This window comes from Pelobates fuscus, chromosome 3, assembly GCF_036172605.1.
Source record: "Pelobates fuscus isolate aPelFus1 chromosome 3, aPelFus1.pri, whole genome shotgun sequence".
NCBI classification, from domain to species: domain Eukaryota; kingdom Metazoa; phylum Chordata; class Amphibia; order Anura; family Pelobatidae; genus Pelobates; species Pelobates fuscus.
The window spans coordinates 303,636,301-303,872,948 of NC_086319.1; the positions used below are offsets into that span (position 1 = coordinate 303,636,301).

A 236,648-nucleotide genomic window follows, 5' to 3' on the forward strand; every position below is an offset into this window, starting at 1 on the left:
CTATATACAGAGTAACATGGCTTCCCTCTATATACCGTGTAAACATGGCTTCCTCTATATACAGAATAACATGGCTCCCTCTATATACAGAGTAACATGGCTCCCCTCTATATACAGTGTAAACATGGCTCCTCTCAATATACAGAGTAACGTGGCTCCCTCTATATACAGTATAAACATGGCTCCTCTCTATATACAGAGTAACATGGCTCCCCTCTATATACAGAGTAACATGGCTCCCTCTATATACAGAGTAACATGGCTTCCCTCTATATACCGTGTAAACATAGCTTCCTCTATATACAGTATAACATGGCTCCCTCTATATACAGAGTAACATGGCTCCCCTCTATATACAGTGTAACATGGCTCCCTCTATATACAGAGTAACATGGCTCCCTCTCTATACAGTGTAAACATGGCTCCTCTCTATATACAGAGTAACATGGCTCCCTCTATATACAGATTAACATGGCTTCCCTCTATATACCGTGTAAACATGGCTCCCTCTATATACAGAATAACATGGCTCCCTCTATATACAGTGTAACATGGCTCCCCTCTATATACAGTGTAACATGGCTCCTCTCTATATACAGAGTAACATGGCTCCCTCTATATACAGTGTAAACATGGCTCCTCTCTATATACAGAGTAACATGGCTTCCCTCTATATACCGTGTAAACATGGCTTCCTCTATATACAGAATAACATGGCTCCCTCTATATACAGAGTAACATGGCTCCCCTCTATATACAGTGTAAACATGGCTCCTCTCAATATACAGAGTAACATGGCTCCCTCTATATACAGTATAAACATGGCTCCTCTCTATATACAGAGTAACATGGCTCCCCTCTATATACAGAGTAACATGGCTCCCTCTATATACAGAGTAACATGGCTTCCCTCTATATACCGTGTAAACATAGCTTCCTCTATATACAGTGTAACATGGCTCCCTCTATATACAGAGTAACATGGCTCCCCTCTATATACAGTGTAACATGGCTCCTTCTATATACAGAGTAGCATGGCTACCTCTCTATACAGTGTAAACATGGCTCCTCTCTATATACAGAGTAACATGTCTCCCTCTATATACAGATTAACATGGCTTCCCTCTATATACCGTGTAAACATGGCTCCCTCTATATACAGAATAACATGGCTCCCTCTATATACAGTGTAACATGGCTCCCCTCTATATACAGTGTAACATGGCTCCTCTCTATATACAGAGTAACATGGCTCCCTCTATATACAGTGTAAACATGGCTCCTCTCTATATACAGAGTAACATGGCTTCCCTCTATATACCGTGTAAACATGGCTTCCTCTATATACAGAATAACATGGCTCCCTCTATATACAGAGTAACATGGCTCCCCTCTATATACAGTGTAAACATGGCTCCTCTCAATATACAGAGTAACATGGCTCCCTCTATATACAGTATAAACATGGCTCCTCTCTATATACAGAGTAACATGGCTCCCCTCTATATACAGAGTAACATGGCTCCCTCTATATACAGAGTAACATGGCTTCCCTCTATATACCATGTAAACATAGCTTCCTCTATATACAGTATAACATGGCTCCCTCTATATACAGAGTAACATGGCTCCCCTCTATATACAGTGTAACATGGCTCCCTCTATATACAGAGTAACATGGCTCCCTCTCTATACAGTGTAAACATGGCTCCTCTCTATATACAGAGTAACATGGCTCCCTCTATATACAGATTAACATGGCTTCCCTCTATATACCGTGTAAACATGGCTCCCTCTATATACAGAATAACATGGCTCCCTCTATATACAGTGTAACATGGCTCCCCTCTATATACAGTGTAACATGGCTCCCTCTATATACAGAGTAACATGGCTCTCTCTATATACAGAGTAACATGGCTCCCTCTATATACAGTGTAAACATGGCTTCCCTCCATATACCGTGTAAACATGGCTCCCTCTATATACAGAATAACATGGCTCCCTCTATATACAGAGTAACATGGCTCCCCTCTATATACAGTGTAAACATGGCTCCTCTCTATATACAGAGTAACATGGCTCCCTCTATATACAGTGTAAACATGGTGTGAGGTACAGGGTCAAAGTTTACTCAATGATGACGAATAGGGGCGTATCGAACCGCGCATGTGTTCGCCCGCCGTGGCGAACGCGAACACGCTATGTTCGCCAGGAACTATTCGCCAGCGAACCGTTCGGTACATCACTATTCATAAATAAAACTGCTCTTTCCTTCTAACTTCCCTTCTGTGTGTTACTTTACAATAATTGTGAATAGCATGACTATTTACCCTCAGGCCCCAGCTGTGTGCCTAGTATTAACTATGGAATTATGCCTTTCCTTCATTACTCATATTAAAACCTTCAAACACCTGGTGCCTCTTCATGTGCAACATTCCACCTACATCTCCCAAGTTCTACAAGAAAATCTTTTCTGTAATCAATGATCATCACCAACCTGGACTACGACAATATCATACTGATTACAAAATCTTTAAACACCCCTCCTCACCTCTAAGGCTCTCCAACTCTCATTCCCACTCTATTACAGGGTTATTTACTAGAGTGAGAATTCATAGGAAGGTTTAAGACCAGAATAGCTTAACTGAAAGAAAAAGCTGACTTACAATTTGAAATTCACTTTAGTGAATAACTCTCTATGTCTGCCTTTGGGTTTTCAAGGCTCACCATCAGGCTCTTAATCTCCTTTTATACTGATATATCTATATAAAAATTTCTATATCCATATCTGCAGTGCTGTAGAACATGTTGGTGCTTTATAAATACTAAACAAATTGGCTTAAATGTTTCAATACCCTGGTCATTCCTCGGTTTAGGGAGTAACCCCATAGGATAAATAGCATTTTAAAAGTACCCATTCTTCACTTTCCATGAAGGCATAATCGTAGGAAAGAGAGTATTCATAGCAGGCTTATATGTTTTATTTTATTCTCATCTAGTATAACGTAACCTTAAAGGATCACTAAAGTCAATGAAGTGGTCTGGGTGCAGTAGTCCTGTCATTTTTACCCTTACATAAAACACTGCCATTTTGCAGAGAGGTGAAGTGGTAAACATGCCTCTAGTGACTGACATCCACGAATGGCATTCCTACTCCACCGAGTGAGCAAAACCTCATAGGAATCTCATAGGAAAGCATTTATTCAATTCTTACCTATGAGAAACACTGAATGTCCTCATGATGCTTGCTGTGCATGCACATTAGGTTTCCACAGCTCCTCTTTAAGAATGATGTCGCAGGGGGTAGATCGTTGAGCAGCTCCAAGGGTGTGTTGGCGCTGGAATAAGGTGACTAAAACATTTATTTTTATTATGTTTTGTGGAGAAAAAAAAAAGGCGAGGGGGGTGTATAACAAAGAAAAGATTTGTAATGCAACAGTGTTCCCTTTTTATTAGATATAAAATAAAAATGTTTGTATAAACCATAACTACTTAAGCACGTTTTACAGTTTTCAACTACATGATTTTCAATGTCTAGACTAATAATAAATTCTGATTTATCTGTTTAGATTGAGAATGCTTATTGTGATTCCAGTAACATCACAGTGGCCCAAAGCCTTGAGATATATGGGAATCACTTTAACTCAAGTATTTTTATTTTGAGAAAACTTAGAGACACGCAGAGCGGAGTTGATGAAGTGAAATACAACAACATCTCCAGAACAAATTTAATATTAAACCCCGTACATTTATAAAGATCAACACACACATATTACATTGATATCTTTGTATGCTTGTTACAATTTAATAAACGCTAAATTGAAAACAAAAGAGAGACGAGTAAGATTTAATCTGCTGCGAGCTGCAGTCTCCAATGTATACATTAACAACGCTCTGAAATAACAGAAAAATTACTTAAATAGGACTCATAGGAACAGCCATTTTGCATTTATAGTGGAGAGTCCACGGGACTGTAGAGAGATTTGCAAAACACTTGAATGTATCTCCAGAAACTACAGAAGATCTAGGACAAATTTCACACGTAGTAAACTTTAAGATTAAATAACTTTTTGAAATTTCCATTGTGAAAGTTATTCTGGTTTATTTAAAAAAAAAAAAATGACACAGTGGAAACCTGCACAAGCATGCTTTTTCTTCAGCATGTTTTCAGCAGGAAATTGGCTTATAAAAGCAGTAATAATGCCACAGTATCACAAGTTGTATTGCTCCTAGTTTTCTCATATATAAAAAAAATAGTAGCACTTGTGGTAGAACTGAGCATATTCACTGATATCGATGAAGATTTAATGGCAATTATTTAGTTTGCATTTATGTGATGCCATAGCCAGTAGCCATAAGTAAATTTATATATATATCTATATTAACATATATAGATATATATATATATATATATATATATATAAAGGGTCACACTAAGTGCTGCCAACTTAAGCTCTTTGTATAGATTAGTATGCAAGGAGGGTCTTTTGCCATTGTGTTCCTGTGCATGCTTGCCTTTAACTGCAAAATTTGATGCAGCTACAGACTGGTAAAGTAGGAATTTTTCTTTGCTGCACTTTTTAGGCACATGGTGGCTGTGTGGGCATACTCCATTCAAGGTTAGGGCCAGGCAACCATCGGCACTCAACATGTTCTGGACTAGATCTTCCATAATGCCCTTACTGAGTAATGCTGGCAAAGCATCAGGGGAGATGTAGTCCACAACATCTGGAGTGCCGAAGGTTTCCTACCCCTGCGCATATTGCTCCAGTCTGGTTCTCAGAGCATGCATATGCTCTCTTTTGGGAGTGAGGTCAACAAATAAACTTTGAGAAAATCCACAAGTGGAGTGTTGAAGATCCATTACTTACGGTTAGTAAGCTTGTGAATAGACATTTTACTTAGAAACATTGGATCTAAATTAAGAGACGTCCTGAAACAAAATACCTACCACAAGGAATTTATTTTCCATACGATACTGTAGGAAGAAACTTATTATGAACTCATTAATATATGTACTACTTGTTATGAAAAACACAATAATTTTAAGGTTTTCTATAGGAATATGGGAGAACAAGATGGTATCCCAATGGTTTCATAACATTATTATCATGTATACACAATTATTACACAATGTGCTGCCTACCTGCACTATAAACAAGCGCTAGAGACCATGTACTATTTTACAATGTGCTTTATTACCTTTGATTTTTGATGGGGCGCTATATACACTCATTCTATAACGGGCATCTGTCAATCAAAAATATTAAACAATAGCCCAACAAGTACAAATATTATCTTAAAAAGTACCAGCACTATATCCAAAACACATCCTACTCACTAGTATTTTATGCATCACAAACAGTTTTGCCAATGTTTAAATCTTTTTTTTTTTTTTTTTTTTTTTTACATCTTCCTTATAAAATATAGGTTGGAAATAGGCTAAACTCATAGTTTACATTATATTGTAAATTATAGGGTTAATTTGTGTAGTGCAAACTGCAGATTTGCTGATATATACATCATTTCTGAGAGTTAAAAGTTTTACATTTGAAACATAATTGGTAATTTTATATAGACAAAAAAATTGCCAATATTTGATACACTCTGAATTTGATAAAATGTGAAATTTCTGAAAAAAAATAAAATATATTTATGTATATATATATATATATACATACACACAAATAGTTTGATGCTTCGTAGCCTAACAGAACTCGTAGTTTTTAGTTGATTAATAAAAAACATGTGGCTTTTTTTTTTCTTTTTTCCAATTTAAATGTGAATGTATTCTTCCCACCCACTTGTACATAACCCTTTGGTTGCCAGAAGCAGTCTGCAATCACCCGGTATTCTATCGAACTTATATGATTTAATGAACAAAAGAACTCTGCCACTCTAGCAGGCAAGCAAGGCTTCTTGTGGAAAATAACATAAATTGTAATAGTTTAATAGGAACTTGTTAAGTTGATCAAACATAAATCACTCAGTGTTCAATGCTCAATAAATATAGTGTGTTGTCACAACAAACAGGCCAGGGTTTTAAAAGTGTCTAACACTTGAACAGTTTATTTACTAACTACAGAGTTTAGACAAAACGGCTAATCTAGAAATAATACACAATTCAAAATTGCAGATTTGGCCATTATGACAAACATTTGGTTTTCACTTCGCCATAACTGACTCTATCTGGTGAATATACAGTGGAAATAATCAAAATCCATAATGGAAAATGTGGGTAAGATTTGGATCTCTTAGTTCCTTCCCTGAAGTCTGGTAGAGGAAGAATTTGTAACAGCTACTTATCATCCAGGGGCACTACTGGGGGACTTGCACACCCACCATGTTTTCCTAGTTCTAGACAATTGGTAGGCAACATTTGGCACTTTAGATGTTGTGGACTTTATCTTCCTTAATGCTGTTACAGTCACCTAGACACATATTATGTTTCCATTCTGATGGGCAGTACATATAAAAAATGATCATACAATTTATGGAAGAAATCAAATATTTAATCAAGTAGGGATCCCAAAGGCACAGTTAATTAATTGATCTCCTGTAGCATATGAATACTGCATACACACACATAAAGAAAGGATCTGTGCCCAGGAAAACATGGTGGATCAGACCACATTACCATGAACACATTACTGTTTTACTCATGGACATTGAAGGGAACAAAAAGTGTACTTCGGAGCAGCAATATGTAAAACCAAGAGAGCACTCAAAAACATCAGTTTTATTATTATTATTGCCATTTATGTAGCGCCAACAGATCCCGTAGCGCTTTACAATATTAGAAGAGGGGGGGGGGCGATTTAACTATGAATAGGACAATTACAAGAAAACGCACAGGAACGATAGGTTGAAGACGACCCTGCTCGAAGGAGCTTACAGTCTATAGATCACTAAATGCTGCTCCATATTACACATTTTTATCCGAAAATCCTTATTTAAAATGGTGTTGTGGTGCATCTTCATAGTGGCCCGAAGCCTGCTTCAGAATTTACCACTTGGTTTATTTCAGTATTGTGAAAACTGTTGAAGATATGCTTTTAATGACAGATAAGTAGAAGATAGGCTATAATCAACTTCTTATTGACAATATTTAACAAGCAATGTGGCTACTACCAGTAATTGCTCAATTAAAACTTTGAAATTGGGTTAGTATGCAAATCTATTACTAGTGGTGCTTGGTAGAAAAAGGTTGAGAAACAATACTTTGTACACGTATACCATTACAATCACCTTTATAAAGGTGGCATGTACTAATGAGAATAAAACAAACAAACAAAAAAAAAAAATGTCAGAGTTATTAACTTAAGTGAGAATTGTCAGGAATTCATAGTGAACTCTTACTGAATTTCAAATTTAAGGTCAAGATAGTTGAATTGGAAAAATTATCCAAGTCTGTTGGTGTTTCCAGTTCGCCTATTTTATAATTTGGAATTGACTTTGAATTCACACTAACTTTTTGTAAAAAAAAAAAAAACAACAAAAAAAACCCTGTAAAAGTGTCAAATAATTAATACATTTTTTTATTTAGCACAGGTGATGATTTACTATATAGAAAGTCATAAATGTATAGATATAAGTGCAAAACTATTCTATTTTAGTGTGCTGGTCGATCTCACATTAAATATAATTTTTAAGCCAGTCTTCTCTAATGTCTCACGACAGCATAATAATATTCACAAAAATATATTTGCCAGATAAAAAGAACAAATAAAAGATTTGACGAAACCTTTAATAATTTAGATTATTTTTTTCTGCCACACATAGTTGGTTTTACAATTTTTCCATTGTGGCGGTTAGTACATTTACCCTAGTATCCCCACATTACAACCATCAGACATGGCACTGGTTATGCGCTAGTTTTTCCTTAGGGTATTGGTTCTTAACCCCTGGGTCTGTAGCCCAAATTGTGTACCCATGCAATTTCAGTGGGTCCCAAATAGCTGGAATAGACACTTCATATTCTTCTGGCCTAGGACTCTGAACAATCATTAGCCTGAGCTGGTTTTACAATGGGAGAATAGCCCCCCAGTGTCAGGCTCAGTCCAGGATGTGGCCCCTGGCAGCCAGCTCTGACAAGCAGTGTGTGTAATCCAGTCCTGGCTTTGCAGGCAGCCCTGGCTCAGTGTGTGAGTGTGTGAGGAGCTGGGCTCTTGTTTACAGCATTAACGTCACACAGTGAGAGAGAGAGAGAGCGAGCGAGCGCTGCCTCTCGAGCTCCCCGCCACCAGCAGCACGCCGATACCCGGGTCACCGCCAGCCCTCCCTCCGCCAAGGCCACCGCCGGAGCCCGGACAGAGCCTCTGCCAGCCACAGCCAGACCCGCACCCTCCGCGGCCGCCCGGTACAGCCCGAACCCAGGCCGCTTCATTCATTGGTCCGGCAGCGGCGGCCTCGGGCTGGCAAGGAAGGAGCATTGGGGCTGAGGCCGGCCGATATGGAGGCTGAGGACACCGAGCGGCGGCTCCCGGCCATCTCCTGCCTGAGACCAGTCTGCCTGGTGTATACGGTCCAGCGGCGGGGCTGACACCCTGCATCCCCAAACACAGTGCCCACTGGACAGATACCGTGCGCTCAGCCAGTAACTGGACAGCTGATCCGAGGAGCTGACACTCTAATACTGCGCCCGGCCTGGATACCTGGACCTGACTCCCTGGTACACCCCCCCAGTGAGCGGGGCAGATACTGAGCTGGATATCCAGACTGAGGGATTTACTATCAAATCTGCAGGGCAATCCATATTTTAACCCCCTGAGTTCTGGATACAGTGCGCCATCTCTTGGACTGGGGCAGCTCCCACATAGAAACCTGGCAAAGGGAGGCAATTAGCAGCTTGTACAGGGGCACATCGTGTCCAGCCACTGCACGTGAAAGGAGGCAAGGGTTTTTATTATTTGGGGGTGGGGGGGAGGTACCAGAAGGGGGTATCCTGCGAGATAAGCGGCCCATGTGACACCCACCACCTCCCCCTGTCACATTACATTGTGTCAGTCTGGGTAAGACTGAACCAAAGAGCAAATCCCAAATAATTCTCCTCCTCCCTGTGATCCCAGCCAGCAGACAGGGAGGATCTCACTCACAGTCCCTGCACCCACCGACCTGGTAGTGGCATTACACCGGGGGGTGTGAGGGGAGGGGGGTCCTTCATCCTCATCATAACCCCCATACATACAGGTGCTAATTACTGGCAGAATCTTGATGAACCAACACTTTGTCCCGGGATTCTAGAAGCAAGGTCACAGAGGAGTTGTACAGTGTTCTAATTTTTTTGAATTTTTTTTTTGGTCCATACATTTTGGGATTTAGAGTGGAAACCAGCCGCCATCTTTACTTGGGGGTGTAGGAATTTGCCCATACTGTGGAGGTGTGGATTTAAATACCCTGGGATAGCTGGAAACACGCCTGATTGCCTCCCTGGAGCTGTGGAGATGAAGCTCGGTTCGGGCTGGGGGTCTTCTCCGACCTGGCTGTCGGGAGCACTCCTGGTACTGCTGTGTCCCTGTCTTTGCCAGGATTTACAAGGTGGCAAAGGTGAGTGTTTTTGTTTTTCTATTTGGGTGGCTGACACCTCTTCACCCCTTCCTCCATTGAGTGATGTCTTCACCTAGCTAGACCCACATGTTTGATCCCTGCTGGGAAATACTACAGATACACACTAGACAGGGACTTCTGCTGCAGACACTGTTTTAAGGTCTGTCTCGTTTTGTGTTGTTGTGTGTTTTTTTTTTTTTTTTTAAACTCCAAAAATCATACTGACCGTGTTGTTTTAATCCCCATTTTGCAGGTTTTGGTTATGGGAATGAGACCAGGTGTGATCCCAAAACACTGTTTTGGTAATGAATTAATTTTGCCCACGTGTAGACTTATTGCACATGTTTGAGGAAGGCTCGAGTGCTAGGATGTCTTGGTGTGATCACCTTTCAGTTTTTTGTTCTAGTTTTCTAGCATTAATGATGCACCTGCTTACCTGTTAGGAAGAAGGGATCATTCACTGCAGGATCTGCTGCAATTTGGAAGCATAATGCATCTTTCAGCGTATACCACATGTTTATAGTGCACACTGACTGTCACTAGATCAGATCACCAGTGTCATGAATCACAAACTCATCCTTTGTATAAATGCCAGACACCCTTGTTTACAGAGTGCATCACCCAGTCTAGTCCACAAAACCAGCCTACAGATTTTTGCCCCCCTCCCCTTCTTCATCTCGCCATTTATTTTCCCTTTCATTCTTATCCACATTGTTACTAGGCTTCATTTATGATCTGACTTGTCATTTGGGTATGTTCTCCCTGAATGTTTGCCATTTGTAGCATCACATGCTTCTGCAGACAGAGTGCATTTTGCAACTATAAGGAATGATGGCAAACACACTTGAATTGTTTGGGCTTATATTTTGTATAAGTGTGTTTAGACTTTTTTTTATCTTGTTGATGCTGTTTGTTTAGCACAGTTGGCGGCTGGCCTATCTGTGAGTTTGGAAGGTAAACAGCAGCTTGCATAGATGTGCTGCGTTACTCTGTTTGATAGGCAACCTTTTTTGCACCCAGCACCTCTGTTTCCAATGCAGGGAAATACTCCTTTGAATTTAAATCCAATTTCAAGGATACTGGTCTCACTGAATGGCAGAATCACCCGAGTTAACCTGAGCGCGTAGTCAAAATATGTATTGTTATTCGCTCATTCTCTGTGCTATGTAGTGGGATGATATACAATAAAAAGATAATTGTGCCAAGGTTTGGGTGGGATTGCAATCGAAGAAGGCGGTCACTTTCTCCCCATGTGTGTCTAGAGGGTAGTATGGAATTCTGTACATATTGTGTAACAAGACATTGCATAAAGTGTAATCTTGTTATACAAGCAAATTCAGCCGAATTCAAGGTCTGGGATAAATATGTGCGCACACTACATCTTGCCATGTGAAACCGGTTTGTCTGATGCCAGTCATGGGTAGACAGTAACAGTGATCCAGCAATAGCTTTAAAAATAATCCTCCTGTCTCAAGCACTGTCATTTTGACATACCCAGAACATTAAATTGTAAGCCTCTAGGACAAGAAGTTTGGCTGCATGCTTCTATTCATAATTTTGGTTTTAAGAAACCAACCACAAGCATTAGTGCTAAATGTAGACATACTTAATGTCTGTATCACTAGTTCTACGTGTGTGTGTGTGTATATATATATATATATATATATATATATATATATATATATATATATATATATAATATATATTATTACATTTTAATATACTGTACTGCACTTTAAGGTTCTCTTCAGAACTATCCTTGGTTACTATTACTGCACTCTTCAAGTGAGCTTGTCAACAAGGTCCATAAATCCTCTCTGTATACAATAGATGCAGCTTTATACGTGAAGGATACTGGGAGACAGCCTGGTACTATATACTGTCATGAATCAACGGCAAACCTGTGCTAGGATTCTGTTTTCACGTTTGTGTCTGGAGAGCGTATTGACGTATTTTTCTTTTTCTTGTGTATCATATGTGGGCTCTTATTATAAATACATCCATTTTTAGTGGTCTGTTTTTCCTCTTCAACATCTTCACTGGGGCCCCATAATCCTGGTGGGTGTTATTTTTAGTACAGTAGTAGGAAACCCAACATCTCTGCTTCTGTATGACACAGACTGTGCTTTGTGCATATACTCACTTAGCAGTGCCTAAGTGGTTTAAAAACAGCACAGGATTTTGTTGACGAGGCTAGAAAAGGGGGGAAAATACCCTTCTTGAAGCCCTGGGACCATTTTTCACTTTGATACCATATTAGTGTGTAATAATATTCCATCTATTTAGGCAGAGATTGTATAGTTTGTGCTTCCAAGGTTTTAATGAGATCCTTTGTATTCTTTATCCATTGCCGATGCATCCATCATAGGGGAGTGTCATTTAGTCGGTGGTCCTGGCTTAGCTATTTGGAACTGTCTACCTCCCCTTTGCTAATTTGTTTACTAGACCTAACCAGGCCCTCAAGGTTTACTTCTGGGAAGGTTTAATCCTGTCATGCAATAATTACCAAATTACCTTATTTTGTGCATTAGTTATATTGCATATATATTACATTTACCATTTACTCCAGGATGTTTTATGGTGTTTTCTATGTTTAGTTACATCTGTTTTTCAAGTCTTCATGGTTATTCTTCTTTTTTTTTCTTTTTTCTTGAATTGGCTTTTTAAAACTAATCATGCATTCCTGACGTAACGTTTTTTTTTTTAAAACGAAGAACCTCTAATCACTAATCAATTCCTCCTTAATCACACTAGTATCTAAAATATAAAGTTTTAAAAATTATTTCTCCTTTATCCAGCCTTTAGGCTAGGTGTACCACTGGTTGAGATAGGTACCAGAGTTATTATGATTCTCGTCTACTGGTCATTTTTTTTGCAACACAGTTGTAAACACAGTTAATTTTCAGAAAATATAGGCTATTTAAGTTAAGATGACCAGAAATAATTGACAATAGAGCCAAGAACAGGATTCTTGCGAGAACTCATATAGTCCACATTAGGTATCTCTAATCATTTACTAGTTGACAAAAGCCTTGCAAGTGCTGGCCCACTGAATGCATTTCAAAGAGAGATGCATTCTAGTAGAGACGACAAAGAAAACTTTAATGGACAGACATTTTAGTCCATTAATGTAAATAACAATTTTTTTGGCCCTGATATTGTGATGTGTATAGAACATGTATAATTGTTGGCTAAACTTACAGTTTCCGCCAATTGTGCTTTTGAAATAACGTGTTAATTTGCTACAAAATGAACATTGTGTGTTCTTAAGTCGCCTCTATTGTGTGATCTTTGTTTCCTTCCTAATTCTTTTGAGAAATGCTGTGTGGAGTTGTCCTTAAATTTGATGTGAATTACAGAAGACTTTATTTAAAAAAAACAAAACAAAATTGGGTTGCCTCAAATCAGAGCCACATTTCTGTCTTCTTAAAGGAAATGTTTTAAAAAAACAAAACAACCCAATACTTTTTAAAATCCTGGCATACATACACTGTGTGCAGCAATTATTTCCTTACATTTGTGGCTGACTGTTATTGCGTGTATTGGCTTGTAAACATTTTTTGAATAGTTGTCCGCTCCTCTCCCAAGATTATGAATTGACCCTTTTCTACTAACCAGATTTATGTGATTTTTTTTTTCTTGTGGCTGTTTTTATTCCATTTTATTTTATTTTTTTTATTGCAAGATGACCTGCCTTCTTGTACTCTCTGCTTTATTTTTATTTTGTGTGTGTGTGTGTGAAGTGATTCTTCAGATGTCTTATTGTTTTTGTCTCTATGAAAACATTGTGTATCTTTAAAGTGAATTATCTGCTAGTTTGTTAAACATTAGAATGGGTGAGAATTAAGGGAAGTTCTTTGCTTTGTTCAGAAACCCAACTAGTCCCGCTTGTCTCAGGGGGAAAATTGCTTTAATTGCATTTTGCTTTCAAAGGGTTAACGTGTAAATGCAATTGATTAGCCCCAAGTCTGATATGTGCTAGTATTTCCTTAACTAGTTAGACCTTCAGAACCAATGTGATATTTTTGTTTCTATAGCTTTAATTTCTTTGAAACATATTCCACAATGATGTTCAAGTATCATGACATGGATGTAGCATTCATTTAGAAAAATTATCTTGCTTTAATTAGCTATTTTCTTCTTACAATTTGTGTGCTCTTTAATCTGTGCTAGAGATTCAGCTAACTGTAATTTTCACACTGAAAATATACTGAACATGCTATTGTTTTTTTTTTTTTAATATTAGATTATATATGTAAATACAGGTCCCAGGTCTTTAATTTTTTTATTTTTTCTAATAGAGCCTGTTTATATCCCAAAATGTTAGATACTTCACATCCATAAACCAAGCATTCTATTTTTGTGTTTTTTTGTAGGGAGACTTTGGGGAGTGTTTTGTGTAATTTAGATATTCTACAGAATAATTTATTGATGCAGTCTACATGTCAGCTGCTTTGCACGTTCAGCCCAACAAAGAACCTTGTTAAAAGGGATGAAACAAGAATCAACACCTAAAATGATAGTATTTTGAATGCTTACTAATAAAGTAGTTCTTGGTGAATAAGGATAGTATTATAAGTGTAAAGGTGTTCTTTCTTTTCTTTTATAGATGAATGATTAGTAAAGGGCAAGGGGTAATTCTCAACCCTCCTAAAACGGGTTTAAATCTGTGCTTTTCCAAATATTATTCAGGAAATAAAATAAAAACAATCTTAATTATCCTCGTTAGGCTGGAAATGGTGCAAACAATCCAAGTTGTATTGCTTAACAATTACCTCATTTTACCCATTGTGCTGTGGGGAATTTTTGTGATTCCTTGTCTGCAATGAAGCGTTTCGTTACTAGTTATTAGAAAGGAAGACCTAATGACAAATTTGGGATTCACTGTTTGTTTAGTGTATTATTGGTCAGGTAAATGTATGCATTGCATCTTGCTATCATCAATCAAATCCACTGCTGTATATGTGCTATTTTTGGTTTTTCCTGGTTCTTGAAGCAGAGAATTGATTTAGGCAGAAGGATTTGGGGGATCGTTGATTCTTGGAATGCCTTAAAATAATACTCCGTCTGAAATGTAGACCAGTGACAAATTGTGTTTTTTACTTCCACAATTGCGTTTGGTCTGCAGGCATCAGTTTCAAAGTTCCTAGCAAATTCTGAATGTTCATTTAGGAATCCAAAGTTGCAGGTGTAACTGTAAACAAGCATAGGTAATATTGACATTTTTGTATAATCCAAACAATACATTTCTCGATTTCCCCCCCACCCCCCACAATGCATCAAAACTTTCTAGATTTACTTACTAGTTTTTAAAGATCAACTATAGATACCTATCAACAATTGTGATTTATCTCTGATTTGGTATATCCTTTACTTTGTTGTATGTTAAAAAAAAATAATAAAAAAAAAAAAAATATATATAATAATGGGATTTATTTTTAACATACAATAAAGTATTGCTAGCATTTTACATTAAATATTTAAATAAACTGAGAATATCTGTGTCAGTATTGCAAATCTAAATAAACAAAACACACACCCTTACTGTTCTGCCTGACTGGTTTGTTTCAGAGAAAGAGAATATCTAGAGAAAAATTGAATAGTTTAAGAAAACAAAAAAACACAGTTTGATGCAGATACAGAACAATAAAGTGAGAATGTATTTTTTTTTTTTATTATTAAGAGGAAAGTTTAGATAGCACAATCTTTCCATGCGCCAGATAAAAGGTACCCATTGTTTTGTCCAGCCTAATGCTACGGCGTTCTCTGATATGGCTAAATATCCATCATATCATTTAGCTCAAGTGATGTGTAACCGTTACAGGAAATAAAGGACCTGTTGTTTAATGCATTTTGGAGAAGCAAAGCAATGTAAACCTGTTTGTTGCTTGTGCATGCAGTTTAGTTAAGATAATTTTGTGATTACTCTAACAGTTCTTTTGAATCGGTTATTTAATCTGACAATCCACCTAGGTTTATGTCTTCACTATCAACATATGATTTTGTTTGTTATATGTTTGAGTAAAGTGAATATGCGTTTATTGTGGCCGGTTACAGCCCGTTTTATGTAACTTACTAAAATGAATCTTTGTTGGACCTTTAATTTTACATCTAAACTTTACAGGTATATTGAACAGATCCAGTTTTTAACTCATGCTCTTAAATCCTTGTTTTCATTGCTCTGAGATGTACTATGCTACGGTTAAATACAAAGGTTCTATAGAGGAACCTATTATTTACCAACACAGTTTGCACTAATATATTGTGGATGTTCATTAAAAATAGTAAAATATGCATTTATGAAATCTAGTAAAGTAAGGTGTTATCAAAGTCTAGCACAATGGAACCTCTGCATGCATGGTGCTGCGCATGGCTTAAAGGAAAAGGATAGCATCCCTGATTTTGAGATGTCTTGCAGACATGTAAATTCACAATTGTCTACAAGCAAACTGATAGTTTAACCAATTTGCACACAGAACAATAATGGCATTTTCTTCTTTATCCTAGGTTGATTTTAAAATTGTGATTTTAATGAAAAAAAATTCTGCTCTGTTATACACAATTGGACTGTGTATAGTAATTCTGGGACAGTTCTAAAAGGTGGATATATCAACCTTGAAGAGGTGTGTTCCCATATATTGCTCTTGTCTAGAATTTTACTCCAAACTTGCTCTTAATCCACAATAATCCACCACCACCACCACCAAATTTCTCATTTTAAATAAAAAGTGTGTTATTTTGATGAAGGAAATCCAAGTGATGGTGATGTTAAGCATATAGCAAATAGACCACTAGAATTCCAATTCACTATCGTTTTTTTTTTTTTTTGTCTGTTGGCTGTTTACATGTTTGTCTTTGCCTTTTATCCCTTACTCTTATCAACCCGTTCTCTGTATGCCTCACTATGAATTCTCCATTTATTTCTTCTAAAGGAAAAGGAGAGAGACAACTTGAACATAGATGTTTGCATTTGTGTGACAATTTCAGCTGAGCGTTTTCTCACATTTGAGAATATATGTTGTGAGGTTGTTTTTCCCTAAATCCAGAACGCTTTTCATATGATCCACAAGAGCATTATATCTGTGTGTCTATGCAGTCTTCCAAGACTTATTTGCCAGTAATAACATAGTGATTTGGCTCCTGGAGTTCTCAAAGCATCCTTTAAGGGGTTCTAGTCAATAAGGTATATCGTTTAACAAGGCACAAAGTTGATATGCACACCCACAATTACCACTTGCAGTTTGGTACTAACAAGGCTGAAGATTAATAATAGTGTTCGTTTTTGTTCCACCCTGTAAAACATATAACCTAATAAAACTATCTTTATGCCGTTTGAGATTCTTATAAAATAACCATCCACTTGCAAATAGAGCGCCTATGTAACCTCTTGCAGAATGTTAATTTCTAAAATATGAACTTATTGTGCCTTTAGAAAAGGTACCACAACATCCCTTTAAAAACTCTAGCAAATTACCGCTGTTTGTCTTGTTGTGCTCTATTATAACTACTGGACTTTGTCATCCTTACTTTCTTTTTTTTTTAAATTCTTTATTTGTAGAATTTTTAAACATTCGGGGGGGGGGGGATACAGAATGAGAGGGAAAAAAAGGGTGTTAGAGGATCCATACAGTACGGTGTTTTATACTGGAATAACAGATATGTTTAGTTTCAACGCTGGCTTAGTGCTATTCCGTGTTGTTGTGGCCATGTTTGGCCCCCTGTGTCACCGTGTCAGTTGGGTCCTCGGGGGTGGGTGGTGGTTGTCTTAGGGGGAGAGTCTCTCGTCAGTGTTGGTGTGTTGCGTCACGTCGCGGTTTCCTTATGTAGTTGCAGGTTTGATTTGTATGGTTATCGGTTGGTGAGTGGTGGTCGTGTCTGGGGGTAGGTCCGTCTGGTCAGAATAGGCGGATGAGGGTACGGGTTATCTTGTGAGTCTTGGTGGGTTGCTTGTGTCTTCCCTTGCTATGCAGTGCAGGGATTTTGTCGTCCGTGACTTGTGTGGTAGAGGACTTGTCATCTTTACTTTCTTAACACCACTAAGGATGAAATTCTCTCCATATAAGCAGGGTTAGAACAATGCAGGTTAGAACAATGCACGGGATTCAAGATTATTGTGATAAAATAAGCACCTTGTTCAGCATTGTACAATAAAGCAGTATATATTTTAAAACTGCTTAGCAAAATCTCCAAGAGATGACCTTGCATATATGTTACTTTTATTATTTTCAAGTGGTTAATTTCTCTTTTTAAGAAAAAAAACCTTATACCTTTGTCTGATTGAAAATGCTATGTTCTTCAAGATTGTTCATTTCTATACATTGTTTTAGATTAACCTCTACAGCTATCCATTTTTTTAACCCTCGTGAACAAGTCCCAATTCAATTGCTCAACTCCTCTGATATGAAAAATGTTAATTGTTTCTTTGAATTTGCTGTTAGGGGAAATATGTCTGTCAGCAGCCTTTAATCTGTCAGGCTAAGCGGAATAAATGCGTTTCGGAGAGTGTTTGTTGTTTTTTCTTGCTTTTCTCAAATGTACTTTGAGAAATTCTTTCCCATTTAGCATTCTGGCTGTTCGATTTAGATAATAGAGGTTTTCTCTGTTGGCAAATGATGCTGATTAGATATGATTTGTCTTTTTTTTTTTTTCTGGTGCTCCAGATAAGTAGTTCTACAAGGGTTAATGATTTTAAGTGTTTATGCAGGGTAAATACATCAGCATTTTCAAAGTTAATAATAATAGTTCTGTTGTACCTCCGATATCTGAATCTTGAACACAGGATAAAATACATACTCCCATTTAAAAAAAAAAAAAAAAAAATTCTTCCCATTCTCAGTATGCTTCATTTTAAATGCTTCTCGTGTACTTGTCAGGAAACGGGTTACCAATGTTCTCATCGATCAGGGAGGGGGATTTTTCCAAACTGAAAATTTATTTGAAAACGGTTTTGAGCACGTAACTAAATATGCATGTTATAAAGTGCTTGTTACATAGACCACTTTTCATGTTATCTCTGTTAAGTGCTAGAACGCTGCTTTTTATATATTTTTTTTTTTTGTTTATGTCTGTGTCAGATTTTTGAAGCTATTTCTCAGTAAAATATCTTATGTAATTTGGGGGTGGGGGGAAGTGTTTTTTTTTTTTTCTTTCCTTGTAGATATATATATGTTTAGTGGGGTTTCCTTGGAAGCGGAATGACTGGTTATGTGTATAGAATCAGGGCTTGTTCTGTTTGTGCTATTTCAAACCATGAAAATTTTAAGAAAAAATGTTTTTATTTAAAAGGGAAAAAAAACAATCCCGTTTAATTTGATAAAATGTCATTCTGAAAGTACAGAAGGGTTTTTATTGTTGGATGCCACTGATCTTTAACAACCATGATTTTTGGTATAGACTCTCTTCTGCAGTTTTCAGACCGTTCACTTAATTATCCTCCAGTCTGTGTGTGCAATGTAGGTAGAATCTCTCCGGGTCAGTGAAGTGTAGTAGATACCCTTCTAGTCACATTAATTGAGTTAATGTATATCTTGGGAAGATAACACCTCCTGGGCATTTTGATTGCAACCTACCTCTGTGTGTGGGACCAGCCTGAAATGCTAATGAGGCATCTTGGACTAACACTTGTTTGAGACCACATAGATGGGAGATGGGTAAGACACACAGAGTATTATAGCCATTATGTAGGGAGGGAGAGTTCCTCCAGGGGAAGAGGATACATTTCCCTTTTCCAATGATTTCCAGGTTTGTCTTTATAATGACAATTGCCACTGCATTCCATGGTGGGTAGAGTTCTTTTATTATGCTATTTTGTTAAGAGAAAGTGCCATGAGATCGGGGGAGGTCCCCTACTTACCCTTGGATTGCAGAAGCAAAGCCTGATCTGTACATGTGGGTTTTTGTTTATTATTTATGGAAACCTTAGGTGTGCAATCTTTACTTTTGGCCATAAGAGAGTTATTAAAAACAGTTAAAAAAAAAAAATAAAAAAAATAAAAGTATTTTATTTAATTACAATAACCTCTCCGCATTGCTTTCTGGGTATTTACTTTTCTAGTTTCCACAAACTCCAAAAATAAGATACATGGCTTACCTGGATAATTGGTATTCATTAAAAAAAATACTGATTTTTTTTTTTTTTTTTTTTTAACACTAGGAGCTCCGTGTGTTTGTGTGTTACTAAATTAAGTTGTTTTTAGCAAAGTTGATCTAAATGATAAAAGTAGAGCCTTAAAGCTCATTATGCTGACATTTACAACACAACAAGCTGTATTTCCATATTTGTTGGCTAGCATCTCTTCATCTGTCATGGAGCAAGATATACGTGGACAAATTGTATCTGCTCAAATGCCACGTTATCTTGAGAAAATACAAGTGTGTGTAGAGTGTCAAAAAAAAATACTAATGATAATACTAATGATAAAAATACTAATACTAATAATAATGCTATGTGGCATTTAACTCCTTCAGGATTAGCCTTAGACCAAGATTGCCTTAAGGCTAACAAAGAATCTGAATTGTTACAGTTTGGCTAGATGTGCCTTTTGTGCAAAAGGACCCCTCATACAGATTGGGTATATGCCCTTGTTAAAGTGACAATCCTGATGTATCATTAAAGCAGGTCTATCCCTATCTTTGTACATTTTGATAAAAAACCTCAAGGTAACATCTCTGGTTTAGTGGCCATTGGCTGCAGTGGAAGGGCCAAGTTTCTGTAGACCTTCATCTGCCAGGAGCCACCCTAGTATTGTATGTACTCTCACGCATGAGGTCTAAAGAGGATCTCGCGAGACTGGCAGAGCTTCCATAGATCGCGTCTCATGGTGAATGAGACGATACCTGGATGCCACAACCATTGCTCGTGCTGGAATTGGACAAATGTTTGCTGTGGATGGCCAACTTATGTCAACCTTAGGCTTGTCCATACGTTAAAGTAGTCCTTTGTCTTTATATTGATTGTATTGAAACTGCAGTCAGTATAAGTATTGATTAAATATTATATATTTATGAAACACTCAGAGGTAACAGTTCTGCGCATTGCAGCCATGTTTATCATTGTTGAAAGAGAAGAGTAGGAAGGGGGAAAAAAATCGAGGTCTGCGCAATTAGTATAGGTGTGTAACACCAAAATTTATTTGAAGGACAATTTACAGCATGAAAACGTTTTGGGCACAAGCCCTGTATCAATGCCCCAAATGTTTGCATTCTGTAAATTTTCATTCAAATAAATTTTGGTAGCAATATAGTTGACTAGTTTTGTTTTTGTTTTGAGAACAATAGGAAGTGTGCATATGTGAAGAAGAATTCCTGTGTATGTGCCATGTCATTTATTTCTACTGCATTTAGAAGAAATCCATCAGAAATGCTTTTTAGGAGGTCTTACCTAGATCATTGATCAACTATTTTACAGCTGTTATTTGCCAATAATTTGCCATGACTTGTAGCCAGCCAAATGGAGAAAATAGCACGTCTTCAGCAGCTGCCAAACATTAGGCAACAATGATCTAGATGGTACTGAACAATGTGTAACCCCCTCCCAGCACTGAGAAAGGTTCTTCTCCCTTCAATAACTGCTTCCCCTCTTGAAAAGTAAAATTGAATTTGTACTTGGGTAAGCAACTACTTAATGTGTGTATATATCCATGCCAAGTGTAGATGCCAGTGATAAAAGTGACTAGCTATCATTAGCATTTTCTATATTTATGATCTGAAGTTGTGTCAATCCTGAATCACAAATACGTTGCATCTTTAATAACATAATACCAATGTCTGAATTGCGTTGTAGATTAATTTTGAAAAATAACTCCCCTCCCCCCATCAAAAAAATTGATAAGAATGCCTTTGCCTGTTTTGATATACTATTTAGAATTTTGTGGATCTGAGCATAGTAATGCCATCCTTTCTTCTCAGTGGTCATGAATTATAATGCAGCACTCTTCCCTAGTGTTGGATGTTGTGACCAGACTGAAAATGGTTTATTCGTTTTCTGATTAGCTTTTAACACAATTCAGATTTAAAAAATAAATAAAAAGATTTTACTTTTTTTTTAAATTTATTTTTTTATTTGTATTACGTAACCATTTAAATGGAACACTGGAACTGGGTAACCAGTACAAAGTAGCAATCCCCAATCAGGCCCGGAGAATGTTAGTTATTTAAAGGGGAAGAGAATTGCAAGCTCCTGAGATCAAGTCGGTTTTGTATTTTATTTTCTTCCGCTGACACTCTGATGACTGTAAACTTCCTGGCAAGGAAACTATGGAAAATATTTCAAGTTATGGAACAAATGTTGTACGTGGCAGGGAAGCTGTTAAACAGCTGAGTTCTTTCATTAGGTTGATGCCTCAAAAGTATGTGTCTATTTTGATGAAGAGTGGGCGGAGGTAGTGAGTACAGATGAGTGAGAGCGTTATTTATTTTTTTCATGTGGTATAATTTTACAGATCCGTGTCCGTTTTCCTCTCAACACCAGAACTGATTGGGGCGATGGGAGAAGGGATATATTTCTGCATTAAAATCAGTGCTTGCAAATGTTAATATTGCTAAAAATGAAATGCACTTCAAATATGCAACCACACAATCTCATATATTCCAGTGTTTGTATCGTTATGGGGCTTAGAATGTTTATTTTATGTGTAAACACTTGCACCATGTAGTAAAAAAAGAGGAAATGTACATTTTTATAAACACAGCATGCCAGAACAAAGAGAGATGGGGGTTCTATACACTTTTCTTTGTCTCGGATAAAATACTCTGGAGGAAAGAGGGAGGTTATCTACCCTTTACTCGTGGGAAGCAGATTTTTGTTATGAACTATTTAAATCTTCTATTTATGAGGACCACTGAAGCATTACAGATCACTAGAATTTTAGCTCTATTCGTAAGCATGGCTATCTAGTCTGTACGGTTTGTTTCTGTTGTATATGTAACAAATATGCAGATATCCCTATTCTGCGGTGCTGCTTATACGGGATATGCTTCATATATTTATACTTGTATAGGAGATTTACTAGTCAAAATAAATCCCCTGCAAGTCCATAATATGGGTTTCTAACCACATTACATCTGGGAAAATTCTCATTCTTTCCAACTTGCTCAGCTAAACATATAGCGCTTATATTTTAAGCTCGTACATATCCAATGCTGTGTCTATTAAGTGTTTTTAAAGTTCCTTAAAACAAATCATTAGATTTTATCCTTATTATCCTTAATATCCACTATTATACTGATGACCTTCTCCTGCCAGGGCAGATTGTATATTTTCCGGGTCGTTTGCTTCAGTCTATTGTCCTACACTGTCAGATTCTCAGTGTTACAAAGTTCTTTTGAGTAGAAATGCAGGAAGCCAAAGGGTTATTTCCTCAGCCATCGTCTTCCTCCCCCCACTCAGAAAATAATGCAAAATGCTTGGAATTCCTGGAATGCCTAAGAGCTCCTGGAAGAAAGGACTGTACTGACCCCCCAGTAGGAGCCCCCTCCCCATTCATAGACTGTTGCCTGGATTTGTTATGGCTGCAAGCGGATTGGCTACTACACATAAAAGCTTCCATTGAAGAAGTTGGTAGAGAGAATGGGGCAGCACTTCCTGTGACTTCAGTCTGAGGTCAGCCTCTCCTGGAGGCCAGAGTGAGGAGGCCTGTTAGATGACTGTGTGTGTTCATGTTTGGATTATTCTAGTAGAACTGCTTCATTCATACCAAAAGGACAGATGACTGCAGACACTATATATATATATATATGTGTGTGTGTGTATATGTATATATATCTTTTATTGTGTGGGAAGTTCAATTGTTAATCAAACAGAGGGAAAATATAATACATGTAGACAACATAATAAATATATGAGACTGAGCATGCTGCTTTAATTTATGCTCATGGTTCGTTATAATAAATCTAAATATTAAAATGTTCTAGAGTTCTCTTGCTAAAAGGCATTGCAGCGTGCTGGTATATGTGCTTTTTTAAAAATGTGCCAAGCTTTTAAAATATTGTCTCGTGTTAAGACGGCTATCATCTTTACACCATAACCATCTAACTTGTAAGGGCTCTGAAATCTTTGATCAGAAAGTATGTTTAAAATCTGTAATGAAATGTTTGCAACTCATGGTCCCTGGCAAATTACGGTGGTGGCTAATCAGCCACAGCCAGGTAATGTTCTGTCTGAGCAACAGACAATTGGCTGTGCTTTAGGTGCCAGGCAAACCTCTGGTTTTGTGAAACCGCTGAAATGTTTTAACTGAAAATGGTAGGACAGTACCCAAGGGTATCATAATCGTACAATATACTCTGGTAAACTGTGACTGTTTTGTTTACAGTGTCTCTTTTAAGAAATTTAAATTTCATATTTAATTTTTTTTTTTTTTTTTTGCAAAATTCTGGTTCTTGGCTATATAAAGCAAATTATGGCTATTTTTTATATTCATTAAATTTTTTTGTTATGTGAAAAATCTCATAGCATTTTAACACTTTTTATATGGTAATCTGGTCATTTTAAAATCTGTTTAGATTTTTAATATACCATAGATTGCTTAGGTGAAAATATAATAATATATTTGAATTATTTTAAACAGGTTTTTAAATTGTTACTTAAAGAAGAGGTTTAAACACAGTCTGTTACTGACATTCCTCACATCATTCACAATAATGTGTACCTGGTCGCTGTCCACCCCCCACCCCGGTGACCTGATCATGGTGGGAGGGCACCATATTATCTCAGTGTGTCATTGTAGAAGGCTAGACAAGTGTTTCTCTGTACAAACAGCTTGTAATTTTCTTCCATCCTCTGCTGATAAGAGACAGCTACTAGCAGAACACAGCTTAAATATTATCACAGTTAAGTAAAGGTTTTACTGTCATAATATGCCTCCCACACTAGTTGCTTCTGCTAAGCGATGGATCCTGTTGTGTGAAAAAACAGGATGCAAGTCTCACTTTATCCTTCACTTGTTTATCACCAAAATTTATAGAAATCCTGTAAGGAAAAACCTGACAGTTCCTACTGTTCCTTGTTGCGTCACACACCCTACTGCACAGTAGGTAACTGTGTCTGTCCTTGGATAACCTGATATAGATTCCTGGGTCCAAATTGATGAGTGCCTGGAACATGTACTGCAAGATTCTACTATTGCTCCTATCAGTGCATTTCAGACAGCTGGGTTGTCTAAAAGGTCATCAACAGCTGTTGTCATGGTAGTCGTACATCTCAAACTGCTTGACATCTACCTTTTGGCCACCCGTGCTCTTAGAGCAGCACAATAAATAGATACAGTGTGCCAAAGTGCCATTTCATTGCCTGTGCATCGTAGGTCCTCAACAACTTCAGTGTCAAAGGTTAGTCACCACCATTGTCTCCGATCTTTTCACTTTCCAGCCACACTACCAACTCAGGCACTTTGAGATTAGTGTTTGTCTCGTCCATCTGTCGCTTTAACGTATTTATTTTGTTTAATTCTGTCGGACAGGTTGTACATTTTCAGGTCTGTGCTAGAAATTCAGGTTTGTCTAGCATAATCACCATGCTTTATAGACTTGCTGCCAGTTTCCATGGAAGAATGTATCTGCTACATCTGACATAATATAATATACATTAGTAATTCTAAAGTTTCCAGTTACCATTTTCCCACTTTTGAGCAAATTCAATTTGCTGGGCTGTTTTGTTTGATAGCATTGTTTGTTCAGGATTCATTGTTTATTAAAGGAACACTATAGTGTTAGGAATACAAACGTATTCCTAAAGCTATAGTTTTTAAGTACCTTTGTAGATGCAGTTGTAATGGTGACTGCAGTCTTCCTTTAACTTCTGGAAACTTACCTGGTGTCCAGCGGGTGCTGGTCACAGCCTCTTGCAAGGAGTTGGCTTTAACAATTCTAAGCCCTGCTGAGTCCCTGCAGGGCAGGCTAATTGGCTGAGTTTGTCAGAGTCAGTGTGCTCTTGGTCAATGAGTTTAGCCTTACAAATGGTTAGACATATGAGGTTGCCAGTGCACTCACGACACCATAACCCATACAGCACAATGTAGTGGTTATGGTCTTGGAATGTTCAATTTTGGAGGTTTTTAATAGTTTTTGTATGCATGAATCTTTTCACTGTAATTTCTCCAATATGCTGTAGAGCTTTCAGTTGAAATTAAACTACATATTCCACAAACCCCCTTGCATGTTAATGTGAAGGATGTGTATAGCTGTCCCACTGGAAAATCACACACAGTTCCTGTTCACTGCAAATCTTGTTGATTTTAAATTCAAAATGAACATTTAGCATTTTTTTTTTTTTTTTTTTATTTTTTTATAAGCTTTGTTTTTAACTCCATAATGCATTAAAGGGAAGGTTATCTCTTATCTTGTGTGGTCTTATAGTCAAGGATCCCACAGGAACCGCTTTAAAAAATGCATTTACTTTGGCAGTGAATTCTACATACACTCAAAGCTATCAGACATAACATGGCCAAGGTAGTAACTGAAGTGAATCTCTATGCTAGAAACCAGAATGTGCCCCCTTCTGGGCACTATAGTAATATGATCATTATGGTAGTGGCCCTCATGGGGAGGGGAGAGCCTTGGTAGACTTTAAAAGGCAGTTCTGAAACCTCTGGCTAAGCAGTAACTTTGCAGAAACTTTCCTACCCTCTGCCAAAAATAATTGCACTTGATGGATTATGTAGAAAACCAGTGTGTGCGGGCATTTGAATACCTAACCACTTAAGGATCAGTCCTTCGTGCAGGACTTTAATGCCTAGTGATGGCGTAGACCGCTATGCAGTAAAAGTACCAGCATGGCTTAAATCCCTGCTTGTATCAAGGAACCCCTGAGGGTCTCCGCTGTCAGATGGGTCCAGAATTAGTGGCCACAGACTGACTGACTGCTCTGTTTGAAGTGAGTGTTGCAATCAGCCATTTAAATGGGGATTTAAATTTATTTTCTTACAGTGCGGTATGAGCAGGTTTAAATCCCTGCTCACACCAGGAAACCCAGCTGTCAATAGATACCTGGGGCTCCCTCAGTCAGCTGGGGACATTTTATTAGCCCCAGACTCACAGGTAAGCGGCATGCAGAGCTCAAAGTGAAATTGGCATGCAGTACTTTCAATGGGAATTTAAATCTCTATGTTGATGCCTACATCAGGAAACTCTGGTATCATAAGATACCTGGGGCTTCCCCCTGCCTTCTTGTGACATTTGTAGTGGTCCCAGACTTTTTGATGAACTGAATGCAGCGCTGAAACTCAGCACTCCATATAGCCCTTTAAATGTCACTGGATTTGGTGATTGGGAGATCTCCATGGGTCACTCCATGCCCCGATGGCATTTTTATCGATCCTGGTCTTTGTCAGTTGTCCAGCACTGCTCGCAATGCACTGGGCATACTATTTCCAATGCAAGCTATATGAAGCTGTCATACTGAAAATGGCCAGTAGAAGGCAGCAACATACCACTCTGTTTTATCTTGAAATTCCCTTTGCTAATATCAGTAGTGATTAGCAGAGAGGTTTAGGATTAAAGGGACACTATAGTATAGTCATTCCCTGCATGTGTTTTGCTTCAAATACGGTCTTTTCGAAGAAAATAGAAAAAATATGCACTGGCACTCTTTTATCCTAATGGTGGTAGGTATCAAGGTAGCCCACAATAAGTACCTTCAATAATCACAAAAAAAATCATATGATACCGCACTTTATAGATATAAAGTAAAATGTATCTTTATTATTGTTTTCAATAAGAATTTTTTAAATACAGTAGAAATGTGTCACAAATCAAATTGTCACCTTAATTTGTTTTATGTAAACTCTACACCACCTTAGGTGATATGCTAACAAAGAAATAAATAAAATTAGCCCCAATAGATATACCTCTGAATAACCAGCATTGTAATATAAGACAACTTTATAGGGATATGTAAGCCCTATCCGCAATTGACACTGATCATCTGGACCAAAAAAGATTGTAGAAAAAAAGAAAACGAGAAAAACAAAGTGCTGAAAAAAATTGAAAAACAAAAAAATACTTGATAAAATTTTTTTAAAAATGTATATACTGGACTGTATATACATTTTTTTAATTTTTCAAGTATTTTTTTTGTTTTTTCATTTTTTTCATCACTTTTTGTTTTTCTCTTGTTTTTTTTTTTCTACAATCTTTTTAGAGGCGCATCTGCAATGATTGAGGCATATTATGCCTCAATCACGCAGAGCGTCCTGTGACGTCGGACGAGGATGCTGACGTCGGCGGGGGAGGAGAGGTAAAGGAGCATGGCGGCGCTGGAATTAGGTGAGCTATTGAAGGGGTTTTAACCCTTTCAGCGCCACGGGGGCAGGGGAACCTGAGGGTGGGGGCAGATTTTGTTTCCCTGACACTATAGTGTCCCTTTAATTACTGATGAGAGTTGTTTGGCATACCCTCCAATTATTTGTTTCTAAATAATTCCATAAAAAAAAACAAAGACATTATTTGGCATTGCAGTTCAGGAACTGTGTGAGTAAGGTGTAATCCTGATACTTTGCTCTCCCTCCCCCACACTCCTTTTACAACCTTCTGGTGCAAGTGAAGCAGTCTAAGCCAAATAAATAAATCAGTCGTGTGTTGACACAGCATGTGAATAAAAAGGTTTGAGATGTTGCCCTTCAGCCATGCTTGACCGTACAGAACTTTTGAGGATGGATATAAGGAATATGTAGGCAGTGGCAAAGGAAAGGGTGATTGGAGCTGTAATGTTACTGAGGCTGTGTCTGGAATCCAAAGTGTATTAAGTGTACTTGGTTAAAATTTTTCTTTCTTTACAAACTCTGCAATGAATTGCTCCTCAATATTTTATTCATCCTATTCATCAATGGGGGCCTAACCCCAAAGTATCACAAATATGTTATTTTTGTAGGAGCGTCATTTTAAGGACCTGAATTAACATGCCAAGTGGTACTGAAACCTTCGCTTATCATTCACCCACACTACACAAATGAGACTTGTAGCATCCACTGCATCTGCCAACAGCGTGCTTTCTGTAACTCGGCGGACTCTGCCGTTCATGCAAACGTGTGAATGAGGGACAAACCGTGCAGTGAACCAGTGCTTTAATTTAATTTCTGTAAACCACCAGCACTGTGTGCTGATTTCTAGTCGCCATAGCAATCTGGTACCCAGGATATGTTGAACCTTGTCCAAGTACAAGCCGCATAAAACTAGCCTTAGACATTTTTGAGATTCATAGAATAGTGTTATTCCACTACAGTTAAAACATGTGCTTATAATAACTTACAAAATCTGTTTTGAAACCAGGGCAAACTATAAAGTTAAAGCAAGCAATATACATTAAATAAGTGTTTTGACAATGTAGAAGAGGTTTAAATAAACATCCTATCAGGCTCCTGTTGCTAGACAACATACGATAAAAAAAAAATTGTAAATCTCCTCATTCTTATTACTGACGAGGTTTAAAATTCTAGTATTAATAATACTGTAAATGTTTTGTTTTACCTCCATCACCGTTTACTTGATTCAATATCAATCATTGTCATTTGAGACAATAGCAACACTCAAATCTATGCGTTATTCGTCTTAAAGAGGATTTGTCACTAAAAATACAATGCATGTAATCTACTTCTATTTAACTCCCTGTGTCCGAATCTCTCTCTCTTTTTTTTTTTTTATAGTTTTCATAAACCAGATAAGGAATTGTAGGACCCACTTCTATACAGCAGTCAAGTTAACAATTGATGGATCTTAAAGCAAGGTTCTGTTTGTTACTAGTCAAATTTACCCACAGTCCATCAGTAAAGTCATCCCACAAAAGGGCTAACAGCAGGCGTCTTAGACAGAGGAGAGCAAAATGACTGCACCCAGGTATCCGGTACAAGGCAGAACAGATACCAAATATAAATAAAGTGGCAAGGGAGAAAATATACTTTGTAAAATTCAGTGTGATTAAGGAAAAGAAAACCAAAGGAAAATAAATAAGGGACAGATCACTTTAGTGCATGATTTAACTGTCACTGCGCTGTGTAACTTCTACGAACCTGTTTGAGATAGGGGGGGAGTTACACCCCCTCCACCCCCCATCTCATAGTGGTACAAAATATGTCGGAAGAGGAGCTAAGGAGCTAGAAATAACACATTTCTGTTACCCTAGCTCTTCTTCTGACCCCTTTTCTGCTGCCTGAGAGTGTAACTGGGTCTCTTGATCTTATGGTTTACAATGTGTTTATAATCCCTTGAGGACATTATTTTTCCCAATTTTGTGTGCACACACATTTTATATCTTTGTAACAGAGTTTGTAAATATTCTTTGAATGTCTGTTAGTGGCACATTGCATAACCTCTTTTTAATTTAAATTTTTTTTTTTTTCTCCACAGTTTGCCTTTATCAGGACATTCGTAACGATGTGCATGAGCTTAAAAGGCTTGAAGACTGTGTTATAATTGAAGGGTATCTGCAGATTCTTCTCATCTCCAATGCTAAGGCGGAAGACTTTCGAAACCTCCGGTTTCCCAAGCTAGCTGTTATTACGGACTATCTCCTGCTTTTTCGGGTTTCAGGCCTGGAGAGCCTCAGTGATCTCTTTCCAAACCTTACAGTTATCCGTGGAAAATCTCTGTTTTACAATTATGCCCTAGTCATCTTTGAGATGACTGACCTGAAGGAAATTGGTTTGCATAGTCTAAGGAATATCACACGAGGCGCTATACGGATTGAGAAGAACTCAGACTTGTGTTACCTTTCTACCGTGGATTGGTCGCTTGTCCTGGATGCTGTCTACAACAATTATATAGTTGGGAATAAGTCACCAAAGGAGTGTGGGGACCTTTGTCCTGGCGCTATGGAGTCAAAGTCCTTTTGTACTAAGACCTCGATTAATAATGAATTTGCGCCTCGATGTTGGTCAGCTGATCACTGCCAAAAAGGTAAGGGCCATGCTATATTTGGATGGATATGCCATTTAATGTAATGTTATTATATAAAGGTTTTACTTGTGGGGATTCAGTCGTGCTCCACCTCTTCTAACGTAAGCTGGTGGAGAAATTAATGTGCATGGCCTTCCCTATTGAAAAGCATTGACTTATTTATTTTCTATGGGGTTTTCTCTGACGCTGGAGGTCCTCATGCAGAGTGTGAGGACATTGAGCGTCGTTTCACAGATGAAAACTCTGTGAAACTCCAGTAAACACCTCTCAAGGCTGTTTGGTAGACAGCCACTAGAGGCAGTCTTAATACTGCAATGTAAACATTGCCGTTTCTTTAAAACTTCAATGTTTTACATTGCAGGACTAAAGGGAACAGGGACTGTACACCAAGACCACTTTAATGCGATGAAGTTGCCAGGGTGCCTTTAGTGTCCCTTTAACCCCTTAAGGACACATGACATGTGTGACATGTTGTGATTCCCTTTTATTCCAAAAGTTTGGTCCTTAAGGGGTTAATAAGGCAACTTTGCATTGTAAATGTTTCGGTCAGGAGTTTGATCACATGTGTTGTACATCTTGAAATACTGTTTGTAATTTACTTAATACTGATTTCTTATGATTTCAAAATTGAGATGCAAAATGCTGAATTGCAGATGTTTTCCAAAAAAGCACTGTTTGTATGGTGTATTTGAAGCAGAAACCATAGAATAAAATTGAGGACAACAATGACGGATTGTGACCTGTAGCACTGCCTCTGATTAGCTACAACAGATATAGTTCCCAACATTAAACTATAAGTAAATTAAATAAAATAAAAAATATTTTATACTTTGCAATTTAATTGATTAAAAAAAAATGTTAGGGGGGAAAAAGCTTAGTCAATGTTCTCGTTTACTGATTATTCCATTCCTTTCATTGCTGTTGTATATCAGAATTTTATATTGTGTGTACCAAATGTCCAAAGGAGCCCTCAACCTTCCATAAAGCTGAGTGGCCTGCTTTAATAAGAAACAAGAGAAACACACAGCATATATTTTGTCAAGTACCAGCCTAAATGTGTTTTAAAGCAAAATAGACTCTCTTCCTACGTAAGCAGCACATTTCATATGGGATTTGCCTGATTTGTGTACTTTGATGTTGTGGGAGGTTAAGCATGATATGGCTTTATAATGTAGCTGAATTCCCAGTGTTCTTTAATATAAGCGGTCTTTGAACAGCTTCAATATTGCACATTCTGGGGATGTGCAACAGATCTCGTGTATTTTGGTTGTGTGTCTGTATACATAGTACTGTGCAAATGTCTGTATTTAATATGGCCAGAACCAGAGACAATTTGAAAGCTTGGTAGTTTTTAAGACATCAATAAGGTGAATCAGAAATTGTATTTGGTTTGTTATTTGGTTAGCAGTTTACAAAAGGCCCTCACTACTCTGTTTTTTTTATTTTTTTATTTTTTCTTCTAATTTGAAAACTTTATGGAAGGTTTTACATCAGTCATAATTCAACATGAGGACATTGTTTGTTTGCTCTTGTACACAGTAATTGTTACATAAGATAAAATGTAAGTACAAAAATCAATTGTACAATGATTAGTCTGAGGGGACTAATAACAAGAGTAGAGAAATACGAAGACATAAGAATACAGGGTAGAAATGGGGAGGTTTTTTTTCCCTGGGGATCGCACCTCATGGTTTTGTGACAGGCGTGTTTTGGGGTGGCCTCACAATGATTTTCTAATGGCTATGTAGGTATCTTCTCCCGTTGCTTTTGAGAGAATTTATTATTTTTTTCACCCACAACCTACAACTCGCCAAGAGTTTAGTGCGTCTCATGTTAAGTGGCACGGAATTGTACGTTTCATAATTATAACCTAAGTAGGAAGGAGACCCACATCTTGCATGACTCCATTGTGGCTTTGTCATATCCTTGATGTATTGCTGGTTTTTATTAGTATCCTTAGGTATGTTGTATTGTGTTTGTGTGTGTGTGTGTGTGTGTATGTGTATACACACACACACACACACACACACACACACACTAATAGTAATTAATTAATATTTATATATATATATATATATATATATGTGTGTGTGTGTGTGTCACAGTTTAGGTGACAGCCTTGCCCCATAAAGGGCTAAATTACCTTTTAACCCATGCCACCCTGCTCTCTTCGTGGATGGCCCTGCAGAATGGCAATGCTTTGCAAGGTTAAAACTAGGGGCACATGGCACCCAGACCACTTTATTGAGATGATGTGGTCTGAGTGCCTATAGTGTCCCTAAGTATCTTCTAATTAGAGCCCCCAAAATATTCTGTGCTTTACTGTATGTGCTAAACGTGATGGTTTACATCCTACAAATAAACATTCTGTCACACATCAAATGTGTTTTTCTGCAACACTTTTTATTTTTTTTGCTCTGTGAGTTAATTGTTCTTGTTCTACAATCGTGGTTGTGTTTTTGTCACCCCCTCCATCCCCACATTTTTATTTATTTTTTTATTTCCACTTGTTACAAATTATTCATTATACAGGAAAGAGGAAGCATTTCTTTAAAAGCCATTTTTGTTGGCGAACATTTCCCTTTGGGACTAATCTTTAGCTGATGCACATAATGCTCTGCGTTATAATTTAGTATACTGCTTATTTATTATTGTGTTATCATTATCTATCAAGCGTCAACAGATTCCGCAGTGCTGTACAATGGTTATACATTTATTGAATATTCTTTCACTAATCTGACGTTGTGAAATCAAATTCTTTTGTATATCCTCTTTTTTTTTTTTCTCGTCTTCGTCTTCGTCTTCTTCTTCTTCTTCTTCTTCTTCATGTTTTGATGCTTAAAGTGGCGCTGTCATGCCAAACTTACTTTTCTCCTATGGTTTGTTCTTCTCTTCCTCTCTCAGAATTTGGTCTTCTTTTCTTCATATCTGATCTAGTTTTCTTTAAAAAGAAAAAAAAGAAAAAAAGAAGACCAAATAAGGGACTACTTTGTCTTGTACTTTTCCTACGCTTGACTCTGACACAAGGAGGAGTTTAAGTCTGCTCCATTTCAACTGTGTCAAAGAAAGTTTTCCCACAATACTCGCCCTCCTCCTTGACACAGGAAATAAAGCTAACTCAAGCTCCTCCTTTGGTCAAAGAAAGTCAAGCATAGGAAAAACTTATTATTATTATTATTATTATTATTATTATTATTATTATTTTATTTTTTATATAGCGCCAGCAAATTCCGTAGCGCTGTACAATGGAATAAGACAAAGTAATCCTTAATTTGTCTTCTATAAAAAAAAAAGTAGATCAGAAATAAAGAAAATCAGAGCAGATTCTGAGAGAGGAAGAGAAGAGGAAAATCGTTTAGTGTGTTAGTGCTGCTTTCATGTATGATTTTGCATCACTGCTCCCTAAAATACAAAATGTGTTTAAACGAATTCCATAGAGAGAACCCCAAGTTGGTTCTGTGTATTGCAAGAGTATACTGTCACACTTGTGACTGCTGATTTAAAAAACAAATTAATGTGCTGTCAAATAAAATACTGCTCTCGCCTGTATTTTTTAGACATTAATATTTGTAAATATTAAATGTATAATAACATCTCACTTTAATCACATACTTCTTCCCATCTCACAGTGTTTCTCAATGTTCCTGGTGTGAATGATATCCAAGACGCAACTTAAAGGACCACTATAGTGCCAGGAAAACATACTCGTTTTCCTGTCACTATAGTGCCCTGAGGGTGCCCCCACCCTCAGGGACCCCCTCCAGCCGGGGCTGGATGGAGAGGAAGCGGTTAAACTTACCTCTTATTCCAGCGCCGGGCGGGGAGCTCTCCTCCTGCTCTCCGCCTCCTCGGCTGAATGCGCATGCGCGGCAGGAGCCGTGCGCGCATTCAGCCAGTCTCATAGGAAAGCATTATCAATGGACGCCGGCGTCTTCTCACTGTGATTTTACAGTGAGAGACACGCAAGCCCTCTAGCGGCTGTCAATGAGACAGCCACTAGAGGCTGGCTTAACCCTTATATAAACATAGCAGTTTCTTTGAAATTGCTATGTTTATATATAAAAAAGAGTTAAACCTAGCTGGACCAGGCACCCAGTCAACTTCATTAAGCTGAAGTGGTCTGGGTGCCTATAGCGGTCCTTTAAATGCAGAATAATACAGCTCAGTCAGTTGTTGGTTTCATTAGACCTCATGTTCTTATATAGTCAGATTTTTGAAACATTATGGCTGCAAGCACCCTTTTTAATTCTATATCAGAATTTCACACTCCACTAACGATAATTATATTAGCGTGATGTATTACTCCGCCTAGAACCCAACCTCAAATTGTGATTGGTGTTAAATTCTGCCATCTGCTTGTGTAGTAAAAGATTGTGACAAGGGTTAAATGCACCCTTTTGTAGTCCTATGTGTCACTTGGCATATTGTAATTGTAAACGAACCCTGGTCCGGTCACATCGAGAAGCTTAAACCGATGTGGGACTCTGACAAAACCTCCAAAGAAGAGCTAAAGTTACCGTTGCCTGTAAAGATACCTTTTTTTTTTTTTTTTTAAACCCTCCATCAAGCCTCAGCTGGTGTTTGTGTGATATCACCCAAATCACTCCAGAAATCCTGTTCCAGAGCAGAGGGGTTTCCGGCAGAGACACTTGACCCAAGTGCTGAGCCACAGTTGTATTTTTCCTGTGTTTGCCTTTAAAAAAAAAAAAAATGTTCAGTCATCTCAGAATGTTCTATTTTTGCTGGAAATCTGCATCTTCTACAGAGGTTGAAGTGGCTGAGGATTGTTAACAAATCCTGGTTTAATGTTTTTAATGGTAGCAAAATTATTATTCCATTTTTAATTGCTTGCCGTCTAGCTCAATTGGACAGAATTTAATGTCTGCTTAAAGTCAACTCTACATTATTCTATTTAAAAGTGGTCTCTCTCCAGTTGTAGTTTCATAGAATTTCAATGTTAAATAAAAAAATAATATATAAAGATAAAATGCATAGTGAACCTTGAGTTTGCTGTATAACAGTCATTTCAAAACCTTTATGTTCTCAATCTCTTACATACTCCACTTTTCATCTCTGAGTTGTTAAGATTAGGCGAGAATAAATTTAGTTGGCAAGCCATTTTACATCAACCGTAAAGGAATACTGTAGAGGTCAAAACAACTTTAGCTTGATGAAGCTGTTTTAGTGTATAGTACATACCGTATATACTCGAGTATAAGCCGAGTTTTTCAGCACATTTTTTGTGCTGAAAAACTCCAACTCGACTTATACTCGAGTCAATGTCTGTATTATGGCAATTTATATTGCCATAATACAGACAAGGGGCTGTGTAGGAGGGGGACTGGCAGAGAGCGTTTACTTACCTCCCTTCTCCTCCGCGCTGGTCCGGTCAGCTCCCTTCTCCTCCGCGCTGGTCCGGTCAGCTCCCTTCTCCGCCGCGCTGGTCCGGTCAGCTCCCCTGTCAGCTCCACTGTAAGTCTTGCGAGAGCCGCGGGGTCATAGCGCGGCCGCGAGACTTACACTGGGAGCTGACAGGGGAGCTGACCGGACCGGCGCGGAGGAGAAGGGAGCTGACAGAAGCTGCAGGAGAGGTAAGTAAACGCTCTCTGCCAGTCCCCCTCCACTGAACTGCCAATGCCACTGGATCACCAGGGAGTGAGAGCCCCCCTCCCTGCCATGTATCAAGTAGGGAGGGGGGACGAAAAAAAAATAAAAATATAAATAATAATAAAATAATTTAACAAAAAAAATTTATTAAAATAATAAATAAAAAACATAATAATAATAAAAATGCCCCCCCCCCCCACCAAGGCTCTGCAACACATACACAAACACACACTGCATCATACACAAACACACACTGCATCACACACACTCACACTGCATCACACACACTCACACTGCATCACACACACTCACACTGCATCACACACACTCACACTGCATCACACACACTCACACTGCATCACACACTCACACTGCATCACACACACTCACACTGCATCACACACACTCACACTGCATCACACACACACACACTATAAATAAATATTCAATTAATATCATTTTTTTAGGATCTAATTTTATTTAGAAATTTACCAGTAGCTACATTTGTATGAGTCTTATACTCGAGTCAATACGTTCCCAGTTTTTTGGGGTAAAATTAGGGGCCTCGGCTTATATTCGGGTCGGCTTATACTCGAGTATATTCGGTAATCACTCAATTTTGTTAGATCATATTTGTTTCGGTTTATGTAGCCCTAGCCATACCTCCCCTGGCTGTTAACACCGCCCTCATTGGAAAACCAAGTTAATTTTCAATCAGATATTCCTTTGCTTTAGAAGTGTTTATCCCCTGCTCCTTAACCACACACATAAGGCTCCTGCAGTGCATAGAAGACTATTAACATAATATGAGACATTCTAAATTAACCAGAGTGTGCAATAAAGGAAGTGTAAGCATTAGATCTCTCTTTACAGGAACTGTTTAGGATGGTTTTATAAGTCACAACCATGGAGATGTGCCTAGGACTGTTTAACAGTCATTTAACTCCTAAATTGCAGAGAGTTGAGCAGTGAGACTGCAGAAAGCATGGTCTATACACCAAAACTGCTTTATTAAGCTAAAGTTATTTTGGTGCCTATAGTGACACTTTAAGTTATCTTGACGGCAGCGTTAAAGCAGTGTGCATTGAAACCTATCAATTCAGATGTGATTAATTCACCATTACATGCAGAACAAAGACATTTCAGATGTAATAACATTCAGATTTCAGATGTACTAAAATTAGTTTTTGGTAACTTCCCTTTTTTTTTTGTTTTTTTTAGAGACACTCTAAGCACCAAAAACACTGCATCCTAATATAGCTCAAACAGCCATCAGAGCTGCTACATCCTTAAGATATTTAAATTTTTGAAGCTCTAAGTGTTTGGTGTCTCCATGTACTGCATGATGACGCCAAATGTGATTAGTCCAGGAAGCATCAGACTCAGCTCTTTACATGGAGAAACCTTGCATTGATAGATTGCTGTGCATATGCCAGCTGCAGCAATTGCCCTTTTTGTATGATAACCTACTAAGGATTCAGAAGACATCTGACTTGCCATATTTATTTTTAAATTTAGTGTTCCTTTAAGTGCCTACAAGCTATTTTCCTTTGAGACAGATCTAGAGTGCAGTTTAATATACATTTCATTTTTTTTTTCTGTGTAAAGAGGAGTTTTTGTAGAAAATGTTATCTTAAGGGCAGACGTCTTTTTTTCCAGCATTTACTATGATGCAGTAAGCCAATGTCAAAGGTGTTGTGCACTCTAATCTTACACAAGCACGTACACAGCTGACAAATGTATTTTGTGAAAGCTGACATTGTTCTCTAAATCGAAGATGAACACTTCCTGTTCAGACCTCTATCCATTTTAATACGTGCCACGCGACCGAATGATGCTTGCTAATAAATTAAGAATTCACGGAGATCCACCTTGCCAACAATTACAAAATATATTCCAATATCGATAGTAGCATATGCTTTGAGATCCGAGATCTGAATGATCTGCACATCTTCAGTACTGCATATCAATGCTCTAACTAGTTATTTTTTATTGATTATTTGGAAACAGTGACGAAATATCTGGTGCAGATCTTATATGTAATATATATATATATTTTTTCCTTTCCAGTTTTCTTTTATTCTTCATCTTTTGGAACCTTAATACAAAACCACACATGAATCTAGTTTATCAGTGTGTTCAAAAACTAAACATTATTCGCCATTCAAATACCGGAAGACTTTCCGGGACGTAGCGCCAGTGGCTAATTAGTCAACGTAATATGTTCTCTGCCAGCATTTGTTGTTGACTAAATTGTTCTGTATATTACGAAAGAATGAATTTTCTCCTTCCTCGATCTCTCCTCTTAAAACATTGTGTTTCTCTGCCAAATGTTTCTTAGAATCAAATAATTTATTTATTTTTATTGTGGCTGCAGGAAAAGATTTAATAAGTCTCTTTTTAGCTGTGATCTACCTTCCTCTCTTCTGACCTTATTGGATTTATTTCACGATACTAGCTTTTCCTGTGTCTGTTTTTGTTTTAGGATCCCCCACGATTGGCCCAGCTACACACACACCATTTTTGTCCTTCTTTCCTGCTGTTTTTTTGCCCAAAATGAAACCACAAATATGTTTGCTATGTATCCATAAATTGTTCGGACCATAACAAATATTTACCATGTTTGTTCCAGGATTATGTTTAGTCAACACTTCCTTTTCTGTCCCACCACGCTTTCATATATTTTTAAGGAAATATAACCGTGCAGTTTAGAATGGTTAGGTTTACATGTAAACACAGCATGTTACAATATGCAAGGCTGTTTATTACTTTTGCATATATCGCTGAACAATGATTCTTGGGATTAAATTACATTCTTCCTATGGAATATAGGGCTGTTTATAAATATTTTTTTAAATGATCGTGTTAAACCACTCGTGTGTGATCAGCTGACACTCTCAGGCAATTAATTTCTGGCTCGCTGGTGTTGATATTGGAGATTAGAAATGGTGCCCAGCAGACTGCAGGTAAGAAGTCAAACCGTTCAAAAACAGTTTGACTCCTTTATAGTAGGTGAGGGGGATGATACCAGTGCACTCCTGGCACTATAATCATTACATCTCACTGCAGTTATTATGGTCCTTGAAATGTTCCTTTAACACACTATAACAAGTTCTTATACCATGTTGTTTTAACATGCTGTAGGGGAGATCCCATAAGAACAGCTTGACATGTTTCTTCCCACTTTTCTCTTTAAAGCATCTGTGTCACTTATCAATATTTAATAAAGATATCGTTATGAAGTTCTGATACTTTCTGCGCCAGAATTGCATTGAAATTCTAACACAATCCAAAGATACCACAAGACCAAGCAAGGACTACTTTGTTTTATGGTAAACTTGAGGTTGACAAAAGGCGTTGCTCCGGTGTCCACTTTTGTCCAGTCCGAGAAGCCATCACAGGTGATGTGTGATTCGGGCATGATCTCGCCCAGTGCGAGTTGTCCCCATAGAGGCTTCTGCACTCGGCTTTAAAGGAACACCCAGACATAACAAATTAGATCCCCTCTCCCCCATATTGGCTTAATATATAGGGCCATTGTATTTTTTGTTTTGTCTCTTTTTTTTTTTTTCTAACCTGCTCCACTTCCCTCGGTTGAAATTTGGGTGACCGTATACCCTTCCTGTCTGGATGAAATTGGTGCATGTGCTGCAATTACTATGAAAGTAGCATTTAATGGCAATTAATTGATAGAATCCAATGCTGAATGGTAAACTGTTTGTGTTCACGAGCGGTGAGATGAGCTTAGTAACTGTTCATCTCTCCGCTACAGCCTTCCCACCTCTCAATCCAGGAGGGGATGGACAGAGTGCGGCACAAATGGAAGGAAAAGAGGCAGCAGTTATACAATATAATGTGGCGAGGGCTTGGAGGGCAGGCCTAACAGAGGGATGGGAACATTAAGCAATGCGCAAATTGACACTTACAGCACTGCCTACAATAAGAGAAGAAGCTCATTACATCCGTTGCCAGCAGGACTCACTGGTGACTTAAAGGGTTAGTAAAAATTCAAGGTGAATTAAATTTAAGGTCAAAATGGCCAAACTGGAAATATTTTCTAACTAGTTTTCATTAAGTTTTTCTGGCCTTAAATAACCCTGTGAGTTATGTGTGCCGGAGGAGTAACTACACCATGCACAAAATCACTAATAACTCACCAATACATAGGCAGCACTTCAAGTTAAATCACTGCACGTGCAGATTGTTTGCACTATGCTTGCTTCTAAAAGCAGAAGTAGTCATGGTGGCTGGAGTAACCTTTTAATTATTGCCTTCTACAGTGTGATCACTAATACATAAGCCGTGTGTCTTGTTTCCAGCCTAGTGTGTTTTGATGCCATGTCTGTGATGTTAGCAGCAGGAATAGTCCTCCGACACAAGATGTTTACATTGTTTAAATAAACTGCTCCAGTGTTCATGGGAGGTCACCGTTCTAAAAATACAAAGCTCTTAATTTGCCCCAGTGGTATTTTACCCCTGGAGATGTAGCTGTGCCATTTCCTTTCTTGCTGTGACGTGCGGTTTGCTGTTCGCGAGGAGATTTCTAACAGTAACCATTGAAAACAAGAATGGATCTTAAGTAAGCAACAAAACTTACTGGGCTTTGGGAATTCTAATCAAATTGAAGATTCACAACAACAGCACGGAGAACTTCTATTCCCAACATTTCTGCATTTATTTTGAGTTCGCTATAATGTCTTATCTAGGGTGTTGCAATACTCTTACCATCAGAAAACATATAAAAGAGCACTTAATCTTTCACCAGCTACACACCACCCATGTGTTAAAAAACATAAATTGAGCAAAATTGAAATTTCTTCGCCAAGGTTAAAGAATTTCCTTACGTTTAAAAGGATTCTCTAGTGCCAGGAAAACAAACCCATTTTCTTGGCACTATAGAATCCTGGAGTGCCCCCCATCCCACGTTGCTGAAGGGGGAGACCTAATACACATGTGCAGTAATGGCTGCGCGTGCGTATTAGACCTCTCAATTGGAAAGCATTGTTCAATGCTTTCTTATGCGGATTCCGTTTAGACGACCAAAAGTAGTCTAATAGGCCAGAAGTCTCTCTAGTGACTGTCTGGTAGACCGCCACTAGAAGAGGACTTAACCCTGCAAGGTAATTATTGCAGTTTATGAAAACTGCAATAATTACACTTGCAGGGTTAAGAGTTGGCACCCAGACTACTTCAATGGGCTGAAGTGGTCTGGGTGCCTACAGTGTCCCTTTAACCTAAAATTCACTTGGGAGTATTAAAAACATAAAAATAAAAAAATCGTGGCTATCAAGTCCATTACAGGCTTCAAAATACATATAAGAACACCACCCCACCCCCTTCCAAGATGAGCACTCACACACAGAGTCACTGCGTACTATTCACGGCTGCTTGGTAACTTTTTTCTCTCTTTTCCTGGGGTGCCCAAAAGCTAGATCCCCAGAGTTGTAAAACTAAAGCTTCCTTGATGCTTTGTCATTCCAAAGGCATGCAAAGCATGATGGGAGTTGTAGTTATACATCATCTGGGGATCCACCTCTTTGACACCCCTGCTCTATAAACATTCAAGCGAAAACACTAATTTTGAGTGTTACATGGCCAATCACCGTAGTGTAGGTAAGAATGTCAGAACTGGTGGATTAGAGTGTTCATCTGACATAGAACTGGAGACCCCTTCCTCCACCTGGATACTAGGCTATATATTTGTACTTGCGGTTGCATAGATTTAATTACTGCCTCCTACCCAGTCTGTTATGAATTGGTTATGGTCCCCATAGGAGAGACTGTGTACCTGAGGCGCAGATCTCCTAACTGCTAGCTTACCCTGTACTGAGAAGATGAAATTTGGAAAAGGTCGATTGTAACTTGTGGCGGACTGCTTGGGTAACACTCACTACCACCTATGTCTGTGTGCTACTCCCTCCTTGCTTATGTCAGATGATGGAGGTATTTAATGTTTCATAGATGTTCGAAAAAGCATAACATGAGTCTAGTTTATTAAAACCCAAAGCAGATATGCTGGCTGCTTCTGGAACTGTGCTCACCATCTATGGTTCTATATCCTCTGTGCCTTTCAATAAACTGACACAGGTATGAAAAGCATGTCTTTAAATTGTACGATCCATGGGCGATGTCCTGAGTGGGTGTAACTGCATTGTCTACATTTTATTTGGGCTCGGGGAAGGGATTTTCTTGGCTCTGTATGACAAAAAAAAAAAAAGGAAAATTATCTGTGTGTTGAATATGTTTCTTTTGGTCTTTTAGTAGAGTATGCCAAACCAATATTGTGTTTATCCTTTTGTGTCTTGAACACACAGAATGTTGTTTTGGCCCAGACATGTTTAATTCTGCAAGGAAGAGTTAGTGTAAAATCCTTGTATATACCTACATCCAAACTCACCATTCCCCTTTATACATTGCATCATATATGTTTTTTTTCCCCCCCCCCTCCATTCACTACTCTGTAGTTTGACTTTTTTTTATTTTTTTTTATTTATTTCAATATTGTAATATGGAAGATTTTGTGGAAAATTAAAGATTTCACTGATGGACAACAGAGGGACTTATGATTTTCCACATTTATGAATTCCAACACAACGTTTTGTTGTTGTTGTATTTTATGTGATTGTACCTGATGTCTCTGGAGAGGAAAGTGTGGGCTATTTCTGTTTTATACTGCATGTGTAGCTGATGCATCGCACATCCAGTGTCTGCAATTTGCTGCAGTACCTATTTTTAGATACAGCCGCGACACTGGTTCATGGATACAAAAAAGTACTGCAGGGCATGTTTTGAGCAATGCATGAACAGAGAGCTCTTGGAAAGACCTTAGGTGTGCTGGGACATTTCAAAATAATACCAATACTTATAAGGATCGCTTGGATTCTTTCCCTTTCTGATTATTTCTGTATATCTACCTAGGTTTGCTTGATAATTTATTTGATTGGGTCAATGAAATGCTATTAATCACAAAAGCTTGCTGCAAAGGTTTCTATACTCTGTGAAGTCAACCACTGACCGCTCAAACAACACAAACAAACACATTAATGTTATATGTTGTATTGCTTTTAGGACACTTTGTGGCAGGTAACGGTCCCTATAGTGTACCTTGACAGAAACCATTTGGGCAAAGGCTTTTAAATGTAACTATAATGAATGTTCTACCCCTTTTGTAGACCTGTGTTTGTTTGAATTTTTAAAACATTTTTTTACACTCTTTATTTTATCCTGCACAAGGTAACAAGCAGGCTGACATTGCCACGACAGCATTGTCAAGCACATAAACTTTAACATAGTAAGACATTGGTATGGCATGCATCACACTAGCACATTTTTGTGAAAATGAAATAAATGCGTGTGGCGCTCATGCTTGTAGAGACACTTCAACAAGGACTTGTATAGGAGCAAATTTCAAAGAGAGAGCATTACATTTTATGTGAAAATTTAGCTAGTGCTACGAGAAGTACCGTATATACTCTCGTATAAGTCGACCTGAATATAAGTCGAGAGCCCTAATTTTACACTAAAAACTGGGAAAACTTATTGACTCGAGTATGACTAGGGTGGGAAATGCAGCAGCTACTGGTAAATTTCTAAATAAAATTAAAATTTCAAAAAAATTATATTAATTGAATATTTATTTACCGTGTGTGTATATAATGAATGCAGTGTGTGTGTGTGTGTGTATGTGATGCAGAGCCTTGGTGGGGGCTGGGCATTTTTATTATTTTTTTTAATATTATTTAAATATTTTTTTATATTATTATTTTAATATATATATTTTTTTATATTATTTAAATTGTTATATTATTTATTTTCGGCCACCCTCCCTGTTTGTTAGCTGGCCAGGGAGGGGGGCTCTCTTTCCCTGGTGGTCCAGTGGTGTGCACTGTGTAGGAAGGGGCTGGCAGAGAGCTGTAACTTACCTTTCTTGCAGCTCCTGTCAGCTCCCTTCTCTCACCTCCGGTCCGGTCAGCTCCCCACTGCAAGTCTCGCGGTGTGAGTGCCGCGCGGAGCGTGACCCCGCGGCTCTCGCGAGACTTGCAGAGGGAGCTGACCGGACTGGAGGAGAAGAGAAGGGAGCTGACAGGAGCTGCAGGAGAGGTAAGTAAACGCTTCCTGCCAGCCCCCAACAGCCCCTTGTTTGTATTATGGCAATGTAAGTTGCCATAATACAGACAGTGACTCGAGTATAAGACGAGTGGGGGTTTTTCAGCTCAAAAATGTGCCGAAAAACTCGTCTTTTACTCGAGTATATACGGTAAGTGCAGTAAAACATAATGCAAGTCTTAGATGACTAGAGGACTGTTTCAATGCAGCTCCATTGGACATTAATTGTTATCTATGTATAAAGAGCCACAGATTAAGGCTTAATGAAGCAAGCTGAGCTAGTATGGCTATGTAGATAGAAGAGCAAAGCTTAAATCTAAGAGCCTTCCAATCATGACAAAGAAATGTAATGCATAGGATTAAACAAAGTATGTTAGAAGCATGAGAAGCAAAACTAAAAACATTTATAAAACCACTGGAGTCTCAGTAGCAGTCCTCTGGACCCAGCAATTAGATATTTATGTCGAGGGCATGCTCACAAGCCTCTCCGGTAGGCAAGCATCGGCTTACTCCCGCTGCTGACTCAGTTGAGGGAAGCGTTAGCAGGACTCTGGCAAGTTGGAGAGTCCAGTGCGTTTGACTCCACCAGCCCTACACCTTGTATGAGCCCGCGGTTCCGGCTCCACTAGGGGCCAGCAACGGAGATCCTGGGTGGGGTGATCTGTCCAGGCGTTTGGCTGCAGTGTGAGGAACATCCTTATAGGGCTCAATGCCCAGGGAGGCAGCCATGAGGTCCGGACCCGATCGCCGGGCACCAATCCTGGGGCAGCCAGTTTCTCTGCTGATTGCTGGTGTGGCAAGATAGTCAAGGGATGGGTGATTTAGCTAGCTCACTGTAGTATTGAGCACAGAGGAAATGTCTTGGGCCACACATAAAATATATAATATTTCATTTATATAGTAAAACGTTAAAACCCCTTTTTTAGTTTTGTTTAGTAGTCAACTCCCTTATTTGTTATCTTTATGTGGAATTGCCATATTTAAGGATACCAAATTAGGGAGATATCTACTAAATATATACATGTTTATGCACACATAACCTCAGATATACACACATAATTACAGACACACACACATACTCAGACCTATGCGCACAATAACAAATATACACACACAATCACAGATCCACACACCTACAATCACAGACACACACATGCAATCACGTACCTATACACATAGTCACATACCTATATACACAGTCACATACATACACACACAATCACAGATTTACATACAGATACACACACACACACACACACACAATCAGACTCTCACACACATACAATCACAGACCTATACGCACAATCACATACATTCACACACACAATCAGATATACACACACAATCACAGACATACACAAACACATAATCAGACACACACAATCACAGACCCACACACATAATTACTGACTTACACAATCAGACATACACACAGACCCCTCACCACACATACACAATCACTGACAAATCATACACTCAAATTACATTCATTACTGTGCCATGTAGTGCTTGTGTGTGTGTGTGTGTGTGTGTGTGTGTGTGTGTGTGTATATATATATATATATATATATATATATATATATATATATATATATATATATATATATATATATATAAAATCTCTTCCTGCTTGTATCTGCGGTGTGACTTATGAGTGTGAGGCGGAGCGTGGACACGGAATTGCCGAGAATGGTGAAGTGAGCGTCACAGTGCTCCCTCCGGCCACCAGCACCCCATTCATTAATCCCCTCGGACTGACACAGGCCGTCACAGTCCAAGGAGAAAATTATTTCAATGGCATTTTTTATTTTTTTTTAGAGCGGTCAGCCTGGGTGGGCCAGTCCAGTCCCTTTCCTCCCAGACTGCAACCGGGTCGCACTGCTTGCGGTCCTGGGTCGCGGGTTGGACACCCCTGTTCTAAACCTTTACTACTAAGCAGTTGACAACGCGTTACTGATTTTAACCATAAATGACGTGGCAGCATCCTAGAACACCTTGCCTTAAAAGCGCTATAGGATATATGGAATTTAAGCCCATCAGCCAGTTCCAGTGTCTGTCTTAAAGGTGTGAGAAGTATATCCGTTTCATATCTGTTCAGTATATCTCTTTATAGTTTATAAATTTGTTGCCAATTTTGCCAGCCCAATGCATAGAATAAATGTATACCTGTCTGAAATCAGACTTAACAGTCATATGATTTGGAGGTGACCGTTTCCAGTAAAAACAACATTTTCTTTACGGTGAAATCCATTTTATTTCTGATTCCTTACCTCCTTCGATAACATGATGCGCAGCCAATAAGTGATGGAAATATCTTGGCCAATTCCTGTCTCTCTAAAATAAATAAATAAATAAAATATATGAAAAGTGCTTTGAGGAATGTACATGCAATGTTTTCACCGTAGGAAGGACTCCTGTTGACTTGAAAAGAAGAATTTGCAGCTGCAGTGTGCATGCTTCCGGGACTGCTGTTCATTCCTTTGTCGAATCTATAGAACAAGCTACATTCTCTCGATTGGGGAGAGAAGTACCATCTCAGAGAGTATGTCAGAGTAACAGAATAAGAGAAAGTGGGATACATTCTCCACCCTTCCCCGCATATTCTGCTTCTTTGCAATTTCTGTAAGCAAAATAATTAAGTAAAGGTTGGATAGTTGGACCAGTATAGCATTAACAACATACCTCTGCCTGTTGTCCTTAGTCTTGGAGTTCCCAGAGGATGGTCACTTAATCAGATGGCTCAGCATGTGACCTGTGCAAAGTCTGTTAAAAACAACCCCCCCTTTCCCCCACTAAAGCTATAAGTTGCAATGCACCAACTTCGAACCAATGAAACAAATACAACTAGAACTTACAGCCATAAATGAGGATAAAGGCTATTGCAATATGATGGATTGTTTGATTCTAAACTTCGAGTTAATGTTGGGATAAGTAGCTTGTGCATTTTATTGACTATGTTAATTGGTGCGAGTATGACTGCTACCGAAAGCATATGTTGTGGAACCCTGTATGATATGAACAATTCTGTAGCAAGACCTGTGTGATGCCCAGGTGAAAACTCTCTTTAACGCGTGGCTAAAATTGTGCATATGGAAGTGCCTTTTGTAAGTATATCTGTTTTTGTAACGAACACCATTATATCAAAATAAATGTCTTAGTGGAACACTGCATGTACAGGTGGCAAACCATGCAGAGGGATGGTCATTAAAAAGTAATAGTTTCTCCCTCTTGAGCAAAAATGTTTGTAGAAACTTGTTTAATGAAACATGGCCTCCATTATAACATAGATTTGGTAGAAGGGTTAATGTGAGGTAGCTCAGATGAGGAAAGATCTACAGAGGTTCTCCTGTGATTTTCATTTATTGTGCTGCACTTACTACCTATTAAGAAGTCAGGGGAAGGCAGACCGGAGGCCCCTAGAGAAGGGGTGTATTTTAGGAGTATTCTGGTGGAAGTCTGAAGTAAAAACAATTTTGTTGCCCCTTTGATTAAATATTTTGAGGCAATATACAATATATTTGTTACTAGACGCTTTAACAGGGAAACTATGGGCCTCAGAGTTGTTGGGTAGTTCGAGGGTTAAGACGACAGAAGAATTGCTGCTATATATTTACTACATTTCCTTTTTTAGGGGCAGATTATGAGTCATACTACTCAATAGTCAGATCTCCCTATAAAAAGAAAAAGGAAGTCACACAATTGATGTAACATCTAAAATATGTCAATTGTGTCTGTTGCTAAACTGTGAGGGCACAAAATGTTTTCTTAAAAAGAATGTTCATTTTTCAGCCTTATTATGCCTTTTGGCCTAAGCCTTGCAGAGCCGTGATTGGATTATCTGTGTGCTGCATAGGTCTCGTCACCCTGTTCCATTTACACATCCTGCCAAGTCCCTCTCAAGATAGCCGTTCTAATTAAAAGTGTCTCAAATGATAAATTCTGTGTTTTATTAAGGAAAATAAAAATGTGCTCTAAATGCTTTTTGAAATACTACAGCCAGGAAATGTAAACTTGGCAAAATGATGCGAAGTGTGGACTACAGGTGAAAGTCTAATTCTGCCATGACGGTGCTTGCTGTGGATGTATTGTTGTTTAATTGGAAATACGTCATTTATTTGTAGTGGTTGTCTATTATGCTTTATGTATCGGGTTCAGTGCTGTGTAAGTGCTAATGTTTTTTGTTTTTGATACAAGGTTGCATAATGCAATGTTTTTATTTATATATATATATATATATATATAATTTTTTTTTAGCATGCATGGTATTCAATCACTATTATTTACATATTTTGTGTCCATTTATGGATGCTTAAAAAAAATTTTTTAAAAAAAATGTAAACATGATTTATCCATGTTCAAGGAAACCAATTTCTTTCACATATATAAAATGTAAGTGACGTCTAAACACCGGTTTTATTTGCTGTATTATAATCTAGAACTTGTCTCTACACTTACTGCCAGAACATCCCTAATGCTGTGCGGTTAACAGAACACATTTTTGCAAATGTTTAACTTTTAAAATCTTGTGCTATTTGACCTAAAGCTACCAAAAAAAGTGGTTGGAGTATCAGTCCTATGATTACGTTATCAAATTATGACCATTATTTGAATCCATTTTGATGAATTCTTTAATAATTATGTAGAAATTATTGTAAGCAAAATGCTTACGCTCACTTTTCCAAATTTCCCCCCCACATACATAATGTGTTATATGCATATTTAGCCTGTCAAAATAAAATTCTTTGGGTGAGCCCACTTAAAAACAAAGTTAAATTACACTGAATCAATGCATAACAAATATACCCGAGCTATTTCAACCATTAACAAATCGTAACTCTGGAAAAACGTCAGAAGGGAATAACAGTGGGTATTTTTCCATGAACCTTAGAGGAAAATCTCTTTAGTGCTCATGGGGCAGTAGAGAGAGACCATTACCTTTGCACTGAGCAACAATGCTGTCTGTTGGACTTCTTTTCCATATAAGAAATGTGAGTATCCACTCGCCACATTGTATTGTTTGTCCCTTTAAGAAACACCCGATTTCTATAGACCACTTTTATTTATGCTTGGTGCAGTTTGGCTACGTTTGACACAGCGCCACCTGTACAAGTCTCTCCCTGTATATTTTATTCCGGACAAACTGTTAACCGAAGTGCCATATTTTTTTTTTTTTTTTAATTGTTTTTCCAGTAGAAGTTACAATGAAACAATGAAACAGTGTGTCACGATTCACATTTGCATAAAACAGATATCGTTTGTTAACAGAGAAATCAGACCACATTTCGAAGACTGTAAGCAATATTATACTTGATGTCACATACTGAAATGGTGTCACATTATGAACTAACAATCTTATGAAACAATGTAATCAATTTTACAAAATTATGTTATCGTGGCTAAGTGTTATTTATTTTTTTTATACTGTGACCTTTTCTATCATTGGTGTGAATGTGAAATTGTTGATTGCGCAGTACAAAATGGGTTAAATTTATAATTGCAAAGGAATTTTTGTCAGCTGAGTCACTGTAGTGGGTAGCATATGGGGGCTGGGGAAGTTTATAAAAAAAACAAAAACAAAAAAAAACTTACAGGCCCCAACCCTTAGAAGCCCAGTGGGCAGTGGTTGTCATCCCAAAGGAATGTGTGTGAACAAAAACAGAGATGTCGAAGTTTGCCCAAACAGAGTTGCAGACTTTAGGCTGGGTGTGATACATGGAACAGATGGTATGCCTCACTTGCTGCAAATGTCCCCATGCCTTCTCAACTTGCCTCCTACTCCCACTGACAATGAGAGGGTTAATGTGTCCTTCTGGCACAATCTCATGCCTATCTTGGTGAGATTGGTGACTGGCATTTTAGGTTCATTGTACCAGTGTTGTTGTCCTGGCCATTCTCTTTCAGAGACCGATTATAAACATAATTTGTGAAGTCTGTCTGTTCTAGGGAGACAAGGCACTGACTCATTGGATGACACACAGAGTTCATTGTGTTTAGCTGGAGGTGTGACTCTTTGATCAAACGGTGTACTTTCAGCTCTTTGTTATTAGGGAGGAATAAAGGTAGATTTTTTTTTTTTATGTAAGGAAGATTTTAGGAATATAAAAGAAGACACACCGGAACTTTAAGGAGATCTCTACACTGCAAATAGTGATATAGAATCCAGTATCATAAATACTACACATTGCTGTGCTCTAATTCTCCCGTGAACTAATGCACTTTCTTCTCCCACAAGACTTACTGGGCTGTCTTGTAATACTGGAAATCGTCATTCTCTCCTTCACCATCTAGAAAAACCTCCTCAAAATGCCGCTGCTTTTTATTTTATTTTTATTTTCAAATTATTCCACAAACAACCAGCTCTGTAATAACTATGCTATTGACCAACACACTTCTGTTTTTCATCTATACCCATTATAAGCGCCTATATTTGGTATTTTTCCGATAATCTGCCTTGTAATTTAACAGGATTACTGATAATGTGCCTCTCCCAGTCACAGCAGGCAATCTTCCACATTCGGAAACTCACGTTACCCCTCCCTATGTGTCTGGCCATGCGGAGGCAGGGAGGTGAAATTGTGAATCGACTGTAATATACTGTGCTGGCTGTCCGCAGTTACACTCCTCACCATAACAGCACTATACATGCTGGGATCTAAATGATGGACATTCTGTCTGAGTGTGATAGGAGTGTGATTGCTGTCAGCATGTTTAGTTAATACCAGATTTGTGGAGAAATTGTATTGCTTTTCCAAAACTTTAAATGTACAGAATATTGGCACGGGTTATTGACAAAAGGCCCAAAAGGTGACCGATAATCTGTAGATGCGTTGACTCTGGGGAAAAATTCTATCGGTCAATCCCTACAATCCCCTTTAAAGACTGCATCAATTGGGGTGGGTCAGTTTCCTGGAATGAAATCCTATAAATGTCACATTTCATATGGTAATTGTATGGGTTCTAAAATAGTGTCGTTTTAAAATATTTATTATTTATTTTATTGCCATGGTAGTTTGCATCTCGCCCATAGAATCAAAGCTGAGCTTTGAAAGGACATTTAAGGTAGGCTTGTTGTTGAGTGCTTTGCCTCTTCATCATATACATAAACAATACTTGGCACGGAATGAGTGGCCTTAAAAGACCATTCTGTGAATTAATGTGTGGGGTGGAGACAGAATATACACTATCCAGCATGTCCCTTCTAGATGACCTCCTGATTACATCCATTCATATCCTGTCTGTTCCTATCGTTGCTCAAGTAAACTAATGCCAGCTAATTACATTTGTTCTGGGAATGTAAGCTCTTTTTTTAATGCATCTCAGCAAGCAAGGTTAATATCAATTTAACAGCATGAATGAGGCATTGAATATATTGAGCTACAATGCTCCTGTACCGATAAGAATGGTGAGTGTCCATCTCGCCTCTCAGTGCCCACCTCCTCCCTTATTGTTAATTCATTCATAAAGCTTGTACATATCTGTGTCTAGCACCAGTATGTCTGGAAGGAAGACCAATATGTTCTTATGGGTAATTTTGCGGGTTGGAATGGTGGGAAATTAGATTAGACTGTGAATGGTTAATCTCTCTGCACCCTCCACCACACCCCAGCAAATAATCTTGTCAGCCCTGAGCACTTGTGTTTTTGGCAAAAGGCGCAAGAGTGCTCTTCAATCTGTAGCGAGGGAGATGACAACAATGAACATCTGACATTTGACACAATGCCACGTGTTTTTTTCAGCCTCGAGTGGACCAAGTTATGTAGCACTTAGAACCCAGCCTGCTTTTCATGAGAAGACAGAACAAGTCTGCCATCCACAATGACCTACTGCGTGTAGTAGGTTAGCATTTTCTTGCAGTAACAGTGTACTGAATTTCATGTGGACTCACTGAAACTTTATGGCTAAATTTGCCCACAGACACATCCTGGGAAATTATATATACAGGTTCCTGGGTTGCCAGGTTCTGTCCTTTTAAATGTATTAACCACCATCACAGAAGGATGTTGTCAATTGTGTTTCTCAACAGAATGAGATGGAGCTGGGTGTTTGTAGCCAATTTAGAAGAGCAACCATTCTAATAAGTAGTTTACAGGAGGCTTAACCTGCAGCCTTTGTTGTTCAATAGAACAAAGACTTCAAGGCAGACAGGTGTTGCCTACAAAGTAGTGATGTGAGTGTAATGCTGGGGAAGGATCTCTGCATACTTTGAGGGACATTGCAGGAGAACTGTACCAACTTTACCAATAATTAGCAGTGGTGCCCAAATGGATGTGTTAGGACTACAGCTCACATGATGCTTTACGATTCTTAAGGCTTCTTCGGAATTGCACTTATGCAACATATTGTGTGTATGCCCCACCTGCTCTAGACTGTAAGCTCGTTTGAGCAGGGTCTTCATCTACCTATTCTTCTAACATTTTGTTATTGTCTCATTTGTTAAATTCCTCTTTTAATGTAAAGTGCTGCAGAATAAGTTGGCGCTATATAAATACCAATAATAATAATACGGGACACTCCTGCTTTAGAGCGAGAATTTGCTTAAGAATAAAAGTGTATTTAATGAAAAAATGAACATTTTCACCTCTCGGTTGCAGTAAATTCCCTAGAAGTGTGGCTTCTGAAGTGATGACTGCCTAAACTAGGATCATTGTGGAATTGCACAGTCCTTTCCATTTATTTCAGTAGGAGCACTTTGAGGACCCTGTGAACTACTACTTGTAAGGAGCACTTGCACCTTCTCTTTCATTAAATAATATTAATGAGGAGCTTTTACATGATTGCTGCTCACTAATTTTTCTTTTCTTCCCTTAGTGTTCACTTCTCTTTCCATTCACCCTTTAAAGCCTTTTGGGACATTTTTTTGATTCCCATATATTTTTGTTTTTAATCTTAAAACCTACATTCTGCAAGTCTCAGTATATGGCAGAGTAACTGACAAGGTACTGTAGACCGCAGAGGGGATGTAATTTCCTGGCTGTACCTCTAACAGGTGTTTTTTTATTGTTTTATGAAAAACGTGCAAAGTATTATTCGATTAGGAGAACCCTCTTCTGCTTATAAAGGTTTCCTTTTCCTCTGCATTCTTTTAATTTTATTTTTAATTTCCATTTCCATTTAGGAATTTTTCATTTGATGTTACCCTCCCTTTCTATGGATTTCACGCTGCTTTAAAAATAAAAAATATTTTCATTTAAATAAAAAAAAACGAAATTTAAACATTTCTAGAAAATATCATTTGAACCACTCATTTGCCAATGAGTAGGTCAAACATTCATGTTTCAGATATACTAGTGTTTATTTTGCTTGACAAGAGCTTTGAAAATTAATGGTTCGAAGTTTTACTGTTTGAAATTAGGCGAAACGCAGACAAGCATGTCTGTCTGGAGAATCCAGATGACTCTTCCTAACCTGAACTGCAGCATAACAGATTTAATTTAAAGGGACACTATAGTCAACAGAACAACTATAGCTTGTTGCATTTGTTCTGGTGAGTATAGACAATCCCTTCAGGATTTTTGCAGTAAACACTGTCTTTTCAGAGAATGGGCAGTGTTTACATTACAGCCTAGGTACGGCTACTCGAGGTGCTTCCCGTGGCAGCTGACATTGTGTCTCCACCCTCTGCATGGAGACACTGAACCTTCCTCATACAATTCTATGAGGAGATACTGTTTGGCCAGGGCATGCGTTTGGCTCTGCCTCGGCCTGCCTACTTGACAGAGTTTATCAGAATTAACAATCTCAACCAACCCACTTCTGATGATGTCAGCCAATGAGCCACATCAGGGGCAGAGCCAACACCAGAACACTGGTAAAAAAAAAAAAAAAGGTAAGATTTTACTTTATTCAGGGGGTAAAGGGGTGGTGGTGGTGTAAGGTTGGGGGGGGGTGTAGAAAGTTTTTTTTTTTTTGTTGTTTTTTTTTTGGTTTTTTTTTAACACTATAGGGTCAGGAATACATGTTAGGTTTTCTTACCCTGGTAGTGTTCCTTTAAAAGCAATGAGTGGTGGCTTGAAAAAGATGGCACACGTTTGCCATTTTGACCTCCTTTATAGCACAAATTTGTTCAGGCTGTCTTAAATCTAAATATAGGTATATCATATGCCTTGTGTCATGGACTAAGCATTTCTAGCACTTGAGTGACGTTAGCAGGCCGTGTTTTATGGGTAGTTCACATTGAGCAAAGGTAGGTCTGTGGAAGGGGTCAGCTCCCATGTGCCATGGGGAAAATATCCTTAAAATGTAGGTATTTGACCAATTGCCAAAAACACAGTTTTTTCTTCAATTTAAAGTAAACCTGCTATACAAGTTGTCTGGAGGAGATAAATGTAATTTAATCTATATTTTGTGAAAGCGTGTAAGTAGCTGTTAAAATAAATAAATACATTCAACAGTCTTCCTAAAAGAAAAGGAAAATGTGTGTAGTTCACAAAACTGGAGAGCTAAGTATAGAATAATGGATTAATGTACACCTGCAGCTGTAATTAGAGGAGTCCTAAGTAGCATAGTAAAAACAAAGAGAACGTTACCTGCGCTCTGGCCTAAAACCCTATGTACATTTAAACAAAATGGAGGCCCAATGGCCATTTGAATATAAGCTCACCTGCCACATCAAGGCAAGCCCCAAAAGGTGAGTCCTACACTAGCCTTTAAATTTGCTGATATCAGCCAAGAATCTCCAATAAGGCAGGATGGAGTATTTATAAACCCTTTTACATTTAACCCTTTATAGGACTTCTTTTCCTTGCACCTTGAGATCTCTCCTCTTCCTCATTGATAATGCAGAAATAACGCTGCGATTATATCTATGGGAGATTTGTCCAGCCTGAGAGTGTGGCACATGAATGGCAGTCTCTGGGCACGTGGAAAAGCCCAGGTTTATTATACTGCTCCAAATCACTGTGACATTAAATTGGGGGACAGCGCCTGGACACTCTGTGCAACATACCTGTTACAGCAAGCTCTAGTGGTTAGAATGCTTTTCAGTGCCCCTTTATTGAATATCTAAGCATATTATATATATGTTTCTCTACAGTCTCTTGATAACCGACACTGCTTAAATGTTTTTTGTTTCCCCCTCTCTCCCCCCTCTTTTCCTTCGTTATTATCTTTATTAAAGGGTAAGGAAGGAAGTATTTACTATACAATTACTATACAATCTCAGCCATTAAATATAAACGTAGCCCTTAATACATTTTGTATGTTTTTACCTCTGCTGTTAGTTTCAAGCTGAATCCTTTATCCATCAGGTGAAATTTTTTTTAGCATCGCCTTTTATGTAAAACAATCTCATTGAATTATATTTATTTGACGAGACGTCCCTTTTCAGGTTTTATTTTGCAGTCTTGTACTGATGGAAAAACAGCGCAAGCAGGAAGGTTGGACTTGGATGAAATGTGACAGACATGGCAGTGTTTTCTGAAGGATAGTGGCTTGGGTGAATGGCAGGATTTTGCACAGAGTAGACGTGTGTTTCTAGTTTGTGAAGGAGAGAATTAATGGGCTGCCATTTTAATATTTCGTGATGACCGTGCTTCAATCAGAACCTTTTACATCCTGTTTTTACTTATAGTTTTCTATTATTTCTATACAAATGGATACATTAGTCTGAACACTTTCTTTAACCCCTTAAGGACACACGACGTGTGGGACATGTCATAATTCCCTTTTATTCCAGAAGTTTGGTCCTTAAGGGGTTAAACAAGAAGCTGACTATTTACCAGTATGCTTCTCATAACAAAGATTTTAGAAATAACTCATCCGTGTTGAATAAATTCTACTTCTCCCTGACATACAAGCTCTCATACATGTTTGCATGAATCCTATCTCTTGCTAAAAATGCATTCCATGTCCTACCCAGCAGACAAGTTTAAAAAAACAAAAACAAACAATTTAAATACAGTCTGTCTATCTTCCTTCTTATGGCTCCTACATTTGACAAACCATGAAAACACGTGTAGAATAGCTATCCGCTGTAATGTTTGTAAAATTATCACAACCACTGTGCATAAAGTCTCAAATGACCTTTGGATGGGACTGCAGCACTGCTTACTAACTGGAAAGATCATTATTGCTCATTAATAATGCATATGTACATCTTTGTGTTGGATTTCTGAGTAAAAGTACAGTTTGTGTATGTAAAAACAAGCAGAAGTGTATTAGAGGCAGTTGGAGATTTCCCCTCTAATAAATGAAATGTAACTTAAAATGAAAATGCAATCAAGGTTTCTGCTTTCAAACAATAATTCTCCCAAGATTTTTCAGCCTATTCAGTGGGCTCTGCCCATACTAGGAAACGTCTTGGCAAATCACGGTATTCACTGAAATGTACAAAATATGCAAATTGGCACCATAAAAAAAAAATGTAAAGATAAACGTTTGTATGTGTATATGTGCCATATGTGTGTGTATATATATATATATTTATTTATTTAAAGTACACTTGTGGACAGTCTTAGTGATGATGTACGTTGAAAAAAAAGAAACAGATACCAGTCTTCTTTTCTTTATAGAAAACAAAACATTTTTGTGTGTACTGGCCTTGATTTAATTTGTGGTGGTGAATTTTATTTTTTATGCTTTTTCATGTTTGTGTTTTATGTTAATATTTCTTTTTTAAAATAAAACACAGAATAGATATTATCCAATGGTCTCTCTCCTCCTTATTGTTTTTTAATCCTGTTTAAAAGGCCTATAGAATTGAAACCTCTTTTTTTTTTTTTTTCTAAATTTCTGTTAGATTGTTTTGTATTTTATGCCTCCGTGGTAGAACAATTTTTTTTGTGTGCCCACTGGTTTTGTAATGTAAAGGGATGGCAAGTAATGTAACACACATTTTGCACTCTGCTGAATATACTTGAGATGGGAACTTCTTACTAGCTATCTCTGCAGAATTCAGTGGCATGTGAGGCAAATTCTACATAATCAATATCTTCACTGTCCTGAGCTCACCTTATTCCTACTACACTGCCAGAGCTTCTGCCACTAAAGGGATGGAATACGTTAACCTGGGAACATTCATTCAGATGGCATGACTGATATAAAGGTTTCTTGCGCTGTTTTAAAGCTGTTGGAATTTAAAAAAAAAAATCTGTATGTCTGTCCCTCTGTCTCACTGATGATCAAGCTGTTCTATCAGGAAGGCCATGGTTTTAAATCCCATACTGAACAATGAAACCTAACAATGTGCAATGTAAAACAGTTGTGTTGCACAGTTAGACACCTCACTGTACGAAGCAGGACCTAATTTTCAGTACAGCCAGAGACACGCGTGTCCAGGTCTGCCCAAGTACGATGGGATTTGCTCACCATAGCAGCTGTAACGAGAGAGGGAGAGGATTAATGCCTGTGACCAAGCAGGATTTGAACAAATGTATGTGTTTTCCTGCTGGAATGTTGGAGAACCAAAAACCGTTGCTGTGGAACAAAACTTAAAGGGATACTCTAAGAACCAAAACAAACTTGAAGCAGTTATATTGCATAGATCATTCATAGGCAACCTTCGGCACTCCAGATGTTGTGGACTACATCCCCCATAATGCTCTTACACCCATAAGACTGGCAAAGCATTGTGGGAGGTGTAGTCCAAAACATCTGGAGTGCCGATGATTGCCTATGTTTGTCATAGACCATGATCCTGCATTCTCATTGCTCCATTTTCTGCCATTTTAGGAGTAAAAGTGAATCCATTAGTTTTTCATAAAGTTAGATCGACTGCGTTACAATTTCACTGACATTCTAACACAATCCAGATATACCATAAAACAAAGTAGGGACTCACTTAATGGCAGACAATATTTTCACATAATAGACACTGCCCCAAACAAATGTGTATCATCTGCCTATATTTCCATAATGTGTTTCTCTATGGCCAGGCATATATCAAAAAAATTTAAAACTGTAATCTATTAAGAACTTTCTTATCAACAGGGTTACATTGCTATATGAGTTATGCCTAATAATTGTGATTAGGTTTTTTAAAAGCAGACTGTCTGGAGCCCCACATTTTCACCACATTGTATTGGATTCTTACACTTGAGTTACTGGGGGAATTTATTTTTATTTTTTGGGGGGCATAGCCATTGATATACAGTGTGATCTATCCATTTACTTGTTGAATACTAGTTTTGTTAAAGCATAACCTTTGATTTTTTTGGCTTTAGTTTCATGTAGCCCAGTGGGCATCCAACAAGCCATCAGAATTTAAACTTGTATAAGACATTTAGGCATTTACAATGCCAGGCACACTTGTGCTTATTTTTCAGAATGTTTGCATTTTATTTTTAAAGTCACAACGTATTTAGCAGCTTTGTACTATTAGTTTTCCAACAAAGCTCTCTTTAGAAAAAGCTATTTCCAGGGAAGATTCTCTTTAGCATTGAAATTTATGTCCCAACTCATCACAGCAGTTGCTTAATATTTTACAAATCCGATTAAAATCTAAATAGGCGTAAAAGAGAGACTGCACAGGGGATATGGTGACTGGCATTGTGCACAGACCTACAAACTTATTTTTCTTTTACGTTTTTCTGGGAGGTTTAGATTAGTCAATTTATTGTTGTGTATCCGAAGATAATGGAACAGGAAGATGGAATTCTCTCGGAGACATTCTTTCATACGTCAGAAGTCTTTGCTGCCACTCTTAAGTGGCCTCACCTCAAGAATAAAAATAATTATCTATCTATGCCGAAGTTAAACCTAAAGTGTATGTGTTATGGTCCTAAAGTAAAACGACAGGTTTGTCTGTGTTGCCAATCTTTAATGAAACACTATATTGATAGGAATACAAACCTGTATTCTGGGCATCATAGCAAGTTCATCAAGGGAGCACCAGGTACCATAGAAAGAAAAATTGAGAATACGTTGTTATGGTGTCCAGAGAATACATTTTAAGGACAAGCTCACTACTATAGATTCATGACACAAAACGTTCAGTGGAAGAAACCACCTTTGAAGAGTAACACAACATGTCAGTCTGTTTTTCTGAATGTAAAAAGTGAAGTTAATACAGGTTGTATTATGGTTAATTTCCCTTGTATTACTGTCTTTTCATGAATGAAACTACTGCTGAATAACATTTCTCATACACTCCTGGTGGGCAGTGATTTTCAGCACACTTGTGAGCTCAACTTTTATTGTATAGATGGTTATTTTTATTTTTATTTTTTTCAGCGGTTGGTGAGTTAATTTGCTGGTGTGTCACTTTAATAGAATCAGCTCAGTGATCTAGAGTTTATGGGATAAGTTAAGTCCGTTGATAACATTTGGAGAAGCTAGACATTTGAATGTGAAGTAGTTAAATATCTATTCTGTAGTGTAGACCTAAGCAGAGTGACATTGTATCCACTCAGGTTCAAAGATTTTAGTGTTGTTGCCAGCACTGTTTGTGTTTCTCAAAGGTTAATATACCGTTCACAGTAGGAAGCTGGAAGTTCACACTTGTAAGTAAGAGCCGCTTTTTGTTTATTTAAGGCTTCCTGGAGGTACATTTAATGGATACTCAAATATATTGTTTGGCGGCACTGACATTTAACCAATAATAATGACGTCCTGTCTTGTGTACCTATTGCCTTGAGAGAGTCACCAGTGACTTAAGTTCTTGTCGTATGATGTCTTCAGTGATGATGGAAATACAGATTCTCTGCCAACATATACTAAATTCACCCCCTGCTACGTTTTCTGTTTGTAATGTAAAGAGACGTAAATAAGTAGTACTTGGTTTGATGTTCTGCTTCAGGGAATAGTTGCGTCATTTAGAACAGAGCCAACAATGGATGTATGAATGAAATGATGTCATGGTGGTTTAGGGTGTGTAAGCAAGGGCTGTGCTGGCAAAATGGAAATCTAAAGCTTCTGCCAAGGTTCTACCCAGACAGATAAATGAACAAGCTATGGGGTTATCTTTACTACCCATGTTAAGCACAAATCACATTGTTTGAATGTTGTAAGCCACTGGAACCCAGAGCCCTATAGTTCAGGGGTAGGCAACCTTTTAGCAGCACTGTGCCAATATAGGAATGTGATGTCCCGTAGCGTGCCAGTCCTATTTTTTTAAATTGAGGTGAGTATGCTGCCGTATTCTGCTTTTGTTATTTTTACTGCAGTTGCTTTGCATCGTTGTATTTGTGCGTATATAAGCTATTATATTGTATATTTACATTAGTACCGTATATACTCGAGTATAACTGACCCGAATATAAGCCAAGGCCCCTAATTTTACCCCAAAAAACTGGGAAAACTTATTGACTCGAGTATTAGACTAGGGTGGGAAATGCAGCAGCTACTGGTAAATTTCTAAATAAAATTAGATCCTAAAAAATTATATTAATTGAATATTTATTTACAGTGTGTGTGTATAAATGCAGTGTGTGTGTATAAATGCAGTGTGTGTGTATGAGTGCAGTGTGTGTGTATGAGTGCAGTGTGTGTGTTTGTGTTGCAGAGACTTGGTGGGGGGTGGGCATTTTTATTATTATTATTTTAATTATTAATTTTTTTTGTTATATTATAATTTTTTTGTTGTTATTATTATTATTATTATTATTATTATTATTTATATTTGTATTATTTTTTTCGTCCCCCCTTCCTGCTTGATACATGGCAGGGAGTGGGGCTCTCAGTCCCTGGTGGTCCAGTGGCATTGGCAGTTCAGTGGAGGGGGGCTGGCAGAGAGCGCTTACCTCTCCTGCAGCTCCTGTCAGCTCCCTTCTCCTCCGCGCCGGTCCGGTCAGCTCCCTCTGCAAGTCCCAGTGTAAGTCTCGCGGCTGCACTATGACCCCGCGGCTCTCGCAAGACTTACACTGGGAGCTGACAGAGGTGCTAAACGGACCAGCGCGGAGGAGGAGGGAGCTGACAGGAGCTGCAGGAGAGGTAAGAGCTTCCTGCCAGCCCCGACAGCCCCATTGTCTGTATTATGGCAATGTAAATTGCCATAATACAGACATTGACTAGAGTATAAGTCGAGTTGGGGTTTTTCAGCACAAAAAATGTTATGAAAAACTCTGCTTATACTCGAGTATATACGGTAGTTTATGGTATTGTGTATGATACATATGAATGTGGGCTGTGTATGAGGGCTGCTTGTGGAATTGTGTCCGGATGGATATGTCACATTGTGTGTTTGGTAGTGTGTGTGGGCTGTTTGGGGTATTGCATGTGAGAGGCTGCATGTGGGGTTGTGTGCATGTATGTGGATTGTTAGCGGGTTACGTTTGTGCAGATTGTGTGTATGTTTGTGTGTGGGCTGTTTGTATTATTTGTATAAGGGGAGGGTTATTCTTCATTTCTATGTTATGAATGTAAATTAGTGATAGTAAAATGTCTATTTACTGTGTATACCGGTATTCAATATCTATTCGAAATGGCTGCTAGAGCACCCCCTCCCACCGACTAACTACCTCGTGTAACAAGATGGCGCCTACATCCGGAGGAAAATCCCGGGATGATGGTGACATCACGCCTCATAGGATGTGCATTAGATAAGACACTTAACACCTAACCAATTAAAGATGCATTCTCTCTGTTATCTACATTTTTGCATATTATGTTTTTTTGCCTTTATAAGGGGCTTGCCACCCCCTGAGTAAACATTCCGAAGTTTTTCATTAACCTGATACCTGTGTCTCAGTGTAATTTACTTCAGAGCGTGCACGCATTTATTTTAACAATTTGGAAAGGAGCAGATACTCCGATAAACACTTGGTTTGATCCACAATATCTGTGTATATCTAGCAGTATGGTTGGCTTCCCTGGGTTCCAGTGGGGACCAGGCTAGCCTGGTACAGGTCAAAGACAGGAGCTGCAACAGCAGCTGCAGGCTGCTCTACTACGTTGTGGATTCCCATTCACAAGTGCTTGGAGGAAGTGATCTGAGATCATTTCCTCTATGTGCTGCATTGCTTTCCTCTATGTGCTGCAGTCCTTCACCATCTTTTCATATTAGCAGATATTTGAAGTTTTACTGAGACTCCTGATAGGCCAGAGCCTGTTTGGCTCTAGCAGCCTTGAGTGCCGTGCAAAGACACCTCGAGTGCCGTGCATGGCACTAGTGCCGTAGGTTGCCTACCCCTGCTATAGTTTTTATGGTGCAATTTGACTCCACCAGAGATCACATTTTAACTTTTGCCACCAGTAGAGTTGAACAGTGCCGGAGGTATCATGCAGATGCTTCTTCTTATTTACAAAAACTCTTGTTTTGTGTGTAATCTCCTTTTGCATGCACTGAGAACATGATTTGTAAGTAGTTTTCAGAGTGAAAGAGTGGGCCACCAATATAATTACATGTACATAATTTGGGTTCCTGACATAAATGGTTAAGAAACACGATCTACGTAGCACCCCTACTCTAGTCAAACAGACAACTTCTATTATTACTTTTAGGTACCAGGATATCTATTCACTGCTAACTTCATGTGTGGGTAAAGTAGTATGTATTAGACAGGATACGGTAATTAGTTTAATTTTGTGTGTGTGTGTGTATGTGTGTGTGTGTGTGTGTATATATATATATATATATATATATATATATATATATATATATATATATATATATATATATATATATATATATATATATATAATATAATATATCTCCAAGAGGGCTGCACTCACCTGAAAATGCATACATTATAGGGTGCTGCTTGGGCCAAAATATACAAAATACACAATCCAGCGCACTCGCTTATTCACTAAACAATTATTTCAAATCATATATATATATATATATATATATATATATATACACACATCACACATGTATGTTAGGATTACGACCTAATTTACATGATATGTAAAGAGTTATGATTCATTTGCATTTGAAAACTATGTACACTCATACGGTTGACTTCACCAGTCGCCCATTCAATAAAGATTTGTGAACAGTGGCATATGTACTTGACTAAGCCATAACACTGCTTCCATCATGTCTCACAGATGAGGTGAGATTCTTTGCATCACATGCAGTTCAATTCTCCACACATGTATTTTTTTTTTCCATCAGTCTTGCACAGGTCTTATATGTTCAAGAGATTTAGTTTCAAAGTTGTACATTTTTTTTTTTAGTCTGTATAACACTGTATGCTGTCAGACTTGTTTTTGAGGTTTTGTAGTGATATGAAACTTGTGTTAAACCATCTGAGATTATATTGCTGTAGTCTTGGTTTTTATAATACACTTTAAAGCATGGGTCGTCAACCTGGTCCCTACCGCCCACTAGTGGGCGTTTTAGGATTTCAGGTGGGCGGTAGGGATTTCCAGGTTTTGACGACCTGAAGACCGGGCGGACGGGTGCGAGCCGGCGGTACCCCTGCGACTGGGTACCGCCGTGACAATTTGCGGCCCCGGCCCGCGCGGCAAACTGCCGGGACCGCATATGGAGGGGTCCATCGGGTGGCCCATGCTGTCAGGGCCACCCGATGGATGTGGATTGTGAGGGGGCCCGGTCAGCGCTGGGCGCTTTAACAGCGCAACCGGGCCCCTTGTGATGACATCGCAGAGCTGGGAGGAAGTGACTGCACGTCACTCCTCCCAGCTAACACTGAGAGCCGCGCGGGAGGAAGACCAGGGAGTCAGAGTGGGAACTCTGACTCCCATCCACCTGAGCCACCACTGGACCCCAGGGAAAGTCACCCTCCTGAATCTAAAAGGTAGGAAACAGGAGGGTGACTTAAATATAATGTGTGTGTGTGTCTTTGTATGTATGTCTTGTGTGTGTGTCTTTGTATGTCTTGTGTGTGTGTGTGTCTGTATATATGTGTGTCTTGTGTGTGTATGTATGTGTGACTGTCTGTTGGTGTGTCTGTATGTATGTGTGTGTGTATGTATGTGTGTATGTGTGTGTGTGTGTGTATGTATGTGTGTTGTATGTGTCGTGTGTGTGTGTCCGTATGTGTGTGTGTGTCCGTATGTGTGTGTGTCCGTATGTGTGTGTGTGTCCGTATGTGTGTGTGTGTCCGTATGTGTGTGTGTCCGTATGTGTGTTTGTCCGTATGTGTGTTTGTCCGTATGTGTGTTTGTCCGTATGTGTGTGTGTCTGTGTGTGTGTGTCTGTGTGTGTGTGTCTGTGTGTGTGTGTCTGTGTGTGTGTGTCTGTATGTGTGTCTGTATGTGTGTCTTGTACGTGTGTCTGTCTGTTATAGTGGACTATATAGTAAGTGGGCTACCTAGCTCAGCCTTCCTACTGGGCATTGCTACAAGGAAGGTTAAAAAATAGAAAAAAGGGGAAAAAAAGGTGGGGAGGGGAATTGAGGAGGGAGAGGAGAGGAGCTGACGCACAAATGAGAAATCATATTGTGCACAAACAGAGAAGTTGTCTGAATATCACTGAAAGAGACCTTTGTTTGTTCCTTACGAAAATCGAACCAGATATCAAATATTTAGTCTCGCAGCATCAACCTCAAGGATCTCATTAAAGGACCACTCTAGGCACCCGGACCACTTCAGCTTAATGAGGTGGTCTGGGTGCCAGGTCCTTCTAGGGTTAACCCATTTTTTCATAAACATAGCAGTTTCAGAGAAACTGCTATGTTTATGAATGGGTTAAGCCTTCCCCCTATGTCCTCTAGTGGCTGTCTCATTGACAGCCACTAGAGGCGCTTGCGTGCTTCTCACTGTGATTTTCACAGTGAGAGCACGCCAGCGTCCATAGGAAAGCATTATGAATGCTTTCCTATGTGACCGGCTGAATGCGCGCGCAGCTCTTGCCGCGCGTGCGCATTCAGCCGACGGGGAGGAGAAGAGGAGGATCGGAGGAGGAGAGCAGAAGGAGATCTCTCCGCCCAGCGCTGGAAAAAGGTAAGATTTAACCCCTTTCCCCTTTCCAGAGCCGGGCGGGAGGGGGTCCCTGAGGGTGGGGGCACCCTCAGGGCACTCTAGTGCCAGGAAAACGAGTATGCTTTCCTGGCACTAGAGTGGTCCTTTAATCACTAGTAAAGGTAATTTCAATTTACTTTATTGTTTTCTCATTAAACTTTATAAAGTAAAAAACCTTATAAACCTGCATTAAGTAGAAATAAAAAGATATATGTACGTACATTTATTTTTTGTAAAACACCCTCCTTTCTAAAAAAAAAATCTGCATTTGCGCGAAAACTGGTGGGCGGTAAGGAAATTTTTTAAACCAAAAAGATGCATTAGTGGGCGGTAGGTAAAAAAAGGTTGACTACCACTGCTTTAAAGTATTGGATATGTTGTATTTTTTTTTTTGTACATCTGTTAAAAGATTGTGTTGACAACGGGTGTCTTGCAGGATCTTCCATAAGGGCATTTTCAATTCTCTCGGACTTGTTGGAGGATCACAGTTAAGTGAGCAGGGCTCAAGTTCTAGAATCCAAGAATACGGATATTGTAAGCATCTTATTACAAGTAACGCCTTCGGCACATGCAAGAATATTGTGAAAGATCTCACTAGTTTATCACTTTCCCTACATGTGATGTGGTGTTGTTGATATTATCATTATATAGAGTTATCCTATTCCACCTCTCTGTAGAATTACACAGTGAAAATATATAGCCGCAACTAGTAAGCAATGCATTAATGATAACGACACCTACAAGAGAATTCAGCTGAGATAAGCTTACAATGTAGATGTATTACAGCAGGTTCAAAATGGCAAATCACACTCCTTCCCCTATACATTTTGGCCTAGTCCACTTTAAATGGCTAAAAAGAGTATTCTACTTGATCACCTTAAATTAACACCTTAAATTGGATAGCAACTAGCAGAGACTGATTTCACCCTTTGTTTGTCTATATAGCTAGAGCAAAGTTTTTCTTTACATGCATGTGAATTGCTGCCCCCTGTGGTACCAAAAGTATTTAGGATTTGTTTTCAGTAGTGCTATTTAACCCCTTGCTCGTATAACTCAAATAATATAAAGCCTTATAAACATTTCCAGTCTAATACTCTTCATATATCTAAAAGGCTGTTGTTGCCGACCTACCGAAATCCATACCGCTTAATAATTAAATAAAACTGTTTTACCGACTCCGTACCCAGCTAACATGTAGAGCAGAAGCGTTTTACCACTACTTATCTATAAGCATGTGCTAGAGTTCTGCAAAACAGGAGACTTGGGGTAAAAAACAAACACCTGCGAATCTGCAGGGCCGAAAACAGTGGAATTTTATTTTTTTTCTGAGCGCATTTCAGAAAGTGCCTCTTGGGGCCTAATGGTACCCTGTAAAATGAAGTTGGGGCAACATGTTACTTTGGGGAATGCAGACTACATATGCTTTACAGAAAAATTGATATTGTAATATTTCTCTTAACAATGTGAATTACCACCGAAATGTAGAGGCTTTGACAAGAAAGAAATAGTAAGAGATGGAATTGCAGTCTTTATGTTCATCTAACTATGTTGATATTAAATAAAATTGACTTTGCTCTCCTTGGAACCCACGTGAAAGCTGATGAATTGTGACAGAAGAGATCTAGCAATGGGTAGTAGCTGCAGCCAGCAGAATTTCTGTTTATGGGAAAGTTAGTATTGGTCTCTGCTGTTGCATTACAGATAGCCACACAGAATGATTGCTGTTTTTCTTCTTTGGGATACATTGAGTTGTCAGCCTGACGTCCTTCATGCATTTGCCAGCTTCGGCTGTGTCTTTGAAAAAATACTTTGTTACAAATTACAGCCCTGGCTACAATATAAATTTATTGCATTCATTTTTGAGCTTGTGGTAATGACCCCATCTCTAGATACGATATACAGCGATTTTTCACCCCGTCTCTAAAAAAAATTTTAAAGCTATTTTGGAGCTTAATTGCAATCTCTCTCTCAGCATTTATTTACATTATATATACTTAGTGTGGTGTGCAATTCTCCTTTTATTACAGATGCTGTTATGTTTTGATAGATGTTCATATTTTTGTACCTATTTTAAGATCGCATTCATGATTTGGGTGGCCGGATTAAAGAATTTACCACTCCACGTTCCAGATCTATTAATATCCCTGGTGTCAGGGCTGATAGGCATTTATTTTTCTTGTTCTCGGAGAACGCCCACTCATTTTCCTGTTCCCAGCTCCTCAGTCCTCAAATAACATTGTTTCAGCACTGCTGTACTGCACCATTAAACGATGTTCAAAAAGCCAGTGCTATTAAAACACCTTTATGATGTTTACTCTTGACTTCTGCCTGAGATATTGCCAGGCGAGTGAGGCACTGGCTGTATGAATAACTGTTCTAAACTTTCACACTAGCTGTCTAGAATGATAGGCTGGTACAGTCCCCCTGAGACCACTGTTAACTTTCTGTAACCCTGTTCTGAGATTTAATGATCGTAGGAATGGTTTAAATATAAGGTATGTGTTCTTGCTTTTTTGTTTGTTTTTTATTTATTAAACAAAAATCTAGTTGTGTTGGTCTGTCTGCATACACAACACTGTCTTAATTTTACATCCTTTGTATTTACAAGGATGGACCTGTAGACAAACTTCTGGCACCAGTACATATTGCGCCTATAAAGAATTAACCAAGGGCTTGAAATATACTGTTAGTTTGCAATACATATATCTCCAAACTTTTTTTAAATGTGTATATTTTCTTGGAACTTATACGCAAACAAAAAAGAGAGTTTTGAGAAATATAAATTGCTTTCTACATAGATCTGTTAGTCACTTGGATTCAATAAAATGTTGTAACCCTGTATTATTGAATCCAAAATGATTCCTGACTCACAAGAACATTTCTAAAGGACTAATCCTTGCAAGAATCTAGGTGTACTGCCTTGTAGCACTCTGGTTCTTACAAGTACTGATTAACTCAAATCAAGTCCAAAGCACACTTCCTTCTTTTCTAAGCCTTTGCCAGAAACGGGATGTGTTTTTTTGGCTGGCAGAGGTATACAGCATTTGTAGTTGAACAGCTGGAGATCTGTATTTGACTTCCCCTGAATTAACCACTATGCTTGGATAAATCGGTGAGAGTACATGGTTGTGGAATTCTGATCTACTGATGCCCAGGACATGCAGTTCCGGGTGTCTGGCAGATTTTATTTATGCAAGTAGGAGGGCTGCTAACAGAGAATGTGTATGTAGGGTCAGGGGTGGGAGGATTACTGCAGGGCCAGGGAATATGTGGTTTGCCCCTCTGGTGGGTGCAGACCACAGTACTAGTTTCTTCACGGTCCAAGAGCGCAGTTTTTGTATTCCTAACCTGCAATTTGACTGAATGCGCACTGGACAGCAAAGTAGTGATTACTGGTGTCTGCACCCACCAGAGGTGCAGAACACATGCTCCCCTGTTGGTCTACCGGAGATATTGACCCCTGCTAGATCCCCAGGGGTCATAGCCCCCTACTTGCAGAAAACTATGCAGAAGCAGGGCAAAACAAAGCACACACATTCCACACAGCCAGCAAACAACATTAACACACATTACACACAGCCTGCCTAGATCACACACGGATTCCACACAGCCAGCAAACACAAACACACATTACACACAGCCTGCACGCACAGACACATTACACACAGTGACCACACATACTGAGGCAAAATATTGTGAGTAGCTAAGTTGAAGAGTTTTTCCAGATCAGCTTTTTGTCTCGGATTTAATTCACAAAACACATTTTTTAGTTTATGTGAATAAACATGTCAATGTCCATGCCTCTAGCCAGGTGCCCCAATGTGAAATTATTAGGGTCAATGCAAACAAAAACAAACTGGATTTTGAGTTTAAAAAGCAAGAAAATAGAAAAAAAATAAGATTACTGTTAAAGAGTTAAACAGTTAAAAAACAAAAAACAAAACAATGCCATCTAGTGCATATTGGTGCTTTTTTGGATTGGCTGACTCAAATGTTTGATCTCTCCCTCCTGCTCACCTACATTTTCTTTGGCCTCGAAGGGTACAAATGATGATCTCTGTCCAGAGAAAACAAATGACTTGGACAGAACACCTGTTGAGAGCAGATGAGCAACTTTTACAACCTGCCATGTGGTCTTCAGGATATCCGCAGCAGTACACAGTGCCGGTTGTCACAATATTACACTGACTCATTCACGTAACCTTACCTCTCCTTTTAAGTGTCCTTAATGTCTCTTCAAACTAAAAGCAATCCTTACAGTTTTGTAAAGCTTGTACCGATTTTTGGCTTTGTGTAAGCGTGTTTTTTTTTTTTTTTACTTACCGTATATACTCGAGTATAAGCCGACCCGAATATAAGCCGAGGCCCCTAATTTTACCCCAAAAAACTGGGAAAACGTATTGACTCGAGTATAAGACTAGGGTGGGAAATGCAGCAGCTACTGGTAAATTTCTAAATAAAATTAGATCCTAAAAAAAATATATTAATTGAATATTTATTTACAGTGTGTGTATAATGAATGCAGTGTGTGTATAATGAATGCAGTGTGTGTGTATGAATGCAGTGTGTGTGTATGAATGCAGTGTGTGTGTATGAATGCAGCGTGTGTATGAGTGCAGCGTGTGTATGAGTGCAGCGTGTGTATGAGTGCAGCGTGTGTATGAGTGCAGCGTGTGCATGAGTGCAGCGTGTGCATATGTGTGCAGTGTGTGTGTGTATGAGTGCAGTGCGTGTGTATGAGTGCAGTGTGTGTGTTGTGGTGGGGGGGTGGGCAATTTTATTATTTATTATTATTTTTTTTTATTATTTTATTATTTTTTTCATTATTATTTCTTCTTATTATTTTTTATTTAATTATTATTATTTCATTTATTTTTTTCGTCCCCCCTCCCTGCTTGCTAGCTGGCCAGGGAGGGGGGCTCTTACTCCCTGGTGGTCCAGTGTCATTGGTAGTTCAGTGGGGGGGAGAGGGGGCTGCAGAGAGCGTTACTTACCTTTCCTGCAGCTCCTGTCAGCTCTCTCCTCCTCCGCGCCGTCCGGTCACCTCTTCTGTCAGCTCCCACTGTAAGTCTCGCGAGAGCCGTGGCTCTCGCGAGACTTACACTGGGAGCTGACCGAGGTGCTGAACGGACGGCGCGGAGGAGGAGAGAGCTGACAGGAGCTGCAGGAAAGGTAAGTAACTCTCTCTGCAGCCCCCACAGCCCCAGTCTGTATTATGGCAATGCAAATTGCCATAATACAGACTATTGACTAGAGTATAAGCCGAGTTGGGGTTTTTCAGCACAAAAAATTTGCTGAAAAACTCGGCTTATACTCGAGTATATACGGTATATCTTTTTTGTGTGGAAATTTGTATGTACCCTAGCATTTTGTGTTTTTGTGTTTTTTTTGTGTTTGTATTTATATAATTAAAGGAACTGTAATGTTAGGAATAAGTCTGTATTCCTAAGGATACATAGTTTTACTCTACCTATTTAGATTAAAGATCCCTCACCACCTCTGGAACCATTTAAAAATGTGGTTTACTCACCTTTACTCACTTGCTGTGACCACACCACTGTCCTGGCTGAGATTATCACTCTTCATCATTTCAGCAATCCAAAGCATTGGGAGGCTAGTGCATGGAAGATGCTGAACGTTGGTCATTTTCTTGGCTTTTGGAATGAACGCCGCAAGACATGGCGTAATGGATCAGTGTAATCTCTGCCTCGTCTCAGAAAAGGCAGCATTTACATTGCTGAGCCGGCAGGACCATCTACTAGCTTTAGGGGTTCTGGTGACTCTACTGTTCCTTTAAGATTGTCAGCTGGATTCTCCGAGCTCTGCCAGTAGCAATGCTGTTTAGAGAATAAATACAGTTTCAATTACATTTTTTCGTTTTTGATAATCCTGGTGGGATCTAATAATTCTAGTCTATTGTCTATTTTATATTTAGTGATTTTGTCCTTATAGAATACATCTTAAAACATTGGTGTGATGGAACGCTGTCACTGAGTACCATGCCCACCCACTTGTCCAGTCACATTGGACCCCCAAGGACTTGGACTGTGGACTCAGGGGGTCCAACAGACTTGTTGCAGGCCTGTTGTGGGTCTGGCCACAAGTCTGTCTATTTCTATGATGGAATATATGTGATGGATGGCCTGATTTGTTTGGCGCGGGCCAAAAGCTTGCAGTGTTATTTTTGTTACTGTTTTCAATGTGTCTAGATGTCGCTGTGTTGTGTGCCTGTATTCTACAAAGAGCCGTGTGTGTGACTGTATTCTACATAGAGCCGTGTGTGTGCCTGTATTCTACATAGAGCCATGTGCCTGTATTCTACATAGAGCAGTGTGTGTGTCTGTATTCTACATAGAGCTGTGTGTGCCTATATTCTACATAGAGCAGTGTGTGTGCCTGTATTCTACATAGAGCCGTGTGTGCCTGTATTCTACATAGAGCCGTGTGTGTGCCTGTATTCTACATAGAGCCGTGTGTGTGACTGTATTCTACAAAGAACCGTGTGTGTGACTGTATTCTACATAGAGCCGTGTGTGTGCCTGTTTTCTACATAGAGCCGTGTGTGTGTCTGTATTCTACATAGAGCCGTGTGTGCCTATATTCTACATAGAGCCGTGTGTGCCTATATTCTACATAGAGCCGTGTGTGTGCCTGTATTCTACATAGAGCCGTGTGTGTGCCTGTATTCTACATAGAGCCGTGTGTGTGCCTGTATTCTACATAGAGCCGTGTGTGTGCCTGTATTCTACATAGAGCAGTGTGTGTGCCTGTATTCTACATAGAGCAGTGTGTGCCTGTATTCTACATAGAGCAGTGTGTGCCTGTATTCTACATAGAGCCGTGTGTGTGCCTGTATTCTACTTAGAGCCGTGTGTGCCTGTATTCTACATAGAGCCGTGTGTGCCTGTATTCTACATAGAGCTGTGTGTGTGCCTGTATTCTACATAGAGCCGTGTGTGTGTCTGTATTCTACATAGAGCAGTGTGTGCGCCTGTATTCTACATAGAGCTGTGTGTGTGCCTGTATTCTATATAGAGAAGTGTGTGTGCCTGTATTCTACATAGAGCAGTGTGTGTGCCTGTATTCTACATAGAGCAGTGTGTATGCCTGTATTCTACATAGAGCAGTGTGTATGCCTGTATTCTACATAGAGCCGTGTGTGTGCCTGTATTCTACATAGAGCAGTGTGTGTGTGTCTGTATTCTACATAGAGCCGTGTGTGTGCCTGTATTCTACATAGAGCCGTGTGTGTGCCTGTATTCTACATAGAGCCGTGTGTGTGCCTGTATTCTACATAGAGCAGTGTGTGTGCCTGTATTCTACATAGAGCAGTGTGTGTGCCTGTATTCTACATAGAGCAGTGTGTGTGCCTGTATTCTACATAGAGCCGTGTGTGTGCCTTAATTCTACATAGAGCAGTGTGTGTGTGTAAAAACCAAAGAAAAGAAAATGTTACTTGCGCTTTTTCCTTAATCCCTATGTATATTTAGACAAATGGAGGTCATTTAGTTGCTCCAATGGCCATTGGAGGGATGCCCGCCTGCCAACGTCAAGGCAGACCCCCCCTAAGCGGGTCCTAACACTGACCCTTCAGCCTGCTTCCTTGAGCTTCTGGCAAAGATATCTCTAATGAGACAGAAAGGGGTATTTTTTATAAAGTAAAGGGGTGTATATAAAAAAATACCCCTTTCTGTCTCATTAGAGATATCTTTGCCAGAAGCTCAAGGAAGCAGGCTGAAGGGTCAGTGTTAGGACCCGCTTAGGGGGGGTCTGCCTTGACGTTGGCAGGCGGGCATCCCTCCAATGGCCATTGGAGCAACTAAATGACCTCCATTTGTCTAAATATACATAGGGATTAAGGAAAAAGCGCAAGTAACATTTTCTTTTCTTTGGTTTTTACTATATATTGGGGCTGATGTGTGTTGTAGTCCTTGCTGCTTAAGCGCAGGACTTCTCAGTGTGTGTGTGTGCCTGTATTCTACATAGAGCCAGGGGCGGACTGAGAACCCTCAGGGCCCCCGGGCAAAATAAATCAAGGGCCCCCTTACAGGCCCCACCTATACTCCGCAGCAAGCGCCACCCATGTCCCGCCTCCATGCACCGCCTCCAGCCACACCCTACACAATCTTTAGACACAAGGAACAAAAGTGCAATAATCCCTTCAAGGCCCCAGTAGAGACTACAATTGAGGGCTAATGGGCCATGGAGGGGGGTCTTTCTAGCAGAGGCTATCTCGGTGTCCTTTTAGAGAGTGTGTTAGAAAGAATCCCCTCCAGGCCCTATTAGAGACTACAATGGAGTCTAATAGGCTTGTTAGGGGGTCTTTCTAACAGAGGCCATCTCAGTGTCCCTGCTGGAAACAGTCGCCTCCAGGCCCCAGTATTGACTACAATTGAGGGCTAATGGGCCATGGAGGGGGGGGGGGAGCATTCTAGCAGAGGCTATCTCAGTGTCCTTTAGAGAGAGTGTTAGAAAGAATTTCCTCCAGGTCCCATTAGAGACTACAATGGAGTCTAATGGGGCCTGGAGGGGGGTCTCCAACACTCTGGTTCCTATTCACAATATAGCAACACAACATAGCTCGCTGATACCTAGGCCAAGTTGGCTCCTCTTACCTTAATTACTGTTGCTGGCTGGCAGTCTGTGGGCTTGCTGGAAGGCTGTGGGCTTACTGGCTGCGGCTGGCAGGCTGTGGGCTTGCTGGCTACTGCCGGCAGGCTGTGGGCTTGCTGGCTGCGACTGGCAGGCTGTGGGCTTGCTGGCTGCGGCTGGCAGGCTGTGGGCTTGCTGGCTGTGGCTTGCTGGCTGGCAGGCTCTGGCTTGCTGGCTGCGGTTGCCAGGCTGTGGGCTTGCTGGCTGTAAGCCTAACTGGTGGCCTGTGGGCTGGCTGGCTGGCTACTGGCCAGCCTGTGGGCGGGCTGGCTGGCTGGCTGGCTGGCCGGCCTGTGGGCTGGCTTGCTGGCTACTGGGGCACTTGTAGATTATTTAAAGAAATAATCCATGCACAATAACCACTACTGCTCTGTGTAGTCATTATGGTGCCAGGAGGGCCGGGCCCCCCTCCCAGAGTAAGTAGTCAAACCGTTTAAGAACAGTTTGACAACTTACCTGGGGTCTGCTGGGATATGAGGCTGTAGTAGGGTATAGGAGCAGTGGTGCAGTGTGTGTGAAAGGTTCAGTGTGTGTGAGTGGGTGTAGTGTGTGAATGTGTAAGGTGTGTGGGGGCAATGTGTGTATGAGGGGGCTGTGTATGTGTGTGGCAATGTTAGTATGGGGGCTGTGTGTGTATGGGTGGGCAGTGTATGTGTGTGTGTGAGGCAATGTGTGTAAATGTGTATGGTGTGTGTGGGGGCAGTGTGTATGTATGGGGGGCAGTGTGTTAATGTGTATGGTGTGTGGGGGCAGTGTGTTTATGGGGCTAGAGTTCACTCTCACCACTGCGACCACCAGGAATCCCTGGTGGTCACAGTGTTGAGAGTGAACTCTAGCCCGTAGCTCCAGGGCTAGAGTTTACTCTCGCAAGAGCCGTAACGTTGCCGTGGTAACCGCGGCAACGATCTGTGCTCGCGCAAGAAGGACCCAGAGGAGCTGCAGGCTGAGCTCCCGGGTCCTCTCTTCCTCCCTCCCCTGCCGGCTGCCCGCACAGTGCCTGCGGACAGGGGAGGGGGCAATTGCCCTCCTCTTACTCCCCCCTCTCCCTCTTCTTACCGTGCTCCCCCTCTTCTTACCCCCCTTCTTACTCCCACCCTCTTCTTACTCACTCTCTTCTTACCCCCTTCTTACTCTTCCCCTCTTCTTACTCCCCCTCCCCCTCTTCTTACCCCCCTCCCCCTCTTCTTACCCCGCTCCCCACTCTTCTTACTCCCCCCCTTCCTCTTTTTCCTCCCCCCTCCCCCTCTTCTTACTCCCCCCTCCCCCTCTTCTTACTCCCCCCTCCCCCTCTTCTTACTCCCCCCTCCCCCTCTTCTTACCCCCTTCTTACTCCCCCCTCTCTTCTTACCCCCCTCCCCCCTCTTCTTACTCCCCCCTCCTTCTCTTCTTACTCCCCCCTCCTTCTCTTCTTACTCCCCGCTCTTCTTACTCTTCTCTCCCCCTCTTCTTACCCCCTTCTTACCCCCCTCCCCACTCTTCTTACTCCCCCTCCCTCTCTTTGTACCCCCCTCTCTTCTTGCCCCCCCTCTCTTCTTGCCCCCCCTCTCTTCTTGCCCCCCCTCTCTTCTTGCCCCCTCCCTCTCTTTTTACCCCCTCTCTCTTTTTACCCCCCTCCCTCTCTCTTTTTACCCCCTCCCTCTCTTTTTACCCCCCCTCCCTCTTTACCCCCTCCCTCTCTTTTTACCCCCCCTTTACCCCCTTCCCTCTCTCTTTTTACACCCCCTCTCTCTTTTTACCCCCTCCCACTCTCTTTTTAACCCCCCCTCCCACTCTTTTTACCCCCCCCCACTCTCTTTTTAACCCCCCCACTCCACTCTCTTTTTAACCCCCCACTCTCTTTTTAAACCCCCCCTCCCACTCTCTTTTTAACCCCCCCACTCTCTTTTTAACCCCCCTCCTACTCTCCCACTCTCTTTTTAACACCCCCCCCACTCTCTTTTTACCCCCTCCCCATAGCGTGGCCGAGCTGCTCTGCGTCCGCGGTGCCCGGCCGGAGTGATAGGAAGGTGCACACACACTGAGTGTGCACCTTCCTGTCAGTCCGGCCGGGTACAGGAAACAGAAACTCCTGTTCCGCGCGGAACAGAAGTTTCTGTTTCCTGTACCCGGACGGACTGACAGGAAGGTGCACGCACCTTCCTATCACCCCGGCCGGGCACCGCGGACCGCACAGCTACAGGGGAGGGGAGGTGAGAAGCTGCAGCCCGACCGGTCAGTCCGCCCCTGCATAGAGCAGTGTGTGTGTGTGCCTGTATTCTACATAGAGCAGTGTGTGTGTGCCTGTATTCTACATAGAGCAGTGTGTGTGTGTGCCTGTATTCTACATAGAGCAGTGTGTGTGTGCCTGTATTCTACATAGAGCAGTGTGTGTGTGTGTGTGTGTGTGTGTGTGTCTGTATATGCAGCTGTGGGTCAACAAAGGTGGGGGGCAGCAGCTCTATAAACAATAAAGTATAGTTGGGTGTGAAATGTATTCTGTGTGTTTCATCAAGTTAAATGCTGCACTGTGCTGGGGGAGACAGCAAGTCTATCTACTACAGTAAAGGGCTGTGTTGATGTAACCAGTGATAACTCTGAAGGGACAGTGGGTCCAACCAAGATAACCTTTTGTTGTCATGGTGTGTTGGCACAGGGGGAGGTGGTAACCAGTGTAAGGAATCACTTTGTTGCTTTGTATTTCTTTCTCTGTGACCTGTTCTGTATTCCCATTGGTGAAAGTTTTGTGTAATTGTATGGAGACCCCTTGCTGGGGGACTGTGTATAACTTGGCTGTACCATATCCCATTAAAGAGTCTATTCCAGTTATTCTCCCAGAATTGTGTGTCGTCTAGTTACTGGGGGATTTTGTCTTGGATATTTTACTGCTTCTTCAGCTACAAGGATTATACAGCGGCGATATCGATGCTAGGTATTGGAGCTCCGCTACAATTGGAATACCGGGTAAATATTAAGTGTGTGCAAGAGACTGTTTAGAATCACGAAAGCTAATAAAATTGAGTGCAACCAAGGACTGGTTTGGCCAACCTGTACCTCCCATAAATAATTTTTGTTTGTAACAGGGTTGTTTTGATACCGGAGAAACTGACGGAAGCCAAGCACAGAGAGATGGACACAGGTTTCTTCAGGAAGGAAGAGATTCTTTATTCGGTTCACCGATCGGGACTCAGAGGGACTAATGTCACCAAAATACAACAAGTTCTGAGCCCCGGACAATAGTGCAGGCTCCTTATATAGGCACATAACTCCTCCCATATTAAGCTCCACCTGCACATTCTCTTAACCAATCAAAACAAATAAGAATTAACTTCCTGCTTGACCGCATGGCTTGTCCAGCACAATGGAGGAGGGGAATACTACATCCTGTATTCTCGCACATGCTCCGTACACTACTGATCGTATCTTACCACGTGCAACCAACCAACCGACCGATACGTCAGCATATGCACGTACACATGCCACGTGGTAATCTCGGCCTACTAAATTTATTTTTACCGAGATTCCACCACAGTTTCAAGTACCCTTTCCCCCCCCCCTAGGATTTTAACACACATTTCTGAGACCGAAAACAGTTACCACATTCCATGGAGCTCCTTTAATACCAAAGGGTTTTTTTTTTGGTTTTTTTAAAGTGTGACTGCATAACATCCCATGCCACTGTTGGTTTAACCCAGGCGCATGCATTGCAATATTTTTTTTCTGCATTGTATTGTACAGCCTTCCCCCTCCTTGATCACACTGATAATGGGCAGCATAAGCCAGTTCAATATTTTTAGCGCTACTGAAGATTTTCTAGGTGCCATGACGACCTGTGCCCACATGCTTGATCCATACATCCCCCTGAGTAATCTGCTGAATTCATGTTCCTCTTGCAGGGATCAACAAGGCAATAACATGTGACTGCCTAGACCAGTAAATATACATTAATAACTCCTCTGATCCCTTGTTTTTCTCTCCCCGCTCAGTACTATATAGGTTTAACCCCTGAAGCTGTTCATACAGATGTGATTTGATGCTTCCTATTTCTCTGAAAACACTATTTTGCGTGGTGTTTTGACTGTTTTGTAAGAGGTGGGAGGTTGGAGGAAGGTGACAGTATCTTCCCCTTATTGAGGCCCAAGCTTTGCAGGGCCCTCCGGAGCTCCCAGAGAGGCATGCAGCTGAGGCACAGAGAAGGGGAAATTTCACCTCTGTTATTTGTAATTTAGGGGTAGTGGGCGTGAAAGTTATTTAGGGGGAGGGTTGCTTGGACTTAAGAGAAGCTGCCCGAATTATAGGTGGATGTAAAATAACTAAGTGAGAAATTGATGGCACTCAGTTGCAGGCCATAAAAAGTACGCACTGCTTTGTCTTTTTTTTTTTTTTTTGTCGTCTTCTTCATTTCTTCAAGGAATAGGTAAACATGCCTAAACTTGATTTGAGATTATTACCTCAGTTCAGGCCTAGTTTTATGTAATTAATTTTGTGTGTGTGTTTGTGTGTGTGTGTGTGAGTTGAATACATGAAGCAAATACACGTCGCCAAACTGGCAACCCACCCCCAATGTTGTGAGCCTTTGGGGATTACAAGCAGTTGTGAGATCCAAGTAGTTATCTACTGCTTCTAATTCTCGTGTATCTTAAAGTAGTGCTAGACCAGTCCTAGACACAAAGAAAAGTGTACACTTAAAACCTAACATTGCAATCCAAGGTTAGACCGGTAATGCAGACGTGAAGCTTCAGTCGGGGAGCGTTAACATTGTTTTTCAAAATACTGCAAAAACTGGTTAAATAGAGCTTATGCTACATACAAGCATATTACTAACACTCCATCTTTGGCAGTAAGAATAAAGTCTAGATAATAGAGGCAGACACAGACAAAGTATCACCCTGTACAAAAATGCAAGTGTTACTTATGTACTTCAGATGATCACAGGCACAATGTAAGCCCCATAACCGTAGCATATTACTTATAATGTAGCAGTTATGGTGCAGAGGCCATCTCGCCTCACCTGGTATGACTAGGACATACAGGGTAGATAGAACAAACAAGAGGCTGCGCAAAAAGTTGCAGTGTGCACACCAAGGTGTTACTAGTATTTATTTGAAGGACAGACTATCACAAACGTTTTGAGTATTCCCTTTATCAATGCACCATGTCCCTGGTGGAACGATGGTTAGTTTCATCGCACAGCTTCCTCACATCAGGCCACGTTAGAGTTCCAGACGGTCTGTTCATGGTCCCCCTGGAAGTGTTGGGGCTACCCCAGTCCCTGCCTGTTCTCTCATCTGATCTCCCATCCACATGTTGTATTGTTTAATATTTGCCAATAAAGGTTCGAGTTCTAGCTCAGTGTATGCTAAATGAAGGCAACATATATCCCCTTAACTTGAGTTTCAGTGTTTTGAGCTACTGCTCTTTTTATGCCTAGAAATGCTCCAGAATTTTATTTTTTTTTAATAAAATGGTAGGTGTGCCCTTTGAAATATTTCACTCATTAATTGTACCTTGTTCCAAAAAAGGGTTTTGGGAACCATTGGCCAGGCTATATTATGATGGAGGTAACAGAGGTGTATGTGTTTTTGGTTCTTTGTGTTTTTTTATTTTATTTGTCGTACTGCTTGGAAACCGTTTGAGAGAAATCACAACCATGACACTGTGGACAAAATGGCCTCAACAATAAGGTATAGTAGTTATGTTGCTTAAAATCCCCCTTTTAATAGTTGATTACTTACAGCAAAAATGATTATTGTTGCTGTAAGTGCCACAAATGTTGTCCAGGTGCAGTGATCAGAATTAGAACATTCGTTTTCTCCCATTTCTCCCCTCTATTCACGTATAAACGTTAAATTTGACTGCAGGAAATAATCAGTTGACCCATCTAATCTGTCTAGTAAGATATATTATAACAATTATGTTTAATCTTTCATTCTATCTCTTACCTGTGTAGCTGACAGAGTAAAAGGAAAAAGATAAGCATATAAATGTGGGAGATTCTCTGTGTGGGAGGGTAGATGGGGGAAGGGTTTAATTGTCGGAAGGATATAATTCACTTGTTGCTCCTGGCAGCTGTTCATGTACTTATTTTTTTTTTCTGTGTTGAGAAAAATTGGCTTTTTAGATCTACTGAACTAAAGCTTGCATGGACACTTTGTTCCTCTGCCATTTTTCCTATTTAAGTTTTCATAGTTACTGTAGAGTCTCAAGGCTACTGGGCGTCCAGTATGGGCAGCAACTTTGTTTAATGTGCAATTATTTAATTGTACACCTTTAAGCGAGATTTGTGACATTTGTGATAAATAAATCAAGTGTTACAGTCCTATACAACTCGGCGTTACTTAATATCACATTATTTTAGTTTAAGAAATAATGTATTTTATTTTTGTAGACCATTCTGTGAAATGATGTGCATCCACATTATTGTTTTTTTTTGTTTGTTTTTTTTTACTTTCCATTGTTTTGTATCTTGTATGGTCTGTACAGTAGTGTATACCTGCCTTGTTAAAACATTTTTATATGAAAAATAGGAGAAGAGACCCTCTCACATTCTGGGTTTGTATTGATAAGCCTAGTAGTATTTTTTTCTGTTTCCTGAATGTCATCCCTCTCCTAAATCTGCAGGTTACCATTTCAATAACTCTGACTGGCATGTTTCAACGTATGAAATGCAGGTCCTTAGGATGTACTGTCTCCATGGTTACATTAAATGCATACCTGACATCTTAGGAAGCCTTGTACAAATTCCAGTGATTGGTTTGACTGCTGAAATGCCTGTGCTTAAGCAAGGAAAGCATGGGAATTGCCATATTTAACACTGCACACTTACTATTAAACATGCACTTAACATGGAATGTGCATATATCACTGTTCCTGGATGAACATTAGCTAGTGCATGAGCTGGTAGAATTTAAAAAACAAGCTCAATATACTTTATCCTAACCCCCCAGTTTGTCATAAAATGAATAATAAAAAAAAAAGAAGCCTTTTACTTATTACCCTTTTCTAGCACCGAGTCTCGGTGCTAGAAAAGGGTAATAAGTAAAAGGCTTTTTTTTTTTTTTTTTTTTTTATTACGGTATTCATTTTATGACAAGGATAAAGTATATTGAGCTTTTTTTTTTTTTTTATTTTTTTTTTTTAAATGCTCCATGTATCTTTGTGTTAAAATTGTGTGTTCAATGTATATGGGAGCGATTTAAGGTAAGTGAAAATTTTCATTACAGGTTCACGTCATATTATTATGTAAATATTTTTTTTTCGTGTTCATAATTTAGAATCTAGCTCAGTTTTGACAAAAGCTCTGTCAAGCCATACTGATACTATTATTATTATTTTTTGTGCAGAGCATTTGGTAGCTAAGTGGTGGTGGTGGTGGTGGTGGTGGGGGGAAGTAAAATATATTTTTGACCTTGGCTTCCAAATGTATATACCAGGTGCTAGAACATATCTCCTAGATACCCTATACTGTGTATTGTGAAATATAGCCTACACTTTCATAATAAAATAGACACTAATAGGTCCTAGACCTACGTAAGTAGCTCTGGACTAAAAGACACTTAAAGTATTGGTCACCACATTTATGTTTTTGTGTACTGTAAACATTTGCATCAGTGGAAAAAAAATCAGATGACAAGAAGTACTTCTAAAATTATAAACCCCCAGAGGAAAATGTAGAGTTTTAAAAACATGTTCTTGATTCATAGTGACAGATTCTTCTCCAAAGATGTTTCACTTTCAGAGATATCACTGCTTTTGTGCAGTTGAGGATCCTGCATGACCCAAAAACAAAACGACTAAACTCGGACGGAAAAATTGTTACCTAAAAAGACAATGTTCCTGGAAATAACATACATCAGGAGTGCTCTTTCACGTCTAGTCTCAAATCATATATAATTCAGAGCAAATATCCTCACCGTGTAAACCTTTCAGGCAAAACCTGTGAAACGCTTGTCTCTAGCATTTAATGTTTTTATGGGTTTGCATTTACGCTTTGTGACTTATGTTATTTTTATTTTCAACAACATTGGGTTGGTATGGATAAAATAATGCATTCCTTTAGCTTGCTCTGTTTTATTTCTATTTTTTTTTTTGCTTCTGCAATCTACTAAATGATTATATAATATAGTATTGATATATAAAGTGTGTGTGTGTATATATATATATATAATGTAAATAAACACAGAATTATCTTATAAAGGTTTCCCCTTTATCTCCAAACAGCTCTCCCCATTTTGTTGAACATGCAACACTGCCTATGCCATTATAATGTCTTCTTTTCTGATCATTAAAGGGACGCTTTAGGCACGCAGACCACTTCATCTAATTAAAGTGGTCTGACTGCACTGTCCCTGTCACTATAACCCTGCAGAATTTAAATCTTTTTTTTTGGAGTTTGAAATGACGTTGGACGTTCTCTTGCTATGTATGAAGACATCCAGTGTTTTCAAATCCCTCATAGAAAATAAGTGATTCAATGCTTTCCTATGGGAGATGGCTAATGCACAGCGCTCACTGCGCATGCGCATTAGGATCTCTCTCTGTGCTGACATCAGAGACGCTGGAAAAGGTAAACCAAGGCAAGGGATATATGACCCTTTGAGTGCTGCGTGAAGATAAATTATTACAGACACACAGATGGTTTTTAATTGGTTTTCTTGTTTTTGTTGTCACCAAAAAGGAATTTTTGGTGTTTCATAAAGATAAAATATTTATGAAATACACATTGTCTGTTTAATATCATTGGAATTCTTATTCAGCCATATAACGTGTACTTTGTCTTATGGTTAATGCCTAAGTTCACATTACTTGACAAAACCGAGCTTCTGTCATGTTTCCCACAGCCATTGCTAGCGACAACTGTGGAAATTGACAGTAATATTTCTTATCGTGAGACATGATGTACAGAGGCTCCCATGCTTTAGTGGGTTTGTCCATAGACCGGTATATTCTCACACTCACATATGCTCAAGAGTACACAATGTCCTTCGTCTGGAAGAGAGACTGACATTACTCATGAAGCCAAGCAGTGGTGAGTGGACCCACCGCTGGAGGGAAACATTGAGTAGATTTATATTTTTTATGTATTGGGGGCGTCTGGTGTTTTGTGTAGAGGAACACTTTAAACAGTTTTCCTTTAGTGTTCCTTTAAGGTGTCTAAAATACCATCAACATTGATGTTAAGGTAGTTGTAGTTCAACATCTGGAGATATACCTTTACCCCAGAATCAGTCATACTTTGTTTCAGTGTCCAGTCAGTGGTTAGTTGCTGCAAAGCCATTTATTATGGATTTGTATTTATATAGATCCATGTATATTACCTCCCTCTCATTTGCTTGTGTTATTGGGTATTAAACTAGTCAGGGGGCTTAGTTCCCTGTCCAGTTTAATGCCCTATAACACAGGCCGTTTTGCTTTAAAATGCCTTTTGAACTTTGTGAGTCTTGTGTTTATGTAGAGGTAGGTACCGGTTGTGGTACTTCATGTGTAGTGACACCATAGAGATTCTCTGCCATTGTTTGTGATCCACGTTAATTTATGTGCATGGCTTTAAAACCTCACGTTTATCCTTAAATGGGGTTCATCGTGGGCTGTTTGAATGTAAGCCCATTCAGGGTGAAGAGAGGGGTGAAGAACAATTTGTTTCTCCAAGTGGTGAATGTATCACAGTTAGCAGCTGCCTTAACCTCCCCCTCCATGTCTCCTACAATGGATCAGACACATTGTTATTACACCTTATCCATGTTGGCAGTGGCAGGTGGGAGGATATTGGCTATAGAACACATTCCCTACTGCGCATAACAGCTGCTTTGCTCATTAAGAGCGACTCTTTTTATAGCGTCTTGTTTGGAATCCACATGTCTGAAAAGATCTCTGTAAATGAATAGTTATGGATTGTGTGGGGTTGGGCCCTCTGAGGTCTGGTAGCCGCTGGCTTTAAAAGAATAGTACCAGGGAGCCCTTGTTTTATACAGGTATGTTGATGATTGCTTCAATAAAAATATATTGCGAGTGCTGGCTATTTACTGTTGCTCAAATCCTCCTCTTCCTGTGTTTTTTCTTGTGACGCACTGCTACCCATAGGCTTTGTCATGGCACATTTTATAATTATAATATTTTTTTTTTTATAACTAATTGGAACTTTTCATTCAGAATTGGCTTCATAAAGCAGTGCCAAGCATTATCTAAATAAAAAAAAAAATCTAAATTTATAGCTAGCTTCTCAAAATCACATCAATATTTGTTTAAACGGAACCCACCAGAAATCTGTTTTTGTGAGTTATTTTATTCCCATTTATTTGTAATCTTTCCTGGTTATTTTGGATCTTGTTTTCAATCGCACACTTAAGTTTCCAAAGCATGGAAAATAGAAGGTAATGTTCCAACTGAAATAGAACGTTTAGGTAAGTCGATTAACGTGGAGATTGGAGAGTCCTGTATATTGTAGCAAACTGTTGAATTTGTGCCACCCAACATTCCGAATGTGTAGAATATTATAGTATGTCTTCTATACCCCCCTTCCCCCCCAAGCCACTTCTTGATGTCCCAGAAAAGCAACTGCGATGGGACTTCTAGAGAAATTATGACTTTACCACAAAATCTTGAATAGTTGGCGGCATGGATATTGGCGGCTTCCTAGCATTAACCCTTTTAATTATAAATATCTTGTTTGCTACTCCTGTGTTTGCATAGGAATGTTAGACGTAACGTTTTGTAAATCAGTCGTGTTTTTCCTCCATAGAAGTGTGCAGTGGTATGCACAACAAAATTCTGACAATCAAGTTGTTTGTTCTGTGTAGCAGAGGTTCCATAGTTTTTCGTCTATTTTCATTTTATGAATGAATGCATAGCTCTGCATGTTTGTCAACACGTGTGATAAAACTGCTTGGAAACTCTGAACTGCCTGTCAGCTGATAAGAAACACCTGTGCATGTCGACTTTTACCTGCTAGGAAATACTTACATTGGATCTCTTTTCACGTATGTCAGACGGCATGTGTTTATCCAGTGCACTCTTGAACTTCCTTCCCGGATTATTTTTGTGAAATGCACACTCCACTGAGCGTCTCTACTGTGTATCTACTACGTTTTCCACTGCTGTAGTTCTCCAATTTCCCTGGAGCTGTTTGTTCTCCCTAGTTTTAGAGCATGTCTCTTTGTTTTTCCATCTCTCTTTGTACAGTAAATCCCCACACTTCCTGTTTGTTGGATATATGTGTGTGTGAGAAGAGAGGGTAGGGAAGGGGGAGATTTTCAGATGTTTTCAATGTGAATTCTCACATCCTCCTTCTCCTGGTCTATTTGTATTTTCTTTTACAGTTTTCTGATTACCTTGGCCATTTCGTTGTATCTGTTAGTGAGTTAATTTCCGTTGAGTTGGCTTAGGTCTGTTTAGGTTTGGGTCTGTTTAGTATCAACATCTTTTCGTGTGTGAATTAAAGGCTCGGTTAAGTCTTGAATTATCAGAGTGCGGAAAACACCACGTGTTCTGCACAGAGCTCTTAGAAACTCAGAGTAACTCTTCATATGCCTTGAGAGATCAAGCACATCCTTTAGACATTAAGGGTTTAACCCTACGGACAATCAATGAGAAAACTATTGCTGATAGAATCTATTTGTATAATTTTTCAGTTGCCCCGACTTGATCCTTGCCCTTCTAATGGCTGTGTGTCTATAAGCACCTGGGATCCTCGTATCACAAAATGTTTGTGTCCGATAGTGTAATTACAGTGTGGCTTCAGAAGACAAATGTTCCTACCTTTTTAAAACCAAAGTTTCCACTGGACTATAATCTCTCACAATTGGTGTATGGAAATGGAATATGACTCTCTTCACGCCTCATTTCACAACAATATGGATCAGATTGTCCTATTATAGCGGTCCATTAACCTTTCACTGTAAAATGCAGATAGCGAATTCTGCGGCATCTTTGCCATCTTACTCTGTGTACATTGTGCTGATTATTTTTCACATTTTGTCTTTGCACCCCAACAGTTTTTTGCTTGCCACAGTTTTCGTTTCGTCTGATCACATGTATAAATATGCTTAAGAACAGGTACACCAGTATGCACCATCTAATACTGCCTGATAAGAATTTTAGCTTCGGTGAGTTTCACAACACATATACAAACTTAAAGCAATGAAGAAAAATTAATTATATTATGTAACTGTAACATTGAGATTTGACATCGCGAGTAGTGACCAAAACCTATCAAAGGACCTCTTTAGTATTTCTGCTGTCATGCGTTTGTGCATTCAGACTACTCTTTGAGAAGACATTGTGTTTCTGCTTTCTATTGAACTGTAGATAGATACCATTAGTGTGTGTCTTCCAGCCAATGACCGTTCTCTGCCACACAATCTCTTTATTACGTTACATGGCTGGTCTACATTGCTCGGCATTGATCACATCCCACATATTCTTTGATTTCTTGTGATGATTCAGAAGAGTATTTTGCTGACAGAAGCTGAGAATTATCTGAACAGTGTTGTTCGGATGAATGTCAGGGTTTATATCCGTGGAAGTTCATGCTTCCGCAACCATTTTTCACTCCTGAGCCCACATCAGCTTCATGGGAAACTTTGGATAATATAGAAAATAGCTGCATTGTTTTCTTGTCCTTGGTATTCTGAACGCAGGAAAAAGGTTTTGTAAATATTTTCAGCTTGCACAATGCCGTCCTCCGATTTAATTGTGTTCCATGCGTTGGCTTCAATTGCTAGAAGAGAAAAGGTTTTTATTACTCATGCACTACAAATTCCTCAGAGAATTCTGGTGTGTGTGTGTGTGTGTGTGTGTGTGTGTGTGTACATATACACACACATATTCTGAAAAATATTATTTTTTTAATTGTTGTAGATTTGTGCTGGATGAGATTAAGTGGGCTGCTACCACGATTGCAGGAGATTGCGAATTTCTGTTATAGATTAATAAGTAGCAGGTTTGTGGGAAACGGATAATAGTGACCGCTCGTCCTCAATATCACATGCTGTTTGGTGACCAAACTGGGAATGTGGCAGTGAATGGTAGATGTTGCTTCTCAGAAAAGGAAGTAAAACATTTAATTTTGCAGAAATATTAAACGCTTTGTTACACTGTCTCGATTCCTTGTCAGAATTGGCCATTCACATCCATAGATCAGTCACCGCCAGCAAAAGATGAAGGCAGCAACATCTACCATTCACCGCCACATTCCCAGTTTGGTCACCAAACAGCATGGGATGTTGAGGACGAGCAGCCACTATTATTCGTTTCCCACAAACCTGCTACTTATGAATCTATAACAGAAATTCCCAATCTCCTGCATTCGTGGCAGCAGCTCACTTAACCGCATCCAGCACAATTCTACAAAGATTAGAAAAATAATCAGGTGAAGTATTTTTTTATTATTATTATTGCCATTTATATAGCGCCAACAGATTCTGTAGCGCTTGACAATATTATGAGAGGGGATTTAACGATAAATAGGACAATTACAAAAAGCTTACAGGCACGATAGGTTGGAGAGGACCCTGCTCAAACGAGCTTACATTCTATAGGAGGTGGGGTGTAAAACACAATAGGACAGGAAATATCAAATAGGGTGGGAGTAAAGCAGAGCTGGAGGAGAGAGTAGAGTGCTGCCCTTTAGGAGAGCGTAAGAGACAGGTATGTGAGGTAGAGGTTAGTCTGGGAGGCCATAAGCTTTCCTAAAGAGATGGGTTTTAAGGCACTTCTTAAAAGATGCAAGACTAGGGGAGAGTCTGATGGCGGTAGGCAGGCTATTCCATAGGAAGGGAGCCACCCGCGAGAAGTCCTGCAAGCGTGAGTTGGCTGTACGGGTGCGAACAATGGACAGGAGGTGGTCACGGGCAGAGTGGAGAGACCGAGAAGGGACATACCTATGGATCTGTGAGGAGATATAGGAGGGGCTAGAGTTGTTTAGTGCATTATAGGTGTGAATTTGTACCTTGAATTGACTCCTATAGCATACAGGAAGCCAATGTAAGGCCTGACAAAGGGGTGAGGTGTGAGAGAACCAACTAGAGAGGAAAATCAGTCTGGCGGCAGCGTTCATTATGGACTGTAGCGGTGCAGTACGGCTTTTGGGAAGACCAATCAGGAGAGGGTTACAATAATCCATGCGGGAAATTACTAGAGCATGAACAAGCTCCTTGGTAGCATCTTGTGTAAGAAAGGGGCGGATGCGGGCTATGTTTTTAAGATGGAATCTACAGGATTTGGCAACATATTGGATGTGAGGCTCAAAGGTGAGGCCAGAATCAAGTATGACACCAAGGCAGCGCGCTTGCAAGGATGGACTTATGTGGGAACCACTAACTTGAAGGGAGAGCGAAAGAGGAGGATCAGTATTATAAGGAGGAAAGACAAGGAGCTCGGTTTTAGAGAGATTGAGTTTCAGAAAGCGGGAGGACATCCAGTCAGAGATGGGAAAAAAGGCAAGCAATGACACGTTCCAGGACGGTAGGGGAGAGGTCCGGGGAGGAGAGATATAACTGGGTGTCATCAGCGTCAATAAACTTGTAGTATAAGATATGTAAAATGGGGTATAAAAGGTGTAATTTCTGTCTCAATGCCATCATATTTTTGTTGAGCTTTGTACAAATCTATATTCCTAGTGTCACTCGCAGAGCGTACTCTTTTCCAGGTTTTCTCTTGTAATATTTAAAAAAAGTTTTTTTTTTTTTTTTGGTGGTTTTTAAATAACGTTTGACTTACCCTTTCCCACCTCTTTTGGCTCTGCTCACCTCTCCGCCTCCCGATACGTCATGCCTCCTCTGCTGATGTCCAATGCAAGGCTCCTCATTCAATGCTTTCCTACAGGGCTTACGAGTCACATTACAGAGTTGTACTGTGTTAGTGCAGTGGAAACACCTCTAGTGGCTGTCAAACTTATTTCTAAAAACTACAGTGATTTACTTTACAGGTTAGGAGGACAGGGACTTTGCCCCCAGACCACTTCGTTGAGATCAAGTGGTCTGGGTGATTATAGTGTCTCTTTAAAGTTGGCTGTAGTAGATATTGTTTTTTTACTCTTCTTGTCAGCAAAATATTTTATATTATTTTTGCCTTTAGCTTCACATTTCACATGTTCTATGATCAACTATGGTTGTATTTTATGGTTTACCAGATTGTTAGGTATTTCTGAGTTGTTTTACCAATTTGTTCTGATTCCTAATAATTTACCTAATACACAGTAGATTTTGACTTGGCTCATTGTTTGGTTATGCCTAATAAACAGTTGAGCAGCCAACAATCCATTTACTAAAAGGGCTGTAATTATTGCATGATTGTTAGTGTAAATACCCTGAAATGAAGGTGGCGGCATGCTCTTTATCTTTTTATCTTTATGTATTGCTGCCAACTATGCTCTGTTAGATTGGTTCCCTCCTTATGTAGTATACCTTGCTACGGAATGTGATCAATAAAAGTGAGTCAAGCTCATCTTCAGATTGTGATATTCGCTTGATATTCTGAATTTTCAACAATATCGGTATCTGCCTATAAAGATACCGATATTGCTGATAATGCAGACATGGCAATGGGGGCAGAGCTTAACGTGTGATGGGCCGGAGCTGGGTGAGGCATAGTGTGCAGCGGGGCTAAATGTGGCCCGAACTCGTAAGTGTGGAGTAAGCTAGGAGTCCAGGCTCCCCATCTATCTACCCCAGTGCCCCTACTTCCCCATCTACCCCAGTGCCAATACTACCACATCTATCCAAGTGCCCCTGCTCCCTGTCTACCCCAGTGCCCCTGCTCCCTGTCTACCCCAGTGCCCCTGCTCCCTGTCTACCCCAGTGCCCCTGCTCCCTGTCTACCCCAGTGCCCCTGCTCCCTGTCTACCCCAGTGCCCCTACTCCATGTCTATAATAGTGCCCCTGCTCCTTATCTTCCCCATTGCCCCTGCTCCTTATCTTCCCCATTGCCCCTGCTCCTTATCTTCCCCATTGCCCCTGCTCCCGGTCTACCCCAGTGCCCCTACTCCATGTCTATAATAGTGCCCCTGCTCCCTGTCTACCCCAGTGCCCCTACTCCATGTCTATAATAGTGCCCCTGCTCCCTGTCTACCCCAGTGCCTCTACTCCATGTCTATAATAGTGCCCCTGCTCCTTATCTTCCCCAGTGCCCCTGCTCACCATAGTGCCCCTGCTTTCCGATCTACCCCAGTGCCCCTACTCCCTATCATAGTACCTCTGCTCCTTATCTACCCCAGTCCCCCTACTACCCCATCTACCCTAGTGCACCTACTACCCCAGTGCACCTGCTCGCCTATCTACCCCAGTGCCCGTACTCCCTGCCTATCATAGTACCCATACTACCCCATCTACCCCAGTGCCCCTGCTCACCCCATCTACCCTAGTGCCACTACTTCCCCAGTGCCCCTACTCATCATAGTGCCCCTTTAAAATTAATAAACATGTTCAGTTAACAGTAGATTTGTCTAGAAATATTTTTTCTTTTCAAAATGGTAAATGTACAGAATATCGGTAAGCTATCGGCCTGAAAGTTCTCAGATTATCGGAATCGGCTCTAAAAAAATCAATATCGGTTGGACCCTAATGTAGTGCTCCTCTACCTATTTAGGTGTCTTAAAAGGTAGTTTTGCTTACCTTTGCTCCTTGGTTGTGGTGATCTCACTGTGGCTGCACCCCTAGAGAAACATTATGAGGCTAGTGCGCATGCTGAGCTGCACCAATCAAATGATCTCTAGAAGCAGCATTTAAATTGAGAAGGTATTTAGTTCCTCTAAAACCGAATCTATTTTGTTTTACTTCTGTCTGGAGATGGATAAAAACACTTTGCATGAACTTTTTACCTGTCTGTTAGACAAAAATGTTTCCGTTGGGAGCATAGGTTAAGGGTGGAAACTTGGACAAGACTTTACTGCCTATTAACAATTAACGCCAGTACCCAAAGACCTAAAAGTCTATGCTTCCCTTTAATCCATGTGCTTAAAGGGAATGTATTCTTTCATGATGCAAATAGTTTAGAGAATTTAAGAAAGGTAAGTCAATGGGTCATGTACTCATTCCATTATATTTTATCTGTAAAACACCAAATATCCCCCAGATACCAAATACAAATCCAAACAAAATCTATGTATGTAACCTTATGTTTTAATGTATCCGATCTGCATCATATTATGTATTGCTTTCAGAATATAGTACACTTAAGACTAATTCAGTGTAGGTTGCATATTGGTTTGCGTTTCAATGTTCACACGCAGCCCAGACTCTGACAAGCTAATATGGGTGCTGTCCAGTGGGTTTTGTATTGCTTTTGAAACAGGAGCACAAACTCGCAGATAAACTTCTGCATGTCTTGCGTTGTGGTTTTCTTGTTTGGATGAATGCCGCCCTCCTGCAGACTCTATGGCATCCAAGGTGTGATTTGTGTGCAGTCTAATACGGAGGATACATACGCAGGATTTGTTTGGATGGGATTTTAACATTTGTTCCCCTGGAGTTCCAGAATAAAAGACCCAAACATTCTATTGTTAGTCACAGTGCGGTAATGTAAGGACATTTAAGCAATAAGTCAGTAACCCATTATGGGAATCTATTAACAAAAAAAAAAAAAAAAACATTTATGTCCAGTGGCTTAATTTGCAAGCTATTTCCAGTAATAATAATATTAGTAATACAAATAAAAAAAAAAAATCTAATTTATTGTGTACTACAATAATATGAGATGCAAGTGTTACGAAGTCCGTTATTAAGTGTCTGTTTTCACCATATGTGTTGGAAGCACAATTTGTAGATTATAATGTAGCATTATTAACGGTTTTGTTTTATATGTCTATATCTACATATTCTACAGCAGGGCTTGAGAAGTTTTTTTGGAATCTAGGAGCCAGTTTTTTTTTTAAACTACCGAAGTTTAATTTACGAGAAATATACCATTCTCTAAGGGACACTATAGTCACCAGAACCACTACAGCTTAATGTAGTTGTTCTGGTGCCTGTAGCCTGTCCCTGTAGCCTTTTCAATGTAAACACTTCCTTTTCCGAGAAAAGGCAGTGTTTACATTGTTGCCTAGTAACACCTCTAGTGACAGTCACTCAGACACCACTAGAGAGTCCTGTGTCAGTGCTGCACAGTGTGCAGCACCTTTGTTCAGCGTCTCCACGCTCTGCATGGAGATGCTGAATGTTACATATAGAAAACATGCGCAATATCCTCCCAGTGCTTTCCTATTGGAAAGCATTGGTTTAGCGGAGATCTTAAAGATTGATTATCTCACCCATGAAGGCAGGACAAATTGCAGAAAACTGGCATGGCGCGTGGTAAAGAAGGTGAGTAAAAACACCTCTCTCGTGATCAGAAGGGTACAGGTTCCTAAACAGACACAAGAAGGCGCACGCTGACGCACGCACACACTGACTGGAGAGAGGCGCACGCACGCACACACTGACTGAGAGGGAGGGACACACGCACTGACAGGGAGAGACACACACGGACACACATTTTCCATTTTAATTTGAATCCACCCACTCTCCCTACCTTTAGGAGAGCTGAGTGGACTTTCCCTGGGGTCCAGTGGGGCTGCTCGCTCATCCTGCATGTAAGGGAGCAGTGATCTTCATGCGGCTCCTTTCTGCTCCCTTTAGTGATGACGGGAGCCGGAATTACATCATATTCTGACTCCCAGCATCATTAAACTGCGCAAGGGAGGAGGGGAGAGCCGCTTGAAGATCACTGCTCCCTCGCATGCTGCCCCAGCCGACCACAGCGATGCTCCCCAGGGCAGCCGGCCGTCCACATTGTTCCCCCATCCTACCTTTAGCTAAAGGGCTTTAAATCCCAGACTCTAGGGCAAAACTGGGATTTGTCGAGCCCTGTTCTACAGTGCTACAACATTTACTGTTGTATAATGGTTAAAGGAACACTATAGTCTCCCAGACCCCTTCATCTCAATGAAAGGGTCTGGGTGCAGTGGTCCTGTTATTTGAACTCTGTAATGTACTGCATTGCAGGGTTAAATATACCTCTAATGGCAGTTTTACTGACCGCCACTAGAGGCGATTCCTCTTACAGAACAGAGTAAAAACGCAGTCTGGGAATCGAATGCTGCTGATAGCAGGAGCACAGCCTATAGCTGTGCATGTGTACCTCCATCCCTGAGAAGCAATGGATTGGAGATCATGAAGACGTTAGCAGGCATGCTGATTGTCTTCGAATGCAGAGCGGCAGGTGCAGCAGAGTTCCGGCGCTATGAACGAGGCAAGTAATCTTTTTTTAAAACTTTAATTTCAGCAGCAAAGGCGGTGGACAGAAGGGAGACTATAGTCACAAAAATATTGATTATCTTCGGAACAATGGGTCCCCTTTAAAACTCCACACCATGTAAGTCACAAGAATGATTTGAACATGTGTACAGGTGTGTTTAGTGCTAAGTGAAAGCTGCTGCTATTACTATTTTTATATTTTTGGTGGTGTCTTTTACTTGGTATTTCTTTTTTTTTGGGGGGGGGGGGGGGGGATATTCCTATATAAATTATTACACACATCCGTAACCCTTTCTAGGCAACAGATAAATTTCTAACCCCTTCAAGGCTGAAAGGGTTAATATTCAGTGGCTTGGGGAACTGCAGTTGTTCAGGCCAGATGAATTTCGGTAGTGTGTGCCTGGGTGAGCCTTGCAGGGGGGTGGGAGCCGTTCTGGTCCTGCTCTGTGCATTGGTTAGTGTGTGTTCGGTGGGTGGTGTCTGTTTTTGATGCCTGTGTCTTATGGATTGGTTTGGCTGCAGGCTGTGAGTTCTAGAGGTCCCTGTGAGGGGGGAAACTGTAACACACAAACACACACATGAAGTCACCACGGACCAATCACTAAAACTTGATATCAGATGCTTAACAGAGCACTTCGTATGGCCAAATAATAACAGCAGGGTGGAGGTGGGTGGAAGGAAACGGATCTTCCATCCTCCAATGAGATGAAAGTTTCCCAAAACCTCAGCCGTGGTAAAATCTTTCCTCACGCCCACATATTACCCATAGACCAAACCCACCTTTCCATACATCCTTTTTATCTCTAGCCCCTTGTGTGCCCCTTTCCTGTCAATTCATACATCCCCTCATGCTTCCTATTTACCTGCTCCCTGTGTCTCACTGCTGCCAGCAATTCTTCTAGGTCGAATTCACTTTTTAAATTACAAACCATCTTGATTGCATGTATCTGAAAGCCTTATTTAATTGTAGTTATGTTTATATTAACCCCTTTACTGTCAACAACAAACTATGCCTTCATCACAAAGCTGTATTACTCCAGTTTACCCATGCACATAAAGGGTTAAAAAATCCCTTTTCACTTGCCTGATTCCAGCACGAAGGTCCCTTTGCAGTGGATCTCTCTCTGTCCTCTCTGACATCAGCTATGGGGGAAAACGAATGCACGTGCTGCAGGCGCATTAGGCCTTCCCCATAGGAGAACATTGACGCTGGGCATCCTCATGTTTAGCGTGAGGATGTCAGCGTCGTTTTACCGAGTTAGTCTGTGGAAGGCCAGGAAGCGCATGTAGTGACTGTCTGCGAGACAACCACTAGAGGCAGTCTTAACACTGCATTATAAACATTGCAGTTTCCTCCTGAAAGGAAGGTGTTAAGGGGACATGAACAATCACTTAAATGATGCAAAGTGGTCTAGGTACCAATAGTAACCCTTTAAAATGCATCTGAACATCAGGCAAAACAATCATCCAGGTTTGGTTTATGCTTGATGTCCGATACACCCTCCTCCCCCAAGAAAATGCAAAACACATTCCCTGTCTCAAAAAGAAGAAAAACACTTGCACCTTAGAGCCTCAGTACAGTCCCCCAATTTCAAAGAAGATGAGACACATTAATAAAAGCCATTTGATCGTTTGAAATTGTGTAAAACATACTTTTCTCATGGATTTAACGTTTTATTGGATCTTACTTGCACTGTAAAGCTTTTAACAGAACCCTGAGACTTCTACTACATCTTCCATAAACACTTGCTTAGTTCATGGAATATATACATAGCTGCCACTTAAAGGACAGTTCAAGCACTATAGCCACTACGTTCCACAGTCATGATTATGGTGCCATTAGTGATCTGATGCTATCCCATAGTAAGTAGTCAAACTGTTTTACCATGGTTTGACAACTTACCCAGGTTCCCTATGCCTCACTCGGCTTACCATTCTACATGATGTCACTATAGCAAGGCAGTGCAGGACTGCCGTCTCAGCCAAATCCTTGGTCTTTTTAGATCTCACTTGTATAAGGAACATCAATGTGCCTAGCACATCACATTATGGTGTGCACCCAGATAAAATAACCATTCCCCCCCCCCCCCCCCGCTCTAGTGATAACGTATGTAAAATATAGTAATGCTTTTTTTTTTCTGTTCTCCAAAATCACCCAATCCAATGTAAAAGTGTCCATAGCAACCTTAGACATTGAGTATACATTGGGCCTCATATTGTGTGTCTGGGCACACGTGGTATACCCTCTGTGCACAACTATGATCAGGAACAAAATTTGAAGAAGACCTTTCCTTAATACACCGTCTCAGCAAGGCTTTAAAATATGAATCCTTTGACACCGTTTTAAGTCCTACTTACCATTAGCGGCTATACAGAGCTCTACAAATGTGCCAGTGGTGCAAACGTCTTCACTGACATCCCTATTATCCGCAAGCCCCCTCATCCTCCTTCCCCCCAGTATTGTATAAATAAAATGAGCACTGTGAATTCTGTGTTTTCAGTGGGTACATACCTTTCTTATGAATGTGGAGCTACTGATTGGCTAGAGCAGTCAACTGATGTTCTTAGCCAATCAGCAGTCACTCGTAAGCTCAACTCCATGCTTCCTAAAATTGAATTGAAGAAGTTGAAAGACTCTAAGGAAATGGAGATCTGGAGCGCAAGCTTTGCGATTTAAACTGTTTTCGAACAGTTTGACCGCTTCATGTAAGAAAGCAATGATGAAGTTGTTATGGTGACCATAAAGTTCCTGTAATGCTTAAAGTGACACTTCAAGCACGATTAACCACAATGGCTTATTAATGTGGCAATAGTCCTTTGGAGCTTTTCCTAAGACCTTACCCTTCAAATATGCTTTCCTACCTTTGGGGTCTTTGCATATTTTGCAAATAAATGAGAATTTGATATCCCAGCTTGACGTGCAGCAGCTTTGGAAAAATCAACCGGAAGGACGGTTTGTTGGAGGTGCCACAATCTTTCTTCTTGAGTTAGTCTTCAGCTCCTTGTGCTTTGTATGTCTGGAGCATCATGGTTTAACCTCCTTCATTCACAAGAGCATACAAAAGAGAGGTCTATTAAAGTCTGTAATTAGTTTTAGATCATTTTTCAAATGCGTTGATAGTTTACTAACATACCAATTGAGCCAATATGAATATTTCCTTTTTATTAAATATTCAGAAGTAACAGGGACACTTTAAATTCTCGTTGTTCCTGGTTTGTACTTTTGGGTTTGTTTTTTCTTTCTGTTTTGTTTACCCTGTGGAGTTGTTAAGTATTCATAGTAGCGGTTCATGATGTCCAAGTCAGTATCACATGTAGTAGCGGTGTCTAGAACAGCTCACTTACTAGCACCTTGCAAAGTACTCCGTCTGACAGGGAGTATTGTCTTGTGTATCATGGATCAAAAAATGTACTCTGTTATCTTTGGCAAATCAATTTGTTGGCAAGTTCTCTGAGATATAATTGCTTACGCAATGAATGAGGTTTCAAACAATTCCTTAAATTCTGCTTTTTAATGGTTTTTGAGTGGTTACAAAACAAAAACAAACTTCACTGTACACCTGTTTTGTAGTTTTAATATATTCTGCAAATCAAGTTTTCCTTTTTGTTTGTGTACGGTTTTTATCATGATCTTCGTACCTAGTGAAATAGTAACTGTAAGCACTGTCGGTCCATTTGATTGGCTTTTAACCTTAAAAAGTGTTGTTGGGTTACACTGAAGTCTATGCAAGATACATGTTTAAACTCGGTTTGTCCTATTTACCTATCGGATCCTCGCATTTGAGCGCTGTGTTTTTGGATTACACAGGGTGGGTCAGGGAAAAGACAAACCTTGACATTGCAGGGCAATTCACAGATCTTTGTTTTAATTTATTTTTTAGCAACGCAGTGTTTGACGAAGGAACAACTGTTTTTACTGCCATGTGTTTCATTCTAAGTATTGTAAGCTGCTATGTATGGATTTAAAACTATTTTCTATTTCTCCTGTGTGAAGCACCATTTAATATCCCCAGGACGTACTTAAAAACAAGAGTAATCTAAATGTACCGTTCATGGTTAAATAGTTTATTATTATTATTAATTTAAATCTTGGTTATCACTGCTTCATGGTGTATAAATTGCCAAAATGTACGCTACAGTCGTGGAAGTTATACAACGGTTTGTTCTCCTTGTCTGTAGAATTGCAACCTATACCTTATGTAAATGTTGCAGATAGAATGTTGTAGAAATGAGTTGTTTATTTATTTTCCTTTGTGCAAACATCAGATATCCATATCACTTTACTATTTAAAAAATATATAGATCTTTTGTAGTGCAAACATTATAGCAAGATATCATAGTGGAAATTTTCAGTTATGTACAAATGTTAGGAAATATTTGAAACCCACATTTCCCACAAAAATTCCTGTCTGCGATGTTGTGTAGAAAAAAGTGTCTGTCCGTTTCGAACTCTTTAGGATGTCTACTGAAAATGTATACTTTGATTAGGTTCTTTTGAGGTTATGGACCGTTTTGGCTGTAAAAATATTGGATGTTCAATTTAAGTTGAGCACGTTTGAAAAGATACATGTGTGCGCCTGCCATTTCGATTGTTTTGTTGTAAAACTCTGCCTAATTTTATATCCATATACTCTCCAAATGTGTGGCCTTTTTTGTTTGTATTGCAACAGGTAACCAATTTTGATTGGTAAATATATGAAACAAAATGCTTCATTGTTAATATATCTGGATTTTTACAATTAGGACTACATTCCTTAAGTCCTTTTTTTTTGGCACTGCAACAGTTAAGTTGTCAGTCTGCTAAAAACGGGCAATTTCATGTTAAGTAAGATGTCCATATAGCTGGATTTGTCAGGCACAGTATTAATTTTAGTAAACCGTTATTCGTAAGGTTGTGCAATTTGGGTTTTCACAACATTGGTAAATGTTTTAAAGCACATTACACCTTGCCAATGTAAGAGATTTTCTGATACTGACCGATGTGTCTGTGTTCTTGCCTTATACTATAACGCAGCGGAGAGGATAAGAGGCAATTGTGTTAATTACGGTAGATCCACTGAACGTTAACCAAGTTTTTATGGAGAAAACATTTTTTGTTTTGTTTTTTTAATATAACAAAAATAAAAATTCTTATAAACACAGCAAAGTTAAGTTTGAAGGAAAAAAGGATAGAAAAGAAAAAACGCCTCTCAGCAAACTTACTTTGCTGATCTTGTTCTTTTTTTCTATCATCTGATAGATCTGAACCGAAAACATCAAAAGGCTTGTTGGTGATGGGAAATGCTGAATTCTGCAGAAATATGGTAATGAATATAGGTATAGATGTGTTTTTTGGGTTTTTTCCTTCCAGAACATATGACTCTTTTGTTTGAAAGGGACTAAACAATGAAAGTATTCTAAGATGTAAGCATAGTTTACTGTGAAATTATTTTAGAGTAACGTAGCTATCAGACTTAATTAAAATGTTAATGTTTGACTGTTTTCTTTACAAATTTACAATACAGTGCTCTGTTAGTCTGCTAAATCTTATTCGGCTTTCATTCTTGTGAGAGTTTTCAAGGATGTCTGTGTGTCCTAATTAGAGTGACTGATTTATAGCCACAATTTATGAATTCAGAGATGTTGCCGATTAAACCAATATACAAGGTTGTTGTGTAAGATTTGAATTGTGTTCCTTATCAGAGTGATAGAGATGAAGGGCTTTAAACACAAGCACACTATATGGTAAACAATTGGAAATGACAACATCTGGATTGCTCTCAAATATTTTATCCCAATAAATTAGGCTATGCCCAACATAAAACATCATGATACAAATTCCGTGGTCCTTTTAACTCTCTCCTGTTCGTGAACATGCAGCAGAAAAGTTAATACCAGGAACTTCTCCCCATATTCCTTTTACTCAGCTAAGGAGCCCCTTAACGTCCTAATATAAACCGGTGTGTCTGTTGTTCTCACGTTTGGTGGGTAACAATAACTGGTCTGTTGAGCTCCAGGTGTCTGGTAGCCAAGGAAGGGGTTAGTTGCATGGAATTTATTTTTTTAAACCTGTCATTATGTGGATTATGGCACGAGTTCCTCCGGAAGAATTAGAGAGGATGTTGGTGTCTGCTTGTATCATATGGGATTGTGCACTGTGTGATATCACTTCCTCACTCTCTTTGCTGCCTTGTAGAATGGGGCTGGAGGCAGCAGCTAACATTGGCCACTCACTGATAGCACTCCTGTGTTCCTTCACCTGCCTTAGGGCAAAGTGCATCCTTCCCTAATGGCTATAGTTATCTTCAGGATCTGAATGATCCTAATGTATACATGGGTTATTTTACTAACAATTACCAGCAGACTAACATTACAGAAACATGGTCTGCCATGTGGAGACAACAAAATCATTTGAGGCTCCAGGTGTCTGAGTTTTTCTTGACTATATAGTTATCTGATTTATAGACTTGAGCTGCTACATTTGTTTCATACTTGATAGGTATGGTTAGACTGTATTGACTGCTTTAGTAAGGGCAGCTATGGAGTTAAGTTACTAAACCGTAAGATTTGATATTTATTTAGAAAAGAACGTAAATTCCATTTTTTATACTTTTATTTTTAAATGTTTTTTTATTTATTTATTTATTTTTTTTTATTAAAAATGCCTTTAAATTGTTCAAAACTGGCAACAGCATATTATCTTTTCGGATGAAACTGGAACAGCCAGGGCAACTCTTGCATTTATCTATTATTATTATTATTATTATTATTATTGGTTTTCTATGTTCCATCAGGGCAATTCAAATTGAATGCTTAAGGCTGACCAGCACCATAAGGTATATCATTTGTAACGTTATATGAGGTTAACATTGATTTCAAGAGAATACAGGCTGGGGAGGAGTCCCTGTTTTTATTGAATGCACTATGGAGATCGCATCATAAAAATTATAGTTCCATGACGGATAAAAGCTTCTGGATGATATGAAAATGTTTACTTGCTCACTGTGATAAATTCCACTAGTGTGCCTTTATACAAATTCAGTAGAACAATGCTGATTATTTCTGGTTCTTTGGACCTATTTGGGAGTTTTCTAACGCCCAATCATTTGCTACAGTTTCACATGGTGCTAACATTTTATTAGCTGCCAAAAAATACTGCGCAAATGTGAAATGCAGACGCTCCCACTCCCCCCTCTTTAATACAGAGCTATCCTGAATTGCCATTTTCTCTCCCTGTTAAACTCTGTTTAAATAGCAGGGGAGTGGAAAATCTTGCTGTATGTGATTTCCAGCGGCACAGAAAAAATACATTGCCCTGAATGGATAAAAGTACATGTGCAAACAAAGACTCTTTCAACTGCAGCAGCTGTCCTGTTCAGACTTTGGTTCAGCACAAGTTCACACTGTTGTTCCTAAGTTTGACAATGAAGAAGTTCATCACACAAAGTTAGCAGCACACGTATTGCTGGAGAGGTGACTTGTCGGGAAATCTTAAAATTCTGAATTGTATTGTGCAGGAGTGCCACTTAGCAGCCACAGCAGGACAAATATAAATAGATTTTTCTTAAACGGAAGTGATTTTATGCCTAATAATTAGCTGTAACTGGGCTTTTATTGTCTACACCTGGTTCTGCAAGGTGTCTGTCCCGTGCCCTATATATATATATATGTGTTGTGTACCAAACAGGACAAGGGGACGGCCAGAACGTGTCACATAAAAATCTGTGTTTACAGATGTATGAGATTAAGGGGGTGGGGGTGTAACGTTCCAGCTGTGGAGAAGTGACTGCATCCATGATGTATTATTAGCCGCCAAAGCTCCATGATAGTCGTCGTCCAGCAACAGCTGCTTAATTAAGGAGTCAATGCTTCATGTAGCACACTCCGTGCTGTGGTACTGTGTTTTGATATAGGTTTTGGCTGGCAAAGTAACTTATGAGGTTTAGTGCTACTTTGACTGCCAATCTCTGTATGCACTGTGCTGCTGTTTTTACAAGCAGAGGGTCCCGAGCTGGACGGATTGCATTGTTTTCATTCTATTTGCTCATTCTGTTGTTGAGCGATTTGGCTACCTTGAGATTCCCAAATTGTCGCACAGCAAGGAGCGTACAAAAAAAAAAGACTCTCTCATACACCAGCCAGCCTGGCACGGAGTCCAGAAAGTTGCTCTTTTTTTGCTTTTTATTTTTCTATGGAATAATTCAGGGGGAGGCAATTTATATTTTCCTTCTGAAGCTGGGGTGGCCGATAGGTAGCCCATGAGAGTTGTTGTAGAACTGTCTTAACAAAGTGTAGTCTGACAATGTGAGATTTGTTCTGTAATAGATTAAGGAACCACCATTTTTCCAGGTATGTTCTAAATACACTAGCTAGTTCTCGATCACTTTTATTTTTGTTCTTGCTAACTTATGTAAATATTATGTGTGTTTTTTTTTTTTTTTTTAAACCCGAGACTACAATTTTTAGAATGTTTTTATTATAAAATGTCTACCCACCCTAAACTGTTCATTCTATAGGTTTTGTACTCTGGCAGTCAGGTGTGTCTTGTATTTTAACTCTGGCCCCTATGTAATAAATGTGTGTTTGCTCACTGTGTTTGCACTTTTGTAACGAACATGTCAGGGTGAAGTGAGATAGATCACCTGTTACATACCTCCCTGGTGCTAGCACTGGAGCTATCTTCAAATAACAGTCACATTCCCACAAACCTGGTCAGTGTGTGCTCTTCCTCACAGATGGATCTGTTTGGCTTTGATTAAACATTAATCAGAAATCAATTTCTGTCTCAGAGAGTGGCAATAGATTGGGTGACTCCTGCCTTAGTAAACAGTGGCATTTATTAAACCTAAATAAATACAAGACTGGGCCAGGGACAACAAGGAAGGTGTTAGGATCATGAACTTGTTTAAGTGGTTACTGTTAATTATACTATAAGTGTGCGCTATCAAATATTTAACTCTTTCGTTGAAGAAATATTCTTTTTTTTTATACAGTGGCTAAATCCTTGTTCAGTGTTTCCCAATAAAACTATATTTAGAAAGAATTTGCTCCAAAATCAAGCTTCTTTGTTTCAATATGAATTGGTCTCAAACTGAGGCTGAAATAGCGGTGAGATGGGCAGCTTAGTTTATGAATGAGGTTTCAAACAATTCCTTAAATTGTTTTAACGATAGCTGTGCAAAGATTTAGATAAAATTTAAAACAATCTAAAATCCTGCTAGGAGTAAGCTTCATAGTGCGGAGTAGGGATAGACTGATATCATTAATCCAGAGCTGATGCCGATACAGATTGACGGTTGCCTCTCAGGGTGCCAATAACCGTACATTTAAAGTTTTTTTTTTTTTTTTTTAAATACTGAATTTCTACACAAAGGGCAGAAATAGAACATGCTCACTGCAGTCAAACTCCTATAACTCTTGTTTAGCCAGCCTAGTACATTACAGTAGGTCATTCACAGGTCGGCAGGCCGGGGACTCACAGGGAGGGGTGATATGAGATTATGACATTGTTCCTCAATGGCTGGAGACTGGTGTTTCCGAATTCGGAATATGCTGTTCTGTGCCTGGGAGAGGTGAATAAGTTATCGCCAATACTGGTAAATTGAAAGGCCGATATATATTATTGGAAATATGCAGAATATTGGCTCTAATCATTGGCGAAACTGAAAATCATTCTATCCCTAGTGCAGAGGTGCCAAAGTGCTAAGCGGACGCCCTTTTCCTGCTCCCCATGTGCAGTACAAGTACAGTAATCAAGAAGGTGGACTTACCTGCCAAAACACTAATTTTCTTAAACTCGAATTTCAGTTACCCTTGTTAGGAGAGTGCCAGGGGATGCCAATCCCTGCTGATATAAAAGCCCCCATAATCCCCTAGGTGTCGGACTAGTCCATATTTGTTGTAACAACAAGTAAAAATTGGCGTTTGACTCTTGAATAACTAGTAAAAGGTTTCTCAGATCACGTTCTGGCAGGGATCCAGAGCCAAGTTAGAACTCTGTGTCTGAATGTCCAATTACTGACATAATTACAACTGAGGTGCTAGATAGTCTGACCTTTGTGAAGCAGCCTCTTCCCAGAGCCTTGTTGAGTCAGTCGCAATATAGTGTTAATGGCGATTTTCGAGGATAGCCATATGCCCCAAAAGAAAATGTTAATTAAAAATCTATATAAATCAATGCTGTGTCTGTCACCTTTCAAGTTATTGTTTCTTTAAATTCACCTCTATAACCTCAAAATCCTTCGTTTAATTTTTCCAGACTGAATATTTAAGTTTGCAAAGCTGTGCTGCCTTTGGCCCATTATCCCCATTCCCCAATAAATGGGGAAGGGGGATATCCTGAGTAAAGCTATAATTTAGGAAGGTAACCTCTTCCATGTAGGAGACCAGAATTATTTAAGTTTCCACCTCTTAACGTGTTATTCTGCTGAAGATCATTTTGAACAAGTATTACCTGATACCCCATAACCCACGCACTCATTTTAAGAAAAACGTACAGTTTAACAGCAGATTGAAGAGACCCTTTTTGGTCTTCTTTTATATAAAGCACAGGTTTTATTCTTCATTGGCAAATGGAACATCAGTGACTTGGAACATCAGTGACTTTCATGTATGCAAGGTTCATCACAGCGAAGTTAAGAGTGGTGATAAATGTTGTCCTCATTCATTATCAAGCATTCTTATATAGTGGGATTGGAGACCGAATAGTACTGTAATGTAACCTTTGCCCAAAAGCTTTCTATAAGCATGGACTGCAGGGTAGAATTTTTTTTTATGCACCCATGTGTCATCACCAAATGTAGAAATAAAAATGCATCTCATGGTGTCTGGTGACATGCTAGTTTTTGTCATCTTATTGCATAATCTGGGGGAGCAAAAGCTGTATGTATACAGTCAGTGGGATGCCAGAGTGGGAAAAATTACTCGTTCTCTATTCTGTGAACACACACTGCTCATAAGTGATTGGTATTTATACTGTCACTAGTTTTATAGGTTTAGTCAAATCATGTTTTCATTTAACTAGGTCAATAAAATGTATAAACATGTTTGCATATTTTTTTTTTTTTTTTTTAAATGATCATTTATGTGAGTGATGTACAAAGTACAAGTACACAGTATCAGAAGTTACATCTGGAAGTTACAGGCTATTATACACATTTTTTAAAATTTGTTTTAATATGATATAGAAAACGTGAGCAGGGTAAATTGGGAAGTGGGATAATCCTACCTATCCAAAAGACTTTGGTGATGTTCAAAAGTAAGAGGGCAGAGATCAATCAGCTTTATAGTAAATCTCAGTAACCCTGGAATGGGGGTGTTAAATCCCAATACAAGCTAGCATTGGTAATAACACAGCAAGGGACATCATTTATACAAATCAAGTTCTGCTAAGAAGTACTGGGAAGGTATAACAACCTACTGATAAGAAATGATAAACTGCAAACAAAAAGCAGAAGTAAAAGAAAACGGTATGTCCTATAAAAACAAATAATAATATTTTTTTAGCAAAATAAGCACTCTTAAGAAAGTGTCCTTAGCCCCGGAACAGTAGAATAATTAGGGATGAAGAAAGGGATGTTTCTCTAGTGTGCATGTGTGGAACATATCTCTGTGTCCGATGAGGCGAGAGGAGAAATGCCCAAGATTTGAAGAAAACTGGCAGCTTCTGTCACCTATTTTGTAATTTATGTCCCTGTCCTCCTGTGACCATTAATAAATACTGAGGTGTTCCCCATCTGTGTGTAAAAGCAGCATCACTGAACTGTTTTTACTTTTCATTTTGCAATTTTTTAAAACTTTTTTTTTTAATGGTGCTTATTTCTCGCACACTCCTAGAAGCAGCGTGTTTAAAGATTTGATTCATATTCTAGTTTTGTTTTCTTGTTGATTTTTTTTTTCTAGTTTGCGCAGGGTCCTCATCAACCTATTGTTCCTGTAACGTTTTGTAATTGTCTCAGTTATTAAGTTTCCCCCTTTATAGTATTGTAAAACACTGCGTAATAAGTTGGCGCTATATAAATGCCAAAAAATAACAATGGCAGACTTTAGGCTTGCTGCTAGTTATGGGCTCATTGGTCTATGGCACTAGTTGTAAACCCTACTGGCTGCACAGATAGCGGGTTTGTGAAGAAATAGCAATAGCTGCTAGACTGTCTTCACAGTCTGTCATATGGTGTTTTTAATACCCTTTAAGAACTGTTTAAATTGCTTGTACTACATAAATAAAATATCTCATGCGTGTGTGTGTATATATTTTTTTGGATTGTTATTGGCACTGTTACCTCTTAAGTGTTATGGATTTAAAAAAAAATGTAAACATAGGAAACATAAATAAATCTATTCTAGAAAGTCATGTAGATTTTTATTTTTTAACAACACGAATGCATTGGTTTAACAACATTTATTCAATGACTTATAGGTAGCACATCGCCTTTTAAAACCATTTATTTATTTATTTTTTAAACCTTTGTAATTGTAGGTAATTTCCTGCATTTTATTGTGTGACTCTATTTCATGACACATTGATAACATGTGAAAACTTTCAGGACATGAAGGACTTGTTAGGCAGGCAGACATTCACACTATAACATTACACGCTTTTTTTCTTGCTTCCATTGACATAAGGAAGCAATAGATCAGCAGCTGTCACCCTACAAAATCTTTGATCTGTTCTAGAACACAAAAGAACAGATACAATTGTTATCACTAGATATAGAATCTAGCTTCTGGGCAGAACAACACATCCTCCCTGTAGTCAGCCTGTGTAACTGGCACTTTTTTAAAGACGCAATTTCCTTCTAATGATTTGTATGTACACATGCTTTTATAGATGAAATATTAATTTCAAGCCCTTAACCCCTTAAGGACCAAACGTCTGGAATAAAAGGGAATCATGACATGTCACACATGTCATGTGTCCTTAAGGGGTTAAAGGGACACTATAGGCACCCAGACCACTTCATCTCATTGAAGTGGTCTGGGTGCACTTTCCCTGTCCCCTTAACCCTGCAATATAAAACATTGCAGTTTCAGAACAACTGAAATGTTTATATTGTAGAACAGCCAATAGAGGTGCTTACTGCTATTTCAAGAAATTTGACTTGGTGAAACAAAGCTAGATGTCCTAAAAAAAAAAATGGACGACACTGGATGTCCTAAAAAAATGTCCAGCATCTTCAAATCCTCCATAGGAAAAAAATAATCGAATGCTTTCCTATGGGACAGGCCTGAAGCGCTCGTCACACAGGCACATTAGGTTCCCCCTCGGTGCTGAATAAGCTGACACATTTTTCCCCCCCCCTGCTGTTTATTTCCAGGGGAGGGCAAGGGGGAGGGCCTGCAGAGAATCACTTTAGTGTTAGGAACATAGCTTTGTAATTGTAATAATTTCTCTGTTATGAACAGTATTGGGAAATAAATATGAAATATTATGTGTTTTGTGGGTTGTTGTTTTTTTACGGTAATTGCTATACATTTTTAGAGATTTGGGTTTGTTTTAGATTTATCATTTCCGTTTATTAATTAAGGGCTGAAGCATCTAAATCAGTAGGATTTACCACTAATATTTAGTATTGTACTAAACACATAGCTTTCCGTCTTTATGTGGAATGTGGTTCTTTATAAGGAACTTCTGTCCGCAACACAGTTGTGTTTAACTTTTTAACATTAAAGAAATGCTACTGCTGTGTCTGGCAGGTAGATCCTCTTTATCTTTTTGAACAATGCTGGAAAGGGAGGTGTAGTCCTACAACATCTGGGATCTATCTTTTGGGCACCCCTGCTATAGTAACCAGCAATTTGACTAACACAGTGAAGAGATACAATGGTATGCACATACTTACATTATCTGTTTAGATAGCTGGAACTCTAATTTTCTTCCTCCTACAAACCTGTTAACACTTGCTCTAAAGGCAATTCTGCTGGAAATAATTATCTGAATCCTTTGTCTAACTGCGTTCGTTGTCTGTTTAAGGTAATCAGGCTTGCATTCTGTGTGTATCACATATTTGGTCTGAACAGTCTGAAACCATGCAGTGGCTTGCAATTTTAAGATTGTATATCTTGGTGGATTTGAAAGCAAACTCGTTTCCCCCCCCCCCCGAAATAGAGATTCTCAACAGCAGATACCCATCTAATCTGCCTCTAAAAAATAAAAATAAAAATATATATCTATATGTAAAAAAGCAGATAAAATTTGTATCTTGTAATACCTTTTATTATTGGACTAACAGAATTTTTAATGACAGGTTTTCGGGAGGACCCCCCTTTCTTAAGTCTGAAACATTTCTGAGCAAGACCACACATAGAATTCAAAGTTGAGTTGTGATACAGGGGTTAAAGAGACAGGAGTGCAGATAAGACACATGTTTGTTAGAAAATAGACACCATTCTTGCAGAGGGTCAAAAATATCTTTCTGAAGAGCCGAGTGAGGGGGGAGAGAGAGAAAAAAAACAAGCAGACCGTACAGAAGATGGTACACTTTATACATACACACACACACATAAATATGTATATGCACACGCATAAACACACAAACATATACATACACATAAACACACACACACATGAACTTATATACACAAATATAAATGCACAGTGACTGTGCATTTATATTTGTGTATGAGTTCATGTATATGTTTTTATGTATATGTATGTGTTTCATGCGACACCCTCTGCAAAGATGGTGTCTATTTTCTATCAAACCTGTCTTATCTGCACTCCTGTCGCTTTAACCCCTGTATCACAACTCAACTTTGAATTCTATGTGTCGTCTTGCTCAGAAATGCTTCAGACTTGAGAAAAGGAGGTTCTCCCGAAAACCTGTCATTAAAAATTCTGTTAGTCCAATAAAAAAAAAAGGTATTACAAGATACAAATCATCATGTGCAAAAGATGGCTTACTGCTAATATACACAATGTATTTGCCTTTATTGTACATGTTTAATATAGTTGGCTATCTGTTTGAATTTAGCAGTCATTTGCAGAAAGCCTCTGTCTTGGCATTGAGAGGGTTAACACACGTACACGCGTGCGCGCACACACTTACACTTCTACAATAAAGAGGTTGTTTACTTCTTTCTGCTCTGAATAACATCTCAATCAAGATGCCCCTCCTACACTTTTGCTGATAGGCTAGCATGAGAATTCTACACTTCTCTTGCAACCCAGACAATTCATTGGCTGAGGCTCCTGTCCGTCATCGGGGCATCCGACAAAGCTGCAGCATTTAGACTGGAGGGTACTAATCCCTTTTACACCAAATGCCAGACAGATGATGCCTGTGTGCAGACTGTCACAAGAAAAAGACAGCCTTGTCCTCTCTGCCTAGCCTGTTTCTCTTACTGTATCCCAACATTCTAAGCTTGCTGTGCAGTGATGCTGAACATGCATCACAAAAACATTCACCCCCCTAGTGCTCCCCACATGCGTCACAGGCTGAGAATTGTAAACGGCTGCATGGCGACATGTAGGTTTTGTTTAAACCAAATGGTTTATTAACCCTCACATTCGTATGCTTAGAGAAGCGGGGGGAAACAATTCTCGTTAATGTCAGTGCATTAAACTGTGGCATGCATGAAGCCTCAGTGATCTTTTCTCTCATGTGCAAAAAAATATCTACAGGAATCAGATTTTTGGCAAACCGTGCGTATGCATTTTCAGACAAGGCATTACAAAACCCACGGCATCTGATGCTTTCTGTCTGCGAAATTGCCTACTAGATCGTTTTACTGTATCACGTCCACAAATTCTGCAGTGCTAGATACAGATGGGCAGTGTGTGCGCGTCTATACTATATTTGTGAGGCTGTCTGGTAGAGACTGGGTACAATGTGGTCGTATGTGGTCCCGTAATACAGGAGCACCTGGTTAATTTCCGCGCTCGGCACACATCGAGCAGCACGGATTATTGTAATCTCCCCTGCTTCAGAGTATTTACTCTGCAGTTGTACCATGGGAGGGGCCTGGCATGCTTCGTGAGACGGGTTCATTTTAGTCCTCCTTTGTATTCGATGCTGGCCCCTGAACTGGGAGTCTGCATGCACTCCCCTATATGTGTCTGTGCTTGTTAAATCATTGTTTATACAGTACCACCTACTGCGTAGTCCTGCTTTTTGTGTACGGGTGGAAATACCCTGGTGGATTTATTCTTTTAGAGATGCAGGTTCATTTGTCATGCTGGCAGTTTAATTTTTTTCTGATAGTAAATGTTTCTGAGCTCTGTGCTTTATGAGCGTGTGAATGCCAGTAACATTCAATTGTACTGTGAAGGTAAAATGGGTCTTAACATGCTGGGGTTACTGTAAAGGGTAGTTGGCAATAAAAAGAGGTTGTTTGTTTTTTGTCCTGGTGAGTTGCCTCAATTGGGTTTCTATTTCAGACGCTCCAAAGTGATTGTATTCCTTCTGATACCAGAGCAGGTACCATGCATTATTAGTGACAGAGCTGCTTGAAATATCTGGTGCAGACTTCTGAGTAGAATGTGGATTGGATGCCTATTAGCCAATGCTCTATTACAGCTCTGGCTGAAATGTGCCTAGAACAGAGCAGCACTGCCAATGTTTTGTATATTTGTTTTTAGTGGTGATGGCTAAACTTTGGAACTAATGTTAATAGTGGACTGTGCTTCCTATCACCTTCAGCCCACAATTTGGCTGTCTCATGGAAAGTGACCTCTAGGATGATCGTAAGCTATCTCTCAGTGATTTACAGTCTCTGATTTACAGTGTTTGCCTTCATCCACATAAAATGATCTTGCCAACACCATGTTGTAATTGATGCAGCCATAGGATTTCTGATTAGCAGATACTTTTTTTTTTTTTTTTTTGTCGTGTACCATATGAAATTATTTTTCAGCCCACGTGAAATTCTAATGTAGTCCTTGATTCGCCTCCTGCTCAAATCTGTCTGCAAGCACATTCCCGTTTACATATTTAACATCAGGCTTGCCATTAAACTAAACGTTCTCTTTTTGTAAACACATTCCATGCGTTTTTTATTTTTGTTTCATAATTTAAACTGTGCCAAAGGCTATTTTTATACACCGGTCCCCTGGAACACAATTACTGTTTTTTTTTTTGTTGTTTTTTTTTTTTTTATTATTATGATTACTATTGTTATTGCCATTTATATAATGCCAACTTATTCTGCAGCACTTTCCAATATTATAAAGGGGGACATTTAACTATGAACGATACAAATGCACAATGTTACAGGAACAATAGGTTGATGAGTACCCTGCCCAGAGGAGTTTACAATCTTCCTAAAGTTCTTTCTATAGCCATACTACTGGGCAAAAATAAAAAAAGCTTTGTGAGGCTGCATTGTGAAAAGAGGGTAGAACAATCTGGTAAGGCAGAGTAAGACAATAGATAACATTTGCAGAAGAGAACGGCTTCTCAGTATTGCATTCAAATGCTTTTTGTTGTTGTGTAAACAAAATAGGTATATATAGCTATATAGCTATATGTATGTAACAACATTACACAAATCATGCTAAATATTTAATAGAGTAACCTTTGCTGGAACTGCCGCTCTCCCTTCCTGCGGAAGCACACAGGGGGAGGGACCCACCGGTCCTTTGTCACCAGCATGCTGTGCATGTCAAATATGTACAGATTTAACATTAGGCAGCCCAGAGCGCTCCTTCTAAACTTGCTAATTTCAGTGTAGTATTACATCTCCAGCAGCATATCTGTGAAACTGCACATTTAAACTCCAAGCATCATGGCCACTTCAAAACTCTGGAGTATCCCTTTAATGTAATGAATTGTGAAAAGATAGTGTAAGGAAAAATAAACAGAAAATATGCTTCCAATGATAATGTTATCTTACTGATACCAGGTCTATACAGGACTCTGCCATGGATTTCCCTAGGGAAAAAACACATTTGTGCCAAATCACTTGGGAAGGAGTCCGGTGTGGGATAAAGCAGACAGTTGAATATCTGGATCAGGGTTAAAGGCAAACAAAGGTCATTGTTGAAGCAGAGTTTGCTTTTTTTTTTTTAGCTATAATGTAGTTTTGGTTACAGTTCTGGCGGAGTAAGATTTGCAAGTATAAGTAAGAAATTTGATTTCAAGTTAAGTCCATGAAACGGTGAGAGGTTAAAGCAGAATGACAGTCTACCCTTGTATAAAACAATGTTAAATGGCCACTGGATGGGTAAGAGTAACATTTATTACATTTGGTCACATGGGATAATCAATTTAGTATCTCAAATGGTTTTATTGTGGGTCCATGTTCTGCCATATCGTGCCTTTAATATTTGATACTTGAATGCATCTTCCCAGCCGTTAAGAGCAGGTGTGCCCAAAAGGAAGATCCCCAGATGTTGCAGAAATACAACTCCCATGATGCTTTGCATAACATTAGAATGGCTGTAGAATGAAAAACACAATGGAAGCTGTAGATTTCAAACATCTGGGGATCTACCTTTTGAGCACCCCTGATTTTAGAGCATGCCAATATTCTTTTACATAATTGAAACTTGTGTGAATGATTGCAACGGAAATGAAATAACATCCACCGAGTTGCTAGATATATTTGTAGCAAACCTGTCTAGATTCCCTGGAAACATAAACACTTATAGTTTTGATATAGACATTCAGCAGAGACCTTAAAATACTTTCCCTTGGCTTCATATTTGTTTCTAAGTGCTCTGGCCAATCGCTCATGAAATAAGAGAATAATTTCTAAAGCCAGGGCGACACTTTGATTTGCACAAGGATATTCTGTAAGGTTTTGCTTCTCCGTTGGTTTTTAGAATGTGAATTATTTAATCTTCAATTCTGTTTGAGAATATGCTCCTCTAGCCCAGAAGCCAGACAAAAAAAAGTCCCTCTCACATTCTGAACTCTTCTTTAAGATCACCAAAAGATCAAAGCAGTTAAAGAACATGTAAACAGTCCAAATATATACTTATTGATTTCCAGTTCTCTAAAGCTTTGTTGTCTGTCCTGCATATAGTATCCAACATTCCAAACAGGGTGTTGTAGAAAAAGATCAAATAAATGTAGTCCAAGGCTAATTCATTTTGGTTAAGGTTGTCACTTGGTCTCAGTAAACTATTCTAGGTACCTGCTCTTGAAAGCACCTTGAAAAAAAAATTATACGGTTGTTGATCATTATTTAAACATTTTTTTAATCACCTTGTTCAGAATCTCCCAAATTTACAGTGTCATATTTTTTCTTCATTCCATTTTTTACTATCTTTTTCAGTTAAATGAAAATATTTTGGGTGTTATCTTTAACAGTACTCTCTATACAGTACACCTCCCTTTTTCTTTTGTTTCTAAAATTATATCCCAAGAAATTTTGACTTCCATGTAGGTGAGAGGTCTGCTTGTAATCTTGTTTGTGCAGTGCCCTCTCCCCTTTTGCCTATATTATTTGTTTTTCTCTTTTAGATCTCCACTGTAAAGCACCACATGCAATGTTAGTTTATGAATAATAGTGTCATCTGTTTTTAGACCATGTACGCACCCCATCCTCGCTCAAAACACATACCTACAAGGGACTATTGTATCAACAAAACAAAACCAATGCATCCAGCTTTGGCAGCCTTTGCCAGTGAGCTTGCAATCTAAAAGGATTGACTGGTGACATGCAAGATAATAGTTTAGATGCGCAGTAAATTAGTTTAAATGAATACATGAGTTGTATTAGAACGAAGAGTTTTAATTGCATTTTGGAAATGCTGAAAGATTGATCTTTTTCCCAGTTCCAGGGATAATGGCAACTCAAGAAAGGTCCAGTAAGCAGGAAGGCTTTCAAAAGCAGTAGGCAATGATACGATATACTGGAATTTAAACCGTATAATGAATAACACCGTAAATCAGGATAGGCTAGAAAGCTTCAGTTATCTTAAAGGAACACTATAGTCACCTAAATTACTTTAGCTAAATAAAGCAGTTTTAGTGTATAGATCATTCTCCTGCAATTTCACTGCTCAATTCACTGCCATTTAGGAGTTAAATCACTTTGTCTCTGTTTATGCAGCCCTAGCCACACCTCCCCTGGCTATGATTGATAGAGCCTGCATGAAAAAAAAAACTGGTTTCACTTTCAAACAGATGTCATTTACCTTGAATAATTGTATCTCAATCTCTAAATTGAACTTAAAGGACCACTATAGTGCCAGGAAAACATACTCGTTTTCCTGGCACTACAGTGCCCTGAGGGTGCCCCCACCCTCAGGGTCCCCCTCCCGCCCGGCTCTGGAAAGGGGAAAAACGTGCCTTTTTCCAGCACTGGGCGAGGAGGTCTCCTCCTCCTCTCCGCCTCCTCTCCGCCCCGTCGGCTGAATGCGCACGCGCGGCAAGAGCTGCGCGCGCATTCAGCCGGTCGCATAGGAAAGCATTTACAATGCTTTCCTATGGACGCTTGCGTGCTCTCATGTGATTTTCACAGTGAGAATCACGCAAGCGCCTCTAGCGGCTGTCAATGAGACAGCCACTAGAGGATTAGGGGGAAGGATTAACCAATTTATAAACACAGCAGTTTCTCTGACCTGGCACCCAGACCACTTCATTAAGCTGAAGTGGTCTGGGTGCCTAGAGTGGTCCTTTAATCACATACAGGAGGCTCTTGCAGAGTCTAGCAAACTATTACCATAGCAGGGGATAGGAAAATCTTAATTAAACAGAACTTGCAATAAAGAAAGCCTAAATAGGGCTCTCTTTACAGGAAGTGTTTATGGAAGGCTGTGCAAGTCACATGCAGGGAGGTGTGACTAGGGTTCATAAACAAAGGGATTTAACTCCTAAATGGCAGAGGATTGAGCAGTGAGGCTGCAGGGGCATGTTCTATACACCAAAACTGCTTCATTAAGCTAAAGTTGTTCAGGTGACTATAGTGTCCCTTTAATCTTTGATTTCTGGTTTTCCGATTGGGGGGCCTGTGTGTGTGGGAGGAGTGGAGTCTGCGTTGTCTTTTAGAACCAGAAAGCCAGTGGCTATAATGTGTGGGTGGTTTTCTGACAGTTTGGTAGTTGTTCTGTACCCAGCCTTTACAATACAAACCTGCAGAGAACAAGCTGTTGTACCATATGCACACACTCCTGTGTCGACTAAGGGTATCCATTTTGTAACAAAATGTATCTAAGATGGTATCTGCTTTGTCTTGGTGCTGCTAGATTTAATTTGACTTTTATGGGAACATTCTGTTCATTTCTGCTATGCCCAGCATGCACCCTCCTGTATAATCTCAGTGGATAAAAAGCCAGTTCTGTGATCGGAAAAACATGTTAGTTTAGGTCCTCCCTGTGGGAGATATTTTTTTTCCACCTGTAATCCTCTTGTTTAGACTACATTGTGACCAAAAGGTGTTTGGTGTGCAACACGGCTTACCTCATTCTCTAGGTAAGGTTACATGGAAGATGTTAATAGATACTGGAGGATCGAAAACAAACTGCACGTCTACATTTGTTTTCCTCGTTATGGTATGGCTCTTTACAGTCAAGCATCCATTCGACTGTTGCTCTTTTTACAGCATTCAAACAAACTGCATTCGAGCACTTAATGTTGAGGAGTTTGTTTTGTTTTTAAAATATATTATTCAATAAACATGTAATCTTTGTTAATTGTTTATCTTGTTCAGAAATGGTGGTTAACATCATGTTCTTTTTGTAAAAAAAAAATATTGCAGAAATCAATTGCTTCGATATTTCAATATAAGCAAAAGGTCGAGTTCAGTGCAACATGCACTTTGTCTTTTAAAGTAACACTATAGTATCAGGAATACAAATGTGTATTTCTGACACTATAGGTGTAAAACACCTGTGAAAAAGTTATTTTACATTCCTTTTACCAGACTAGTGTGTATCTCCCCGTAGCTGGCTCTGTCTCCATGGCTGAACCACTCCGTTTTCGATGATCTCACCCAATCCAATGCTTTCCCACATGAAAGTATTGCGAGGGTAATGCGCATGCATGGCAGAACTCCACGCTGCACCAATCTGCATCTCCTCATAGGCATTGAATTACAGGCTGTAGACACCAGAACTACATTAAGCTCTAGTTGTTCTGGTGACTATAGTGTCCCTTTAAGAGAAATCATATTTTAGGTCTCCATCTCTCCCGGATGACTGTGTGAAGCTCGCCCCCACCCTTTCAATCGGCACACATAAAAAATCCACTGTTTTTCACTAGTGCTACGTTTGTGTTGTTTTGAGCTGTAACAATTAAGATTTGAGCTGTTTTTATTATTAAGGTAATAGCAATTGTTTTTGAGCTATTACATATTAAATAAAGATCAGCTAAGGTCACCCTGACCCTCTACAACAGCCAAAATACACGAAACTGGGCTGTTTGGTTAGTGCTGTGATTGTGCCGGTTCATGCCTTTTAAATCTCTGTTCTATCTTATTTCATTTTTGAGTTATTAATGATTTAATAAAGGTCACCAAAAGTCACCCAGCCGCCCTACAACAGCCAAAATACATGAAACTGGGCTGTTTGGTTAGTGCTGTGATTGTGCCGGTTCATGCCTTTTAAATCTCCGTTCTATCTTATTTCATTTTTGAGTTATTAATGATTTAATAAAGGTCACCAAAAGTCACCCAGCCGCCCTACAACAGCCAAAACACATGAAACTGGCCTGATTGGTTAGTTCTGCGTTTGTGCTGTTAACATTTTTATTTGTGCTCCTTTGTTTTTGTTTTGTTTTTGTTTTTTTGTAAGGGAAGATTATATAACCTGCCATCCAGTTCAACTCAGCTGTGTAAAGTTGGCACCCCGTGTTTTTAAAATGTGAATAAAAATCTACCATTCTTTTGTGCTGCAAAAATGAACGTTTGTGCAGGTTTGGTTTTGGAAATATTGAGCATTATATTTGATTGATCCCTGCCCACTTTGCAATCCATGTTATTACATTTTAAAATCAAATATACTGTTTGCTTATTCTGATTTGTGCCGCAAAAATGAATGTTTTCGGAAATATTGCGCATTATATAAACATTCACACTCCGCCCACTTTACACCCCTTATTAATTTTAAAAAAAATATACTATTCATTTGTGCTGCGTTTGTGTGTTAAAATATTTATTTGTGGGGGGCGGAGCCTAGCGTCTGAAGTGGACGGTCGCATGGCCGTGTAGCTCCTGACCAAGAAGCAAAATAAACCTTAATACCCGCATCTAAACTCACGCCAAACCTCGCACGGGGAGACCTTGAGACCCCACAAACACGATGGGCAGGAAAGCTAAAAAGGCGAAACCTGACAAGCCCCGCCAGGGCTTGGATATCGGGGAATTATGGCGGCAAGCACACGATGCTGCCGGAGCCAAGATGGCGTCTCTGCACGGCGGCTGCTCCGATTTTACAGACAGGTCGTCGGACGAAGATGAGGGAGACCTTATGCTGTCTATGCCGACCCCGACACCATCACGGACACAGCCACCCACGAAACCCCATACCCCAGTGACCATGGAAGCAATTGGGGCCCTCATGGCTGATCACCATAAAAAAATAGCGGGCGATGTGGCCCTGCTTAGAGGGGACATTAAGGGCATCACCAACAGGCTGGACGCAGTGGAAGCCACCTCCACTGACCACGCGAAACAGATTGCAGACCTCCAGGCGGCGATCCGAGACCTACAACAAAAGAACCGGCAACACGAGCAACAAATTGCCGCCCACGAAGATAAAAAACGACTAAACAATTTAAAGCTACGAGGGGTTGCAGACACCGTCCCAGAGGCTGAACTGCCACATTTTGTCAGGAGACTACTCACAGCGTTATTAACGCCCAAGGCAGCAAAAGCAACCACCCTGGAAAGAATATTCTGTGTACCGCGTCCAGCAACTGCCCCACCAAATGCAACAGGGGACCTGATTCTCCAATTCCAGTCGTTCAGGGACAAACAAGCGGTCCTGGATGTAGTTAAAGGTCAGCCTACATACCCCTTTGAGGGAATGACTATCTCATTCTACGCGGACTTAACGGGCAGTACACTGGCGTGGAGGAGACATATGAGTCCATATACAGCTCTCCTGCGCCTCCAACAAATCCGGTACCGGTGGGGACCGGGGCGCACCCTTACGGTAGAAGCTGGGGGCAACAGGCATGCAATCCACGACATACAAGAGGCCACTGAGAAGCTGGGTTTACTTGGCCTCCCCCTGAACGCACTGGCTCAGCCGACGCGACCAACGAGCCAATTGCACCCACCAGGAAGATACTCGGCTGCAGCCCCAGAGTTTGTACCCCGGGCACCACCCGCAGACCCCTATGCCACGGTCACAACCTGAAGCTGTACATATCCTGTAGGTCTAAAGTACCGTACTGCACAACGCCGTACACCGTACATACCTGAGGACCCAGGCATGCATGTAACGTTAAGTTTCCTCACGCTTATGCATGATATGGAACTAATCTACGTTTTGAGAACTTCTTATATTTTTATACATTTCAGTCTCCGTTGTTCCTTGTAATTTTTAGATACGTATTTTGATATTTTTTGTGCTCTCTTACATTTTTGTTACCACCGCGGGCCTATGCTCACACAGCCAGACAGCTAGCTCTGTCTGATGACAACACCCAGCCGGCTTCATGGAGAGTCTATGCACTAGCTCTATAAACACTTACTATACATAATTGGCATTTTACTATCAATACGTAACCCTCACACACTACATGCAGGCTCTGTTTATCAGACCTAGATTTTGACACAGGGCACATTCATAGGTATGTAAACTTTTCATATTCTTATAAGTTTAATGTACCTTTTACTTTATATCTGTTATAAATGTATCCTTGTGTTATGGTTGAGTCAGCTGACATCAACCAGTTGGCCCTATTGCAAGTCTATGCACTAGATATCTCCGCATTTATTGCTATCTGGCATCTTGCTATCAATATATAGCCCTCACACACTACATGCAGGCTCTACATATAAGACCTAGATCATGACACAAGGCACATTCAAAAGTATGTGTACTGTTTATATTGTGATATATTTTATATGCCTTTTTTCTTTGTATTTGTTATGGATACGTTTTTTATATTTTATGTTCCCTTTTTCAGTTTGGTTGCCATCGTGAGCCTATGCTCACACATCCAGACAGCTAACCGTGTCTGATGGCACCCATTAGTCGGCTCCATGGAGAGCCTATACACGAGCTCTGTAAGCACTTAATACAGGTAACTGACGTCTGGCTATCAATACGCAGCCCTCACACACTGCGCGCAGGCTTTGCTTATCAGCCTTAGTTCATGAAATAGGGCGTACTCATTAGCTTACTCTTATTGTCACCTGATCCGCCCTAAGTATAATGTGCGCTGCTTCCAACACTTTAATGGTGACTCTCGAAAAATAGCATATATAGAGCAGGTTGACACCTATGTCGTGGTCACTTTCGTTGCGAACCACCGCATGATCACGTGCCCTTTTGTTCACTACCATGTTTGTTTTTGTTTTTGCTTTTTTTACACTATTCTTTTATGCAACTACAATCGGTGATACTAATTGAATACCTGTATCCAACTTGTATTCTACAACCTAATATAATCACCACTAATCATATACCGCGGGTTCTCAGGCTTGAGTGCCATATTACCTCTGAACCCACTTAGTAGTCATATAGGCATGCTAAACTTCAGCTCCTACAATCTCCACACTCCAATAATCGTACTGTTTATTCGAAAGGTTGCTTAGTTATACTCTTAAATGTTTAGCGACTGATGCTGTTCCATTGCGTAAATAACAAAAAATGTGCAAGAAATTTGAATGCCATGTCATTGTCATAAAATGTATGCTATAATTTGCTTTGTCCCGCTGTCGTGGCAAACGTATTCTGTACACCAACTGCACAATAAAATAAAGAATTTAAAAAATATATATATATTTATTTGTATGCATTGTTTTTTGTTTTTTTGTTTTACTTATAACAGGTTGTTGTTGTTTTTTCTTTCTTTTTTTTTTTTTTTAAATTCTTTATTTTTCTTGTGCATTATAATACAAAACAGAGTGGTCTGTAGCGCCACAACAGCTGTTACAGGCCCGTCCGTGGCATACATGGTCATGGCATTTATAAACTGCACATTTTATTATTTATATATGAATATATCTCGCTAGGAACAAAGTTAAACTGAAAAAACATGATAAATGCTCGTATATGTCACGTTTTTGTTTTGTTGGGTCACGAGTAGATCGACAGCTTTAATTATGCAATCAAAGATATTGGCGCCTCGTTCAAAAATAGGTAAGCACAGGTAAACAATGCCTGAATAGTTCAGACGTATATAGAGGGCATCTTAGCTTGTGTTCCCACATTCTGCTCTGTTATCATGCGTGACATTGGTATGTTGCGAAGCTGGCTAAATTGGCTGTATCAGTGCATTTTTACTCCTGTCTTATGGTAGTGCCCTTTGTTGTGCAATCTTTGCTGGGTATTATGATAACTAGCGGAGAGACTCAAGATTGGGGCTACGTGTCAGGGTTATGTATTCTGCTCTAGGGGGTAGTCTCCCTGCCAGTAGGCGATGTTAGGTGTTGTCGTGGTGCAGTCTAAATTAACATCGTGCTGCACGTCCTGTGTCTTTGATTATATTAATAGGTGTGTACGACTGTGTCGTGCAACTAGTTATGTTTAAGTCGTGTCGTTTTTTAGCTGCTGGTTTACGTAGGTGTTGGTGTTTCATTTCGCTATTCCCTCTTATGTCACCCCGTGGGTCCTCTTGACCAACGGGGGGGGGGGGGGGGGTCTGAATGTTACCTAACGTGGTATCGGAGAATAATAGGAGCGGAGAGGAGGCCGCGTATGCGGTCGCCCTGGCAAAATAATACATGTTTCAATTGCTCATTAGAGATAATAAAAAAAAAAAACAATAATATAAATGAGGCTGAAAAAAAAAAAAAGGTTAAGTAAGTGGTAAGTCCAAATGGTGAGTCAAAATGCCAAATAAGTATGGCCAAACGGTACATTGTTGACATTGTGCATTGTCTCAGTAGAGTCGGGGAAACAGCTCGTGGGTCATTCTGGGTCTCTAGGTGCCGGCTCCCTCAGAAGGCTCCTGCCTGGGTCGTCGCGGTACAAAAATAGTTGCCCATTCAGGGTCCCAGCTGTGTGGTAGCCTCGTGGTTGTTTGGGATGCTGTGCGGTGCATAGAATCCTGCGGTAGGCCCAAAGCCTGAAATAAGTCCCGTGCCCCTTGGAAGTCGTGGACCACATGCTTATCTTCGCCCTTCTGGATTAGGAGGGAGCGGTCGGGGCGCCACCTGTATGGTATGTCCCTTTGTCTGAGTATCGTGGTGAAGGGTTTTAACGACCCCCTCCAGGCCAGCGTGCCACCTGTAAGATCCGCATAGAAAGACAGGGTATGGCCTGCAAACGTGAGTTGTGCCCGGTTTCTGGTCGCTGCTAGGGTTGCGGCCCTGTCCTTTCTGTGTTGAAAACGAATTATCAGGTCTCGAGTGGCCGTCGCTGGGGCTCTGGCCGGTTTCGGGATCCTGAATGTGCCGTCGAGTTGGATGGCTTTGGCTGCTTTCGGTGAGAGTAGTTCAGCCAGTAGCCTGCGTGTGTAGTGCGGTATCTCCTCGGCAGGTATGTCATCGGGGATTCCCCTTACTTTTATGTTATTTGCTCGGCGTTCATCCTCTACAGCGGTGAACCGCCGTTCAAATTCTGCATTTTGTTTTTGTAGGTGCGTAATTTCCTTCTGCATGGAGGTGATACTCGTGCTGTGAGCTGCTGAGGAGACTTCCATGGCTCCCAGCCTCGAGTTAATGCCTTGCAACTCCACCCGGAGGGTGGCTATGTCCCCTTGTAGCGTGGACTGTAGGTTGGCCAGCAGAGACTTTAATACCGAGGTTGTGATCGGCTCCCCGTCTGGCCTGTGGGGTTTGGTAGTAGCAGCCGGTGGTTTTGGCATAACGAGCTCGTCCTCCTCGAGGGAGATTTCATCGGAGAAGTCAGAGTACGTGTCGGCTAGGGCGGCCATCTTGGGCCCTGGTGCTCCGAGCGCTTGCCTCCACGTTGCCCCGATATCGTGGTTATGTCCTTGCTGCTCCGGTTTCGGCTTTTTAGATTTCCGACCCATGTCTGGTCTGCCACCTCTTGTCGGTTTTTGTGCCGTTTTTAAAGGGTTTTGCTGGTCTGATATTACTTCAACTGTAAGGATTTCGACCTCTCCGCTTCGCAGCTAGGCTCCGCCCTGGTTGTTTTTTTTTTCAGGGGATATTATGTTCTTACCCCAAAACTGACACATTTCTACACATGTAGTATTCATTCGGCAAAGTAAGCTTTTAAAGAAGCACTTTAATTGGTTTATAAATAGGGTTTTTTTAAATTAACTTTTTTTTTTGGAAACGTGGAAAGGGAAATAAAAGTCAGTTGAATGGTACATTTTTTTAATACCCAAGATTAATAATATATATATATATATATATATATATATATATATATATATATATATATATGTCTTATATTACACTCAGTAGTAAGGTGTCCTTTTACAGAAGCTAAATCACTTCTCTGTAGAACTCACCAAAAACCCTTTCAAAATAGGTACATATTTTACAAATAAAATTAATAGTGTAAAAAAAGCATTTTATCAGTGATGATCAATTTTCTCACTTTGATTACATGTTTAAGAACGAATTATAATGATTCTATTTACTAACACTGCAAAACACACATGGCCTTTAAACCACTAGGTTAACAATAGATGCGCATAAGGTGTGTGGGCTGTCCATACCTTTGCACAAACACTACTGCAAGGGGGGCACTATGCTACCCAAAGGGATCTCCAGCTCAGAACTCATATTTCAAGCTGGCTAATGATACCCCAGTGACGCTGTGGAAAGCGGAGTTACATCTTTGTCAGCAAAGGGGTTAACCTCCGTATGTGCACCTTTTCATAGATTGGAGTAACCCCTTAAATGTTCCACACTAAATATTACCGCGTCTGTCACTTTACTAGAATGCCCCTTCTTTGCTGTTTATTGCTATAGTGTAGCCAACTAATTAAAAATATATATATATATATGTGTGTGTGTGTGTGTATATATATATGTATATTACATTTTAAGTGCAGCTCAGTCCAGCAAAAGCCAAAATGGGATGTGCAAATAGAATTCATTAACCTTATTAGACTTGTAATTGTTCTAGGCAATGCCAATAATTTTATATTTGGAGCATCAACTGGTATATTTGGCAGTTTGTTACCAACATCTATTTGCATTTTGTTTAAATAGAATGTTTTTGTTTTTTTTGCTGAGAACATGCAGTAGTATCTGAGTAACATGCATGTGAAGTCCCTTGTGCCTCTTTATCCCAAAAATGTCCACACACTTACAGTGGACAATCTGTCACTAATGCCTACAATAAATGTTTTCCTAATCAAAATACCTAAACAAAATCACAGACTTTATTAGTTTATTTAAAAAAACAAACAAGTAAATGTAAACACAAATGTTAAATTGTCATTGCATGTATGAACAGATGATGTTTGTGCAATGTGTCTATTTCATTAACCCCTTCCATTCAACGATGGTGTTTATTATATTTCATTCTTCTTAAACTCTGGATTAAATGCCAATATTCTAGCCCACAGACACAATACTAATGAATATTGTGCGGTGTGTAGCTACAGATATAGGACTGTGTCTAGGTATTGTGTGCACACAAAATGCTCTGCACGTTTTTTGGTGGAAGTAGTGTCTGTCTGTATCGTCTGGTTATGTGTGTCTGGAGTGAAATCACATGATCTGTCCAGACTCCTAAACACGTATCACGTGGTGTAGTAATGTATTCAGGCTCTGCTTTGCTGCTGTTCCCAGCTCCGTCCATTGATTCCTGTGTCTGCTTACACCAACAATACCCCATTCATATCACCTCTTTATTTCTCATCCTTTTTCTGATTTCCTTGTCTATTAAGCTTTCCTCCTGTTTTCTTGCTTGTTTTGTTTGCAAATCCTTGCCACGTATTTGCTAGTATCACAATGTTTGAAAATATTAGAATTGTAACCATGTAAACACATTAAAAAAGAATCCATGGGAACTGGCGTTCTATGATTTAGAATAAACTATCCACAATCCAAATGTGAAGACTGCATTTCATGGAGCCAAACATAAGGTTTTCTGTAGAAGGGAACTATAGCATGGCAGATAAATGGTTAATATTTTATATAAAAACTCTGCCCAACTTGCTACCACATGGGGGCAGCACCAATTTAGTGAGAACACTTGTCTGACGTATTTTTACTTACACATGTTTGCTCCTTTTCATTCTTTTTTTTTTCTCAGCGTCCAAATCCTGTAACTTACACCTTAAAAAAATCTTGCCCGCATTTGCCCTTTTCTAACTCCGCATACAACCCTTGCACTTGTTCATGCATTCATAATTTCCTGACCTCACTATTGCAACTCACTACTCATCGGCCTTTCAAATACCCGCATCGCCCCTCTGGGGTCTGTAATAAATGCTGCCACCAGGCCCATCTTCTAGACTGGCCACTACTGCCACACCTCACTCCTGTGCCAATCATTACTTTGGCTACCTGTACCCTTCAGGATCTAATTCAAACTGTTAACACTAACTACAAAGCCCTCACTAACTCCTCTGCTCACTACATTTACTCTTTACTCAACAAACATTCACTTTTTTTTTGTGTTCCCTTTGCTCTGCAAATGACTTTCTCTTGACACCTGCTCATACCCACATTGCCAACTCTCCTCTGCAAGATTTTTCAAGGGCTGCTCCATTCCTTTTAAATTCACTACCCCGCGCCACAGACTCCCCCTTGCGCTCCAGCCCTTTAAGAAGTCACTGGAAACACAACTCTTCAGGAAAGCTGCAGAATATGTTGGCACTATATAAATGATGATAATGTTTTTATTTATTTTTTACTGTATACAGCTATTAGGTACTGCACCATACCCCAGTGTTCCTCTATATTTGCCCTGGATTCAACATGGTACTCTAAATATATTATTTTTAGGTCCATGCTGACTCTAGCCAAATTTCATGCAATTTTTCAACTACAGACTCAAACTCTGGACCTCCCATACCAAAGCTGCTCTGTTGGATTGGGATCTGGTTAACTTAGCAGTAGCCATTGAAGTAAATCATGCTTTGCCAATTTTTATGTTTTCCTTCCAGCAGGATAAAGAGCCATGTTACAGAGTCTGACCAAAAACATGGTACATGGTCAGCAGCAAAGCTTAGCTACTCTATGCCATTCAACTGGTAATCCAAGAGCCCACTGAATGCAAAGCCATTTTGGAATTTTGTGCACACACGAGGGCAGCTGAAATTGGAGTTGTGCATATCATTTATTTCAATAAATCTATACATTTCATTTTATTGAACTTTTTTTTAATACCTATTTAATATGTGTAGAATGTTGAGTTATGATTAGGGTCCACCTAATCATAAAGAACTGAAGAAAAACTCAGTCTGGAAGCAAACAAAACACAACTTGAAATGTTAAATCTATCTTAATAAAGAGCATTCCTCTAAATTGGTACCTGCAAGAGGCTCAACATTTTCTACCGAACTGACAAACCAGTCTGAGACGATTGTTTCTCAGTGGCAGATAACTGGAGATGTGCGCTGTTTATTGGCTCATTGTGCAAGTATTGCTTTAGGATGCTTTTCTGAAATATGTCACTTTAACTGCCCATCACAGTCTTGACTGCTTCAAACAGTGTATGCCCGAGAGAAAAGACTTACTAGTGTATCCAAATTCAAAATACGCCAAAGTACACCTCTAGAGACATATGGGCTTTCATTTTAGTGGCCAGGTTCTTTTTTTTTTTTTTCTCATGAGGACTATTTAAAGGAACAGTATAATGGTTATAGTGTCAGGAGTACCCTGATTCCATCTCTTCATAAACTGTCAAATAGTTTTAGCATGGTTTGACCTGGGTCCTGCCAGATATCCACGCTGCTTCTGGTCTTTTCGAGCAATAGAAGTCCTAGATCAATTTTGTGTGCATTCCCAGTCAGTGAAGGAGTTCTTCTTGTACAAAATTGACATCTAAAATTTGGGACGGTGGCATTGCACTTCTGGCGCCATGGTTCTTGGGGTGCCCCTTTAAAAGGTAAATATGCAAGTTTCCAAATGAACCCTATTAGAAATAGTCTTGATATATCATTATATTATTTTTATGTTGTTACTTCTTTGTTCTGGTCTAGTATTTGTTTTGTTGCTTTAGTGACCTGATATTTATAATATTGAGTTTTATAACCTCTTGACTCATTGTTAAAATTGCAGACACTACCATGCTTATTATTTTGGAGCGGTACACTTATAATTACATTTCATATGCTGCCAAGCATATTGTTTTAGGAAATACTTCGTATAGGTATTGTTCAATATAATTGCCATTGCTGGGAATTAAATTCAGTTTTTTTTCTGTGTGAAAGGTCAGATTCTCAGGGTCACACCGTCTGCAGAGGGCACCTTCACATTCTACACGTACAAGTATTGTTAACTAATACGACAGATTGAGGGTTAAAATACCCTTACTGTACTTGCCTGATCCCAGCGCTGAAGCTCTGACTTGTCCGACAACAGGGGGAGTGCTAATGTGATTCGCCCAAATATCATTGGTTAGGTAGCATCACTGAAGAAACGGTTACGATTTTCACTCGCTTTATCAGTTCACAGTACCACTTACCGATAACACCAGGGAGTGCATTATGGGCTCCGGACTGTATAAGCTGACTAGACATTAGAAGTCCAGTTCACTGCACATTTTGCCTTGTATGTGAAGTACAATGGGTGCTTGGCTTGAATATTGTCAAAATATTTGTGAGAGCTCAAAACCAAATTTTTCCTGGATCTAAACCCCCTTACGTTTAAGAGCGTGTTTTGAGATCTAATGTTTAGACCTGTTACTTACAACTAAATGCAAGGCAGTCCTAGGGTATGGCCTGTAATCAAAAAATCTTTGCTTCTTTTCGATGTATTTAAAAGAGGCTAAATCTGTGTTTGTGCATCATCAAATCAGTGCATTTTAGGCCACTTGTGAAACAGGGTTGAAAACATGTTTTTCTGGTTCTGCAATAGTTCCCCTTTAATGAAGTTGACATCCTAAGAATATAGAATAATAAAAATTTTCCAGGAGCCCCGGAGACACATACCATTCTGTGGTGTGTGCTGTCCTAAACTTCTAGTGCAGAGCTTCCAATTCATTCCTGCATGCGTTTGCCTACTGTGTCAGGAGTATTGATGCACTCGTCTGACACCAGCAAGGCATGTAATTGCCCAAAACTCGTCACTGACACCAGTTTTTAGAGCAACTGCCAAAACCACAGGGCAGGGGGCCTCTCCCATATGAATTTGGCACTTTCTCTGCACCAGACAGCTTGAGGTTTGTTCCTGCGGGACACAGACCTGCCTTGTTAGGAAATCCACTCTGTTCGGGGAACGTACAATGCTTCAAATAGCTCTGTGTACAGTAAGCAGGAGTGGAAATAGGCCACAAGCACAAGCAGAGATGAGTTATAAATATAGAATATTCTTCGCCCTCAATTCCACACATGTTAGTCATGGCAGGGCATTGGGAGTTTTACACTTATAAGGTATATACAAATTGGACTGGGCGCTAAGATCTGCGTTTTAACACTATTTTGTTATTGTAGTGGCAGATTATTTAAAGGCGTATGGACAGCGTAATTCCTGTCATCACGTGATGGACGGTTTCTTTGAATACCAGTGAAGCAGGTTTATGTAAGCTGTGGGATAATTTAGTACCAGTAATTATATATTTCATGCAAGCTACAATTCTTAGAACACTTTAACACTAAAAAGAAGTGATGCGGATGTTTTTGAATGTACTCCGTGATGATCAGTTGACCAAATGGCTATTTTAGCATGATGTCCGATTTAGCCAGGAATCCCTTAAAGCGGCACTGTCATGCCGAACTTACCTTTCTTTAATCGATTCCTCTTCTCTCCCTCTGTCAGGATCTGTTCATTTCTTCCTTTCTGCTCTAGTTTTCTTTAAAACGTAAGACAAAGTAGGGACTACTTTGTCTTATGGAGGTTTCCTACGCTTGACCAGCTTTGACCAGCAGAGGAGCAAAGTGTGCTTAGTTTCCGGTGATCAAAGCAATTTTCCCACAATTCTAACCTTTGATCCGTGAACTCGTGATGCTTCACTTAGACAGAACGCCGGCGAAACTACCAAATTTCGTTCTAACTGAATGAGAACAGTTTCTCCATTCGTGTTAGGACTCAATGCGCGACTTTGTTCAGATCGGAATTTCATTTGAATGAATGAAACTCCGATCCTATTCGTGCTTAGTACATATCTCCCTAATTCCCATGGTATCAGGGAGCTATCTACCAAAAGGCTGAAAGACCTAAATTGGTCTTTCAGTCAAATTTACTAAGATTACTTAGTATTGGTAAATTATGCCCCATCTCACGGTATAGCGAGAAGGGGCAGAATTTACTAATACTATATGCTATTCCACCTGTCACAGCACTCTGGTTGGTTGGCTTGAAATCCAACCAATCACAGTGCTCTGTGTCATTTTACACAACGTGGGAAAGTTCTTTGGAATTTTCACATGCTGTGTAATTTGACTCATAAAACTTTGGTTATCTACTAAGCGGCACAAATAGGATCTTGGTTTCATTCATTCAAATGAAATTCTGATCCAAACAAAGTCCCGAATTGCGTCCTAACCCGAATGGAGAAACTGTTAGGACACAATTCGGTAGTTTCGCCGGCGTTCTGTCTAAATGACAGGACGTTCGAGAATACTGACAGGAAGCATCGCAAGATCACGGATCAAAGGTGAGCATTGTGGGAAAATTGCTTTGATCACTGGGAACGAAGCACACTTTGCTCCTCCGCTGGTCATAGCTGGTCAAGTGTAGGAAACCTCCATAAGACAAATAGTCCCTACTTTTTCTTATGTTTTAAAGAAAACTAGAGCAGACCGGAAGAAATAAAGAACATTTCCTGACAGAAGGAGAGAATAGGAATCAATTAAAGAAAGGTAAGTTCGGCATGTCAGTGCCGCTTTAAATATCAGAAATTAGCGCTTTGTCATCATACTGTCTTTACTAGGAATGCAAAGAATGTAGACATTGTCAGAATTTCACATTTTACCAATACAGTAATCATTAGCCATGCATAATTAATAGTGGCAACACTGCCAAAGCTGGTGACTGTACAGAGTATGTCCATTCATGCAGCGGTGTCTGGCACATGGGGGAACAGGCTTGCACGGTTATGGGGATCCAATACAGTGTATGAGGTGCAGTGAGATGCGTTGGGGGGTGTAGTGTGTTTTGTCCTTTCAATTCAAATACTGATGTATAGAAGAATGAATGACTCTTCTGTACTTTTCAAGTGACAGCTGTAAAAGAGTGACTGAATTAATTTTTCCACTTGTGTTCTTTTATTTTTATAGTACTTTATGTATATTGTTGTTTACCTGATATAACAGTGTTTTGACCCATAAGTGCCTGAGGAACCTCTTACCTTAAATATTTGTTTTCTGTATTTGGTGTTGTATGACGTATTAACCCTCTAACGGGTCGTTAATGTTTTTCTCATTGTGTGCTCATCTTGTATTCTCCTTGTGAACCAGATACAATCTCTGTAAAATATCCTGCGTTGTATCTCTATCTATATAGGAATTTAAGCTAAAAATAACAGCATTTTCTATATTATCTTATGTTGTGTGTCTCATAGAATGTGTCTGCAAAGTGCTGTGTACTCATGTATTCTGTATATTGCTAGAGGTTTCCATTAATGGGGACGGTTTTATGGGAAGGGTATACACAACGACTATATTAAAGTCTGCGCTATCCTGAATTTTCACCAATCAGCATCCAATATTCTACTGAAATCAAAAAACAACTTTGCATATTTAACTTTTTGTGTCCACATTTAGTTAGTTAAGTCTCATTGAAATAGATGTGATTAATTGGACACGGGTAGGTCTGCTGTAACATTTCTGCTCCTTTCTAGTTCTGTGAAAAGAAATAGGAAACACAGGTACTATATGTTTTACAAGGAGACAGGATTTCTTTTTTTTTAAAGGGATTTCTTCCACTTCTGACAGCTCAAAGTTTGCCCATGTGGGCCAAAGTCCAGACTTGGCAGAGAACAGCAGCGGGCCATGCCAGGTCTACAGAGCCTTCTCTCACTGGCTACATTTTATTCTCACCACTGTATAGGCTTTTCACCTGTCTGCTACATTCCACAGATGCCCCAGACTTAATGTTTTACCATCATTTATTAGCATTTTAACTTCATAGGGTAAAACTCTGCAGAGTTTAAATAGTGTTACAGCAGTACAGGAGTCGAGCCTTTGACCTTTAACCCCTTAAGGACCAAACTTCTGGAATAAAAGGGAATCATGACATGTCACACTTAAGGGGTTAAAGCATTATTTCTTCCTATAGTAGTCTGACACTTTAGACTTGATAAAGGGAGGAACTCCCGAAAGCATGCAAATACAAATTTCTGTCCATCAAGTTATCCCTACACTTTATAAAATGCATTAAAAGAAAATGTGATACTTCATTATTTTGCTTTTTTTTTTTTTTCTTCGCTCCGTGTGTACTCGCTGCAACGTTTTACTGTGGTTTGTGACGCTCCTAGGAATCTGAGGCCAGTTCTCTGTACTACATCTAGATAATGTCTTTGTTTTCTCTCCTAATGGCCTCGTGTTTGCCGATTATTATAAATAGCCATCTCATATGTCCGCCTCCCGTCATCAGCTTTTTGTCTAAATTTGGTGTACTGAAGAAATGGGAGACAAAGTTGTAAGTTCACTGCGTGGCTTCCCCCTGCAGCAGCAATATGAAGTGTTTTTTTCTCTCTCTTTTTTTTTTTTTAGACGCTTCCGATACAGCAAGGTGCAAGCATGATGAGGTTAACCCAATCATTGCTTAGCTTTGCCACACAACGGTCTCTAGCCACCTGTATGGCTCGCACCCAGCAGTGGGTTGACGCTAAACAAATAACACATTTAGTAGATAGACTATATTCATTTTGTCAAAAACAGCTTCCTTCCTCTTTGGCTTGTAATTGCCAAACTTGATGCTTCCCTACTTGATGCTTTGCCTGCCTTTTAAATTGGAAGTTGTTGTTTTAGGTTAGGGGTGCTGGAGAGGTAGATACCTAAATGTTTCAGAACAAAATATCCTTCTCGTAGAGCAGGGGTAGGCAACCTTTTAGCAGTACTGTGCCGATATAGGATTGTGAGGTCCCGTAGCGTGCCGGTCCTAATTTTTTAAATTGGGGTGTGTATGCTGCCGTATTCTGCTTGTGTTATTTATACTGTAATTGCTTTGTATCGTTGTATTTGTGCGTATATGAGCTATTATATTGTATATGTTCAGGAGTAGTTTGTGGTATCGTGTATGATACATATGAGTGTGGGCGGTGTATGGGGGCTGCTTGTGGAATTGTGTGTGTGGATGGATATGCCACATTGTGTGTTTGGTAGTGTGTGTGTATGTGTGGGGGCTGTTTGTGGTATTGCATGTGAGAGGATGCATGTGGGGTTGTGTGCATGTATGTGGATTGTTAGCAGGTTACATTTGTGCAGATTGTATGTATGTTTGTTTGTGGGCTGTTCGTATTATTTGTATGAGGGGAGGGTTATTGTGCATTTCTGTGTACATCTAGCAGTGTGGGTGGCTTCCATGGGTTCCAGTGGGGACCAGGCTGGCCAGGTACAGGTGAAGGACAGGAGCTGCAATATCCGCTGTGGGCTGCTCTACCACAGTGTGGATTATTATTCACAAGTGCTGAGAGGAAGTGATCTGAGATCACTTACTCTATGTGCTGCAATGCATAAATTGAGGATTGACCTTCACCGCCTTTTCATATTAGCAGATATCTGAAGTTTCACTGGGACTCCTGATAGGCCAAAGCCTGTTTGGCTGTAGCAGCCTTGAGTGCCGTGTAAAGACACCTTGAGTGCCGTGCATGGCACTAGTGCCGTAGGTTGCCTACCCCTGTCGTAGAGTATGCATTCCGATATGCGGTTTAACCTTTTCAGCACTGGTAATAACAAAGTTTTACTGGCACTGAAAGAGTTAGGCACGCCAGGTATGTATTTCGGATGTATTGACTTGGCCTGCAATTCTTTGTCAGTTTGTCTAGGCCACAAGTAGTTGCTTGTTACAAGTTCCACAGGAATGTCAATAGTGGCGCTGCTTTTGATGCCACACGTGTCTGGATTAGCGAGTGCTTTGTCCTGCTATTCTCGTTCTTTGTGAAAGGAGGTTTTGCTGCACCTGTAGATTGCACCTTCTGTTCTCTAACTCCCCAGACAAACATCAATGAAGCTGAGCCCAAACTGCATCTAAATGGAGTTTTTACTCATCTGTCCTTCATTATGTATAATTATGCTTGCATAAGGGAAGCAGAATGCGCTTTAGGGTCATTGAAACCATGTGTTTAGCAGTAGATGTTGATTAACTCCTGCTATGCTGGTAATGGTTTCATTTCTGAATTCTAATGTTATACCTTTTTTTTTCCAGTGAAACCGCAATGTAGATAAGGTTGGGGAAGGGATGTAGAAAGGATAGGCCATTATTTGTTGTAGAGCCTTAGCCCTGGCAAAACATCGTGAGAGTCATAGAGGTCTATATTTTTCCATCCTCCATGAGAGCAACAGATAGATTCTAGGTGGCATCATTGTACTGTAGTTTTAGACTGTAACTTCACCAGAGTTGTATGGCTTGAGCTTTTCATTTTGGAGAGCAGTTTTCCAATATAGCACAAGTGATTATTAAAGGGACACTCAGAGTCCTGAAGTGCTTTATGTGTAAAAAGTGTGTTCTCTTTTTTTTTTTCTAATAAAATCTGCAGATTGACCTTTTAACCTTGTTTCATTCCCTGGCTGTCAGACAACTGGTCATGTTACTTCCTGGTTTGGTTAGCTCAGTGGATCTAAACTCAAGTGGCAGACATTTGCCCAGGGTATATGCTTTGCAAAGAATTCTCATTGAGCTGTATTGGACAGTCTGTGAATGGACAGCCACAGAAAGTCTGGGCTCCCCTCCCAGGGGAAGGTGAGAGCCAGAAGCGAAGCCCTTTAGTGTAGAGCTAGCACAATGACTCTTGCCCAATAATCCAAGTCATACAGCACTGGCCGTAGACTTAAGAAGTCTAACCAATAACCATTGCTAAACAGTTTAACTTATTACAATGGGAGGCACCAGAGCTCTCCTGCACCATTATTACCACAGCACACTGTAGTAGTTATGGTGCTTGGAATGCTCCTTTAAGAATTTCCTAGATATTTAGTAGCATAATTTCATTCTGGCATGTGTTAATATCACAAACCATAACCATTAAGGAGGTATTGTGCAACAAATTTTCCTGCATTTCTTTATTTTTTTTTTATTTTTTTAAATTGCATTAAAAAATAAAGTGGTTATTAGGGTTTCAAGTTTATTTTATTTAAAAATATTGCCCCATGCTATGCAGCAGTGAGTCATTTGGCTTCAGTAAATACAGTACTGAAAACAGAGGCCCCTAATGGCAGAGAATGGTATTACATAGGGATAAAAAAATATATATTGTGATTTTAATAATTTTTGCCCTAAATTCCTCATGCAAAGTTGAGTAGTTCAGAGCTACATTGTAACAATATCATTACTTGAGTATAAGATTTGTTAAGCGAACAACCACATACATACCTTTGACGCTTTAGGTACAGTTAGGCGGTAATAGGGTACAGGGCCGGACTGGAAATGAAAAGCAGGCCTGGAAAAAAATTCCATACCAGCCCCGTAATGCATAGCGCCAGCATAGTGCGCAGACATGGAAGCGGGAACAAAACGGAAAACTATCACTCAAACATGAAAGAAATCGCTTGTGCGTGGAGAGAGTGCCGTTTGTGTGTGGAGGGGTGCTGTGTGCGTGGAGAGAGTGCCGTTTCTGTGTGGAGGGGGGTGCGGTGTGCGTGGGGGGTGCTGTGTGCGTGCGTGGGGGGGTTGTGCGTGCGTGCGGGGGGGGGGGGGGGTTGTGTGTAAAAAAACTTTATATTCCTCGCACAGCAACGCTCCAACCTGAGGAGGAGCGTTCTCGTTTGCAGGTTCCTGTCAGACCGGGTAGGGGAACAGAAGCTCCCCTACCCGGTCTGCCTGCTCGGCCACGCTACATTTCCTCCTGCCGGTCACCCTGTAATTGCGGCCCGGGCTGGTGCACACTAGGCGGCCGCGCACCGGCCCCCTCGTGTGCCGGCCCACCGGGAAATTTCCCGGTGTCCCGGTGGGCCAGTCTGGCCCTGATGGGGTAAATTTATACAGTATGTATGTGATGTAAAGGTCAACATTTTTAAAGTGCAGATTGATCTAAACAGTTGAGTGATTATTAAAGTAACAATATTCCTTTATTTTTTTCTTTTTAGTGTGCCCAAATTCATGTGGTAAGCGAGCATGCACAGACCACAATGAATGTTGTCATCCTGAGTGCCTGGGCAGCTGCACCTCTCCTGACAATGATACCGCATGCGTGGCCTGCCACCATTACTACTTTGAGGGACGCTGTGTGCAGAGTTGTCCCCCTAATACTTACCGTTTTGAAGGCTGGCGCTGCATCACCTTGGAAGAATGTGCCAATGTGCATAATACTGTCAACATGCCCTCTCGCTTCATCATCCACAACGGAGAGTGTGCGGAAGAGTGTCCATCTGGGTACATGCTCAATGGGAGCCAGAGGTAAAGTGATGTAATTTTTATCAGTGTCTTTACTGGGTAAATGTAGATATTTAACAAGGGAGTTAAGTTTTAAGCCAAAATAGCAAAGTGTTTTTTTTTTTTTTTTTTTTATTTTGACCTAATATTTAGAGTTTGCTTATCTATTTTTATAAGACCAAAATTATAGCTGCACCATCAGAAAGTGTATCAAAATATGATGACAAATGTGTAAAATATCTTGATGATGAACCAGTCCGTATACGATATCCATGAAAGACCTAAAAATATACCCATGTATAAACAGGCACAGTTTATGTAGTACTCTGAAATGATCACATGAGTAGAATGGTCATGAAACACACATAAATAAATCTGAAAAGTAAACAATTGTTGTTGTTATGTATAAAGTGTTAACATATTCTGTGCTTGGAATAAATGCATTGAAGACTGGGGTAAGCAGGGTCTGGTGGTGTATGCCAGTGAAGCAACTTGCGTCACTGGCGATGACCCAAATAGTTGGGCCTGCCCGAAAAGGGCATATCAGCCTGGTATCAATGTGCCCCCCCCCCCCCCAAAACAGTTTGAAGAGCTTCCAATTGTGCAACAACCTAGAAAATAAATTCCTTCTTGACCCCAAAATGGGTCCGGAGGCTATTACCCCACTAATTAAAATGTATATCCATTAGTATAATGTTTTTGCAAGCATTTATCCAATTGCTGTTTAAAAAATCTGTACAGAATCCGATAAAACCATCTATTTCATTGTTGAGTCTTTGGCTTAAAATGATTTGCAGAAGTATCATGTAACCTGAAGATTTGAAGCATTATAGAAACCTATTGGGGGAATTATGAGTATATTGTCACCTTCCAGTCATAACTGTTTGAATACATTGTTGCACAATTATTTATATTATATAAGCCAATGTACATTGTAGTATAGTAAAGTAATCTTTATGAACACTCCAGATGTGCAAGTGAGAGACTAAGGATGGGGTTCTCTTTGTAATAGCACAAAATGAGCTTAAAGATACACTATAGTCACCAAAGCAACTTTAGCTTAATGAACCAGTTTTGGTGAATACGGTAGATCATGTGCTTGCAGTCTCACTGCTCAATTCTCTGTCATTTAGGCGTTAAATCACTTTGTTGATGCAACCTAGTCCCACCTCCCTGCATGTGAATCAGACAACCTTCCTAAACACTTCCTGTAAATAGTCATCTAATGTTTATACTTTCTTTATTACAAATTCTGTGTAATTTAGAATTTCTCATCTCCTACTCTGTCAATAGCTTTCTAGACCCTACAGGAGCTTCCTTTGTGTGATTAAAGTTCAATTTAGATAGTAGGAGATTAAAACGTTTAAAGTAAGTTACATTTGATTGAAAGTAAAACCATCTTTTTTTCCAAGCAGGCTGTGTGACTCACATCCAAAGGAGGTGTGACTAGGGCTGCATGGACAGAAACAAAAGTGATTTAACTCCTAACTGGTAGTGAATTGAGCAGTTAAATCTCAGAGGCATGACCTATACATCAAAACTGCTTCATTAAGCTAAAGTAGTTTTGGTGACTATAGAGGGACACTATAGTCACCAAAACTACTTCAGCTTAATGAGTTTTAAACTAGCTTGAGATCTTGAGCTGTTGTCCATTGTCGGTATTCTCTTGCACATTTTTTTCCCCTCTCCCTGAGAAAATAAATATGGAAACAACTGGAGCGACATTAAAAGTGCTTCAAATTATAACTCCTAAAAAAGAAGTCTGGAGATCATTTTATCATAATAGTTTGAAATAAATACAAAAGAGAGTCTGTATTGACTGTAAATGTATACGCCACAAAGTTATGCTGTAAGTACATTTTAATTATGTGCCCAAGACCTTTGTTTTGTTTAAACATAAAAAATAAAAATAAAAGTCAGTTCTGTCTAGAACTTTAATGCCCCCCCTCTTGCCAATCAATCTAAGAACCAACTCATTACAATCCTTTAATTCACTGAAGGAAGTATTGTGGTTGAAGGATATATCTTGCAACCTGTCTCCATCTATGGACGTGCCTCAATATTTCCTTAACTACATTAATGAAACCTGTTAAAGAACAACAAAAAGTGCCCTTTCTCTTGCAACTAGACTTGTGTAAAGATTTGTTTCAGCCAGTTTATCAAAATCAAAACCATCCACACCTGAATTAATTGATTTTACATTAAAGGGACACTATAGTCACCTGAACAACTTTAGCTGAATGAAGCAGTTTTGGTGTATAGAACATGCCCCCGCAGCCTCACTGCTCAGTCCTCTGCCATTTAGGAGTTAAATCCCTTTGTTTATGAACCCTAGTCACACCTCCCTGCATGTGACTTGCACAGCCTTCCATAAACACTTCCTGTAAAGAGAGCCCTATTTAGGCTTTCTTTATTGCAAGTTCTGTTTAATTAAGATTTTCTTATCCCCTGCTATGTTAATAGCTTGCTAGACCCTGCAAGAGCCTCCTGTATGTGATTAAAGTTCAAATTAGAGATTGAGATACAATTATTTAAGGTAAATTACATCTGTTTGGAAGTGAAACCAGTTTTTTTTTTCATGCACGCTCTGTCAATCATAGCCAGGGGAGGTGTGGCTAGGGCTGCATAAACAGAAACAAAAAGATTTAACTCCTACATGGCAGTGAATTAAGCAGTGAAATTGCAGGGGAATGATCTATGCACTAAAACTGCTTTATTTAGCTAAAGTAATTTAGGTGACTATAGTGTTCCTTTATCTATTGGCGCAGCCACTTCCTGTATTTATCTGTGTGTATAATATCCTGGGACAGTCGGTGCTCGCTGTATAGGGCTGCTCTCTGTATAATAAAGGTCTGTGTGTGTGCGGATTGCAGGATAAAACTTACCAGGAAAGGTTAAAGGAACTTAGCATGTATAGCTTGGAGGAAAGATGAGACAGGGGGGATATGATAGAAACATTTAACACAGTAAAGGAGGAGACTATATTTAAAAGAAGAAAAACTACCACAACAAGAGGACATTAAATTAGAGGGACAAAGGTTTAAAAATAATATCAGGAAGTATTACTTTACTGAGAGGGTAGTGGATGCATGGAATAGCCTTCCAGCTGAAGTGGTAGTAGAGGTTAACACAGTGAGGGAGTTTAAGCATGCGTGGGGTAGGCATAGGGCTATCCTAACTATAAGATAAGGCCAGGGACTAATGAAAGTATTTAGAAAATTGGGCAGACTAGATGGGCCGAATGGTTCTTATCTGCCATCACATTCTATGTTTCTATATAATATCCTGGGACAGTCAGTGCTCCCTGTATAGTGCTGCTTTCTGTATAATACAGATATATGGGTGTGTAATATCCAGGGAGAGTCAGTGCTTCCTGTATAGTGCTGCTCTCTGTATAATACCCGCAGACTCCAGGAACTAGAAGAATCAGAAGCAGTGGAGACTGAAGCATCAATCTGAGACATTCAACATGTTGAATTGGTGTCATGAAAAGGGGCTAATGCAGGGGTTCCCAACCTGTGGTACGGAAAAAAAATTCTGTTCTGGCAGAGCTGAGCCTCCCCACTGTCTTCCTCCCACACTGCCACTGCCCCCCTCCCACACTGCTGCTTCACCACTGCCCCCCTCACCACTGCCACTGCCCCCCTGCCACTGCTCCCCTCCCACACTGCCACTGCTCCCCTCCCACACTGCCACTGCCCCTCTCCCACACAGCCACTGCCCCCTTTTCCCACACAGCCACTGCCCCCTCTCACACAAAAATGTACCTGCCTGATATAGCTGCTGTGCTACAAATGTATCTATCACATGCCAAGGATGCATGGTACTGTCTACTCAGTAAAGAGAGGAGAATTGTAATGGGAATTTCAAACATTAGGTCGAAAAAGTACAGCTGAATGGGAGAATTTTTCCAACTCTGCTACTTTGGCCTTAAGTTTAAAATTACCATCTCAATTCCCATTAATTTTCTCATTATTGAGTATACCCTGTAATCTGCACTATAGATAGATGGAGATTAATTATGTGGGTTGAAAATAGTGGATGGAGCTTTGCAGCAGTGGGTGTGGTAAATTTTCAAGGTAGTAATTGATAGCTGTTCTGCAAAGTGTCCCGGAATTTCTTTTCAAATGTTGGCAACTATGCGAATCATCATGAAGCAGTCATCATCGCTTCTCAGGCTAATCACCAATAACCGGTGCTGATATTCTGTACATTTGAAAAAGTAAAATAATTTCTACACAAATCTGACATTAACTAAACTTACTGACATCAATCACACTCCTATCACTTTTAGACAGACAGTATGTGCTGGAATTCGTAAGATCCTAGCATGTACAGTACTGTTTCTTATAGGAGCTTGATTGCTCTCAGCAGTCCCACTCCTATCACTTTGTCTGCCAGCCCACTCTCACCTCTCTGAGGTCTTGGTGCTTTATCATGGGTGCCACCTAAAATGGGCTAGCCTGCCAGAAAGGAGGCGTGTCCACTTGATAAATTGGCAGGTTAGCCTGGCGTGAATGCACACCAGGTAATCTGCCGATCAAGCAGGCCACTTATTTAAAAACACATTTTAAGGACTGCGTTTAACAAATTACTCTGATATCAATAGTGATTGAAAGCTTTTGCTCTATGTAATGCCATATTTTCCCACCACTCCCTCAATCAGACATGCTGGCTCAGTCACCTGAGTGTCAGGGGTAATGAGGGAAGGTACAGTACAAGCACATAATTAAAGGGACACTCCAGGCATCCAGACCACTTCCGCCCATTGAAGTAGTTTGGGTGCCAGCTCCCATCACTCTTAACCCTGCAAGTGTAATTATTGCAGTTTTTATAAACCACAATAATTACCTTGCAGTGTTAAGTCCTCCTCTAGTATTAGAGGGACTTACGGGTTCTTAAAACACGAAAAGTGTTTTATTTTTATTTTTTTTATAAATTTTTATTGAAGCATTTTCCTTTTTCACAATGAAAGACAATTATGTTGGGCCTAAGAGATTCAATTCATATATAATGTTACAAACAAATAAATATTTAAATAAATTATTACACATTATTTGGCATTATACAAAAAAAAAATTATCACAATGATCACCTAGGAACCAACATAAATAACACTTAAAACAAAATAAAAGACAAAAACCGTCACCAAATTTTAGAGCACATAATTTAGAGCACATGATCAATTATTTTCTTCGACATTAGTCTATGTATCTCCACATCTATTTTATATTCTATTTGATTTATCCCTTAGTAAAGCCAAGAAATATATCAAAAATAAAATACAGATATAACAAACTATCTAGATAGAAGGATGTCCAAATAAGCCCTTATATTTTTTTAACCAATCTTTATACCATTGTTTCCTCTTCGACATAAAAGTCGAATTGTTGATCAGCTCATATTCCATTGACATTTGAAACATGATCTGATCGATCAATAGCCGCTTATCAAACGGCTTTGATGATTTCCAATGTCTCGCAATAATGATTTTAACAGCGACTAGGCAATGAATGGCAAAACAAACATCTTTCTGGGAGTTGAAAATCAGATTTAGATGTAAGAGGGCCGAAGCGGCATTCTCCTCAATTCTATTTGTCGTCATAGCTGTAAATGAGCTCCCATCACTCTTAACTCTGCAAGTGTAATTATTGCAGTTTTTATAAACCACAATAATTACCTTGCAGTGTTAAGTCCTCCTCTAGTATTAGAGGGACTTACGGGTTCTTAAAACACGAAAAGTGTTTTAAATGACGCTGGACGTCCTCACGCTATGCATGAGGACCTTCAGTGTCGCCGGAATCCCCTTAGGAAGCGTTGAATAATGCTTTCCAATGGGGGAGGTCTAATGTGCGCAAGCGCTGCCATTTCCGCGCTTGCGCATTAGGTCCCCCTGCCAGCTGGCGTGTGCAGGGCCTGACCCAACACCGAGGGACATCGGCACTGGATTCAGGTAAGTAAGCAACATGGGATGAGGGGTGGAAGGGAGGGGGGCAGTAAAGAGTTTGTATGGTACATAGCGAGAGAGGAGAAATACCAACTTATCAAGGAGAATGGCAAAATGGCTCAAGTTGACGCAGACACCAGTTGTAATCACCTCCATGCAGAACCGGTGCTTTCTGAGTGCAAACTGAGAGTGCCAGCAACTGTGCTCTGATTCATTAGTGGGTGCCCGGTCTATGAGGGAGTCACAACTGTGCTCTGCATTTGCTAGAGGTGTTGACCTTCGCCAGGACCCTCTAAAACAGGCTTCCTCAAACTCCGGCCCTCCAGATATTGCTGAACTACAACTCCCATGATTCTATGAATGAAATAGATGGGCTGAGAATCATGGGATTTGTAGTACAGCAACATCTGAAGGGCCGGAGTTTGAGGAAGCCTGCTCTAGAAGCACTACCGAGGTCAGGTAACAACTGCTTGCCTGGTGTCCAGAAACTATATATCCAAGACATCAGGTGATACAAATTCCACATACCTGTAAGCTTTCCTTGCAGTGTGCTGTCTGCTGCTGAAACACTATCTATCTGTAAGACTTCTAGTGCAGTTAGAAAAATTGTTTTACTAAATTGTATTTACCGTGCTCTGTTTGTTTTCATAAAGGATGTTTGGCATTTTAAAAGCAGCGGTTATACATTTGCAACTTAGATTAATTAAACAGATTCTTAAATATCAAACACTGGCAGCCTTGTTAGGGCTCCATTTGTGCATATATAAATAGGCAGCACAGTCCATTTTTTTCATATGAAGTTACTCAAACTGCTGTGAGGATCTTTTTGCGTAAGCAGGAAATCACAGGGTGGAATACTATATGAAGCTTTCTCTTGGAAAAAATAGTGCATAACGGAATGCCAAGAAAGGGTCAGTTATTTTAGGATGTGAAGTGTCACTGAACATAGAATGCTTTTATTGCTGACTTGGTGAGGGAGAATGTGTAAAGTATTTTGGGAGAGAATAAAACAACATAGGGAGATCTTCTTAGAACTAATGTTGTGTTATATCTAGCAAGGCACCACTTATCTGCTAGTGCCGGTCAAAGGGTGAGGAGGAAAGGAAGGAAGGGCGTACGATAAGGTTCTGTTCACAGAACTGCTCACTGGTCCTGTAATCTCGTGTGCAGGATCAGTAGCGTAAAATTGTAATGGGTTCTGTGGCAAGCCAAAAAACATGTATACAAGAAGGTCAAAATAAAGTTTGAATACAGTGACTTGTTTTGCAGATGTCATTAGTTCATTATCTAGGAAATTGAAGCTGGGGAATATAAATCTACAGACATTAAATAGGAAAGCCACACTCTCATGCCTCTCATGCCTTGTAAAATTGTGATCTGGAAAGGATAAAAAAAAAAAAAAAAATGTAAAAAAAAATTCTGACTTATTCTGGAAATAAATGTCCATGTGAAAAGAGATTGCACAAATTTCCTCCCGTACCACATTTTAGAAATTATTTAAATGTCACTCATTTTATATCTTATGGTTTATTTTTGGTCCGGTGTACAGTAATCATATATTGAGCACCTCCAAAGCAACCGCTATGTCCATGTTTTTACATCTGAACCATGGCATTTGGGGATCCTGGCTCAATCCTCTAATTTATTGATTGTGCTTTTATTGATGTATAACAGTATTAATAATCATCTACAAGTGTTTCCCAGTGTAGATATACATATGAATGGAACACCTTTTGAAGTGCAATTGTAGAAAGAAAAATAAACCCGTTCTTTAATACAATGCATCCACGTTTCCCTCAGTATGCACTTGATTTATTGCAGCCTTTTATCAAAACGTGTGAGTAGCTAGATGCATATAAGAAATAGCTAAATATTTGCTTTTCCCATAAAAGGATCTCTCTGCTATATGCCGTATTTTACATCTCCCAATACAGTGCCCTCGTTTTTCTAACAATGCATTTTCCAGAGAGAAATTGTAACGTCGCGTTGTTGTCAAAGACTTTCGGCCGTAACCTGTCTTTTTCTTTCCATTTACAGCATGTTCTGCAGTCCCTGTGAAGGTCCCTGCCCTAAAGTCTGCGATGCAGACAAGTCAAAAACTATAGACTCTGTCACATCAGCCCAAATGCTAGAGGGATGCACTGTACTGAAAGGAAACCTGATTATAAACATCCGGAAGGGACGTGAGTATTTCAGTCCTTTTTTTTTTATTTTTATTTTCTTCTTCAAAGTCTTGCTTTGCCTTTATGAATACATTTTCACCACTATGAAGGCTTTGTAGCAAGTATTTGTTCTTGACGTATTTGCCCTGCTACCCTGCCATGTTAAAATTCTATTAAAGTTGGGATATTTTTACGTTAAAGTAGTTTTGGAGTATAGATCATGCCCGTGCAGTTTCACTGCTTAGTTTTCTGCCATATTTAGCATTTCTATAACCAAGGCAAATTATAAAAGCATTATTGTTTCAGTTTTTGCTTGTATTTGCAAAAATACAATAATTAAGTCATATTGTTGTGCTTTTGTATAGGTGTCTACTGGTTCAATATACATTTGTTTAAAAAGAAAAGTTTTTTTTTATTGAGTCCAACAACACCAATTGGTATAGTGTTCATTCCAGGTATGATTTGAACATCAATGCCAAGGTCAGGTTTAGTACAGTTGTTCTGCACAAGTTTGGCCATACCTACTGTTTTTTTTTTGCCATATAAAGGCCAGGCTAAATGGCCTTGAGTATTAGAGGTCTATAAATGATTGGTCTTAATCATATTTTCTTATTTAATGTTTTAGGATAGATATATCGCGAACTCAGCGACACAGACACACATTTGTGTGTTGGTGTGTGTGTGTGTGTGTGTGTGTGTATATATATATATATATATATATATATATATATATATATATATATAAGAGCAGACATTAGACTGTGAGAGTAGGACCTGCCAAAGATGGGGTACATTGACGTTGTGGCAGGCCTATGCAATGTATGATCATATAATGTAACTAAATCCCCATTATTTTTTTGCCTAGATTAGGTGTTTTTAAAAAGACTTTTAAAAACTAATAAAATCTGTCAACATTGAAGTTGCTATTTAGTAGATAGGAAAGTGCGCTGGATCTTGTGTATTGTTTATTGTGTGTGTGTATGTATGTATATATGTATATATATATATATATATATATATATATATATATATATATATATATATATACACACACTAAACTTTGTGTCTGTATTGCCGAGTTCGCTTTATGCTTATCTATTGTAATGCTAAAATATGCAAGAGATGTCTATTCGTAATTAGTCTCTGCCCGCTGTATGCTTATAATACACACAAAATATAACCTTGGCATTGAATGAGTTACAGCCTTGGTTTAATCTGAGGAGGAGGATCAAAAGTGTGTGTATATGGTAGTACATGGTAACAGAAGCTCTTTCCGTTGCAACACCAAACCTTGATATTTCCCATGTACACGCGACAATGTCCTTTATTAGGACCTGTTCCATGCATGCTGTGCTGCTCTAACGCTAATGAGAGGAGGGGAACAGCGTGTGCACTTGGTGTCTATGTTTACGTGTAGTTACAGTTGTGGGTCCCTGGTGGCAGCCGGAATGTGCTGGCTGAAGCACACACAATAACAAAGCAGTAGGATCTCACACCTGCGGAAACAGCTAGTGTCCAGTGATGACTTTGGATTCAGTCCTGCCCCCCCCCCCCTGTCACAGCTGCTCCCGAATGCCTGTGAGCCAGCTCAATGTCAGCAAGATAAGGTCTGCGTGCCTCTCCATGTAGATATTGCTAACCCTCCTCATATGAACACCACTGGGGGGTATCTTCCCGCCTCAAACACATCTACATTCAGCACACTATAAATCATACGCCTTGCTTACTGTATTGCCTGTAAACCAGCCAGAAGTTTTGCAAGCACCACTTTAACCCTTTTTCCAAGTGCTCAGAATAGAAAGTAGTCCGATTTAGTATATATGCTTGCCAGGGCTCAGAATACAAAGTAGTCCGATTTAGTATATATGCTTGCCATAGTTTGTGCAGCAGTTGCTATAGCAGAGAACGTTGTCCAATGTTTTATATTTATTAGACCTTACAAATAGTCTAGAAAGCCATGAAACCGTGTTGTTTCTTCACCTTTTTTGCACCTCATTTAACTAGTAACCTCTGAGCTTAAATCCTCAGCCCTAGCCAGTTTTGGCTGCAGGTATGTTACAGCTGTGTGACTTGCAAAGGAAGGGGGGCATAAAGAAAGAGAGCTTGCAGCTAGGGCTGGCAGTGTTACAGATGGAGTGTATTGCAGTCATGTGACGCTGGAGGAAGCTTCGATAATTCATGTGGCCCCAAACTACAAATGTTGGCATGCATCGTGCCAAAAGAGAGGCTGCTGAAAGCTCAGGACCTGTTACTGGCATCCATGCTGAGTATTCTTGGAAATGAAGGAAGATCGGCAGAGAAGTTATGAATGGAAGATTAACAGCATCTCTCTCCAGCGCAGTACCTGTCACTACTTTGATGCTGGTCTGGCGCAAGATGAATCACATGATCCTTTTTCTGCATGTCAGCCGGATACTCTGATTAAAGAAACAAAACCCGTACCAAGAGATTTTTTTTTTTCCCCAGAGAGTTTAAACGTCCTCTTCTTATGTTTGATGGTAGAGCATAAAGTTGGGGCATTTTTTTAATACACATAGACTCCTAGGTGAAAAAAAATGTTTTCTATAAAATAGTTAATGATGCCTAAGGTATTTTGCACTGTAGACAAAAGTATGTTCTAAACAATACTTCCAGGGCCATTTAGTGTAGCATTGCAATCTTGGGTTTGTGGACGAAAATAGTCTTCTATCCAGTGTATCATATGCTGTATTTTATTTTTTTAAACAAGTGAGAAAACATATATTATTAGACAAAGAGTGATGCTTAACTGTACTAATGGACTTCATTGTTTTCTCAAAATGTATTCCAGTGTTTGAAAGAGTGAATTAGCTATGTTTTTAAAAGGAATTGTTTGGTATGTTGTTGCAGAAAACATTGCAACGGAGCTGGAGAATTTCATGGGTCTGATAGAAACAGTTACAGGCTATGTGATGATCCGACACTCACACGCACTTGTGTCCCTCTCATTCATGAAAAGTCTGCGCTATATTTTGGGAGAAAGTCAAGTTGAAGGGTGAGTAAGCCGCAATCAGTTACCCTGATTGTCAGCCAGTGTGGTATGCACTTGAAATGCCCACTGATAGAATGTAGAGTAGAGCAATCCCAGTGGAACCAGTTGGGACATTATATTGGTTTTCACAGTTCTAGAAATGTGCCACCTTTCTGTTAACCCTTTTATAACTCCGTCCTCCTTAGTGCTTGATCACTGGTTGGTTTCCTTTCACTGCCATCACTTATCCATCTTTCACGCTGATAGAACATCAAAAGCTTTGTGGTATATTTATCAAACTCTTCTGAAAAGTGATAAAATTCCATCATTATTTTGTTTGTATATATTTATTATAACATGCCCCAGTTTGCACAGAAATTTCAATTTTAGAAGGTTGACAAATTTTACACTGCCGTGGAAAAAAAAAAAAATCTAACTGATTAAATAAACTGCTCAAAAAATGTAATGGAAAAGTGCTGGTGACACTTTGATAAATCTCCCCCTTTTATCTCTTTTAATTCCATCCTGGAATCACAGGGACCCCTGCTTGCAAGCAGGTGCTACTTTTCTTGGCATTCATACCTGTAAATGCAAGACCCTATGCGTCTTGGGTCTTCTCTAAGATAGAGGTACTGAATATCTAAAAATATCCTATCTGTGACTTGCTGACAGTGTAGGGAGTTTTAGCTTTTTGCCATTACGGAGATGAGTTATGTTCACAATTTTAAGAGGCTTATTATTTTGAGTATAGCCGGTACTGCAAATGTCTGAGCATCTCCTCTGTTTTCTCTTGTAGGAATTATTCTTTTTACGTCTTTGACAATAGCAACCTGCAGCAGTTGTGGAATTGGAACAGGCACAATCTTACCATAAAAAATGGCAAAATGTACTTTGCCTTTAACCCCAAGCTGTGTCCTTCTGAGATCTACCGCATGGAAGAAGTAACGGGGACCAAGGGCAGACAGAGTGAAGCAGACATAAACCCCAGAACAAATGGGGACAGAGCATCCTGTAAGCAAATTGTCCCAATAGTCTCATAAGGATTTACACATATCTGGTCAAGCATGTGGGTCACTGTTGATGTGTTTGTCTATGGCTGCAGTGTTTGTTTCTATAAACCGAGATATCGCAATAATTTTACCAGAAATGCAAAATTCGAATAACTATATTCTTAATCCAATCCATACCTTAGAATGCAGTGTTTTTACTTAAATTGTTATCCCAGGCACTATGACCACTTCATTTATTTGAAGTGGTTATTTTGCCTGCAGTCTGTATGTGAAGTTTTTCGCTATGAAAAGCTGCACATATGAAGTTTAACCCCTTTGCTGCTGGAGATGTAACTCCACCTCCCGGAGCATCACTGTGGTGTCATCAGTTAGCTGGAATTAGAGTTCCAGGCTAACTAATGCCAATTTTGTGCAAATTTCCATGCACAGAATTACAATCATTAAAGGATCACTATAGTGTCAGGAAAACAGAGACGTCGTCTCCCGACGTCAGCGGAGCCGAATGCGCATGCGCGGCAAGTGCCCCGCACGCATTCAAAGTGTCCACAGGAAAGCATTTCTCAATGCTTTCCTATGGACGCTCTGCGTGATGGAGGCGAAATTCGACAAATGTGTTTGGAATATAGGAGCCAGCTAAAAAAAATTAAAAGAGAGTCATTTTCAACGAGAAAGTGCAATTCTTAAAGGGACACTATAGTCACCAGAACCACTACAGCTTGATGTAGTTGTTCTGGTGTCTATAGCCTGTCCCTGCAGGCGTTTCAGTGTAAACACTGCCTTTTCTGCGAAAAGGCAGTGTTTACATTGCTGCTTACTAGCATCCCTAATGACAGTCACTCAGATGGTCACTAGAGAGTCCTGGGTCACTGCTGCACCAAGCTCTGCATGGAGGCGCTGAATGCTCCTCATAGAGATTGGCTAATGTAATGCATCTCTATGAGGAGATGCAGATTGGTACATTTGCTGTGCATGCACAAAATCCTCCCAATGCTTTCCTAAGGGAAAGCATTGCCTTAGCTGTGATCATAAAGATTGATCATTTCAGCCATGGCGAAACTGTCACGGCGTGGGAAAATGGGAAGAAAGGTGAGTAAAAAACACCTTCCTCATGCGATCGGAGGGGCAAGTACCTAAACGCGCACGCACACACTGACTGTCTCTCACACACACACACACTGACAGGCTCACATACACACTCATGCTGACAACAGGCTTGCACGCACACTCTTGACAGGCTCTCTCTCTCACACACACATACAGACACTGACAGGCTCGCGCGCATTCACACACTGACAGTCTCTCTAACAAACACACACTCTGACAGGCTCTCTATCTCACACACATAGACACAGAGAGGCTCTCTCACACACACACACTCTGACAGGCTCGCTCACTCTGACAGCACACAGGCGCGCACACACACACTGACAGGCTCTCTAACAAACACACACAAACTGACAGGCTCTCTAACAAGCACACACACAAACTGACAGGCTCTCTAACAAGCACACACACTGACAGGCTCTCTAACAAGCACACACACACTGACAGGCTCTCTCTCACACACATACAGACACTGACAGGCTCTCTCATACACACACTCTGACAGGCTCGCTCACTCTGACAGCACACAGGCGCGCGCGCGCACACACACACACACACACACACACACACACACACACTGACCGGCTCTCTAACAAACAAACACACACACTGACAGGCTCTCTCTCTCTCTCACTCACACACATACAGACACTGACAGGCTCTCTTACACACACACTCCGACAGGCTCGCTCACTCTGACAGGCGCGCACACACACACTGAGAGGCTCAGCACACACTCTTGACAGAGTCACACAGGCTTACACACACACACACACACACACACACACACACACACACACACATTTTTGTTTTAATTGAAACCCACTCAGCCTCCCTACCTTTGGGAGAGCTGAGTGGGTCTTTCCCTGGGGTCCAGTGGGGCTGATCTCTTCCTGTATGCAAGGGAGCAGTACTCTGCCTGTAGCTGCTCTCTGCTCCCTCGCGCTCTGTTATGATGCCGTGGCTGGAATGACGTCATATGCCGGCTCCCGGCATCATTACACAGCGCAAGGGAGCAGAGAGGAGCTGCAGGCAGAGTACTGCCTCCTCGCGCGCCGCCCATAATTCTCCGGCGGACGGCCGCCTCCATGTACCGGTGTTCTATCAAATTCCCCTACCTCGTGAAAATCCCCTACCCTCGTCACTTCCAGGGAGGGGAATCAGCTGGATCCTGTGCTGCACATGCGTGCTAGCACTCCTGCTACTCCTCCACAGCAAGGTCCTGGAAGGTAAGTAAAACTAGTTATACACTTTCATTATAGTTAGTGCATTCACTAAGCTTAGGCACATGGGACATTTAAGGTTAATGTTAGGGTTCAAATTAGGGTTAGGAAAGTGATTCTAACCTCTCTCACACTCTATTCCTACCCTAACCCTTGGGGTAAGGGTTAAAATAAAGTGTGAAAAAGCACAATTTAGTGATATTCCCCTAATGTGAAATATCACTAAATGTGAAGTCCCTAATCCTAACCCTAATTTGAACCCTAACATTAACCCTAAATGTCCCATGTCCTAAGCTTAGTGAATGCACTAACTATAATGAAAGTGTAAAACTAGTTTTACTTACCTTCCAGGACCTTGCTTTGGAGGAGTAGCATGAGTGCTAGCACACATGTGAGCACAGGATCCAGCTGATTCCCCTCACCGGAAGTGACGAGGGTAGGGGATTTTCACGGGTAGGGAATTTTGATAGAACACCGGCAGACGGCCGCCTCCATGTACCCACGGGCAGTGTCAAAGTGCCTTCCCACACTTACTAGAGAGCTGGCAAATCCCAGACGCCAGGGCGAAATTTCTAGTCGCCGTGGCGATCTGGCGCCTGGGATTTGTCGAGCCCTGCTCTAGTGGCTGTCCAGAGGCTGGATTAACCCCAAATGTAAACATAGCCGTTTCTCTGAAACTGCTATGTTTACATGTGAAGGGTTAAAACCTGAGGGACCTGGCACCCAGATCACTTCATTGAGCGCCAAGTTTCTCCTGGCATTGTAACCAGTACAGTGGCCTGTAGTGGTTTTGATTCTTGGAGTAACCCTTTAAATTTATCAGCTGTTTGGTTGAAATGGGGGAGGGGGTGGGGGGGGGGGATTAAATGGTAAAACTGTAAAATGTGCAGAATTTTTAAATTCTGGTTTCTTTTAGGAAATACAGTAGAAATAAATAATATATACACAGTGCCCTGATAGTTGATATTTCTAAGAAATCGCTCGATGTGCTTGGAAATGCAGATTTTGAAATTCCAGCATAATGTAAAAGTTTTATCTGAATGTGGGTGTAATGCAGTTTATAGTACACGTATGCCTGGCTAAAACAGTATATCAGTATGTCAAAAGGAAAATCCAGGCTGCTCTTGCAACTAGCAAATGTGCACAGAGCTTTTCCCCTGTGATCCTCTGTAACATTCAACATTCTTTTTTACAATGGGGGAAGTAGGTGAATCACAAGCATTCCCTCTGTAGTTGTTTGCCCTAATTAGAGCCAGCTTGGAGTTGGTGAGAAAGTACAATAGAAAAGTATGTTATTATGCCAGTTTGTAAAATGTCTTCCTTTTTGTATGCAACAGGTGAGAGCCATGTCTTGCACTTTATTTCCAACGCCACTCTGAAAAATCGAATCATACTGACGTGGGAACGATACCGGCCACCAGATTATAGAGACCTCATCAGTTTTACTGTTTACTACAAGGAGGCGTGAGTTATCTTCTTTTTGCTATTCCCCAAAAACCCTTGTTTCAGTTAGGTGTGCATAACCATGATGTGAACTAATGTTATTGTAGCCCCTCTTGTTTGCCAATCAAAGGGCTGAAATGTATCCATTGGAATTTGTGTAAATTGATTGTTAGAAACCACTTGCATCTTCAATTCTTGCTTAAATGCAACAGGTTAACCATTAAGGTTTATAACAGACAAAAAGATTGTCATTATTATACATTTATAAAGCTCTAACAGATTTAGCAGCAATGTACAATTGACGGCAAATGGTAAAATATACTCTTGAGCTACAACCTGGCATTGATTACAGATTTTTTTTTGTTTTTAAATGGTTTGCAAGATCCGTTGGTAGTAACCAGTCTTTTGCAGTCAGTCGAACTATTACTGCTTTACTTAGTAGAGTAAATGTGCTCCATTAATTTAGAAAGGTTCTTATTGCATTCTTGATGTGTATTCTTTTTTGCTAGTCCGTATGCAAATGTGACTGAATATGATGGCCAGGATGCCTGTGGATCCAACAGTTGGAACATGGTTGATGTAGACCTTCCAGTCAGCAAAGACAAGAATCCAGGAATTCTCCTGCAGCCATTAAAACCATGGACTCAGTATGCAATCTATGTGAAGGCTCTCACTCTCACTATGACGGATAGCCGCCAGGTTCATGGAGCCAAGAGCAAGATTGTATACATACGCACAGAAGCTGAAGGTTTGATGTTTTCTTATGAAATTCCCCTTTACTTCAACAGTGCATTGTGACATTTGAGATTTTTTTTTTCTCTCTCTCTAATGCCAACATTAAAGAACATATCAATAAAATATTCCACTGTAGTACTCAGAATGTTAAGGCCTAACTTGGGACGAGATGTGCTGTGCCAAGGTCTGCCTATTTGTTAGGGAATCGCTTTAGTGGTGTGAAGCTGGATGAGGTAAGCCAAAAAGACAGAAAATAGGTAGGATCCAGTAAAATGACTTAATTTTTCACATACATTATAAAGTTTAATACGAAGATATTAGAATAAGTGCAAACTTGATCTCTGTACTGTTTAATAAATATAATTGTGTATTTTTATGGACAGTCCAAAATCTGTATTTGTTGCCACTTAAATTACGAACCTTTGAATTAGAACTCTAGTTTATTTGGAATAAGTATCCAATATTACTTTTGTCAGGCTGTGTTTTAAGTATACTTCCATAAGCTCACATTGGCATTTCCTGCACTTTCACTAATTTAGCCAGCAAGGCTTACGTTCAAATGAGTGTAAGCCCTCGTGGCTTGATTGTCTAGGAGTGAGTGAATCCTACTCTGTTGGCAAGCTGTATTTGTAACACTTGCAGGATTATTCACTGATGTGTGAATTCAAGGTTAAGTCAACTGTACTTTGGTTCAACTACTCTTCCCTTAAAGGATCACTATAGGGTCAGGAACACAAACATGTATTCCTGACCCTATAGTGTTAACACCACCATCTAGCCCCCTGGGCCACTCATGCCTCCATAAATATAGTAAAAATCTTACTGTATTCAAGCCAGAAGCTGTAATTCTGCATGCTGTTAGACTCAGAAAAAAAAAGTCAGTCTGCTGACATGTGGTAGCCTGAGCCAATCACAGTGCTTCCCCATAGGATTGGCTGAGACTGACAAAGAGGCAGATCAGGGGCAGAGCCAGCACAATTCAAACACAGCCCTGGCCAATCAGCATCTCCTCATAGAGATTAATTGAATCAATGAATCTCTATGATGAAGGTATAGTGTCTGCATGCAGAGGGAGGAGATACTGAATCACAGGATGCTGTGCACAGGGCTGCCCTGTGCTCTGCTGACAGCAGATCTGAGTGGATGGAGGCAAATTATGCCTCCATCAACTCCGAAGTCCCTCTGGTGGCATTCTGAGTGACTGCAACTGGAGGTGTTCATACCTTTAATGTAAACACTGTATTTTCTCAGAAAATACAGTGTTTACATGAGAGAGGCTGCAGGGAGCTATAGTTCTCACCTGAACAACCTCATTAAGCTGAAGTTGTTCAGGTGACTATAGTGTCCCTTTAAATTTGAAATCCACTTTGAATTTCACTTTAGTAAATAATCCTGTTAGTATATTCTACAGCCTTATGGTTGTGTTATGTATGAGTGGTTAGTGATTCCTACTCAGATGGCAAGTGCTATGTGTGGTACTTAGAATATTTTATGAGGCAGCATATTGGAAACCAATACATGATATGTTTATCTTCTCATTTAGTTCCTTCTATTCCTTTGGATGTGATCTCCGTGTCCAACGCGTCCTCTCAACTGATCGTAAGATGGAAACCACCTACATTTCCAAATGGAAATCTGTCCTACTACATCGTCCGCTGGCAACAACAGCCTCAGGATAGTTACCTGTACCAGCATGACTACTGCCTCAAAGGTGCCATACTTAATACTGTCATGTTGCAGTTGGTTTTGACCATCAGAGAAGCAATTCCTTTAGTATATAAGGGTAGTCATGGATAATGTACAAACAGTTCTGATCCTTTATAAATATGTTTTTGTATATGGGAAGAGTTGCAGGATAAGGCAACTGCACAAAGGCAGATAGCTTTCAGAGTTAAATAATAAATAGATGAACTGGAGCCAGAAACTCCAATTGAATTGTAAGGGAATTGTATGCATCCAGTCCATTCCTTTCAATTGCCAGAGCTTGAATATTATTATGATTGTCCTAAAATAAAATAAAAAATTTAATTTTTATTAAAGTATTTTTCTTTCTATTTTTCTTTCTGTAGGTAAAGTCCCCATACGTAAATTTGCTGATGGGACCATTGACACAGAGGATTCGGTGGAGCCCACAAAGCCTACAGGAGGTGATAAAGAGGGGACATGCTGTGCCTGCCCTAAAACGGAAGCAGAGAAAAAGGCGGAGAAGGATGAGGCGGAATACAGAAAAGTGTTTGAAAACTTCTTGCACAACGCTATATTTGTACCAAGGTAAGAGGGCAGCACCAGGAGTTGTATCACTACAGTCTGTAGTGCAGGGATAAAACCCCCAAACTATTACTCTCATATGTCATTCTGTTTCTTCTGCCTGATCAAGTCTAAACTGAAGGCATTATTGAGGAACAACGTTAAAAAAGATACAAAATCCTATTTACTACTAGTTTTAGTGTTTACTGTACATAACCATGTCTTATCTCTGAAGTCTGCCTACTATTCGTTGTCAATGGGCACTGTTGTGTCAAACGTAATTCCTTCCTTCCTCTCTACCTCCCTTCCCGTTTCCCTTCAAACTCAAATATAACTAACTTCAATGAACAGTGCTATGTTTTAAGGAACACTATCTTTCTTGAGATTGATGCCAACCCATTGCCAACCACATGCATACTTTCATTTTTTAGAGTGATTGCTGGATTTGTAGTTTCACCTCAACTGGAGCACTAGCTACTGATTTATACAGAGTTACAGGCTAATTGACTGATCCATTAATGAAATTCTACACGCAGGCTAGTTTGTCCATTGTGAAGAGCTTCTGGTAATCATGGTTGAGAGTTGGAGAAGCATCATTTTGAGTTGTATATGTATATACTAAAACACTTTTTAATAAAAGAAAGTTGCAGTTACCAAATTGGTGGAGAGATAAGCCACCATAGTCACGGTATAACAAAACAAGAATTTAACCCTGTGGCTATTGAATCATTGCCTTATTCTAATAGGGTGTTGCATAGAAAATGATCCTAGCTACGCTGAAAAAGGAATTCAAGAATTTGTACAAAATCTATTTTTTTTTAAGAATTCCTGCAACTAGCATCTAACATAGTGTAAGACATCCCTGCTCATTGTTAGTGAATGTTCATGGAATGGTGAAGAATTCTTTAAGGACGTGAGTTAATATAAGTAATAATATAAGTAATCCAAAGCTTCTAGAAAATACAGGCTTGTTTTATGTCCAAACAAGGGACAAAAAGAAATGTAAAGGAGGGAGTTTTTTTTGTTTGTTTGGTTTTGTAATTTATAGACTACTGTAATTCTCGTTATTTTAAGAATGATCTGAATTAACCACCTTACTTTATAACATGTGTTCTAGAATAATAACTCTTATGAGCCATAATTGTTGTTGTTGTTATTTTTGTTTGTGTGTGAGTGCTAGCTAGGTAGGGCAACCTAGAAAAACAAGAGGGAAAACAATACTTTGGGATACTTTCAGCATCTGGAGTTATGTACATGCAATACAAGTTTGGTGCCTGGGTAGCTCTGGTCTTAATGTAAACATGTTCTCTGGATCACAGTAACCAAAGAAATCTTCCGAAAGAGTTAATGGGCCCTAGGGTAGAAAGATTTCTGTTTTGGAAACTAACTGCAAAAGGGGAAGGAAAAGGGAGATGGTGCTGTAGGAAGAATATGAAACGGGATTAATGCTATCTGACAAGTTCAGGCAGCCCAGGGAGATGGAAGGTTTATTCCAGGTTGGGTGGTGCGGAGTGGGGTCTGAGTCACAATGGAATGTCCTGGTTTGTTTTTGTTCCTATGCTATAATGTGTACTGCAAGCTTCTATTAACTCTTTCACCAAGTGTATGACAAGATAAGATAGAACAATGTGCAGTATTCCTTTCTTTTATCCTGCCCTGAGCTTACCTTATGGAGTAGTAAGTACAGGGGTCCTCATGGGCTGGCCGGGGAATCCAACTTGTTCTGTCTAAGGATTAGAGTTCTTATTCTTTTCCATCTTATTCCAGAACAGGCCCTGCAATATGAGGTCTCCTGGTATTTTGTGATCTTATTCTGTAGATTAACTTGAAGAGAATACATATTAAAGCGTTAATCTACGATTCTAACAGTGAATTGAGTTGGCGATGCTTTTTAAGGGTGAATTTTACATGGCTCTTTTAAACACCGCTTACCATGTTAACCAGAACTTTCACCTGCACCACTTACCAAACCATTGTTTCATCTGTAATAATAATAAATAGTATTTACTGATATTTCTTCTATTGCACATTTTTTTTTTTTTTTTTTTTTTTTTTTTTTTTACTTTCCACATTTAAAATAACAATTTCTACTTGTTTGGATGTGCTAGGTGGTCTGCTGTGATGGATGCGTGTTATACAGCACGTAAATCCTTCCCCAGTTTGTCAGATATTTTAGCATAATCGTCAAAATCATTAACCAATTAAACTTGTTGGCCCTCAATTGCCCTGGTAAGAGGATGCAATGTCGCTACTGCCCCCCTGACTTGCACAATGTTTAAGCATATCAGGTCAGGTGTTTAATGGTAGGTAGAGAAGGGTTTTTTCTGGGTGCTGTATACACACACTAGAAGGCCATTTTGTTACTGTTTTGGTTTTGATATGCCATCACATGACATACATAATTAAATAGTTAAGAGCGCTGGAAACAAGACAGAGAATGCTATGTAAAATGATTGGGGAAAAAAAAAATCAAGGCTTTTATTAATCTCCATTGTTTTGTCTCCCTTCTACCAACTTCGTTCTTCTCCTTTCCTTCTATATTTCAACTCAACTTTTTTTTATTATTTTCTGTACTATTTGTTCTTTTCTCTTTCTTTATCCTTTTATTAATTTTTCTTTAACATTTTTTCCAGACCTGACCGCAGGCGCCGTGATGTCTTTGCCATTGCTAACACAACACTGGCCAGTCAAGGCAAGAATGTCTCCACTCAGGACTTCTCTAATGTGACAGACTCTGAGAACAATGAGGTGGAGTACCAATATTATGAAACAAAAGTGGAACCTAACAGTGACAGGACCGTGATTTCAGGCCTGCAGCCTTTCACTCTATACCGCATCGACATTCACAGCTGCAACCATGAGACAAAGAAGCTTGGCTGTAGTGCTTCCAACTTTGTGTTCGCCAGAACTAGGCCTGCAGGTTTGTGAAGTGACTGGTTGAATATGTCATTGCTGATGAAAATTCAAAGAATAAATTCTTTATTGTGACCATGTTACTAGAATAATTCCATTTTTTGTTGGGTTTTTGTGGGGTGTTTGCGAAGATCTTTTTTTTTTCCTACCTTGACTGCGCTATAACGAAAATATTTAGGCATTGTTTTTTTTTTCTTCTTCAAGCATTTAAAACCCAACCTCTTTGATTTAGTTGAAAAACATGGTGACTTATTATAACATTATTTAATAAGTAACGGTCCCATAGGTCACTTTTATTTTTACAGTACATCCCTTGTACTAAAGGCCTGACTTTTTTTTTTTTTCACTTTTAATATTTAGTAGTATGAGTTCTGTTAGTGGATGTATTACAATACAATAACATGCTGCTAACTTGAGCATTATATAACCTTGATCTTTGTAATGGTAGCATATATATATATATATATATTATTATTATTTATTATTTTATTATTTATATAGCGCCAACAAATTCCGTAGCGCTGTACAATGGGATATATATATAACGTCTAAATAACCAAAGCCGCTCTGGGCTGAGCTTCCAGCTCTCAGTGTTTACTATTCTTACACAGTAATATTAAAGATTGTCAAACAACGCAGTCGCCATGTAACAAAGAATAATAACTTCTTGTGATTGAAAATATCGATAAAAAATAAATAAAATGAAAAAGGTTAGCTGCTGTAAGCAACACTTACATGTTTTGCTTCTAAAAAAATAAAAAAAGATAAGAAGCAGCCAAGACCAGATTAATAAACAGGTTTTGAAGTGGCCAATTCTTTAAAATGGGCACAAAGCAGGCATGTTAGAAGTATTACATTTGTTTTTTGTTCATTTATTTATTATGGAATATGCTGCTGCCTCATTCAATCCAACACTAGCATTTGTATTATTATTTTTGTAGGTTTTCTTTTTTTTTTTTCTTATATCGTCTCCCAACACTGATCATTGTCTTTTTCTTCTAGCTGGTGCCGATGACATACCAGGACCAGTCACCTGGGAAGGAGGAGAAGATGGTACTGTTATTCTAAAGTGGTCTGAACCATTCAAACCCAATGGGCTCGTCTTAATGTATGAGATAGAGTATAAACAGCAACCCTCAGAGGTAAAGCTTGACACCTGGAATTTGACTCTTGAAATAAATTCTTAAAATTTAAAAAAACTTTTTTTTTTTTTTTTTTTTTTTAAAGATGAAATTAAAAGCCTTTTTAAAATCTAATTAGTTGCTTAACCTGATGAATGTTCTGGACACAGTGCACAAAGATTATTTTTATTTATTTTTACTACTCCTTTTATTCCCCTTTCTACTTGTCACTTGATCTGTGAATAAAATAAACATTAATTGGCTGTCCACTAACCACCAAGCTTTTTTGCCCGTGAATCTTCTCATCATTTTTGTGGCGCCACAGACAAAACTCCAAATCTTGAAACAAATGAACATGCTCACCCGTTGTCTTTCGTTTGTTTGTTATAAGTCCATATGGCGCTTCGGAGGTATGGAGTCCTGAAAGCCCACAGATCACTTAAAATTTGGACAAATGCCAGTTTGTTGGAAAACTAGTTGCCCAAGACTTATGACAATGCTTACATTTGTCACACTTCATAAACATGATCTATGCACCAAAACAACTGAAATAAGATGTAGTTTGTTTAATACATACAGTGCCATTGTAAGGGAGACAATTCTCTTGTTTTTAACATATAAACTTTTCCTTGCACCATTAACTGGAAAATATGATTTTCCGTCTAGGTTCAAAAGAAATGTGTTCCAAGGCAGGAGTACCGCACCATGGGAGGCACCAAACTCACACGTCTCAATCCAGGCAATTATTCTGCACAGGTGCAAGCCATATCGCTCTCTGGCAATGGCTCTTGGACAGACACTGTGTCTTTCTACGTCCAGGCAAAAGGTAAGCAGTATGGAAAGGCTACCTACTGCGTGGCTGTGGATATCATTAAAGGGTTAAAGTGGCCAAACTAAAGACATAGCTAACGTTAATCTTTGCTTCAGAATGCGCAATTTAGAATAGCAATTTCATTAGTTGGACTTTATCGAGAGGCATTTTGTTAATTAATATTGTAATACAATTTCTCCTACGATGTTTTGACTTTGACTTCATTTATTTTTCATCTCAGTTCCAGACAATGATGGTATCTTGCAGCTGATGGTTACTATTCCAGTTATTTTGGTTTTATTGTTCGTGGGTATTACTGCCGTTGTCTGTTTCGTTAACAAAAAAAGGTAAGACCCCATTTTAAATCTATACCTAAGAGTGAACTGGCAAAAATAAGACTTTGTATAAAAGCGCTCCAGGCACCCAGACCACTTCGGCTCATTGGAGTGGTCTGGGTGCCAACTCCCACTACTCCTAACCCTGCAAGTGTAATTATTGCAGTTTTTTATAAACTGCAATAATTACCTTGCAGGGTTAACTCCACCTCTAGTGGCTGTCTACTAGACAGCCACTAGAGGTCACTTCTTGATTTGTAGCAAGGATTTTCCTTGCTAGAGCGTCGCTGGACGTCCTCACGCTATGTGAGGACCTCGAGCGTCGCTCATTTCCCCATAGGAAAGCATTGAAAATCTTTTTCAATGCTTTCCTATGGGGAGCGCTAATGCGCATGCGCGGCATTGCCGCACATGCGCATTAGGTCTCCTTGGCCGGTGGGCGGGATCAGTCTCGCTCACCGGCCAACGGAATCACAGGGAGGAGCGGCGCGGCGGAGGAGACAGCGACGAGGGACATCGCCACTGCCACAGGTAAGTGACTGAAGGGGTTTTCACCCCTTCAGTAACTGGGGATTGGTGGGTGGGAGGGAGAGGGACCCTCCAGTGCCTTTTGGAGTTTCCCTTTAAATAAAGTATTTAACTTTTCCGTTCAGCTCCTCGAATCTGTGTGTTTGGGAGATTTATAAAAGAGACATTTTATTAAATATTTCTATAGCCTTTTAAATAAACAAGTTCACAGGGAATAGCCTCCAGACTGCAATATCTTGTGCGATACATTCAGCTCTGTAGTGAGGTGAACTTCATGGCATCCTCCGATCCAGTACCAACACTTTACTTAGTCTACCTCAATACAAAAAGAAAGCAGCCCGATCCTCCTTCTCCTACAGAGCACCACATTTGTGGAACGACCTCCCGCACAAATTAAAATCTTCCCTAAGCTTGAAGTCTTTTAAGAGATCCCTCTCTACATACCTCAAAACAGAATGCACCTGTCATGGTTGATTATATATTTTCCTACCTGTTCTATGTTAAATTTTGTATACATTGTATATTAATATTGTTTTTGTATTTTATTGTACACTAACTGTAACAATGCAATGATTTGTGGACCCAGGACATACTTGAAAACGAGAGAAATCTCAATGTATCTTTCCTGGTAAAATATTTTCTAAATAAAATAAATAAATATATAAGATATACAGAATGGATGGATAAGCATTTCTACAACACTATGCTTTCAGTATCCCATTGTCACGTATTCATCCGCACATAAAAATGTGGTTAATGGCATTTACCGTCCTGACAGGAAAAATTGTGCCAAGCAACATTACAGGTCTTAGATGTAATGGATATGTCCTCAAGCAATTCCCGAAGCAGATTTCTGCTTGACATTTCCGCCTTTTGCAATGAGAATAACTTTTTATGCAAAGCCCTGGTTGACTCAGGTGCGGTTGGTAACTTTATTGATTAATATTTTGTTAAAGGACCACTACAGTGCCAGGAAAACAAACTAGTTTTCCTGGCCTTACAGGGAGTGCAGAATTATTAGGCAAATTAGTATTTTGACCACATCATCCTCTTTATGCATGTTGTCTTACTCCAAGCTGTATAGGCTCGAAAGCCTACTACCAATTAAGCATATTAGGTGATGTGCATCTCTGTAATGAGAAGGGGTGTGGTCTAATGACATCAACACCCTATATCAGGTGTGCATAATTATTAGGCAACTTCCTTTCCTTTGGCAAAATGGGTCAAAAGAAGGACTTGACAGGCTCAGAAAAGTCAAAAATAGTGAGATATCTTGCAGAGGGATGCAGCACTCTTAAAATTGCAAAGCTTCTGAAGCGTGATCATCGAACAATCAAGCGTTTCATTCAAAATAGTCAACAGGGTCGCAAGAAGCGTGTGGAAAAAAAAAATGAGAGTGAGTCTTGATGGGCCAGATGGATGGGCCCGTGGCTGGATTGGTAAAGGGCAGAAAGCTCCAGTCCGACTCAGACGCCAGCAAGGTGGAGGTGGAGTACTGGTTTGGGCGGGTATCATCAAAGATGAGCTTGTGGGGCCTTTTCGGGTTGAGGATGGAGTCAAGCTCAACTCCCAGTCCTACTGCCAGTTTCTGGAAGACACCTTCTTCAAGCAGTGGTACAGGAAGAAGTCTGCATCCTTCAAGAAAAACATGATTTTCATGCAGGACAATGCTCCATCACACGCGTCCAAGTACTCCACAGCGTGGCTGGCAAGAAAGGGTATAAAAGAAGAAAATCTAATGACATGGCCTCCTTGTTCACCTGATCTGAACCCCATTGAGAACCTGTGGTCCATCATCAAATGTGAGATTTACAAGGAGGGAAAACAGTACACCTCTCTGAACAGTGTCTGGGAGGCTGTGGTTGCTTCTGCACGCAATGTTGATGGTGAACAGATCAAAACACTGACAGAATCCATGGATGGCAGGCTTTTGAGTGTCCTTGCAAAGAAAGGTGGCTATATTGGTCACTGATTTGTTTTTGTTTTGTTTTTGAATGTCAGAAATGTATATTTGTGAATGTTGAGATGTTATATTGGTTTCACTGGTAAAAATAAATAATTGAAATGGGTATATATTTGGTTTTTTGTTAAGTTGCCTAATACTTATGCACAGTAATAGTCACCTGCACACACAGATATCCCCCTAAAATAGCTAAAAGTAAAAACAAACTAAAAACTACTTCCAAAAATATTCAGCTTTGATATTTATGAGTTTTTTGGGTTCATTGAGAACATGGTTGTTGTTCAATAATAAAATTAATTCTCAAAAATACAACTTGCCTAATAATTCTGCACTCCCTGTATAGTGTTAATAGGTCCCCCCCACCCTCATGGCCCCCCTCCCGCCGGGCTCAGGGGGGGGAGGAAGGGGTTAATCCCTTACCTTTCTCCAGCGCCGGGCTCCCTCGGCGCTGGGGACTCTCCTCCTCCTTCCGACGTCATCTGCTGAATGTGCATGCGCGGCAAGAGCCGCGCGCGCATTCAGTCAGACCATAGGAAAGCATTTCTCAATGCTTTCCTATGGAGGCTGGCGTCTTCTCACTGCAGTCGCTCAATTCTCTGTTATTTAGGAGTTAAATCACTTTGTTTATGCAGCCCTAGTTACACCTCCCTGCATGTGACTTACACAGCCTTCCTAAACACTTCCTGTAAAGAGTCATCTAATGTTTACACTTCCTTTATTGCAAGTTCTGTTTAATTTAGAATTTCTTACCATCTGTTCTGTTAATAACTTGCTGTATGTGTAGTACAGTCGTTGTCGAAGCATCGTGCAATACCTCTCCTTACTGCTGGGAGCGATCACTTCCGGGTTGCTCCACGAGGCGCCCGGCAGTTAAGCAGAACATCAGAAGCCATCAGGCAGGTTTCCGATGCTCTGCCTGTGCTGAGTGCCTTGAGGGATCGAGGCACTCAGTAAAGATAATAAGAGTGTTTGTTTTTTTTAAAAACATTAAAAAAAATTAATTAAATAAATGTAAGCTATAACCCCTCCTCCCCACCACCCCCTCCCATATGTGGCTCCCATTTCTAAAGGCAGTGCATCATGGGGCTTCTGGGGGTGTCCCTAGCCTGCCTCATCATAGAGGCAGGCTAGGGACATCTAATCAGAGCTTGCCCCTATAACAATGTTTATTCTAATATGATCCCCATTTGTCTGATCAGGTCAATATTTGTAAATATTCATTCTGATCATTATGGATCTCTCTCCCTCTTCACTTGTGTTTTAGGTAGGGAGATTTAGGAAGTTTTAAGAAGGAATTTGTAAAATCTTGCCGGTGATCACTATAATCACTGGCTCTTGCACAGTAGCACTTTTTTGCTGTCTGTGAATAGTTTTATGGGTTCATTATTATTATTATTATTTTTTTGTGCGACCCAAAAGCTTTTCAGAGCTATTAACCCCTATCCTGCCAGTGATCACTGTATAGATCACCGGCTTTTGCACAGCAGCACTTATTTTGCTGTCTGTGCATTTTTTTAGGGGTTCATTTTTTACTGTTTTTTTTTTTGGTTTTTTTTGACAGATCACTAAATAAAAGCTAAGAACATGTTAACATTGGGTTTTTCTAAAATCAGGACAACATTTAGAAACTATGTAGCACAAGTGTCTTTTTTTTTGGCGGTTGTAGATGCACAACAGATTTTGGGGGTCAAAGTTTGAAAAAGTGTTTTTTTTGTTTTTTTTTACATTTTTTATCATATTTTATAATTATGTTCATAGTGAATTATATGATATGATGAAAATAATGGTATCTTTAGGAAAACCATTTAATTGCGAGATATCCAGTACATAATATGTGTGGGTACAGTAAATGAGTATGAGGAAAATTTACAGCTAAACGCAAACACCACATAAATGTAAAAAGACCCCTGGTCACTAAGGGGTTAAAGCAAGTTAACATCTGATTGAAAATGAAACCATTTTGTTTTCATGCAGACTGTTTCAGGCACAGCCAGGGGAGGTGTGGCTAGAGCGGCATAAACATAAACAAGTGGTTTATCTCCTAAATGGCAGATAATTGAGCCGTGAAACTTTAGAGGCATGATCTATACACAAAAACTGCTTCATTAAGCTAAGTTTGTTTTGGTGACTATAGTGTCCATTTCAAATATTTGAAAGGAAGAAAGAGAATTGACAAGGAAACTTTAAATTACAGGCCAAAATTAAATATTCTCATGCTTAGAGAGTTACCTGGTCAGTTTCACCTGATTGGTTGAATAAATGGTGTTGAGCCTTCTCCCTAGTCTTCCTGTTACCATACATTGTATGTATTACAGATAGTAGCTACTGTCTCACAAGACTCTCCTAGGTTGTTACCGTCATTCTCGTGTTAAATAACATATAATACTGTGTTAACATTGCTGCTGATAATTAGAAGATTTTGTGTAAATTATAAAAATTACAGTTACTAATTATTCACAATTTAATGAACATTGATATTTTCCTAAAACTTTTAAAACATTTATAGCCTAAATGTTTTTTCCACCACCAGGCAAATGCAATGGACACACAGAATTCTATTTGACAAGAAAATGGGACAAAATTGCAACATTTTATTCACATATACGACGTCTCGTTCATATAGTGTTGATGTTGATGTAGATGTTGATTAGACCCCTTTTTCTATTTTGCCGTATTTGGTGCACACGGGTGTTGTGTAACTTTATATGCGTAAGCACAGATCCTAATTTTCTTTATATTGTCCTTCTGCATTTGACCTCTTTTTCTATTGTGATAATGTTTCTGTTTAACTAGGAATTGTTTCCCGCATTTACAGAAACCTATTTACCTGACCTTTAAAAGCTATTAAAATATTTTTAACACATCAGGCCATTTTACCTGTCACCTATCTAATTCACAAAAAAGGGGCCTGATTGTCATCCTCATAGGTGTCTGTGTCATGCTATCCCTTTTTAATTCATGCTTCATGTATACATTGGTCCAGTCATCCTGCTTGTAATTTTATCGACAAAATAACATTTTATGTAATATTTCTGTGCTGTAGACTTGCTAAATCTAAAACTGTAATATAAGACAAGGTCCACATCAGTTAAGATATTACATTTACTCTGTACATGTTACAGACAAAAACACCAGCAAGTGTATAGAGTAATTTCTTATACTTTTCCGACGTTTAGTGTCAGTACTTAACTGTGCTGCTTCATGCACTCCAACTGCACCGAAGAATAGGCTTAGTGCGTTACTGTGCACAGGACCTTGTTGCAATGCAAACAAAAAAACATTTCTAATTCTTTTTTTTTTTTTTTCTTTTTTTTTTGTGGGTGTGCTTTCTCAACTGCAACGGTCTAAAGTGGGCAGTTCTAAACTTAGGTCTTATACAGGGAGTGCAGAATTATTAGGCAAGTTGTATTTTTGAGGATTAATTTTATTATTGAACAACAACCATGTTCTTAGTGAACCCAAAAAACTCATTAATATCAAAGCTGAATATTTTTGGAAGTAGTTTTTAGTTTGTTTTTAGTTATAGCTATTTTAGGGGGATATCTGTGTGTGCAGGTGACTATTACTGTGCATAATTATTAGGCAACTTTACAAAAAACAAATATATACCCATTTCAATTATTTATTTTTACCAGTGAAACCAATATAACATCTCAACATTCACAAATATACATTTCTGACATTCAAAAACAAAACAAAAACAAATCAGTGACCCTGTTGACTATTTTGAATGAAACGCTTGATTGTTCGATGATCACGCTTCAGAAGCTTTGCAATGTTAAGAGTGCTGCATCCCTCTGCAAGATATCTCACTATTTTTGACTTTTCTGAGCCTGTCAAGTCCTTCTTTTGACCCATTTTGCCAAAGGAAAGGAAGTTGCCTAATAATTATGCACACCTGATATAGGGTGTTGATGTCATTAGACCACACCCCTTCTCATTACAGAGATGCACATCACCTAATATGCTTAATTGGTAGTAGGCTTTCAAGCCTATACAGCTTGGAGTAAGACAACATGCATAAAGAGGATGATGTGGTCAAAATACTAATTTGCCTAATAATTCTGCACTCCCTGTAGATGATCTTAACAAACATTCCTTATTTTCTCTCTTTTCCGTATGAATATGGGTTGTCATGATCTGTTTCCATAGGTTTTGGAATGAAAACCTGTAGAAATCAAATCCTAATTCTCTCCCTCTCTTGCACAGGAATAATGACCGACTTGGAAATGGAGTGCTGTATGCATCTGTGAACCCGGAGTATTTCAGTGCTGCAGAAAGTAAGTAGAGCTGATTTAAACGTAGTCAGTACAGTTGCTATGGAGAGTCAGAGGTTAAGTTCCAATTTGTCATCTGCTGCTAGTACAAATTCTATGTGGAGACCCACCTCTTTTTGTAATTTCTTAATGAGACTGGCGCCCACTGACTTCAAATGATATCATTACAGTTTGTATGCATGGTGTCGTTTGTGACATCATTATGTACCTTCACTCCACTCAGTTTCATCTCAACAAGGATGTTGGTTTGTTTTGTTTAGTTTTTGGTTTTCTCCCTCAGACAGTTGAGGAGCAATTACCTTACGTTTTTATAGCCAGGCAAGTTCTAGCCTGGTTGCCCCACCCTTTTTCTTTTTTTTTTGTTCGTTGTGATGCACAACCCCATCATCATTTATACTCTATGTGCAATTGAAATAGTTCCTAACAAATATCATAAAGGTTATGACCTTAAGAGGCCCCGTCATGCTGACTGTGACGGTACATGTAAAAGCAGGACCCCACCACATTACTGAAGAAGCATTCAGATTTTAGGAGGCAAAGGATACTTTCCATTTCAGAGAACAATTGTCGGCAAACTAACTTGTGAAACTGGAAACATTTTATTTTTTTACTAGTTGAGTGGTTAATATAAACATTACCGTCCCATAGCGGTTTTGTATTTTAATTATTAAGAATTTAGAAAACAATTATAATTAGCCTAATCCATACTGCAGAGTTATGTGATTTTCATGGTGTAACCCTTAAGGTTTGACCTCTCAGCAAACGTCTTTTCCAATCGAGTGCTGTTAGTGGTGGTGTTGTAAAGTGTCTAGTTAAGTTATGTATTGTAAGACCACCTGAGCTCATAAAACATAGAGCCAAGGACTGAAGCACTAATGGCAAGAAAGTTGTTTGCTTTGACTTCAGCACCCTATCAAATTTCAAACTACCTTTTTCCATGTGTAGAGTGGAAGGTCTGACCACTGGGTTGTTGTCTTTTCCTCAAACAACTGAACGCTGCAGCGCAAGCAGGTCACAATGCCAAGTGTTGGCTCGTAGTGTTAAGCTGATCGACATTGGACCCTGGAGTCCTGGAAATATATTTTCCTAAATGCTGAATTTTGCTTTACCATCTGGAAACATGGGACTATCTTACTCACTGCAGTGTTCCAAGTGTGAAGCCTGGATGAAAAAGAATTATGCTCTGGACCAAGTGTTAGGGAATATTTAACACTGCAGCATATAACTTTCTGTTTGTGTCAACTGCTCAGGGATGGCAACATCTTATTTCAGCATAACAGCCACCCTGCTAACACAGTGAGCTTATTACAGAAGTAGGTTGTTTGTAGTCCCATGACAGAACTTGACTGGTATGCATGGAGTCCTTATCTACACTTTATAGATCACCTTTAGGTGGCGTTCTTTATGTTTTCATCAATGATGTGAAGTTCCTTTTCTACTACTTGTCTAGATTTTTCAGAATACCATCAAACAAAAAACAAAAAAAGAAAAATCCTAGATTTCTGGTATTGTGTCATTGTTCTAAAGAACAGCACCCAACCTGATAGCATTCCTACAGGTTGCCATGCCTTACATATGTTTTATTATTTTCTTATTTATTTCTTAAGTAGAACCTCCTATTCTTCTTGTAAGTTTTTTTGTTGGTTATTTCAAGTTGTGTGTTATTGGTTGCTACTTAATTTCTTTTTATAAAGCTGAAATCCATAGAGCTGGAGTCTGAGGTTTTATACTTTGATGACCTTAGTTCCAAATCCAAATAGATTATTCGTATTTATATTCCTATGTTTTACTAGATATCAACAAGAAACCTTGTCTTTCTTAAAGCAACACTATAGTGTTAGGAAAACAAATGTGTATTCCTAATGCTATGGTGCCCTAGTCACCGTTTAGGGGTGCCAGGGTTGAAAGTGAGTTTCCCTTCTCTGTGAAAATCGATGATCTCAGCCAATCCAATGCTTCCTTACAGAAATCTTTGGAAGACTAGTGTACATGCATGGCAAAATGCTCTCTTTAAGACCATCTGATGGAAATAGTGGAATGTTTTACTCCACTATTTAGCAGTAGCACCTATACTGACTATCAGTTCCTGCACAACGGCAATGTTTTCAACTGCAGAGTTAAAATGGGGGGACTGTTTTATTGACATGCAGTGGTCTTTGTGCCTATAGTGTCGCTTTAATCCCTTAAGGACACATGACATGTGTGACATGTCATGATTCCCTTTTATTCCAGAAGTTTGGTCCTTAATGGGGTTAAGGGCATAATTTCCATTTCTTACTCGACCCAGTCTTCCATTGAGGTAATTGTATTGGTAGTGGCATAGGACAGTCATGAGAGCATTTTTTGCTCAATAATCCTTCAATGAGTGTATTTCAACTCGTCTTATTTTAATTTTTTAATGTTTGCAGCCTTAGCCCCCCCACCCCCCCCCACCCCCCTGTATTTTTTTGCTTCTCTCATGTACCAATAATTTGTTTTGTCTTGTAACTTTGAGTCATTCTAGTGTTGTTTACTTAATTGATTCCTGTTTTGTAATTACATTTATTTTAACCTCCTTTTGTTTATAATATGTGCAAGCCCTTTGAGCTCTTAACCCAGTAAGTGTTAAGATAAGATATACAGTAGTTCTGCATATTATATCTTATCGTAGAGCACAAAATGCTGGCCCTTTATTAATAATAATAATGTCTCTAAGAAAAAAGTCTATACATGACTGCCTCAATTATACCTGCAGTTATTTATTGGAATAAAGAGGATCTCTGTCTTGTTTTTGCATTCGCATTGCTCTGACAGCTGTCCTTTTTAATGCTGGACGGTAGCGTTTTACAGCTGTAGCGAAAGGCTCGAGAGAATCATTTCCTCGGAATCTCATTTAGGTTTTACCAGAGTTTTTGGCTGCCGACAACTATAAATTCCTAAATCTACAGGAATAGCTGGAAATACTTTAGTGACTGTACTCCAAATTCTTTTTCCACAGCAGCATGTGTTTCCTTCCTTTCAATCAGTTTGCAGTTGGAAATTTTGTTTTCTATTAGGACATCGCTCTGCTATAGAGACAAATGGCAGACTACGTAGCATGATGCAACAGCTGTGGTAGGGGAGTGACCTGGGTCATAATTTGTCTTGGCCAGTACCATCATACTAGCGGTAATTTAATACAGAGCTGTTGCAAAATTAAAAAAAAAAATGTGTTTATTGTAGGAAATCACAAACTGCATGACCTTTAACCTTGAACTTCTAAAAAATATAGATGCTTGATGGGGGATGAGTGACACATCCTATCACCTCTTATCACGCATCCTATAACATCTTATTAGTGTTTCAAGTTTGGATGTCAAGAGCAGTAGTTATAGTTTCAAGGATATTCAGTGACTAGATGTACACTTGCAGTATTTAGTTATAAATTTTGTGTAATTACTAGTAACACAAAAGGTTTTGTGTGTTTATCTAAATTGGTATTAAAAAAAGAAGTGCAACATTCACTTTGTCCAGACATGCACAATTAGATGGCTACGGTGCTGTTTTTCTTGTTCCACAAGCAGATAATAAATGAAGCTAAAAGAATTGAACGGTCACTCGTGTAGCATTCAATGAAGTTTCATGAGGAAGTTGCATGAAAAGTGATAATTTATTCAGACAAAAATCAGTGATACACGGAAGAGATCAGACCACCTAGCTGTAGACAAGTATGGTGCCATAAAAAGAGGAAAACAAAGTACTAACATAGGAAGGGGGGGAACGGCAGAACAAGATGTATCTACTAACGATGCTTCTTCAGCTGCTGAAGAAGCACCATTAGTAGTATTAGTCAAACTGTTTTGGAGTGTCTGTTATCTCCCCTGAGCTAGGCCCTTTTGTACAGGACTGACTCATTGACTAAAGTGTCAGTTAATTGCTCTCAACCAATAAGCTTAGCTCTGCACTGCCGGGCTTAGCTCAGACAGTTTCTGGATACTTTATAAGTTATGGCAATTGCCAATAATATTATTGTTTCGGATACACCACCTTAATCATCTATGTAGCATATGTTCTACTCATATCATATTGTTGATGTTAGACTTGCTTATATTACTATGACTTGAAACTACAGTTGGTGTGATCATAGTTTGTTTAGAGTCGAAGATTCGTTTGACCTTGAACCTCTACTTTTAACCTTTTACTTGATAGACTAGAACGATTTGGTGATCAGCGAGTTTTGGTCCAACGACATCAAGACTTTCAGGGTTATTAGCTTGCTGTTCCATGGTTGGATGTGCTAGTGTTGCTATCTAGTTCTAACTAAACAGAATATATATTTTAGTTTTTTTCCTTGTACAAGATCCACACACTCTACAATTATCTTTGAACCGATTGCTACCATACTTCCTATTTGGCATCCTAATGTCGGCAAATTATATCAGCACTCTGGGTTAAAGAGAATGCTGTAGTTTACAGTGTCCATACAGTGTGCATCAAAGGTAATTATTTCTCATCTGACAAGTATGAGCAGACTATTAAAAACATATTTTGATGTTAAGAACCGTAAGTGAACCACTCCTTAAGGTGGTATTTCAAAAACCATATAGAATGGGAGGTGATAAAAAATTCAAACGTGCCCTGAAGCTGTCTGAGCAGAACCTTTCTTCAGGTGTATATTAATTATGCACAGAGCATACTGTGCTTGTATTTTTTTTTTCTTCCGCTCATCGTACAATTACTTTCCACCTGGGTTAGGTACATCTTTCCTTAGCCTCCGGGTGCACTAATCTCTGGAAGAATTTACCTTTACCTTCTTCACATACCTTTTTAAATCTTTGTTTAGTAGGGGTCATTACCAGAACCTCTTATCTTCCTCCTATTTTCAGAAGGAATCTGAAAGCAGGCTAGTTATTGCCTGTTAGTTCCCGTACCTTCTAGTTTGATAATAACAGGTACCTTTGCCGAAATAGAATTTGAAAACACCTTGACTATTTTTTTTATTTATTTTTTTGTGACAAACAGGTAAAGTTAAAGCACCGGGCAATGTAGTTTTCCACTTTGTATTTTTGCTCTACATCCTTCAGAGTACATTCAGCTCATTGTATGTTTGAGCTTTTTTTAAATCCACAGTAACGTTCAAATGCTCTTTGTTACAGACTAACAAAGGAAATTGTAAACATTATTTCAACAGGCTGGTTAACTTGCCCACTTTAATATATGCATGTTTTGATAAATAGTTTGCAAATAACATTCTATTCCTAGATAAATATAAACAAAGAAAATAAATAAAACACATGTATTTCAGGCACTAACATCTTCAGGAAAGAGAATTGTAATTTTTATAACAGAAAAGTATTCGTCTGGATTATACCGTTATACCAGACAAAAAGTTTGGGCACAGAGCCGCTTTGAAAAAAAATTCTTCTATTCTTATCCGTTAACAGTACCACCTAAGTCCAGAACCATTTTCTTATGTCAATCATGACTAACAATATTACCTATTCTTGCTGCCTTTCTACTTTAACATAGGAACTATTCTGTCTAGGGTATTTCAGGACTTTACAGTGTAGGGCACAGTGTCAACAGTCTGGTTGCTGTGAATATGAAGACCCTTTACTTTGTATTACAGTGTATGTTCCTGATGAGTGGGAGGTTCCTCGAGAGAAGATCACAATGAATCGTGAGCTTGGTCAGGGATCATTTGGAATGGTGTACGAGGGCATTGCTAAAGGAGTTGTGAAGGATGAAGCGGAGACAAGGGTGGCAATAAAGACTGTGAATGAAGCTGCCAGTATGCGGGAGAGAATAGAGTTCTTGAATGAGGCTTCAGTCATGAAGGAGTTCAATTGTCACCACGTGGTCAGTAATGGGGAAAAAAATGTGAAAAACTTCTGGGGGAAAAAGGGAATCATGACATGTCACACATGTCATGTGTCCTTACGGGGTTAAAACCCTATCCATCTATAGAGAGTTTGGTGTCTGTATGCAACATAAACATTCTAAATTTTAAATGAAAGCTTGGTGAGTAAGAGAATGGAAGCTCCCTTTCATCAGCTTCACTAGCCAATTTCTCATTCTATCAAAAGCATATTGTTTTGTTGATCTTGAGTGTAAGATTTGTATCCCCGTCATAATGCAGAACAGTGTGTGCAGCCAGTCAAGGGATAAGCAGTGTGTTAATTCCATCGGCAGTGGGCTGTGCACAGATCCTTTAGTATCAAATCACACTGTGCCAGCAATAAGCCAGCAGTCTGGTTTGTCACTCGCCATCTATCTGATAAAATGTGTTTGGCCATACAATTCTGCATGAAGTCCTAATGTAAACAGGTTAAGTGCATTTCTTTTTACACAATCTCTCCTCTTGCAGGTGCGTTTACTAGGTGTTGTTTCACAAGGTCAGCCAACCCTTGTTATCATGGAGCTAATGACACGCGGAGACCTCAAGAGCTACCTGAGATCCCTAAGACCAGACACGGAGGTTAGTAAAGAATGTTTATTAATTGCTGACACTATATTACTGGTCTGGATGTTTAGGTGGAAGGCCCCGCTTTGATCGTCCTGAAAATGTGATTTTGATTACCTTTTCTCCCGCGTCGCGCCGCGCCGCATTCAAATCCAATTCTTTGCATCTCTATGGACAGCCTGGAAACACTAACCATCAATGTTGAACATTGTGCAGAACAGCCCCATTAAGCACCTTTAGTAGCCATGTGAGTGACTGCCACTAAAGGTGTTACTATGCAGCATTGTAAAGGCTGCCTTTTCTCTGAATAGGCAGCGTGCAAATTGAAAAGCCTGCAATCAGAAGTGCCCTTGTCAACCCATTTGTAAGTAGTCAACCGTTTAGAACGGTTTGCGTTTTAACCTGTTGTCTGATAGCACTGCTCTCTGCTTCCAATACTAAAGATGGAGAGTCAGATGCCTCCGAGCAGGAGTTTCCACTAGCCCTCCTGAGCTTGTCAGCTGAATTCTCTCAGTCAGTGAGTTGACCAGGGTTGCAGGGTCTAACCAAGAGAGCTTTTGTTTTTAACAGTGGAGGCGAGAGCAGTGCCCAGCATACCCAAGGTAAGAAGTCGAACCATCTGAAATGGCATGACTACCTACAATACGATGGACCTTGGTCCCTCGTGGCACCATATCCACTAAATTTAGTTTAGCGTTACTCTAGGTTGTCTGTATGAGAACTTCCAGCATGACTGTTCATTATTGCGTCAATAAGTCTTCGGAACACAAATCTTTGTAAATTTCTTCCCATGAAATATTGCACAGCAGTACTGTGATGCTTACTGTGTGATTTGTTTAAGGTACTTTAGTTACATTTTTGAGCATCTCATTATACAATATTACACTGCTTATGTCGATTTCAAATATTTATCGCACCTATATCCTTATTTAAGACTTTTTGCAAAAATCAGAACGGGATGATGCATATGTACATTCCTTCACCTTAACATGAGAGATGGTGTGATTCCTCTATCAGGGAGATTGGACAGTGAAGGTGATGGTTTGTGGTTTTACCAAGCTGCAGCTTTCATTGAATTGCTTACAATTGGCAAAGGTAAAAATACTTGGTACTTCACTTCATGCCCATCTCCATACTGAATATCTTTAGGCACAAATTTTACTTTTTCGTAAGGTAAAAATAAGTAATAAGAGATAGATACTTTGTTTGCCTCCTCGAAATAGCTCCATGATGAGAGAGACGTAATTAATGTTTTACTGCACACAGCCTCTTGATGTGGCTGTGCATGTAGCATGTGATGTTCCCACTGAGTAGACAGTTTGGTCAATATAATGACAGGTTTCTTCCTACAGCCTTGATTTATTTACAAAAAAAAAAAAGAAAGAAAAAAAATCTCTGGTCTCTGCAAGTCTCAGAGGCAAAGTTTAAAGAGACGTTGCTTCTTCTTCTTCTTTTTTTTTTATATTCTGTATTCTGTGGTTAGTCTCTTGTAAAAGAAAGTGATGAAGCACCTTCATATTATAAATTTACACTCGTCCCAGCACACTGCTACAGACAGACCGCTAAAGAATGTTATCAAAAGCTAGTTATCGCCTATTTTTATAGCTATATTAAACATATCTGTTTTCCTTTTCTGAGATATTGAAGCATTTCCTCTGCACTAGAAGAAAACAGGTTGTTATAATTAGCCAACCTTTGAGGTACCTACAGGACTTCCCAGGAATTATTTTATTGAATTTGATACAATGCATCCTGCAGGTGCAGTTTTCAATTACACTCACGGCAGTGTTCTGCTGCATGAAACGTATCCACTTAAACTGCATGAGAATAAATGAAGTACAAGTGGGAGGTGGCCATGCTATTGGCATCATGAAAATGTGAACTATTAGTCTGAAACCCTTCTATGCTTCATTATAATAACCTAAATTAATTGTGTCACATTACTAATTCTGTAGTAGGAGACACAAGATTGCTTGTAAGGAATTTGTCTGTCTGCTTTAAACAGCCAAGCAGATTTTTCCCAACATACACATCAAAGTAGGGAAATTGCCAGAAAATCTCTCTTTAACTATAGTTTGTAAAAGCAGATGTGAATTGTGATAAAGAAATTGATGAGCGGTTTCATTTTGTGATTATGTGCTTTTCGCTATAAAATAATTTAAAGCAAGAAGCAACACCCCCTCCCCCCCAAGCCAATGATGTTTTCAACATAAGATTTAATTGAACATTTTGGCACTTTTGAGACCTGCCATGTGTATTAAAGCCAGTGCCTCTGTTCACATTGTAGAATTCTTCTGGACAGCATCCTCCTTCCTTGAAAAAAATGATCCAGATGGCAGGAGAGATTGCAGACGGCATGTCATACCTTAATGCAAACAAGTTCGTTCACAGAGACTTAGCTGCCAGAAACTGTATGGTAGCCGAAGATTTCACTGTCAAAATTGGAGGTATGTTACAACTCTATCCTATTTATGTAGACTCCTCTCCACTTCCTTCAGACCTGTGTGATGTTCATCTAACCCTTTCTCTCCATTTATATCACAGGGGGGAGCAGTCTGCTCTCTCATTCAGCTTTCTGATCCGTTTCTCTTGTTCCAGACAATCTGTTTCTTGCTCATTTTCATGGAGAAAAATTATTATATTTTTTGAATATCTCTTATCTGTAATAAACAGCCAGTCTCTCTAAATCGAGCAGCCAGTTATCGGTCTTTTTATGTTTGCAATCCAGTGGTAAATATAATTATCAAGAGTAATGAATATGCACCTTCCCAGCATATACTGTCACAAGAAGAAATATATCAGGCTGACTGCTTGTCCTTTTTTTTTATTTATTTATATTTTTTATAAGTATTTCTCACATCTTGTGCTTTTTGCACCTGGCTTGTTCCGTACTGCAGGTGCAGGCAGGCATGATCTTTGTGACATGTAAAAGTTGATGAATGTCTGGATACCAAGACATTCGTGTATTCATGTAGAACTAGTCATCTCCTCCATTGTAGATGCTTTTCTAGGGGCAGCCAGCACTCCCGAATGGCTGTGGCTTGTCCATAGTTTGGAGAGAGAAGGGAAGAGATCGCCATCCATTTTGCACAACTTGGACTTCAAAGGAGTAAATTACATTTCTCCTTTTATATCACTGATCCAGGGGCAGTCTTTTTTTTTTTTTTTTTTTAAGCTAAGGCTATTTCCAAATTATTGTTGACACTTATGGGAAACATAGAAACATAGAATGTGACGGCAGATAAGAACCATTCGGCCCATCTAGTCTGCCCAGTTTTCTAAATACTTTCATTAGTCCCTGGCATTATCTTATAGTTAGGATAGCCTTATGCCTATCCCACGCATGCTTAAACTCCTTTACTGTGTTAACCTCTACCACTTCAGCTGGAAGGCTATTCCATGCATCCACTACCCTCTCAGTAAAGTAATACTTCCTGATATTTTTTTTAAACCTTTGTCCCTCTAATTTAAGACTATGTCCTCTTGTTGTGGTAGTTTTTCTTCTTCTAAATATAGTCTCCTCCTTTACTGTGTTGATTCCCTTTATGTATTTAAATGTTTCTATCATATCCCCCCTGTCTCGTCTTTCCTCCAAGCTATACATGTTAAGATCCTTTAACCTTTCCTGGTAAGTTTTATCCTGCAATCCATGAACCAGTTTAGTAGCCCTTCTTTGAACTCTCTCTAAGGTATCAATATCCTTCTGAAGATATGGTCTCCAGTACTGTGTATAGTACTCCAAGTGAGGTCTCACCAGTGTTCTGTACAATGGCATGAGCACTTCCCTCTTTCTACTGCTAATACCTCTCCCTATACAACCAAGCATTCTGCTAGCATTTCCTGCTGCTCTATTACATTGTCTGCCTACCTTTAAGTCCTCAGAAATAATCACCCCTAAATCCCTTTCCTCAGATGTTGAGGTTAGGACTCTATCAAATATTCTGTACTCTGCCCTTGGGTTTTTACGTCCAAGATGCATTATCTTGCACTTATCCACAATAAATGTCAGTTGCCACAACTCTGACCATTTTTCTAGTTTACCTAAATCATTAGCCATTTGGCTTATCCCTCCTGGAACATCAACCCTGTTACATATCTTAGTATCATCCGCAAAAAGAACTGTTCACCTCAACCCGATTGTGATTGGAGAGACTCTTTACCATAGGCTGAAAGGGATCCTCACGTTTCATGCATTGTATAAATAATGTATTGAAATAATGTATGGAAATCCAATCAAAGTTCTTGCAGATTTAATGTATTTGCTGCAAGCAGACTCCTCCCAAACCAATAAAAGGCTTTATGTACAAATACTTTTATTTCTGATCATCTGAGTGTTTTTCTTATCCCATAAACTCAGCCGGAGTTTGCTGAATCTTGTCATTTTGTTTCCAGTCACAGGTCCAATCAGTAGATCTGAGCAGATTATTGCCTGTCATTTCTCCCTTTTTCATGTATTTATATTAAGGAGATTTACTCTCATGTTGATGTTTAAAGAATACTTCATATCAAATAGGTGTATCCATCTAGATCTAGAATGGAATTGCTGCTAGGTGTATTCCTTTGCATGCAGATTTACATTGCTGCTACATGCTCTTTAAAAACCTATCACGTAACTGCTGATATTTACAACATTGCAGGTATCCAGGGTGATTCCTTCCTTTCTTTATGTATTTTTATTGAGCAGATTTGCTCCTATGTGAATGTTTAAACAATATCTCATTTTAAAAAGTGCATCCTTTTAAATGTGGATTTGAATTGCTGCTGGATGTATCCCTCTACACTGAGGGTTAATCCAGCCTCTAGTGGTTGTCTCACTGACAGCCGCTAGAGGCGCTTCCGCGCTTCTCACAGTGAGAAGACGCTGGACGTCCATAGGAAAGCATTGAGAAATGCTTTCCTATGGGCGGTTTGAATGCGCGTGCGGCCCTTGCTGCAGATGCGCATCAGGCGTTGACGTCTGCAGAGGGAGGAGAGTTCCCCAGCGCAGAGGGAGCCCGGCGCTGGAGAAAGGTAAGTGGCTGAAGGGGTTCTAACCCCTTCAGCCCAGCAGGAGTGGGACCCTGAAGGTGGGGGACCTAAAGACCCTATAATGCTAGGAAAAAGAGTTTGTTTTCCTGGCACTATAGTGCTCCTTTAATTTTATTTTGAGTTATGAATTTCTAATTTTGGATACAAATAAAACTGGGAATACCATTGGATATTGACATATTGTTTATATTGTGAAATACACTGTGGGGCCAGTACCAAGTCCCTGAACCAGATGTCAATTAGGACGAAACGCAGACCGAATAAAAGTGTATTATAACAAGGTGAGAGCTCCACATAGGGTGGATGTGGTGGAGGTTTCTCACCTAACGGTAATACACTATTTTAGTTCTCATTTCATAGATTCCTATTTATGTTGTAGCTCTTGAAATCCTGGAGGATCGAGAAGGAGCCACTATATTTCAGCCTGGACTGTAGGATGGATACATTCATAAACCAATGGTTGCTGAACATTGGTTTATGGATTACGAATAAATAAAATATATATATATATACATACATAGGTTATAATATATAAACATCATGAAAATTCTTTTTTTTTCTTTCTTTTTTTTTATCAATATACATACATTCTCTTGTCCATTCATTTGTAGATGTTAACATGTAACGTTTGGTAAAAAATAAAAAAATGCAAAACTATGAAATGGATTATTTAAATAATTCTAAACTTTGTGATGCTTGCCATCTTCAATACGCTCAATCAATTTTTAGTATGTGCCTGAATCCTCTCAGCCAGTTCTGGCTCTCTTTGTTTTTAATTGAATTGCTAAGCATATTAACAAAACTCTGTGCAGAAATTCTTGTGATAGGTAATTCATTACAATGCAAGGATGTGACGGCAAAGCAAGACTATGCTATACAAGTACTTGTACTGGCGAGGGCAAGCATATCTTCACCATGTGATATCACTAGTAGATGTAATGGGCCTCTCTCTGCACTGATATTTGCTAATTGCTGTAATTATGAGCAGAATTTTAAAGCGAGAGATTGGGTATTCTTTGACAATAACCTCTACAAATAGTGTAGATAATTCAGGTTTTGGTATGACCACTTTATTAATCCTTCAAGACATAATGTTATTAATTCATTGAAATGTGTTCTAGAATAACATTCACGCACTTCCCTGATCTGTGAAACGTTTTTTTGTGAATGGCTTCATTTGTGTACAGTGCTTAGACCCCCTGATGCACGTTAATATTACTGTAAGCTACTTTGCTGTTTAAGAAGTAGACTGATCACTCTATCATTCTTTTATCTAATGTATGGAAAATGAAATGTAGGAGCAATAGAATGTGCCACTTACGGTGTAAATAATGTCCAATACAGTCAGCCACATACGTGTTGCATGTAGCACTTGAGATGCCCTCTGCTATCCATTGTTTATTTATTTACTCTTTTGAGTTTGTCCCTCATAGCACAGCATCCCACATGAAAGACAAAAATACCTTCAGATTCAGTTACATGTGGTAACCTTTTCTTTCTCTGTAGACTTTGGTATGACACGTGATATCTATGAGACTGATTATTATAGAAAAGGAGGGAAAGGACTTCTTCCTGTACGCTGGATGTCTCCAGAATCTCTTAAGGACGGAGTCTTCACCACCAACTCTGATGTTTGGTAAGAGATTGCACTTCTACTTTACGCATGATGACAAGGAGTGTTAGATTTCTATATAGTGTCGTTTGAACAGGCTTCCTTTAGCACTGTTCAGAATTTCATTCTATATTTTGTCATAGCAATGTGTGAGAAAGTACGATATATCTAAACATATGCTGAATAACTCCTAAGTGTAATTCCTGTTTTTCAAAGCTTGATCACCTATTTTGCATCTTTTTTGTTTTCTAATATTCTGTTCTCATCATCTGTATGTGTACCTTTAAAAATAATTCCCACGAATAATCTTTATCAGCCCTGGCTTTTTAAAAATAAAATTCCAAGCCAGTTACATATGATTTGATTGCAATCCAAATTCCACACAACAATGAACATGTTCTTGGTTTAATCCTAAATGGCATTCTTCTGCGGATTCAATTTTGGTGGATTTGGGGTGTGCATGGACATGTGTATACCTTAGTCGCCATTAGAGACAGAGGCTTCCAAAAATAGGCATTCTGTTCTCATGGTAGGAGCGACCATAATGCGTAGCAGCTGCGTTGCGATTAAATGCATGTACGTGACTAAACACAATACCTGTTAACCCATTTTCCAACATTGTCTATGCCTGTTGCCTGTATTAGATTTGCTCTCCTGTTCTATCAGGTTTTTGTTTTTTTTAATGTAATGTAAACTTATTTGTTAGCATTTGTTTTTTTCAGTTTACAAAGCACCTTCTATTAATATCCCCTTATAGAAAATTTATAGGTGGAAACATATGCTTCCCTTATCTCAATTTGTCATTCATCATATCTCACAATTTTTTTAAAATGTATTTATTTATTTATTTTTGCACTTTCACAAAATTTGTTTTATATTTAGTGCTGATACAACATATAGATATAGATTCACAAATCTTACCCAATCTGCAAGTACTATCAAGCTCCACTCTCACTTGGCTTTATATATCAAGACTTCCTTTCTTTTTCCATCGTCCGAAAATATCTCTAATTACTTCCTAATCCCCTCGTTATTCTTTTTTTTTTTTTTATTCTTTATTTTTTGAGTGCATGAGTTTAACAGACATTTTCTCCAATGCCACAACAGCGTTGGCAAGAAAGATTAATGAAACCAGACATTTCACTTACATGGCATTTGAATATACAGCACAATTTTTTGTAGAGTACAGACTAGGCATTACATGTCTGGCATAATTATTGAGCGAGACATACTGAGCTATGCAAAGTCATAGACATAGTGAGAAGTAAGTTCGAGTGGGGTGTAAAAGCATGCTTATAATAGTGTGTAGCTACTCTCCAGGTATGCAGTGGTAGTGTAAGACGACAGTAGGTATACCAATTAATTTGAGTGCAGCTAGGAGCTACTGGCTAAACAGTGGTAATGGGGATCAGTATTATTTGTGAGCGTATCGCATCCCTTGGTCAATAATACTACAGAGTATAACTTAAAGCTGGAGTAGCTATGATGTGAAGGAGGATTACCAAGTATGCAAACGATATGACATAGTAGTTTCTCACGTTGACAGTAGTAAGCTGGGGGACGCATTGTTTATCCCCAGCATGGCCCCTGAGTTATCTTTTTTTTTTTTAATCTGTATCAAACAAGTAAACTTTTAGTCGAGTCTCAAGGTTCGGGCCTTCCTGTCTATGGTCGTCTAGGTGTGAGCCCTTGTAAGGGGTTCATAGTCAGTTGTTGGGGGCCCGTCTGGTTGCAACTGGGCCTAAGTGACCCTTTTATTAGCTTGTTGTGCTATCAGTTGTCTATGTATAAGCATGGCATGTTCTATTCTCATAAATGAAATTCCTACACCTATAGCAACGCTGGGAGAGATAAATATAAGGTGTCTATTAGTGGAGTTAGCGTGTGCTTTCGTGGGTAGTTTATGCTGTGTAGGGGACATCGGGGGGAGGGAGGTGAGTGTGGTCTAGTCGATGGCGAGCAGTCGTTAGCTAGGTCGTCTCTAGGAGAACGACTACCTAGGTGCACAGATATCTCTGGGACTTCAGTCAGATCATTATATGAAAGTTTTAGTTACCGGGTAAAAACAACATTGAAAACATATTACAAAATGTGAAACAATAAAACCATAGTGCTGCAACTTAAGAGGAGGTGGCACTTTATGTCACGTCACCCTGCCCGTTCCGTGGGGTGAACGGGGTAATGTTATCCAAGTCCGGTTAGTGTCTCTGGCTCTCTGCTCTTGTGGGGCGTCATTGATGCCCACTGCTGCTAGGAAGGTGGTGGCTTCCGCCACGTCGGTTGCCTTCAGCTGTGTGCCGTTTTTGTATACCGTAAGGGACGTTCGCGTTGACCATCGGTATCATATGCCTGCTTCTTGTAGTTTTCGCGTGATGGGTTGCATTGTTTTCCGCCATGTTAGCGTGGAACGGTGGAAATCCTGGAAAAGCGAGATCTTGTGAGTCTCAAAGTCCATAGGTGTCTTGTTGAATGTTGCTTTCAATAGGGCATGCTTGTCTTGTCTCGTACCACAGCATAAGATTATGTCCCTTGGGGCTGTGTTCGGCGCCCTGGGGGACTTAGCTATGCGGTAGGCCCCGTCGTGGGTGAATTGTTTGGCCTGTTTCGCCGGGAGTAGTTTGAACACCATTCTTGGTATTTCTTCGGGGGTGACTGTTTCTGCAACCCCTCGTATCTTGATATTTTTCTGGCGTGCTCTTTCGTCCATGGCGTCTATTCTCAGCGAGGTTTCCGTGTGGGACCCCTGTAACTGTTTGACTGTATATTGGATGTATACAGGATGTATATTTGTTTACAATCTGTAATACTGCTGGTGATTTCTTTTATTGTGCGGTCCCTGATGAAGTTCCTGTGTTGAACGAAACGCGTTGGACCTATTGCTGCACTTTTAAATTTTATTTCTATGGTGTTGTTTCACCTTTTTAAAGAAAATAAAATTACTAATATTTTCTACTACTACTCACCTGGAGTCCTGTGTCCCATTGGCTGCTCGACATTTGCAAAGGATACCAGTATCCCCCCATATATCCTGGGGAGGCACCTTTGAATGCTCTTTTATCTCCACTATCTCGTGAGTGCATCCATTTAAAGCGCACTATTCACTGTATATACTGTATTACACTATTGTTTTTTCTTTGTATGTTCCCTCCATAGACTGTACAGCCGTATCCCATTTCTGCTTGTGGTTCCTAACTGTTTGACTGTGTCTGTTAATGCAGTTAGCTGATGTTGTAGGTCAGCCACAGTCGAGTCCGTTGCCTGGACATGAGCAGTTACTGTGTGCACCGCGGCTATATCTGCCGCAAATAGTTGTTGGATGCGGTTAAAAAGGTTGTCGATGTCCTGCTTAGTCGCAGGGTCCTGGCTAGTCGGGGTTTGCGTTGTCTGGAGCCCTGTTGGTGGTGGCTCCTGTGTGGTGTCACTCACCCCTCCTGTCTCTTTAAGGTCCTGGGCCTCCGTTTCAGTCAGCTCCTACTCCCTGGGCTTTGGTGTGCGTTGTAGCAGCAAGCGTATGTCCTGCATATCTTGTGAGGCGGCCGCTTGGGATTTTTTTCCCTTTTGCTGCTGACCTTTGAGCCTGCGTCTGTAGGGGATCTGGTGTGAGCCAGTCCAAGTCCCACCAGGCTGCTGAGGTGTGCGGTGTGATTTTCGGGCCGGCTGCGTGGGAGGCCTTGGGTGGTCTGCGTTTATGTTTGGCGCCCGTTTGCTGAAAAAAGGCATCGGTGTGTGCCTCTCGGTCTCCTGCAACCGATGGTATCGTGCAGGTAAGTTGTGTGCCAGTGGGTTTGGGATAAATCCCCGGTTTTTACTGTTTAGGTCGAGGAGCCCCAGAGATGGCGTCTGTGCTGGTTGCCTGTCAAGCTCCGCCTCCTTTATTTTTTTTAAATCAGTGTTCCTTATGGCTTCATGTACAGCTCTACCACAGTGCCATACCATTATGCATGTGAAATACTGCAGCTCGTGGTAGTTTAATTAAATTAACAAATTAATGAAAACCATTCAAGCACCTAAATTGCAGCTACCAGCAGTGTATAATCATTTGTGTGTGCAGTTCTTCCCTTGTTGTTATTATTATTATTATTATTGCCATTTATATAGCGCCAACAGATTCCATAGCGCTTTACAATATTTTGAGAGGGGGGATGTAACAATAAATAAGACAATTACAAGAAAACTTACAGGAACAATAGGTTGAAGAGGACCCTGCTCAAATGAGCTTACAGACTATAGGAGGTGGGGTATTAGAAACATTAGGATAGGAAATATCAAGTAGGAGTGAAGCAGAGCTGGAGGAGAGAGCAAAGCACTATCCCATAGGAGAGAGCAAGAGACAGGTATGTAAGGGAGAGATTACTCTGGGAGGCCATACGCTTTCCTGAAGAGATGGGTTTTAAGGCCTTCTTAAATGATTGAAGACTAGGGGAGAGTCTGATGGCAGTAGGCAAGCTATTCCATAGGAGAGGAGCTGCCCGTGAGAGGTCCTGCAAGCGCGAGTTGGCCGTACGGGTGCGAGCAGCGGTCAGGAGGTGGTCACGGGCAGAGCGGAGGGTACGAGGACGGGCATACCTATGGATCAGTGAAGAGATATAAGAGGGGCTGGAATTGTTCAGTGCTTTAAATGTATGGGTTAGCACTTTGAATTGACTCCTATAGGATACAGGGAGCCAATGTAAGGACTGGCAGAGGGGCGAGGTGTGAGAGGACCGACTGGATAGGAAAATCAGTCTAGCTGCAGCATTCATTACAGACTGTAGCGGGGCAGTACGGCTTTTGGGGAGACCAATCAGGAGAGGGTTACAGTAATCCATGCGGGAAATTACTAGAGCATGGACGAGCTCCTTGGTAGCATCTTGCGTAAGAAAGGGGCGGATGCGGGCTATGTTTTTGAGTTGAAACCTACAGGACTTGGCAACAAACTGGATGTGAGACTCAAAGGTGAGACCAGAGTCAAGTATGACGCCAAGACAGCGCGCTTGTAGGGATGGACTTATGTGGATATCACTGACTTGAAGGGAGAGTGAGAGAGGAGGATCAGTATTAGGAGGAGGAAAGACAAGGAGTTCAGTTTGAGAAAGCGTGACGACATCCAGTCAGAGATGGAAGAGAGGCAAGCAGTGACACGTTGCAGGACGGCCGGGGAGAGGTCCGGTGAGGAGAGGTATATCTGAGTGTCATCAGCGTACAGGTGGTAGTTGAATCCAAAAGAGGCAATAAGTTTTCCAAGAGAGGCAGTATAAAGAGAAAATAGAAGGGGACCAAGGACAGAGCCTTGGGGAACTCCAACCGAGACAGGGCGAGGGGAGGAGGTATCCTTGGAAAAGGAGACACTAAATGAGCATTGGGAGAGATAGGAGGAAAACCAAGAGAGGACAGAGTCACAGAGACCGAGTGATTGAAGAGTTTGAAGGAGGAGAGCATGATCAACTGTGTCAAAGGCAGCAGAGAGGTCAAGGAGAATTAATATGGAGTAGTGACCTTTGGATTTAGCGGAGATTAGGTCATTAGTCACTTTGATAATTAGTCACTTTGTTTAAGTGTTATTGTTTTGGGATGATATTTCCTTTTTTTCCTGCATGCTAAATTCACTGTCCGATAAGTCACTCTTTTTCCTTTTTATTTTTTCTCCATAGGTCGTTTGGAGTTGTGCTATGGGAGATTGCCACATTGGCGGAGCAGCCTTACCAGGGCATGTCTAATGAACAGGTTCTCCGGTTTGTAATGGAAGGGGGTCTACTGGAGAAGCCGGACAACTGTCCAGATATGCTGTACGTAACCTCTGCTTTAATTGTGTCCTCTCTTGCTTTCCATGTGCCTCATTAGGATATTGGTCTAAGCTAATAAGCTTAGCATTGTTTTGTTCACTACATTTAAACCTGAGTATGGTGTATCTTCAAATTCCATTGGGATTTGGAATTACTGCTTCAGATAATTTTTAGAAAATAAATAATTTTTCCAGTGTGATAAAATATTCAAAATCTATATTCAGAACTTTTTGTTCACGACCATATATTCTTTATCTGTAACAGTCAATCACCCATCCTATTAAAATTGACTTGTAAACCAGGTCGAATGACAATAGCCTAGAAAATTGATTACAGCAATCTAGATGGTGAGCGGGGAAAAAAACAACAACGGGGTCTATTGTATTTCATACAAAATATATACAGGGAATGCACTGTTTCTTTAATACAAATAGACATAACATAGTGTTATGCAATTTACACTAATACATTTCTGACAAACATCTTACAGTCACAGAATTGAAGTGTTAATCGGCCTCCCCCAATTTAGGGGGGTTAATAGCCTTTCTGGAATTTCCAATCGATATTAGTGCAAACTGATGATGTTGTGTTGTTTTTGTTTTTTTTATATATATATATATTTTTGCATTATTCTATTTTTTATATATATATATATATATATATATATATATATATATATATATATATATATATATATATATATATATATATATATATATATATATATATATATATATATATATATAAAATTTGTATAATTAAAATCCTTTTTTGACTGAGACCCGGCTGAAGTCCCATGTTTTATCCCCATCGCTGGGGTTTGCACAGGAGGTAGATTGAAAATACCAGAAGGGAAATTAGTCCCCCTTAAAGGGACACTATAGTCACCTGAACAACTTTAGCTTAATGAAGCAGTTTTGGTGTATAGAACATGCCCCTGCAGCCTCACTGCTGAATCCTCTGCCGTTAAATCCCTTTGTTTATGAACCCTAGTCACACCTCCCTGCATGTGACTTGCACAGCCTTCCATAAACACTTCCTGTAAAGAGAGCCCTACTTAGGCTTTCTTTATTGCAAGTTCTGTTTAATTAAGATGTTCTTATCCTCTGCTATGTTAATAGCTTGCTAGACCCTGATGTATGTGATTTAAAGTTCAATTTAGAGATTGAGATACACTTATTTAAGGTAAATTACATCTGATTGAAAGAGAAACCAGTTTTTTTTTCATGCAGGCTCTGTCAATCATAGCCAGGGGAGGTGTGGCTAGGGCTGCATAAACAGAAACAAAGTGATTTAACTCCTAAATGACAGTGAATTGAGCAGTGAAATTGCAGGGGAATGATCTATACACTAAAACTGCTTTATTTAGCTAAAGTAATTTAGGTGACTATAGTGTTCCTTTAATGAGGAGAGGCACCCTATATGCTGATTTACACTTCACTTCTATGAGCGCAATACGTTTGGTGCAAATGTATTTGTGTAAATTGTATCACACTATGTTAGGACTAATGTATTGCATACCGTTATAATAAAGTGTGGACATATATTAGAACTTGGCTGTATCATTGCTAAGCATGGAACTTGTGGAATATTTTATATAGTCACAATCTGTTATTTTTCATTGTCTGAAACAGAAGTTTCGAGAATTGCATTTAGTATAATGTAAATATATAAGTGATTGTCAGTATGATCATTATAGTATATCTTATGGATGGGAACTGCTCTATTCTTTCCGTTTTAATTTATTTAGAAAGTGTTTTATCAGGAATAATACTTGTTTAAAATGTTATTATAGCCACATTTGTGGTGGTGTAATAGCTGCATATGAACCTGGTGGTATGTGTCTTGTGACTAAAGATTGGCTGTACTAGATCATGGTAGTACATATGCTGGTTTTGAGGTTTGGGGACTGGACATATTAGAGCAGACACTACTCTGTGGGCTCTATGTAAAACATTTAGCATTTTTATAATAAAAACACGAGGAAAAAAAGTCCCCTTATTCTATATTATTCTATATCATTATTGGTATTTACGATGTATAAGTGCATTTAGTACAGTAAGTAAAATATTGTGCTTCCAAGACAATTGAGAACATCCATTGAAGTTTTTACAGGAAATAAAAGGGAATTTTAAATGGAGATGCTATCCGGGTTATTCAGTAAAGTAAGAGATTAAAGGTGAATTCAAAGTAAATTTCAAATTTAAGGTCAAATTGCTGAACTGGACAAATTCTATTAGCCATGTTTTCCAATCCCTTACTCTGGCCTTTAATTTGAAATTCATTTTGAATTGACCTTGAGTTTTCACTTTAGCGAAGAACCCTGTATATCTTCTATGCAGCCTCGCTCTTCCAGTACGACATTAGCTGGAGGGGCTCAGAACACTCCTATTCTGTGATCCTTTTTATAGACTTTATTTGAAGCTCATCTTTGTGCCCATCCTAAACTAATATTAATCCTCTCTTATGATACCGTAGTGTGTTCTGGGTCACTATTCTGTGTTAATGCTACTAGTCTGGCTAAATGTCTTCCTCCATTCAGGTGGGCTAAGTGCTTCTTGACGGCTGTTAACGTGTGTGTTTCTAAATTTAGGCCTTCAGTTCCAGTTCCCCAGCCAGGTTACAGTCCGTGTGCACTGTGTGGTTCAGTTCTTCATGTATAAAGTGAATAGGAGCGTTCTCTCTTTCAGAGACATTGATGCCCCCCTTTCCCCTCCCCTACCATCAATGAGGCATCACAGGCATTTAGACAAAAAATAACCCCACCAGACGGTTTATTAGCTGTCTGCAAAACATGTTTGTTTGTTTTTTGCTTCGTGTGATTGAAAGATGAGCATTGCTGGATGTTTCTAAGGGGGCCTATGATGGGGAAAACCTAGCTGACTCACTCTGTCCTAACTCTCCTGCCTTCTCCTTGACTAGTTTTGGGGAATATTCTGATTGGGTGCTTGCTGTTGTACTTCAAACACTAGTAGAATCAAGAGATGTTGTCCGTTCTAGGATACAGGTTTCTCTTGATCACAGGGGTCAATCTGTACCTTGGTGCTGGACCACAGTTCCTATCATACTCAGCCTTCTTTTGGTTTAAGATGATTTAAATTGTACCTTGGCTACAGCTGTTGGCTATTCCTAGCATTCCGATCTTAGAAAATATGTGATAAAATCATAAAAATCTATAAATAGGAGTTGAGACACAAATGTATCACTACTTATTAACGATTACATGCAGTGAGTTTGCATGGCCCTGTACATAACATTCCAAATTTTAGCAAAGGGAATTAGAACCAAGTCTGCACGTGTATATATATATATGATATATTTTGAGATAACTATTTTGAGATCTATTATCTATATACAGAGTTATAGCTTTATTTTATAATTTTAGCAACCCAATAACCAGTGCCAGATATGTATACTAAGATATTTTGCTATAATATTACTGTATAATCTATTTTGCTTGTGTAAATGTATACATAATAGACATTCTGTTCTTCCAGTTCTGCTCTACATGGTCATAATACTCCGCTGCAGTGTGAGGAGGAGAGTGTTTTTCTGTGCATGAATCCTTCCCCCTGTGGATGCAGGAGGTAGCTCCTCTTGGAGAATCAGTAAACAAGGGATTAAATCCATGTGGGAGGGGGAGAGGGGAAAAATACCTTCCATTTATGGAAAGAGCTGGAAGCACGGTCAGTGCAGGGTGGTTCAGGGGAGCGTCAAGTGACAGAGCTTGTTGTGGACGTCAGACGTCTCTGCTGAATCTCGTTTCCCCAGCATGGACCCCACGTGAGGAGCCAGCAGGGTACAGGAGAGATCCTGTGTGCTTGCATCCAGACTGTTACAGGAAAAGGCGATCAGTGACGGGAAAAGATTGAGCCTAGTGAAATCACGTGTTTACGGTCACTTTCTCCATGTGTTGTGAATTAGAAAAGGCATTTTTAACCCTTAACCTAGATTAGGACTTATTCCAACAATAAAGATGTGCTGTAACACTGTTATGTACAATTAGCTATTGTCATCATGAATAAGCAAAATGCTTTATAAAGGCATCCCAAGATGGTCACAGTTCCAGTTAGATTGTAGAACACTTTATGGGCAGCTAAAATAAAAACGGTAATAGCCATAATATTTTCAAGACCAATATTACCTATTTTATTGCAGTTGTGCTGTTCTATTAACAGGCATTGTAGAGAGAAGTAAAGTCCAAGTTCTCTCCTCTTGTCTGCCATTCATGCTGTCTGTTCTTGTTACAGCACATAACAACCAGAAATGTTTTACTGAAAATTATCACCGTATATAACTTTTTTTTTTTTTTGCTGCATTGCTTTCAAGGATTTGCTTAATTGTCAAAAGAGAGCCCCTTTCAACAAAACAAATTATGCAAGCTGGATGTGTGAAATTCCGATACGTAACACATTCACCAACATGAGCAAATGTTGGGTTTGAGCCTTGGAATTCAATATTAGTAATAGACCAAACAATCAGAATATATTTGTATTTCATAATTTTGTAGAATCCAGTTTTAGTGTGGTATTATATTTTTCAAGTTGCTTTATATTTAACTTTGTTTGCCTTTCATTGCTTAGGTTTGAACTTATGCGCATGTGCTGGCAGTACAACCCGAAAATGAGACCCTCTTTCCTGGAGATCATCAGCAGCATTAAAGATGAACTTGACCCAGCCTATAGAGAGGTGTCTTTCTTCTACAGTGAGGAGAATAAACCTCCTGACACAGAGGAGCTTGACCTGGAGGCAGAGAACATGGAGAACATTCCGTTAGATCCTTCATGCGGCATGCAGACCTCCGAGCACCATTTGGGACACAAGGCCGAAAATGGCCCTGGTGTAGTTGTTCTTCGAGCAAGCTTTGATGAGAGGCAACCATATGCGCACATGAATGGGGGGCGCAAGAATGAGAGGGCACTACCCCTTCCCCAGTCCTCAGCCTGCTGATCTTGGCTGAGGGTCTGACTGACACTTGTGGCAACACACACTGCCTTGTGTACCTCTAGGACCTGGTCACAGGAGGATCCCTCCTTTATCAGTGCTAACACTATTTTTTTTTCTCTTTGTGGATTGGCTGCAGCCACCTTCTGGCACTGGTGTTCTTGCTCACTAAAGGAACTTGTGCGTCAGATCAGTGCCCCAACTTTTTCTTAGTTCATCATGGTTACAGTACCATGCATCTGATAATATATTTGATGTGGAAACCACATTTGAGCTAGAGGAACCTTCTCTCCTGCTCAGACACACATACACATGAAATAATTTATTTAATGTTTTTTTTTTTTTTTCCAAAAAAAAGAAAATATAAAGTTAACAAAATCTCAATGCAACCTACAACAACATTTATAGAATTTTGCCAGTTTTTTGCCAAATAGATTTACTTGTGCACAGTTTGAACAGTGCAGACATATGCATATCACAGGACCATGCACACTGTATACTATTATTATTCTAGTAACACAATCTACTAAAACAAACAAACCCTATATATAACTATATATATATATATATATATATATATTTTTATTTTTTTTTATGTGTGAGTGTGTGATGAGGTCATAAGTTGGATAAGCGTGTATATACATATATAAGATAAAATATTCTGGAGAAAACTGGCAAAAAAAAATACAGCAACACACAGAAATGCAGAAAGGGCTCTTACAGTGAAGTGTACTTTTTTATTTTCCCTTCTGGAGAATATTGGATGAAAGATACTTAAAATCCACAGAAAATGGGATAAAAGACAACAGGATTTGTAGACTCTCTCCCTTACCACCTTGATGGCCAGAGAGTTCTTCAGTAGTTGGAACTGTGAAATCCTGTTCTAGAACATCAGGCCTCCCTGCATAAATGTTAATTCTCTGAATTTACTCTTGCACCTCACTTTTTTTTTTTTTTTTTGGTGTGGGATAGGTAGACTTTTTTTTGGGGGGAGGGGGGGTCAAAGACTTTATAGAAGCTCCTTACAGATCAGTGTGAAAACAGAGCACCATTTACATACATATTGTATTTGTGTCCCTTTTATAACTTTTTTATTGTTCAAATATTCATCTATCTCTGTACAGAAAAGGCTGCTATTTTGTTTCCTTTTTTTTGTTGGATTTTCTCTACGAAAGAAGAAAAAAAAAAAACTCTACAAGTTTACCCTTCCATCTCTTCGTGTTTTCATGTTCCTATCTCTTCTACATAGGGCTTATGTAAAACGCAACCACGCGCAGGAGACTTCCAGTGACTTAAATGGGAGATTTTGGACAAATGCGTTGGGATCCGCTGCTTTAGAACTTGTGCATAAGACCCAAAATATTCTGCTTGATATCACAGTGTGGTTCTTCACATCTATACCTCCCACAGAAAGACTTGTAGTATTATTAGCCATGCATCTGTTAAATGCCTTTTTATAAATGCTTTTTATTTTATTTTTTTCTATGGTTTCATAGTGGTTGTAATCCCACTATTGAGGTGGGTGCTGGGCTGAGTGGGTATTTTTTTCTGGTACAAGTTTGTCCCTTCCTTCCCTTTTCTTCACACAGCAATCATTCTGTTATATTGCAATGCGTCAAAAAAAATACAAAAAATCAAAAACAAAAAAAACTTGCAAACAAACTCAGGTCAGAAATTTAAATGGTTTCTTGTTGAGTAAGTTATTTCAATATGTTTCTTTAGTAGTAATCCTACGCAGTCCTAAGCCCTTCATTGGCTTATGATGGGTAGGAAGTCGTACGTACAGATCTGCCATCTGTATGTTCATCGTTACGGTTATATATATATATTATTTTTTCATTATTTTGATCTGTTGGATACAGCGCCAGGCTTTAAGTCACAACATCAAAACTCTTTGACCTTCTTTTCCTTTATCTACATTGAAAACTCTTCCATCCCAAGGATAAAAGTCTGTTTAGGCTACATTGCAGACAAAAATTTTTTTATTTTTTTTATATTGTTAATTAGACCAAAAATTGTAAAAGGAAAACTTCCATCCTGTAGCAGAATGCTCAAACTAGTTTATGTGGTGCCTTATTGCTCTTATGTTTACCTCTGTTTAGATAGATGTTCAGTGCATGCAAAAAAAAAGTGATTTCTACCCTGTCACTCAGGCTAGTTCCTCTTATGATAGAAAAGATCTAAAACAGAGGTAAATAATGACAGTATTTATCATGATGTTCCATTTATCTATGAGGTTTGCTTGTACAGCGGAAAAGGCCTCCTTAAATGCCATCTTCAGACACTATTGTATTTAGTTTAGCAGAGGTTTGTTCTCCCCCAGATCCAGTTTTGTAGTATGACTGATACTGAACGGTATTGTAGTCCAAAAGCACTTTGAAGAAACCATAATAAAACAACCCCGTTTTAAGTAGCTGTTTGTGCCAATTCTGTCAGCCTCTTCCAGTCACAGTGGAGGCTGCTATGTCTGGCTAACACAGCCTACAAATACTGGATGATGACTATTATGGTATAACATATTCTGATTACATTTAACGCATCAAGTCAATGAAACTGGTGCCAGATAAATTGACACAGTGTAATAAACATCTTGGCACATTTGTTAATTTCTTTATTCTCTACAACAAGTAGCATTGTTTAAAATTAGTACCTTACGTTTTTCACTACTGGGTGGAATTTTTGTTTTTGTTTTAATAAATAAATATATTTTTGTACAAATGTTACTCTACTGGCTGGGCTTACTTATCCTCAGTAGAACACATATAAAGCTTTTTTTTATGATTATTTTTTTACCTTTTTGTCCTTAGAAACCCAGTAACGCATACCTGCCTGTGCGTATGTATCCAACATGTTACCAGCTCGTCCTGCTTTGACAGAGCCAACTTCTATTTACATATTCAGACCAAAACAGTTGCCTTGCTGATAAACAAATTTGCTTTGGGATGGAAGCGTTTAATTATATATATATTTATATATTACTCACTGGTAGTTGTGACTGGAGATTTAAGACAAAAAAAAGTTTGAATGTGGGTAGTGCATTTTATTATATATATATATATATATATATATATATATATATATATATATATATATATATATATATAATATTATTATTATTATTATTATTGCTTTTGGAGCATAATTCTCTCTATCTTGTAAAAAATGTTTCATTGTTGCCCCTAAACTCTATTCTGTTCTATGTAGTATTTTCCCTGTTTGTTTTACTATCTTATTTATTTTTCTCATTAGAAGTTTGTCACTGTAAAAATGCCCCAACACGTTTGTATGTTTTAAGATAAGGCTTTTTTTATGACAGGGGACAGTTTCTTCAATGATTTTTTCCCCCAAACATTTATCTACCTCACTCTTTATTTTTTTATATGTGTAAATATATATATATACATACATAAATTACATCTCACATTTCTCAGCAGTTGACAATAAACCATAAAACAGGTAACCTCATAACCTCTCAAACTACACAATACTGGTATTAAGAGGGGAAGCGGCATCATTCATTCCAAGGGTGTTGGGGATTTCAGTGATACTGATTTGTCAAAGTTTGTTCTAAATGGAGTCTATCTGTTTAAAGAAATGTCTCCTAATAAGGTGCATAGTTGTTATACAATGTTTTCCCTTCTGTTCCATGCTTGTATAATTATCTGATGACTCTGACTCAACAAAATACTGTTACGCTTGAGAGCAGTGTTCCCTACGTGCATTTGTTGTGAGCAGTCCATCATGGAAGCAGTTTAAAAAACAAAAAAGTTTTTTTAAATAACCCCACTGTGCAGTCTGCATTTACATTTTTTTTTTTTTTTTTTATTTTTTTTTTTTTTAAATCTACTCAATGCTATGTGCAGCTAGGATGATAGCAACTGTTTCAGCACCCGGCTGCTCACAAAAACGGGTGGAGGAGGAACACCTGGCAACAGATGTATATTCAGAGATTAGGATAACACGCATCAGATGCATATTCAGATTTTGGGATTACACGCATCAGATACATGTTCAGATATTAAGATGACATTGGAACAGAAACAGAGAAAGATGTTATATTATTAGCTTGAACAAATATATATTTATGCACATTTATTTAAAAGTGGTTGCTGACTGTAAGAGTTTATGGCGATAAGTTCTCTTAAACCCAGCGAAGGTAGAGCAGCTTGTATGCCATGGTTTCTTTTGAACATCTGACAATCTCAAATGTTTTTTGTGACAAGTGGCAAATGAGGCATTCTTTCCTACAGATAAGACTGCTGCTGGAAGCATTCTTTCAATTATCGATTTGTGTGGCGTGGGGAGCTTTCGTACCAGTTTGTGATGCATTTACCATCCCCACGCTCATTCAGCATAAACCACAAAAATGTGGAATCACTTTTTTTGAAACTGTTCAGGTCAAACACTTGCTGCCTCTCACAAGCGTTTGAAACGTTTCAGTAGACGAGGTCCAGTCCTTTTCTAGTTGACCCTACAGCTGTGATTTTCTATGCAAACGATTCATTAAATCAGCCATTAGACTCAAGCTTTGGAAAATGTCAGTCTGTACCCTTAACGTTAGCAATACATGTATAAATATAGCCCAACATTGCTTGTATTGACCCACTAGCTCTACATCTTACAGAGGGATTTCAAAAGTCTACACTGTAGAGTTGTGTGATCTCCAATGTGCTACGTTTTAGTCTTGTGGTGTAGTTGAACATCTTGTTGTAATTTGTTGATTATGTTAAAGTAATGCTTCAATTTAGTCTTTCAGGAAAGGATCGAAGCCTACTGATAAAATGTTGAAGTGCACCTCTGTTTTGGGTTTACATATAACCCCTTGAAATTCTGATGTCCACTCCCCCGCCTCTCTCTCACATACTGATATATATAGGTTCCTCTGATCTCAATCAACTAAGAGGGTTTTGTTTAAATGTCCAGTTTGTGTGTATGTGATCTATTTTTTTGTTTTGTTTTATTTTGTGTAAAGTTTGTGTGGCATAGTCTCATGAGCTCATTTAAAGGAGCAGTGATGTCAAAAATAAAATTGTATTTGACTTTTGGCATGTCATAACTTGTAGCCTTCCAAATGTGTGTTCTCATCTGAGCAAAGCTTTGCAAATGTTTACTATTCATAGGATGAGAGGCTGTGTGCACTGTAGGTGCTTTCCTGAACATGGAGGACCTGTTACTAATCATTAAAAGGTGGTGCTATATTTAGAAGACACATTTGGATAATTAAATCTATATTTCTGAATACTTTTACAAGTTATTCTGCTTTGTTGAAGCTCACAATTGTTTTTTCAACTCTAACCAAATGTAGCAAATACTGTTTTAAGGTTCAGGCATGAGTTCCATGACCATTCGTTATGTTTTCTGCAAGCGGCCACTTGCCTCTTTCTCAAGATTTATATGGGACAGTTCAGAATTCCTGTCCTAATTTTTGACTAATTTCTAATGCTCCACGAAGGATTATTTTGCTGCACGCTGGGAAATAGTTGGTGCACCATTTTATGCATGGTTCCATTCTAGCAATATAATATTTCCAAAAACGTTGTTCCTCCTCTTACTATTTACCTAAGTGTAAAAAAAAAAAAAAAAAAAAAAAAAGGGTGATTTTCAACCATGTCACTGGTTATTTGATAAATCATAAATAAGTGTTGTAAACTTTGTGGAGGAATTTATTTTCAATATATACTGGTAAAAAGGTTGTCTTAAGCATGGTTTAAAATCTGTAATCTCTCCTGCTACCATCCTTTAGAGAAACACTACCAAACACCACTACTATTACAGTAATGTAGTGGCTATGGTGCCGTGCCTGGAGTACCACACCCTCAATGTAAGCAGCCAAACCGTTTTTGGAATGGTTTGTCTTCTTACCTGGAGCCAGCCTACCTTTACTACAACCTCCTTTCTAAAGACACTCTCTCTTTCTTAGCAAAGCCTGGCAATGCAAGGCTTAGGTCATTGGCTGAGGGCAATCAGCTCACGCTCTCATTCAGTGTGCTCTCCTGAAGACTGAACCAAGATTGGGAGCGTTGTCTGGCAAGAAGTCAAGCCAATTCAAAACTGTTTGACTGCTTACAAAATGCTGTGTTTGGAGTGTTCCTTTAGGAACCTCTGTAGGTTAGGAAACATGTAGGCAAAAATGAGGAATGAAGCTGGTAAAAGCATTACTGAGCACGATTATCTCAAGTGAGAAGTGAATGGTCTAATCTGTAGTTATAGTAATGGGCTCTGTGGACAAGATTTGGAATTGCAATGCATTTTATGGGAAAGAGAATTCGATAGCTCAAGGGCAGAAAAAAATTACATCTTATGTTTTCTCCTTTTCTATCAAGAATCGCAAATGTTTCCCACCTTTATATATGAAAGTGGTACAATATAAAATATATATATTTTTGCTGCTCGAAGCTTTTATACACCAATGGCAGAAATCCTTGACTTGCTATCCTCCTTAGTTGATGAATTGGGCTAAAACCTATCTTCACATCCTCCTCAAACGTTATGATCACCATCTTAATCACATTCCTTTTCTGTCCTGAGTCCCCTAAGGAATAGTAAAGGAACAATTACTTTTTAATATATTCATGTAAGTTTTTGACTTGGCAATACAGAAGGAGAAAGAGGCCGTGTTTGAGATTCTATAAAAGTGTTACAGAAATGTGTCTTTCTTTTTGTATCACTTTATTATTTTTATTTTATATATATATATATGTTGCTAATGTCTTCAGGCCCTCTATCCATAACTGAATGTTACTAAGACAGGTTGTTTAAATTGAGATTGTTATTTATAAAAGAAAAAGAAAGAAATGTACGGTCTGCTAATTGCAAAAATTCGATTACAACAACAAAAAAATCAAAGTAGTAATACTTAAAACAAGCTGTTTTCTCAGTAATTTTTCTCTGCAAAGTCTAAAAGAATGGCAAGAGTGAGGACACTACACCTATTTAACACTTTTAAAAAGTAGGCTTATACTCTTATTAGGGTACAGGTTTACAGACCAACCAAATAATATGGGCATTCTGCTTGCAGTTTCATGTACTATTATTCTTTTAAAGCATTTGGCTGTGAATTAGTTATATTAATGGTTAATCTAAATTTCGGAAGCTGGAATTGTTTGCAAAAGTAGAAGTTGCTCAATACGTTATAATGGACAATGGATTTGTGATCACCTAAAAAAAATCTCACGTGTGTGTTTAATATACACACAAGCGAACATAATGTGTGTGTGTGTGTGCAGTGCCCCTGCTGAGCATGTGCTCAATTGTTTTTAGTGAAGTTAGGACCTAAATCAGTCTTTTTTTTATTTATTTTTTTGCAAAGGATAAAGTGAAGTGCAGTGGTTTGTTTTTTATTTTTGGCCACTAACAAATTTTGTCTTTGAGTGCGTGTTTTCTCTTTGTTTAAATATACACAGAGGTCAGGAAGTCTGACATTTTAAGTTGTGTGATGAACAAAGCTAGGTTTCTGCTTTTATTGGTAATTCGAAAGGTTGCATTCCCAACCAAGGAGATGAAAATACTCGAATTGCAGAGGGTGTGCACGATTTTTCAGACAGAGCAAAAAAACAAAAGGGGGTTTCACATCTGTCCACTGGGTTTAGGTCAGGATAAACTCTCTGGGACCTCTGTTGCCACAGCAACATTCCCTGTTCCCAAAATAAGTGATACAGATGTGATATGTCTGATCTAGTGTACACTCACTACAATGGAATCCTCTGAACAATCAATGATCCGTGGTGATTCAGAAACACAAATCTTGACAACTAGTTGCATTTTTAGTGTTTCTAGTCATCTGAGTTAGTGGGGAAAAGTCTAATTATTAATGCATGTAATGGCTGCTAATAATGTACAGCGAGGGAGGAGACCATCACAGTATATATCTTGTGAATCAGTGCTCATTTGCAAAATTCCAGAGTTTTACACACGCCTAAGGCCAGTGACTGCATTACAACCAAAGGGACCTGCAGTATATTGAGCGATTTGGTCCAGTAACCCAAAGGATGAGTTATTTCACTCAGGGAAGGGTTGTGCTCACCCTTCCACCCCACCCAACAAATATTAACGTTTTAAAGTGCCACTAACTGTGCAACACAATGTGTTGAAAATCAGTGGCAGTTTGAAGTTAATTCACAGCTCAGAGCTCTTTTAAAGGTAAATAAATGAATGTCTGTTTCCACTATCCTCTTCATGCCACTGTGTTTGTGTTTTGCTTGCTTGCAACATATCTTTTTGGATTAGTCAGTGTTAGTTGTGCTGTATTAAGATGGATCTATAGAAATACAAATACATCTGAACCACATCCCATTCCTCATTTAGACAAAATACTATGTCAGTGCTGGTGTGAAGCAGGGTCTGTTCACGCAGTACCTGTATGTCTATGGAATGAGAAGTTGGAGATACAGAACTGCTAAGTGTCTGTTTGCATTTGCTTTGTCTTGGCACCCAAATCTTAACGGCACTTATAATATTCAATAGTTTGGTGTGTCACAGGGCATATGGAAATGTGGAGACACCGCATGGGGAAGGGTGTAAAATAATGAGACTTGCCGATTAAACTTGTTCTTGTGACAACAGCAATGATCCAGGGTATTATAAAGTCCCAGCAAGGCACTGGTTATTAATTATGTGGCTGTAAGATCAATTTGATCCTATGATGGCCTAATCTTTCTAGAAGGGAAAAAGTTAATGCTACATTAAACTGGTTCTTCAACCTTTTTAAATAACTGTAAAAAGCTACATGTTAGAAGTCCTTATCTAAATTTGAAATTAAATCTTTCCGTTAGAGTTCTTTTGTACCACAATAAATGTTGTTAAAAGGTATTTATCAGGATGAGATGTGTAGCAGAAGCTTCCCGGTGTTTATCCTCATATTCTCACGATACCATGCACACACACATCTTGGGGCTTTGTTTCATTTGCATAGAATGCCAGCCTGTGTCAGGAATGATTTGCATTTGACAAAAATGCAAATGTAGCCCCCCCCTCATTTAAAAAAAAAAAGTACATGTTTAAGTGTAACATTAGGTTGGCTATAATAATATGCTATTACAGTGACATTTAGTTACCGTTCATATTTTAGGAGGGTAAATCTTTGAGTTCAACATACTTATGGATTTCCTCTAGTTAAGAGATTTTTCAAGAAAATAAAGATATTAGGATATACCATTGTGCCATATATAGTAACTGAAAACGTCATCCTGTCACAAACTAGTTTTTTGCCACTTCCTTACTAGTATAGGCCCAGAAATATCTATTTTAAACAACAGTATCTGCAGATTCAAATCTAGCTCTTTTCCTGTTCAACTTGTATGTCCCAGCCTACACACTGTTGCATTTGCCTCCAGCTGCCCCCTAAAAATTAAGTTAGAATTAATATTTTCAACGGGACTGTTCAGTCCGGTAGATTACGGGTAGTCTTTTGACAAATTGAAATGCGAAACAAAATCTATTCTGGTTTACAAGAACTGATTCAATGTCAGTTCCTCACAACATTTTGTATGTACATGAAATAATTTTCTATAGTGTCATTTATAAGACGTCAAACTTTCAAGTGTCTGGCGTTTTCTTGATAGAAATAATGTATTTTTAAATGTCTAGATTTATGTATATATATATATATGTATATATATATCCCCAGAGATACACTACACTTGTACAGTAATATATTTAGATGCACACACTAGTCTAGAGGATGAGATATTATTGTACTGAGCTTTACAACATGCCAAAAAGCTTATTTTTCTTTGTCACCCGGACTCATCAGATAACTGAGCAGTTCTGTATCTCAACTTCCCTGTGTGTATGTATGTAAATTTTTTTTATTTTTTTTTATTTCTTTTCCCCATAACCCTCTGGTAAAATTGGGATGAGCTGTGTTGGTCATTTCACTTTTACTATATACTGCATTTTACACAGTAAATATTACGGCCTTCACTGGTTGGCAGCAGAATAGGGAATGGTCTATGAAAGAATAATAATTGGTATTTTAAACCCAGTGCGCCATTTCAAAACAATGATGGTAGAACCATTTCACTAGTTGCATGTATAGCATTCTAGAATGGAGTCCATCAAAAAACAGGAGGAATGGTTCTGATGGAGTCATACCCCGTGCCTCTACTCCTCTGGTAAAAAGAGTATATGTAGGCAAATTTTAAACTTATTCTGAGATCAGCCTTTAGCTGCTTTGTTTAAATTAAAAATAATGAGTTTCTTTTCTTTCTTTTTTTCTCTCTCATTTCTGTTTTCCAATTCAGTGAGGCTTTAATTAAGAAAAGAACTGGCCAGAGTTTCACACTACCTCTGGAACAAAAAACAATAAACTTAAAGAAAAAAAAAAATAACAAAAAAAACATAAAAACTAAAAAAAAACTAAGAAAAATGTGCTATGAATTGATGCATTGCTAATAAAATATTATAAATGAGTAAAAAAAAAAATCTTTTTTCCAAGTTTTCTTGTTTAAGAAAATATAAAAAATAAAAAAATAAATAACATGGCCAATTTGTAACATTAAATGACATGCTGTGTGTAAATTATTCATAAATTCTTGTGTTTATATAAAAAAAATGAATCAGTAGATAAGAATTTTCAACATGTTTTTTGTATATTATGTTGTAAGAATTTATTCCTGTTATTGCTATATACGCTGAATTCTTTACATTATTGAAAAAAATGAAACTTTGTCTATTTTGAATGGCTGAACCTAAAGCAGTTTTAGTTTCTCTTACTCTGCTTTTTTTCTAGTAGTTCAAGTACTACAAGATTTAAGTTAAATAAAAGAATTCTGTATGCAACTCTGTCTTTATTTTGTTTGTTATAGATGAAACCAAAACTGTGTGTATTTGTTTGTGTTTTAGTTTGCAGTACAAGTGAATTATTAAAATTAAATGTGTTAAAAAATAAATATATATATGTTTAAGGCCGCAGGCCTGTATTTGTGGGAGGAGTTAGCATTCCAATAAAACGCTACTCCCCTTTCTTACCTTCGCCGTGACATTGCTGTTCACTCCTGGTCAGCTCGCGACTCCTCGGCAGCCGTTCGTACTTCCCGCCAGTTCAGCGTCCTCCGTTCGGGAAAAAATTCCGTCAGACCACTTTCAGTGCCTTTACGCAAACACACGAACCACCAGGTAATTGTCGAGAATAGCCGCGTTCGGGCAATTCCCGCCGTTCGCATATACGATTTGATACGTTTTAAGGCCGTAAGGCCTGTATTTGTGGGAGGAGTTAAGCGTTCCATATAAACGCTACTCCCCCCCTTCCTACCTGCCGTACGCACGCTGTTCACCTGACCTGCTCGCCTCCTTTTCGTCAGAGCAACTTCCGGGTCCTCGACAGTGCTTGCGGTCCTCGCCTCATGACGGCCGAACTTCCGGGTCTCTTCCCTGCTGCTCTTCCGGCTCGCAGATTTCTCGCCTGTCTGCTCCTTTCGTTCGCACAGGATGCTAACAAGCGAACACCAGGTAATCGGCGGGAATAGCCGCATTCGGGCTGTTTCCCGCCGTTCCACACATTTTTATTTCACATTTCTCCTGCACGGGCTAACAGCTCGCATAACTCATACCCTTTCGGTTCAATTCGTTTACACCGGTGGCTAACAAATGCTGCTACCACTTTTACCCCTATTACACTTCTGTACAGTTAACACCTTCAGACACTGAAGGACCTTTTTTCATGTGTATTAAAAATCTATTGATGTTACTACTGGGGTTACTACACGGCAAACAAAATGTATTCAACTTTGACCGAACAAGGTCTCATGCATAACTGATGTTACTGCTTAAATAATATCTCACTTGTGAATGGGATAGCGCAGATGGTAAAATGTGTGAGCATCATTTTCAAACATGATTTACAAATCATTGATGGCATTTGCTATCTGCATAGTTATTACAGGGTTAATGTAAAGTTGGCTCTTGGATAGTAATCTTCTGTAAGTGTTAACCCCTCAAAGAGCTGTACGTTTCATTAATTTGCCGTCACCAACCAGCTTAAACGTTTTCCCTATCTGGTTAAATTACATGCGTGTTGATCAAGTAAATACACGCATTTACTAAGCTACGTATTTAACTTAAATAATACAGTTAACTGCTGTATTTCACTTGTTTCTCTATCTACCATTATGGCGGTTCTAGTGAACAAGCTGTTAACCTATTGCAGCATTTGGTTGGGACAACAGTCTTGTCATCTTAATCTATGCTAAAAGGTTAGGTTGTATTTTATGAATTTCGTTGCTACTTGGTAGTCACATAAATCTTACCGGGGACCACCCATGCTCCCCTCACGCCAGCACCTAGGCGGTCACTTTCAATCACCCGTCTGGGGGGTCGGGGTCCTACACCCCCCCCCCTCCCCCTCACCCCTTCACGGACTCATTAATTTCCGGTCCAAACGTTAATCTTGCTATGGTTATATATATTAATCCACTTGGGTTAAGACTCATGTTGTTATAGAGGCTATGCTTTTCTACTGAGAGGGTAAAGGAAGGGATGCCAGTAATTTTATTATATCATGCACGACATATTGGCTACGAAAATTTTCACTCTTACTTTCCATTATGTTTTAACGTATCAGTGCAAAGTCCTAGTTTATTCGGCTGGTATCTCCACCTAGTGGTTTGATGGTATTTGCTGTTTTATTCTGTATAATGTGTAGCTTCTCTGCCGTCCTGTTTTCAGGTTGTTAGTGGTGTTTCTACTATTGATGCATCCCATGTAATACCACTAAATGCCTGACGCTATGCATGTACTGTTTTATTGGGTCAAGTTAATCTAACTAACTAAACACTGTATATGTTGGATTGTTTTATCTCCCAGATTACACTAACACTTATGCAACTCCTGTTATACATGTATCGAATTACCTCAGGTTCAGGCGTAACCGCCATTTGACATTCCCCGCTGATTTCTATTAATGTTGCATACTGTCATTTGTTACCATTAGACAATCACTAGGTCGCTATTATCGCCTATTTCTATCAGGTACAATTTTGTTTCATCCACACTTCAAACAACTGCCTCGACAAGGCCACGTCGTTACACGATGGGGTATCGAACCGACAATCACAATTACTATTTGTTTCATTTTGTCATCTGCTAGCAGTAGACAATTACTGGTTCGCTATTGTCGCCTGTTTCTATCTGGTATAAAAGTGTTTTCGTCCACATTTCCTACAATTGTTACACGATTGGCCTTTGTTAAACGTTTATCACCTATTTCTATCAGGTTTGGTTTCGTTGTGTTTCCAAACAACTGCCTCTACTAGGCCACGTTGTTACATGATTGGGGTACGGGGGCTTGATTTCTGCCTTGCCTCGTCAGGCCACGGCTCCACTCCACAACTCTTCATTCGTACTCGCTACCCGTAACAATCGTTTTGTTACTCACTACCTTGCTAATTTCACCCTCCTCTCTCCGTCAGCTGCTACGACGTTTTCTTGGCACAACACCTTCATTCATCTCCTTTCAGGTTTATATAGTAACCATCACGAGAATCTTCAGCACCCTCAGGGTCTATCGATACTGCACTATCAGCTACATCTCCATAGTACTTCACTATACTGCACGTTATTTTCCTTCCCTCGACTTCAGTTCCTTCTTCTTTCTTCCTCCTTTCTCTCCCTTCTTTTCCTCTGTCTCTATCTGGGAATATCCGGGTACCTATCATTTACTACAACTTGGGTTTCCAAGCACGTTACGTTACCCCCTTATCAAGCCCCCGTCTAGGGTCAGAGAACTGGCTAAATAGGGTTAGGAGCTGGCCTTAGCTGTGCAACGTAGCTGGTCCCGCGAGGCCAACTCCCCGATCTCAACACGGAGATTTTCGCCCCTCGGCCCAAATCATAGTTAGTGCCTCGCATTCACCCACCTATCGGGTTTATAGTTAGGGCCTCACATGACACGGCCACACGTTTTTGGATCTTTACTGTCACCGAGAGGCCACCACCCCGCCACCACGCTAGTGGCTCGAGCCCCACGCCCAAATCATAGGTAGAGCCTCTCACCAGCCGCTTGGCTACTAGCAGGGCCTCACTTGTCACGGGGTAGTGAGCTTTTCGCTTCGGCACTAGTTAGCCAGCCAGTTCTATTTTTCTTAACCGTATTGTTGTTATTTGAGTTCATTGTTGTTGTCATGTTCTTTTTCAGGATGTCCTACAAAGACAACGTCAGACGAGGGATTGCAGCATTTTCGTGTCTATTAGGGCCGACTATCCAAGAGTCGCTCAGTCTCGTACCTCACCCAACTCACATCTCTCAGGCATAATCCGCATTTTGGCATCCCCTTCCGGTCACTCGGCTGTTGGGGCTCGACACAAGTTATCATCTAGAACATTATTCGTTTGCTCTAAGATACATATAACAGAATCGTGACATTCTTCCAAGAATCAGTGGAGCATGACTTCCACAGGCATACTGATCACCCTGTAGTCTTTTCTACATTTTTGCCACCTTTTATTCAAACCTTCATACGTACATGATCGCACTATTCCGAACTGACATACACGTTTCTGACAAGCCTTTCAAACCATACCCCATTTTTTACACAAGACATCAAAGATGATTGGTTTATCGCTCCACAGTAACGTACGTACACAGATGGGAATACCGGGCAGTATCAGACTCCCTAAAAACAGCATTCGCGCCACACAACCAGGTCTTAAATCTATGTGCCTGCAACCATACAAGGGTTCGGGAACCCTACAACTCCATGATCACAACTAATCAGACAGGTAAGTCAACTAATCAGACAGGTAAGTCATGTCTCCCCAAGGAAAATTTAAGAAGGTACAAACACTACACCGCGTCACGTCAACGTTCGAACCAGACAATCGAGACACTTAACCACTAATCACTCCCTATCTACTTCTAAATACGATTCTACGTTCACGTTCCGTCATTAGAGTTAGTAGGACCACTAGCTGCTATTTTCACATCCATTCTATAAGAACGACATCCAGTAGCAGTACGCCGGAACAAACATTAGAGGCACTAGGAATCGGCTATATATTATACAGGAACATTCCCAACACAGGAGTAGCAAGACATGGATTTTATATAGTGCTATAAGTGTGTTTTCTGGCATTTCCTTTTGCCCTCTTTTTCAGGCCTACCCTCTACGTCGGTTCCGGCACACCACACCGACTTAATTCCAATCACAAGGTACTTCACTATACGATAATAACCGACCACAAGTTTTAAGGCCGTAAGGCCTGTATTTGTGGGAGGAGTTAAGCGTTCCATATAAACGCTACTCCCCCCTTCCTACCTGCCGTACGCACGCTGTTCACCCCACCCACCTCTCCCTCTTATACAATTCATTCAGGGGGCCCTCTTTTTCAGGCCTACCCTCTACGTCGGTTCCGGCACACCACACCGACTTAATTCCAATCACAAGGTACTTCACTATACGATAATAACCGACCACAAATGTGTAAATACCCATCCAAACAAACGAACAAATGACTTTCAGACCTGCTATTCCAGGTCCATTCATTTAACAATTCAAGCACTTTAGCATGCTTTCGCTTAGGGAATGGTAATATACAGTGTAATTGCAGAATTTAGCAGTTATTGCCAGACCTTTGACCACCCATATACTATAGATATGTTTCAATTGTACCACCCAATAAATATACACCTGTCAACTGTTTAGGGGGGGATCTCAACTAATTATAATCAGAAGTTGCTTATGTCAGTATGCCAAGTCACAGTTCTTAATTATCCATTACATTGAACTTAGCAGTTGTACAATACTGTTATATCATAAGTAAGAGAGAGGGATTAATATCAGGTCTTAAATGTTAATTTAAAGATATCCTTTCCTTGTTTGACATGCTACACCTCAATTTTAGATTTCCAGAAGGTCATTCTACCATAAGCCAGGTTATTGGTTCATTATGGTCTCCTGTCTCTATCAGGTATAAAAAAAAAACAAATAAAAAAAAAAAAACCTTTTTGTTCACATTGCTATACTAATTGCCTCTACAAGGCCACACTTCATCCATAATGGGGTCATCAGGGGGCTTGATTTCCCGCCTTGCCTCGTTAGGCCACAGCTCTACTCGACAACTCACTATCTGTCAAACGTCCAGATTAAAAAATACCTTTTGTTCATGTCACCCTCCTCTGTCCATCAGATATTATCACGTTTTATAGCACGACATCTTCACAGATGACCTTTTAGGGGAATATAATAACTATATCTGGACTATCCAGCTCACTTGAGGATTAAGGATATTTTTTTTTATTTTTTTCTCCTCTTCCCTTCCCTATTCTCTCTCCCTCCTTCCTTTCCCTCTCTCCTTTTTTTTTATGTTGTAGGTCTCATAGGAAATTTTTGGTCACAAGAACCGCAACTTGGTTGTCTAGGTACGCTGAATTACCCCTTTATCAAGCCCCTGTCCAGGGTCATAGAACTGGCTGTTTAGGGTAAGGTGCTGGCCTTAGTCGTACGGCATAACTGGTCCCGCGAGGCCAACTCCCCAATCTCAACACAGAGATTTTTCGGCCCAAATCACAGCGCCTCGCATTCACCCACCTATTGGGTTTATAGTCACAGCCACACATTTTTGGATCTTTTACTGTCACCGAGAGGCCAACACCCCGCCACCACGCTAGTGGCTCGAGCCCCACGCCCAAATCATAGATAGAGCCTCTCACCTGCCGCTTGGCAACCAGCAGGGCCTCACCTGTCACGGGGTAGATAGTTTTTCTCTTCGGCACTAGTTAGCCAGCCAGTTCTACATAGTTCTACACAGTTCAGCGGTGTGTCATTAATCAGACCATTGTTGTTGTGGTGTTCTTTTTTGCAGTATGTCCCAGGAAACCAACATAGGAGAAGAATTATCCCCCTCTAGCACACCTGCTAGGCCTAATACTCCCATTAGGCATGGTACCCCCAGGGAATTCCAAGAACCCTCCACTCCAGGCTCTTTAAGATCCTGGACTATCCCCAGGATATCGGCTGAATTACGCCAGAGGGGAATCCCCTTCCCAGCCACAGCAAGGAAGGCAGAACTCTTCAAAGTACTCACAGCGCATCCTGAGGATCCTGGGCTGGGTTCCAGCTCACAGGGGCACCACTCATACAAGCAACTCTAAACACCATCTTGTCATCCCTTCAGTCTATTAACGATAGACTGACCGACCAAATTGGAAAATGCCAGCCTGGCTCGCGTAGATCCTCCTAATTTACAGGGGAGGCCCCCTGCCTCACCTTTCACCCACCCACTCCACTCACATAATTACTCCGGCACACATGGTACCCCAAGCTCTCCGTAAGGATATTTTCCATAGTAAAGATGTTAATCTGGTCTCATTGCTAATTGCTTCCTAAGACATTGTGGAAAATAGAACATACAATTACGGCGATTTGGCTGTCATTATGAAGGCTAGAGACCCACGTCTCCACAAAAAACGAACCATACCAGAGTTTGTCCTAGCCTTTGGGAGTTACAGAGATGTTGTGTGCTCTGTTTGTCCACAATGCCGAGAAGAACTAGATTTATACTTGCACAAAGTGGTGGACTTGGGCCACAAGTACGGTGGTTTTATGTTTTACGACTTCCACAAGTCTGTGTCGGCAAAAGCAGCGTCAACCCTGGCCCAGTTTAACATCCGCACTGACTGGAGCCTGTTGGACACAGAACTATTTTGCAGACTATTTGCAGGCCTGGTACCTCTGTCTTGTGCTGTCTGCTCATCCACTCATCCACCAATTTGTGCCCCTTGGAAGCTGATCCCCCCCTCATACTCAAACCAATCAGATGGGGATAACAAGCCGGACAAGCGCAGCTTAAAAGACAAGCTCGGACGTCCCAGTGTCTACCTAGGCAAAGCACAAGTCTGTAATAACTTTAATGCAGGAGTTTGCAGTTTCAATGCCTGCAGATTACTGCACGTGTGCTCCATATGCTTTAAGGCTCACGCTAAAACCATGTGCCCCTCCAAGTTGAACCCAAAACAATAACTGAGGTGAATATGGCGTTCTACTTGAAGTCACATCCGTCTCCTCACTTAATGGAATACTTAATACACGAGTTTTCACAAGGGTTCCACACTGGGCTTGTGTCACTCCCGGTAGGTACCTTAGAATGTCCCAACCTCCTATCCGTTATTCACTAACCACATACGGTAGACGATCTTATTCGGAAGGAAGTTCAAAAAGGTTTCATGATAGGCCCCTTTTCCTTCCCCCACTTCACCTCCTGGCGCACAAATCCAATCAGGTTAGATGACTTCTTAACGGTGGAAAATAGAAATTGCACTCCTACAAGCCTAAAGGGCACTATAGCACTATTTTCAACTCTAGGTGTTCCTCTGTCACAAGACAAAACTACTGAACCCACCGCCACAACTTAATTTTCTAGGCATCACACTGAATAACGATACCATGCTGTAAAGTCTCCCGAGGATAAGCTCATGCGCATTCGTGAAGACATGAGCAGGTTCCTTCAATTATGAACTTGTACCCAAGGGACATCATTTATTTCTAGGCTGCATTGCTTATTACTAGGCTTGCCCGATAGGGATATTGGTCACTTAGATCCTCCGGCAAAGGCAGACCTGATCATGTGGCATGAGTTCCTAGAGCACTGGAATGGGGTTTCAATGTTCATTCCCCCAATATCCGACCAATCCCCAGTCTTTTGGACAGATGCAGCCGCTAATACTGGGTTTGCAGCAATCTACAAGAACCACTGGTTGAGAGGTTGTTGGCCGGAAGAGAAACTCTACCTTCCTTTTTTCCTTTTGAGACATCTGCGTTATTCGAAATTTACCCGATAGTGGCGGCTGCATTCACATGGGGCAAATCCTAGTTGGGCATGGCAGTCAAATGTTATACCGACAACATGGCAGCCTGCGACATAATTAATAAGGGTTGATAATCTTCTTTGACCATTATGAGATTAGTTCGCAGGCTGAACTGGTTGGCTGCCACATATCAGTTCTTTCTCTACTGCAAATACATACCAGGCTACTCCAACTCTGCTGCTGACGCTTTGTCTCGTTGTAAATTGCAAGAATTCTTCATTCTTCACCCAGCAGCCAACAAACACCCGACCCAAACTCCGGATTTCAACAATTGAATCCTGGACTAGCCCGGCTATTGGCGCACGGCAAGGAACTAGCACAAGTAGCTTTGTCCACAAACACTAAGAAAACATACGATAGAGCTATGGTCATTTTTCAGAGGTTCACCGTAGAATTCAATATTCAGGATCATTCGACTCAAACCATGGTTGCATTTGCTGCATTTTGCCACCTCCATCTCAAACTCTCATACAACACTATCAAACTCTATCTATCAGGCATACAACACCACATTTTGACAACCATGCCTTTCCTCTCTGCTTAACCGGTAAAGAATATGTTAAAAGGTATAAACAAACTAGATAATCACATTACACATAAACATTTACCTATAGATGGGGAGAAATTCCGGGCTTTATCAGACTTACTGGACACCTTTTGAACCCCATACAAACCTGGTAATAAAAACCTCTATGTACATAGTTTTCTATGGATTCCTAAGACCTAGAGAATTCACGATCACAGCCCAATCAGACAGTCATTCATGCTTTATCATAAAAGACTTCAAAAAGGTGAATGGTTACTATCTTTTGGCACTCAGGCATTCTAAAACCAATCCATAAAGCCATCCACTAGAAGTACCCTTCTACCCCACCGGGAATCACTGGTGCCCAGTTAAAGTCTTAGACACTTATCTTGCACAGGTTAGGGACAATCCCAGCCACTCTCCAACGTTTACACTGCTAGGCAATCCCTTAACAACTACCAAATTCATGTTCTACATTAGAACTCTGTTTATCAAATGAGGTTGGGACCCTGCCTCTTATTCGGGACATTCTTTCAGAATAGGGGCTGCATCAGCTGCGTCCAGTATCAATACTCCAGTACATATCATATAAAAATTGGGACGTTGGAAATCCGCAATATACACTAGTTACATACTGCAACCAGAGAAAGAGTTGCAAGACAAGCGTTTAAAAATCTTGTATTATAATCATGGTAATAAAGTGTTTTTTGGTTTTTTTTCTGCATTTCCTTTTGCCCTCTTTTTTTACAGGCCTATCTCTACGTCTGTTTCGGCACACCACACCGACTTGATCGAATAACAAAGTATTTTCATGGTCACTATATTAACCGACCACAAGTTTAAGGCCACAGGCCTCCTGTATTTGTGGGAGGAGTTAACGTTCCTATAAAACGCTACTCCCCCATCTTACCTTCGCCGTGACGTTTCTGTTCACCCCACCCACCTCACCCTCTTCATACCCAGACAATTCCTTCAGGGCAGGGCCGTTTGAAGGAATTTGGGGACCCCAAGCAAAATGGACATACACACACTAACACACACTCACTCACATTAACACACACACTTTTTTTTTTTTTTTTTTTAACCCCCCCAGCCTCCTTACCTTTGGGAATGCTGGGAGGGCTGAAACCTGGGGTCTAGTGGGGCTGCTGGGCGGTCGGGCGCGCTGGCGAGGGAGCACTTTTCCCTGAGCGCTTTGCTCAGCTCCCTTGCTCGCCACAGAGTGATGCCGGGAGCCGGAATATGACGTCAGCCAGCGCCGCCCGACCGACCGGATTGTTAGCTAGCCAAAAGGCTAACGACATTTGCCCTGGGCAGTTGGGGGTGGCTTTTTTTGCCGCCCAAGGCAAATGCCTTGTTTGCCTCGCGGCTAATACGTCCCTGGTTGTTGTCTTGCGGCCCGAGGCCAGCTTGGGGCCCCAAGCAATTGCTTGGTTTGCTTGCCTTGTTGCGACGGGCCTGCTTCAGGGGGCCCTCTTTTTTACAGGCCTACCTCTACGTCGGTTTTGGCACACCACACCGACTTGATCCAATAACAAAGTACTTTCACGGTCACTATATTAACCGACCACAAATATATATATATATATATATATATATATATATTTACACCACCAAATAATACGCAAGCGGAGCACCCAAAAAGATTTAAACATTTTTACCTCCATATTTTTTATTTCATTGTTTATAGATTCTCAAAAAAAGTATAAACAAATAAACCATATAGTATAATATAGCAGACATACCAAAACTCGATTCGTACTACAGCTAGCCTCATATATCGGCTCAAATCAAAATCGCCTATGCTTTTCAAGTAGCACTTCACCTTCTTCAATATATGTTAATTCACAGCTCCAGATATACAGTCTTAAAAATGGGGTTCTCCCCTACACTGTCTTCTCAAAAGGATTAACTGCAACATAAAACATTTTAAAAATAGTATAATACTGTATAAGATGTAGAGTAAGAGCACTCACTCTGATTTTGTTTCCAGCAAAACATTTTCTGAGATGTTATTTTATTTTGCAATGATTCAATCCCAGAGTGTGGATTGTGAGCAGGTCTAGAGTGTCACCATGGAAACCAAACACATGCTTCTGTCGATTTCTCCATGCCATGAATTGCTTGTCATAAATCTCATTGCTAGATATTTTATACAGCTCGTACTGTTGCTTACGATCACATTGACAATAAATACGAAAAGCACATCATTCCTCGGTCTACACGTGTAATGATGGGTGTTAAAGAGGCTGGAGCTGCACATTAAATCAGGATCTCTGTGAAGTGTAAGTTTCCGAAGCAGGATGTCTTAGCATCTCTTGGATAATCAGATGCAATGATTGAGTCAGTTTCTGCACTGTCCAGGTTGTAGATAATGGTGGCACATGGATAAACACTGCTCTTCCCTGTCCGTGGTACAACGACATGTAATAGGTATAGTCACAAAGATACCTAAAAAGATGAAAGATAAAAAGGTTAAATTGTATTTTGCCTTTTTCATTACTTTATTTACTGTAACTTCTTATTAATTTTTTTGTACAAAACCAAAATTGTCAGATTGTTTTAAGTCTAGTTTTCTTTCTGTAGTGCTGTGTGGGTTTTATTTCCCCATTTTAAAAACCTAAACTGGTAAAACAATTTGCATATTATGCTTATGATAATTTATTATTGTTTCTCTTATCTCACCCCAATCTATGAAAATATACAAGGGGGCTAGTGATAGTGTATGGATTATGTATAATAAAAAGTGCAACAGTATGCTAAGGCACCTTCATGGAAACCAATGGACTGTTCTTCCAGGTTTGCTGCACTTTCAGAAGTTTCTTTACTTTTGCTCAACGTTATTATACATGAATCAGCCACAACATTAAAGCAACCTTCCTAATATCGTGTAGGTCCCCCTCATGCTGCCAAAATATCTGGTGCGTTGATGCATGGACTCCACAAGACCTCTGAACGTGTCCTGTGGTATGTGGAACCAAGACCGTAGCAGCAGATCATTTAAGTCCTGCAAGTTGCGAGGTGGGGCCTCCATGAATCAGATTTGTTGTTCCAGCAGATGCTTCATCAGATTGAGATCTGGGGAATTTGGAGGCCAAGGCAAAACTTTGAACTCTGTCATTTTCATCAAACCATTCCGGAACAATATTTGCATTGTGGCAGGGAGAGGCCACTGCCATTAGGGAACACTGCTTTCATGAAGGGGTGTACATGGACTGCTACAATCTCTAGTTAGTTGATAGATGTCAAAGTAACAATTACACGATTGCCAGTAGCAGAACATTGCCCAGAGCATAACACGGTCTACGACGGCCGTCTTTCTTCCTGTAGTGTGTCCCGCATCCATCTTTTCCACAGGTAAGCGATGCACATGCACCCGGCCATCCACCAGATCTAAAAAATAATGTGATTCATCATGGCAGGCAACCTTCTTCCATTGCTCCATTGTTCAGTTCTGACATGGACGTCCCTATAGAAGGCACTTTCAGGGGTGCACAAGGATCATTATGGTACTTTGGTTTTGCCGCTACGCAGCCCCCATACACCACAAACTGTGATGCACTGTGTGCTCGGACACCTTTCTATAATTACATTTTTGAGGAACTTTGAGCTACAGTAGCTCTTCTGTGTGATTGGACCAGGCAAGGCTAGCCTTCGATCTCCACATGCATCAATGAGCCTTGGGCGCCCATGACTCTGACGCCAGTTTACCGGTTGTCCTTCCTTGTACATCTTTAGGTAGCTACTAACAACTGCATACTGGGAACACCCCACAAGACTTGTTGTTTTGGAGATGCTCTTACCCAGTCATCACTATCTGGCCTTGTCGAAGTCACTCAGATCCTTTTGCTTGCCCATTTTTCCTGCTAACAACACATAAAATTTAAGAACAGACTGTTCACTTGCTGCCTATTATATTCCACCCCTTGCCAGATGCCATTGTAACAATACAATGTTATTCACTTCATCTGTCAGTGGTTTTAATTTTGTGGCTGATCAACCTCATTTATAAAGTAAAACTGGTGCAATGCAAAGATAAAGTGCAAAAAAAGTTTGAGAAATAACCATAGTAACCAATTGTATGTTTCTGCTGATTATTTAAAATCGTACTACCTGTGTTTCTTGTTCATCCTACAATAAAGTGATGGCTTGGAGAATGCTGCACAATAAAACATTGTCATGCTGAATATGTAAACCTATGCTTCCATCATTGGAAATCTGTAGGCTTTAGTATATTGACCATTTCAATGGGTTCACACATTAAAATTTATCCTACAGTCCTGAAAAAAAAAACAATTTGGGGGGGCTGGGGGAGGAACTAAAGGCTTTCTTTAATGCATTATGTCACTGTCAACCACTCTCCCCCCCCCTTTGCTGTAAAAGCTAAATTAAATAAAGATTAACTTACTCTCCCCCCCCCCCCCCACCCACCCAGCACTAAACTCCTGTGCTGCAGCCTTCATCCCTGCTGACATCACCTGCGATCTCGTCCAATCCAATGTTTCTTATAGAGAAGCACTAGGGGCGAGGATGCATGCAGTAAAACACTGCACACCTGTAATCAAATTCTGCTATAAAGAACATTTGATTGAAAAAACACGTCTTACTGTGCTATGGAGGTGGGAGCGCCTCTAGTGGCTGTCAGGGAGACTGCCACTAGAGGCGTCTTTAACCCTTTAACCCCTTAAGGACACATGACATGTGTGACATCATGATTCCCTTTTATTCCAGAAGTTTGGTCCTTAAGGGGTTAATGTAGACATTGCCATTTTAGCAATAATGGGTTAAAATAAAGGGCCACTGCACCCAGACCAGTTCATTGAGGTCCTTTAACATTTCTCTTCTGGCTTGAGGGAGAGGGGAGTAACACATTTAATTTATAAATGTGCAAACTTCTATTAGAACCTGCATTTTTTTAAAATTGAAAAACAAAAATGAGGACACACTCTTAACTCTTCAGCAAGCAAACGGGCTTTAGGGGTCTTGAGTGTTCCTTTAAAAAGTATTCTTTAAAAAGTATTCTTGACCCTATAGGGTTAAAATCACCATGCCTCCCTAAATATAGTAAAATCTTACTTGTATTCAAGTCTGGAGCTGCATACTTTGTCCCTGTTTCCTTTAGACCTGCCCACTGCATGCTGACATCAGCAGAAGTGGTGGCCTGATACAATCACAATGCTCCCCATAGGATTGACTGAGACTTTAACCCCTTAAGGACACATGACATGTGTGACATGTCATGATTCCCTTTTATTCCAGAAGCTTGGTCCTTAAGGGGTTAAAGGAGGCAGATCAGGGGCAGAGCCAGCATGATTCAAACACAGCCCTGGCCAATCAACATCTCCTCATAGAGATTAATTGAATCAATGAATCTCTATGAGGAAAGTTCAGTGTCTGCATGCAGAGGGAGGAGACACTGAATGTTTGGATGCATTTTAGGCAGCCATGACCCAGGAAGGATCTCTAACAGCCATCTAAGGAGTGGCCAGTGAAGTTATCACCAGGCTGTGATAACTTTTCTCTGAAAAGACAGTGTTTACAGCAAAAAGCCTGAAGGTAATGATTCTACTCACCAGAACAAATTCAATAAACTGTAGTTGTTCTGGTGACTATACTTGTATTACAGGTTATTAACAAAGATTAGGCTAAAGTCCTAAACAATCCTGATGGATATGATATCTAGAGAGAACAGGATTTGTGTGTAACGATACCCCGGCCACCATTTATTAGTAAGTTGGGACGATTAACTAGGACATTTCCTTTTTTGCAGTATGTACACCATGCATGTTTTGCACTGGAGAAAGCATCTTCCCCAGGTTGACTTAAGAAGCACCTCTCATCAGCCCATCATGGGTGCACTTTCTAAGCCAAATTCTAATATTCCTAAAAATAGTTACTTGTTATGGTATTTATGATTTCAGCACTTAGAGACCCTGATCTAAATAATTTGTGATAATTTTATGCTTCTAAGTGTGTGAGGAGGGGGGGCATCATTTTTAAAATAGGAACCCACAATGAATCTTCCTCAGCCTGCTGTGGCCTACAACACAAATCTTCCTGTAGTTTAGCTGGAAAGCACTAAAGCCAATATGGGTTTACCTCCCAGCATCTCTGGAATGGATAACATCAACCCCCAGCTTTGAAATGTTTTTGCAGACACTTTTCATATTAACGACGGATTCTATTCTTTCCGGTCCTTCCAGCAAACAGCAGCCGCCTTGTGGGTGTGCGCCGCTGAGGTCCTTCTCCATGTAGCCTTTGTTTCTCCCGCATTGCTCCAGGGCAATTGATTTGGATGAGGACATCATTCCAATTTGCACAGACAGCTAGTGTTCACCATGAAAGAATAACAGGAAATGAACAGAATGCAAACATTTAGGGCAGGTTGTTTATCAGTCTCCCTGCTGCAAAGTCCCATTTGCCAGCAAAAGGATTGAGCTAGGCAGAATTCACATTAAAAATAACAAAATGTATCTCATTTTAGGAACATAAGCAAAGCCTATTGCTGTGAGGGTCCAACCTCTTTATTTAAATAATTGCAGCACATAACAAAATTAAGTGGTAACGGAGTCAACAATGTAACAGTGACCATCAATCACAGATGTGACATTAATGTCAGTGTTTCTACTTCAAATTGAGGGAAATAATTGGTAACCTTTTTTATTTTTTTTAAAGCAATAGTGTTTTCATTAACAGAATCCTTGGAGCATCTGGAATTGCTTTAAAACATACCAAAGAAAGGAGGCACTCATTTCAAGTCTCTACACCCGAATCTGAAATTATGACGCGATTAACTATATTATAATTATAGCTAAATGATAAGTATGGGCTTTTTATTAATGCTGTAGGAAGTAGTGTTACAATAGATCATTTGCAAATTATTATTTGTTTTTTTAGAAAATGTATTCAGGTAAGCTTTTAGAGTTCCTGTAATTGGCAAAAATGTTTTTTGTTTATGGTTGGTAATTGTAAGGAATATAATGTGAACAACTTTAATATCATAAAGTCATACTTGCCAAGTGTCCTGATTTTAGTGACACTACTCATTTAGAAAGTGTGGCTTTTCTCCTCCTATTTTGTACACTTGTTCTCCACTACACCAGCAGAAAATTGAAAAGCAGCCGGAATAGGTTTCAGCCTTTTTTTGCCTAAAAGTTCTAATTTCTCCCATCTTGTTGGAAGTATATGATGGTATGAATAATAAAGCATTAAAATGTTATCACATACGTTGCATTTACAATATAAATAATCTCTGGCCCCTAAGGGGTTAAATGGCCTTGGCCATTCACATAATGTGTAGATATGTCACTAAGCACTTACATAATCTGTCAATGCTGGTGGCCATCAGCTGTGGAGGGGTGTTATAAGCAGACACAGGAGAACACAGGTACAGACACCCTTGATAAAGGCAGCCAGTAGATGCCGAAACGTTGGGGGTATTGGTGGCTCGTGTCTCTGGCTTGAGGCTTATGATACTTTGGTAATTACTGTAATGTTTACGGTTTGCCTTTTTTGTTGCTTTGTCCCTTTTTTTGTATTGGTTATTTTGGTTGTTCTAATAAAGATTGTTATTATTAAGTGTGGCTGTGCATCCTGTATCTTGTATATATCACTGTGTATGTGTTTCACAGTGTGTGTGTGCAGCAGTGTATGTGTATATGTGCATACATCTCAGCATACAAATGCGAACACAACACACAAATACCCCCTGCCTTCAAACATCAACACTACGTAAAAACACTCCTTTGTATTAAACACAAAAATGATATTTAAAAACACATTTTATTAAAAAATCAAGACTGCATATAAATTAATGTTTGCATTCAAAACGCCAAACCTACATACGTAGAGAGGGCCCTGGTCCAAGAAAGTGTTTTGGGCCCTCCTGTAGCGCAAGGGTGGCCAAAAGGTAGATCCCCATTTGTCGTACAATTCCCACAATGCTATCCCAACTAGGTATCTACCATTTGCCCATCCTTGCAGGGTTTTACTTGTGAGCAGTTGTGTGCATTTTGAATGTAAGCATGTTTTTGTATGGAGTATGTGTGTGCATGTAGGGATATATTTGTATGTACTGTTGCAATTGGACAGCAGCGGTGTACTTATGTGTTTTGCATTTGAATGCAGGGGTGTGTTTGTATGTAGTGTTGGCTTTTTTTAATACAGGTGTATATTTGTGTGTAGTGTTGGTATGTGAATGAAGGAATGAATGACAAGATCTCTACAATCAGGGAAGAGATCTCATCTTTCTCCTTCTCCTTACAATACTTCCCCTAACTTCACTCCCTCTGCTGTTCTATGTTCATTCGCACCCGCTACAGTGGAAAAGGTTTCTGCTCTGCTCCAGTCCTCACGCCCCACCACCTGCTCCCTAGATCCAATTCCCTCGCATATCATCAGTACTCTGTCTTCTCTTTCTCCACCTCTCACTAAATTTCTCAATCTCTCCCTCTCCTGTGGTATATTTCCATCTCCCTTCAAACATGCATCTGTAACCCCAATTCTAAAGAAGCCCAACCTTGACCCTAACTCCCCATCCAACTACCGTCCTATCTCGCTACTGCCTTTTGCATCCAAGATCCTTGAAAGAGTTGTGTTTGCAAGATTGACAGACTTCCTCGAGTCCAACTCTCTGCTAGACCCGCTTCAGTCTGGTTTCCGCGCTAAGCACTCTGTGGAAATGGCACTGACTAAAGTATCCAATGATCTACTTGCTGCAAAATCTCGTGGTCACTACTCTATCCTAATTCTCCTTGACCTTCAACAGCTTCTTCTCATCCTCCGCAATATCGGTCTACAAGATATTGCTCTCTCCTGGTGCTCCTCCTACCTCTCCCAGCGCTTTTTCAGTGTTTCTTTCTCTGGCTCTGCTTCTTCTCCCCAACTCCTATCTGTTGGTGTCCCCCAAGGTTTAGTCCTTGGTCCCCTGCTGTTCTCTATCTATACTGCCTCCTTTGGTAAACTCATTAGCTTCTTTGGCTTCCAATATTATTTCTATGGAGATGATACGCAAATCTACCTGTCCTCTCCTGATCTCTCCCTGTCCCTCTTGACTAGTGTTTCTGACTGCCTCTCTGTTATTTCTAACTGGATGGCTGCCCACTTCCTTAAACTCAACTTGACCAAAACTGAAATTCTGGCCTTTCCTCCCTCAAGTGTTGCTACTCCTGTGTCTGTCTCCCTCCAAGTCAACTGTGCTACCATGAGCTCCACCAAGCAGGCTTGCTGCCTAGGTGTTCTTTGACTCTGACCTCTCCTTCACGCCTCATGTTCAGTCTATCGCCAAATCCTGCCGCTTTCATCTCAAAAACATTGCGAGCATCCGACCCTACTTAACACCATATGAGACTATGGTGCTGATCCATTCCACTGTCCTTTCTTGCCTTGACTACTGTAATCCGCTTCTCAGTGGTCTTACGTGCTCCCAACTTGCGCCGTTACAGTCCATCATGAATGCAGCGGCGAGGCTCATCTTCCTGTCCGCCCGCACCTCCCACGCCTCACCCTTCTGTCAGTCCCTACATTGGCTTCCTGTAAGATATAGGGCTCAATTTAAAATTCTGGTTCTTGCTTTCAAATCTCTACATAATGCTGCTCCCACCTATCTATCCTCCCTAATACACAAGTATATCCCGTCTAGGCCCTTACGCTCTGCTGAAGATGTCCGTACTCCGACCTCTGATGCTTGCCTTCAAGACTTCTCGAGAGCTGCAGCGTTCCTGTGGAACTCACTTCCCTCCTCCGTTAGATGCTCACCAGTCTCCACTCCTTAAAAAAATCAATAAAAACCCACTTCTTCGTAAAAGCATTTCAATTAAACTGTTAATAGCTCCTGACTGATTCCTCTCTTGCAACTGTCATTAGTCTAATACTATCCATACCTTTTGTGTCACTTTACCCAACTCCCTCTAGCATGTAAGCTCATTGAGCAGGGCCCTCAACCCCTCTGTTCCGGTGTGTCCAACTTGTCTGGTTACAACTACATGTCTGTTCGTCCACCCATTGTAAAGCGCTGCGGAATTTGTTGGCGCTATATAAATAACATAATTGTTTTTGTATATAATTTTGGTGTTTTTAATACAGGGATGTATTTGGATATAATGTTTTCATTTGCAGGAGTGTGTTGTGTTGGTGTTTGATTGCAGGGATGTATGCATATACACAGATACACTTGCAAGGAAAAGTATGTGAACCCTTTGGAATGATATGGATTTCTGCACAAATTGGTCATAAAATGTGATCTGATCATCATCTAAGTCACAACAATAGACAATCACAGTCTGCTTAAACTAATAACACACAAAGAATGAAATGTTGCCATGTTTTTATTGAACACACCATGTAAACATTCACAGTGCAGGTGGAAAAAGTACGTGAACCCTTGGATTTAATAACTGATTGAACCTCCTTTGGCAGCAATAACTTCAACCAAACGTTTCCTGTAGTTGCAAATCAGATGTGCACAACTGTCAGGAGTAATTCTTGACCATTCCTCTTTACAGAACTGTTTCAGTTCAGCAATATTCTTGGGATGTCTGGTGTGAATCGCTTTCTTGAGGTCATGCCACAGCATCTCAATCGGGTTGAGGTCAGGACTCTGACTGGGCCACTTCAGAAGGCGTATTTTCTTCTGTTTAAGCCATTCTGTTGTTAATTTACTTCTATGTTTTGGGTCATTGTCCTGTTGCAACACCCATCTTCTGTTGAGCTTCAGCTGGTAGACAGATGGCCCTAAGTTCTCCTGCAAAATGTCTTGATAAACTTGGGAATTAATTTTTCCTTCGATGATAGCAATCCGTCCAGGCCCTGACGCAGCAAAGCAGCCCCAAACCATGATGCCCCCACCACCATACTTCACAGTTAGGATTAGGTTTTGATGTTGGTGTGCTGTGCCTCTTTTTCGCCACACAAAGTGTTTTGTGTTTCTTCCAAACAACTCAACTTTGGTTTCATCTGTCCACAGAATATTTTGCCAGTACTGCTGTGGAACATCCAGGTGCTCTTGTGCAAACTGTAAACGTGCAGCAATGTTTTGTTTGGACAGCAGTGGCTTCCTCTGTGGTATCCTCCCATGAAATCCATTCTTGTTTAGTGTTTTACGTATTGTAGATTCGCTAACAGGGATGTTAGCATTTGCCAGCGACTTTTGTAAGTCTTTAGCTAACACTCTAGGATTCTTCTTCACCTCATTGAGCAGTCTGCGCTGTGCTCTTGCAGTCATCTTTACAGGACAGCCACTCCTAGGGAGAGTAGCAGCAGTGCTGAACTTTCTCCATTTATAGACAATTTGTCTTACCGTGGACTGATGAACAGCAAGGCTTTTGGAGATACTTTTATAACCCTTTCCAGCTTTATGCAAGTCAACAATTCTTAATCGTAGGTCTTCTGAGAGCTCTTTTGTGCGAGGCATCATTCACATCAGGCAATGCTTTTTGTGAAAAGCAAACCCAGAACTGGTGTGTGTTTTTTATAGGGCAGCTGTAACCAACACCTCCAATCTCATCTCATTGATTGGACTCCAGTTGGCTGACATCTCACTCCAATTAGCTCTTGGAGATGTCATTAGTCTAGGGGTTCACATACTTTTTTCCACCTGCACTGTGAATGTTTACATGGTGTGTTCAATAAAAACATGGCGACATTTCATTCTTTGTGTGTTATTAGTTTAAGCTAATTGTTTATTGTCTATTGTCTATTGTTGTGACTTAGATGATGATCAGATCACATTTTATGATCAATTTGTGTAGAAATCCATATCATTCCAAAGGGTTCACATACTTTTTCTTGCAACTGTACATACATTTACACACACATAAATACACTGACACATACACCCACTCATTCAGATACATACCTGAAAAATACACACACACTCTGAAACACAGATACGCACACTGGCACATAGATACACACACACACATCACATTTTCTATATTTTTAGAAACCCTCCTCTTAACATACCTATTATGTGCAGGAGGTTGGCTTGTCTGGAGTTCTGCTTCTGACTGAGTCTGATTGGAGTGTGTTTCTTTAGCAAAATATTTGCTTCTTATGCCTTCTCTTGAGCTTCCACTCCCTCCCATGTGGCTCTTCCTGTAGCTGTGAGGAAGTGACCTGGTGACCTGAACTCACTTCCTCCCAGTATAGCCATGCAAAAGGGGACCTGTCAACTGTTAAAGGATCACAGCGTCTGACCAGAACTCGATTCAGCAATACCCATCAGGTGGCCCTAAATACATGGGCCCTTTGAACATGCAGGACCTGCTACAATTGCACCGGCAGTAGTTCTCCCACTGAAGCTAAGCCAGGATGCAAAAAACTGAAACAATCTGGGACACAGCTGGGTCAGGGAAACCAGAATCCAAACTGCAACACAATGAGCATACGAACTACACCAATCTTGATGCTTCAACATAGACTTGGTAAAGGTCAAAAGACACCAATGTCGCAGTTCACGACATTGTGAAAGAACAGGTTTAGAATAACATGAGTGAAGGAGATAGGCGACAAACTTCCTGGACAGAATAAACCTGGAGAGTCAGATTCAGGTATCAACTGGCCCACTGGGTTATTTCCCAGGGTACTCAGGTAGCTACGGTTGACTATCCTGCCACACCATGAAGTTTGTATGATGGCCCTGGATGTGTTTACAAGTGACTGCAGTGGGAGATGAGCCAGTGTTACTGACATTACAAACACAAGTCGGATGCCCTTGGCTGTGGAGTTGTTAGAAATAGTCTGTACAGATGTGTGTGAATGCCTTTTATTACAGGTCACACTGCTGGAGGTTGCAGGAATATAGGGTGTCACGTCTGTAACTCCAGCTGCCTTGATCTATCAAGTATGCGGAGAACTGTCCACTCAGATCTGTTTTGTACGGGGAAACCAAGCCTTTCATTTGTATTTGCCCACCAGACCAAAAGTTGTCAGCCCTCCTCTGCTTAATAATCATGAATGTCACCTCCAAGTTTGCTACTGATAATGAGTGAAAATGTTTGCATGTTGTCAGGGGCCATGTTTGTGTTTTTGAGGACTTCGATGCCTCAGATTGTTGTGTCTTGCATTATCAGCTTTGCTGACTACAGGCTGGAGCTCTAATTATGGTAATACACTCTATACTAGTGACTTATGATTTTAATGTGGTTCTATCTTTTAGACAGTAAATAAAAATGTAAATTGCTTATTGGTTATTTTTTTGTTTTCATCATAGCAAATCTTCACAATTTGATATCCCTTCTTCATGTCTTACCATGGGCTTCAACTCGGTCCATATTTTGATAACCCTCTTCTTTACTTCACTGTATTTCACCGGAAACTCCATAATCCGAATCTCTATATTGTCACCAAGGCCAAGTTTTGACAATTCCTGCAATAAACCATGCATGCAAATTTATACATATACAGCATCCTCTGAACAGTTGTGTTTAGCAAATGGGCTTTTACAGCTGCAGCTTCTGGCCCAAACATTGCAATAGGCCTTGACCTTTTTTCAATTATTTTTTATATTTTTGTGACGTGCTGCTGATCTGAAATTCTCAGTGCCATACCCAAAGCATGTGGCAAGGAACTGTGTCACTTGTATCCTTCTTGGCTACACTGAACAACATGTATATTGGCCCTATGTATGCAAAGCTGTATCTGACAGTAGGCCCAATTTCTGATGCATGCACATTGCACTCAATCCCTCTGTGCCCTGTTGACAGAATGGATTCCCTGTTTCTTTTGACCCATAGGCAGTGCCCCTTCGATCCATTGCTCTCCAATTAGGTTTCTTTATACCTAGCCTTCTTGTTAAGTTGGATTTAATATTCTTGAAATGTACAGTTTATAAGGATGGGTCAGTCGCAAAACTAATTACTGGCACAAGAAACCTTTAAGGATTCCCCTATAGATTAAATGTGGTAAAAAGGTAGATCCTCAATAATCGCACAGCACCCCCTGCTTTGGATCTTTTATTTGCGCATCTTTGCAGAGTTGCATATGTGTAAATCACATGACTGGATCAGCATTTTACATTACTGCCCACCTGAGTTGTTAGGCTGATCCCCCAATATATATATAGTCACAAAGAACTTGGCACTCACCCTTTCATCTCATTTTATATACGTGCCTTGGTGCAATTCCGCGTTTATATAGAAACTTGAAGGAAGGGTGCACTCTGAGGTATTTTACAATGAAAGTTGTGTTTATTTAAACATTTAAATCACACAAGTGCTCGATAGACGTTTCAACCCGTTTGAGTCTTTCTCAAGATCAATGTGACATACAGCAAACTGTAAATATATAGAATAAGTGTACAGTGTACTTACCAATAGTGAATGAACCTCTCCCCGTACAGTGCCGACCCAGGAGTGAGTGCGGAGGGTCACGTGACATACACCTATTATACACACACACACACACATAGTGTATGCCCTGATGAAAGTTCCAAGCTACGAACTGAAACGTTGACTGACTTGTGACAATAAATCGATGTGCTGTACAAATCCAGGAGTGCCGGTATTTATCTACTTTTATATATAAAAATCATGCAGAACTTAAATGAAATACTAGAAAGTAAGCCCCTTAAAAACAAAATTTCTGAGGGCGGGCTTGACTGTCATGACAACTGGATGTGTCTTCTGAGAGCTCCTCTAGTGAGCAAAACTCACTTTTAGGCTGATAAAACTGGATTATGCAACTTTCTACATAATCTTGGCTACAAAAACAGACTGACTGTCCTGGGAGTGCACCCAGCGGTCTTCTAACTTGATACAGATGGCGAGTACCAGTGCGACCTAGTGGGTGGCGTGGAGGGAAGATGCAACCGACCTCCCAGCCCATCGTGGGTGAGGCTCCAACTAAGCACCTGATACCACCCCCCAGAGTTTTGTATTTCACGTAGACCTCCCTAAAATAAATAAAGCTCTACAAATGCTCTTAATTCAGATTCTAATGGCCACAAAAATTTGTATTGCCAGACATTGGAAGACCCCAGAAACTCCATGCTGGACCGAAATTAGATTTCAGGTAGATTTTCAGGAATTAATGGAGAAAGCATTATATACAAATTTATAAAATCTAGTCTTGTATTATAGAATTTGGAACCCAAGGGAAAAAGTACTTTATACATCGGGGACTTGGTGGATGCCCTCCTACCCCCTCCCCCCTTATGGGTGCGCCCAGCAGTAGAGGTATGTGAGGTTTATGAATTAATGTTTTATGTACTTACCCTACGGACATCTAATTCACTTAATCTTTGCATGTGTAGTAGAAGAAGAGGAATGAATGCCAAGAATAGGATTACCTGCTTGATATTTTTAACATATCAGAAAAGCTGACTGTAAGGGAATATAAATATAATTGAAAAACTGATTTTAATGAAAGAATGTAACAAATTATGATTTTGGTACTCAATATTACCTCAGATGCAAAAATTACTATAAGGTAATACCAACGTCTGACGATTCCCCTTTCCCAAACCTGGCTTGAAAAGCCAGTTTTGTGAATAGAAAGTCACTGATTGGCTGAGAGTGACAGTTGACTGCCCGGCAGCAGTACCTGAGTACCTGAGTACTGAGATTCAAGAAGCCAAATGCTGCCTGGGGGGGAATTGTGAATCGGTGCTGGAGGCTCACATTGTGGTTAAACTGTTTAACACCTTAAGGTAAGTGTGTGCTCAGGGGCCTCCTGGCACTATAGCAACTTCATTTATATTAAGTTGTTTTGGTGCCTAAACTGTTCCTTTAAGGGGTTAAAGTGCTTTGCCTAAAAAAAAAAAAATATTTATTTTAAAATAAATAATTCAGTCTATTTAATGTGTTAATTTTATTATCATGGAATGCTTAGGAGAATAAAGCTGGCGAGATGCTCTACATTCATTTGTATGACTTTATAGGACCTCTTGGACAGAGCTTAGGCCTTTTTTTTTTTTTCATTCAGAGGTTTTATTAAGGTCATACATTAGGTACAGGTGAGTGTGATCACACAGATGTCCGAGTACAGTAACATGAAATTCAGGTTGGTATACAATGAAATAACAGGTTGAAAGCGCGTCATGCCTACATAGTATATTACATGTCTAACATCGGTTGTTAAGGGATGTTTTTTTTTTTCTTCCTTTTCAAGTAATAAGATACTGGTGAGGTTATGTTATGTGGCGGGGTCAAGTTGCGGTTCGCCACCCTCGCGAGCGGCGGGGTTGGTCTGTCAACGGGGTTTTGGTGAGGCCGCCTGGGGCCTAGCGTTCAGGGGTAAGGGGGGGGGGGTTGCAGCAGGGGGGCTGGTTGACGGTGGCCTTGCTGCGCCCGGTATGTGGGGGGGGGCAGGGGGTTGGCAGTCTGTTCGTTAGCGTGTGGTGGGGGGGCCGTCTCTGGGGTGTTGTCGCGTGTGTTTGTGTGTGTGTGTGTGTGTGTGTTGGGTGACGTAGTTGTGTCACCGGGGATTAGTGGAGTTGTATGTATCCTTCCCATGTCCAGGGGGATAAGGTGGGGGGAGGGAATGTGTGTGGCTTGGTGCGTTGGTTGTCTAGTGCAATTACTGGTTTCGGTGTTGCTTCGTCTCTGGTGGGCTGTGTGTGGTCAGAGCCAGTCTGAGGAGGCGGGGAGGAAGTGGAGGGGGAAGGATAGGGAGGGGGTGAATGGGTTTAAGGTAAGCAGGGTAAGGAATGGCGGGGTGGTGGTGGGCTAGGGGGGGGTCCGGGTCCCGGTCCCGCCCCAGCTCTCCCCGTCCCCGGTCCGGAGTCGGCGGTCGGGGCGGAGGCCAGCCATCTTAGCCAGTGGTACCAGGTGTCGTGATATCTCTGTATACGTCCCGCCGCCGAGAGAGCTTAGGCTTTTATCTTCACCAATACGGTACTGCATACATATTGCACTGGCCAATGTCATTTAGCCTTAAGGGCCTTCATACAAAAATGGCTTTACTAAATAATTTTACATCCAACCAGCTGATGATTCTGAAAAAGATGGTCCCTAAATCTAAAGACAAAAAAAAAATATGCACAATATGCGTCATATGCACAACATGAGCAGGAACAGGTACTGGCTCGGGAACGGGTTCTGGCGTCGTAGTAACTGCTTCCTGGACACCAGGCTGCAAGTGGGCAGTACGAGCCAGTATGGTTTGGGAAGCCTGAGTAAATTGGTCCATACGGTGGTCTAAACCATCCATTCTAGCTTTCTGATTAACCAATAACTGTGGAATGTCAGCAGGTTCCATTATGGCCTTGTTGTAATGTCACGATTCCGGGAACCAAAACACGCTAACATACACACAAAAAAGGTGCAGTACCGGACCTTAGAGTGGCTGGGCTAAGCACACAAAGAATAGTCAGGAGTCAAGCCAAGTAAGGGGAACCAGAAGACAGGATAACGAGAGACAAGCCGAGGTCGAATGATAAGAGAAAGTCACAAGGTCGGATAAACAAGCCAGAGAGTACGTAAACCAGAGAGAACCACAAGTAGAACAGCAATACTAGAAAGCAAAGACCACAACAGGGCAGAGAGAGACCGGAAAGGTAAGTATTTAAACCCATTGCTTAACTCTGATTGGATAATTTCCAATCAGAGATAAGAATCACACGTGGGAGATATTTATACCTCCCACTGTGATTGAGGCACTGTGCCTTTAACGCCGGGTCAGGTGGCTGACCCCGGCGTTTACAAAACTGGGCGGTCTCCCAGCGTGCAGCATCATGCATGCTGCCACTGGGGGACGAAGAGGAAGACGCGGGCGGCATCCGAGGCTGGGAGGATGCTGCTCGCCGAGCGCACGAGGAGAAGGGGAGAAGGGGACCGCGGACGGCTGGAGGGTGAGTGCCGCGAGCGGACTGCAGCCTCCCCTCGCAGCCGCCCGCGGGTTCCTGACACCAGTGGCCTCCTCGCATGTGATTATCTCATGTCTACTTGTTTTTCTCTGCTAACTACCCTAACTTTAGTTTATTTTCAAGTACAAGAAGTTTATTTTATTACTTATTAATTTTAAAAAAGTGTGCTGACCTCTCCAATGCCATGCTTGTATATAATTAAATATGATGTGATTGAGCTTGTGTATGCTGTTGTGGCATTGCGGGCAACTATGTATTTTTTGGCACAGCAAAAATAAAGAATTTAAAAAAAGAAAAAGTACCACAAAGTGGAAACACTACACTGCAAAACAGAAATTTTTTACTATACTTACCATGATTTTCTTTTCCTGGCTAATATCTATGTCAGCATCAACTATGGGGTATCTCCTCCCTCTCAGCTGATGGGGCAGGAATCTAAAACAAAATGTTCTACAAGGAAGCCATCTTCCCAGAATTAGCAGTCTCGTAACCAAGTGAGGCCATAAACTAGGGAGAGTTTATTAATGTGGACATGGATAGGTAAGGACCTTTCTACCAAATGAGCCTGAAATCTAGGTGATAGTGTCTCACAAAAGTGTTGGATGAGGACCAGGCTGCTGCCCTACAAATTTCTTCTGTAGAAGTATTTGCCAAAGATGCCCAAGAGGCTGAGACAACCCTAGTAGAGTGAGCTTCAATGTTTTCTGATACCGGTTTCCCAGCTACTTTGTAAGCCTTAATAGCAAATCTAATCCATCTTCAAATTGCAGAGATCAAAGCATCCTTTCCTTTATGGTAACCAAATGGAACAAAAAAAAGTCTGTTTGACTTTCTAAACTCCTTAGTACGATCATGGTAAATACGTAGAATTCTTCCTCTGAAGAAGGGTTCTCGAAGAAAAAAGGTAGAATAATTTCCTGGTTCAGATGAAATTTGGAAAGAGCTTTCGGGTAAGTTAGTGAACCAATCTGAGAATAGTCCTATCCCCAAAGAATTTGGTGAAAGGATGATCTGATGAAAGAGCTTGTAATTCTGAAGCTGTGCTGGCTTAGGTAATGGCAATAAGAAAACACTCTTTAACGTTAGGTCCCATAAGGATGATGAACCCATAGGCTCAAAGGGTTTACCATTAGGCTCAAAGGGTTTACCATTAAGACTATGTAGCACTGTAGGCAAGTCCCTGCAGGTATGAAGTTATCAATGGGAAGTCTAATTCTCATTGCTCCCTTAGTAAAATTTTTTATAGAAGGGTCTAAGGCCCACTGATGGTTAGAAATAGCCAAAAACACTTTTAGATAACTAAGGCTTAAACCCTTATCCAGTCCATTTTGTAAAAACTCAATCAGGGAGATTAAGTGAGTCTGAAACTTTTACAAGTGAAGATGCCCAATCCACAGCTTTCCAAACCCTATAACACACCTTTGACGTATTAGGTTTTCTTGCTTGAAGAATAGTCTCCACCACATTGTCTGATAATTCTCTAGCTCTTAAGACATTCTACTCAATCTCTAAGGCATCAGATGGAAAATTGCTGGGTCTTCATGTAGAACTGGACTTAAAGGTTCCTCTTTATTGGCAGTTCCCATGGTTCTCTTTGTGAGAGAATCAGGAGTATTGTGAACCAAGGTCTCCTTGCCCAATGAGGTATAATAGCCATTTCCTTCATCCTCTCCTTCCAGATCTTCTTGAGTGTTCTCTGAATTAACGGAAGAGGAGGGAACACATAGCCTAGCTGAAAGTTCCATCTTTGTTTTAGGGCATCTTGACCTTTTTCTCTCGGATTGTATCTTCTGGAATAGAACAAGGGAACCTGCTTGTTTCTGAAGCTCGCCATCAGATCTATGTCCAACATGTACCATTGATTGCATATCTGATGAAACGTATCTGAACTCAGCTTCCATTCTCCTGGATCTACATAGTGTCGGTTCAGATAATGCCTAACATTGTTCAGTTGACCTGGAAGATGGATAGCAGACAGCCCTTCCAGATTCTGCTGTGCCCAGAATATAATTGGCTTGTTGGTTTCTTATTTTTTAATTCTTGCTCTTCGTATCCCCTTCGAGATTGATGTTGGCATGTTCCATACACCAAAACTGATTCATTAGGCTAAAGTTGTTTTGGTGACTATAGTGTCCCTTTAAAAGGGCAATGGATTCTTGATTCACAATGTCTAAAATTCTATTAAAACCTAGTAAGTTATCAGGACTCTGTTTACTTCTAAGTTACCCTATCCAGCATGACAACACGTGTGCATCCATTTTCTAGAAAATGTAGAAGATAAATAATGTAAATCTTTGTGGCAAGTACCTAATCTTAAGTACCCACTAAGTGTAACTTGTTATAAACAGTATTGTAAATAATCTGCACTCATATGAATCTAGAATCCATCACATCAGAATTCTGGACACGTAATTTTGATGGTGCTATTAAGCTAACCTTGAAGAGACACTTTAGGAACCACATTATAGGGCATAGATGCTGCTCCTGTTTAGGCACTGGCCATGTCTGCTAGTTGCTGTCAGCAGACAGCACAAGGAACTTCTGACATATATGGCATAAAGTTTCAAGTCTTTTGCTACTTGAGAGATCTTAATTTCTACTCGATAGTTAAATTTTTCACTTGCCAATGGCTAGTGGCAATTTAAAACACCATTTGTCTGTGTGTGTGTGTGTGTGTGTGTGTGTGCGCGCAATGTATATCAAGGGTAGGCAATTTTCAAAATCACTTCATAAATATGAAGCTGCTATGCTGCTTGGAGGTCCCTGGCTCTGGCTTTCCTTTAGGGGTTAAACTGTTCACAAATTATTTAATCCCTAAAGTCTGTGTTCCTGTTCTGGATTGCGGTGCCCCCCTGTAATTCCGCTTTCTTAAATTCTTTGTAATGGAGTGCTCGGGCAGCATCCTCAGAGGAATCTTAATAAGCTTACAGCTCTCAGCTGATGCGCTAAGCCAGGGCGGTTCAACCTGCGGCCCCCCAGATGTTATTGAACTACAACTCCCATGATTCCCTGGCTATCTGTTTACTTGAAAGAATCATGGGAGGTGTAGTTTAGCCACATCTGGGGGGCTGCAGGTTGGACAGGCCTGCTCTAAGCAAATCACTGGCTTCCCATTAATAAAAATGTATTGAATAAAATATGTACCTTAGTTTATGAAGAATTTCAGAGAGTGGAAGGATATAGAGATTAAACCATTCGGGAATGGGTTAAACTCTAAAGGTAAGTCAGCACCAGGGACCTCCTTGCACCATAACAACTTAATTTAAAGGAAGTTGTTAAGTTGCTTAGAGCAGCGGTTCCCAAAGTGTGGGTCGTGACCCACTGGTGGGTCGCAGGGCGATTCCCAGTGGGTCGCGCTGACCCACACATCCAGGGCCGCCGGCTAGTCAGGAGGGAGCCCGGCGGCTTGCCCTGTATGCCGCCGGGCTCCCTCCAATCAGTCTGCCCAGCAGCTCCGGTCTGCAGCTCCGCCGGGTGCAGAGCTGCAGACTGTGTGATAGAAATCTTGCGAGCTCCCAGAGCGTTACCATGGCAACACTCAGGGAGCTCGCAAGACTTTTATTACACTGTCTGCAGCTCTGCACCCGGCGGAGCCGAGACCGGAGAGTTACCCCACCGGACCACCAGGGAATTCAAGGAAGGTAGGACACAGCCCCCCAATGTAAATTATTTTCTCCCTGCCCCCCTCCTCACACTAACCCCTTCACTCCCTGCCCCCCTCCCCACACTGTAACCCCTTCACTCCCTGCCCCCCTCTCCACACTGTAACCCCTTCACTCCCTGCCCCCCTCCCCACACTGTAACCCCTTCACTCCCTGCCCCCCTCCCCACACTGTAACCCCTTCACTCCCTGCCCCCCTCCCCACACTGTAACCCCTTCACTCCCTGCCCCCCTCCCCACACGGTAACCCCTTCACTCCCTGCCCCCTCCCCACACTGTAACCCTTCGACTCCCTGCCCCCTCCCCACACTGTAACCCCTTCACTCCCCGCCCCCCTCCCCACACTGTAACCCCTTTGCTCCCTGCCCCCCTCCCCACACTGTAACCCCTTCGCTCCCTGCCCCCCTCCCCACACTGTAACCCCTTCGCTCCCTACCCCCTCCCCACACTGTAACCCCTTCACTCCCTGCCCCCCTCCCCACACTGTAACCCCTTCACTCCCTGCCCTCCTCTCCCCACTGTAACCCCTTTACTCCCTGCCCCCCTCTCCCCACTGTAACCCCTTTACTCCCTGCCCCCCTCTCCCCACTGTAACCCCTGCTCTCCCTCCCCCCCACTGTAATGTCTGCTCTCCCTGCTCCCCCACTGTAACCCATTTTCTCCCTGCTCCCCCACCATAACCCATTTTCTTCCTGTCCCCCCCCCCCTGTAGCCCTCTCTCCCCCTGCCCCCCACTGTAGCCCTTTCTCCCCCTGCCCCTACACTGTAGCCCTTTCTCCCCCTGCCCCCTACACTGTAACCCTTTCTCCCCCTGCCCCCTACACTGTAGCCCTTTCTCCCCCTGCCCCCTACACTGTAGCCCTTTCTCCTCCTGCCCACCCACTGTAACACTTTCTGCCCCTTCCCGCCGCCCACTGTAACCCTTTTTCACCCTGCCCCCCTACACTGTTACCTGCACACACACTCCCTACCACACGGTCGCCCTCACCTGTCTCTGCGTGTATGTGTATCTGAGTCTCCTTTTGTGTCAGTGTGTGTGTATTTGTGTGTCAGTGTGTATCTGTTTACATGAGTGTATGTGTATCTGTGTGTAGGAAAATAAATGTGTGTATTATGTGTGTATCGCTGTGTCAGTATGTGTATGTGTGTGTCTCTGTATGTGTGTATTTGTGTGTCTCTGTATGTGTATACACTGCACACATACTCCATGCAAAAAACATGCTTACATCCAAACGCACATTGTATATATGTATATATTATATACACAATATACACACACTGCATCCACTACACACACTGCATCCACTGCAATCAAAGGCAAACATTACATACAAACACCCATGTATTAAAACACTAAAATGATATACAAACAACCCTTCATTCAAACACCAACACTACACACAAAAAGCACACCTGCATTTAAAGTCCAGCACTACATTCAAACACCCCTGCATTCAGACACAAACATTACAAACAAGTACACCACTACATTACAATGGCAACAGTACATACAAATACTCCCATACATGCACACACATACTTAAAGGACCACTATAGGCACCCAGACCACTTCAGCTTAATGAAGTGGTCTGGGTGCCAGGTCCAACTAGGATTAACCCTGCCTGCTGTCAACATAGCAGTTTCAGATAAATTGCTATGTTTACAAATGGGTTAATCCAGCCTCTAGTGGCTGACTCATTGACAGCTGCTAGAGGCGCTTTAGCGCTTCTTACTGTGATTTTCACAGTGAGAAGACGCCAGCGTCCATAGGAAAGCATTGAATGCTTTCCTATGGACTGGCTGAATGCGCGCACGGCTCTTGCCGCGTATGTGCATTCAGCCGATGACGGCCAAAGGAGAAGGAGAGTCCCCAGCGCTGAGGGAGCCCGGCGCTGGAGAAAGGGGAGTTTTTAACCCCCTTCCTATCCTTCAGCCAGGCGGGAATGGGACCCTGAGGGTGGGTTCTCCCTCGGTGCACTTTAGTGCCAGGAAAACGAGTTTGTTTTCCTGGCACTACAGTGGTCTTTGAAAACACAAACATGCTTACATTTAAATGCTCAAACACTGCTCACAAATATAACCCTGCAACGATGGGCAAATGGTAGATTCCCGGCAGCTGGCATAGCATTGTTGAAGTTCTCCGACAGATGGAGATCTACCTTTTGGCCACACTTGCACTAGAGGGGGGCCCAGAAAGCATACTTGCACCAGGGCCCTCTCTACATTAGTTCCACCACTGGGATAATCAATGTGAGGGGCCTGGATGAGCAGGACACAACGTCTAATTATGACTGTCTGTGAGTAAGCAGTTGTATGCCTCTAAAACTGATTGCCATGATGTGCAAAGTTTCTGCCTCTAAAACTGCCATGATATATCAACATTATGCATCTAAAACTGCCATGATATGCCAAATTATGCCTCTAAAACTGCCATGATATGCCAATTTTATGCATCTAAAGCTGATTGCCATGGTGTGCCAATTGTATGCTTTTAAAGCTGATTGCCATGGAGTGCCAAGTTTATGCATCTAAAGCTGATTGGCATGGTGTGCCAAGTTTATGTATTTAAAGCTGCCCTGATGTTCCAATTGTATGCCTCTACACCTGGATGCCATGGTGTGCCAATTGTAAGCCTCTAAAACTGATTGCACTGGTGTGCCAATTTTATGCACGTAAAGTTACCATGATGTGCCAAGTTTATACACCTTAAACTGATTGCCATAATGTACCAATTTCATGCATCTAAAGCTGCCATAATGTTCCAATTGTATGCCTGTAAAGCTGATTGCCATGGTGTGCCAATTGTAAGCCTCTAAAGCTGATTGCCATGGTATGCCAACTGTATGCCTCTAAAGCGGATTGCTATAGTGTGCCAATTGTATGCCTCTTAAGCTGTTTGCCATGGTGTGCCAGATTTATGCCTCTAAAAGCAATTGCCATGGTGTACATCTAAAGCGGATTGCTATGGTGTGCCAATTGCATGCCTCTAAAGCTGATTGTCATGGTGTTCACTTTTTAAAATATGCATTAAAAGCAAGTGGGTCTCGAAAAATTACCATTTTGAAAAGTGGGTCTCGGGCCATAAAAGTTTGGGAAGCCCTGGCTTAGAGTATACACACTGCTGTTTATGAGTAACAGCAATGTTAGATTTCCCAATGCATATATACCAGCAATAGTCAGAGAGACACAAATAGATCCAATAGTTGATGTTGAGGGTCAGCATGCAAAGTGGTCTGAAGTTGCGTCCAAGGGGCAGACGCATATTCACGAATACAGACGGAATAAGGCAATTTATTTACTTTATGATGGAGACGAAAGGTGATTATTAAATGCCAAATTAGGTTATACTCTAAATCAGTGTCCCTTAGATCTCTTTACTAAAGTAATAAATTATACTCCGTCTTCCCCAGACCTCCTCTCAGCTACCACAAATTGACTAAATAATTAGTCATTATTCCATTAGTGATTTTTGAGGATCAAAAATATCATCAAACTATGCAATATACACATTAGAAATATACATCCAGACATTAAGCCACTTCAATGTTCTCTTTAAATGGAGAAAATTAAACCTTACTTATCAAAAAAGTACCTCTTCCTTACCTTTACTGCTTCCCAACTGGAGTTTACAAAATAGTTCCTGTAAGGTCCAAATCCTTAAAAAAATAAAAAATAAAGAAGAAAACATAAATTATGAATGTAACCTTCCAATATACTATAGATTTAAAATGTATCAAAAATAATAACTTAAACCGTTTGCACTGTTTACTGAAATGTCTTGCAAGGACCTAACCTTATATAAACAATGTAGAAAGAAAACCAAAAATGATCCCCTCTAAAGGCTAATAGAGACGTGCACATTATTTTTAAAATTTCTGTTTATCCAAAATTCTGAAAATATTGATTCAGACTAACCAAATTTTGCCAACAATTTCGTTCATTTTCAGAATGTGGACATCCATTACTCACTATGGGTAATGAATGAAGGTGGCAGTCACAAAGTACCAATTTAGGGAGTTATCTGCTTAATTGCTAAAAGATTAACATTTTTGTTTCTTAGTTTTGATCGTTTAGGTGTTAAGTAGATAACATTCTAATTTCCTATCCTTACACACAAGGGTACCATTTTTAGGAAGTTATCTACTTAACAGTTGTGAAATCTAAATTAAGAAAATCCCTTTTCTTAATGTTGCTCTGTTCTTAAAAATAGCAAATTAGTTGGCTATCAAATGAAGAAAAGCCCTTTGATAGGCCAGTGATAGGCTGAAAACCATCACAAATAAAAGGTATGTAATCTGTTAACCTTTACTCACAATGAGTAGACAGTGGTAGATGGCAGCGTTGATCTCAGACTATTACTGCCGTCTCTTTTGTTGCGTGAAGGAATACTTTTGCTGCCCTGCGCCAGAGTAGGAGGTAGGAGTAGAGGTAGCAGAACATCAAAAACAGTTTAACACCGAAAAGTTAGATGGTGCCAGAGAGTAATTCAGTGAGATTAAATGTGTTCCTTTAATTTCCAGCGTGGAGCGCTCCATGGCTATCTTCACCTGAATCAATAAAAGCAATTTCATCTTACCACTGATAACAACAAGGTTGGGATTGGATGCCATGTTTCAAAATTTCCAATGGTGGTTGGCATTGAAGCACTGTTTCTTAGCTTGAGATTGAATACTTTGCAGTGATTATTATTTTTCCACTCTGGAACACAAAAGTAAGAATGAGTTTACAGAGAAAGCTATATTCATATAAAACTGTCAGGTTGTGTTTCTGAAATTTAGAGGTTTGACATGTAATATAGCAAAATAGTGACTCCAACCACCATGGCCGCTTCTGCATTAGAAGTGGTTATGGCGCAAGCAATCTGTATGCAAGGTGTTTCAGTTTGAACTGCTGCCTACACCGAGAAATATATCTGTGCTGGTGAGTAGTTACACCACTGGCACACTTTACTTAGTCAGCCCGGAAGTTTGTTCTGGAGTAACTAATGTAAGTCATGTACAATAAAATATGTACTATCAGCACGCACTGTTTGTTGGTTACTGACCAGGCATAGCTTGCAGGCATAGCTGTGTGTGCATCTCCAATGAGAAGTCTGTAGGATATGCACATAGTCAAACTAAAAGGCTCAGTTGTCATTCCCTCCCTCTCTATAGCCAGCTGTCTAAGCCCCCCGTGATACCTTGATACATGCCTACACCTTTATTTCACTGCATGCCTTCACCTTTATTTCACTGCATGCCTTGTCCACCCTTTGGCGAGCCCAAACTCTCTCCTTCCTCCATCTTGCTGTTAGTTAACAATGTTTCCCTATCAGAATGAGCTAATTGGTGTTCAAGGTTCAACAATGTTTCTCTATAAGCATTTGACTGGTTCGCAGATGGGGAACCAGTGATATAGTGTGGAAAGATTCTTACCTGGCACTGGATTTCCGCTTATTTAATCAAAAGATTGGTCTATACTTTTAGATCTTCTTGACAAGCAACATCCAGATGAATTGATTCCAGTAGCAGATCACCATATTTATAAACGCGATACTGTAGTGCCAGGAATACTAAGCTGTACTCCTGGCACTACTGATCCCTCTCCCCTCCCTTGCGCCCCCTCCTACACAGTACATAAAAGGGTTAAAAACCCCTTATTTACTTATCTGATCCCAGCACTAATGTCCCTCAGCGGTGGGCCGAAGCTTCGCCCCCTCCTCCCTCCCACGACAAGTGGGGTCTAATGCGCATGTGCGGCAAATGCTTGCATTGGACCTCCCCATAGGAAAGTATTGAATCAATGCTTTCCTATGGGGGAAAAATCTGATGCTGGAGGTCCTCATTAAGAGCGTGAGGACGTCCAGCGTCAGATAACCGATCAAAGGTCTGTTACAATACCGGAAGCCATCTAGGTGCTGTCTGTTTTACATTGCAAAAGGGACACTGCATCCAGACCACTTCAATTAGCTGAAGTGGTCTGGGTGCCTACAGTGTCCCTTTAAGGGCATAGTTTTCAGTTCGTAGGAGTAAACAGTCCTTTACATAAAAAATTAAAATAGAATATTCCAAACAAATCTGTATACCGGCACATATTATAATACTAAAGTCACAATAGAGAATACAAAGAAATTAAAGCATGATGCTAGGATTAAAATACAAATAAAACTAATAGTAATCAAAAATGAGTATAAGAATGAAAAAAATAGATTATTTTAAAATGTTGTGTCCTTCAAATGAATGGGCAGGAAGGGAATTGGTACGAAAGTCCATGGTGACTCTGCAATGAAATAAAAAAACGAGAAAATAACGGCACACTTGTGACGGTATACACACGTGTAGCTGGGTTCTTACTGCCAAACTCCTTTTCCCTTGTGTGTTTATAGCTCAGAGAGTGATTAAAGGACCACTCTAGTGCCAGGAAAGCATACTCGTTTTCCTGGCACTAGAGTGCCCTGAGGGTGCCCCCACCCTCAGGGACCCCCTCCCGCCCGGCTCTGGAAAGGGGAAAGGGGTTAAATCTTACCTTTTTCCAGCGCTGGGCGGAGAGATCTCCTCCTGCTCTCCTCCTCCGATCCGCCTCTTCTCCTCCCCGTCGGCTGAATGCGCACGCGCGTCAAGAGCTGCGCGCGCATTCAGCCGGTCACATAGGAAAGCATTCATAATGCTTTCCTATGGACGCTGGCGTGCTCTCACTGTGAAAATCACAGTGAGAAGCACGCAAGCGCCTCTAGCGGCTGTCAATGAGACAGCCACTAGAGGACATAGGGGGAAGGCTTAACCCATTCATAAACATAGCAGTTTCTCTGAAACTATGTTTATGAAAAAATGGGTTAACCCTAGAAGGACCTGGCACCCAGACCACCTCATTAAGCTGAAGTGGTCTGGGTGCCTAGAGTGGTCCTTTAACCCCTTAAGGACACATGACGTGTGTGACATGTCATGATTCCCTTTTATTCCAGAAGTTTGGTCCTTAAGGGGTTAAAGCCCGTTGCTGGTGTAGATCGTTGTCTCACCAACACACTAGCCAAGATGGGTGGAGGGTGAAGCAGAACTAGTCTATTGTCACAACAAATCACACTTTTATACCTGAAGCCTCCACAGGAGGTCCCCAGGGAGAACAAAAGACACAGGCGTCCAGACACCTTTGCACCGGGGCAACAGAACAAACAACTTGTGTTCCTGTGCCCCCATCCCCACACAACTGGTGTTCCCAGGAATGCTGTATGGGAGCACCCACTTGGTTAAAAAAACACCCGGATCAGAAGTTGCTAGCTCGATTTAGGTGGAAGCCAACGTTTCAGCGGGTCGCAGCTTGCCTCTGATTCAGCTCAGTGGCGTGGCTAGAGCTTTTGCCACCCAGGGCTGTCCTTGAGTTTGCTGCCCCTATCTCGACCTATGTCATGTCCGGTGCAGTCGCGAACGTCTGTGGCTGCACCAGACATACCACTTTTGTACTCAACGCCTCTAGTCCAACACAGTTTATAACCTTTTCAAGCTTTTTAAAGATATACACCCAATGAATACATGCATGAAAAATTCATGCATGTCATTTATTGGGGGCATATCTACTAAACAGTGATTGTATGGGGGGTTGGTTTGTCCATTTGGGCAGTGTTCCTTTAATTCTTGTTGTTGGGACTGTCAGGGTGCTGGGAAGGCAGGGAGAGAGGGGATCTGTGAAAGTGCAGGGGAAGGAGACAATCTGTGCTATGAACCAGGAAGTGCCCTCTAGTGGCTGTCTAGTAGACAGCCACTAGAGGTGGAGTTAACCCTGCAATGTAATTATTGCAGTTTATGAAAACTGCAATATTTACAGTTGCAGGGTTTAGGGTAGTGGGAGTTGGCACCCAGACCACTCCAATGGGCAGAAGTGGTCTGGGTGCCTGGG

The 236,648-nt window shown here is 40.0% G+C and overlaps 2 protein-coding genes and 1 long non-coding RNA gene across 3 annotated transcripts; 2 read left to right on the forward strand and 1 right to left on the reverse strand.

The window, feature by feature from the left end:
• Positions 1-8,196: 8,196 nt before the first annotated feature.
• On the forward strand, positions 8,197-188,525 carry IGF1R (insulin like growth factor 1 receptor). The gene is made up of 21 exons (XM_063448856.1): positions 8,197-9,549; positions 29,887-30,435; positions 133,130-133,439; positions 141,400-141,545; positions 144,393-144,537; positions 145,310-145,524; positions 149,188-149,314; positions 149,803-150,041; positions 151,572-151,739; positions 152,098-152,299; positions 154,909-155,195; positions 156,191-156,330; positions 156,976-157,135; positions 157,362-157,467; positions 164,156-164,226; positions 169,811-170,040; positions 170,549-170,659; positions 172,932-173,091; positions 177,179-177,308; positions 182,915-183,049; positions 187,630-188,525. The coding sequence occupies exons 1-21, from the start codon at positions 9,447-9,449 to the stop codon at positions 187,994-187,996; spliced, it is 4,101 nt and encodes a 1,366-aa protein (XP_063304926.1). The 5' UTR covers positions 8,197-9,446; the 3' UTR covers positions 187,997-188,525.
• A 5,049-nt stretch (positions 188,526-193,574) lies between these two features.
• On the forward strand, positions 193,575-197,126 carry LOC134603150 (uncharacterized). The gene is made up of 2 exons (XR_010090455.1): positions 193,575-195,242; positions 195,641-197,126. It is a non-coding gene; the product is annotated as an uncharacterized LOC134603150 (long non-coding RNA).
• Positions 197,127-209,582: 12,456 nt separating this feature from the next.
• Positions 209,583-233,389, reverse strand: PGPEP1L (pyroglutamyl-peptidase I like). The gene is made up of 5 exons (XM_063446288.1): positions 233,356-233,389; positions 232,383-232,435; positions 220,565-220,681; positions 213,415-213,641; positions 209,583-209,766 (listed from the first exon to the last, which is right to left on the reverse strand). The coding sequence occupies exons 1-5, from the start codon at positions 233,387-233,389 to the stop codon at positions 209,583-209,585; spliced, it is 615 nt and encodes a 204-aa protein (XP_063302358.1).
• Between the last annotated feature and the right edge of the window lie 3,259 nt (positions 233,390-236,648).

Bases quoted from the DNA above. Each gene is read 5' to 3' on its own strand.
- IGF1R (XM_063448856.1), top strand. From the start codon at position 9,447: ATGAAGCTCGGTTCGGGCTGGGGGTCTTCTCCGACCTGGCTGTCGGGA. The intron at 150,042-151,571 runs GTTTGATGTTTT...CTTCTCATTTAG, and splicing joins CATACGCACAGAAGCTGAAG to TTCCTTCTATTCCTTTGGAT. The intron at 157,136-157,361 runs GTAAGCAGTATG...TTTTCATCTCAG, and splicing joins TTTCTACGTCCAGGCAAAAG to TTCCAGACAATGATGGTATC.
- PGPEP1L (XM_063446288.1), bottom strand. From the start codon at position 233,389: ATGGCATCCAATCCCAACCTTGTTGTTATCAGTG. The intron at 220,682-232,382 runs GTAAGGAAGAGG...GGTTTATTGCAG, and splicing joins CCAGTTGGGAAGCAGTAAAG to GAATTGTCAAAACTTGGCCT. The intron at 213,642-220,564 runs GTAAGACATGAA...GGTGAACACTAG, and splicing joins GGACCGAGTTGAAGCCCATG to CTGTCTGTGCAAATTGGAAT.